This window comes from Athene noctua, chromosome 1, assembly GCF_965140245.1.
Source record: "Athene noctua chromosome 1, bAthNoc1.hap1.1, whole genome shotgun sequence".
Taxonomy (NCBI): Eukaryota; Metazoa; Chordata; class Aves; order Strigiformes; family Strigidae; genus Athene; species Athene noctua.
Window position 1 is genome coordinate 82,663,795 of NC_134037.1, and position 288,358 is coordinate 82,952,152.

The 288,358-nt window shown below is 41.3% G+C and overlaps 2 protein-coding genes and 3 long non-coding RNA genes across 12 annotated transcripts in view; 1 reads left to right on the forward strand and 4 right to left on the reverse strand.

Moving 5' to 3' along the window:
• Positions 1–49,303: 49,303 nt before the first annotated feature.
• On the forward strand, positions 49,304–114,147 carry PGBD5 (piggyBac transposable element derived 5). 2 transcript variants are annotated; one of them, XM_074896721.1, is made up of 8 exons: positions 49,304–49,822; positions 49,907–49,988; positions 78,892–79,319; positions 87,382–87,516; positions 98,924–99,106; positions 105,814–106,009; positions 112,350–112,455; positions 113,942–114,147. In XM_074896721.1, the coding sequence occupies exons 1-8, from the start codon at positions 49,307–49,309 to the stop codon at positions 114,135–114,137; spliced, it is 1,842 nt and encodes a 613-aa protein (XP_074752822.1). In that variant the 5' UTR covers positions 49,304–49,306; the 3' UTR covers positions 114,138–114,147. The 2 variants fall into 2 exon arrangements, with proteins under 2 accessions (XP_074752822.1, XP_074752821.1); XM_074896720.1 differs by having other exon boundaries at positions 49,304–49,988; positions 98,924–99,104; positions 105,812–106,009.
• On the reverse strand, positions 87,574–89,044 carry LOC141956299 (uncharacterized). The gene is made up of 3 exons (XR_012632885.1): positions 88,978–89,044; positions 88,618–88,876; positions 87,574–87,766 (listed from the first exon to the last, which is right to left on the reverse strand). It is a non-coding gene; the product is annotated as an uncharacterized LOC141956299 (long non-coding RNA).
• LOC141956298 (uncharacterized) lies at positions 112,909–135,944 on the reverse strand. 7 transcript variants are annotated; one of them, XR_012632881.1, is made up of 5 exons: positions 135,683–135,944; positions 130,822–130,956; positions 126,427–126,541; positions 119,385–120,243; positions 112,909–113,016 (listed from the first exon to the last, which is right to left on the reverse strand). It is a non-coding gene; the product is annotated as an uncharacterized LOC141956298 (long non-coding RNA). The 7 variants fall into 7 exon arrangements; XR_012632883.1 differs by lacking the exon at positions 112,909–113,016 and adding an exon at positions 113,040–113,235; XR_012632882.1 differs by lacking the exon at positions 112,909–113,016 and adding an exon at positions 115,440–115,525.
• Positions 135,945–138,013: 2,069 nt separating this feature from the next.
• On the reverse strand, positions 138,014–240,693 carry GALNT2 (polypeptide N-acetylgalactosaminyltransferase 2). The gene is made up of 16 exons (XM_074896722.1): positions 240,512–240,693; positions 184,847–184,937; positions 179,146–179,299; positions 173,936–174,034; positions 173,300–173,367; positions 172,330–172,395; positions 170,011–170,132; positions 163,307–163,394; positions 159,397–159,484; positions 158,738–158,841; positions 152,046–152,172; positions 147,940–148,032; positions 147,652–147,735; positions 145,799–145,925; positions 142,196–142,315; positions 138,014–140,876 (listed from the first exon to the last, which is right to left on the reverse strand). Exons 1-16 carry the CDS (start codon positions 240,626–240,628, stop codon positions 140,721–140,723), a joined length of 1,704 nt encoding a protein of 567 aa, XP_074752823.1. The 5' UTR covers positions 240,629–240,693; the 3' UTR covers positions 138,014–140,720.
• Positions 240,694–278,871: 38,178 nt separating this feature from the next.
• Positions 278,872–288,358, reverse strand: part of LOC141969462 (uncharacterized) — a 17,460-nt gene continuing 7,973 nt past the window's right edge. The window contains exons 3-6 of the long non-coding RNA XR_012635062.1: positions 282,836–282,920; positions 282,588–282,625; positions 281,529–281,578; positions 278,872–279,077 (exon numbers count right to left, since the gene is read on the reverse strand). This is a non-coding gene — a long non-coding RNA (uncharacterized LOC141969462). The remainder of the gene's footprint in view (positions 279,078–281,528; positions 281,579–282,587; positions 282,626–282,835; positions 282,921–288,358) is intronic.

The following is a 288,358-nucleotide window of genomic DNA, read 5'->3' on the forward strand; positions in this document are numbered from 1 at the left end:
CTTCAGATGGATTATACTGATAGAACAAAAATTTAGTTTATTAATATGTACAAAAAGACATGCTGAGCCATGAGGCAACATCGGTCAATGGGAGTCATCTCATCATAAGAGAGACATCTGTGGTTTTAAGGGACTGATCATTCATAGACAGCAAACCTATCCTCTTTTATCAGTGCTTGGGCCAAGGACAGATGCTTACAAGATGTGCTATCAGTTCCTACATGGGACCACATCCATCTCAACCTTGGAGAGCTGAAACTTTAATCTCAGCTTTGACATTAAGTTCCTTTTTGATCGGCAGCAATGTGCTTAGCCTTTACTTGACTCCATACCCGTACATTTTTAAAAATGACTCTGCACAGCTAGAAACTTAGAGTGATATTTTTTAAAAAATCCTAAACTCTGTTTAAGTTAAGCTTACCCAAAGGTTAGAAAAAACCTGTCTTTTATGAGAAAAGCTGTATTTGATTGGGATTCATTTTGCCCCTTCCTACCAGGATGCTGTCAGGCTGCATCATTTTCTTCTGAGAAGAATTCTTAATCCTCATGCAGATGGGAAGTAACAATAAACACCATCTGCTGCAAATTAGGTTACTCTCTTAGCAACGAGTGAGATCAGGCTCCATCTCAGCCTCCCATTTTCCGTGCTGAAGTACACACTGACACTTCAATCTGTAGCAGAGCAAGTGATCAGAAACAAAGTAGAAATGAGAAATGAAAAATCTTTCTTAGTCCCTTCCTGGTGGGATCCTTCCTATCTCTGCCAAACCCACAATTTTATTCCTGTACTCCGAAGAGGCCAAGCTCTGCTCCTCACCCCCTCTTCCTCCGGCTCCCAGCACCTCCTGGGGGAGTGGGAGCAGCATCATGAAATGCTGGCAACCTCTCATGGCTGATAGGTGCTGGGAGCCAGCCCAATAAGTAAACAGGATCAGCAGGGGAGTACTATGTACCAGTTGAGAGGTGATTTAAAGCTGTCTGCTGCTGGCAGAGCTCACAAGGAAGAGAGCCAGCAAGGCACTCCTTTGCTATCTGGCCTCCCCTGTCAGGCCCTGACCCACATCTGCCCTGTGGGTGCCGTTTGCCTCCCCAGCCAGCTGTCAGCCTTCTCCTCCCTGGCTTTACCCCAGGACTGCTCAACGATTAGGATCATAGAATCAGAGACTGGTTTGGGTTGGAAGTGACCTTAAATATCATCTAGTTCCAACCCCTCTGCCATGGGCCGGGACACCTTCCACTAGACCAGGTTGCTCAAAGCCCCGTCCAGCCTGGCCTGAACACTGCCAGGGAGGGGGCAGCCACAGCTTCTCTGGGCAACATGTTCCAGTGCCTCACTTTACCCTCACAGAAAAAAGAGTTTCTTCCTTATATGTAATCTGAATTTACCCTCTTTCCATTTAAAACTGTTACCCCTCATCCTATCGCTACACTCCCTGATGAAGAGTCCCTCCCCACCTTTTCTATAGCCCCCTTTAAGTACTGGAAGGCTGCTATAAGGTCTCCCTGGAGCCTTCTCCAGGCTAAACAACCCCAACTCTCTCAGCCTGTCTTTACAAGGGATGTGCTCGATTCCCCTGGTTATCTTCATGGCCTCTTCTGGACCCCCTCAAGCAGCTCCATGTCGTTCATAGGCTCTGGAGGCTCCAGAGCTGGACACAGCACTGCAGGTGGGGCTCAAGAGAGCAGAGTAGAGGGGCAGACTCATCTCCCTTGACCTGCTGGCCACCCTTCTCTTGATGTAGCCCAGGATACAGTTGGCTTTCTGGGCTGCGAGTGCACATTGCTGGCTTATAGTCAGTTTTCCATGCACTACTGCTCCCAAAACATTCTCTGCAGGACTGCTCTCAATCCACTCTTTTCCCAGCCTGTATTTGTGCATAGGATCACCTCAACCCATGTGCAGGACCTTGCACTTGGCCTTGTTGAACTTCATGAGGTTTGCACAGGCCCACCTCTCAAGCCTGTCCAGGTCCCTCTGGATGGATCCCTTTGCTCCAGCCTGTCAACCTGGCCACACAGCTTGGCGTCATTGGCAAACTTGCTGAGGGTGCATTCCATCCCACTATCCGTGTCACCAGCAAAGATGTTAAATAGCACTGGTCCCAATAATGACCCCTGATGAATGCCACTTGTCACCGCTCTCCACTTGGACATCAAGCCATTGACTGTAACTTTTTGAGCATGACCATCCAGCCAGTTCCTTATCCATGGAGTGGTCCATTTGTCAAATCCATGTCTCTCCAATTTAGAGACAAGGATGTTGCATGGAACAGTGTCAAATGCTTTGCACAAGTCCAGGTAGATGAGTCAACTGCTCTTCCTGTATCCACCAATGCTGTAATCCCTTCATAGAAAGCCTAAATTTGTCAGGCACAATTTTATAGAATCACAGAATCATCAAGGTTGGAAAAGACCTTGTGGATCATCCGGTCCAACCATTAACCTAACACTGACAGTTCCCAACTACACCAGATCCCTCAACTATATGTTGACCCAACCCTTAAACACCTCCAGGGACGGGGACTCCACCACCTCCCTGGGCAGCACGTTCCAACACCTAATAACCTCTTCTGGAAAGAAATGCTTCCTAATATCCAGTCTAAACCTTCCCTGGTGCAATTTGAGGCCATTACCTCTTGTCCTGTCACTTGTCACCTGGTTCAAGAGACTCATCCCCAGCTCTCTGCACCCTCCTTTCAGGGAGCTGTAGAGGGCGATGAGGTCTCCCCTCAGCCTCCTCTTCTCCAGACTAAACACCCCCAGTTCCCTCAGCCGCTCCTCGTACGACCTGTGCTCCAGACCCTGCACCAGCTCCGTTGCCCTTCTCTGGACACGCTCGAGTCATTCAATGTCCTTTTTGTAGTGAGGGGCCCAAAACTGAACACAGGAATTGAGGTGTGGCCTCACCAGTGCCGAGTCCAGGGGTCAGATCCCTTCCCTGTCCCTGCTGGCCACGCTATTGCTGACACAAGCCAGGATGCCATTGGCCTTCTTGGCCCCCTGGGCACACTGCTGGCTCCTGTTCAGCCGGCTGTCAATCAGCACCCCCAGGTCCCTCTCTGACTGGCAGCTCTCCAGCCACTCCTCCCCAAGCCTGTAGCGCTGCTGGGGGTTGTTGTGGCCCAAGGGCAGCCCCCGGCATTTGGCCTTATTGAAACTCCTCCAGTTGGCCTCAGCCCATGGCTCCAGCCTGTCCAGGTCTCTCTGCAGAGCCTCCCTACCCTCGAGCAGATCAACACTCCCACCCAACTTGGTGTCGTCTGCAAACTGACTGAGGGTGCACTCGATCCCCTCGTCTAGATCATCAATAAAGATGTTAAACAGGAGTGGCCCCAAAACTGAGTCCTGGGGGACACCACTCGTGACCGGCCGCCAACCAGATTTAACTCTGTTCACCACAACTCTTTGGGCCCAGCCATCCAGCCAGTTTTTTACCCATCAAAGCATGCAATCATCCAAGACATGAGCAGCCAGTTTTGCCAGGAGAATTCTGTGGGAAACAGTGTCAAAGGCCTTACTGAAGTAAAGGTAGACAACATCCACAGCCTTTCCCTCATCCAATAAGCAGGTCGCCCTGTCGTAGAAGGAGATCAGGTTTGTCAAGCAGAACCTGCCTTTTATAAACCCATGCTGACTGGGCCTGATCATCTGGTTGTCCTGCACATGTTGTATTCATGGTACTCAGGACGTTCTGCTCCATCAGTTTTCCTGGGCGCTGAAGGGCTTTGCCCTTAGTGAAGTTATGTTGGCTGTCACCAATCACCTCCTTATTTTACACGTGCCCTAGCATAGTTTCCAGGAGGATCCACTCCATGACCTTGCCGGGCACAGAGGTGAGACTGACTGGCCTATAGTTCCCCAGGTCTTCTTTTTTCCACTTTTGAAAAATGGGGGTTATGTTTCCCCTTTTCCAGTCAGTGGGAACTTCACTGGACTGCCACAAATTCTCAAATATGATGCATAGTGGCTTGGCCACTTCATCTGCTGGTTCCCTCAGGACCCGTGGATGCATCTTATCAGGTCCGATGGACTTGAACACCTTCAGGTTCTTTACATGGTCTTGATCCTGATCCTCTCCTACAGTGGATGGTTCTTCATTCTCCCAGTCCCTGCCTTTGTCTTCTGTGCCTTGAGCAGTGTGGCTGGAGCCCTTGCCAGTGAAGACTGAGGCAAAAAAATTGTTGAGTACCTCAGACTTCTCCATATCCTGGGTAAACAAGTCTCCCATTTCCTTATAGAGAGGACTCACATTTTCCCTAGTTTTCCTTTTATCACCGGCATACCTGTAGAAGCTTTTCTTGTTGCCCTTGATGTCCCTGGCCAGATTTAATTCTGTTAGGGCTCTGGCCTTCCTAACCTGATCCTTTGGATGCTTGGACAATTTCTCTGTATTCTTCCCAGGCTACCTGTTCTTGCTTCCACCCTCTGTAGGCTTCCTTTTTGTGTTACGGCATGTCAAGTTGTTTAGAACAGCAGTGTCTGAGCAGACACTTGTCATTAACTTAACACGGCATCTTTCCATGCAAAGCTCTCCTGTGCTGTAACAAGGTGGTTTTAAAAGAGAATGGTCTGGTTTTTCCATTATTTTATATGGTGCCTGATCAGCACTTTCTGTTGCTAATGCCCACAAGGTCTTGTCCTGGTTCAGGCAGCTATTAATTCAAGTGCTGTGCAGATCACAGATTCATATGCACAGATGTTAGAAATTCACAGTCTTCAGAAGTCATTTAAACATATTTCTGATGCAGCTATATAAGGAGATGTTATCTTTGCCCTGAAATCACCAAAAATACACTTTCAGATAAAGGACTTTAATTTGACTCACTGCCAGGAGAAAGATCTCTCTACTCTTTATTCAAATATTTGTGAAAAAATGTGCACGTTGACAGTTTCAAGAACTCCTCATAGAAATACTTCATGTGTCATTCCTTTTTTGTACTTGTCACGCTACAGTTTCCAGTTAACATGCCAGTAGGTGAGCGTTGGCATGATTAGTCACTGAGAACCAACCTTTTTAATCTGCTCAGGGTATTTTACTGGCTTTGTATTGGATTTGTTAAATTAACACATGTGATGCTCTGTAAGATGTGAGAGTCAGCTAATTGCAGTGAGCCATATAGAGTATTCAATACTTCTAGGATATGCTGCATGCTACTGAGTGTGTACACATGTGCTAATCAGCTGATGCTTCCAAGAAGTGTAGGATTTATAGACACATGCGCTAAACCATCCACACGTTCATGTGTTGGTCCTGCAGGTCAAGCACTGTACATCTGATCTATTGATGCTCTGAGGAAATATCGCAGCTTTCCAGACATACAATAGCTTGGTTGGAGTTAGTGAGAAATTATGCCAGCTGCCCAGAAATCTTACATAGGTGAAAGTACAAGATCCTCTCATTCTGCTCAGGCAGAATTTTTAAATGGAAATAGACCGTAGCTGAGACATATGGTAACCCAAACTACACATAAAATGCAGGCTGTGAGTCACTATCGTTGTCTAATGCTGTACAGTTAGAGCTAGGAAAAAAACAAGGCTATAATTTGCAATATTCATTCTGTCCTTAGGCCAGATTTTTCAGATTATCACTTACGCTACCAATTAATTTACACATGGCAATAAATGATCAGACATGAGCTCATATTTTCTGTTGATTCCACCATTTTCTGCTTGTCCTTTACTGTCTAAACTTAATGAATGGCTCTTGTCAGGACACTTGTGCAGCCAAGTGCCTTTGTTAAAAAGAGTTCCCCCTGACCTCAGCTACAGTATAGAAAGATACTGTAATTGTGGATGAAATTTTCAATCAACTAGTTTTATGGTGCTTTTGGTTTAGATAGTTTATAACACTTTGAAGGGACCTCATATTTGAAAGTCATGCTTGAAGCTTCTTAAGAATGAATCACATTAAACATCTGAAAAGCAAGGCAGGCAAAATCATGAGTCTCTTATTTAAAAAGTAAAACATATCTGTGCTTTACCAGTGATATAATTATGTGCATTATCTTAAGAAAGCTCTTTTTATTAAAAAGAATTTTTAGCATGCACCCTCCTGAGATATAAGCAAAGAAATTAGCAATAGATATTACCTGTTTGGTCATTAAGTCCATCCCTTCACAGCAGGATAATTGCTGTGCAATAAAGAACACAAATAGCTCAAATAAGCTTAAATTTCTCATGGAGAAGGCTGAAGGCAAGATACAACTTCTTTATATAGATTAAAAGGACTTGCCTTGATGAAGTGGTCAGTGTTCATTATAAAAAGAAAGAATCGTTGTGCCAAGAAGACAATGACACAATTTCTGAAAAGCAAAAACTGTGGTTTCATCTTTTCTGCTGTCTTTGAGTATATGGATCCTGTGAGATATGACGTGCTATTGGAGACTGATTAGAAACAGGCGTGCTAAATACCATTTGCTGTGAAGAACTTCTCCCATTTCTCCCTTACTGACCAGAGTTATTTGCCATTCTTCACTTTCTGAGCAAATGTGTTGTCCTATTCTGTAAATCTTGCATGAGTGCCATTGGGTATGTGGTGTACTCTGCCAGCATTCCCCACAGCCATGTTAAATATAAAGGTGAAGGGCAGGGTGCAGGGTTTCACACACATTACCCATGGCGCTCTCTGCTAAACCAATGGAGCCAGCTACCGCTGAGTCACCCCACTGTGGGAGAACCACCAGTGTGGGGGAGCCATTTGTGTCAGCTGCTCATAGTGCTCCCACACAGGCTGCTTGCTGGTAATTTTTATTGTAAGTCTCACAATACATCACTTGTTTCCTTGAGTTCCTATTTCACTTTTCTTCACCATAGCCAAATGGACAACAACTGTTTTTCAGTCTTGGACGAAACCTTGGGAGCATGTAGCGGGGAACCAGGTATACACATTTGATGGACAACTGGAGAAGTTAGGAGCACTTCTCAGCCTGAGATCAGAGCTTCACACCTCCCAGATATGGGGGACAGCCCAGAGCTGGGCTGACAGGTGTTTTTGAGAGTGGTCTCTGGTTTGATCTCTTTAAAAGGTTGTGGCACTGAGGAAGCCCTGGAGCATACTGAGCACTACTTTACATTTTAGCATATTTGCCTCTCAGCTAAGGAGATCAAGAGAGCAAAAACAGAGGAGGAAAGATAATGAAGGAGCCAGAGTGGCCTGAACTTACCCAGTAAACCTATATACACGTGCTGCTAAGGTGCCCAGGAATGTTGTATGAAGCATTTAAAGTAAAGAAACCACAGGAAATGAACCTGGAAGAGTTACAGGACATCTGGGAATGCTGAAAAAGTTGATTGAACTCAAGGGAAGGGATAGCTCCTGTCTGAATCACAGGAGAGGCTCATGAGGAAAACAATAAGGTTGTAATAATCTTAAGCCTTTCTGAAGCCCACCTCCTAAATTGCTTTCAAAATTCTTGGCAGTGCTGAGTCACCTTGTGCTCTGCGATGACTATTTCACTTGCTGTTCACAGCTTGGTTACACTTGACCAGGTACCTCTAGATCTGTCTCCATTGCCTGATTGGTTTTGTTTCCATTTGAAGTTTCATAAGCTACATTTTGCATCACTATAGTAAGTAATTCCCAACTGGGTATGCTGCCATCCACAACAACAACATTGTTTGAAAAAGAGAGAAAAGATCCTGGGAGAATTTTCAAGGTTGAGGTGCATTTTGAGTAGATATAAATAGACTAAAGCAATCATCACACCTTCTCTTTTCTAACAGTCCCACAGATCACAGGCTCTAAGTGTCACACTCAGCAAGGACAGGAGAATACAGAAGAAAGAAAGGAGTACTGCTGGCAATGTAAAAAATACAAAGTTCAAATTTATTTCTGGCTCACAGGCCCTAAACCATGACTATTTTGTGCAAGTTGTGAGTTCAACCGTGAAAGCACTTTGGGTCACCTTGCTACCAATATAACTCACTGCTGTTTTCTCTCATTGTCTTGTAAAGTATGGCAGGTGAGATTTCAGTTTTGCTGTACTGTTCCAGCTCTCTGCCATCCTGCAACATCCCTTTCCTAAAATGTTTTCTTCAGTCCCCTCTGTAAAAGAAAAATGTTTCAGATTCATCTTTTGGGCGTTTTTTTAAGATTATAGTTGCCACAGAAAATCAGACTGACAGCTCAGCTGGACCCACATTCTGTATTTGATGGTGTCTAAAAAAACCAAGGGTATTTACTGAATCCCTGAAAGATACTCTACTGAAATCTCTCCCTAGCTAATACTTAAAAGGACTCAGATGCCTCAAAGCAAATTAACAACCTGAGATGTCAAAAATATCTCTTCTTATCCCAAACAGTGATTGCAGTGTCCCCATTAATGAAACAAAAGACCCAAGATTTAGGTTTACAGTTAGATTCGGCTTCAGGCATAAATACTCCAATGACTGCCTTGTAACCATGTGCTTATAATGACCTTGCCATGTACCACCCTGCCCAATCCTGCATCGCATCAAACCACACCTCTGCAGCAACAGCTGATGTGGAGGCTTTAATTCAAGATATTTAATTGAAGGCCTCTTTAAAGACAGTTTGATGTGCACTGTGGCACAAGAAAGTAGTGATGCTGGAGCAACAGATGTGTTCTTGTGGGAGGTGGTGGGTTTGCAGCTCCCAGATCTCTTCTACAGCACCCTGTGCAAAGGCTGAGTTAGTGTTAGGTCCAGCACTGCCCTGTAAAAGCACTGGTGAGGCTTGGGAAGCAGGGTACTGTATGGGGTGAGGCACTGGACATGGGAACATGGGAGAGGTGGAAAGGAAGAAGACGGCCATGGGATGGGCTCACACTACATCGGGGAAGGTAGAAGTGCTTAATTTAGAATTTAGATCCCTGAAGCCGAGTTTGGCATGTGGCCCAGTCTTTTTTTCAAGCCAGTCATTACAGCACACATTCACTCCTCACCAGAGAAGGAGGAGAATTTTCTTCACAACATCTGAGCTGACAGGACCAGCTGGAAGCAGACAGAGTGGAAAAGGGAAGGGGGATTTTGAACTAGTCTTTAACTGGCCTGGTTGATGGCAATAATTTAATTTGTTCCTTCAGCTCAGAGGCTCTGCAGAGAGCAGTGTCTCATCAGCATCCCAATTTGTGTTTATGACCCTAGGGCAGAAATCTGTGCTGTATTTTTTGCATTGACCTCTCAGATTTGATTTTTTGTAAAACTATTTTTTAAAAAAATATTTCTTTTTAAGAGAGGGCACAGGAAATTCCATGTTCTCTAACAACATTTGCTGTTTGTTATCCTCCATCTCATTCAGATTAGGGCTTGCAGCTTCTGTGCACTGGGGAAGTCTGCATAATAGTTTCAGTTCACTTGTTAACAGTAATTATTTTTTCCAGCCTCTCTTTTGATGTAAGTTGAATAGCTTGGCCTCTAAGAGATGTAATTAGTGATTCCTGAAGTTTGCTATGGAGTGGGGCAATTGCATCATTAAATTCAAGATAAGTCTTAACTTGGTGTTTCAGGCACTCATATAATATGTTACGCAACAAGGGAATAAAAGCTGCACGATCCTGCTCATAAGAACTTTGCCCCAGTTATTTCTGCCTCTCCATAGCTCTAATACAGAGAGAGAAAACACCTATTTAACACTGCAGATGAAGGGATATCAGCTGCCTGGATAGCATCAGCTGGCATATCCTTGGCTTGTGTGTCATCGGATAAAGGACTGCAGCTTCCCCTGCTTCCCTCACCCTTTTGGCTGTGTAGCTAACAGAGTCTGGATATAATATAGGGAGCAGCAAAGACGAGAAGTGATACTAACTCAAGAGAAACAAAAAAAAACAGTCCCAACTTGTTTGGAAGGAATTCTGGGGAAGTCAGGTCAATCACTCAAGAGTATTATAATTTACTGTTTTCTTTCAGCTTGTTTGTTCTCTTCTGTGGAAATCCAGTTACTGTACTTGAATTTTTTTTTAGCATTTACTGCCAGTGGATCTGAAAACTCCTAATATTATTTAAGCCTCATCTCACTCCTGTAAAGTAATCATGATGTTATTAATAGGAATACTTATTCTTTACCTCATAGGGAAACCAAGGCACCGAAATTATAATGTTATCTGAGAATGGCTGTGCATAGAATAAGTGGTAGAGTGAAGAACTGATTCCTAGTATCATACAGCTTTGTCAGTTCCCTACCTTCCCATTTTACCCCAGTAACAAAATAATTCAGAAAAAAATAATCACAGGGGAAAAAATAGAATTTTATTTAGTAATATTGAAATCTACTGTTTAAAATATTATTTAGTATTTTCATTTTATTCAGCTCCCTGCTTTGCAGATAACTTGGGTTGATTTTAAGGTAACGATTCCTGAAGTTTACATATAATCTCCTTAAAAACATCCCTGCTTTGAGACTGTCCTTTCCTCAAAGTCATTTGGCAACCCTGTGATGAGGCAGTATTGTACCTTCATACAGAAATCCTAACACTGCTGCAATGATTGATAGGACACTGCCACATAGGAGACAGGAGCACGGTTTTAACAAATTGCAGTCCTGTCTTAGGATCAGAACTGCATGACACTCAAAAGAGGTGGCAACTACACCAAAACTCAGCACTTTTATTTCTGTCTCCCCTGGCCTGAAAGCTAATACATAGCTGGATGGGTATCTCCAGTATTTCTTACCAAACCATCAGTTGTTCAAACCACACAAAACACATGGAGTCATCCTTTGACTATTCACTGCAGTGCAACAACACATCTCAATTCTACAGCTGTAAGATGGTTTTGCTAGGGTTAATGCCTTGTTCCTCTGGCATTATCAGAAAGCAGAGAGAGAGGTGAATAGGAATGTTCTCTTCTTTCCTAATGTTGCCTTTACTCACTTATTTTTTTGTAGTGTATCTCTTGCCTAAATGCATATTCTGAAATTCCCTAACTGTTTCTTCTTTCTCCCCTCTCTTAATCTGTTTTCCAAGTTTTTGTTCCCTTTTCTCTCCACTCTTCCATTCCAATTCTTCACTTTAAGATTCCTAGAAGAATATCCCAGATATCCCAATGGATCCTGTGAATACTGGGCCAGATTTAAAAACCATTTTAACTAAGGGTAATCTCTCCATTTTAGCTATAGACAAAAATAGCATAACAAGAACTGGAGTTTGGCATATCTGGTGTCTTCTTCCAAAGCACAGATCACACATTGGAATTTGGCAGCTCTGTCCCATATGTTGTTTTTTAACTTTTCAGAGATACAGTCCATTAGTAGGCCTTGTGCATGTTTCCCCATTTCTGAATTAGCCAGAGCTCTTCTAATTTTAACACCCAGATTCTCTCATAAACATGTCTTATTACAGCAGTATCAGTATGTCCTTGAAGAGAATATCCATTGCATTTTTGGCTTTCTTGGACAAGCTATGTCTTGCCTAAAACCTGGAATCAATTTCTGAAGATATGCTTTTACACTCAATTAATTTGTCTATCATATCCCATGTATCAGGCATTTAATTCCTCCTTCTTGCTGTGGCAAATCAGCCAGAGAAACATATCATTCCTCTAAAACTTGCTGCCACAGGGATCAAGCACAACTTCTTAGGATGATTTATGGGATATTCATGGCTGTACTCAGGTGGCTGATCCTATTTCTTTTCCCCACCACTGCCTTTCCCGTTGATGGATGCACATTCTTGGGATCTGTGATGTGAGAAGGACTGATCATTATATCTCTTCCCAACTTTGGTTCACATGATCCTTCTATTCCATCAAGGTCTGCCAAAGAAAAAAACAACAGGTGGAAATCTCTGATTAAACTGAGAGCTGAGGCTGTCCTAATGATATATGTGAAGAGCAGCTCCCCTTGCATTCCCAGGAAGCTCGGCTACCAATAAATGTTAATTAGTTCATTAGCATCCTCATTAGTGTCTGACAACATGTGATTAAGTTGCAAAGCTCACAATGGGGGAGCCAGTCAACAAGCTAGGAGGAACTAAAGTCACTCTGAAGAAGGCTGCCAGCAACACAGTATTGGAGGACACTGCTCTACAGTGTCCACACAAGTCACGATGACTTCTGCGGGAGTGAAAGGGAACGTAGGTCCCACCATATGTGAGGGAACATGAGTGCAGCATTGCTTGCTTTGGAAAGGTTGACTGGGTTGCTCTCTTCTTTCTCGATCTCTTCTTTCACAACATCCTTTAAAAACACAGACCTCTCACTGATTCCCAACATGAGGCAGTTCCATGGAGAGCACTGTCCATCTGTGGATGATAAAGGCCATAGCTCACCTCTGACCTTTCCCTCTCTCCTCTCCTTAAGCTAAGGCTTAAGGACTTGCAACTCTGAGCAGAGTAGTGAGGCATAGATGCAGATAGGTGTTCAGCAGAGTTGGCACAAGAAGAGTGTCATAGATAATGGAAGTGTGACTGCCCTGCTGTTTTCGTGTTTTCGGCCCTGTGGCTGTTGTAAGCTGTCATACTACCCTAGGATCACCCAGCACAGGTTTCTTTCTGTAAAATAACTGGATATGGAGTTTCTGAAAGCACAGCTGTGAGGATTATTCATCCATTCATTGCTAATGCAGCACTTTCTTACACCTGTATCTTTCATTGCATTAGCACAATTTTGTTTACTACAAGAAGTCACTACCTAGTACTATTTCTTCTATTTTTTGTTCTTTTTTATGTGATGAACTGTATTGCTGATGGAAAAACCATGTCTCCTTATCTATGGTACAGATTCTCTGCATTAGCTGTCAGCCATTACAGGCAGTATCCTTGACCATCAGACCAGAAAATAGTCTGAAATTCTTTTTCACAGAGAGGGAAAGGTGTATGATTGTTTGTCTTATAACTCCTCTGTTTCCTAGTACCTGCAAGGCTCCTCTCCTTGGATGAGAGGTGGGCAGGAGCATCACTTTTGCATGAGCAGGCAGTTCTGCCTTAAACAGATGCTCCATACCCAGGACTCAGCAGTGAAGATAGGCAGAGGTTGCAGGTAACATTAGCACTGGCTGGACAGAGCTTGCTTGCACAGGCCCTTACACCAGCCATGCTCTGCCCTGCCTAGTTGATCAATCCCTCACAAAGCCACCAGGAAAAAGAGCTCAAGAAATACCTGGTTCTGGCTGTCACCATCTCCCATTTCTTCTCAAAGCCAGAGGGCATCACATTGCCAGAGGTCAATGCACATGTAGGCCCAAATCCAAAGGGTGGCATGCCCAAATCCAGAGCTGCAGTTCTTTGGTGTCCCTTTAGGACAATACAGCTGTTAAAAACAGTTCCTCCACAATAACTACAGATTGTTTTGTAGAAGTTATTTTACAATCACCTAGGGAAATAATTTCTCCATTCATTTACTATTGCAATGACTTTGCAGTTTGTGAGAAGCCTGGGCCTTACTGATTTGAATGATTCGTTAAAGTATCCTCAGCTCTTAATTTTTAATCAAGTGGCTTAAGAAAGTTCTAGTAACTATGTTATAGACATTTTTTTTTTCCCAGTATGGCTTAGGCACTATTTTTCCTTCAGTTTCCTTACTCTGATGAGGATCATAGATCATCAGTTGTATAGTACTGTACTAGGGATACATCCTTTAAAAACGTGAGAAATAAGCCAATTACTGTAGCAATTATTTTGGATAGCCAAAGAAAGCTGCCTTCACATGCCAAGCTTAGCTATCTTGACAAGTCATTAATATTATGTTGGCAAAACCCTTCTTTTTCTTTTTAATCTATATTTTTTAATTCAGCGTCTCCACTGATTTTATAGAAGACTAATACTGGACTAATACGACCAGTTACACAGAGGAAACAATAAAAAGGAGAAGAAACATGAAAGAGCATACTGTGGCAGGGACTGAGTTCCTATCACTGCCTGTAAGTAAGGCTGCCTGACACTTTCCAGATAAGACTGCTTTCTGCTGACTATAATTATATAACTGTTTAGCTGTTCAGGATGAAACTTGCCTAGCTGGGTGCCTGCTGAAGATAGATTTTTTTTTTTTTTTTTTTTTTTTTAATGCCAACTAAATACTCGGTGAGAGAAGAGAAACCCTGGGGAAGCTTTCCCTGATGTTCACCATCTGGGACAGTAAATTCCTCAATGGCATCCTATGAACCAGGACTGTCCGGAAAAGCCTCTTTAAAGGTTTATGAAATATGTGGCTATTGGCACAAGCAAATAGAAAAGCTTCCTGCTTCTCTAACCTAAGTAGCAATGCCCTGCCTTGGAAACCTCAGCTTCATTCAGTGACCTACCCATATTTAAGAGACCACTCTTTCTGTGATGGGATGCAGCAACTCTGTTTTGCAAGGTAGTGCAGTACAACAGACCTATTCTTCTGAAACTAAGAAAAGCAAAGGTAAGCAGCTTTGCCACTAATGAGGAGAGACTAAACCTCAATATGTATTTTCACCCTTGCAAGAGACAGGTGTAGTCAATGTTGGGAGCTGCAAGAGCAGTAGTATGTCTTTGGTTGAGGCAGCAGTCACTCTTTTCATGTTAGCTTTGCAAGGTGACTGTTACTTTGTGCTTCAAGACCAGTGCCCCAAAAGTGCTTTCTGACTTCACCTGTTGATGGCTCAGATCCCATCTCTCCTATGTAGAAGGGTCAATTGCGTAAAAACTGTCAGTCTACCCTGAGCCTCTCCATCCCTATCTTCAGCCATCACCCCCATGTATACTCCCATTCACTGAGGTTCATGTTCATCCTTAAGTTCATCCATATCCACTTTTGGTTCATTGTGAAGGATGAATCCCTCCTGTTGCTGTAAACACTGCCCACACTCCTTAGCTTCAGATACCTCTGTGGAAAGCAAACAACAAAAATACTTGCCCCAGGGATCTGTGATTAATTAGTGGCCTGCTTTGGCAGGGTTACTTCAGCTCTGCAACATATGACAGACCCAGGCCTTATTTCTAGTGAATGGAGAGTGGCCAATGGACCAGACTGAGGCATGAAACACAGAGGGCAGCCGCAGTGCCCCTAGGGGCTGGTCATTACTTCTCTGAAGTGTTTATGGGTTATATAAGTGTATAAAGAACACACTGCCTTTGGAAGAGACACTCACATCTCAGTTTTATTAAAAACTAAGGAAATTAGTCATGACACAAATGAACTCACTAAAGCACTGCTTTTTCTAAGCATGACTTCTGAAGCTAAGGAGATGCTGAGCTTTTTTTCATTCTCAAGGAATTCTTCTGCAAAAATTGGAATTAAAAAACATTAGGTTTGTCCTTGTATGATGTAGAAAACATTTCCCTTTTTTGGGTTCTGATATCCTGGTCAAAATCATATTTTTAATATGACATACAGTGGTGAAATTTGGCTTGTATGCATACTGTTGCCAGTTCTACCAAATCAGCTAAGTAAAGCTAAAAATCAGTGAGTCATTGCTGGATTCAGAATGCTGGTCTATAAATACACCCTGAGCTGAAATTTCTGTTACTGATAGGAGTGGTAAAAGTTGCCAGATTTTAAATAATTTTGTAGCTTTTGCCTTCAAATCTTGATTTAATACTGAACTTTGGGACATAAAACCTTTGAAATAGATTGCTTAAAAATACTCCTTTGATTATCTGAATTTACATGTCACCTACTTTTTTCATTTTCTTAGAATATTTTTATTATTGAGTGCTTAGAAACCTCATCAATTTCCAAGCTTCTGGTAGCATTCGTTCCAGAAAAAAAAAGTTGTGGCTTCTTAACTCTTTGGGTAAATAGAAGTGAACTGAATGTTGTTTTATAAGAGGGTAGTTGACAAAATGTCCAGATTTTGCAGTACTTTAGAGAGATTGTTTATAGTGTTTCAATAGCAAAGGGGAAGATTAACTTTTCCATCTGACTTGACATACCCCACCATTCAAAGTCTCATTTCATGATCTTTCACTGTACCTTTTCAAAACATGCTGTACCAGATAGATAGCTTTGGAAAGTAGAGTCAATACCTTCATACAGATAGTTCCTCTCATCGGATTAAAGACTTGAATGCCTGATGCTGTGACTAACACTTCCCACTTTATGTCCTGAAATGCAGCATCCTGTCTGGATCATTTCTTGCTTCCTTTTTCTTACCCCTGTAGTTATGTAAACAGCTTTTGGCCTGCCTCTTATGGTGGTTTTGGCTTGTTACATTCAGAGCATGTCCATGGCAATAAATACATGTAGTTCGTATTTCCTTCTGTTACCATCTGCTTTCTACACCTGACACAAAGCCTGACCTATGAGCAAAATCATAATTGTGTGCGCTCTATTTTTCCTCCACAAGAAGTTGTTATTGTTCCTCATAATAACTAATCTCAATCACATCCATCATGTGAGTTGTTTATTTAATGTCCTTCAGTTTATTTATAGCTCATTTGAAATCATCGTCAGCTTCTCCCTCATGCAGCAGAATATTCGTTCGTGGAAGCTGGTTCACAAAATTGCCCTGAGCAGGATGGCTTGCACAGGTGCTTATGTTAACCCTGCATCCAGTTATCTGGGCAACACAAGATTTTCCTTGGCTAGAGTTTTCCTTGGATGGTTCTGCACTGGAAATGCAGTTTCTACACTTTCAAACATTATTGCTGTCTATGTAATCTCTTTGGTGGCTGTCTTGGTTGCACACTGGAAGTACCTGAGCTGGACATTGTGTTTACTTCATTCAATGTATAAAGGCACTTTTGGTCAACACTTTCTGTGCAGCCTTTTCTCCTTAATTGCAAGAGGATGACCATACTGAGCCAGAACAAAGACTCCTCTAACTCAGCATTGTGTCTCCGATACTGGCCAATACAGATACATAGAAAAAAATAAAAGAAAGGGCAAATATAAAAAAAAATCTTTCTTCTATTTCTTGATGTCTCAGCTGTTGAGGCATCAACAGCTGGAGGTTTTTGGACCAGGAGGTTTTCTTCACCTCAAAGACTTAACTGGAGCATATTTGAAATGATCCTTGGTTGACTTCTGTGTTAATGTCTAGCAGGTTTTTTAACCCATTCATGCTTTAGTTTCCTCAACACCTGTGGCAAAGAGTTCCATGGTTTAACTACCTGCTGTGTGAAAAAGCACTTTTAAAAATTTATATTTGCTGACGGCTATTTTATTTTGGTGTTCTTTCATTCTTTCTTTATGAGAAGCAGTGAAGATCTGTTGTCCTTTTCCAAACCATTATCATTTCATAAACCTTAATCATATTTTCCCCCAGTAATCTCTTTTCCAAGTTAAAAGGCTCTAAGATATTTCCATAGCTTTGAACAGACTTATTTCCTTTGTCCATATATTTTCTGAAAAAAAAAGAAATTTTTTTCTCTGAAAAACTGTGGACACACATGGTATTTATCTAATCAATGATGGTTTCTATTTGTAATTCACTTTTTTTTTTTTTTTTTCCAATTTCAGTAGCTAAATTAGAGCCCATTTACTTTTATGTATACTTAGAAATGTTTTTCCTGTATGTGATACAATGATTTTAACCTTATGTTTTATCAGCCATTTTATCTTGAAGCTATTCAGCATTGTGAAGTGACTTGATCACTTTTTGCAGTCAGCTTTAGAACTGATTTTACTAAATCACTTTTTATCATCACAAAAACTTTCTCACCTATGCATGCACCTCCTTTTCCGTGCATCTGTAACTGTTTCACAAGTTCCAGCACGTAACCTTTGGGACCCTTGGTGGTAACTTCCCTTCATTATGAAAAGTGACGGTTTGTTCCTATCCTCTTTCCCCTATGTCATAAGTGCATTTTGATGACAAGAGCTCCTTCTTTTCCATGTCATGATAGCTATATTCCTTTAAGAGCTTCCTGTGAGAGCTTACTGAAAGCTTAGAAAGGAGCCCTGGAGCAGGGGTGACCTCTGAGAGCTGGGGATTCAGATTACAGCAGCAAAGCATCTGGGTCAGCCAGAGGGAGCTAAAGCTGCTGAAGGTCATGACCAAACAGCTGGAGAAAATATTAAGGAGACTTAAAATTAGGTCTGACTGGGAGAAAACAGGTTGGAGAGGCTAAATGATGAGCACGTATCAGGTCTTGCTCAGAAAGCTAATTCAGATTAAGCCATGCTATGTGAATGCAAACAATTATATTAAAACCATGTCACAGAAAAAGGATTAGATGACTTCAGGGAGAGACTGTATGTCTTATTCCTATTTGACTGTCAATTTAAATCCAGATCAGGGCTGTGTTGCTCCACACTTATTAGCATCTTGTGGCCCATCCGAGTACAGTATGAATCTCTATTTGCAAGTGCTAGTCATTCAAATGAGGACAGCACAGAATCTCCTCTGGATGTCTGCTCCATCCCTAGGCCAGTTCTCATGACCAAGCCTGTTAGTGTGTACAGATGGCACTTTGTCCTCAAATACTGTATTAGAAACTGTTCCTCTTTGGGTGGCAATTATTTCAGAGGGGGAATAGCTCTTAAGAGAGATAGTAAAGGTGGGTATCTTTGTTTGTCCCACAATAAGTATTGAGGAGCCAGAGCCCAAAGCTGGTTTTCTCATCAGTCTGTTAGTGATGAAGGGTGCCAGCAAAGAAGCCAAAGACTGACTGGATAGGAGGAAAAACCTCATTCCCAGCTCATCAGCAAATCAATTTCCAATGGGCTTGTACTGGTGACTGAAGACAGACAATTTCTGGTTTGTGAGATCTTTCACTCAGGCTACTCTGTTTTCTCTTTATGCCACTGCTTACCTCTGACCCATCTGATTTATACATGTTACATCACTTTGAGAGAGAGGTTCAAAACTGGTTTTGGAAAATATTTGGAGTTGCCTTTTCATTCCCCAGCCCTGGCTTTTTGGATGTGCTGCATACTCAATCCATCTTTGTAAGGGTACATGGAGCCTGCTGCCATCAAATTGTCCTTCTCAGTAACAAAATTGTGGTATTTAATCAAATGTAGTTATTCCCCAGACTTCCATTAACTCAAACTGCTCCTTCTGCAGTGTTAATATATATTTTTAAAAAGACAAGGAAACAAAAATACCACATGATCTATTTGAAGCAAAGTAATGTCTGATAGGGAACTTGAGTTATAAAAAAAATGCATGTTTTAGCTGACTGAGACAGGGCTTTAACCACATAGCAGAAGATTCCTTTAATGTGTGTTGTTATGTGACCAATGGAATTACAGGGAAAAGACCTAGCATTTCTTTTTATACTCTACTCTTGTTTCATCACAGAAATGCATCTGGTTCATCACTGAAGGGATGTTTTTTCTGGATGAAAAGACAGAGTTCATTACGATATGTTGCTGTGCTGTGCTATGCTAGTGGTGACTTTTGTTATGCCATGAACACAGCCAAAAACTCTTTCAGTTTAGATGACTTTAATTTAAATTTCAGATAACAAAGAATTAAGAAAATTTCCATGTCAGAGATAGCACAGTGTGTGTATGTGTCTTTTCTTCTCAGACTATTGCGAACTCCCAGAGGATTATTAGCTTGAAAAGTCAAGACACATAGAGCCATGAATCTCAGAAGTTGTCTTCACTGCCTGTGTCTAAATTAACATTTCAATTTGAACAAGTGTGATGTTTTTAAGAGAATTCTGTGATTGTTTCCACTTATGACCTTTTGCTTTGATTCACCAAGTGGCATCCATGCACGGGAACTGGATTTGCTGGAGAGAAAATGAAACGGGAAGCTCTGCTACAGCTGTGCACCAAATGCCTTCCCATTCTTACTGGGAAACATAAAAGTCTGGAACAGTTATTGGTCCTTGGGACAGCTTTGAACCACAGGCATGATAGGACCATTGAGTCTAAGAGTCCATTGAGTAACGGTAGTTCAAAGTAAACCTTCTAACTTGGGTGTATTGTAGACAGAGGAGCCTCATCTGATCTGCTCCAATCACCCCAACTTAGTTGCTCATGCAGACAGCTGCTGGGTACCCCAGTCCACAGTCAGCAGTACTGCAGAATGGGCAAAACCAGACCTCTTCCAAAGATAAATTACCTCTGTCTAACTAAGACTTCATGGCGTGGATGGGAGGAGCAGCCCATGGATGCCTCACTATGTGGCAGGGCACTGCCTTGCTTACTGACTGGAGATCAAATTGATCATCCTCAAAGTTCAGGGAACAAGTTGTGGTCTATATACCTGCTTCCCATGTGGAGTCAGGCTGGTTAAAAACTGAGTTTCTGGTGAAAAAAGATTTTCGGTAATAAGACATACTTTCAGCTGAAGGTGCTCTATTTCCAAGCAAAACATTTGTCTAGAAAATTTTTGTCCCCAACTTTCCAGTCTCTTAAAAAAACTTTCAAAAACCTCTTTGCCATCTTCTCTGCCTTTAACCAAATGCATTTGCTGATCAGTTTTCATTGGGAACTTGATGGCTGAAGCTGAAGACACCCATTCTGGGAATAACCTTCCACTCCCACCCATTGCCCCCTTCACTCACACTTTCCAGGTAAAAAAGAAAAAAATAATAGCTTTGAGTTTGGATGGGTGTGGGTGGGTGTGAGTTAGTGGAGTAGGTGGAAGGTGAGAGAGGCAAATGGACAAGAGTTTGGATGTTTGAAACAGTGGGTAACCAAGAGACTATTTAAAGGGGAAAAAATAAACATGAGTTGAAATGTTTGGAAAAAAAAGGGCAGAGAAAAGCAAAAAATGCTAGAACTGAGAGAGGAAAGGGACAAAGGAAAATCAGTGTTCAGACAGAAGGAAAGAATAAAACTGTAGGGGAAAAATAACAAAAGGGGTGAAAGCCTAGAAGAACAGTATTAAAAAACTTTCGATATTTTCATGACAAGAAAGCAATTTGGTTTTATGCATTAGTGAATGAAGTGGTGCCAATTAGTTTCTGAGGGCTTACAACTTGTCCTCATTTTTCACTGCACTTTTCCTCTTGTCTCACCTGCAGTTTCATTTCATGAGCACAGCTGTAATTCTCTTTTCTCTTACTGGAGTTCTGGGAGCCATGACCTGCCATGTCACCAGATCTCACTGAACATGCATGGAAAGCTGCAGGGGCTGTCGAAAGCAGGACAGATGGCAGCTGTCTTTAGACAGGGCTTCTTCAGCAACCATGCACATTCCTCAGCATAAAAACCAAACTGGTCAGGGTCCAGCTTCATCTTTGCAACTGCTGACAGGTTCTCAAATGGCATTATTGCAATTCGAGGCTTCAGAAATTATTATTTGGGGGATTGTTTGTTCTTGCTGTCTAGCCCTTTATAGTGGAGATGTACTATTTTTCAGAGGAGTTGATGTCTTTCGGTAGCATTTTTAAATTCTGGGAAAGGCATAATTTTTCACTGAAAGATACGGACTTTTAAAGATTAATTTCAATTGAACTCGATTCAGACACTTGAGCACTGTCTATTTCCTAGAGGTCACTCAGAGGAGAGGTCTTCTTAAAGCCACAGGATGCTGTGCAGGACAACAGGAGCAGCAGTTCTGAAATAATTCTTTGGCATGAGGAATAAAAATAAAGTTTCAACCAAGGAAAGGAGAAACCGCTCACATTTCAAGCTGCATGGGGCATAACAGCCCATTTCCAGAGCTTCCTGAAAGAAAGTGGTGAGATTTATTTTTATTCTGCATGCGCCACAGTGCTGTCTCTCAGCCCTCCTTTTAATCTAAAAGCAAGGTACCCTATGACTAATTTGTTTAACATCAAAAACCTCCTTAATTCCTATTACATTCATCAAAATTTGTGGTGAAAAACCAGCACAATATGTTTCATTAAAATAAAATAATAATTGAATAAAAATAAGTCTCCTTGTATATGAATGCTCCAGTAAGAAACTTTATGGAGAGCATTTTCATTAACAGCAACAATATTAATAGTAATAGTAATAATAATAATAATGATGCCAAAAGAACAACATACATTTTGCATTTATACAAAGGAATAATTTCTCTAGAGATTTGCTTCCAAAAGTGATATTCTTCCACTCCAGAGATGTGCATTTACCATGTTACATATATATCTAATTAAATCTAGGTAGCAATGCTCTAATTTCAGATATCTTCTATTTTTAATAAACTGTACAAGAATAATATCCATTTGACAATAGCATGAAGATCTTTCAGGGGCAGGCTTTATTAATCTTTTTTCCTGCCAGTGAGCACTTAGTTACATGAGGAATCCTACCTAAATGAATGTGAGAATATTGTGGAACTTCTGCATCTCCATAGATACAACTTTTAGATATAGCGTATAACTTTGGGAAGAAATCTTATCAATGCTGTCTTTGTACCTTCTCTAACTGAAGGGGATGGCTGAACAAGACGTTTATAAGTCACATATCCAGATTTGTAAACAGTGTCTGAAACGAAGATTTAAAAGTCATCTTCTATTGGTTTTTATCCAATTTTGGGGTGTGCATGGTAAACATGTCTCTTAATCTAGCCCTTGTATTGACTCCAGCAACCAACATAGAAAGCATTCTGCTTATCAATAATGAAATGCTTTCCCTTGCATTACTGGAAAACTGCCATGTAGTATCAGATTTGGATGGTATAATCATGAGTCTATATTTTCCCTCTGACTTTGAGCCCCTCAGAGTTCCTTTAATGACTCAAGTGGTCGATATATGTTACAGGTTCTGTGTTTCTTAATTTAAAATATTATTATTATTATTATTATTATTATTATTATTATTATTATTATTATTATTATTATTATTACCTACTGTTCTTCCGTCTTCAATGTGTTTCCTTATTGGCAAGAGGAATGGATGTGGCAGCTTTAACAGAAAATTTCTGAAGCCCATACTTAAAGAATTGTTTACATTTCTGTTCACTCCCTGTTACCCTTGGATTTCTTAGATTCAGGGAAGGTAAAAGATTAATTATTATGTTGATTGCTAAAAATAACAATAACATCAAAATCCTTTGATTATTTTTATCATGTAGTAAATTTTTATATTTTGATCGTTTTTCAGTGTAAGTCAAATTCTGCTCAAAACTAACTGCCAATTTCTTTTTAGATTGTAACTGTGCAGGTATTACACTTTATTTTTTTTATTCTGGAGAAGTTTAGATACCTGCCTTTTCCTTCGTTGATTTGCCTCTGGCATTTCTGGTACTTATCTCAGCAGAATTATTGACTTAAACTAAGTCAACCACAACAAACATATGCAAAGCTACACACCCACACAGAAATTTCTGCCTGGCCTCATGCATGAATGACGAATGCTCTTTTGCCTATATATGCCAATCACCTATATTCTTCTTCAATTTGAAGGCTGTCATCATTTTTCCTTTAATCAGGTAACTCTAACACCTCTCTATTGCTGCGGCAACAATTTAAACAAGCACACTTGTCCATCAGTCCTCATACTCACTTTGAGCGGGCACTTGTGCTCAGGTGGAGATGTGGGTGGGAAAAAGTCTCAGAGGATTTTTCTGGTAGCAGTTCTTCTATGTGAGTCACATTCTACATGGGCCTTGAGAACATAGATTGAAAGCCCCTCTTCTAACTTGATTCTATACATTTTCTCTACATTTCCAGCCTACGGTTGTAGGCAGGCATCAGCAGTGTCTGCAGAGGATGTCATGACTCCAAATGATGCAAAGGAAAGTAATTAGGAAGGGCATTTGAAAGTCAGCAAACTATCTCAAAAGAGAGGATTCAAATTTTGTGTCATCCACTCATCAGGACCTACAAAGAACCTGCAAATGAATATTAGATATTCATTTTAAAAACTAGCTCAAAATTTGCCCTAAATATCTGTTCCTTAACCATGCTTGCATGCTTTCTTTTGAAACATGCCTGGCGAGCAAAAGGAAATCTAATAACAAAATGATTTTGCCTTTTCATTTGACTAGCCCATTACCTGTGTTCAAGCCTGGGGACTGTTCACCATCTGAATTTCGTTGCTTGAAGCCTTCTTGATTTTGTGTTCAAAAAGCATTTTCAGATGTAGTAAAGAAGCACTTTTCCTGCAGTGAACACTCTTCTCTCTGTGCTACTTTCTTGTTTGCTTCACAGTGATTTTTCCTTTTTTTCAGGGACAAACAGCATTTAGTGCTGAGCATTACCATAATGTTTTCTAAAAGCACTTTCCATGATTGAAGACACTGCTGCTGGATTCCTCACAAACCCGCTTGGTAGCCTTGCAACAAGCTAAAAAAAAAAAAAAAAAAAAAAGTAGGGTAATGAGAGAAATCTGCAAACTGACATAATTCCCCACGTTAATAAATATTTCAAGTCATCCCACTAATGCTACGATTTTCTAAGAATACCCAGAACCTTTCATTAATGACCTCTGCTAATGCCTTTTCCTGGCTAGAGTCGTTCCTCTCAGTCACACTAATAGCAACATGACAGACAGGCCAGTAATAGCATCCTGGGGGCCGCAGCCACCACAGCCCAGATGAGGCCTTACACCAGCGAAAGCGAGGTGGGGGAAGCCATGCCATTCGCCTTATGATGGCCAGGGAGTTGCTGTCAGCTGGGGATGGCTCTCTTGGGGTCAGCTGGCAAAGAAGGGGTGCCCATGGGAGAACTGGGGTGACCCAAGGAAAGGGAGAGGTAGGGCAGCCCATGAGCTGCTTTGAATTACATGGGGGGCTGAGGTTGCCCATGGCTGCTTCAGCAACAGGAAAACTTTGTCCCCACATTAGTTGCGGCACCCAGGAATGTTATAGAACATTTTTACCATAGTATTTAGCTTTGATATTAATATTTCTGAAACAACATCTCCTACAAGTACAAGGAAGTAGAAGCAAATGTTATCTGTGTAACAAAGGTAAAAACGAATCTGGATTTTGGTAATTACCACTCATTCATTATTTCAGTCTCTATATACAAAGAAGTGAATTCTGAACTCTTCGCATAGAGCATTTCTAATGCATTTTTCTAGTGTCTGTTGAAAATGTAGGTATGCTTCTACCCCCATGGAGGCCACTGAGGAGTAGAAACTGTCATCATGTGACACTTATCTGGAGGAAAATGCTGCTGCTCTGTTGGACACTCTGGTACACGTTCATGTGGACCAGAGGGGAAGGAAAAGGCTGAGGGTTGAAACAGCACCCTGAAAGGTCTGTGCCGATCACTGAGGCTGGCAGAGGACCCTCTGAGAGGGCCTTTAATGCTTTAGGAGCTCACTCTGCCACCGGCACAGAACTCACTGCTGGACCCAGCCTCTTCTGTGCACCCCGGAACACAACTCACCAGCATTTCTTTTGGATGTTCCTTGCCCAATTTTCAATAGCAAATTTGCCAGGGAAGACTTTGGGGTCACCCCTGACATTGGGACTAACAGCTCCGCCAACAAACACGCATTATGTCAGCCATTCCCCAAACTACCGTTCCCCCAAGAGGGGATCTTGGTTAGGTTGTGCACTGTATTGCCTACACGTGGCCATTACAGGAGGGTTCTGGCTCTTTACTGAGCTTGAGCTGATCCCAAGCATAAGTCATACTAGGTCAGGAGACTGGTGGGAAGCAACAGTGATCTCTGAATCCTCGCTTACAGCAGAAATGTCTAAACTGCCTGTGTATGCAGAAGACAAACATGACACTGCTCCTAACATTTTCCAGCACTATCTCTGTCATGCAGGAAAATATTGATTATGCAAAACAAATGCACCTGGTGTGCACCTTGTGCTGTAATGCCTTTCATCCATTCACCATATCAGTATCTTTTCAGACAGATGCCAAACAGTTGTTGCAGGGGTGTTTTTTCAAAGAGGCTCCTGGTGTGAACATCTTTTTTTGGTTCTCCAAATGAAAAAAACATAGATCTATAACTCAGCATTTCTTTCCCCAACTTACAGTCCTCAAAATAGCTCAGAAGCAAAGTATTTATAAAATCTAGTAGACATGCACTTGATCTACTTAATCTAGTAGACATGCTCCTTAAACATGCAGAGTTAAGGGAGAAACTGAAGGAGCAAAGTTTAATCAAAAGTAATGCAATACAACAGGTGCTTTTGACAGAGAGGTCAGATATGCCTAACATAAAGGTAAAACTAGCTTTGCCTCTGTGTTGCATCTTGAAGGGAGGAAGATATTTCTAATCTTAAACTGATTGAAGGACATCTTTTTTTTCTCACTCTATGCTGAATGACTTTGGTGCTTTAACATGTATTTTGGGTATAGACAGAACAACAGCCAACTACAGCAGACAAGAAGGAACATCAAGGGTGAGCAATCAGAAACACAGAGCTCACAAAATAGTGGGCCACATCTGCAGCTGATAAAATTAGTTTAATTGTAACCCAAGGACAACACTGGTCTATTTGCTGACAGGATATGTCTAACACTCTTTCCCACACATTCTTGAACAAGGCACTAGAGAGTATCACAGACTACCACTTCCATTGTGGCTTTGACTTAATAGTATGCAACATGTGTGCCTTTCAGGGAGATCAACAAACAAGTCAATACAGGAAAAGTTCTGAGTTTCATATGTTCCACTTTCATATATATAATCTGACAAAAATGCTCCTGTAAAACCCACTGAAGTGCATGAAAGTAATTTTCTTCTTGATTTTGAGATAAAAAAAATTAATTAATTGTTTTTCTTTAAATACCAGCCTTGATGAAGATTAAGTTAACCTGAAGCAGCCTTAATCTTCAGATTTTATAAAAGATTGAGCTATTACAGTCCCTCCACTGGGTGAATTCTAAATGTTTCATAAATGTTCATAAACTAGCCTCAGCACTTACCCAAGGAATAGAAAAATCATGCTGCTTTCCTGGTTTTACAAACAAGGATGTGCCAGAGTCAGTGGGAGGGACCAGCTCTGGTTGTGATTTCTGACTGCTGCCATCCCCTCCCGAGGCTGGGTTCCTTACTGGAACTTACATGTCTTCCTTCATGCTGCTGTGAGCCCAGGGGCATTTTGCATCAAAAGAGGGAATCACCTTCAAGTCTAGCATTTCACAGAGCAGTGTGCATGATCAGTCCAAATTTGGATCGACCTAAAACCATAAACAAACAGCTCTTCACAAATAGGAATGTTTCCACTGAAAAATACATGTCTTTTCAAAAAGCTGATCTAATTCTCCTCCAAGTAGATGTAGTGCTTTATCTCTTATAAGACATATTTGGACTCACCAAGTCAGAAAAAGCAAGTTATTTTCTATCTGCTGCTGAGTAATTAATACATCTAATTTCTAAATTGATATCTCTTAAATTACATATAGCTGAAATACTCAGATGGCCAAAGAAATTCTGTTTAAGCTTAAAAAAAAAAAAAAAAGTCAAACTGGGCTGAGACTGAGAAATCAGATTTCAAACCCCCTCAAAATTAGCTGATCAAAGTTGTGTTTGCTTGAATTAAATAAGAAAAATACTTTTCTAACATATAACAGAGTTCCTTAGAGAGTTTTTTTATCACTCAGAATTTATGCATTTAGGAAACGGACTACATGGAAGTAAACCCTCCTAAAGAGTTCTCAGGCCAAATTCACTCTTGGTCAAAGATGATACAACTCTTTTGAATCAAAGAGTTACAGTGGATGAAACCTGTGATGCATTTGGCCCTTTGAAAGAAGCTTTGGACCATCAAGGTAGTTTTCAGCAAGCTGTTTTCCTATGGAATAATGCTGATTCATTCAAACTGAAATGGCCTTCAGGAAAGTGTCAGTTCTGATAATTTTTTTACCATCAAAAATTTTCAAAAATGATTTTAAAAAGTTTAAACATAACTAATTTTCTGATTTCAGCATATTTCCGTTGTGTTTAGAGGGTTTCCCTATGTTAAAACACAAGCCATGGTTTAAATAAGATAATTGTGAAAATTGGGTGGAAATGTTTCAAAGTTTTTGAAACAAAAAAATGACACAAATTATGTTTCTTTCTTAATTTACTCAGAATAAAACCCCAAATCCCAGGATTTCACCTCTTGGTCTATAGAAAAATGGAAATTTTTATTTGCTTTGTTTTTCCTAAGAAGTTTGGGTGAATACATCCAGTACATGAGTTAACCAGAAACAACAGTTTCAAAACACTGACTAATATATTCATTTGTACTTTTTTTTTTTCCCCCAAAGAACCTGATTAAGTTGTGAAAGAAACCAATGTCTTGCAGTTCAGCACCATAAGGAAACTACAGATGATGAATCAAGCCCATGAGAGACTCTTTAACAGAAAGGAATGGTCCTGTACCTTATAGAGAGTGTGAATTCTATAGGCTGTTCTCAATCCTCCAGCAAAAATTAGCACCTTGGAAATTTCTGCAGTTGAAAGCTTCAAGACCAGTCTCACATTCTACTAGCAAATATTAGCATCTGTGGTTGTGCTGTATAGTACCTCCAACAGACCTCAAACTGACTAAACATGACCCATTAATAACAAGTTATTTTTTATGTTGACATGCATACTCATAGTGGCAATTAGAAGATCAGTTTGTGTCATTGAACTGTCTTCTGTTCCAAGGCAGCATCAGGTCACTTCCACCCCCTCACACGCCTTGGCATGTTAAACCCCCCAAGAACTGGTTATCATAGTTTGCGTCTGTCTTCTAGAAGCAAAAGGTGGCCTGGAGTGTGTTTTTCCATCATTGTTTGTTGGTTTATCATCTCTTGGTCCTGAGAACACCGGCTTTAAAATACAGACAATATATGCCAGGCATATATGACAGTCACATATATGTTTCTGCTATGGCCCACAAGGCTGTATTCTCTTGGTTTAAAAATTAATTTTAGTCACAACTGAGCAACCCCACTAGCACTGCAGAGGTAAGAAAGGCATAACCAGACTAAGTTTGTCTCTATTTGTAACTGCCCTTCTCACCCTGGTACCTAATGGTACTGTATTTTATATATTTGTTTATTTGTATTCTCAGCATCTTTAACAATGCCTGCATTCAACTGTTTGTCTTGTTAGAAACAGCAAGATGGCGCACAGACACAATATGAGGCCAAGCCTGCAAGTAAAAAGGGCCTGCCTCTCCCTGAAGGACCTTGATCCAGCCCCAGTGTCCTGTTAAGCATATTGATCAGTGATCTCCTCCATGGGTTACAATATGAACCTTCCATGGTGGCCTTATGCCAAGGCTTGATTTTGTTTCCTGAGAGTAGAGGTATTTCCCCACCTTCCTGGACTGTCCTCAGCTAGATGATAATCATTGCTTGTGCACTGACAATGCAGTGATAAAATGGCCTCTTGACTCCCTCCCTTTCCTTTCTATAATTTGTTACTGTCCTTGTCTGTTTAGCGATGCATTTTATCATGGAAGCTGATTCATTTGAGCTTAATAATACAGCCAAGCGGCTTTCTGGCATTATCCCAGAATAATCACTATAATTCCTTCTGTTTCCAATATAGGTCAGGTTATGCCTGATTCAATAAAATATCATTTTACTTAAGCATCATTCATCTTAGGGTGTATTAGTCTGTTTCATTTTGGTAATTGGTCTCTATCATTTTTGTTTGCTTTTTTAGATTTTCCTTGCCCTTTAATTCTCTAATCACACGATGGATTATTAAAAAGCTGAATCCCTGTTAAATAAGGTGTCCATATACATAAATTTCTTCACCGTTCAATTTCCATTCTTTCAGGCTTCAGTATTCATGCTGTCTTTGAGTTGAGCAAAGAAGTGAGGAGTTCTAATTTTCAATTATAGGCACAGAAAAGAATAGGAAAGAAAGGGTCTAGTTGCAGTCAAATCTGAAGCTGAATAGGAGTGGAAGTAATTTTAAAAATAACTGGACTAACTGAGAAGGTTTAGGGACTCCAGGGACTGGAAATCTGATATTTGCTTGTACAGCATATAACTTTTAGAATGTGAAAAACATCACTGATGTTGAAGAGGGAGAGAGATAACTGTAGGTGTATGGGATTATACTTCTCTTTATTATTAGATATGTCTGAGCCCAGACTCTAAAATGACAGACGTGCAAGTCAAAGAGATCAGTAATCAACAAATTAAGAAGAAATGCTAATAGCTTTTGTGATTATAAGTGGTTTCAGTCTAAAAGGGTCCTCTCTGCCACATGCAGAGACCCCTCAGCAGATGAGGGTTCTAAATGTAAAGACTTATATTCAGAGGAAGCAGTTTTTCAGAAAATTCCCAACATCCATGGAAAGGATACATGATAAGAGTTAGCCAGAGCTTCATTTTCTTTTGGTATGTAGTACAAAATTGTAAAAAGAGGTTGTATTTTGTATCAAGATGAAATTTAATTAAAATACTAAAAACTTAAATTCAGAATTTAGATTCATTTAAATGTTAAATACTTTATTCTGATTCTACTGAAACACATTAACAGTGTTAAACATTGTAAAATATAAATATATTTAGTACATGTACTGATAAATATAACATTCTATGTAGCATAATATTAATATTTTAACAAGTCAAAATTAAGTAAATGAAAACAATGCAATCTGAATGAAATTATCAATACAAGACAAAACCAAGCTATTTATGACTGTTGCCTATTGAACATGTGAAAGAAATTGGCATATTTCTGTGAAATTTTTAGAGGGAAATCACATTTTTAGGGAAAATGAGTATAGAGATGTCTTTTCATCTAGCTGTTTCCAGCAAGCATTTTTAAGTAACACTCTGCTCACTGTCTGATGACAATTGAGAGTTTAGCTTATACCATGAAAACAAATTAATACTGAAAGTAATTGCAAACAATTATTATATGTTATTTACTCTTACTTGTATGCCTGGTGCTCTTGCAGCTCCATAGACCCAGTAGAATGGGTGGTGCCTTCCCAGGAGAGCAGCTGGAAGATTTTGATCTGTGACAACTTTTCTACTCCTTCCAATAAAGTAAATGTAGAGCAGAGGTCTCCCTCCTTCTTGTGTTATGCAGAGAAATAGCGGTGCATCCTGCCTGTTTTAAAAGTCTCAAACCAAATTACCATTAAGAAGTGTGTGAAAAAAGAAGAAAAATGAACACATCATGTGCACTTTGCAGCTAAACCTTTGGGCGGTTGAGAGGGCTGGATGTGCTGCAGCTGCGGGACCAAGGCCATCTGAGTGGCACCAAACCCACCACAACACAGAGGGAGAACTTAGATCAGGCAGTTTTTATGTATGTATATACATATGCACATATAGGACACTGATGCTTGTGCTTGGGGAAGCAAGCCGTTAGTAGTTGGGAGAATAGTCTCAGCAGGCCAGTCAATCCATAATTATATCTTTTACCTGCCTCTCACCCTGGGCACCATCTCTGGTTAGGTGGATTCCAAGTGAGGAGGGAATGTGTGCACATGAGGAGCTCAGCCCAGCAAGCAGGGGGAAAGCCAAAAGTGGGATGGTGAAAGGAACACCCAATCTTGTGGCTGTATGCTGCACTGCTGGCATAATGCTGCCCACTGGGAGCAGGGTGGCTGCTCAGTACAGAGGCATTTTAGCCAAGTTCTGGTTGGCTCTCAGCATCTCTTCTTCAGATCAACAGAAGGGACAGGACTCATCTGGGTGAGCTGAGGCTCTCCAAGGCGCTGCTGTGCCCCAGAACCATGTGCTAGGCTGAGGGAGCGCAGTTCGGTGGGACTGATTTCTGAGGAGCAGTGAAACTCTACAGATGTATAGAACGAAGTGTACAAGAGGAGTGTATGCTACCCTGGCTGGGGGTGAGCAAGCAGGAGCTGGCATCTCATGTCCCCTTCCCTCTGTCCCCTTCCTCCTCTCTTTACAAGCCAAGGCTGTTTACCAGCATCTTACATGAAAGGAGCAGAGTCCTTCTCACGAGCCCTAGGAATATCTAGGGCATTAGAAAGGGCTGTCAAGCACAATCACTCTCCTGAGCCACCACTTCTTGCCTGTGTGTCTCTGTATCTGAAAAATACCTCAGCTTGTCAGCACAGCTAGCAAGCCTGAGGATCGGAGTTCTGCCTCCCTTCCCATGCTCCCCATGCAGCTCCTGCCTGCCTGCTCTGCCCTTCTAACAACAGCTAAAGAGGAAGGGGATGGGGTGGCAGTGAGGGGTACAAGAAGGAGTGGGGACAGAGCAAAGAAGCCATACAAAGAAACAGGGGTGGATATTTCTGACCATTAATGATCTGCCCAGCTCTTGCGCAGGAGTCTCCCCATGGTTTTCTGTCCTTATTTACAGGTATTTCTGACAGGAAAGGAAACAAAGGGTAGATGATAATATAAGACAAGTGAAGGGCTTTAAACTCTTACAGTTCTTCACAAAGAGCAGAGAGAATGCACTTTTTCCTTAGGACAGGATGTGTGAAATCACGGGGAGTGGTTGTTTTGGACTGAAGACAATGTAGCAAATGCAGGCTGTCTCAGCTCAGCCACCTGTTTGAGTCGCTCCTGCTCTAAAACGGATCTTGCCTTTTTTTCAGGTAAGATTTATCAGGCTAAGAAGGGGCCATCTGTTTCTAGAGTGGATCACCTCTTCCTTTTTGGGTAGGGCAAGGAATTGTCCTAAGGTAGGACAAGTCCCACGTTATGCAGTCTCTGTGCTTGATCTTGTCCCTCTGAGCACATGGAAACCTGGACAAAGTATCTGTAGCTTTTCCTTCAAGTTGCAGATCTTGCCCTTTTGGCTTTGCTGTTGGGCAGCAGGCTGCCAGCATCACCAGGCTGGTGCAGAATATGGAGGCTGCCTGGGAGCCTTTAGCATCTGTTCTCCAGGCCTTGCACCAGATGAGAAGCCTTAGGTAGCATTTGTAATCCCAGGGACCTATCAGTTAGCAATTGTAATCCCAGGGCAGACTGCTTCTCTGACTCTGCCCTCAAATACCCAGATTATCATTCTCACATGCTATGTAGCCAAATAAACCTAATAAGACTCTGAGTTCAGAGGTCAGAAGCCTTTGTGTTAATTTCTATACTACCAATCTGGAATCACTGCTTGAAGTTTCTCCAGACTTCATCCCGTCCCCTAACATCCAAAAAGGCTGTCCTCAGTATATTGATCGTTGCAACAAAATGGAGGAGAAAAATATTTTAAATTAATGAATTGTTAGACTGTCACAGAGTATTCACCCTGGTTTGTTCCATTTACTTCAGTGACTAACATCAGTAATCATTTGGCCCATACCTTTTGGATCTGTGACTTAAACAGCTATTAAATTCCATACATGAAGTCAGAGCTGTCAGTGTGCCTAATAAAATCAATACAACTCTTGTCTGATTTGACATTTTTTCCTGGGTTGATCTAGAAGAGACTTTTGCCACACTGAAGAGCAATTGAAGATGATGTGATCTCTTATTTTTATACACTTAGTAATTATATACACTGATTAAGTCTTTGATATGACTTCTTGAGAGATCTACTCTTGTGAAGATAATAACTTTTATTTAAGTGTGCTGTGATTTCCAAGTGCATCTGTGTGAGGAAAAAAAACAAAAAAGGCAAATTCATCTCTGTCATGTACAGCAACTAGGGTTGTGAGTTCCTGAACCAGCAGTCACTAGCTTTTAGTTACCTTAGAGGATGACTGAAATCAGAATATGAGAAGAGGTTGCTGTGAAAGAGGTGACTTTAAAAGTAGTGAAAGCATGATTCAAATAACAAGTGAAGTGGAAACAGCTGACTTAAGGAAAATAAAACCTTGAACTTCAGACTTTCCCTAGCATTTTATTTTATGCACTCCAATTCATGGAGGCCCAAGAGATTTCATAATTTTTCCAGTGTTTTTGCTCGTGTAGTGGAGCTTCGGTAAGTGGCAACAGTTTCTTGTTCTGGACACAGTCTGACCCCAGGCACTGGAGGAGATGGAGGCAGATTTTCTTCTGCTGTTTCACTGCCATTCATAATAGTGCATGTGACTAGTGCTCCAAGGAATCAAAAAGTTTGTCTGCGACATCAGTTAAACGTGGCTAGCCTGGATTCCAGATCAGACTTATCCAGCATTGACTGGCCTGAAGATGTCCCCTCTGGCAGGGTGACAGGGCATTCCGAACAAGAAGCAGAAATACCCAGGCTTGCTGGATGCTTTAGCCTATACCCAGCACCTCTTTTGGGTGGACTGGCTGGTCTCAGCACTGCCAGAGCTGACCACATGCCAGCCCACACCACCCACCCTGAGTGGAGCGCTGCTGAAGGAGAAGCTCCCAACCATGGCCAGCCACATGGACTGCTACACTGGTGCAGTGCTAGTGTTTCTCAGTGCTTAGGGACAAAAAGACCCACCAAGTTGTCTTTGTTGTTCTCACCAGAGGAAGAAGGAAAATTGCAGCAAGGCACAATGGGTTTTTATCTTCTAAGATTTTCTGTCTCTGGTGCCTGGGGGACACCACCAGAGGACTATAAGGGCCATTCATTATCTCTGTGCAAGACCTCTAGTGAAGTAATGGGACAAGTCAGATACTCTCCAAGCCCTGGGGAAACCTGCTATAATTCTGCATCATTTCTGGATGACAGTGTGGTGTTTGCTTGTGTTTGGAAGTCCACTCTGACCTTTTTATATAAAGGGACAGAATAAACCAGTTTTTGAAGATGCTGTTGCTATCTGGATTTCTTCAGTGCTGGCTTCTTTCCCCCATTTAAAGTCTACTTTTAATATGCTTTTTAAATCTGCTAATGAGTACATTCATCACAATTCCCAAATATTTTTTTTTGTAATTCACTGACTTGTCTATTCTGGAAATCACCATGTTACACTAAACGAGTCTTTTAAAGCAAAGATTTTAAAGCAAAGTCTATTTTTCTTCAGGCTTTCCAGATTTATTTTTTTTCCTTAGACTTCAAAGTAACCAGGAGTTATTAACTGAAGCCAAATCAATTAGATAAAAATAATAAATAAGGAAAAATCAGATTTATAACTAAACAGGGAGAAACTGTCTGGTCTCTATCCTGTTCCTAGTCTAGTAACATTTTTTACTAGAGTAATCGGGAGAAAAACAGGTTAATTTAGCCGTTTAGACATTCACAGGGTCAACACAGAAGTATAAAAATCACTTTGATTGATTGTCATCTCCTTGCAAGGGACTGAAACGATTAAACTATTCAGATGGTATAAAGCCAACATATGTGCACCATAACCCCCTAGGTGCAATAAAAAGTAATACTGCTTGGAGCACATGAATTTTCACATGAAATAGTCTAAGACAGAACTGCTGGAAGCTGCCTAAGGCAATAACGGCTGTAAATTCATGTGTAATTCATTAACAGAGGCAATATATTACATGTGAAGAACCTTACTGTCACTAAATGTGTGGAAAATTTTAATCAAAATAATTATTTTCCTTTATTTATTTCATCTTTTCACAACTTAAAAAAATATCTGGAAGGGAACTTGGGACTAGTCTTCTATTTTTTATTGTTAGCAGTACTGTGTGCTTAGTACAGGCAACAGTGCAATAATTGAAATGAAGCTGTTTACCCTACCAGCTGCTGACATTCAACCCTTGCTTCCCCTGTCGACTTAGACTGCACCTGGGCTCCTCTGACAAGTGCTCCCTGGTGCAGTTGTGTGCTGAATAGCTACATCATTTCTCCTCTCATCTTTCCATCTCCTCCTTCAGACTCCACTGAAATGCCTAATTTTCACAATTGCGGTATCTTTGATTATTTTCTGTCCTCACCAGGAATTACACTAAATGCTGTTATTCCTCATTGATAATGTCTACTTCATTCAAATATGAAAAGAGAGGTTGTATGGTCCAGATCTTGGTCATCTCTTACCTCTCACACTGCAACTTGCTTCTCTGTAGCTTCCTCTCATCAAGCTACCTGTTCTTTCTGAAGATGGGCTGAGGAAAATAAGTCTGTATCGTTTATCTTCATATGAATTTTTGTATCCTTGTTTCCTTTGCCACACTTTTGTCTCTATTTTTGTGTTAAAGCACCTCAGTTCTGAAGGTCTGCATCTCATTATGTTCTAATTAGCAACTATTATTCATGACAGAAAAATTGCATTTTTTTCTGGATAATTCTTGAAAGCTCAATATTCAGCGTTCATGAAAAAGAAAAATAGAAAGCTAAAAATTAGTAAGAAATGAGTGGAAAATAGAATAAAAAACATCAATAGGTCATTGCCAAAGTTTGCAATGCATTCACACCTTGAAAACTTCATGCAGTTTTGATTATCAATCTTTAAAAGGATACAGTAAAACTTAAAAATGTACAAAGAAATATAAAGTCATATAAAAATAAAATATAAAAAAAAATATATAAAATCTTGAACACCACAGAGAAAATTAATGAAGAATAATTATTGACAGTTTCTCACACTGCAAGAACTGAGGGACATCAAATGAAATTATCAGGTGGAAGGTTAAAAACAAAGGAAATACTTCACAAGCTGTTCTTAAATTGTGAGATTCATTGCCACAGCATGCTGCAAAGGGTGTTGAGAAAGTTGCTAGTACAAGTCTGCTCAAAAAGCAGTTAGAAAAATGATTGGAAATAGAGCCTACCAAGGCCATTAGACAGATATAGTTACATCCATCTCTGAAAATTCCTAAGCAGATGAGAGCTCAAGGATGGAGGTTAACCATGGCAGCATGACAGCTTTGTCTCGTTAGGCTTGTTCTCTAACCTTCTGCTACTAGCTCTTGACAGAGAGAGCATGTAGGCAAAAGAGACCATTGATTTGCCCCAGCATTATCATTCTTATTTTCTTTCCTTCACTCTTGCTGGGACCCTTGGTCTTTTGGTCTTCACCTCCAGCAGGTCACCTTTCCTACTGTCAACCTCCCATATCCTCCACCTCTTTTACAGGATTGTGAAATTCCTGGTTATTGAGTCATCCTGAAAACACATCATGATTTGTCTTATACCTTTAGTGTATATGTCATAACCTGAACTGAAACATCAACTGATTTTGGAAGGTGTCATCCTTTTTTAACATTTGCAGATTGCTGAGAGTGTCCTCAGGGATGAAGAAATGTCACTGTATCTTCCAGATATCTAATATCATGCCCACATGTCACAGACTTTCTTGTGGTAGCAGAAATCAATAGGAAAACAAAAATAGGAGAAAGAAAGAAGAGATGGATGGGTGCACTCTGCATTCAGCATTGATCAAGGGAATGAGTTTTGCTTCTGAGTTAATGCAGAAAAAGATAAGGAGGTGCTGGAGACATCTGAAATTCTGCCCAGCAGAGTCTTCAGGGAATGGAGGCTCCATGACAGAGGGTTGTTTCTGATGGAGGACCCAATGTTGCCAATCTCCTGTCTTGTGACAGGATGTTCATGTGGCATCTGGGCATGGCATCTGGCACTCTCCATCAAGCAACCTGACACATACCCATCACCCAGTGACAGCAGTGATCTCTTAATTAACATGATGGGCGTACATCCAGTCACTCAGAGCTGGCTGCCACTGCTGGAACAACTCAACCAGCAGCCAGCTATCCATTGTGTCTGAAGAGCCTTTTTGAAAGAACATGGCAGAGCCTTTGTGAAGTAAAAAGTGGCACGGGTAAGGTAGACCTTGTCAGTGTCTCACAGGATCCAGGCTGTGAGCCCCGTGAGCCTACATTTCTGTGCTGCTCCCCATGCCGTGCACAAGGTGGAGGGCAAAAACTGCAAATGCAAGCACTGACAAATAGGAGCTTCCTCAACATGATCAGCATATATCTTATGGCCAGATAAGGCTAAGAGGGCCAAATATTATTGAATCAGACAGTTACAGCCCAAAATTATCTGGCCTGACTTACTGATTGATCTCACTTAGTACCCGCCACAAACACATATCCTCATGAACAAGCAATCATTCATTGACATGGCGAATGATAAATACAGGATGTTTACGTGATGAAGGAGTAGCCAGACTTTCTGTAAAACATGAGTACATTTTTGGCTATTATATAAATTCAGGTATACATCCTTGTTCCTGAAGAAGTACACATATATAGTCAGCTATTTTGTCAGTAGCCTTTAGTTATTGTTTTCTCTCAGTGGACTCAATGTCTCTTTACTTAAACCACCAGCCAAAAGGTGCCCAGTACTGAACAGATCTATTTAACAAGCTTTGCAAGATAATCTTGCAGAATATATATTTGGAAATACATTCCAAGACAGCTAAATGCTCGGGTTTTTCTTTTAGCTTTCCATGTGCCTTTGTGTATTTCAATATCAAGGAGATTTATGGGATTTGAGCTCACTGAACTAGGAGAAAGGGACAGCATTACAACCAACAGCTGATGATTTGACCTCTGCTCATCTTTGTAGAGTCTCTGCTTGGAAAAATGAGTTGAAATTAAACAAAACTGACTTAAAACTATAAATCCAGCTGCATTCATCGTACAGTACATCGAGCCTGTGAAATGACTGAACATTCAAAAATAACCCTAATAAGTGTCCTTGGAAAATAATTGTATCAAATTATTAATCTACACTAAATAAATTGGTTTGGCTTGTACTGCTGCTGCCTGCAGCAAATGTCTATTTTACTAAGAAGTTCAAGACTCCAGAGAAATGCAATTTACATACCAATCCTTAACTACTGCTAAGACTAATTGTCTTTGGGAGGGGGTATAATTCTGGCAGTATGTTCCTGAGGTACCACCTTGCTAGTAGGTGTTGAAGATGTCCAGGATGCAAAAGCTGTTGAGTAGTTTTCCTGGAGAAGACAGAGGTCAGGGAAGACACCTTGTAGCAGTAACTGAGGATGGGAAGAAATCATGAGCTAGATTTTGCCTTCTCTCTGGAAGGCAATGACATAGATTATGCAGGAAAACATGGGAAAACAGAATCCCAGGAAGCGCATGTACAAATTTACCCAGGGATGAAGAAAAGAGAGAAGCTAAAGGGACTTCAGCCACATCACTAGGTTAACAGCATTCTCATAACATTTTTGATGGCCCAGTGGCTATTCAGTCTATACCTGTGAGAAACCTGTAGAAGCTACTACATAGTACAGCTTGTGAAGGAAGGCTGTATCTACAGAGCAGCATGATTTCCCCTCTTTAATGGGTAAGGAATTGTAGTCAGAAGAGAATGTTTACTCTGTAATTGTAGCAGTCACTAATAAGGATGACCAGGGTGAAAGTCAAGCCACACAACCTGTTTTTAAGAGTAATGACTATAAATCAAAAAACACACAAGCTGTCTTTATGTCAGTTAAGTCAGTTAAACATAATGTACTGATTCCTCATTGCTCCCCAAATACATACCAGGCAGTGATATTAATTTGTAATTTCTTTTCTGTATTTTGAGCATGGAGGGGAAGAGAATTGGCAAAAAAAAAAAAACAAACCAGTGAGCTACTGTGAGAAAAGACTCCTAAAGGCAAAAATTAAACCAGGGGAACCTTACAAGGAAGATGAAGTCCATGAACCTATGCTCTTAAATCAGTGACAAAAACCCTTGCTGGTCCTGATGAGACGGTTGCATCAAATGAGATCAGGGAGACCGATTCAGGGCTGTGTGTAGGGGAAATGCAGGAACCAGTGTGTCCTCAGCTTGCAGACAGCAAAGGAGGCTCTCATCTGTGGCAGCAGGCTTTCCAGAGGAACACGCAACAGTTGCATAAAGTGGGGAAGATGAAGAAAGATGCAGATGTTGTGTGAATCAGGAGAGTAAAGTCGTATTTCTGTGTGTAATTTGTGTAATCTCCAGGGATTAATTTTACCCAGAAAGAGCTTTGAAAAGGCAGGTGACCCAAGTGAGGAAAAGTAAGTGGGCACTGCAGTGAACAAATGAACGGTTTGACAGCAAAGAGCTAGACTATTTTGCATAGTATCTGTTTTAAGCTTCAATAACTAAACTGGCATTCAGAAGGGTTTCTCTTCTTTCTCTTTCTTTTATACTAGACTCTCTGTGTTACAGAGCAACTTTGAAGGACTAACAGTTAAGTATCAAATATCAGCATCACTCCAGAATGTAGTGAAGACCCATTGCCTTTACCCACTGTGTTTTCTCATTTGCTTCATGAAATTAAGCAGACTAGGACATGACACATGAAGCACTGTCACGTTTACAGAGGTAGCTGAATTTCCATGAACATTCTGCTGCTTTCAGCATAAAAAAACATCTCAGCAAAGCAGTGCTCACCTAGCAGGAATTTTTTAAAAAAAACCCAAAGATGAAAAATTTGTGTTTTCTTTGTCCCTTTTTTGAGAAAGCGGACAATAGAGAAGGCTGATGCCCTGATGTCAGAGAAGGTACTTGCTCAAATCCAGGCCTGATCTTTGTACATTCCTGGTAGGTAGTTGATGTTCTGACCGAAATACAGTGCTGATATTCCAGACAAACTACAACTCGAGTGGCTGGCCAGTGACAGAATGAGTATAAAGACTGAAGTTGATCCCTACAAGCAGTCTCTGCCAGTTTATGAAGAGTAATGCCCAAGCAAAGACCCTATGAAATATTCCAATGTCTGAGGACAGGACTAGTCTGCCACAAAATCCCGGTGAGCAGCAAGTAGCTTCATATCATGAGACAATGCACTGCAATAAACTGAGATACAACAAGAAATGGTGGCTTTATATTTCATATTTTGGATTTGATCTGTAGGTTGGTACTGTCAGAAAGAAGACACTGTGTCACGAACTATTCATAAACAAGAAACTGTTTGTAAAGAGGATGTCTCAAACAAAATGAGTGGGATGCCCTGTGGGGGAGAAGCAGAGGAGTTCTGCAGAGGTGGGGTGGTGGGCCATTTTTCTTCCCCTCCCTCCTGTTGTTGCCCAGAGACAGAACTTGCCTAACTGTACTCATACAAGCCAGAGAAAATGAGAAGCTTCTGGAACAACCTACTACACATGCATAAGAAAGACAATAAAGGCAGTAACACCACATGTGTCTTTGTCAATGCACCACCTAGCTAGCTACTCTGTGACAATGGGGAATCCAAGGGTAGTGATTTCCCCTTTCCCTATCCCTTCCTCCTCTCTTTTCTCTTTCCTCTTTCCTCTTTCTGCTCTCTCTCTTTCTTACATATATTCATGTGTATAAGTTTTGTAGGAGTTGAATTGCGATGCGTTGACATCGATAGGTCTTATCACCAAAGTGCCTTTATTTGTTCTCCGGACGGTTTGATTGTTGCCAAATGCCTCCATTCATTCACTAAAGTGGTCAGTTAATAAAGTCACCAGCACAATTGTTCCTCTGAGTCATTATTGTGACTTGGCCCACCCTGACACTCTGCCGAGCAGAGACCGGCTCTTCCTGAGGCACACAGACTCTCAGGGAATTCAAAAGATTCACCCCCCTTATAACCCACTGCATGGGACCAGATACACTGCAATAGCTGGGGCATTGCCAGCAGCTCTTTGCAATGGTGATTCATTCCGTGATCCACTGTGTAGCAATGATACAGCATACATGGAAAAACAGTGTTCTGGCTTCAGTTAGTTGCAGCTGATCACCAGCATTGCTTTAATGCCTATCAGACTATATAATCTCTCTGCAAAAAAGGATCAGAGTAGTATTCCATCACATAAGAATGTTTTCACGTTTTCTTAAGATAGCGGGAACAGACTTTTAAAAGAAAATGTTAAGCTTCTCTTGAAATGTAGTCAACCCAACTCACAACAAGGTCACCCAACTGTGAAAAAACAAGAGAGTTTGTTAGGGCATACCCATCTGAATGAAAGTAACAGGAATTAACCAAATTATCTAAGCTATACAAAAGAAAAAAAAAACAAAGGGAAAACATAAATCTGACAAAAACTGATTTGTATTATTTTTCATTTTTGTAAAATTATTTTCAGCATCATATAGAGAGAACTTCAAAAAATGCATTTCAGTTAATAGTTTTCTCCATCTCGCAGTACCAAGAAGTCTGATTTTTATCTTGACAATGCTCTTTGGAAATGTTCCTCTTCTGACTACTGACTGCATGCAAAAACTGGCATGCAAATAAACCATTTCTGACAGAGGATCACAAACATTTTTTCCAGATGTCTTTTAAATATCCTATTTCTAACAACATTACCAGCTATTTAGAGGCTATAGCTTCTGGAATTGGTAGCTTCCAGTGGTGCATCTCAGAATAGAAATTCAGAGTGTGCCGAGCCAGCAGTAACTAATGTGCCCTGAAAGGACTGTTTGATGGGCCAAATCCTGAGAGCTGGGAAGTGTTTCTTTGTTTCATTCACTGCTGCAGATGTCCAATTACCCTTCAAGAGCAAAGCCCACTTATTTTGTGATGGTTGAACTTTCAGCCTTTGCTTGGAAAAATAAATTATCTCCTATAGGGTAAGAGATGTCAGAATGTATTTTTGAGATTAACAATTTTTTTGAAAATGAAAATAGTCTCTCTCACTTTCTTCTTCCCTGTCCCCTCATGCACTTCCAATATTGCTCCCTTTTATGATCAGATTTTGACTTCTGAAAGATTTCTTTTGCAGGAGCTAATTGGGAACTGGATTCTCTAGTGGCTGTACTGATAGAACAGAGTGGGTAAACTCTCTGAATTTAATGGTGACTAACAGCCATCTGCCATATTTTGTGACTAACATTATTCCATTTTTGTGGGAAGATGTGATTCCATTTCAGATCCTTAAGCAATTCAAATCACCCCATACAGAAGATATTTTTCCTTTTCAGCCTCCTTTTTTTTCTCTGGAGAGAAGTTACACCCCCTAAAAATGTGATCAAGGAGGCTGCTTTTGACCAAAACGTAAATGAATTTGTTTGGTGTCTGATGAAATGCAATCGAGTGTTACTCTGAACTTACTGCTAACCTGTACTGCTTTGCAAGAACTACCCATTTCAATATGATTATGATTGTCTGGCAAGTTACTAGCACAAAAAAAAAGAGGTAATCTCTTATGAGAAGGTTTAGGATAGGTTGTCGATGGCTTAGGGCCTACATCGATAACACTAATCAATGCATTTGGCAACTGCCAGATGGAATACTGAATTTCCTGGTGGCTTCAAAAGGCGTTTTAGAAAAAGATACTAAAAACCAGAATGCATTTCAGCATAGAAAAGGAAAGTGGTATTAGATGGCAAGGATAAACAACTTGAGGAACTGGTCTGGGGCATTGTGGCTCTTCTACTCACTTATGGGCTATGTTTTCGGTTTCCAAGAAAAGGTTAGTGTATTTTTAGGGTCACTTTTCATATTATATTTATTCTATTACTACTCTAAAGTTTAATGTTTTATTACTGATATTGATAAAGTAATTATTAACTAATCATTAATTATTAAATATTTATTATAAATTATTAATATTTGTACTTCTGTGTTAGAAAGGTAAATTTTCAAGCCCATACACAAAAAGAATAAGCAAGTTCTGCAGCCGAAGAACCCTCCAGTTTGAGCTGCAATGGGAAGAATAGATGTTGGTGTAGTCTGTAGAGCAAATAGCCAGAATATGGCTGCACCCATGCACTCAGGCAGGCAGGCAGGCACCTGACTTGGCAGCTGAAGCATCCCTCTAGGAAGGTCTCAAGAATGTGAACTTGGAAATATGCAGACTAGTGGTGATAAAGCAAGGGCAGCCATGACAAAACAAATCCTATGCAAGACAGAAAACAAGGAGCCAACCTGGATGGGATCCTGTTCTTTAGTCACCTCCTTCATGTGTAGCCACAACATAGCTTTCTCTGAAAAAGGTTTTATATTTTACTGAGATAACAAACAAATAGGATAAGACCTGAAATTATAATTTACAGCAAATGGGGTTATAGATGGTAGAAATACGGATATGTCTGAATGTGTTATTTACATAGTAAGGAGTGAACATGTTATCACAGACCTGACTGTGAGTTGTAGGTCCTGAGGAGCAAAGTTCCTATCACTAACTTCAGGCATCATGCCCTGCAAACATAATGATCCTGTAGTGTGTTTTAATAGAACTAACTAGCTAAACAAAGACCCTCCAGATGCTACCGCACTTCCAGTCCCAGGGACTTTCTAGGCTTCAGTCCCTTGTTGATCAAAAGCTGAACATGATTTATACTGTGGGGGACACAGGCTGTTGTAGAGCATTGGCTTAATGACTGCAGCCTTTAACAGCACTCCCATGAGGCTCTGCCTTACTGGATCAGGTCTTACTGTGAAGTGTGTGCATGGGATCAGCCCTTCAAATAGTGCATTACAAAACTACATGATTTTCAATGGAAAAATAAGTGCAGCATTAGAGCACTCTGATTTTTAAGAGACGGTATAGTTCTCTGCTTCTGACCTACTGATATAGCTTCTGCTCCCTGCATGCACCAGAGAGCAAGACAGGGCTTTTGCAGACTGTTGCAGTGTACTCTACACACCCTCCACAAATTATTGATGAAACAGCTAATCTTCTATGCATGCATGAGCAACACACCTTATCTTTCTCTTTGGAGCTTAGGTGACACTTGTTTATAATATAGCTTTTGCTAAAAATGTACTGTGCGTGCACAAAACATGGTTTTCAAAAGCTCTTAAGCCAAGTAAATCAAGTGTTCATCACTGAAACACTCAAATTTCTCTGCTAAATTTTAAATTTCAGCCCACACCTGTTTCAGCATTATAAGTGTCAAAAATCACCTCTCCCTTTTATATTATGAGCAAAACATATTTATTCCCTTTCTCTCACTTGAGAACAGCAACTTGCTTTTTTCCTTGAGCTTTGAGTTAACTTCATACCTGGGCAATCTGAAATATCAATCCAAGAAATAGAGGGTTCAAACACTACGAAGAAGTTGAAAACCAGAAAGCAAAAGGAAATATCTACACAAGTGTTGGTATTGTTGCTATCATTCCGTATATTGTATGTACCTGATGAATTTAAAAGAAAAAAGCCCCACCTAACATCAATATTACTTCCAACAGGAGAATTGTAGGGAGGAGGAGAAAGAGCTTCACAACTCCCTGCATGGAGCAAGTACATTACATTGGGGCACTACAGTGGCAAATCAAGACCTGCGGAGCTGCTTTTCCTGGTGCCATGCAGCCAGGCACGTAACAGAAGCCTTATGCAGAGCATGGAGAGCAATGTAACACGACTGGCTGTCGTTGTATTTCTTCCCCGTGAAGTAGGGACATCACATAGTGATGTGCTGAGAAATAGCCTGATCTATGATCTCTCCCGCAGTGGGGGCAGATCCTCTCTGCCTCTTCTCAGGGGCTTGGGAGGAAACCATACACTGGCTCCAAGTTAGTGCTGTTTTCAGTCCTGATGAAGCCTTTTTGCGAAGCGTTTCTGTTCACCTGAGGCAGGGCAATAATGGAAGAGGGAACTGGAGCCTATTGACCACACGCTGGATGAACAAATTGACTCTGACTCTACAGACTCCTTTTAGGAGGGCATTGAGATTTAAGACAGTTTGAAATTCAGATTCTGGGCTGTACTTGCGGAACAGGGGATTAGAAAAGAATAATTTTGTAACCTGAATAAATATTATTCCATCTCGATGTATTTGTGCTGTGAAAGGATCAGGCACACACCAGGGCTTAGGTCTACAAACTCTGTGAAATCAATAGGAAGTGAGGAACCTTAGGTAGGAGATAGAAATGTCAATGTTTCGTTGGATCTGGGCTGAAGTTTGACAGTGTAACGTACTGTGCAAAGATGGCACAAGACCCTTCCTCAAAGAGCTTGATGTCTAACTATGAAGAGTAAGTTACTGAGAAGCGAGAAATACAGGACTTCCCACTACAGGCACAAGGCCTCACTTTTCTTATCCTACTACGTTTAAACCCCACTATATTACCTGTAGCTTTAGCAGACCTGCTCGAACTAGCCCATAATCCGTTTCCTGTAGCATGTGTCTCCAGCGAGAGATTGCCACCTTCTGAAATACATGGGAGAGCAGTACACAAAAAACCTTGATACATTTCTAGCTATCTTTAAACACTGTAAAGGGAAGTGGTTAGAGGAGGAGAGTTATAAACCTGTGATTTACCATCTTTCAGTGGTTCAGTTTCTCAGCCTGTCCTTCAGACAGCCTGCAGTCAAGTTATGGGAGCTACAGAACCACCAAAGCAGGCAAATGTGAAACTGAAGTGGCCTTCCTCAGCAACCTAACTGAGAAATGAAACATGGGCCCAGTCCCACTCCCAGAGGAGACCACACTGATCCAAACAACGGAATTATGATACCTTTGGCTGCAATGGAAGCAGGATGTGGTTTGAAACTGTGCTAAGTGAATACAGATAACTATCTGACCACTAGTGCTGACACTGCCCAGTGTGCTTGGCTATGCATGATGTGATCTAACACGCATCTTCCTCGAAATATTTTATCACTTGGTTGAAAGATAATTTAAGGAATCAGCCACTGGCAGTTGGCCATTGGGTCTGCAAGGGAAATGTTATAGATTGTAATGACCTCTTGCACAGGATAAGAGGCTCAGGCCTAACATAGTCAACCTTGAAGGTTGTCAGGGTCAGAAGTAGCATACAGAAGGCACTACTGCTGTTGCAATAAAACCAGAAAACTTCAAAAAAAAAAATCCCAAACATTTTCTTTGTAGGTAAATTAAAAGTGAATCCACAGGTTGCCATAGATACAAAAGTCTGTTTACTCTAGTAGTGTTTTCTAGCAGCTAAACACAAGTGATTAAGGAGAAAACATAGCTATGTTCATAATGTTCCATTACGTTTATATAATTAGCTCTTTCAACTGCAAACCACCACAGGTAACCTTATTCTCGACGGCTGATAAAAACCCAGTGGGCTGATGAGACCATTTTTAGAACCACCTGTCCTATCTCTGCCTCTCCACAATCATTTGGGTTCAAATGACTACTCATCATACACAGCAATTTTCACAATCGAGAACCTTCATTTTGGGTCATGGTAATCCAGCTGTCAGTTTGTATGGCTGGTCTGAGAGGAACACATGAACAGCTACATCTTAGACCATAAGGCAAGCCAAAACCCTAAGCACACAGCCCGGTGTGGAAGTCTGTATAGCCCTGTCTCAGAAAAGTGACCTTCTCTTCCTGGGCATGCATGAGAGACTAAAGCAGTCTTTCTGTTTGTGGGACAGGCAGAAGAGCGACTTGTCTTTGTATAAACTGGGCTGAAAGAGGGGAAATTTCCACCAACAAAAGGTATGTATGGCAGGAGACTCCATCATTAAAACGTCATGTTGAATTGGTAAGTGCAAGTGTCAGTCCTGCCTCTCTCTGTTGGTGCAGTGGTCTCCTCTCAGCTCTTGTGTTCAGCATTCTCCTCAGAAGAGGACAGCTGAAGTCTTGACATCTGGCATGCTATTAGCAGGGAAGGTCCTGGCAGTGTGCCTCAGTCAGCTCTGTGATGGCAGCCTGTTTTTGGAGTGAAGCGTGCAAGAGTTGGAAGAAATTGTCTTTCTTCCCACTTTCTGCCCAGCTAGAGAAGGCTGGGTTTCTTCAGTCTCTGGACTGTTCCCATGAATACTTTTACTGGGAGCCCACTCTAATAAACCTTCTTTTTCTGTCCTGGTCTTCAGAGCAGTCCTTCCTGCTGTTGTGTTTTACTGAAAAATAACAAATTTAAAGACATCTGAGTGTCCATGGACACTTTCACAGAACTGAGGTGAATTCTACATCACGTGGATCGAGCCACAAAAGTTTATTTTGATGTCTCTAGTACAAAAAACCTGTCAACATCTTTAAAGTGGTTTTGTTCAGTCTTAAAAATCATTATGTGTGAAGGTCATTACAGGGCATCGCTGTTTTTTGTTTCATGGGAACTGCATATAAACCAGACAACATCTGTAAAGAAAAATCTCTGGTTTTCTACGTGCCAGCACAGCAAACTGGATTCATGAGGTTCAAGCTGGTCGCTCATTATTACCAACAAGAAAAATTCTGCAAGTCCAGTTATGCCTTCCTGTCAGAGTATTCTGGGTGTTCAGAGCAGCATGGATGTAATTAAAAGGACAAATTAAAATTGGCATATAGAGGTACGATTTCTGGTGATCAGTGAGATGAAATGAACCCAGTGCGATGCTCAAGTTACAGGCTAAGTTGGCAATAAAAAAAAAAAAAATCCATTTGTATATAAACGTACTAATTTTTTAATATAATCAATAAGACATTTATGAGATTTTTCAAGGTAGAAATACAGCTTAAATCTCACCCCTCAAATAACACTGCACTTTTCTGTTAGCTTAAGGACGCATAGGAGACGGATTCTTTTCTCTGGATTTGGCTGTATGCACTGCACAGAACTTTAAAGTTTTAATGAAGTCATTGCAATTTAAAAATACCTGAATAGAACATAAGATTGCTCTTTTAAATACCTACACAGTCCAGCTTTTATCATATTCCAGGTTGTGCCAGAGTCCTTTAGAATTATCAGAAGGACATTAATCTTTGTTTTTTAAAGACAGAAACATTCGGTATTACAAAATTTGTAAAATTTGTAGCGCTAACAGATCTTCAGTTCAACCTACACTGAGAGTTTGCATCAAAAAATGCAAATAATATGCCCCACCAGTTGCATACAATCAATCCACAGAATCTGATTACTGTTTATTTTGAAAGCAGTGCCGTGAAAGGGTAGGCTCAATAGCTGCTATTGCTGTCGGCAAGAAGAGAGGCAGTGACTGTCTTCTTAATGAGTGTTTGTACAGTAAGCAGCACAGTAGGATGCCGATAGTAATAAAGATAAACCTTGATCAGAGATTTCAAACATTCCTGTAACATCAGAGAGACTGTTCTGACTGCTGCACAACCAGGGGCTTCAGCTGCTGTATGAAACCCTTAGGTTACTCCAGGGATATTTTTGAATCATGCTTAACTAACCCAGTCAGGGCATGGGTATTTTCACTTTTCTTGTTTTTCTTGTGCCATCACATAGCTTTTAAATCAGCGGCAATGTTGGAAGAGTGGTTACTTCACGCCACGCTCACCCAAGAAGCCCAACCACACACCACAGGTGCTCAGCCCGCCAACCTGCAGCATGCTCAGTGCTGGATCCAGCGATGGGCAGGAGCGTGCGTGTCACCCCACGCTCGTGCAAAGACCCCCAGAGCCTGAGCCGGTGGGTCCCAGGTGCCTGGTGCCCCGCAGCCCTGTGCGCCAACACCTTGCCTGCTTTGCTTCAAGGGCCGCCCCAGCGCTGGAGCTCCGTGCCCTATCTGGGGGGCCCCGACTGCCACCTATGTCCCTGCTCACGCTCCCCGGCCTGCGCGAAGCCACAAAGTGCTGGTGCGGCCCCGGCCACACTGTCGAGGCCCCGACGCACCGGGGCCCTGCCCGGCGCCCTTCTCCTCCCTGGGGAGGCCGCGGCTGCGGGAGGCCCTGCAGCCAGACCCCGCCGCTGGCTTCTTGCCCGCGGGAGCCCATCACGCCCCTCCCCGCACACCGGGCGGTACTGACGGGCCTGCGGGCAGCGAGGCGGCCGCTCCAGCCTCTGCCCTGCCTGGCTCCAGCACCGCGGGCGGGCGGACAGCTCCGCCGGGGCCGGGGCCGGGGCCGGGGCCGGGGCCGGGGCCGGGGCCGGGGCCGGGGCCGGGGCCGGGGCCGGGGCCGGGGCCGGGGCCGGGGCCGGGGCCGGGGCCGGGGCCGGGGCCGGGCGCAGGGACCCCCCTTCCGGCGGCGGCGCGCAGCGGCGGCCCCGGCACAGCCGGCGCTGTGGTTTTAAATGGGCGGAGCGGCGGGCGGCGGCGGGGCGGGCGGCGGCGGCCCGCGGCGCCCATATAACCCCACCTCCCGGGCGCGGACTGCCGCGGTAATTGGCTGGATGTGGTACTTGGAGATGTTGAGCTGGCTCCTTCCCCCCATGTCCCTGCACACACACAGGGGCGGGTGGTGCGGGCGGGAGCGGGAGGCAGGGCTCAGCCCCGGCGGTGGCGGCGGGGCTCTCCCCACTCCCTGCCTGCCCGCCGCCGTGCCCGAGCCGCTCCTGCTGCTGGGCTGCTGCCTGCGGCCGCAGGACCCGGCCGAGCCGGGCCGAGGGGAGCGCGGGCGGCTGCTGGCGGCGGCCGAGATGATGGCGGAGGGCGGCGGCGGGCCGGCGCGGAGGAAGGCGCTGTCGCTGCTGGAGGCGGCCCGCTCCCGCTACGAGAGCCTGCAGATCTCCGACGACGTCTTCGGGGAGTCGGGCCAGGACAGCAGCGGGAACCCCTTCTACAGCACCTCGGCCGACTCCCGCTCCGCCGCCTCTTCCCAGGACGAGGAGGACGACGAGGACGATGAGGGGCGCCCGGAGGGGCCGGGCCCGCGGGGCAGGGCGGCCCGGCGCCGCGCCCCCAGGGCGGCGGCGGCCCCGGCGGAGCGGCGGCGGCAGCGGCAGGGCGGCGGCGGCGGCAGCGCGGTCCCGGACGGCCCCGGCCCCATGGAGCAGGAGGAGGAGGAAGCGGAGAAGGGGGGCTGGACCCGGTCGCTGCGAGACGTCCCACCCCCTCACTTCAAGGATGGCAGCGGTACGCGGGGGGCGGGCTGCCGGGCAGGGGGCGGCGGGGCTGGGCGGCCCCCGGGAGCGGGGGTGCCCGCGGGGGGTGCCCGGGCAGGTGCCCGGCCCCTGGCCTCGGGGAGGGGCTCAGGTGGCTCCTTCCCGGGAGCGGTCCTGCGGTCAGGCCGCGGGTGCCCAGCGCCGGGCGCGCTGGTGCGGGGAGCGCCTGGCCGAGGGGAGGCCGCGGGTGCTTAGTCACAGGCAGCCCCTGCCCGGCGCTGCGGCCGTGCCCCGGGCGCCAGCAGCCCCGGGCATCCCCGCGGGAAACAGGGGGGCGCTCCCCGGCGCGGGGTGCTCTGCGCGGGCCGCCTGCTGGGCTGCGCCCTGGCGTGGCGGGTGCCTCCCCTCCCCGGTGGGGGAAGCCCTGGTCCGGCCCTGCGGGTGCCCTGCCCAGCGCTCCCCTGCGCCCTGCACAAGGGCTCTGGGGCCGGGATTCCCTCTGGCTGCCAGGCTTCTGTGCCGCCGCCCCTGGCCTTAACCCTTCTTGCACGGCTCCCGGCCGCAGTGAATGCCAGGAGGGCGGTGAAATGACAGGACGTGACCTACAGCAGCAGCCACAGCACTGAGGTAGATCTCAGTGGACTAGCCTGTGTAGCAAGTTGCACCACTGGTTTGCCTAGGGAACCATTATAACATATCTGCAGGCCTCAGCAACCGAGCTGACTGTGTAGCAGCAAGGCTTTGCAAAAAAAAAAAAATTAATGGTTATGAAGAGCTGGGATGTGAAATAAAACATTTGCATCTCAGGACAGGATGTGATGACTGCTGTCAGCCTCAACCGAGCTGACAGTTTGTCTCTCTTAAGGTTGCTTGTCTTTGCTCTTTATTTTTGTAGTGTTTAATTCCTTCATTTTCCAATTGAAAGATAAACGCAGAAGAGTGCTGCTACACTTGGTGTAGTGTGCTGAAATTTGTGCAATGGGACGGACAGGAACCTCAGAGGAGGCAACTTGAGATGGGGGAGTAAGGTGGAGCAAGCACTGGAGCCCAGAGAAAGTTCTGTCATGCTTCTGACAGGTGTGCAAAGAGAAGTTGCATCTACCTCTAGAAATAGCTAGACCCTGTAAAATGTTTAAAGATCAAGCTGATGTGCCTCTTTAAAGAAATCTGTAAGTTTTACTAATGATTCTTACTCAGACTACTGTGAATACTCCCTCTACTCTGCTCTTGTGACACCCCATCTGCAGTCCTGGGTCCAGCTCTGGAGCCCCCTACATAAGGACATGGACCTGCTCAAGGGGTCCAGGGGAGGCCACAAAGATGATCAGGGGGCTGGAGCACCTCCCTTGTGAGGACAGGGTGAGAGTTGGGGTTGTTCAGCCTGGAAAAGAGAAGGTTCCAGGGAGACCTTATAGAAGTGGGCTACAGGAAAGGTGGGGAGGGACTCTTCATCACGGAGTGTAGCGATAGGATGAGGGGTAACAGTTTTAAGCGGAAAGAGGGTAAATTCAGGTTAGATATAAGAAAGAAATTCTTTACTGTGAGGGTAAAGTGAGGCACTGGAACTGGTTGCCCAGAGAAGTTGTGGCTGCCCCCTCCCTGTCAGTGTTCAGGCCAGGCTGGACGGGGCTTTGAGCAACCTGGTCTAGTGGGAGGTGTCCCTGCCCATGGCAGGGGGGTTGGAGCTAGATGATCTTTAAGGTCCCTTCCAACCCAAACCATGTAAGATCAGGTTCTGGACCATAGGCTTCCTGGTGTGATGCTATTTCAGCATCAATTATCACTTAATTTCTCTGCCTTTGCTGGCTTATTTCTTCATATCATTACTTTATTGTAATATCATTTTTAACATAGACAGACCTGGGATTAGTGTTTTAATGCTGGTTTGGGAAAGAATTAAGTCGATGACCTATTAATTCACAGATTCAGATTCCCTTTGAAATAAAGGAGTCTGATTTAAGGTTGTCAGAAATAGATGCAGATGTCTCTTGAGGAAGCTGTATGGGTATTGCTGTGAATATTTCCTCCTAGTAATAGATGGAGGAGAGGTTGCTGCTGCCCTTTAATTCTGTTGATCATGATGATGATGATAGATGCTGCATAGCATGGTGATTTGGTTTGGCGGAAGCTCAGTTAGCATCTTGATTTGATATGTGTGAAAGAGGTACCCTCTGTGATATTTTTATTTTGACTACTTAAATTCCAAGCTACGGAAACTACTGCATTGTATATAACTAAGCTCTTGTAGTTCTAGTTTGTAGATTGACTGGTTTTAGACCATGCATATATCATAATTGCAGTCATGCTAAACATACTTGTATTAGCACCCATTGTCACTTCACTGAACACTGTTCTGACCCAAGAGTTCAGATCCATTCCTACTGAGGGAAAAGGTCTCTGCTGAGGTCAAGACAGCTGTCCCTTGCAGTGACAGCACATCTTTCAGTCACTACTGGAGTACAAACATGAAATGCAGGATCAGACACAGAGAACTAACGAAATCGTATTCTCAGTTCCGATGTGTTGGATGTAAGAATCCTTCTAACAGGTTTTGAGCTTAAAAGGAAAAGGTTTTAATGAGACTGAGATAAGTTTTATCTTTAGTTAGCACCAAAACTTCCAAGTGTGGCCTTTTGGTCAGAATCTCAAGAGAAGAATTCTAGTGGCAAGTGTTTGACATCATCTGATGCCAGAAGACAAATGTCCTTGTGGCCTGAAGTGTCATGAGCCTTCAGCTACGTCAGTGCTGGAAATAAATCCTTGAAGCAGAGTAGGATCAAACCTAGTGTCAAGCTGTTCAGTTTGGGAGACTGCCTCTTCATGAAAGGGAAGTGCAGAGGAGAAAAAGGTTTAAGTTACTTAATGAGAATGAACTAAACTCCCAAGAAAAAACGAGCCACTTCTAAAACTGTCGTGGTCTTTTTAACTACAAGTAGGAGATAATACCACTTCCTTTTTTTCTTTTTTTTTCTTGTTGTTTTTTTGAGTAAATTACTTAATATTGCCTTTCCCTCCCCAGCCTCAACATTAAACTCGAGTCTTAAAGTATTGTATCCAGCCCTAGAATTCGTCCTGAGCACAAACAGGCTAACTGATACTTCATCTCAAAAATACACTAGAGGCCCAAATGTGCTGGGGGCAGTGTTAGGTGGTTCAGAGTGTCCTCAATCTGGAGTCAATTGCTGCATGTGTTTGTGGTGATGCTTGCCTTGCCCACATGGCAGGGTCTGACAAACTGGGAGAGGTCTGTATTGACTTCTGTATCAGGAGAGAAGTGATTGGACGGCATTGCTACACAACACTCTGCTGTTTGTGTCCCTGACTTTTGTTTTCTGCCCCTTCTTCAGGGATCTCCAGTTACTGTTGTTCCTGTTCCATTTAATAAATATAGTGGGTGCTTCAACTCCGGGGAGGGGGGGTGGGGGGGGTGGGGACGGGGACGGACAACAACGATGACACCCAAAAACCAAACATTAACAGCTTTAGCTGACTTCCTTTGTGGAAATCCAAAATAGCCGTTAACTTTAACACAGAGGTTAGAACAGATGGCTTGCTGGCACTTTGTGTTATTTCCAGTTAAGCTACTCTGCAAAATCATTCTCTTTAATTGCCGAGAAAAATCCCAACTGTACTGTGATGGCATCCATCATCAAATGTTGGTTTCAGCCATGTTTTGTCATCTCCCTTCTCATTCTCCCCAAACCTTGCTGTGAAGGGGAAGCAGAATTGATTTGTTGGGAGGTAAACCTACAAACAGATATGCTTCTAGGAAAGGAGGTCTGACCTCTGCCCAAACTGTACTTAAATTCTGAATGGACGGATAGCTGGGGCTCCTCTGGCTTCCCTTCCTCTGAAGGCAGGACAGAGCTAGTTGTGGAAGTGCAGAAAGAGTAAGAGAACAAATTGCTGTGAGTATAGGTTAAGCATAATTGAAATGGAGAGAGTGAGCAAGCCACTATTACTACTTTAGTGGCAAACTAGTAAGCACCAGTAACTGAACGCAAGCCCTTCATTTCTGGTCGCTCAGGAGTGGGGTGGCTCTGGGTGGTGCTTTCTTTGTTAGGTCAGTAATCTGGCCAGCAAATATTCTGCAAAGGTAGAGGGACTGTTGGTTCTGGTCTTTCTTCGTGGAGGGCCCTAGAAGGTGCAAATATCGTGATATTGCTGCAGCTTGCTGCTCCTGAATTCGGGTAGCTGGCGTTCTCTTCCTAGGGTCCAATGCTACCTGTATCCATATAGTTCAGCAGCCAGAAAATTGAATCTCAGCTGTAAGAGCACTTTCTGTTGTTTGGGATAATATTTTAGAGTGACAGTAATAGCAGGAAAGTCTGAGCAAAAGTTAATGCTGAAGTCCTTGAAGTTATAGCCAATTGCTACTGTTTTCTTCATTTTCTATTCCCTTCAAACCCTATTCTTAAGCCAAGACTCAAGGACAAAATGTTTAGAATGTTCATTGCTAAAAGCGTATAGCAGCTCAAGCTCTTCAAGCTGCATTTAAAGAGTGTAACTAGCTTTTTTTTTGGATTTCCAGAGTATTTATCTGAAACACTAAATGTGCTGTAAGTTACCATCTTTGAAGAACACACTCCAGAAGAACAGCATGCTCTTAGGGAGAAGTTGCATAGACCACATCTGGCAATCAGGCTCTCCTTGTCACCTTGAAGAGGTTTAAAAGTGTATTTAAAGTAGTTTTAAATATTATTTTTAATGAGACTGTTCTTTTCCAGAAACAGCAGGTTAAGGGAAACAGTCTTTTATTCCATCATGGCTGCCATGTGAGAGATGGTCTTCTGCACAAGGGAGGGTATGTTACCTGAGAGAAGAAATGAGCCTGCATGTTCCAGCTAAAGTCAGGGAAGCAAGGCACAGCTTTAAATTCCAGGTTGTGTCCACCCTCACACTAAAAAAGGTTTTTCTTGTGTTTAATTACAAGTGTCTGTTTGTATGTCAGCTGATAAAACTTCACTCTTGGATTTTTTTGGAAGTGTTGTTATTTTATGAATGTTAAATAAGGAAAATTAATTCTTTCAAGTTAGTCTCCAGTGAATCGTATGATACAATATATATTGATATAGCATGGAGTGGTTCATTTGACCTGTGTTCTAAATAGTTTTAGCAGAGCTAAACAATTCAGTTAAATAATCAAAGGAGAGGAAAGAGAATCAAGGAAAGGGAGAAAGGCTTTTAGCTGTTATTTGAATGGATATAATGGTAATTGAACAGAGCTGTGGAAAGTCTTTGCAGGATGTAGGGGAAGATTCAATGCACATACTCTTCCCAAGAGTGTGGACAGGCAAATGGGAAGGCAGCACCCCAGCAGCAGGCAACCTGGAGGAAGAGCTCTTGGATCAGGCTGGGCCATAAAAGGTGGCTGTATATACGCCATTGTCTAACAGTGGTAGTGATCTTGGTTCAAGTCCTGAATAGAATCTGAAAGCTTTAGTCTTATTAGATTGAGGTCAATACTTAAAGATTCCAGAGGTGGAAGAAAAGCTATGAAAGCTACTTAGTCACTTATGGCAGATTCTGCTTCAGAAATACCTGGGCCAAATTCTTTGACTGTAAGTGGATAAAGTGCCGCTGATGTGACTTGTTCCTGCTTATTTATGTCATCAGATAATTTAGCTGCTTTTGACTTACATAACCATGGAAAATACTGGGGAAAAAAAATGCGTATCTGTATAAACTGTTCTTGCATTCTAAGTAGAAATTACTTAAAATGATAGCATCACAACACTTCTAGGAAGATATGATAAATACGTCACAAAGGTATACGCTACTACTTTGCAGAGTCTTTATAGAATGACTTAAAGGTTTTAAGTTTTGCTAAATAAGTGAATTATGCAAAGGCTTAATATCTCATATGTCTCACAAAATCTAAACGTGCTTTTCAGATGGTTTTACTGGGTTTAGAGCGCATTTTCTCCCTTGCATCGTCACTGAAGTGAATCAAGTGCACAACATGACAGCCTTATTGATTCTGAAATTTAGTGCAACTTAGCTATCTGTGTTCCCTTCCTTCTTTTGCCCATACCTCTGCTATTAAACATGCACTTCGGGAATATCATAGTGTTGATAAACTACATGGAAAATACTGTTCTCTGCTTTTATACAGAGTACCAGTTTTGGTTAGTACTTGAGACATGAAAGCACTGCAGATCAAGGTCTTCTCCATAGACACTGACTAGCCTTTTACAGAGAAAAAGCATATTTACTCCTAGATCTGTTACTGCATGAGCCTTTTCCCCTTGCAGCTACTGATGGGGTCATTTAAAAGAAGTAGATTAGTTCCTACAGCTACTCATGTCCTTTTGTCAACATCACAGGAACAGTACAGCAAACAACTTCCTTGTCTGAATACCTTTAAGTCAACCTGGAGAGGAAATCAGCCTCTCTGCTGAGTTTGATGAGGATGCTAATAGTGGAGTTAGCCTGCTAATTCTGTATAGACTGCTAGGTCACAGGAAGCTGTCTTGGATGCCATAGACTTAAAAGAAGCTGGAAATTTGTCTTAGGTGTGCTTGTTCATGTGTTTCTGCTCAAGCTTCCAAAATTTTGAAGTAGATGGATTTAGCAGTTTGGAAATAAAAGGTGCTTCCCAAAGGGAAAGTAATTGTAGATCTAGCTACACATCTTATCTAGAGGTCAGTGGAATATAATCTCTCAAATACTTCAACCTTCCAAATACTGCCAAAAATTCCACATGTTTTAGAAAACAGAACAGATAGACTCAAAAGGAATGTATGGCTAAGACAAATGCTTGAGAATACTAGCATTTGACATCTTGCTTCCTTGTGGCAAGACATCCTTTCTAGGAGCTTATCTAAGCTCCCACTTTATATTCCTTAAAGAACAGGATGTTAATCAGTCACTGGCTCTATCTGAAAATGAACGGATGCATAACTGAGTGGGTCTTTTGAAAACTAAGCAAGAGCTCCCTGATTGAGGGACTGCAGGGAAATAGGCTTGGAAGGCTCCTTAGCTTATTTTGGCTCTGTATAAATTACTCCTGGATTATCCCTTGATTTTCTGTGAAGACAACTGGTATTAATGGCACATGATAGAAAGCATGCTTTCATTTCTGCTTTCTTGGACAGCACGTGGGATTCACATGACCTGTATTGACAAACTATATTTGCCATTAAGAAGAACAAAGAACAAAACCAAGGAACTTCTATTCAGCAAGCAAAACAAAGCTGTAGCTGTGCAATTGAAAACTAGGCAAACTAAAGTGTAGTCAATGAGGCACACTGTAAGGATGCAAAAATCATATCAGGCAGGAATGCACAGGAGACAGAAGCAAAAAATATTGTGTATGTCTGTATGGATGGGGGAATTATCTGTGCATTGGACAGGAAGACTATTGGACTGAGATAAAAGATACAGCGAGCCCATCAGTGAGCACAAGTGGAAGTGTTATTTCTAGTGAAGAAAAAGCAGAAAAAAGACTTAAAGCAGCTGCTGTTATAACTGTGATTCATTTCTGATTACATATGGCAGAGAGGTGGGTGTGTATGAAAGATTAAATTGGAGCAAAAAATGAGAATATCTTTCTTTTTTTAAGTTACTTACGAAATTCACTGTTGTGGAAAGTCTGACTATCCAGTGCGTATAGTCATCTCTGCTTTTTCTGAAAGGTAGATGCTGGCTAACTTCCCGATGGGTAGCACTTGTAGGTTTGCAGCATGTAGCTGTGGGTGTGTGGCTATTCCCATTGATGTCACTGTGCTGTCTGCTGCTGGAGGGATACACCCTGCTGATCCAGGGCTTGGGCAATGGTAATCTTGTCAGTTCATGCCCAGGAAAACTACTTTGCAGAGGTTATATGTATTGAAACTCATACATGTATGCTCTTACACATACGGTTTATGGCATTTGGGATGGGAATCTAGTTTTACTTGTTCTTCTCTGGTAAAGGGAAAACAATTCAACTGGACTGCAAGGCAGGAGGTGGCCAGCCTTCCCCAGAGGGCAGGGAGGTGGTTCATAAACCTTCACTTGCTGCAGTGGCCTAGCGAAAGTGAACCAGCTTTGGTTTGGGGTGAGGGATTCCCAAAATGATCTTGAAAAATATGAAGATGCTCTTACATCTGTCATGCTGAATGTTGCATTATGGATATAAATACATATGTGGATATAAATTCTTATTTAGCCTTTCAAAGGGCTTCTAGTTTGTTGGACTATATTTCTGAACAGGATCACTAAATGAGAAGACCTCCTTAAACTGAAGACTTTTCCTCATTTCTTGTGTCATAGTTATTCCTTACTTACAAACTGGTTCTGTTATGTAGTTATTGGTTGGTCTGAGATAAAATAAAATACAACATCTGAAGATTTACACTTGTAAGATCTGTGTTAATTCCCTCTTGTGATTGGCTTTGAGATTAAAAGAAATTAAGTGCTAAGATTTGGAATGCCTTTGAGTGATCTGTAGCTCTATGTGTAGTGCTAACTAACATTGCAAGTAGTCTCAGTCCTTTCTTTTAATGTTAAGGAGAGGAGGTGGCTTTAAGCATATCACGAATCTCCCCCCAGTGGGAAAAGTGTGATGGGTTTTGGAATAAAAGGCATCCTGCTCTTTCCACCTGACGGGGTTGTGCTTGATAAATAAGGAAATGACCCTCTCAAAAAGGGCCTACATCTGCTTCTGTAGTACTGGGTAATGACTCACACTTAAACTGACATCAGAGATGGTCTACAGCAGCTTGTCAAACCTTTACAGCAGCCCCGTGTCACTGTGCCCCGTGGGGTCTGGGCACTCCCTGTGGGCTGGGTGCTATGGGGGCCTCCCCATGTGGGTCTGTCAGAGCAGGGCCTGGCAGCCAGAGCCTGTCCCACTGCCCCAGCCAGGGCAACTGCAGCCAAGGCAGCCCTGGGGATGGGCTGAGGCTGGGTCAGGACGTGGGCCTGTGGCTGGGCAGGGCTGTGGCGAGCCAGAGCCCGGCCCTGCTGGGGATGGGCTGACAGCCCTGGGGGATGATGTACAGCCCTGGGCCAGGGGGCAGGGCAGGGACAGTCAGGCATGGTGGTGCCCCTGGGGCACTGGCAGCAGCTCCTTGAAACAAACTCTTTGGCAAAAGCCATGACTTTCTGTAATGTCTTTTCCACAAAAAAAGGTGTTGAGCAGGAATTTGGCAGTGCTCCACTGGGTCATTCTTCCAGCCCACTTTGCAATGGCTCTGGGCTCTCCTGCCACTGTTGCTGTGATCCCCATCAGATTTGCCTCCTTGTTTTCTATACTGAATTGGAAGCAAATTCTTGAGGCAGGAACCACCTCTGCATTACTAGCTCAGAGTTTCACATTGTGCTTTGTGTTATGCTGTATCTGTTGCAACAAACCTTGCAGAGATTAAAATGTATGGGGGGAGAAGCAGGCAGATGCAGAGACATTTTACTGAATAAATACCATCTAGGCCCTGTCAGGTATTCTCACTAAAATCGTCCTTACTGCAAATGTCTGTTTCTGTCTCCATTTGAATTCAATAAGGTCTGGCCCAGAATCTCCAAAAATGTGTTGCATCTGGCAAAAGCTTAAATGTTCTGATGGAAGGACTTGAATTTTTTTTCATTTAATGAGAATTTTAAACCACCTTCCTGACTGAAGGTGGACTTACTGAATTTGTTTATTAAGCTTTTGGATAACATGAAGTTGGGAGTGACTCCCTCCATGTACGCTGGAGGACAGGCTGAGAATCTGCAAGGATCTTGACAGCCTGAAATAGTCTGGGGGGAGAAAATGGCATGGTGCAAGAGAGAAATTCTTAGTGTGAAGGCAGCAGTGACTAACAGCAGAAGTGGAAAATGGAGGGGAAGGGGAAGAAGTGTTTAGGTGGAAAAGGAACTGAAGGTTGAAGCTGAACACCAGACAAATGTGACTCAGTGTCATGTTATTAAAAGGCGAACATCCTCCCCAGATATTTAAACAGAGTGTACAAGACTTGCAATGAGACTGGTTTGCCATTTAGGAGAGAGAGAGTGAGTCTCGGTCACCAACCCAGGTGAGAAGCAAATAGTGAAGAGAAAGGACCGAGAAGCAGAAAAATCTATTAACTGGACCCCCTTTCTGTATTCTGATTTTAAGCTAAGTGGCCATATGGATAAGTAAGGGCTATTGAAGGAAAGGGAAATATCTGCTTTATTTGCTCTGAAAACTGAATGTCAGGACTAAGAGGTTTAAGTTGAATTGATGGGTAGTTAAATCAGACATGCTAGAAACTCTCAGACAGTTTAGTGCTGCAGAAGACATGAGGTGTGTCACTGGAAACCTAAGAACAAGCGGTGCTAACCCAGTATGTGTGCTGAACAAGGATAGAGGCCTGGACTTAAAGGACTTCCTGAGGTCCCTTTTAGCACTCTTCTCCATTTGGTTAAGATTGATTTAGATTGGTTAAGATAAATGCAAACACTCAGAAAGCTGCTTAGTGGCAAGTTCTATGTTGGAGTGCTATGCAAAAGGCTTGCTACTTGCATCTCCTGCATTAGCTTTGGGAGCAGGGAAGAAGCTGTACAGCTTGTGGGAAGGAGCTGTGTGCTCACAGAAGGTCTCCTGATCTGTTAAGGTGAAACTTCCCTTTGCCCCAGTAAAGTGGTCCAGGCACACTTGATAGGGTATTGTTCTCACTCTCAATTTAATGGTAATGTGTGTCCATGAATCTTTTATCTCTGCTCAAATGACATTCTGAGCCACCTCCTGTGTGTTAAAAACACTAATCTGATGCCAGGGATGCCTGATAAAACACTGCCCACATACTTGTGAGATTAGCAATGCTACACTTTGGAGGCACTTAGTTACTGCATCATCCAGCAGCACCTAGGTTTGTACTTGCCTTCTTTCATGACCCTTTGAGGTATGAAGAGCCTCCTTTGCAGCTGAATCCCAACACAAATTTCTGTAGACCCTGAGGATATATATGTGGAGGAAAATAAGCACAGGTCTGGAATAGGCCCAACTAAGTCACAGTCCAGATGCCTGCAATAACTGATGGCCATGTAACAGATGTCCTGGCAAGAAAGGACAACAGAATGTCTGCTTCATGCTTCTGCAGTTCATGGACTGGGTATCAGAAGGTTGTTCCTTCACTTCTTTGTGAGCATTGCAAGATTGTTTCATCTTGCAAAGAGGCACTTAGGTCTTCTCTTCCTGATATTTACATCAAGTATATTTTAAGAGGTTTGCTGCTTGCATTTGTCTTGATGTCCTTGATTAATCTTTCCTCCAAAATTTATTCAGTCTTCGAGGAGTATTGAGATCAGAGTAACAAGTTTAAAGTCATCAAGTCTCTTATTTCTCTTTGATTTTTCTCGGTTTAACTGTTACCTTGAACTTGGATTCACATAGGTTCTTGTTATGGGGCTCCTAGTGTTTGACGATTAGAAACAAAAATATATACTAAACTGCAAGATTTGGATTTTTTTATGTCTTGACTCTGCCACAGGTATTGCAGCTTCTGGTGTCCTGTCCTCAGACTCATAAAACCTACTCTCCTATGAACTTCATGAGTTGCCTTGAAAATGAAGGCAGAATCTTTGCCCTGACAGCTGAAGTGCACTTAGTTTATCATGACTCCCTGTGTCCTGAGAATTACATTGGCCTCAATTCCTCCTTCTTCTCTTCCCCTTTTATCTGGTTAAAGAGCATTTTTGGATCTTTCTGTACAAGGCATGGCTGTTTCTGGGTAAGAGGGGTGGGAGTATAGCCAGAAGTACCTAATCCTACAGTCCCACTAGACTGGGGTAAATACAAACCACGTTAAGCTCTGTTAAGTGCTATTATAGCGCAAGCACCTACTTGCTTTCGGGTACGGGTGGTGGGTGTAAAATACTCAGTTATGGATATTTTTGAATTGGTACTGTCAAAGTGGGTACTGAATATGAAATGAACTTGACACTCTTAATGCTGCTGTTGAGATTGTACCAGTTTTTTAACTCTTCTTTTTGGCTGTTGACTATCACTCCCTGAATTCCATGAAAAGAAAGTGAGCATTAGTTTCTTTCTAAAAGCAGCCACTTGTATTGTATGCTGAAGCAGAAACATTTGATAGCATGTTAGGGGCAGATACTGCAATTGAGTGAGTGAAGTGTTAAAATACAAACCATGCCTTTTCTTCAGGTCTTTTGCCGGAAGGTTGACTCAAAAGGGGTCTGAGGGATTGACCTGGAGCAGCTTGACATCGAGCAGTGCACTACCAATTGTTCTAATGTCAGCTTTCTTCGTAAGATAAAAGGGAGATGGGATTCTTTCTTTTTAAGCTGAAATGGGCACCTAAAGGGAGAATGCTTCAGCACAGTACTTTAATCAGAAAAGGAGCAAGAAACAAGTATAACAAAAGCTGTTCAAAACTTTACTTTGAAGCTTTCCATTTCTATTGAATCCTTTTAATCTGTACTGTAACCTTTTCCTAACCCGCTCTTCTCTGCTACAGCATTTAGTTTCTCTAATTGTATTTTGTTTCCTAGAATACTTTGCTGTTATAAAACTGAAAGTTTCTCTTGCATCTTAATATAGATCCTACCGATATTTCACATTTTAACATCATGTTCTTAGTCATTATGCGACATCTTTTTTTTTATTCTACTGGGCTCTGCTGGACACCATGTCCCCACTGTTTCTGTTAAAATTGCTGGTAGTCTGGGGCAAGGGTTCACTGTTCAAATTTTGCTGCTTAGTAAGCCAGGCTTTTTGCAGTTTTGCTCTGCCCCATGTGCCCAGGTCCATTGCAGTGGGAGGAGAAGGTAAAGGTCTTCCAGGTATTGAGTTCTCACCTAACTTATGCAAAAATAGCTGATGGGGGTGACAGCCTTTTGAATTGCCCTTGCTGAAAGATGGCTTGCTTGAGTTCAATCCTCATTAGATGGCATGTTTGTAGTGAGAAGAGCCTGTAGGCTCTAACAGCATCTCCTGTGATGAAAAAGCTAGTTGATGTTGAGAAGCGAAGCCGTGTGAAACCAGACTCTGCCTGTTCTTGGGTTCATAGTGTCATATAAGATGACAGCTGGTACTTCTAACATACCAAAGCAACGGCCAGGTGCCCCTGACCACGCTGCTCACCCACATCCGCTACAGCGGATGTTCCAGATCTGCTTGTGTGGGAGATGCAATACGTGAACAACTGTCACACCCACTACAACATCAAACTTAGCATTAAAAAGCTGGAAGGACTGCAGTGTGCAGCTCGACAAAATATGAGTTTCAGATGTAATAGGAGTGATGCTTATCTATGGGTTTGGTTATCCCATGATTAATCAACCTTCTGTTTGGATGAAGTTTGCACCTTGGGGGTGTCAGCTGCCCCTGCACATAGTTTTCTGTGAGCATTTTATTGGAACTGAGGTGTGAATGCATCTGTGCTCCTGCTGCCTACTAGAAGAGACTTGTGGCAGTTTAGATACTAATGCACTGAGTAATAAGCCCAGTTCTTTGCGGCAAGCGTTTAAAGAATATTCTCCCTTCTCCCTCGACTCAGTTGGTGGGGGTGGGGATTGCGTCTCCTATGTCTGGTTCTCCCCTCCTTTGCACAGTGTACTCCGGAGCCCCCTATCCTTCAGACACTGGTTCTAGAGGCAGGAGGGTGTGGCCAACCAAGAGACAATTTCTATAAAGAAAACAAAATGTTATGTTTAAATTGTTTTGGTGTGGCCGTTGCTTTTCTCTTCCTCTTTAAGACTAGCTGAACTCACTGTTCTGCATACTGGTGGAGCTTGAATGCTTCCTAAAGAAAGGAGACACAGATACATTTTATGTTTTGCTTTCTGTGACCGCTGCTGTAGACAGCCATTGTTAATTGCCTTGGCTGTAATTTAGTTGAGGGAGGAGAAAGTAAGCAAGCTTTTAAACTCAAGTAAAAATATGTTTTTCTAAGCAGAGTCTTTAAGCACCTCTTTTGCTGTATCTTCAAGGGCTCTGTACTTTACTTCTCACTAATCTTCATTTGTAGCTATTCCTGGTTTTTTTAGATAGCATCACTTTATATTATAATACTTAAACCAGTAAGTCATTTGTTTGGAGCAGTCCTGGGCTATAAGAAGCATGTGTAATCTCACTTCAAAAACATGCACTTCACTGTAGTGTTGCGCTGGTGCCTAAGAGTAATTTGATCACTGTGGTTTAAGGTTAGGTATCTGCCTCAAGTGCTCGCTGCTGGACTGGAGCCTAAGAGACCCTGAAAGAAAGATTACTGTTGTCAGTTCACTTCTGAACTGTAGCCTCAAAAATTTCTTAAAAGAGGTCGCTTTTGATGTTTACTGAAAGCACAACCTGTTTGCTTTGACTATACGATGAACTTAAATACCCAACATAGTTACATACGTAAAATTCAATGGCAAGTTGTGTGAATGGATTGCTCCCTAAACATAGCATTTAGGTTTTAATAAGCATTTTCTATATTTAAAACAGTGTAGTACGTTTGGTATCAGATCTAAGTGGTAGAAAGTAACGTTAAGACCCACAATGAAAAGGAAAAAGCCATGTTCACTGAAGAACACATCAGTTGCAATGTGATTGCCAATGTTTGAGAAGAGTGACCAGAATCTTCTGAGTGGTAGTCCTGAGGCCATGAAGGAAGGACAATGGGGGCTGCAAGAGAGACTACAGAGCATTTTTATAGTAAAAAGACATTTCTCTCCTTTCCTACCACTATGCATATTGCAACTTCAGTCTTACAGGATTAATAAAGTGCATGGCTGACTGCACAATGAGCGTGTGCTTTGGAAGCTTATTTCCACTAGAGAAAAACGCAAGGCTGTTAAACATCCTTTTGATTTGTGAGTGATGCAAATTAAAACTCAAAGGTGAGTGTTGAGGGATGTTAATATAGTACATTATTCTTTGACTTGAGAGAAGCATATAAGCACATGCTTAAATAAATGCATATGTGGTACTACTTTAATGATACAGTATAGAAACATGCTAAAAGCAGAGTGACATGAAAACTGTTATACCAATGCAAAAATACCTCTGACTGATACCACCACTCCCCTGTTCTTATAAAAAGAACAGTTTTCTAGGGGAACAAAGGGAAATTACTCCTTTTCAAAGAAAACTGGTTATTCTGGTATAAAACCTCCAGGTAGATCAGCTGAAGCTGAGAGGATTTGAGCACGCACTCAGTTCTCTGCTAAAGTGAGGGTGAACTGTGGCTGCTAGGCTGCTTTAGTCCTGAATGCAATTACTGAAGAACTCTAGGGTAGTATTCTCCAAACATTTTTGATCATGCACCCCTATCAGTAGAAGTTTTTTGAGCAGGTACTCCCAAGCTGTGTATATTTATTTATAAATTATATACATGCACTACTGTACTAATATACTATGTACATTGTAAATTATATGCAAAAATAGAAATTAAAAAGTATGAGATAAAGATGAAATAAACACTATTAAAATTTTTTATCTTATATTTGTTAACAGTACAAAAAATATTTTCTTCCAGCACTCTCATGGGTTGTCTTGTGCACTCCCTGGCAGTCCATGTTGGAAACCACTGTGCTAGGGCCTGTGAAAGGATCATGATATGAAGTTCATATATGGCAAGCAGACAGTGCCTGGCAAGCAGGACTGTGGTCATCTGTGTCCAGCTCTGCCAGACTGCTTCAGTCCAGGCCCAGAAAGAATTTCTGTAAAGTGGCTCGGTGCTCTCTGCCAGGAGTACTACCAGAGCCAGATCAAATATTTAGCTATGATGAAAAGCAGTATGTTTACCTGCTTTCTCTGTCTTCTCTCTCCTCCCCAGATAAATAAAATTCTATCTTGCCTAGCAGGCTTGAGGTTTTGATCACACAAGGTTATAAAAACTTCAGGCACAGCCTTGCTAATAATCTGAAAGTTTGTTTTTTTCCCACTAAAATGTCAATGGGGGTTATAGCACTTAGGATCTAGTAGAATCTGGCCCTAAGGGAGGAATGTAATAAATTCTTGGTGTGGAAGGCAAAATGTTACCTATTGAGGGCCGTATACAGTTAGTGAGGAGGAAAGGAGCCGCATCACAGATGATGGGAGAAGCTGATAGGGTTGAATGCAACACAGCAGGTCTCTCTTCTTAATTTTATTTTATGAGGCAGTCAACATAAATAAAGAATGAACGGAGAGAAATGTTGCTTAAATGAGAGACCTTTGTGAACACAGCGAAAAGCAGCTGAGGGAGTGGAAGGACAATGCAAAGGAGCAAATCTGTCTGTAATATAAAACCAGCTTTAGCAGTTAGTCTGGAAGGTTTAGGAAGCAGGAGGCTCCCTGTGGAGATACATATTCTTCTTCTGTATTTACCTTGCTATTCCTTCACACAGAGCCAAGAGAGCGGGGAGAGACTTAGCAATCAAAACTGGATTGGACACTCCTTTTCCTGGGTGATTCCATATTTAAAGAGCGCTTAAAAACCAAATCAGAAAATGAAAGGTTTGGAAACATGAGCATTCTTGATGCCAGAGCTTCAGTGCTGTGATCCTGACTGGAGCAGCAGCATAGGCTCCCTGATCTCCCAGGGAGCAAGTTGACACTGCTGTTTCTGATAAATGAACACTGACTGAGGCAGTGTCAGTGAAGGCAGGAAGGGAGGTCTCAGCTTTCTAGATAAGACAGTGGTAGAGAGGCAGAGATGCTTGGATGTCAGCAGCGATAAAATGAAGAAGAGTTTTGCCATGTGAAAGCAGTGACTTGCTTAAATAACCCTCAATTGTTTGTTGTGTAAGTGGAGTCTGTGAGGCATCTAGAGAATTGAGTTTTCCTTGTAGAAAATGTTGTGGTGCTAGATAAACACTGATGTGCTCTGTACAGATGCTGGGCACTTCCTTGCCAGCAGGGACAGGCCAAGGCAAGAAAGCGGCTTGCAACAGCAGCTCTGTGTGAGTTGTTTCACATCTGCTATGAAATTAAATTGATTTTGATTGGCTGGCTAGCTGGGTTATACAGAAGAGTATATTTCTGCCTTTGCTCTTTTGCAGAAATACATCCGTCACCTTTTTGGTGTTTTGTTTTTAAGCCCACAGGATTTGAATCCCCACTTTTAAGATTCTGAAATGCTTCTTTCATTCTGTTGAGAATGATTGCAGAGGGTGTAGATGCAGCATGCTCATACCTGTGCATTGTAGGAAAAGAGGCAGGGAACAGAACTTTCAACACTTTCACATAACATTACACTGTCTTCAGAATGAAAGAAAAGTCTTCAGCAGCCGACCTTCTTCACCAGTAGTTACACCATTTCATCTGTGTTTACCTAATTGGGTATTCCTTGCCAAAAAAGATTTAATGGAAAAGTGATGTATGACTGTAGACATCAGTACTGTGTGAATTCACATGGGCTGGTACTTGGGAGCAAGGTATAGAAGTGGAACAGGAACCAGAGGGGGTTGGAACATCTCATTTTTCTTTTCGAGCAGCCACAGGCTGGCCAGGCACAGATGCAGGTCTTTATTCTGTAACTTACAACTGAATAACACACAGTTGGATGCACTCCTAACCAGTGCTGATTCAGCTGACCACCTGTTGTATCTGACAGCTAATCCTTGTCTCCAGACATGTATCCTCAGAAACTGCAGTTGTAGACTTGAAGAACTCATACTAACATAAGCCTCATCACTTAAGTGAAATGCCAAGAGGACAGGAAACTCTGAGGTATGGCCGTATCTCAGAAACGTAGACAGAAGGGTAGGGAAAGCAACAGAGAAGTGGAGCCTGGGGAAGGTCGGGGTCAGATAACAGAAAGCAGCTGGGGAAGGCTGGGAATGTGCAGAACAGAACAAAGGAAAACAGGGCACAGGTCCCAGTGCCAACTGGAGACATGGATAATCCAGGAGCACAGATGATATGATTATCCTAAGATAGCAGAGCATGTCAAGCACAGAGCAAAACATTCAGGGAGGCTGACTCTCAGTTCCTGAACTCAGGAAGTATTTGCTCTGGCTTGGTGGGCAGGCAGTTTGGAAGGGAAGCACCACTTCTCTCTTTGAGCAGCAGTCAAAATTCACAGCCCTTATTTAAATGGGAACTTTTCCAGTTACTTCTCGTCGAGTAAAATACACTTGTTCATTGTATCATGAAATCATAAGCCAGCCTGATATGAAAACAGCAGCTGACATCTTTCCATTTTAAGAAAATCAATCTGTAAGTAGATAAGAGCATGCAGGACAGAACACAGGGCCAGGGTTTACAGAGCAAAAACATACTCAGGAACTTCCTTATTACTATCTTAGTAAAATATCATCTTAAGCATGTCACTGACGCTACCTATGGGTCTAATCAGGCACAGGCTTTTGTTCCAGACAGATTTTTTTCCAAATTGTGGAGGATTTAGCTCTGGCATAGTAATCCAAAGGTCTGTTCTGAACCCTACTGTGAAGTCTGTGAGCTTCTTCTGTAAGAGGAAGAATATATCTAGGAAATGTGAAGCTCCGATCACTGAGTTCTCAAGCTATAAATGTCCTAATCTGTGGTTACAGAATGGGAAGCTATTATTTCTGTTGTGATAATGCCCAGAAGCCTCTAGGAATCCTTAATGTGAAGTGCTTGGCACTTTGCAAACAGAAGGACATGCTTTGCAGTGGTTGTTTCCATGTTACTGATTTAAATTTACATTCCAGGTGCATCCTGTATAATTATACCTGCAGATTCAATAAATTGATGTTTGGCCCAGGTTTTAGTAGAGCAGAAAGATTTATTGGCTTTATCTTCCACTCCACTACTTAATATGACCCAAATTTCATCACCAACAACCTTTTTTTTTGTGAGCACACCATGAAGTTCTTTGAAAACCTGCTGTGTGAAATCTCTGTTGGTGCTAGGTCCAAAATGAGAAATACAAGCTGCTTCCTCCTTTTATAAGCTATGTTCTTACAGTGGTTAAATCCTATGAGGTTTTTCAGCTTTTATTGGTTTATATGTTGGCAGCCCCCAAGAAGTGTGGAGAAGATGACTTCCAAGCATACCTGTGATTTGGTGTGATGGATGGCTACCAGTAAGCAGTGCCTGTCTGGTGAACTCAAATTTTTTCCCTGCCTGATCTCAGAGTACATCATACTAAGACTGTGTTTGGGGACGTGGACTTTGGCTCCAGAGTAACAAAGCATCTCTTCTGAAAGGATGTGGGGGAAGACGCATGATGCTCTTCTTTGCAAACCTAGTTCTGTGGCCTAGTTGCTGTTCTGCTTGCACCCTGACAGCAGCGCAGCATGGCACAGGCTGTGGGGGGAGCTGGCTGCTGGGTGCTGAGCAGTTACCCTGGCTGCACACAGTAGCTGGGCAGAGGTTGTGGGAGAGGTGCTGTGTTGCTGAGGGACTGCTGTTGGTGAGGATGAGCGGTGCTGCATTGCCAAAGATCATGCTCAGACTTCGCGCACTGTTTAGCTCCGAGCTGTGCTTCTGGCTCACTCTCTGCAGATACAGCTCCCTGGAAGCCATCCCTGGGGGTATAAGTGGTTTGTAAACATGTCTGTATCACCCTGGACTTAACACAGGCAGTACAAGTAATAAATCCCCTTTTTTGCACAGATGACTGCTTTTTATTTTTTTTTTTTTTTTAACATTGCATTGCTGAAACACTTTGGTTTCTTAAAACTGAGAAGTTGTGGGTTTATAAGAGTTATTAGGAAGCCTAAGCAGTTGGAGTGCTGTGGTGTGCGTCATGTATCCTGCAAGTGGTAAGAGGATTAGAGATGGTGATGTGCATGGTGTATAAAAGTCATTTATTGAACTTCCCAGCTGCTTGGCTCTTTTGAGTTCAGATATTCAGACAGCCTATGGCACCCGTCACTTCTAAGGGCAGGCAGAACAAGGATGGGAAAATGCAATCTAACAAGAGGGGCAGGAGTAAACGAGCAAAAAGAAAACAGCAAGCACACAAACTGGTACTGTGCCCGTGTAAAGAAGCCCAGGCCTTAGCAAGGACTGCAAATACATGACCTCCACTTACATCTTCGGTGTCCTAATTAGACTTTCATCTGCCCCTAAGCCTAATGCACCAGCAAGGAACATGTGGCTTGTAACTGCTTGTCCCAAGGTTTTTGAGGGTGCTAGGAAGGAACATGGAGAATATAAAGTGGGGAAGTAAGTTCAAAAGCAGCTGTGTAAATGCAGATGCATTATTATCTCGGACAGAGGTGGTGCAGCCTTCAAATGAGGGTGCCTGTGATTGAAGTGTTGATTTATTTTATTATTATGATCTCTGAAGTGGCGAGAGCTCATTTGCCTCCTAGTCTGGGGTATCACTGCAGAGAATTCTTGTCTTACTGGGCAGTTTGTGAAGCTCACCTAGAAATGCATGTACATGCTTACCTACAGAGAGCAGTAAAATCCGAGGGAGACTGGTACAAGCTAAAGGAAGCAGGTTTAGAAAGAGAGCCTGAATATCATCCCTATGCAGCATCTGGCACCAGCCTCCTTGGGCAGTTTTTGATTTTTGAGCTCTTCAAGCTGGGCTGCAGCAAGAGCACCCTGCTTATCACCCTCTCCCAAGCAGGTGCAGCAGTAAGTGCTTAGTTCTGTTCATGGGAAGAAGCATAGAACACTTTGTGGACTCATGAGCCTAACAACTATTCTCTGTCTTTTGCAGGAAGAAGCTGTAGTTGCCAGGAAGCAATTGCAGAGACCAGTACTGTAGCTACCTTAGCTCATTTGGGATGGGGACAGATCATTAGGAGGTTCTGTACTGAAATGAATGTTCTTGCATGAAAAGGTTGTCTCTAATGCTCTACTATATTCTTTCCCTTTTTTTTAATAATTTTTGAACAAGGCTGAAAACCATTTTCTCATGAGACTTGCTCAAAACAAGAGGTTCATTTGTCAGTGGCATATGTGTGTGTTGCGTGTAAGTGCAGGAGTTGACGTGAAGGGTTTCAGCATCTCATTAGGTGGGTCACTTGCTTATTGACTTGTATTTACAAAAGATAAATTAACTGTCCCAGTGATTTGCCTGCAAAATTTCCTAGGCTATTTTTTCTTCTTTAAACACAAAATCCCTCCCTTTGGAGACAGGGTCCTGACATCAAATATTACTAATGCTTATACAGGTAGATTTTTATTTTAAATTGCTGGAAAGGAGCAAGTTGCATGTAGGTAGTGGTATTTGTGAACAACGTGCACTAGAACAGACCAGGAGCATGTGAAAGATGTGATAGTGGATAGCATCTGCAAGAGTTCCCAGCACAGGTGTCCCCCCATGGGACCATCCCAAAGCAGCCTTCTGGAATTTAGTTATGAGGGTCACCTTGCTGGAACAGTTGTGCTGACATAAAACTATCTATGCTGCTTTGTGGAGTTATTTCCTAAATGTCCACAGCTGTGCTTACAGCCAGATGTGTAACTGCTCTGTAATCTACCAAAAGCTGTATTACAGATGATGTATGAAGTCGGCATGTTGATGGTTGTCTCTAACCTGCTAGATACGCTCAGTGTCGGCTGGACTGCCAGGAGCAGCCAATCTGCTCTGATGGTTGAGTGCAGTAAAATGGTAATAGAAAATTGCAGTGGCAAAAGAAAGTGCAATGGACTATTGCCATAGAAGCTGCTGCAGCAGAAATTCCCCTGACGAGGGACAAGCATGTTCAGTCCCACAGCCAAATGATTAATGTGCAAAGGATTATGTAAACTGATGTGATGTGATACTGTTTCAGCACTGACTGCTGCTTTAAGGTGTTATTATTGTAACTATAAGACCTTTTTAATGGCTTTTAAAACTTATTGTAACCGTGTTGATAATGGTATTTGATAGGTTTTAAGATCTCATCACAGAAATGAAGTATATAATTAAAGGTGTCAACATTACATGCAGCAGGCTTTTTATTCTTTCTGCTTCACTTGTTGCATCTTGAAGGCTTTGTAGACTCAAAGCATGATCGTAAATACAAAGAAATACTCTCTTAATTAAATGTTTTTTGACTGTGGCTTAAATCTACAACAAGCCATGCTTTCATGAAAGACTGCCACAGCATCTCTCACATGTTCTTATTCTCAGACCAGTGCTGTTGGTGGTACAGCATACATTTGGTCGATGGGAAAGGTGTTAAGACTTGCCTTCTTGGTCCCCTGAAAATGCCCAGAATTTTAACTGTTTTCATAGTGTTTTATTGCACACGGTAATCTGCTGAGTGGCAGCCAAAATTCTTTACCCTTGGCATTACAGTGTTGTTCTTGGTGCCCCACTGAAGTTCTTCATCATTGCTGAGCTGAACTGCCAACTAGCACACAGCAGCATGGGGCAGAAGGAATGGGCAGGGCACCCTGGTCATCACCCCAGGCCTTGGGAGGCCACTGTAGCATCGAGGGGGAAGGCTGTCTTGTGTTGGCTGGGAACAGGTACATTACTTGTTCCTGACCTATGCCAGGTTGACATACTAGACCTGACTCTCAAGATTTTTGCTGTAACGCTGAAGAAAGTTATATGGGAATCTGGATCCAGTACACAGCACGGAAACAAGATGAATTGCAGGAAGTTCTTTAGTTTACTAAATACTTGGCTAAATTTTACTATTTAGTTGAACTTTTATTCTTTGATTTACTAAATAAGTTCTTTATTTAACTTGTCATAACTCAGCCCTGTCTGGTGTGGAGGTCAGGGACTGTTTTGACCAGAGTCAGCATGAAACACCTGTGCACTGGTTTTCAGTCCTTTTTCATTTGTCCTTGGATTGCTTTTAGTCTCAGCTCTTAATTTTCTCTGTGGATAGGAGTCAGACTGCAGTGTGAGGATCACTTTATTGCTGATGCCATGAGGAAAAAATCCTTTTTAATGCTGGGGAGGGAAGAGAAAGTGCCCTTTCATGGAAGCTGTTTGGAACAATTTTTTGTGACTTGTGGTTATTACATGCAGGCATGGAGGCATTGTCAAAGGTTTACTTATAGAGGTTGGAAAAGTGCAGTCAGATTTGGCACACTTTGCCAAATAGTGTGAAGCAAACTTAACTGAAACCAAATGTAGAGCAAAAGTGTGTGCTACTGATTCCCCAGGCAAGGGTGCAAAGTGAGTTTTTTCAGGAAAGATGACCTAGTAAAAACTTACCCAGAAGCATGAGCGGCTGAGAGAGCCCTTATGATCTAAGAACAGAACCATCTTTGGAAGGACTATGTCCAGTTCCTTCTTTCTCGTGTAAAAAAGCCAATATAGTGTCTGTTTGGTAGTTGTTGGGTTTCTTTTAATTTCATCCTCGTAGGCTGGCTCTGTGCTCCAAGCAACTCCACAGTACAGATCATGTTTTGATCATTTATATAGCATTCTTGTGCTAGGCAGTCCTAAAGAAAATGTAAGATTCATCTACCTGTATAACAAATACAAACATCTGCTTGCCCTCAAATATTGGTCAGAATCACAGCTGGTATAAATTAGGATGACTCCTTTGACTTAATAAAGTGGACTTGTCACTGAAGCTTTGGTTGTTGTTTTTTTTTTTAAATGAAGATAAATGAAATACATGCAGCATAATAACCATCATTAAAGACCTGGATACTTGCTGCTCAGTTCCTACGGGAGAGCAGTATCTGAAATAAACTGGAATAAAATGCAGAAGAGAACTGTTACATGCACTTACTTCAAGCTGTCTTGACAGGCTTGTCATAAGGCCATCAAACTGGCTATGGCTTGAAAATCGTCTGATGTGCATTTCTTCCAGGCCATTAAGAATAGAGCTGATATGAAAACTGATTTTCTGGCAAGCTGGATAAGCTCCAGTGCTTCCAAAGCTTACGTGAGGGAACTTAGTGTGAAACCAAAATTCTGAAAAATCACACTTGGGAAATATTAAAACATTGGTTTTGATTTTGTTGCTATTTTTTCATCTCTTTGTATTGGTCTTTACTCATTGAGAAAGATGAAAAATGGTTTAAACTGCCTGTCATGTTTCATCAATTGACATTTTCCATGAAAACATCATGATTTTTTTGATGAATGTGTATATTGTCTGACAGAAATCTTCCATCAGCGTTTTTTGATGATTTCTAAATAAGACTCAAAAATCATGGTGTGTACTTTTGGAGAGGTAACTTCTCAGGAATATGAAACAATCTCTAATTGCTTGGACTTTGGAAGACAGAATTAATTGGCTTTTCAGTCTGGTTTTTGAAAGCTGTGCCATTATGTCAGAGAAGCAACTACTTCCCGATTGCCAAAAAGTATCAGGTTCTGGATAGATTATTTTTAGGTATGTATCTGTATATAATGCACCTAAATGTGCTATCCTCATGCATGTCTAGAAATTGTTAGATTTTTGTGCAAAACGGACAATAAAATGACTTCTGAATTCTTAAACTGATGTTTTTACCACTCCTATGCCTGATTCAGAAGTATTGCAGTCTGCTCAGTTGCTAATGAAGTTAAATTAATTTCAAAGTCAACCCTGGATTAGCTCTGTACAAGGTTTGTTTCCAAACCATGCAACTTGGATTAGCATACATACGGTAATACATGGGTCTGTCAACGTGACCGGGATATTTTTTCATGAACCTTGGTTACACTTTGAATGAGAGCACTTAAGTCTTTTGCACAGCAGAGTAAAAGGAGAATTTTCTTCCACTGTGTTTTGTTCTCACACATCTGATTTATCCTGTCCAAAATGACAATGCTTTTGACCTCCTTAAGATTTGTATGTTACGTTGTAAGCACTGATAGATTACAGTAGGGTCTGAAACTTCCAATCTTTTATTCTGTGAACTCTGAGCTACTGAATAACAGGTTGATAATCAGAACAGAAAAAATGGAAAAGGATATATTAGCCTATTAAAAATGTGCTCAAATTACTTAGTCCTGCAAACCAGTTAAGTAAGGAAAAAGCAGTTAATTCACTTGGAGTTCTTTTTTTTTTTCTAACGTGCTGCTCAGTAAGGAAGGCTAAAACCCGGGTGGGATTGGAGGCGGGGGAAGAATGTGACTGGTGGGAAGAATGTGAACGTGACCCATCCATGAGAGAAAAGCAGAGATTGTAGGAGGACGTGCAGGGGCTGCCTGAAGGATGGTCACACAGAAGTTTCGTGTGATATTTTTCTTAAATCTTTTTGGTTTTTTTCTGCAATGTGTATGTTTGCTGAGAAGTTGAGCATGCAGCCTGCTCTCTCGCTAGGCATTGGACCCAGCAAGGCTGCTGCAGTTTGCCCTGAGCGGAGGTGAGCCAGAATGGACTCTGCAATGTGTGCAGTCTGAGGGCGAGGTGCCAGCCTCTGCTCCACAATCGTATCTCCACTATGGAAACACAAATGGTGTTCCATGCTTAGCTTCTTTGTTTATTTTGAGCCTATTCTTACAACTTAAATAGCTAGGGCTCTGGGGAAGACATTCCTTTGGAGTGCAAAACAGAAAATGGAACCAACCTGGTCAAAATAGGATCTAGTAGTAGTAATGACTTGCAAGGTGACAGCTGCTGATTGCACGTGCAAGTTTTTTCTGGCAGACAGGGTGAGAAACGAGAAGGAGAGTTTGCCTGTGCGCGTTGTATTATAACAGGGGAAGATTGTTATTTTCCATGTTCTGTAAAGTCATTTAAAGCAAGCCCAAACTGCTAGTGCTGGCGTGTGTGCTGCCCAGACAGAGGTTACCCAGTAGAGCTCTGTCACCGCCCTGGGTGTGCACAGACCACTGGGTCTAGCTGCAGGTTTGGAAACTCCAGAGAGTTTTGTGCTCTGACTCTCTGCTTATACAGGAAATCCTGACGGTTTTTAAAGCAAAAAAACCTGTGTAAATAAATATTTTCTCCATGCACACGCTTTAGGGCAGAGGAAAGAGAAAAATCTGGATTTTACATATATTTGTGATTGTATGTTCATTCTGAGAATGGAAGACTAGACAATGCCACTATTTTATTTGACCGAGTAAACCTTGAAAGGTAAACAGTCTATGTATGGAACATTGAACTCTCTTCATATCAGTATTTTCTGGGTAAGTGCCATTTAAGTCAATGTAAAAATCCTTAAAAAGTACAAATTCACTATTTAAGATTCTTATGCAATTGGCTTTATAGATGGGATATATTTGTGTACTTAGATAGAAAGTCATATTTAAATAATTTATTTTAGGCTAGTCATTAACTATGCAAAACCCAATTCATGTTAAAAATTCAGTTCTCTTCCTACAGAAATTCAATGTCACTCTTGTTTTATTGCATATCAGTAAATTATGAATCGTGCTCACTTTGCCAATAAAGGCTGTTTTTTAAGACAATGAGATTATACAGGGGCTTTCAGAATTATATTTAGTCAACAATTAGGTTGATGTTTGAGTCAGAGAGTGATTCAGCTCACTTTTTTAGAGCTGTGTGGGTTCTGCATGCCCAATGGGATACAAGTCTTGCATATTTATTTCAAGAAGGAGGGCAGATAGGAGACTCTGTGGCTGGAGCAGGACTGCTGGGTAAGAAGGGTAATCCAGTATACCTGGCAGTTTTCTATAATCACTTTTCAAGGTAAAGTTGTGCAGCTACTGAAAATTTAATTACATCAAAGTACCTTTTTATGCTTCTGACTGCTCTTCTTAAAAATGGAGTCCATCGCATACCTATTGCCCAAGTCCACCTGTCTCGAGACCAACATATTTTACTTCATAAGACTTAATGCTTTATAAATGCATCTTGTTTGCTGTAGGCAAGATTTAAAATGTTACCCCCACTCCCAGCTTCTGCTTCTAAAGGCAAGAATTTTAAAACTAACTGTGCTCTACCTGGAAGGTTTCCTGGGCACTGGTGTTGAATTCAATAGCTACTCAAGACTTCATGTATAACTAGGAATACACTCTGAGCAGTGTGTTATCAGAAAGCTGTATGTACCGTAGAATGTCGAAACTCGATTAAGTTGTGGGGAAGGAGGAAGTGATGTACTGTAAGTCATTCATACAGGATCATTTGTAGAGCATTTTTATGTCAGCTATAACAGTCTATCAGGTGCTAGCAGAATATAAATCTCCTGATCAAAGAAGAGAACTCTTTATCAAGAGGTTTTATTTTTGCAATAGCAGTTAAGGCTAAGTATATTTATTCTAGTCCCACAGTTTTCACTTGATGGTGAGAACCTTTTATAATTTAAGCTGAAATTTTTTGCTTCGTCCTTACCAGAACGTGGTTTGTGTGGGGCTCTTTACTCTGGTCTTGCTATATAGAGGAATGTGCTTTCAATGGAACTGTTTCACTTCCAGTTTCTCAATCTCACAAATTAAAATTGGAAAGTAATCTTTAAATATATGTTTTGTTCCTCACTGCACTCGAGAGGGGGCTGGGGGGAATCCACTTGAATTGTTTTCTTTTTTGCCATTCTTTGCAATCTGAAGGTTCACTGTTTCAGTGTCTTGGTGCTATTTTTGCTGTCCTTCTAATAGCTTGAGTTCACCAGAGTGCACCCAAATATTAAGGTTTAAGAGACAGTCCAACCACAGTATTTATGTAGTTCCTTATAGTACTGTTTCATGCAAAATTTCTGCAAGCTATAGTTGTTGCTGTAACTAAGGATGTGAGCTAAAATACAGGGGTACTGCAGAATGGGGCCTGACCAACACGGAAATGGATCTTTGAGGAGCCAGATTGTAGAATGGTGAATGTTGTGCTCTGATTCAGCTGGGAGAGCCAATACTGAAATCCAGGCAACCACATAGTGTAAGGAAGACTCACACTTATTAGGCAGAACTACAAATGAGAAGCTGTGTGCCTTCAGCTTTTGATCAGGAAGAGTGTTTTTCAGACAGTCCCAAGACTGAAGGCTGTTAAACTAAGGTACAGTAGTTATTGGATCCAGCTCTTAGTTTGGGGTTATAATCATGATACTACCTTTTGCACAGGGATGTTGAACTGCTCTTAAGCACTGTTCATTGGGTTTGTTGGTGGTGCCACTCTCATGTGTATTGATTTTCACTGCTTCTGTAAGAGAGTAGAGAATGACTCTGTCTCCACAGTCCTTACCTGATGACTAAAAGCACTGGCATGGATGGGAGCATGAAAAACACTACTTTTAAAATTGAGCTTAATTAGCTTATGGAAGGGATTAGAGGAGAGAGGACTAGTATCTACGTCCCTGGTATTGCAGGCTTGATGTCCCTAATTCGGCTTAATGTAATCTGGTGTCTGACTGGATAACCTTGTTACATTGATACAGTGCTGCCAACCCTTAGAGCCTCCTTTTTTTTTTTTTCCCCTCTTCATATGGAAACTGGCAGAGAAGTTGCAAGATAGGTGAAAAGCTAGAGTAATGACAGCATGGGACTGCAAGGCTTATTATGTTATGGGAGGAAGAAGACCAATGTATGCATTGTAATGCTAAAATTATTCCCTGTGACATGGGACAGCAACACTAACCACATGGTGTCTTTGGCTTGTTCCAGTAACACGTTCTTTTGGGGATGTCAGAATGCAGGATAAGGCTCCAATGTGGCGGCAGAGACACAGAATTGAAAAGTGCATAGACATGATCTGCACGGCTCAGTGTGTGGAGCAGCTGCAGATTTGAAAGTCACACTATTAATGATAACGAACTGAGCAGGAATTGGAGGTGCAAAAGAAAAGGTGGGGTCAGGTTCTAGTGCCCAGGAATCATATCAGCTGGGATGGGGGCAGCACACTCTCTTTGGAGGGCTCGGACACCATCCTTCTGGGCTGTTTTGAGGGAGGCACTGCTTTAACATGCATATGGACAATTAAAAGACTATCCAGAAAAAAAGCCAAAACAGTTGCTGAGGGTAAAAGGTACAGATGCTGTATAAGTGGAGAAATTAAATGCATGCTGCCTCACAGACCTGCATGCTACAAATAGTGTGCAGAACAGAGGAAGAAACTATTTGGAGTGTGTTGTATTTGTATCATGTAGGAGGAAGACACAGAATACGGGGGGGGAAGTTTCCTGACAAGATCTGTCAGACAGTGAGTATGTTCTCAGAGGAATTAGCTGACATGCCATCACTTTGGCCTTGTTTTCCTGCTTTAGATTGCTAGTGTTGGACATGCCTGGTGCTGATCAGGAGTGAGTTTATCTTCCCTTCTTGCTTTTGTTCTAGGTCCAACACGAAAAATGCCCCTGACTGCCAGTGCCATGGACTTTTTTCAACTCTTTGTCCCTGACAACGTACTAAAGAATATGGTTGTCCAGACCAACATGTACGCCAAGAAGTACCAGGAGAGGTTTGGTAGTGATGAAGCCTGGATTGACGTCACCCTGACGGAAATGAAAGCCTTCTTAGGTTACATGATATCAACCAGCATCCACCACTGTGAGTCTGTTCTCAGCATCTGGAGCAGCGGCTTCTACAGCAACAAGAGCATTGCACTTATCATGACACAGTCACGGTTTGAGAAGATCCTGAAGTATTTCCACATTGTGGCCTTCCGCTCGAGCCAGACGACGCATGGCCTCTACAAAATCCAGCCTTTTCTGGACTCTCTGCAGAACGGCTTTGACTCTGCTTTTAGACCTTCACAAGCCCAGGTGAGAGTTAACCCATTGGCAGGGAACATCTAACCTACATGCTGGAGGCCAAGTCATCTCTCTATGACTGAAAGTGCCTGAAGAAAGAGGTGGGGCTTCACAGTGTGAAGCCATGGTGCACTGCCTCCACAACACATGAAAGAAAGTAGCACTTGCCTATGCAAGTGCTCAGCAGTGTCTGACATCTCTGCAGTGCAGGTACCTAGCATATTTCAATGGGAATGATGCTGTCTGAGCTGGGACTCAATGCTCTAAACAAGCCTGGAGGCTTCTCAGTGAGGTTGGTGCCACTAGGTTTTGCCATCCTGAGGACAGGAGGTTACAGGCTGCTCCTGTGAGGGAGAGTGGAAAGGGCAGAGCTGGTGCAGCTGGGCTGGAGTGAAAACCTCTAGCTGCTCCTGCTACAGGCTGAGGGTTGGATGCAGGAGCTGAATTTGCTAGGAATGACCAGCAATATGGAATTTGCTAGGAATGACTAGCAATAGGCATTTGCCATATGGTCCAGCAGCACAGCTACCTCCCCCTGACTGGGTGAGGGGAAATAAGCAGGGGGACAGGTGCTTTTGTTCACTGTGGTTGTCAGCTGCCATCAGCATCACTGCCTGTGCCTTGTGCCAGTCCTGGGTTTTTATGATGGGTGATGCTTCTATGGAAAAATTTATTGATGTGTGGATTGGCAACCAAAGTGCCATTGAACTGGAAATACTTCTAGACTACCAGGAATAAAAGTAAACAGGACTCTAATGAATTTTCATTTCCAGATACAACTAGGGGTAGAGCAGAATGCAATTCTGTAGGGAGACCGCTCCACAGACTGAGTAGATGGTGTAAGGAACTAAACAAACTTATGTAGTTGGTGGTTGTCTGACTACAGCTGTACAGTTGAACAATTTTAATTTTTTTTTTAAAGTGCAAAGAAATATTTTCTTAATATTTATCATACACTTTTTAAGCTTTGTTCTGCTATAAATGATCTCATTTTGGAGCTGTTGCTACTGGTCACATTCAGAAGGCTGGAAAGAAAAAGGAATAAGCTTGAAATATATTACTGCTTGAAATAACTTTTCAATCAACCCTGTGTCTTCAAAATACAAGATTTCACCTAGACATTTGGAAAGGGTGTTGTGTCCATTTTCCTCTTTTTCTTCTTCTTTCCCCTCTGAAACATCACATTTTTGCCTACTACACAAAGTTAATGAAGACATAGATGAATCCCATCCATTGAAGTGTGCCTAAAATAAATTGGGAGTGATTACTGTTTTTCCTATTTTGTAGACAATAAAAATCATACCTGTATAATTTAGGACAACACAGCTGTTTAAAAAGCTGTTACAGTGGAGATGGGAGAAGGGAGGAGAGAGGAGTGTCCCACTGAGCCATGCTAGCAAGGTGCGTTTCCATCAAGACAAAACAGGCAGTGAGAGACATGGTATTGTTGGGACCGAGCTCTCATTAAGATATGAAATCTAATCCTTATGGCCACTGACTTCAATGGGCAGAAGATAAAGGCTTCAGAAATGTGATCACTGTGCCTAATGTAAATGCTTATAATGGTGTGCTGTGGGACATGCTGTGAGTACAAATCCATTAAAGGATAAAATTTGATTTGCATGTATAGCCCTTCTCCCTTCCCCCTCCCGAGCAAGGTTTGAGAGCTGAACTGACAAAATCATAGCATCCTATTTGCAGTGGCAAAACATCTAAATCTCCACAAGCAGAATGTATACTTGTGCTGGGCTTGGTAAGGAGATGCTGCTTTAAAAAAAAAAATGAGGTAAGAAGTGACAGCCCAGTTCTGTTGCTCCCCCCTCCACTTTTCTGTTCCCTTGTCAGTGTTTACGTCACTGATGTCTATACAGCATATTTCAGTGGTATTGAGCGAAACAAAAAGCACTAAAATACAGCTTCAAAAATAACTGTGAGAAAGAAAAAGGATTTGATCTGTTGTTAAAAATAGTGTAGTGCCAGTAGCCTACTGGGGGATGTTCCAGACCTCTTCCCAAAAGAACCCTTGTGCCTAACGTCTTCCTGGGTGCCATCAGGCAGGGCTGCACACTACCTATCTCGAGAGACATGGACCCATCTGCTCAAAGCAACAGGAAAGACCTCTCTCTGGAAATAGCCTTGAGTGCAGATTAGCAGACTGCAGTAAACATCAGACTCAGAATGTCAGGTCCAGTGAGAAATAATAGAAATAATTAAAAATAATAGCCCAGTTGCACAGAAACAGAAGGAAAAGACAGGGGTAAAGACCCATTCAGATGTGCTTTTGGATATACTGCCTTTGAAATTGTTTTGGGGAGAGGGGCCCAAGTTTCTGTAATCAGTGATACTTAGAATCCCAAACTCAAAATGGATTTGTTGTTTAAGGTACACCTGTATCTTAAACATAAGACTTACAGTATCAGGATGGTTTGTGCCTGAGCCACAATCTATGCTCAGGCCTTAGGCTAACGTCTTGTATGTGGCATGAAGCAGAGGAACGATTTGGGCTCCTTGCTGCTGAATGCAGCAAGGCTGTTTGGGCTTGTAGGTAGACATTGCTGACTTTCTTCCTCTGGCAGTGTGGACTCACAGAACACAGGTTAGGGAGATGCCATGTTTAACTCACTCCTATGAACAGAGCAGGCAGTCTGTGTCAGGTAGGCAGTGCAACATCTGCCTTTACAGTTAATTCTACAGGTTTTATATTTTTATTTAGGAGAGATAGAAGAGATTATTTAAGTGGAATTTCAGTCTTAAAAATATTTTTAAGGTTTTTTTCTCATGTGTAAACACCCCCCCCACCCCCCCCACCCCGAAAATGTGCATGCAAAAATGATGCCATAGTTTCTATGAAAGGAAACAGAGGGAGAGAGAGCTATGCCAATATACCAAAACAAAGAAAACAGTCTAGTGAATTATAATTATTTTGCTAAATGTACTGAGCAAACAAAAGGAAATAATTACTCTCCAGTTTATGAAGGTACTGAAAGCCCAGAACATTATAATTGTGGATCAGCAGTGCTAGCTTCAATTTCTGAAATAAAAAAAAAAAAAGGTATTCTGACCTAGATTGGATAAGAATGACAGGAATATTCTCTGCGTCCTATCCCTCCCCAGAATATTCTGTATAAATAACTGTAGCTTCTATCTGAGCAATGAGAGGTGGAGGTTTGGGTCAGTTCTTGCCATCAGTGTCATCTCTTTGCTGCTGGGGTGTCCATATTGCTTTGTAGCTGTGCTACTGTTGATAAGTGGAAGCCTGAAGACAGAGAAGATGCCCGGTCTGAGCTCAGGAGGTATACTGCAACAAATTCAAGGGTACTCACCTTCAAAGGATATACACTGAACTCCAGAAAGCAGAGGAGCTCAGGAAAGTAACATCACCGCTCACATATCCTTCTGTGCCTGCTGAGTATTAATATGCTTGTCAGTGGGATGTGACTAGACAGGATTGCTGCCTCTGTCTGTGCCTTACTGGTGTAGGAGAGGTCAGGAGCACAACTCTGGGCACTCTCCTCTTCCCTCTAGCTGCAAAGTACCTTCTCTTTGGCATCTTGGAACCAAACATTTCTGCATCTGCCCAGTGAAATGTCAGCTGGGAACAGCCAGCCTAGGTTCTTACCTCAGGCAGCAATGATAAAAATATTGAGTAGCAAAGTAAATTTCTGATGTCCTGTAGGTCTTAGCTGATTGATCCTCTGGTGAAGCCAGATTTTAGGGAGAGTTTGACAGCAGAAAATGAACCTTTATGGCTATTTTAATGGCAATAGAGTGCTGTAAGAACAGATTAATTTTTTTTCTTTAGAGAGTCGACTGAAGACTGAACAAATGGGCGGAGGAGCATGAAATCATGTCTCCGCTGAAGGTGGGAGTTAACCTTTGAATGATAGCAGAGAGGATCAGTACAATGTGGATAGGCCAAACAAGACTTTGGAAGTGAAGAGAGAGAATTTGTCTGATTTATTGGAGAAAAAGAGCTATCAGAACAAAATAAAGAAGAGTGATGTGTCCAGTGTGATGGACTAGGAGAACAGCTTTCCAGCAGCAGTCTGTAGGGCAGGATTGCCTTATGTTGAGGCCAAAAGGAAAACCGTTGCAGGATGGCAGTGGGCTTGGATGAAAACTTGACTGGGTGGGTGGGTTGTTACTCTAAAATGAGTAACATTTTAGAGCTGTTACTCAGAAAGCATGGAAAATGCAGGCACTGCCTGGCTCAGAAGACCTTGCAAGGAGTTGTAGGTAAAGACTGACATTCAGATTCACTGCCCAGTGAGATCTGCAGCATGAGGAGAGGGATGTCTACAATAACCAAAAAAAGGAGATAGTAAGGGGTTATCTTGATGGGAGGGAGATGCTTTCAAATGCAGCGTAATAAAATCAGAACTGACAGCTAGATATGCAAGCAGAGATGTCAGATACTAGCAAAGAGTTTGGTTTAAACAGGAGAAGCTTTGGAGAAAAGAAGCAGAAACACAAGCTACTATTGCAGGAGCAGTGGCTGGATGTGTGCATACAGATCCAGTTACCCAGGGGACTCTGCAACTGGATGGTACCCACCAAAATCCAGAGACAAGGCAAGCTGAGGCAGTTTCTCCAGGAGACAGGCTGGAAAGACAGCTGGTGTTGGGGTGGCCATGGAGCTAAGAGAATATGAGCTGTCTCAAGGATATGTTTGTTCGTTATCTAAGGCAATGGAGTCCAGGAAGCCCAAGTACTAAAGAGTTAGTAGCTCTGGGCTTTGTCTACAAGCCTATTTTGGGTGTTGTGAGAGCAGGAGGGATGGAACTGTGAAGTGGAAAGAGCTTTGGAGATGATCTAAAATTGAGAAGATAGGCAGGCACATCTGACAGTGGCTAGTTGTTCTGTTCAGTGGATGAAAGATGTGTGGCATGGAGCAATTGCTGTAGAGGCAAGACTGCAAGGTGGAACTCCAACACTTGAAATGCATGTACATACTGCAGGGGAAACAAAGAGTGAAAGCTTGGCAAGAAGATTGAACAGGGATAAGGATGGCTATGAAGAAGAGGGGGGGAAAAAAAAGCAGTGGATAGCTGTGGGGGAGCAAAGCAATTAGATGAGGAGCTTCTTAGACCTGAATAAAACTGAGGATTTGAGAGAAGAAAATGGAGACAATGAAGAAGTCCATATGATACCTTGCATCAAAGGAAGTCAGAACAGAAAGAGGAGACGTCTTGGGGAGTGAGTCAAAGATGGTGAAGAGGCAGCCAGGAATATGTGTAGGAGTCAATTAAGCCTGAAAGTAGATTTTTATCTAGGAAGATAAGAAGCAGGAAAGAATATGCCATGGGGACAGTAAGCTTACTCCTGGAAAACTGGGTATTGCAGTGACAGCAAGAATGGGGAATGAGGAAGGAGCAAATACCACTTCTCTTGGGGATCTGGCAAAGAGATGAAGTTGAGGTTACAGGAGGAGCAAGGAGACTGAGAATGGGGGAAGGTGAACAAACAAATAGGACTGGCCAGTGGCAATAGGGCTAACTCTTGTCATAAGAAAATCACGTCATTGCAGAAGCAACAAATTGCTGCATTTGAAAACAATATGGGGATCAGCTACTCCAGAAGCAGGCACAGCCCATACAGTCCCTTGCTTGCAAAGGCCTTTACAGCTCTTGAAGCAGTGGTTGCATATGGCGAGGTGACAACACTTGGTCTCCCCACCCTCTCTGGAGGAAGCAAGAAGAGCAAAGCTCCAGGGTTTTCATTTCAGTTTACCTGTCCACATTCCCTGGTTGCAGCAACAGCAAATCTTACCCTACTCTTTTCCATTTTTGTTCCCTCTTCCCAGCAGTTCAGTGGGGCTTTGGTGGAGCATTAATCATCTTGTGGAGAAGTGGGAATGTCTTAAACATTTGGGATGGGGGAAACGAGGGGAAGCTCTGGGCCCTAGAGGAAGGCAGGGCTGGGCGTGGACAAGGGCGAAGGGGAAGATGGGGAGAGGTTTTAATTCAGATTTGCTTTCTAAATGTAAGGCTGACAGGCCTTACTGTGTCATAGAAGGCAAAAAGCGTGTGAAGGGTAAACAGGATGCAGTAGAATTGCTTTGAGGAGAGGTGATGCTGTGGTGCAGAGGAGAGAGCTGAGCTAATGACAGAGGGTAAAAAATATCCTCAAGTGATGCTTATACAGCCTTTCTGCTTCTCTCCATCCTATGGTAAGGGAGATTATAACAGTTGAACCACACCACTCAGTGGAATCTGGCAGGTAAGAGGGACTTCCCAGTAGCTCAGGAGTTCTTAATGGTGTATCCAACCCCATCCCAAGGGATATGGTCTTCCCTCTGCACAGAAGAGGCAGAAAGGCAAAAGCAAATGAGGGCGTGTTTAATATCTGCAAAATGCTGTCAGAATTCCCTGAGGTGGAAGTGTGAAGTGCCCCAGGTGGCCTTCAGAAAGGAAGAGCAGTGTTTTGTGTGGACCTTGAGAGAGAAAGAGGCTTTGGTTTCAGTGGGGAAATGGGGCAGCTGCAGCTTTAAGAACATAGCTTGTGTGCAGCTCTCCTTGCTCGCATCTGCATTTTGGTGTATAATTTGAACATTTCACAAGAGTGCTTTCAGATGGTCCTGTGAATGTTTTATGAGCCGTTAAGAAGTGGAGTGTGTATAAATGAAAGTGTGCAGCCACCACTGCCTGGGGAGGGCACGGGTGCCTATTTTGGGCTGGCAGAGTGATGTTCAACAACCGTCTTGTATTCAGGAGACCAGCAGCTGCTCATCACTGATGCTTAACTGCTTACCCACCACATCTCCCCTATGAACGTTGCTCCCTGGTTTAATGCAGCTTTGTTCTCATTTCTGCCACTGGCTGCATGCAGATGTGCATAAAAGTAGCACCCATACAGGCATCGAAAGGCTTGATATTAGGGTGAGAACCTCTGCATTGTCGATACCTGTATCTGAGCCTATGTCCTGGAGTGATGGTCACTGGAAAAGAATGGGCTCCTTTAGATCATAACCCATCTGACTTATTTTACACGTCTTTAGAAGGGTATGAATTATGGCCTGCTGGGACTGCTTTCCCCTCGTGAACTAGGAGGGGAGCTGTCAGTGGCTTGCTCTGATTTAGATGTAGATGTCTGATTTTGGTTAGCATTCATCAGCTGAGACCTTTCAACAGAGACTTGCTAGACAACTCACACACCATGCAGTCAGGGATGTGTATGTTCTGCACAGCTACCTGTGAGCTGCAAGGAGGTAGTAGTACTTTTCCGTAGGTGGTTCTGTAGTGTAAAACTTAATGACTTTGCCACAGAATTAATGGAAAGAAGTATAACAAAACAGCTATAAGGAACAGGGAACCACTTACATCATCTGGATGCAGAATGAAGAAATTGCTTTGCTTTCACAGATTTTCATTACTTGTTCCAGTCTGCCTTGTCTTTTTTTCTATGTCTGCCTCTGGTCCTTTATCTTTCTGTCTCCTTTTGTCAAATTTTCCAACTCCTGAGACAGGAGAGGCTTCCCTGAAGCTGCTGCCACTAGGAAAAATGTTTTCTGTCTCTTCAGCACCTCCTTAAATGGAAGCAGAAAATAACTTTTTATCCCTTAACTTCTCTCCCCCTTTGCTGTGTGTTTTCCTTTGCTGTAACCAAGGAATGTACATTACAATGTATTGTAGGGAATGTTTGGGTGGAAGACATTCTGTCAAACAAGATGAAGCTGATGATGAAGCTTGGAGAAGGATACTTGTTCACAATCCCTCCTGCCCCCATTCCCAACCTCATTTTGGAGGGATGTTAAACTCTAGCTGACAGTGAGAGTTACAGGCCACATTTTGGAGGAATGTTAAACTGTAGCTGATAGAAGTGAGAGCCATGCTTTGCAGTCTTTGAAAAACACTTGTAGAGCAGCCATCCACAATGGAGCATGCTTGGCCAGGCTTTGGTTTTTGTTGGATGGTAGCATTGAACAAAAGTGGGTTTGCTCCTTTGTATGAGGTGATGTGCACAAGCACAATGCAAGGATTGTATTTCCTTGGAAGCACCTAAAGCACCATTTTCTTTCAGCAATCCTGTACTTAGCTGTTTCTTTCCCCTCTGCCTCTTTTCTTGCCAATTACAGGTACTACATGAACCCCTGATTGATGAGGATCCTGTTTTCATTGCCACATGCACAGAGAGGGAGCTGCGCAAGAGGAAAAAGAGGAAATTCAGTCTCTGGGTTCGGCAGTGCTCATCCACTGGTTTCATCTGCCAGGTAGGTTTTACCTTTTTAGATGTCTTGATTCAATTCCAGCAGGCCCTTGAATGTATTGCAGGATTAAAGGTAACAGTCACTTCTTTTCGTTGCCTTGCCGGGGGCTAGAATCTGAATACAGCAGGCCTCTGACTCCTGCAGATACTAGGTCCGATGGACAGTGGTGACAACTTGCTGATGCTCCGGTTGCTGTATGGTTTAACTGAGGGTGCCGGTCTCTAATACTGTCCATCTGGCTTCTGGCTCTAAGCTAGTTGAATTGAAATGGAGTTAAAAGGTTTGTCTGCTTGCGTATCCTAAGTTTATCTAAATTCACAGTACCTAGACATTTAGATAAACTTAGGATATACAAGCAGACAAACCTTTTATCTAAATGTCTGGGTACTGTGAATTCTGACATTTTTAGTGAGTCAGCTTCTCTCTCTAACACTGCATCTGTGAGAGCCAGCGGTGTCCAATAGACTAAATCAATATATGGTATCAAGATGTCCATTTTTCTGTGAGAAACATGTTAGCACAGTTTCCTATTACATCTCTTCACACCTCTACTTCTCTAACAAAGAAATAAAATCTGATGTGGCTTCAAGGTGAGAAATGCACTTGAGTGGGAGACGTGTTTAAAGGGTTTTGTTTTAGTGTTGTAAAGCATTGGGGACAACTTTAAATTCTCAGATTCCCCCATTGCTGATAAATTTTGAGAGCTCTTGAAAAATCCAGCTGTTCATTTTGATATCTAGACATGAGGGGACAGATATTTTCTGGTATTTCTTTTCCCCAAGAACTTACGTGAAAATGGTGCCCTGCGTGTTCCAGAGCAGCAGTTCGGGGGTGCAAGTTAGATGTGCACGCTGCCTGCTCAGGCTGAACGCATGTCAGAACTCCAGGGCCTGTGAATTTGCTGCAGTTGAACATTTGTTCACAGTAAAATTTGATCTGTGAATCACCACGACTGTTTGAGTAGCTGTGCAAGAGAAGAGGCTTGCTGGGAAAAAGGGGTTTGCATTTTCAGCAGCACTATTCACTCTAAGAAGAAAATTAGGATCATACATCTTCCACCCAGGTTTTAAAGCTGTCGTTTTGTCCAATACAAAACATATTCACCTTGTGAAGCATCCTTGGAAGTTTCTGCTCTCAAGGCATTTAGAAAGTCATATGCTACACAGAGGCAGTGTCCTTCATCTCCAAGGTCAACTCCACCAGTCCCACATGCAGCTTATTACTGAAACATAATGGGTACAGTGACCACGAAGTTTGCTGATCTCTCTTGCGGTGCTCCCCCAGCCAACTGCCGCCAAACTAATGTCTTCAGACATGCCAGAGGTTTCAGATTCTGACCTTTAATTATGTTGCACCTCCCGTCCTGTCCATTGAGAGAGTGAATTAATGGAATGTCAAATTAAACAGAATAGGTGCTCAGCACCACCCTAATCCTCCTGCTCTCTTAATGAATTAGATACTCACGCTTCACTTGCGTATGACATCCAGGATCATCTTATCAGCCACCTTCTATTTTCATTCCATGACTTGGCTGAAATTATCATCATGCTGAAATGACTGGGTAAGAGGGACTTTAGGAAAGGGTGAAAAAGAATATACAGGAACATGAACATTCATGCTAAAATGGAAAAACCTAGTCTGAGAGGATGGGGGATCTTCAACTATGGCATGCTTGAAATGGTGCATTCAGTTATGTGTTACACTTACAAGGGATCTTGCAGAATCCAAAGCACTTATTTGGTGGTTGTTTGGTTTGTTTCCTGTATTAAAACAGAGATGTTTTATTTCCTGTGTTTAATGTATGGAGAGAATTGATCTAAACAAGAAGAAAATCCAATGTTTTCCCCCTTCATGTGCACACCTTCCCCTCCATCTCTTGTGATACTGCCATCATGAAGGAAAGACTTGTTGCCTGATAATTAAGGACTACCACCTGTCTGCTGCCAGAAAAACCTTACAGCACCCACTTGGAAATATGTAGAAATTCTGTAATAGTGTCTGGATGAATTCCCTCCCTCCCTCCCTCCCTCATTGTTTCCACATTATGACATCGAGATCATTTTATTTGGGATAAAATGTGACTGTAACCACTTCACAAATCAGGCTAATTCAGTTTCAAAAGTCTGGATAATATGTATTTATAAAAAGAGGAAGCAGCCCAGGCAGAAGAGGGAAGTGATCTACATATGACTGGCTCTCAGGAATGGAAGGAACCTCAAGAGGTCTGTGATGCTCCTGGACAAAAGCAAGCACTTCTAAACCTGAATCATGAGCTTGATGTTAAAAGATCTCCATTTGAGGACATGCCAGTTTTCCTAGTGATCTGCTTTTGCTACAGTGAAAAGGGTTGGTTGGTTTGTTTTCCTAATGTAAAACTGATACCAGTGTTTTCAAGCCACGTGCCGAGCTACTCTGTGGACAGCTCCTGGTTGGCAGCTCACAGGGCAGTTGTTAATGTCAGGAGTTTTAGCTGTTTGACTCCCTGGATTCTTCTGCTTGTTCTCAAGAACAAAAACTGAATAATTTTTTGAGGCGTGAGTAAAAACTTCTGTTTGATGGCTTATCATTAGCTTTTTAAGCAAATGGTGTTTGGTTAAAAAACCAGCCCAATAAGCCATTTGTGGAACCGAAGTGGCATAAAAACTAAATATTGTTTGTGGATATAAGGAGGTGCATAGGCTTATATATGCATAATATAAACAATGTACATATAGTAGACTACTTCTCTGTCTTCTGTAATACAGATAACCTGACTCTGCCCTGACAGTTAAGTCTCTCTCTTAAGATGGATGCACAATTTTAGATCATATCTCTGCTTCGGAATTTCTCAAGCAAAGCATCTTGTTGCAGTGAATAGCTTGCTTGCTGAGTATCTTTTCACGGTCAGCTGGCCAAGTGGGAACATGCAGGAAGGACACATCATTCAAACAAAATAAATATATGTCTACAGCAGCTGGGAATGAACAAAACCTTTCAGAGGGTTAGAAGGGCCCCAGGAGAGCTGACTCTGGCAAAGTAAGCAGCAAAACTGCCCTGATACTGTTGCCTTTTTCACCCATCCTTGATTCTGGACATCAAGGTGGCAGCAGCTGCTGCCGCAGGAGAGGGCTTGGGCCTTGTTGTTTCTTTCTTTCTAATTCAATGAGAACTGCAAACTTGGTTTGCAGGACCTCAGGTGTCCCTCTCTGCTCCATCTTCTCTTTGCTTTTCTCATTTCTCTCCAATATATTTCCCTACACACATGTTACCACTAAGACACTTTTCAAACCAATATTTTAATATCTTGATTGCAGTTTAAATTATCACAGTAGCTTAAAAGTGTTTGTTTTTTTCTTAAGAGTATTTCCTGACTAAGTCATCCTATTTAAATCAAAACTCTAGTTGTGTCAGGTTTTATTCCTTTTTCTCTCAAAAAGTCTGGAACACTTACTTGTAAAAGATGTTAATAGGACTCTTTCATTTTAGATATAGTAATAGAGCTCATCAAAAACTGCTGAGTTCCCAAATATCTGATCAGGGCTAGTTATTTTGTCCTGGTAGGACATATAATGCTCTCTTTCCTTTTCTTGTGTGGCTCATAAGAGACTAATGTGGTCCTGAGTAACTGTTACTAAGTGATGCCTAGCCCTTCCATAGCTCCTCCTCTACAAGAAGGTTTTCTGGTCATTTTGCAGAAGAAGAAAGCACAAGAAGCTGGACCCATGCACTGAACCTCACAGGGAGTCAGACAGAACAAGTTACTCCCATTGTGCTTTGTCCTGAAGCACAGGCCCATGGCCCAAACACAACCCTAAAGACAGTCCCTGACCCAAAAAGCCATCAATCAGCAAAATGGAAGGCAGTATGTAGATGGTCAAGAGTACTGCAAAGGGACAGTCAGGCAATATTAATTGCTATGATAGGCAGTAGTGGAATTAGCTCATCAACCTAATTATTTGCTTAAAAAAACCCTGTGATATCATGGTAGAGAACAGATGACTTTATGGATGTGTGTATCCTTTCCTATTCCTTGGGATGAAATTTGTTCTCTGAGGCTATTCTGGACACTTCACTTCCCACACACCCTCCCCTCCCCCAACTCCCCCAAGGGCTCTGCTTTGGCTTTTATTTACTGGCAGAAAGTTCTTGCAAGAATGCATTTAATTTTCACTAATATCCCTGTGAAACATGTCACTTGCTTAGATTTATGAAATGCTTTAAATTCTTGTACTGGGACTGAATTTGAGTTTCCACTTTCCACTGCTTACCCTGAAGAAGTGATGAGTCAGACCAGATTAAGGAAAAGGTCTGTGCCTGCAGCTTGAGTCTTCCCATGTTACTGGGCGATCAGCAACTTGTACTTATAGTGGTATTTAAAGAATGCAGCCTGGATCAGGGGGGCCCTGCTTGAGAGGGTAAGAAATGGCTCTCTCCCTGAAGATCAGCAGTCTCAGTGAAGGGAGATGTCTGAGGTCCCTCCACAGATCAGTGGCAGAGCTGTCAGTTGCAGCAAAAACCCCCAAACAATGTAAACATCATGCTTTTATAGTAAACGCTCTAGTTCATTCTTGATTTCAAATGGGTAAGTACAGTCAGCTCAAATACTTTCCATAACCATGTTGATTTTACAGAGTAAGAACTTAAAACTGAGATGGTGCCCCAAAGAATTTATAATTTCACAACACACCACATAAGTGCATTCATTCACTGGAAAAGGGAAGGGTAAATAAGCCTGGAGTGAGTTTTGTTTTCAAGGTCAGTGTTGCAGGAGAGTTAGCCATCTGTGCATTTGTTTAATAAAGCTGTTCATAAACGTTGGTGTTTCAGCCTGTTCAAATTCTGTTTGGAGATTAGTCTGAGCCCTTGGGTTTCTTTAAACAGGGCTCTGATAATTTCTCTGATGCTGGAACAGTTGCATCTGGAACACGCAGATGTAGCAGCTGCTTTGAGGAGGTTCTCAAGGTCAGGCTTCGGCTAGGAGGGGATCCCAGAAAATCTGATCACCTTCATTTGTCAGTCACAGGTGGCTGGAAACTCCTATCTGCTTTCTTCCTCTGGCTCCTACCAGGCTCTGGCTTTCTAATGCATGTGGTTCTGTATTGTCAGCATCTGAGAATCTCAGATCTCAATTAAAAGTCAAGTCTCTTGCTCACCAGTATTAAGTGGGAAGATAGTTTTGCAGATGTGTGATGGGCCAGCCCCATTCATTTCTGTGGAGTTTACAATCTTACCGTGTTTCTAGATGAGTGGGAAAAACAAACATCTGAATGTGAACTAATGCAGGCGTCTCTCTCAGAGTTTACATGTAGCTGTAGTGTCTATTTTCAGATGGGAATGAAGGTTATTTTTTAGTTCCTGTCTGTGGTGCTTGGAGTTTCTGATGATAAAACCACTTGTGCTGTTGTCTCCTGTAGCTCTTCTCACTTAGCATAACTCTGCCTGGTGTAGGAGGCTAAAAGCACCAGAGCCTCCTGTCTTCCTCACTTTATAGTCTTGCCATAGGAATGCCCCTTGCGGATCCATGATTTTATGATTCTATTCTGTGAAAGGTATTGAAGAGCAAAAAAGAAAGAGCTTTGCAGAAGTTAGCAGTGATTTCCAACCAGGCAGGAGAAGGACAGCATGGAAAGAAGCAAACATGGCCTTGTTTGGCATCAGTGCTTGGATGCCTGGTTTCTCAGGGCAAACGCAGACAGGAATCAGTGTACTGAAAAGGTATAGGAAGAACTCAATAGGAAGGTCCAAACAGCAAAGGCCTGACTCCATTTTCCAGCCCCACTTCCATTTCATGCTGCAAAGAAGAGGGAACTGGCAGAAAGCTGACATGGCTGAAGCAGAGTTAAGCAAGGGGTCTCTGTGGCAAAGCACTGTCTGGATGTCAAGATACATTTAAGCAAGGTGAGAGGAAAGAAGGATGACTGCAGAAATGGAGAGGAGAGACAGGCAGTTCTTGGGTATTTGAAAAAATAGGAAATGCTTTATCACTGAGATGTTACAGATAATGAATCTTCCTGATGTAGATGTGGCTGGCCTGGGAGAAGCTGCAGAGAGAAATCTCTGGTGATTCACAGGTTGCTGGTTCACCCTACAGGTAAGATGCTGTAATGTCCTCAGTGATAAAGAAATCACATGGAAGAGGGATATCACGTAAAGGCAAATAAAGAGCTTTATTTTAAGCCATATTGGGCTTGCGTTGTCAACTCTACCAGCATCTTTCTATCAGTCTTACAAAGATCTTGCTAGAAGATTTGAAAGATTTGAAGAATGTGCAAACAAAACAGATTTTCAGCCCTCAACACAAAGATGTTATCTGGATCTGTGTGTTAATGCAGGTTGAAATGATTCAAAATAAGAAGCAGAGGAGAATAGAGGGAGACCAAGGAAAGAGCTTTGTAGGGAACCCCAAGAGCTAGCTAGGAACAGAATGGGAAAGCCGCATGTCCCTTGCATGCATTTTCAAAGTAGCGTTTAGATGAGTAGGAAGAGAATGAAGAGGGGCTCAAATAAAAAGATCCGGTCTCGCTAGGAGCACCATCAGTGGTGCCAACAGCTGCTGAGGAAGAGCTAGACCTAAGAGCTGGCTGGGAAGAGGGCATTAAAAAAGAGGGAAGTATGGGCTGCGGAAGGTTTGGGGTGGGACTGAAGGGGAGGATCTCCCAACAACTATGGTAATGATAACAGTTAGAGATGAGGTTTAGGATAAGAGAAGACAGAGTGAGGCAAGATCTAGAGTGGTGCTAGGAATGAATGAGTATTTGGCTGTGAAGTCTATAGAAAAAATGAAGTTATGGTTTTGATAGCTATTTAGCATCCAAAAACTATGACATGTTCTTTGTTCTCTTGCTTTTATAACAGTGTCATCTAAAAACTTTGCTTCTATTTTGTTGTTGTTTAGGGTCTGTCCTTTGTGAAGTATTTTGCACAAAGTAGTCCTCAAAATTTTCTTCCTGTTTATTAATATCCTGCCCTTGTTTTTCTTCCAAATGTCATCTATTTTATTTAAGAATTGTACCCTGAGATGCTTCAATTATATATGAATATGGAGTATTTGGGATGTGCTATTCGCAAGTGCTTTCAATTTTCTATCTGGGCTTTGAATATGAGCCCAGTCACCAATATTTTAGTTTCTAGGACACTCTTAAATGTGAAGTCAAGATGCAGCTTTTGTTCCTAAGTGCTTGGGTTTTTACCTAGTTTCTAGCAAGACCTTACAAATCTTCCATATGAATTTTCCATAGAGTAAATTGCTAGTACAGAGCAAAGAAATTCCTGTTGACTTGTAGCACAGATGCCTACTCTGAGATCTTCCTTCCTCTGATAACACTCTCTCTAGCAGTCTGTGTAGCTGAACATACTTGGTTTGAGTTTCTGAATGGCAGGTGATTGACTTGCCTCTCTTCTGTCAGCACATGAAATCTCCTGCTCAGAAATGTGATGTCTTTTCTGACTGCCTCTGTGCAGGCAAACAGTCTTTCCCGAACAGTTTACACTGTTTTTCTTCTTTTGGAAGAGCTCAGCACAGTCTTCTCCTGTACTGTCACTTGGGCATTCAGGTATATTGACTGATACCTACTTTTGAGTTTGTGATGGGAGGAGGCAGAAGCAGTTGTAGGTGGAAGGACGGATGAGCCAGAGACTGTGAAGGTCTTTTCTTACTGTCAGGTTTTCAAAGGGAAGAGACTGTAGGCTGAGGAAAGGAGGGTTTGAGGAATGAGTTATACAGTGTGAGGAGAGCTGGTATTGTGCATACAGGATTAAAACATGTTGAATTGAAAGCATCTGCTGCAGTAGGGCTGCAGTAGATAGAGAGATGGCAGAACTGAACGTGTAGCTGTCTGGTAAGAAATAAATAATTGAGGGATGACTAGAGAAAGCTCTGTTTCGGTTCCAGCACTGCCAGATAAAGAGCTTCAGCCTGTAGTTGTCTCCCAAGACAGATGATGTCACACATTATCCCATTTGGTGTTGTAGATCGAATGGATCAGTAGCCACTGGGAAAAAGATACACAGTAAAAGTGATCTCTGCAAATATTCAGGGAGCATTGCTTTGACTGTCACCCCCAGAAGCAGAGGATGTTGCTGCTGACATCTCCATCTATTGTCCAGCAGCAGTTGTTGAGCCTGTACTTGTGACAATCCTTTGCTGTTGAAACATATGGAAAGGGCACAAAGTTCTAATGCTGTCACAGGACAAACCAGAAGCTCTGGTGAATGGTTTAACAAACATTTTGGGGGAGCAGCTTCTGACTGTGACTGTGAAGGTCTTGCGGCCAATTTCTGGCAATTCTGTGCTTTTTCTGCAGACTTTTGACTGTTAAATACCACTTCTAATGCATTACAGAATGGGGGGGGGGAATGCTTCAGGCTTCAGTAGGCAGGATCTTAATGATATGAGGTAGAATGCAATAAGCTGGATGAGAGGACAGGGAGAGAGAAAATAAAGGCCATATGGGATTGTAGGCACTTGCAAGGATATTTGAAGCTACGCCTTTGCCAGTTGTCTGTACCCAGCCACTGTTTCACAGCAGCCTTAATGCCTTCCAACATTATGCTGCCATCACCCATCTTTCCAACAGAGCTGAGCATGATAAAGCTTTGAATGATGCTTCTCCAAAACAAGAAAAAATGTGCCAAGAACAAAAGCTGTGCTTGGATGGGCAAGGAAATGCCCAAGGAGAAAAAAGAGTGATATATTTAACATTGGAGGAGGAGAGAAGGAAGGTTCAGCAGTGGGTATAGATTTTGAGTAAGGGGTACTGGTGAGGTGAACAGAGCAAGGGAGAATGGAAATCACAAGGTGGCCATTGCAAGGACCCTCGAGATAGAGGAAGAGATAGTGGGAGGGTGCCAGGTGCACGGTGAACACTGCTAACAAAACCTATGGAGTATGTAGCATCCTAGTAGGAAAATAGTTATATCTCAGTAGACGGTTGCATGGTGGGCATGCACTTTAAAGTAGCTGCTTGCAGACCCAAACCAGCCCATGGTGAGGGACCAACTGGCTCATGCCGACCAGCAGACTGTCATATCCTCTGAGGGATACTCTATGGGGAACACAAAGTGAACATGGAGCAGGAGAGACTCTTGGTTGGCTGAGTCTTACTGCAGTAGAGGAGGGGAAAGTGTAGGACACTCTCCTAGACATAGGGATTCGTGCTTTGTTTTCAGCTCAACTGCTAATCCAAGGTCAAAACTAATCTGTCTGTGTCATTTGTCTCCTTGTGCCTTGTCTATAGATTCTAAGGGCTTGATGTGTGGTCTCTATGCTGGCATGCTAGTAACTTAATCTTAATTTTGATGTTAATAATCATGAAATACCTTTGCTGTAAATTTGGAACAATCTGCCCTTTGTATGCATTCCACTATGAAGCTGCTCTCTTGAGCCCTGATTAATAACCTAAATGACTTACTGTAATTAGCTAGTCCTCAGTCTTAGCATTGGGGAAAGCACAAATTTGACAGCTTCCAGAAATGAGTAGAGCTTGGTCAGCAACTCTACAAACATTCCTGCCTTTGTTCTCATCTGGAAACGGTTTCAATCAAAAAATGGATTATTATTTTTTTTAATATAAATAATGTATATTTAAGACTTCCTTTTAGTATATGCTGTGCTTGTTTTTGGAATTAGCATGTATTTGTCCTTGCACCAGCTTTGTTCTTTAGCACATCAATTACTTCAAAATACACATTAAGTTTCATTTCTCAGAGATTTCGTACCTAGCACACTCCTCTTGGGGACTGTTCCACGATGCATGAATTACTAGGGAATATTGCATTAATATTTCTAGAATACCAGTGTTGGGAGATACACCATCTAAAATAGAGAGAAGCTGTTTAATTGAATTTCATTCCCCTCTAAGATCATTGAGATATAAATTATTGGGAGCACTACTGCAACCATGAAAGCACTTTTGTTCTATGAGCATTGTATTGAACTTTCATTTATGAAGGAGTGTGTTGGTAAGAGAAATAGATGCATATACAGGAAAGCAGTGCTGCATATTCTAGGTGGTTGAGGTCTCAAGCAAGTTTAACAAAAGCTTGTTGTGGATACATCAGGAAACAAGGCAAAATTCCTTTTCCTTGTCCCTGAATACCAAGCAAGTTTCTCTGATGGGTAAATTTTTCTGGAATTCCTAAAAGATTTGAGTATTTCAGAGCCACAGTCACAAAGGCAGGCCTGGGCAGATTTTTCAGAAAATTTGCATTTGTGTTATTTGTGGGGTTTTTTGTTTTTTTTTTTTAAATCTTTCCAATTTCCATGGTGTTACAGTACTGATTGAGTGACTAGAGCGGTGTTTGCTGCTTCTCATTTCTCTTTCCAGCAAGTTATTTCTGCTGAATTTTAGAACAAGATGAAGGTTGGATGTCGAGCTGATTTTAATAGATGTTCAAAACTGGTGAAAGTTATACTTGTGAAATACTGTCAGTGAAATAAGACGGAAGGCTTGTGTACAAAGGAAGGGTATGTGTTTTCTCCCTCTGCATGACAATGCAGAAGACTCCTCCTCTAGGGGGAATGTAGAATGAAGCAATAGCTTTACTTCAGTGCTCTTTTAGTTAGTGGGACTGTGTTCAGTTAATTTTAGTCATATTACTAAGAGATAAGTGTTCCTGCACTCTAATACAAACATGTATGTCCTCCTACTGATGATGGTGACAGCTCTCTTCAAATGGATAGTGAAGTGGACTGCACTATAGCAGGATACGCCCTAAAGCTACTGCAGCCTGCTACAAATGAGCCAGGCATTTCCCTGTTAACAGCAGCATATTGCGCTGTACCCTGCTTCCTGGTCCAATCTGTTTCGGTGGGTTGTCTCCACATCATGATCTAAGTAAAGGATCTAAGAATTAGCTCTGTGCCTGGAGAGTTTGGTGAGGGTGTTCTGACTGGCTGGGTGTGTGTGTGTATTGCTGGCTCCTCTCATTTATGGGGGTGCACACACACTTCTGTCGCAGCCTAATGGTTGCTGCCAACAGAAATAAATCTGAACATTGCTGCAGTGAAGCTAATGGGCCATTTCCTTCTGGTCATCTTGTAGTGGCCTTTGTTGAAACTGAAGTTCCCATGCTCTCCTTTTGCTGGCAGCATTAAAGCTGATGCAGATTCAATATAACACAATCTCAGTTATGACTTGAATCTTTTCCTGCCAAGCAATCTTCAAACTACACAACAGTGACAAGAACCTCAGGAAGCCCTTAAGCTGAGGCAAAGGATGCTGTATTTATTGGTAGCTGTGCCAGCTAACCTGAGGTGGTTTTAAAGCAACAGCCACTTGAAAGGGGCTTTATCTATTAGTTTTTTAAAAGTATCTGCTGCCTAGATTCTCAGCTTGTCTCCAGTTGAGTTGACTAGGTATGTTCGCAATTGCATCTGATCCCTCTGGATTCCTTATAACTTTCTGACTTTTCTCCCTATTTCTCATTTAAGATTTACGTCCATCTCAAAGAAGGGAGTGGTGTTGATGGGCTTGATGCTTTGAAGAACAAACCACAGCTCCACAGTATGGTGGCCAAAAGCCTCTGTCAGAATGCATCTGGGAAGAATTACATCATCTTCACTGGCCCAAGCATTACCAGCCTGAATCTCTTTGAAGAATTTGAGAAGCAAGGTGTGTGTTGGGTGACTCAATGGGTTTTAATGATGACATACCTGGGTGTCCTCCTGACGCTGAATTAAAAAACCTCCCCAAAAGCTTCACTGAGATTTCAATTATTTGTATAAATAAGTTGGCCATCTCTAAGAGAAGATCTCATTCATGAAAAGGTACTATGCAGAGGACTTTCTAAGTTGCTCTTTAAATCGTCCTCTTTAAATCCCCATAAAGTTCAAAATGAGGATGTAAAACCATTTTTAATAAGGGTATTTAAAGCCCTTGCTCTTGATCTTTGCTTTAGAAATGTGAGGTCTAATCTCGTATATGGCCTGGGGAACTTTTCAAGGGATTGTGATTTTTCTGTTCCCGTTGTGAAAGACTAGGCATGGGATGAATCCTTAAAGGTGTGCCTTAGAAGTCCTTCCTGATTTAATATCTGTTAAAGATATGACTTCTTTAAATGGCATTTTATGTTATTGCAAAAGCCCTAGCATGGTTCACTTTTTTGAAGGTATAAACATGCTTTGGTACGACAGTTTTTAGTTCTGAAAGCATAATAAACTCTACACTGGCAAAAGCACACTTGCCAGCAGAATGTCCATCAATATGGCAGTGTGGCTCTCCCAGCCAGTTTCTTGCTAGTGCAGAGAGTAATCCCAGGACATCATCTCTGTCCCCTCATCTTGAGTGTGGAAAAGTCAGGTGTTACTGTGCTTTCAGAAATGCTGAGGACTTGTGACTTAACTGTCAAGAGTGCAGAAACCTGTAATTTTATTTGTAAGTCATCTCAATATAACTGTTAGGCTGTTCGTCAGTCAGCACGGTCTTTCAGAGTCAGTATGGTGCATACAATAGATCCTTCATAGCAGCAAAGCTGGAGGTTGCCATTATGAGTCATGTAGGAAGAGGCTATAGGGCTATCTCCCTTTTCAACACACCCCTGATGATAAGAGTTTTGGTTTTGGCATGTTTTCCATTGCAGAAAATTAAACCCACCTGGTGCATGATAGTAATGAAACGTGGCCCAAAGCAGGGGGAAAGACTGGGAATTGAGGTAATATCTTGATTCTCATTTAAAATGAGAACATCAGTGAGCTGCACCAGCGCTGTAGTTGAGCTAGCTCCTACATTATTTTAGGTAAGCTTGGAGGTCACAGAATGCAGTGGAATACTGCCATATTCTCACAAGAGGGTCATGGTTTCCCAAATGCTGCAAACAGCCAAATCGAAAAGAAGTCAATCATATATGTAGTGCACTGGAGTTTTTCCTCTGAGTTGTTTTCCCAGCTGATTATAAGCATTATATTTTTAAAACTACCAAAGCAATGATGCAAAATGTGAGTTCAAAAAAATATAGACCATAACCCACTTATTCCTAGTACCTGAGATGTGTCAGGTTTAAATGTAAAGACTGACAGACAAAACCTTGACTGCTGAGTTGCACCCTTTATGCTTAGCTAGGGAAGGATAAAGACAATACGGCATGACCCAGATGATCCATAACCCTAGTGAAAAAAAAGGTGCATGGCTACTAAACCAACTGAGTGTTTTATTACTTATAGATAGTTCAAATTGTTCACAGGGGTGAATTATTCATGGGTTTTACACTGAACGGATCATTCAAATTAACAGTTTCTAGCAGGTAGCAAATTCAGTAATGTCTTTTTAAAGCATGTAGTTCTTACTTACTAACTGATCAAATATGCTAATGCTCTACTGAGATTTCAGTTTGGTTCATGATTTGTTACATGACTTCATGAGACTTTTAGTGATATTTGACAGCTGCTTCCAAAATTGAATTTCAGATCTGGTACACGCTATCACCTTCCTAGGGGTGAAGCTATGGGGTGGGTGTGGGGCAGACACTAAGATAGCACGTTGATTGGCTTTGCAGAATAGTGTGGCACTCCTATAGAAAGAAGTTCATGGGGAGACCTTGAAAGTCTTTCTGTTTAATAAGGCAACTGTCTGCATTTGTCATAAGTTACTAGGACCTAGCTCAGAGGTTTTGCAGGGGGGTGTTGAACTGGAAGGACTGTGAGACACCGGGAGAAGTGAGATGCTAGAAATGTCAAGCAGTGGTGAAGTCAGGAAGAACCCTGAAGGAGATGGTGTTTATTGACTCTGCTGCAAAGCAGCTAATGTATTGCCAGCATCTGCTGTGATCTTACTGCATTGACAGTATGTCTGGGGAGAGGCAGGCAGAGAAGCCTGGACTCAGCAGAGATCTCTCCTAATGTATCACACAGTCACCCTCAGCAATGACCTTAATGCTTTCTTTTTGTTTGTGGCTTAGCCAACTAAATCTGAACAGGACCACTCCATGACGAAGAAGTGTCATGAGAGCCTGTTGAAAGACATTTATGCTCAGGTGCTCATGACAATCCAAGACCCATTCTTAAACTGACAAATTTATTTTTCTTGATGAAGAAAATTTAGTTTATGGGCTAGAAGCAGGATCAGTGGTAGAAAGATCCCACTGAGAACTGAAAATGAAAATAAATTGGTATTGCTCTTAACTGCTTTATGTGGTTTGGGTTGTTTTTGGTTGGTTTTGTTGGGGGTTTTTTTTGTGACTATCAGCAGAGGAATAGGGGAAGATTTAAATAAGCTAATACTTAGAAACCTTGGGGAACCTAAACTGACATTTAAGGGAACTAAAGGGAACTAAAGAGGCACCCACTAAAAAAATGTGTTAGTATCTCTCAAAATTCTTGATGAAAAAGACCTGGGTTCTTGGTAGCCAGTGAGTTGAACATGAGTCAGCAGTGTGCCCTGGCAGAAAAGATGGTCAGCACCACCCTGGGCTGTGTTAACAGGAGCATATCCTGTAGATTGAGGGAGGAGATTATTGCCTCCTACTCAGCACAGTTTTGGACAACACACCCCCCAGTACAAGAAAAGCATTGATAAACTGAAGTTCAGCAGAGGACCACCAGCCTGACCAGGGTCTGGAACACATGCTCTGCTACAGGGAGGGAAATGTGCTTGTTCAGCCTGAGAAGAAAAGGCTTCAGGGGGACCCAGCAACAGCCTTTTGCTACCCTAAGGAGGTCATCAAGAGGATGGAGGTGGCTCTTAATGGCGGTGCATCATGGAAGGATGAAAAAGAACTGACATAAGCTGAAACAAAAGAAGTAATTCAAACTAGATATAAGGTTTTTCCTGAGGGCAGTGGAGCAGGATGCCCAGACAGGTTGTGCAGTCGCTGTCCTTTATTTTGTCCTTTCATGACCAGACAAGATAAAGCCTTGAGCAGTGCTGTCTGACCTCAGAGCTGACCCTACTCTGAGCAGGGGATAGGACTAGAGTTGTCTTCCAACCTGAATTATCCTTTAATCCATAGGGTCCTGTGATCCTATGACAACTTCTGTGGAACCTTACTATCATTTGCTTTTCCTAACCCACACGTGCATTTCTGCAAAACCCACAGTGTTCTTTATTGAAAGCCTGCTGTGTAGCACCTTCACTGTACCATAGTAGAGAATATAAAGGGATGTCGGTGAACATAATTCTAATATCTATGAAGATACCGAGACCTAAGAAAACTTCAGAAAATAAGACAGGGCACTTTGATCTTTTTCAAAATCAAAAACCTGAATAGACCTCATTTTTATTTTTCAGGAGACATACAAAGCATTTCTTTCTCTGGCCTCTGAATAGAAGTGGGAACCTGCACTGAAATGACCCAGATTTTCTGTTCTGCAAGCAGACAGCAGTTATAGTTACTTGCTGTGACCCTGATTCATAGTGCACATTCCTTCTTTCCCCCTCTAAGCATTAGTGTTGTCCATTACAAAATACAGCACCTCTTAAAGCCCTGCGTCCCATGCTTTCCTGAAACATATGATCCCCAAAAGTCTCTTTTGCACTTTCTGAACCAACAGGAGCATCTAGCTCTGCCCACGGAGTGGCTGAGGTTGGCAATGCTGCAGGAGTTGCCAGCCTGGGCGACCATGGTGCTCCCACAAGCTCTGCAGGATCCTGCAACTCCAGCACATGAACTAAAGCAAGCTGTCATCTCCTTCCCACAACAGGCCCCTCAGTTGCCCTAGCTCTGACTTGACCCAGCATTGTATGCAGGATAAATGATTGCAGAATGTGTATTTTTGCCTGAACTAGCTTGAGCCTGGCTGCCTTTGCAAATGGTGCCGATGAAGATGTGGTGAAACAGGCTTGGCTTCAGCACAAGCTCTCTGGGGTCTGGAGACCCTGGGAATGAATCTTGGACGACTACACCACATTTCCTCATCTTTGTTCAGCTAGTTTAGGTGTATACATTTATATTGCAGCTACACTTTAAGAAGACCAGAGGAGGGCAAGCTGTCTCCACTGACTCCAGTGTGTGTTGCAAACACCTGTTGTGACTCTGATTTAATTACACACGAAAACTTCATTGAGCCAGATGGGCATAAGTTTTATTGCTTCTATTGCTATAGTAACTGGATGGTTTAAAAAAACTACAGCTTACGGCTGTCATCCATGGTGAGAGATACTAGTAAATCTGCAGAAGTGCTGCACTTTTCTAGGTTATACAGCAGGAAGGTTACACAGTGTGTTCCTCAGAGAAGAATGGTTCCCATTATTCTGTATGAGAAGTGAAACATCTGCTGGAAGCTTTCTGCAGGCTTATTGCCTGAGCTAAATGAAAGGCTACAATTAATTATTATGGCTTCTCAGAGATGGCTGTTGCTATTTTGAAGCTCTAGCACAATAGTGTAGTTATTAGCTTGGTTTTATACCATTGCAGTCTCCTGGAGAGAGTATCACCCATCAGTGAGTCATAAACTTCAAGCAGCTAAGGAAAATCTCAGGCTCATTTCTTATCAGAGCAGGAAGATCTTAATATTGGCTAGAAGAAAGTTTTCTATAAGTTTTCTGTGTTAATGCCAAAGTTTACAGGTATGTGACCTACACCATTTGTGTACTTCTTAGCAAGACAAGAAATGAAAAAAAACCCCAAAACCTTCAACTGGAGATGCAGTTCCTCCTATATTGATTGTAAGCCTGTTGCCACTAGATTTTTTTGCGTTGCCTTTTGTAAAAGTAACTTAAGGATTTCCAGGGACTGATTAATTAGTTAGAAATAACCAGTGGAGTGCAGATTTCCTCCTTCAGAATGAAGTTGACCCATTGCTGTGTTGGTTGACCTTCTTCTGACATGGATGTCTTAAATTTCTGATGGAAGAGCTTCAGCTCCTTGTAGACCTGCCCACGGCAACTAGACCTATTAATGAGTATTAGCAATTATTATATTAGTATTCCTGTAGTATCTGTGAGCTGTTGAGGGATGCTCAGAATGCCAGGCTCTATATGAACCAAGGACAAAGGCTGCACCTGCACTCAAGAGTTTAGGTCATTCCAGAAAGACAGTCAGAAGTGGAAACCCAAGAACAGAGGTACTCAGGGGAAGCCAGACACTGTAGTCTGACTGAACATTTCTCCTGAGAGGCTATCCAGTTATCCAATATGCAAAATTCAGCATGATGAAAAATTCGATCAAGCAGACTTAGCTGACAGATGAGCTTTAAACTACCACAAGCCTCTGCTGCCATATGAAAGATGTGCACAGATGTCACCTGCTTCCATGCCCATGGCTTTATTTCCATTCAGGTGGGTTAACACAAAACCTAGGGAAACTGAGGAAATTTCCATCCAAGATTTCCTTGAGTTCAGTTAATTTGATCAAGACTATCTGCTTCTCTTGGACTAACAGAAACAGGCCATTATTATTTCACAGCCTAATGCCAGATTCAAGCATTGTCATTATTATGTTGTTTCCGAATCTTGTTTGTGCCCACCTGGCTGCATTGAGATGTGTTTTATGGTGTTAGATTTAATTCGTTGCCTCTTTCACATATGAAAAGGCCAAGAAGCTGTGAGAAGCAGAATGTGTTGCTTGTGGAGCCTCTGATGTCTGTGCAGGGCAAGATGAGTGCTCACTCAACTAGGACACTGGTTTATCTCCTTTCCCTAAAATCTATTTTCATTGAATCTATATTTCTATATTCTCTGTCCTTCTGGCACATGTGTGTTTAATTCAGCTGGTGGTTTCAGTGGTTCTTAATTGCTGAAGCAGCGCTTCCTTAACAAATCTGATGCAGGTGCAAGGACTAGTGAGCTGAAAATGAAGAGCTGGGCAGCAAGGTGAAACAGTAGATTAAACCAGAGTTTCAGCTATGTGTATTGTGATTGAAAGCATGAGCGTCATGTAGGAGAATTTATTTCAGTTAACATCTAAGATGCTATAGCTTTCCCTACTTCCCTGCTCCCTCCACAATTTATTCTCTTATTTAAACATCAAATACTCTCATGGATTATAAATTCTGATTCGTTCCGTAGTGCATATCACCATTAGGGTCTTTTTAGTCCAATTTTAAACATGTTATGAAGACTGTTAGACAGATAATAGATGTAATCGTTGGGAAGATACCCTGAATTCTTCTCCTTGTCACTTCATCATGACTGTGCAGGAGGTATCAATACATTTCATCAAGAGAGCAGGCTTTCTGTGCTTGTCTCGGTTTCTAAAGTCATTCATGTACGACACAAATCTTTGGTATTGCAGGAGAAGGCCAGTTGGCTAACATATCTGTTGGACTAGAAAGTTGTAGGACAAGCTCTTCCTCTAGTCTGGTTGATCAGACTTGCTCCACTGCTCTTGCTTTCTGGGTCCATGCAATGACTTGCTGATAAGGAGCGGGTTTTTTTTTCACATGCAGAGATTTACTGCTGCGGTTTGCTGAGCACCAGGAAGAGTGACTGCACAGGCCTACCTCCATCCATGCTGAACAATCCTGAAACTCCCCAGTCCAGAGGACAGTACAGAATAAGAATGAAGGGAAACATGTCCTTGATCTGCTGGTACAATAAAGGGCACTTTCGTTTTCTGACCAATGCCTATTCACCGGTTCAACAAGGTAAGCAACATTCCTACTGCTCGTGTTGAAAGTGCACATGCTTAATGTGACAGGGCAAAATGTGTCACTGAGTTTGATAATAAGCCTGAACAAAAATGCTTGGTCATAATATTCTAGATAAACAGGAGCAGTAGTGATTACTTCCCTTTTGTGTCTTCTTACAGCTATTCTTGTTTCCTATACAGAGGTTAAAATCCTACTGCTAATGCAGCCTCCTTTGCCTGAGCTTGTGGCATCATGATGCACTCAGAACTCCCAGCAGATCCTACAGTTAATTTATCCAGTAAAAACTTAGTCACAAACAAATGTCTTTTTGCCAGAAGTATATGATTAAGGCTTCCTGTTCTATGTTAAATTGATTTTAGCAGTTGATGAAAAGAAACCAAAACAGATAACTTGTATAGTTGAAATAATTGCAAAGAACTTCTTGACACTGAAATCTTTTCCTTTTCAAAAGTATACAGGTAGTTTTAAGAAGATTTGAAAACTTCTGTAACGTGCAGTGTGATTAGGTAACTCTTTGAAACTCATCTTTCAGTGAAAATATTGTTTCAGTTTATTTCCATTTTTATTGTTCAAATTTATATATAACTGCCTGAGACAAATAAGAATAACCTAAACCTTTAAAAGTAAAGCCACCAATTCAGAGTCGTCTTGTAAACTTATGTTCTGAATCCTGAGTGACTCTCACATCCTGAGTGACACTCTCAGGCTAGAGAAGCAAAGTTAAGGCTTTGAATTACTGTATGGTGAGCTGAGAATTTGACTTAGTGTGTCATTCAGTGCCTTGCAAGGAGGCTCATTACCTTATCAAGGCATGGCTGATCCTGAGAAATTCTGCTGGTGACTCAGGGACTGGTGTCTGAGCACAAATGCTGAAAATATGTGTGTGAGGAAAATAGGACACTTTGGGAACCCTTCTGAAACCAGTCCCTGGAGAAGCATTGCACCCCATGAGGGGCATTTGCCATCAGGATTTGTGCTGTTTCCCTTGTGCACTTTGCTGGATTTAGATTATTCAGCTGCATTAACTGAACAAGGGTTATCACAACATGTCACCTGTGTTCTATAGGCTAGCCCAGCCCATTTGGTTATAATTAATAAATTTTACTATAAAAATACTCTGTAAACATCAGTGTTAACTGCCCCATTAAAAGAGGGAGCAAAAGCAGACTCTGCTCTGGCAACATCCTTTACAAGCAGTGCACAGCAGTGTGATCTGTTGTGCTTGTGATTGACCTTGGGTCTGTTTTGGCAAAGATGGGATTGTAGGTTGCATGTGTGAGGTAGTTTAACGTCCACTGATTAGGACCCATGTGTGTGATGGGCAAGACCTGCCCAACACATCGTTCCCCAACTGCTGTCTGGGACAGTTGACATAGTTCACAGTGAATCAGAGCAGAAAACGGAGACTGGCTTTTTAAAGAGTGGTGCTGGGGTGAAGAGAGTCTCTAGTGGAGAACTGGGAACAGATGGAGACTCAGTAGGAAGGCAGGAGACCAGATTGCCTTGCCTCTCATTTGGCATCTCCAAAGTCAGTGCAGCGAAGCTAGTTTAAACCAACTTGAAGGTGGACTGCCAAAGTGTCCTCTAAGGCATGTAAACATAGAGGAAGAAGAGGAGGAATCTATGCTCCTTGTAGCACAGACCTGCTGAACATCTGTGTTAGGTGGGAGAGGAGGTGGTAATAAAGGGGAATTAAACCCAGGCAGGGTAGGTGGACAGAGACTGGTGCCAGTGGGATCGCCTGACAATGCATGGTGCGTGTTTGTACTTGGTTGAGTATAAATGTTGACAGGGGCGGAGGAGGCCGTGAAGAGAAAAACTTAAAAACAGAAGTCAAGAGATGATCAAAACAAAACTTAGGATGAGACTAAGAGATAGATGTAGCTAATAATGAGCTATTTATTGCAATTTAAAGAAAAGTTGAGAAGATAAATCTCGCCTGTACTCAGAGTGCAAATCCCACCCAAGCCAGAGGCACCAGGAGGGCAGTACACTTGTCAGAGCTGATCTATGAATACTATTCTTAGATGCAGCAGGTTATTTATTATGCATGTTTTGAACCAGTGTGTCATGATACATCATCTCAGATACTAAAGGATGAGTCTTATTCCTTTAGTCTTGCAAAAATGACCTGCTTACTCTGCTATTAATTATAAAGTTTCTGCCTATAACAAAATTCAGTGGGGTTTTTAATTTCCCTTAAGCTTTAACTTGAGTTTACTGTATTCCTTGTGCCCGTATTGCAGAAGAACTGAGAAACCAAAAGAGATTGGAACCCCCAGAGAGTAAAAAGTTACCCTTATTCTAAAGCAGGTGATGTATGTGCTGGCCCAAACCTCCCCATCTGTGAGATAAGGCTGCATTTTTGTTTTTCCACTCTAGTTCTGGTTCCCAGTTTTGCAGTATCTCCACTACTATGTTTGAGAAATAACTACATTCTTCTCTATTTTTCATATGAAGCAGAATGGAGCAGGAAGCAACCTCACTTGATGCATAGCAGAATGACCAGAATGACATCTTTAGCAAAAACTCATTGAACCCAAGATCTTTTTAAGAAGTAGCTTCTTTGTGAGGAGAGTTGTAACAGCTGCTCTTCACCAACCAGCTCTACTAAACAGACAATAGCTAAGGATAGAAAAAAGGCAAGGACTAAAGAGCTGCAAATGGCTTGTTGACATCTCACAAGTGACTTGAGAGAAGATGGGAGATGTTGTGGAGGCATCACAATTGTGTGAAGCAGTTGTGTAAGTCCTTCTGTGGTTCTTAGCCCAAGAGAACCTGGAGTGAGGAATGTTTGGTGACAGTCTAGTTTTCTGAAAATGTCATTTTGGGAGATTGGGCCAGGATTGGAAAGTCTGGGGAAAGAAGCATAGTGTTAAAAAGTATGTTTCGGGACAGGGATGCTTAGGGTTTTAACTTTAAATTTCCATGTATCCTTTGTGAGACTGCATTCAGGGAGTTGTGTCCAAGTATGGTAACAGTGGGGATGGGGCCGGAGGACTCTTACGGGAAGACCTTGTACAATGCTGACTGTCTGCAATTCTGATTAAGAACTGTAACAAATCTAAGTCCTGATAAAAAGCCATATAGCACTTGGATCATGCAGTGCCCCCTCTCTTATATCATGTTACGCAATCTCAGTGTTTGCCAAGGTGGATGCAACTGCCAGTATTGCTGAGCCTCCATTTTTAAAAACATGATTCTAGCTCCTAAAATTACATGTTGGCTTAGAATAAGTGTTTTGAGGAAACAAACATATGTGCACCTTCGTTTTTCTGCTTCTTTCATTTGGGATGGTATTTCCCAAGCTTTGCTTGACAAGCATAAAGCTTAAAAACTTTTTTAAAAAATAAAACCCCCAAAACTAAAAGCTGATGCCTGTCCACAGTGGTGGCATGGAGGCTGGCAGCCGGACCCACCGACACTGTGTTCCCTGTAGTGCTGCCAGGGATGGGAGCACAGTGATGCTGGAGGAGGACCAGGAGGGGAAATAGCTCATTGGAAGTGCGGGTGAGTCAGCTGGCTGGAGACTGCTTGTCAGAGACCTGCAGCTAGGAATGACCCAGCTCTGGCAGTTGTCTTCCCTGGAGAGGTGGTCTATGGCTACAAAACAAACCTAGGAAAGGCTATAAGAATAATGTGCCTGTAAAGCTATTTATATTCTTAAAACAAAGGAATGTTACGTGGAATATAATAGAAAGTGAGAGGGAGTATATGGTGCCCACATTGCTGCTACCGAAATGCTTTTTTTTTTTAAGGATTGTGAATACAAAGCAGATTGTAAAGGAAATATAAATCCTCCAAAGAGAAGGAGAAAGAAGGGGACTTTTTTGTAAAACACTGGCACCAGGAACATATTTACCCTTTCCTAACCTGCCCAGGTGGGATGGCAAGTGATTTTGCAGCACTGATGCATCAGGCTGGTGATATATCAGCCTGTTTTAGCTCATGCTGGCCAGAATTTTGTTGAACTCATTAAAAGGATCAAAAAAGCACTATAATATTTTTTTTTAATGTAATGAAGGATTTATTTATTTGACTGGTTTTTTTCCTCTCCCCTTGGGCTACATTTATACCCAGCTTGGGGAAGCAGAGGTGAAAGGAGAGTGTATTGAACAATTTAGAGGTGATATCATTTTGGACTCTTGAAAAATCAGACTTTAAAGGCCCCAAATAAATTGCTGCATGGCTCAGCTGTAACATGACATTTAGTATGTGTCATAAGTCTTGCTTCAAAATAGAGCCTGTCAGCTAGGACAGCACAGGGGCTTGACAGAGATAATGGATGGTATGAGACTTCCAGCTGAAGGAATGAAATGGTGAAATCTGTAATGAAAACGTGAGGAGCATTTTAGGGATGGTTGTAAAAGAGTTGGCAGGAGGAAGGCAATAAGAGTTTGAAGGCTTCAGAAATGAGAAAGCCCAGAATTGTACCTATACTGAAACAATGCTGAGAAAGGATGCAACCAAGTCTGTGCTTCTCTAGACATGGAGAAAAATAATGTTGTGCCTGGGAGAGAGTAGGGATCCTCACTAGATGGTGTGCCATAGACATGGAGCAAGGGGTGATCCATACCTTTGAGAGCTGACCATCAAACCCTAAGTGGACATAAAGTCAAAAGTTAAGGAACAGACTCCTGTACTATAAGTTTGTTTAATTCATTCTTCCCTCTTACAAGGAGCTTCCCCTGGATGGGGAAAACATGGAGGTCAGGAGCAGTAAATCAGAGAAGAGCTATGGGAGTTTCTTGGGAGAGCGTTGGACTCGTAAATATTGCTGTAGTATTGGAGGAGGCCAGGTCAAATATGCACCATGTGAAGGAATGGGGCCCATTCTTGGAGTAACCTGCTCTGGGTACCACATGTCTGTCTATGCAGGCACTGGTTGGTAGATAGTGGCAGGTGACAGATTTCTGCAGTAGGCAGGATAATCATCCCCTGTGATGAGCTGAATTATCTAGCCAGCTGACCAGGAAGGGCAGGAATCACAGAATCATGTAGGTTGGAAAATACCTTGTAGATCATCCAGTCCAACCATTAACCTAACACTGACAGTTCCCAACTACACCAGATCCCTCAGCGCTAAGACAACCCAACTCTTAAACACCTCCAGGGATGGGGACTCCACCACCTCCCTGGGCAGCCCATTCCAACGCCTAACAACCCCTTCTGGAAAGAAATGCTTCCTAAAACCCAGTCTAAACTTTCCCTGGCGCAACTTGAGGCCATTACCTCTTGTCCTATCACTTGTCATCTGGTTCAAGAGACTCATCCCCAGCTCTCTGCAACCTCCTTTCAGGGAGCTGTAGAGGGCGATGAGGTCTCCCCTCAGCCTCCTCTTCTCCAGACTAAACACCCCCAGTTCCCTCAGCCGCTCCCCGTACGACCTGTGCTCCAGACCCTGCACCAGCTCCGTTGCCCTTCTCTGGACATGCTCGAGTCATTCAATGTCTTTTTTGTAGTGAGGGGCCCAAAACTGAACACAGGAATCGAGGGGCGGCCTCACCAGTACCGAGTCCAGGGGTCAGATTCCTTCCCTGTCCCTGCTGGCCACGCTATTGCTGACACAAGCCAGGATGCCATTGGCCTTCTTGGCCCCCTGGGCACACTGCTGGCTCCTGTTCAGCCGGCTGTCAATCAGCACCCCCAGGTCCCTCTCTGACTGGCAGCTCTCCAGCCACTCCTCCCCCAGCCTGTAGCGCTGCTGGGGGTTGTTGTGGCCCAAGGGCAGCCCCCGGCATTTGGCCTTATTGAAACTCCTCCAGTTGGCCTCAGGCCATGGCTCCAGCCTGTCCAGGTCTCTCTGCAGAGCCTCCCTACCCTCGAGCAGATCAACACTCCCACCCAACTTGGTGTCATCTGCAACTTCCTGAGGGTGCAGAAACATCCCTTGCAGTCAGAGAAATGTGTACTTAGCTCCACTGAGCAACATAAGTATACATCTGAGCTCTGGCTCCCCACAGCAGTGAATCAGGCTGCTTCTCATTTCAAAGATACTGTGGTTGTGGCTCCTTCAACTCACCCGCCAGCATCACCTCTGTCTTGACTGTGTTTAGCCAGTTGGCTGCTTCTTGTATTTTCTTTTCTTTGTCAATTAGCACCCAGTGGAGTGGAGGTACTGTTGCTTTTGGCCCCCAAGGGTGGAGATAAGCTGTTCAGTGCATGACTAATGGAAAAAAACCTAAGACATTAGCATCTCTGACAGATAACTTCCCAGCTTTAGGTCAGAAACTGCCAACAAGTTTTATTTTATAATAAACCATATATAGAAACTGTATCTTTTTGCTAGATATATGATATGGATTTAAAACTGTTGTGTTTCTAATTGATGCAGGAGTTATAATTAAGAGAAAAAGTGGAGAAATTCCATGCCCATTGGCAGTTGAAGCCTTTGCTGCTCACCTTAGCTATATCTGCAAATATGACGACAAATACAGCAAGTAAGTAAGAATATGCGTGTGTGTGTGTGTGCGCGTGTATTTCTTTCTTTCATTCTTTGTTGCAGCAATATTTGAATTCTCCGTGGTGAGCTGCAACTGAGGGGCCAATCCTGCTTTCACAGAATTTATCTCTGAGAAAAATCCTGTTTCAGTCAAAGATTTGAAGCTGGCTCTGCACAAGGGCAAGAGCTGCATTGCTATCTACTCATCCACCAGTCAAAAACCCCTTGAGACTTAACATTCTTAGAATCTTGCAGATGACTTCTAAGAAGCTGGGAAGATGAGTCAGCAGGCTGATGTTCTTGTCCACATCAAGTTGAAGGCTAAATAGAGAATTCAACAGAGATCTACCAGTCCCACAAGTCTTTCAGGCTAGCTCAGCTCTCCACTGCTATCAGCAGATGGTGTTTAGGTGGTTATCTGTCCCAGTGATACTCTGTCACCTGGAGCCTGAAGAAAAGGACATTCAGTTGTGGATGTAAAGCAGGTCTAGGTGATCTGGGAGAGCAGAATGTAGATCTTTTGGCTCCTGAATTCCATTTGGGGTCCTCAGCATTAGCTCTTAATGTAGCAGGGAGAAACAGAAATAAGTGAGAATAGCAGTGGTGAAGATTGGCTGTGGGAATAGTGGTGGAAGTGCAGACTTCAAGAACTAAAAATTGAGGAGAGAGAAAAAGCAGTGGGGATTTTCCAAGCCAGTTCTGGGCAAGGCAGCAAGAATTCAGTAGAAGAGGTGAAAGAGGAGGAGGTGGCTACTGGAGACTGATGTTGGGATCTGGTCTGAGGAAATCAATATGAAAAAGAGGTGAGGTTTAAATGGTTACAAAAAAAATGAAAGAAAAGTAGGAAAGTGGGAAATCTTATGACCGAAGAGCGAATATTCTGGTGGTCCTAGAATTAGTCAGAACCTAAATATAAGGATGTCAGTCCTTTCTAATCCTGCCTCATGGAGAGGTGTTCCACATAACAGCACTGCACACACTGGCTGTACTCCCACATCCTCCCACCTACTGTTGACAGCAGCAGAAGTCATTCTTTGCATGGAATAGGGATAAACAAGAAGAGAAGCATCAGCAGTCTTCCCTAAACTGTAATGTAATGTGCATGAGGGCTTTTTAGTTACAAATTGAAGGGATTCAGACCCATAGCTGCCATCACAAGGATGTTTGTCACAGGTGAGCTCAAGGAGTTTGTATTGGTACTCTTATGTGGTGTTGTACAGCTGTTGCTGAGGTTTTGCATCTGAGAGCAAGGAAGTCTGTTATTTTAGACGCTACTAGAAATTTCCAAAATTGTGCAACTTAACTGTAAATGACTGTGAAATACATTGTACAACATTTCTTAAGATGATGCTTGCACTAGGTTTTAAGTCCTTGGTCTGCTTGCCCTTTGGGACTGCAGGATCTTTGGGATTATTTCTTGCATCCCAGCTGCAAGAGTTTGGCTGAACAGTGTTTTTCCCTCCCCTTCTCTCTTGGCTTTTTAGGTATTTCATTTCTCACAAACCAAACAAGACCTGGCAACAAGTATTCTGGTTTGCCATCAGCATCGCTATAAACAATGCCTACATCCTCTACAAAATGTCAGAGGCCTACCATGTGACAAGGTATAGCCGCGCACAGTTTGGTGAAAGACTTGTAAAGGAGCTTCTGGGCTTGGAAGACACCTCACCCTCCCATTGATGCATTGCTCTTGGTGGCATAGGCAGGAGGTGGAGGGTAAGCAGAAGATAATACCACACCTGGAACAGCAAAGCAAGGAACTTGTGACACCACCAGTGCTGTCCTTACCCAAAAATGCCAAGTGATGCCACTAGAGAGGTGGAAACTTTGTTCCTAGTAGCAGCTGGATGTAAACATGTCCTGCAGAAGGTGCCACTGGAAAAGCTGACACGAAATTGCATATGTGAATGCCCTGTGTGAATCTGTATATCAGAAACAGACTTAAATTAGTTGTCATCTCAATACTATTTGTTGAACAGGGTCATACTGTAAAGTTCCGCTTGGGCTAAGAGCTTGTCATAAGCTGACATAGCTCAGCAGTCCTAGGCGGGCATTAGAGAAAACTCTAAACCTTGCTTGGAGTTACTCAATTCTGAGACACACAACACAAGTCTGCACCATGGGCTGTGGTGGAGAGTGCCAGCATCCTGTAAGGCATCACTGCTGTCCTCCCAGTGTGCTAAACAAAGCAGTTCAGGTGCACGAACACTGAAGCGAGCCTATTGACAAACAAAACCTTCACAGGCAGTCAGCCAGGAACTGAGGACCCATTAAGACTTTTCCTCTTTTGTTTTTTTTTTTTTTTTTGTTTTTTGTTTTGTTTTTATTAATGTAATGTAAGGCAATTTGATCCTGGTTAGAACACAGCAGAATTAGGAGAAACCAAATACATTAATGAATTTTAAATGGAAATACTTTACATTGATTTTCTTTTTTAGCCAGGATGAAACATTTTGTACACAAACAGTGAGTAATATTGTAAGTATTAACAGTGAGTAAACCAGTAAGTAATACTGCCTCACATCTTAACTGCCACGGTTGGTGTACAGGTGAGAAATCAGAGTATAACAATTATATTTTTTCTTGATTTCAACTGTATCTTAAATGTTGCTTAAAAATCTAATGTAATGGACTGTTAAGTTTTTAGGAAGAACAATTTCTTTCTTTTCCTTTTTTAACGGTCAAGACTTTTTTTGTCCATTTTAGAACTTCATTTGGCACACAGTTGGCAAGAAAAAAATAAGTCGCTAATAGCAGTGTGTTTCCCATTATCACTGCAGGAGTGTTCCCTAGGAATTTGTCCTGTTAGAATTCAGGGCTTGTCACCGTAGTTGTAATTAAGCAGGTTACATGTTTAGCAAAATAACATAGCATTGTGTTTTACAAAAAGAAAGAAGTCCAGTTGCAACCAGACCGTAAACCTCACTCAAACAGCAAACCCAAAGAGTTCTCCTGTTCTGAGTAACACTATAGAGGACAAGTGTTGTCACGAGCTGGTGCCCAAGGCTGAAACGTCACTTTTTGGTGCTGGTGGAATCTGAATGCTGATGAAGTTTTGGAAAACAATGCTGAGAGAGAGAGGTATGATTGAAACAGGGGAGAATTGATACTGAGGTGAAATACTACTCTGCCCTCTACACATTATTGATTTCAGTCCACAACTCAATCAGCAAAAAACTCTGTATTCTAAAGGTTAGCATAGATGGACACAAACAGCACTGCATTAACTTACAGGGCAGAAACCATGTTGCTTAGAGGGCCAGCTGGTTTTAGGTCCCCAAGCCCAAAAAGTTTTACTGAAGAATGACTTGGGTTGATTCAAGAGGAATGAAGGGATTGATTGATTGATTGATTGATTGATTTATTACTGACAACTTTACAAGGTTATATGTGTCTATCTGGCAAGAGACAATAGAGGGTAACCAACAGAAATTTGAGAACTCCCCAGATTTCATCATTATGTGATGTGCAAATGCGTAGCATATAAATCATAACAGAGGAAGAATCCAGCAGGGGTTAGTAAATTACTGACTAGCCCAAAGAGCATCCTTGCACTGACATCCTTCTATTTCCACCAAAGTCTTTTTTTTTTTTTTTGAGTAGACTTAGAGGCAGATCTCAGCTGGTTGCAGGGAGAGTGAGGGGACAGCCAACTCCACAGGGCCTGGAGACTGTCCCACACATCCTGCTCTGCCTGCTGCATGATGTACAGCAGTGGGTTTGCAGGTGGTTTGTACCACTCTAGTCCTTGGCAATACCAAGCTGCATAGGAGCCCAAGGATGAGTTCAAAACTTCTTGGCCCTCCCGAGAACTGAGACCACCCCTCTTCAGACTGAGTGTGTGAGCTGGTTCTTGTCAGGCTTGTAAGTATTCAAAGACAGAAAGGAGCTTGTGTGAGGCATGAGAAACAAATGCTCAGCAATATAAGCCCACAGTTTCAATTTTTTTTTTAGGGAATTCCATAGAGATACCTAAAGGCAAATGGTGTTCTTATTGCTCCCTCTTCAGGCAATGGCAGCCTATATTGCCACAGTAAGAGTGGCTACAAGTTCATTATGTCCTGTAAATTTATACAATTGTCAAAATTGGGGCAGTAAGAAAAGTGGCTGAACTTTGCTGATGGGACAGCTTGAATGAACAGTAGCTGCTGGGAGCCCAGCTTCCTTGCATTCTCCTGAAATGCTGGAGCCTTTTCAGGGTGTACATGCCCCCCAGCAGAGAGGGGGAGGTTTGCAGGACCTCCTTGGAGCCACTTGGCATTTCTGAGGAATAAGCACAGCACTCTCCAGCTATGTCGTAGCCTCCTGTGATAGATATGGAGCCCTTGGCCAATTGTAACATTACTGTGTATGCTTAAAGGCTTGGATCTAGGCCATCCTGTACAGAAAATGCCTTTTCTTTTTCAGGTGACAGTAGGTCCAAAACCTTGGAGTGTTTGATTTTCCACTAATGTATGCTGTTAATTATGTGGATTACTTAAGCTAAAATCATGAGGTCCTAGCTTTTTGCCTCAGGGACTGGGTCCTGAGTAGTTTTCCCTAGAATTGGTGTTGATGGGGGATTACACAGTGGCTGACTATTACAGGGAAGATGCTTTAGTCTCCTTTGTAAAGGAGAAAAATTAAGACAAAATTATAGCTTTGCAATGAATTTCATTTTCTTAGCCTTAACCATCCCTCATCATTTTGAACTGGTGCCCTAAACATGCACAAACATTCCATAAGTAAATGAAAATATTTATATATATTTATATGTACAAAATGCCTGAAAGTTGTCTGTCAAAGCCAACAATCAAAAGCCACCAAAGCATAGTCTATATCCACAGATGACAATCCCACCTCATCTTTTCCATCTATTGACTGGGAGTGGATAGGGGTTGGGGAAAATTAAGATTTCTCCTTGTTGAAAAAGCATCTTGCACTTTCTCTGTGTTAATACAAACAAGGCAAATTAATTAAGGAAGAAATTGAATCATTTTTAAAAGGCAAAATTTTGTTAACTGCAGCTCAGATTCTGTAGCATTTCCTTTACTGCAAACTGGCTTACTCAGATTTGGTTCCCCACCTGCTTGTAACATTAAAGCTTCTTCCTAGCTAAAGGGGAAAAAAAAAAAAAAAGGGGGGGGGGGATTAGTCTCAAAGTAGTACAAGGATGCTAGTTATAGTGTGTGCGTGTGTGTTAATTGTGCAATGGCTTGTGAAATGATAGCAAGTTTGGGTTGTTTAAGGGCTTTTTTGTAGCCTTGAGACAATCTCGGTAAGAGATCTTAAAGCTCAGCAGTAGCTAAAATGCAGTGGAAATGCCAACCAGGTCACAGAGGAATGTCTCAAATTTTTTCTGGGAGGGGAAAAAAAAGTTTGAAGCTGAAGTAAACAAGGGAGCAGCAAGCCTTGCTTCTCTCCTGCTGAACTGAAATTTCATTCACACATACTTCTGAAAACTGAAAATTACTTACTTATCGTATGCAAACTTTGTTTCAGAGAACTGAGACCATCAGTAAGACATACTGACCACCTTCTATGCACAGTACTTCTTTCAAGAAATGTCTGTTGTGCCACAATCCATTCTTGGAAACCATTTATTTTCCCAGTGTGCAATACAACACTCATTAGAGCTTAGAAGACACTGTGAAATGGTTTCCACTGCTGTTGCCTCAGCTGAAAAATGCTTCAAGGGCTTGCAGAAACTCTGCCACTTTTTACTTCAGCCCATTTGTGCACTTGACACTAGGGCACAAGTTAAAGAAACGTCATCTCCGTTTTCCATTTCAATTCTCTAGCCCCAACCCTTCTACATTTACAAGGTAGTCCAAGAATCCAAATTTATAGAAGTCTCAGTGTTCCTAATGGGTACAACTTTGTTTTCTTCAGACAATTTCTAGAGAAAAATGAGTTTAGCTGTTTCCAGACTGACATTAAGGACAGCAACTCAAAACAGCATTCTCATTCTTTACCTCCAGCTACACTTCTGTGGCTTGCTTTTTTTTTTTTTTTTTTTTCCTTTTAACATTTGTTTAGTAGACTGTCTTGAGCTGGTGGGTAGAGAAAGAAGCCTCCAGCCTACATGTCTTAGTCCCCTAGTCCTAGGGCTGATTTTTAGTGGTGGGGGGGAATTTTGCTGCACTGGTAATTCTGAGCATCTGTGCTACTTTCCATGCAAGGATTGCAAAGTGCTTTAACAACCTCAGCACTCATGAGACACCGTTAGCTCCTCAAATAGGAGCTTCCGCTCCCCTAATCAGAGACCGAGGCACAGCACAGGTAAAGGGGTGATGAAACTGTAAAGTACAGTTTGCACTCCTCTTGATTAAGTCTGCATTTTCAGTGACTTGGTTCTTGTTCAAATGCACTTTTCCAAACTAGAAATGAAAGTACGCTGAACATCAATTCCACCCTGAAGTAAGGGCTGTGGGACTTGTTCAGCACATGTTCCTTACTCCATATAGGCTGCTATGACTCAAAACCAAGTTGCACTGAAGGTAAGAGAAAACTGGATAAAACATAGCAGCCCAACCTGTCTAAAGGAGCTTAGAGGAGATAAATGGAGAATTTGAAGTTCTGCTATAGTCCAGTAACCAATGTGAAATTCAAATTACTGACTTGGGGAAAGTCACTGAGACTTAGATGGAGTATGAAGTCTTCCATCCATCTCTGTTGTGGAGTTTGCCATGACACTTTCTTGTTGCTAGGACTGATGTGAGATGAGTTGTTTGTAAAACAAGAGCTCATCTCAGTCTGGTTGAGAACACTGAGGTGTCAAAGGACTGTTAGCAAAGTTTCACAAAGGCAAGGAACTTCTAAGCTCAAAACATGTATATATTTGGCCTGTCATTAACTAGGATATTTTGCACAGACAGATCACACCTGCTTAAATGCAAGCCTATCACCAGTGCTACTTGATAGATAATCCTTCTTGTAAAAACCTACCTTTGTTTCCAGAAGCAGCATGAACTGGAACTGGAAAAGCCCCCGTATCATCATTTCACTGTTGGGGAACAGCTGAGAATATCTGTGCTTTGTACAAAAGGGCCTCTTCCTCTTCTTTTGAGAGATGGCTCTGTGTCTTCAGTAATCTAGTTCCGGAGAAGTTCCCTGCCTTATGTTTTCCTTTATTTCCCTCATTCCGTGGACTTAGAGCACATCCAAATCATCTCACAGGTTCTTGGTCGGTCTGGAAGAGGTGACCACACAGAGAGTTGGCCTTTCAGTTTACTTTTAAAGTATTACTTTGCTGATCCTGTCTGCTATTTCGCAAATCTCAGATGAAACAGGGTATTGTTTCTGAAGCCTATACTAATTGCAATCACTGTGAAGGTGTTGCCTGCTTTGCCCCATTAGTGCTGCCTGTCAGGTTCATATGGACCCAAAACAGGTATCATGCCACCACACCCACTGCTCCCATTGGAATGGCTGTAACATTCCTCAGCTTTGGATCACTGTCAAAGAGGGGCCTTTGACATGATCTGGGGAGTCTTTTGGTGTTTTGGGTTTTTTTAAGCCCTTCCACTCTGATGGGTCTGGTGAACAGCTGTTAGGTATCACGAAAAGGCCTTAAGTGGTAAATCCCTTTTGTATCGCTCTTCTGAAGTAATAATTGCTTGTATTAGATGTCAAGGTGGTCCACACGATGTGTAGTGCAAAAATCTTATCCATGAGAACGTCACTCTGCATCACCAGTGCTCATTTGATGTAACTGCAACAACCCTTGAATGCATGGGAGACCTGGATGAAGAACCTAGTGGGAAAGGACCGTAATGCCAACCGGTAGGGCCACGATGTGCAGGACCTGATTGGATAAACAAAGAGGGGAGAGATGAGTCCAATTTGGCATCCATGCTTCTTGAACAAACAGACTTCATACTCAAGCTGGTCTTATAAGTTTTACTAGGGAAGGGAAGATGCCAGGCCCATACAGTTTGCTTCCAGCCCTGGCAACTCTGTTTCTAAAACAAAAGCTGTCAAATGCTTTCACTCTTCAAGTATTTACAGCATGCTCTGGACTTCAGAGCATTTGGTCCTGTTTTCACTAATTACCAAAAAAAGCCTAGAAACCAAAAAGTAAAGCCCAGTACACTAGGTTCATCTGTCCAGAACCCCAACTCACTTGGTGTCAAAGTAACTTTGTGGTCTTGTTCTCCAATTAATCTGTGTCAAGGTGTATGCAAAATGTGACTGCTGAACAATTCACACCTCTCTATGAGATGGACTTGCTCATTTGATGAAAAACAAATTGCAGGTCTCTTGGACTTACATTTGCAACCTGGATTTTTCTTCTAGTTGTAAGCCAATTCTTTGCCTGGTATTTCAGTACTGAAATTAAAAATAACTTGACCCCATGATCTGGGGTGAGATGAGAGACAGCAAGACTCAGATTTATGCCGGAGATTAATCTGATCCCGTGTAGGTGAGGCTGGTCAGCACAGTTTGATACAAGAAGGAGTTTAAGGGAAGCAGCAGCCTTGAGGAGGCAGAGGAAAGCTCAGAGGTTGGGCATGCAGAGGGAGAGGAGCCAGGTGATCCCTTCTAACTCTCATCCTTCCAGCATGCCTACTCCCCTCCCCTGGTGCCTTTAAATTGAAAAAGGCTGCTGTTTAACACCACTAGTCTGCACAGCTGCTTTAGCAACATAAACCCTGCTTCAGCTGCATCGCTGGCCTCACTCCATGCCTTTCCTTATACTATACGTGTTCAGTAGTCATCAACCTTGGAGTCAAAGCACTGCTGCATGTCAGCGCAGCATGGAAGCAGCAGTCTGAGTAAGTGCCACAGTAGAAACAGGAAAAGTGGGGATTCTGGAAAAGGAAGCTCCCCTTCTACGTTTTGTTTTCATTTTTTTCAGTATGTGCAAATTACCTTCCATCAAATGCAGTGAGAGTACCAAATGCAAAGATGGGCCTTAGCTGGCTGAGTACTTTCAGGGTGACTCCAGCGGGCTGTGCTCACAACATCAGTGACTGTAATTCTGTTGCAAAGTTCCATATTCTTTATAAATCTAAAGATTTCCTTTGAAAGTGTGTAGATTCCAGAGGTAAAGCATACACTGTAGTTGCTTTTGTTTTTATTTTTTATTTTTAAAAAAAAACCCAACCACTTCTCAGAGCAATTTTGTAACAGCCAAGTCTTTCAGGAAATGCAGGTGTGTGACCTCTTCAGAGTAAGAGATACACAACTGTGTTCCTGCATGGGACAGGGAACTACTCTTGTGACACCAGTTTTGTTCTACACAAAGGCACGCTTGCAATAAATTTTTACAAGTTTTGTACACCATGAGCTAAATTCTGAGTTCCAAAAATGTGAAGTGTGGCAACAATAACAAAATGGATTTATAGTATCACTCTGATATCTTGTCATGTGATTTTATTTCTTCAACAAAGTTTGTTTACAATCAACAACTTTGAAATACAGTCAGATATATTACTGGTTGCTTTTCTGTCTCATTCTTTCCTGGAATAGGTGGGGAAGGTGTTTGGTAGTCCTTTGGGTGTGTAGATGAAAGAATATGGAGAAAATACCACTAAATAAATTACAGGTTCTCACTCTAAGATCATTATAGACAAAAAGCCTGACATCTTTATCCAGCCATTTAGCACAATGGCATTCTCTTTAGAAAGAACTGAGTTTAAAAAGCCTTTCAACATCATCTGCACACAGGCATAGCAAGGAGGACTGCTGCCCTGCCATGCCCTCCCAACAGCCACAAGTGGTGCTTTACAGCCACCTCAGGGTGGGGAGGTGGTAGACACAAGGACTAGGGTGGCTGTCCCAGCTCTTGGAGATATCTCTGCTGAGCTGTACCAGCCCTTTGTCCTCACTGGTCTGACTCTTCACAGAATCACAAGATCAATTATGTTGGAAAGAACCTTGAATCATCCAGTCCAACTGTTAACCTAACACTGACAGTTCCCAACTACACCAGATCCCTCAGCGCTAAGTCAACCCAACTCTTAAACACCTCCAGGGATGGGGACTCCACCACCTCCCTGGGCAGCCCATTCCAACACCTAACAACCCCTTCTGGAAAGAAATGCTTCCTAATATCCAGTCTAAACCTTCCCTGGCACAACTTGAGGCCGTTCCCTCTTGTCATATCGCTTGTTACTTGGTTCAAGAGACTCATCCCCAGCTCTCTGCAACCTCCTTTCAGGGAGCTGTAGAGGGCGATGAGGTCTCCCCTCAGCCTCCTCTTCTCCAGACTAAACACCCCCAGTTCCCTCAGCCGCTCCCCGTACTACCTGTGCTCCAGACCCTGCACCAGCTCGTTGCCCTTCTTTGGATGTAAGTTTTGCCTGTACCACCCTTGGTACCCACCAAAACCATGATCTGCATGCCAAGTAAGTGGCATTTGCAGACAAAACCAGACATGCATCATCTGTTTCACAGCCCCACGTCGACAAGTTACTACAACCTGGTTAAAACCTCAATCCACAAAGGGAGCAGAAACCTTGCAGGAGAACACATAAGTGGGGTTACAGTGGGTCTTTGCCAACAATCAGAATACAGATATCCCCTACGCCTTGGGCCTGCGGCCCTTATTCCCCGGTGGCTGCAGAGCCATCGGCCGGGGACCAGGCTGCAGAGCATCCTCCAGGTATGTGCTAGTGTGGCTCAACACTGACCTCTTGCTGTGATCTGTCAGGTGTCTGTCGTGCTTAATTTGACACGGTGCTTCTTCATAGTAAGGCGTTTTCCGCAGGAAGAAACTTAGTTTGCATCTAAGTTGTCCAAAGAAAAATTCAGATTTTAAGGGAAAATAAAACATTAACAGAACCAACAAGCAGCAAGCCCCTTGATCTATTTAGTATCTCTATGGACTCAGTCTCTAGGAGGTGACTATTTTTCTTAAGTTTCTTCGCTAGTATCAAAAAAGGGGAGGGCAGGAGAGCCTGGCATGTTCAACACAGCAAAGCTCTCAGAAATCTTTCCAACATATAGGTATCTGAATTGACAACCCTTAATGTGCTGGTCTGTAGGGCAGTCTGGATCCTTCACACAATCAGCTCCTCCAAGAAACAGGTTCCTTTTCTCCTTTGCCTTGTATTTAGAGATTATTTATTTTACTATTTTTTTAGAGACCTGGACAGGCTGGAGCCATGGGCTGAGGCCAACTGTAGAAGTTTCAATAAGGCCAAATGCCGGGGGCTGCCCTTGGGCCACAACAACCCCCAGCAGCGCTACAGGCTTGGGGAGGAGTGGCTGGAGAGCTGCCAGTCAGAGAGGGACCTGGGGGTGCTGATTGACAGCCGGCTGAACAGGAGCCAGCAGTGTGCCCAGGGGGCCAAGAAGGCCAATGGCATCCTGGCTTGTGTCAGCAATAGCGTGGCCAGCAGGGACAGGGAAGGAATCTGACCCCTGGACTCGGCACTGGTGAGGCCGCCCCTCGATTCCTGTGTTCAGTTTTGGGCCCCTCACTACAAAAAGGACATTGAATGACTCGAGCGTGTCCAGAGAAGGGCAATGGAGCTGGTGCAGGGTCTGGAGCACAGGTCGTACGAGGAGCGGCTGAGGGAACTGGGGGTGTTTAGTCTGGAGAAGAGGAGGCTGAGGGGAGACCTCATCGCCCTCTACAGCTCCCTGAAAGGAGGTTGCAGAGAGCTGGGGATGAGTCTCTTGAACCAGGTGACAAGTGACAGGACAAGAGGTAATGGCCTCAAGTTGCACCAGGGAAGGTTTAGACTGGATATTAGGAAGCATTTCTTTCCAGAAGGGGTTGTTAGGCGTTGGAATGGGCTGTCCAGGGAGGTGGTGGAGTCCCCATCCCTGGAGGTGTTTGGGTTGTCTTAGCGCTGAGGGATCTGGTGTAGTTGGGAACTGTCAGTGTTAGGTTAATGGTTGGACTGGATGATCTTCAAGGTATTTTCCAACCTAGATGATTCTGTGATTTTTTTGCACCACAATCGTCACCGCTAAGTAGCTCGGGAGGAACCCACAGGCTTCTGCTCCGAGACATGACATCCAAGATCAAGAAGTGATGAAACCACAGTGCTTGCCTGCAGCACACAGCGGAAAGCGTTGAGGCTGGAAAGGTGCAGGTGCATCATCAGGGCAATGGACTGGCATGAACATGCACTGTCTAGTGTCCACGCTCCCCAAGATGCAACCAGCCATGCCCAGCACAGTACTGGCACCTGCATGGTGGCTCCATATATTGCTGCGTAGGCACCCAGAGGCAGGAGGGACCTAAGGAGGTGATTACAAGCCACTGCAGCAAGACCAGCTGCACACCAGTTGAGATGTTCACCTGTGTCACAAACCAAATGAGAATTTCTCTGAGCTCGCTGTCGTGGTTGGAGAGCCACCCGCAGCAGCACATCGCTTTGCTCCCTGGTCCCTGGATGTGCCGTGACCAGAGCTAATGCTGTGTGTAATCAGGCTACATGATCAGAGTTGCGAGAAGAACTGCAAATCATCTTTAACACACTAATGGAATAAAGCAAGGAATTTAATTTCTGAAATTATGCAATCCAGAATCTGATTAACACTGAGACATGCACGCAGACACACACACACATATAACGTCAGCACTGTCATTTAAAACAACACCATCCATCCAGGTCAGGCCAGGGCCTGCAGTAACTCAATCTCCCGTGACATTATTCTCAAGAGAATTTGGAATTAATAATTCCAGTAATGTAGCCTTTCTTAATTAAGACAAACTTAATGTTCCATTTTGCAGTGTTTTCTAATATCCTGCCCCTCTTGCCCCTTCATCCCCAGAGGAGCAGAAAGAAAGAAGTGCCAAGTCACAAACACTGCAGAGAAGGATACCCCCAGCCATCACTAGGTCAAAGCACAGGCACTCTTAAAGCACCTTCATCCCAGACTTGATAGAGCACTTTACAGGGGGTAATGAATGGCATCTCATCAGCCCCCTGGGAAGCAAAGCCATCTTGACTCTTCAGAGACATCTCCATGCTCCAGTTCCCTTAGATTATAGCACAGATTGGATGATCAGCCAGCCACAGTTTTTTCTTTGGGAAGCGAAAAGTGATGAGAATTGAGGAGCCAGAGACCTCTCTCTCCCTCTTCTACTGTTCCCAGTTGCCCAGGTGAGGACTTGGACAGAATTCCCAAGGAATGCTGTCACTGACGTCACTGGAGATACTGCCATGAGATTCAGGTGTTTTACCAGCCTTTATTCTGCCTTTCTTTGCCTTTTTTTTGGTGTGTGTTACAGGTTTTGCCTAGGAACCCATCATCTAAGAAGCAAGAGCAGCAGCAAAGCAGGTTCTCAAGCTCACGGGGGTTTCACAATCTACAAACCTAAATGCAAATAACCTCCCCTGAGCAGAGAAGCTCACCCACCCCAGCACAGCCCTCACCCTGACGCAGAGACAGCTGTAACCAATGGTGATATGAACATGCCCAAGTGCAATAAGCCAAAATATGCTCTTTTTCATACTTCCATGACTGGGGCTGAATTTTAACCTTAAAAGAAGGGTTAGATATTCCTTCTGCCAGATTTGGAGTCCCCAAGAACAGGAAGGCAGGATTTAAAATCACAGCATTGTCTCATACCCTTTGGAGAAACAGCAAACCAAACCACTTCAGTCTCTTCGAGACAGACCCAAAATTTTTTAAAAAGGAGAACCTTGTCAAGCTTCCAGCAGCCAGGTACAATGATACCAAATAATAAACTACAAAAAAGGAAAGTTGTAAGGGAAAGGGGAGGAGGGGAGAAACATTTCTTTAATTTGCTGTAAGATCAGCATCTGCAGCCAGCCACACTGGAATAAATTGCAAATCACTCTCAGGAATCAGAAAGGTTCATTTCCTACTAGTCTATCTCCATTCCAAAGCCTTTTAACACCAAAACTGTTGGAGATAAGATTAATACATGAATTAATGTATATATGTATCTCTTGAATATTTGGACTGAAAAACTGGTCTCCAAACACAAGAACTGTCTCTCCACCCAGCCACAGAACAAAGGCCCCATCCAACACTCTCAAAGAAAAATGTAATTCTGTACCTGCCAGCTTTCCTCCAGCTTGTGCATGCTGTTCCTCTTCTCACTGATTCATCTTTTTTCAGTCTTCTCCATTACTGGGCTCAAGAACCCGCTACCACCTTGTACGGAGCTACTTCTGAGATTGAAGAGAAGCATCCCAACAGCTAGGTTGGCATAACATTTTTGTGTTCAAATAATCACCTTTTTTTGTTCCTATCCCATGATTAACATAGAGCAGGTAGAACACTTCTCTGTTCAGAAAAGCAATTTTAGAAGTGCCACTGCAGAGTTTCACAGTTTCTGTCTTTTCAGACACCAGATAATGTCAAGTATTTACTAAACTGAACATTGATGATGACCCATCTGCAGTCAGAGCAATCAGTGCTATTAAATACTGCAAATCAGGTTTAATAAACTTAGTAAAATATTAGCCCTTTTAATGAAGAGAATTTGTTATTGCAGCCAGGAGCTTGGTGCTTGTGATCCTGGGACTAGAGCAGCACTGATGTACCCAAAAGGTATCTCAGCAGGACTCAGACCAGCTGCTAAACATCTGTATTCCTTACAGGGGTCCTGGCCCATGCAATAAACAGATATTAGATAGTTTAACATATCATCCATATTCAGCAGCAATCTCTTACCTGGGATGACAGTGGCCAATTTCAAGGCATTGTGCACTACAGTGATTTTAGAAGCTGCTTTTATGTTGCATAAAATACACCTGCCTTGCCCCTGTCCTGGGGCAAGTACTCACACACCAAGCATAAATACTCAAGTAGGTTCACTGGATGCCAGCAACAGCTTTCTTCTGCTCATGCAACAAGCAAAGGAGATTCCCCAACTTTTGTTCCCACAGGCCACAGTGAAGAATCTGTTTCTTGGGATTTGTCCAATAACATCATTAAGTTGGAATGGAAACTTCTATAGAGGCAGGATGGTTCAGCAGACCAGTTGTAAACCATGTATTATGAACATCTTGCAAGGCACTGGGCTGTACATTTCTGCAATTGCTTTCCAGCAGAGCAGCCTGCAGGAGTGATGACCAAGCACCCTCCGGGCAAAGAAGACCCAGTGCCAGATGAAACTGGGCTGTAAAGGAGCTTCCCTGCTATAGCCCAAACCTCAGTCGTGCTGGAAATCCTGTCCTGCAGCTGTGTAGGTGGGAACCCAACCTCGTGCTTGTGCATCTGGATTAATCACCAGATATGCCAGACCAGCCCCCTCCTCTTCTCTCCATGTGCTCACCCTACCTGTTGTCTCCTTAGTTTTACTGCTGATGGTCCTGACTGGCTCTGCTTTCATGCTGCAAATAACCAAATTGTCTTGACACTACCAAAAAGGGAGAAAACTAGAACAGAAAGAGTGAAAGAAATAATTTTTCTCTTACTGTTTCTTTTCGAACAACGAAGAGTTATTTATAACATGGTCAGGTTCATTGTTGCGAGACAGCAGTGCCCTTTCCCAGCTGACAGAGCCTGTCTAGCAATGACAGCCTCCAAGTAGCCTGCAGGATTTTATTGCCTGAGGTAGCTTAACCCAGTTTCTCATGTGGTTAATGAAAATCAGCAATGGATGAGATTTGCTGTTGCTGCTGTTCTTTGAGATGCTACGCAAAGGCTGAAGCACCCAGGAACACATGAGCAGCTCTATCTTCTTAAGACAGATTTACTTAAAATTGGGTGGTTGCGAAGTCATCATCCCTCACTGAAAACAAAGCATTACATCTTATCTGGAGTTTAGGAGATTTACAATATGGTTCAAAAGTTGTCCTTCTCTCTTTTTGGCATCTCAGGGCTGTGTGATCGAGGCACTCAGAGGACAGCACACCGCTCCCTAGGTGGGTGGCCTAAATCCTGCTTTGCCCATCGATGCTGCAGAGCACTGAAGGGGTTTATTGCCCCTTTCTCTCCCCTCCCCATCAGTTAGGTGCTCCAGCATGCTTTCACCCCTGGCAGGCACCACAGGACAAGACAGGGGCATCCTCTCAATCTGGAGCAATGCAACCATTCCACAGCTCCCAGGGCTGAGGAGAAGTCTCCCCCACAGAGGGACAGCCTTCAGAGGCACTAGTAATGGGGCCAGCATTACATGTGCCAGGCCTTAATCCAACAATTTACATGTCAGCACGGTATGGCTGAAGGACCCAACTCTGTCCTTCCCAGCTTCCCCTGCAGTGCTCTGCAAGAGCTTGCTTTGGTACATGTCCAGCAAGAGCATCTCTGGCCAAACATCACATGAATGTCCCAAAGAAGTGTCAAGAACAGCAGATTTGTAGGTCTCTAAGCTGCTCAAAGCGGTGTGGAGAAGATGGAGCAGGAGTGTTTTAGGAAAGGATGATAAAGGGTCACTATTGTGGGATGTTTTGGACCTCTGGCACCTTCACACAGGCTTTGAGTTTCACAGGATGCTCCCTGGATTGGCCAGATCCTCCCAAGTCAAGCTATGACTAAAGAGTTTCACTGTAACTTTGCAGCAGCGGTTGGAAAAAGACGCAGAGCTTGGGTTTGGCATGGCTGCCAAAAGTTAATTAAAACAACAAAAACAAACTAAGGAGAGGGCTGTGCATATGACAGGGTTCATCCGTCAAATCAGGTAGAGCTTGTGCTTATTACATGCATCAGACCAAACTCCCCGCAGTGAGCTTTCTCTACCTTTCCACCTCCTCAGGGCTAATTTAAGAGCTGTTCTTCTCAGCCCATAATAATCGCGAGGAAAAAAAAAAAAAAAAAATCAAATTCTGTTCTGCCTAAAGGAGGAAACTGGAACAAGGGAACCGTCAGGAAACTTGTCTTGCTGCCATCTCTGGCTCTCCTAAGAAAACCTGTGCTCCAGGGCACCCAGTCAAAGAAAAACAGAGCTGCCAGCAGGATGCATGGCTTGAGCCCTCCCCATGAGAGAAGTCAGGCAAGCAGGAGATCATCTGCTGGGAAAGGAGAGGCCACTTCTCACAGATAGAAAAGCAGTGGGCTGGTATGTATAGGTGAACACAGAAGTAACAGTACTGTACAGAAAAGCAGAAAGTGAAGCCTTTTCTGTGTGGACATCTTATGCTCAGACAGCCTCTTTTGTACCTACAACACCCCCAAATCTTTCCTGTGAGGAGCAAGACCTCCCCTGCCCCAAAAGGCAGCCCCTGACAAAACAGAAAGCATCAGCTCACTAACAGAGCTCTTCACACATTATAACCCCAGCTCAGCAAAATGCTTTAAACACATTTGTGGCTATTCTTGCTCCAGCCTTTGCAGACACAGGGAGCAAGGCTGACATGAATGCCACCTCCAGTGCAAATATTAAGGCAAAGCCAGAACAGAGTGAGCAGGCTAAAAGGTCACATTCAACTCATGTAGATTTGGGCAAACCCTTTGTGTCCCCATGAAATGACCTTTTATTTGGCCAGGTCTAAACGAGATATTCCTTTTCCTCTTAATGTTAAAGTGAATGCTTTTTTTAAAAAAAAATCTTTCCGGAAAGTCATTCATGGTCCCTCAAGGGCATTTCTCACTCCTGCCAGGCTCAGTTCTGCCCTATACAGGGTGGGCACGTCTTCAGCTTCACTGCCAGAAATTGCTTTCATCCATATGAAATGGATCACAAAAGTATAGTACTTGGACTAACAAAAATGGTGGGGCCAGTTCCCACCAATCGCACAGTACAGAAGTTCCCAGGTTGCAAAAGCCACCTCCCCTTTTTGTCATCATTTCTCTAGCAATGGAACCCAGGGTGACCTGTCTTGAACCAGGACCCGCTTTGTGCCAGGTGAGGGTATTCAGAAGCTCATACAAGCCTTTCCGCAAGCACTGCTAATAAAGGTCTACATTCAGCTCGTTGAATCCAGGCTAATGGAAAATCCCATGGCATGTTTTCAGAAGTCTGTAAAAACTTGTTTTCTTCAGAAGGTCCCAAAGACTGTCCTTAGGGACTGTACAGTGAAGAGACACCAGAATGTCAAAGATGCCATCTTCTACCTAAAAGACTTATTGAGAATGATGATTCTTACAGGTTTATATCTGTAGCAGTTTTGGATAGGAAATTCTTAAAATGGCATGTGGAATTTGATCCCTGAAGGCACTAGACTTCCTCCATTCACAGTAAAATGTAAAATTCATTTCCTGATCTTTTTGAGGCTCTTTTTTTCATATTTCCTCTTTCTAGGTGAAAGTCTGAAATTTAAAAACTTTCTGCAGCCATTTGCCATTATAATATCAAAATCGACCAAAAACCTTTTCACATTTTATGCAAGAGGTTAAGGAGTCCACTTTGTAAGTAAGCTGTAGCAAAGAAAGGCAATTTGAAATAAGAGCTGGAGATGGGATTCTCTACCTAGCACATTAAGTATCAGCTGCTTGGTAATGACTTCTGGGTATGCTCAGTTGGCAGCGCTGCCTCGCACGTTCCTGGCAATGCAGTATTGCTTACCTAGCCTGCTGTTCTCCAAGACACTCTGTGCAGCCGCGCGTTTGTCCAGCCTCTGGTATGAGCTGCCCGTGACATTTCAGATGGAAACTGTTAGCAACATGGAGCAGAGGACAAGATAAGCCAGTAACCAAATGCCTAAGGAAAGATCAAAGGAATGAGGTTAACACTGAGTAATATTTTCTCCACCTGTCCTTCAAGCTCCCATCAGTCTCTGACTTAAAGATGTCTTCCTGGTGCATGTTTTACACGTTTGCATGTTTTACAGCCTTTTTTTTTCACTGAAAGGGCTTTCACATCCATGGGGTAGTTTTCAACAGTGTGAAGTACTTCTGTCTTAAACTTGGTACCTGAAAACATCCTTTTTTTGACTTCTCATTCACTGTTTGTAAAGAACAGCTGAGAGTTAACTCCTTATCTATATTCTCCTTACTTTTCAGGATCTAACCTCTTCTTGTACAGTCACCATGCCTTTCCAGCTCAAATAAGATGGAGCAAGACAATTCCTGCTCCTTGCTGATAAAGAACTTTAAATTAACAGGGAAAGAAAGTGGGCCATGGCATCTGCTCTGTGCCACTCAGCCCGTAGTTGAGATATGTCTGTCTCCCTTATTCCATTTTCCCTATGTCTCTCAAGATTTACCAGCATGCCGTGTGAATACTTTGATCTATTCCAGCACATAATCCTGTTCTGAAAAATGGGAACCACAACAGGTCAGAGATCCCAGGACAACCAATTTTTGGTAAGTTCCTTGAGCAAACTGAGAGACCCTCAAGAGTATCAGTTAAGATCAGCAGCCTGCAAGTACTGCTTGTGGACATCTAACAATGTTTTGTTTATTGTTTTCATCAAAACCCCCCACACCCTGTCTTATCACCTACAGACCCAACACTGATTTACCTTGCTATGCTGGCTTTGCTAGAGGCCAAGGAAGATGTCCACCCCTCAGGATCATTGACTCAGAGCCTCTCAGAGCACTGTCTAAAAGCTGGCTGTCCTTATTACAAACCCCAAAGTACAACATGAGTGGTAAGCATCAGTGGGAATCTTACACAAGTAACAGCCATAAGGGCCTCATCCTATTTTTACTGGAGTTGAGAGGACCTTCATTCCCCACCATCCCTCCATCTGCCTTGAGGACAGCTCAGGGACCAGCTGTAGCAACGGATGGTCTGAAAATTCTGCTTCTCAGCTAGTTTAAAAGGCTCAGTCTGTAAGGGGAAAAGTTAAGAGGCAACAGAATCAGACTCCAGAAGCTCTGATACAAAGAATATTTTGAGGAATAAAACTTAATTAGCAGACAAAATGGCTGGGAGTCAAAGCTAGATATTCAGCCTGGAACGAACTACTTATTGAAACAAACTTGAAATAGCTGACAAGAAGAGAATTAGATCAGCTGAAGAACAAGATTTCCTAATTCTCAAATTCATCAGCTTCCCAAGATGTTCAACTGCCTAAATTTTATTTTTAAAAACTGACTGTCCTAAACACTTCTGAAAATTGTATCCAGTCTTTTACATCCGAGCTGAATGCTCTTGTTGGAGGTCACATCCAAGCAGAAGCTGAGGACTTGGCACAGATATCACTGTCAAAGATGTTACAGCTTATGCTATAGAGCACAGGACAGCTAGATCTTATTTTACCTTAAACTATGAATGTACTGACTTAGAAATACATTTTAAGCTGCAACTACTCTGCAGCTGCTTCTCCACACCCTCTCACTTTGCACTTCTCTTTCTTTTCATCTTTTCTACCTAGACATCAAAATACCAGTGAGCGTGTCATCTTCTTTTGTAGATCCTACTATGACAGAAGCTCTGACCCTCATCAGTGACCTAAAGATGCCACCCTCTCTCAAATGACTTGTTCAATAGGAAAAGTAAAAGCAACATCTTCATACAATTCTGAAACCAGCTGGCAGAGCACTTAACACTAGCATGGTTTGCACCATATCATACAAAGGACAAACTGCATGCAAGATGGAGCATTTTCTTTCTCAGGAGTGTCAAAACCAAAGTGTTATGTTCCTTCCAAGTAGGAAAGTCCCTATCAAACCTTAGCTTGACGTTGAAACCAAGACCTTGGTGGAACTTAAAACCTTCTTCTCTCTCTCGCTCCCTCTTTCTCCTCTCTTGTCACTACAGGTGCTGCTGGCTTATGACTCAGGTATCAGCATGTATTGGGTTTTCATGGCAAGGTTTTGGTAGCAGGGGGCCACAGGGGGAGCTTCTGTGAGAAACTGCTAGAAGCTTCCTCTGTGTCTGATGGAGCCAATGCTCCAAGACAGAGCCACCACTGGCCAATACCAAGCCCATCAGTGACAGTGACAGTGGTAGTGTCTCTGTGATAATATTTAAGAAGGGGAAAAGAAAAAAAGCTGCACAACAGCAACTGCAGCCAGAGAGAGGAGTGAGAATATATGAAAAATACAACTCTGCAGACACCAAGGCCAGTGAAGAAGGAGGGGGAGGAGATGCTCCAGGCCCCAGAGCAGAGATTCCCCTGCAGCCCGTGGTGCAGACCCTGGTGGGGCAGGCTGTGCCCCTGCAGCCCATGGAGGTCCACGGTGGAGCAGAGATCCACCTGCAGCCCCTGGGTGACCCCACGCTGGAGCAGGTGAATGCCTGAAGGGGGTTATGACCCTGTGAGAAGTCCATACTGGAGCAGGTTTGCTGGCAGGACCTGTGACCCCGTGGGGGACCCCAGTGGGAGCGGTCTGTTCTTGAAGGGATGCACCCCACGGGAAGGACTGATGCTGGGCAGTTTGTGAAGAACTGCAGCCTGGGGGAAGGACTCATGTTGGAAAAGTTCATGGAGGACTGTCTTCTGTGGGAGGGACCCCACACTGGAGCAGGAGAGGAGTGTGAGGAGTCCTCCCCCTGGGGAGGAAGGAGCGGCAGAGACAACAGGTGACGAACTGACCGCGACCCCCATCCCCTGCCCCCTGTGCCACTGAAGGGAGGAGGTAGAGAAAATCATGAGCAAACTTAGCCCAGGAAGAAGGGAGGGGTAGGAAAAGGTGTTTTAAAGATTTTATTTCTCATTATCCCACTCTGATTTGATTGGCAATAAATTAAATTAATTTTTCACCAAGTCTGTTTTGCCTGTGATGGTAACTGGTGAATGATCTCTGTCTGTCCGTAACTCATGACCTTTTTTTTGATATTTTCTCTCCCCTGTCCAGCTGAGGAGGGGGAGCTATAGAGTGGTTTTGGTGGGCGCCTGGCATGTAGCCAGGGTCAACCCACCATACAGCAATAAGGCTGTTTTGGTATAAGTAATAATAACAATAATTATCATTAAAGGCATCTCAACTGGAAAGCAAAGCAGAACATCCCTCAGCTCAGGCTGTCTCATGAAAACAAGAGGTTTGATTTTACAGTCTAGTTAAGCCAAGCTTGAATGCCTTTCAGCTACTGAAAATAACAACACTCTTTCCATCTTGGGTGGGGTGTTTTTTGCCAACCTTCCTTACACCCCACACTGGCTCACCAGGAAGCATTCCTAACACTCCTTTTAACTGCTGCTAGCCCACAAATCGGCACAGGACAGTGACAAAACCGTACCCAAAATCTCACAGTGATGAGCAGGGAGGAGAAATACCTTAAGCAGATGTTGAATCTCCTGGCCCCACAGGATAGGCAAGCTGCTTTTATGTTTTACTGGTGCTGGGCAGGGGGGAAGTTCAACATCTTTCACCCCTCACCTGCTTCTGGTTATGAAACCCTGCCACTTTGTGCCAGCAACCTGTTCTCAAGACCCTTCAAAAGGCCAGCTCATCTCTCCAAGGTAGAACAGAATAAAGTTAATCTTGTCCTACTGCTTTATTCACTTAATAGTCTCATGGAACAGTCACCAATGCTAGCACAAGAGAGGAGAGGCAGGACCAGCACCCCTCTCCCCCTCAGCAGCAACAAATAGGCTGGCTCAGGTGAGCACAGAGCTGCCACCTAGGAATCCACCTCACACTCACTTCTAAAACAACCTGAAGGGCAGGAAAGAAGGTGACACAAAAGTTAAGAGAAAAGCATTTTATGTAAGTGGTGCTCACCACACAACCAGAGCACAGCAGACTCTTGGTAGACATTTTCTAACACTTTTTACCACAATGGCCAGATCACCGAAGGTGAAGTTTAATTAATAGAGGTATGGCAGAAAACATAGTTATTTGCTACTTCCAAATCCTTTTTAATTAAAAAAAAAATCATTGGATTAAAAACATCTGCTGGGTAGAAATAGGGACTTGAAATCAAGCAGATCCCTCTTCCTACATACAGAGCAACAACATGCTGCTCTGCTGCAAGAAATCAAATCAAATCAAAAGGGTATTTTGCACCCATTCAGACAACCTCTTGGAGGGCTGTACAGAGAGAACATCTGTGGACTGACTTTATTCCAAGTTTTTAAGCCTGATTACTAGCAGATCTTAAAATAGCTACTGGATGTTAAGCTGTAAATAAAATGTGCAGTCTAACAAAAGATGCAACCCTCACATTTGTGCTCATTCTGTAATCATGGCTTATTATCCCAGACTATTTTTTCAGTGGTCTCCATTAATTTAAAATAATTCTATACAGGAACAAGCCTCTTGCTAGAGTGTTCTATAACAAGTTATTGCTATGAAATTATTCATTGTATTTTAGGCTGAATGAGGACACAGGTGATGCATGCATGCAACACAGGTCCACATAAATTTTATGGAGTATCTACATTTAATATATATTTAAGTAAGGCAAAGTAGACGTTTGTATCTGTATACAAAAATAAAACATTTCAAAATAACTATGGCTCAGCAGTAACAACCCAGACAGGAACTGGAAAATACTCTACAGGACCCACTTCAAACAAGACAACAGTCCTTACCTTAAGCAGGTTGCAGCCTTTTAAACTCTCCTGATGTACTGGGTTTGCATGGCAAGGTTTTGGTAGCAGGGGGCCACAGGGGTGGGTTCTGTGAGAAGCTGCTAGAAGCTTCCCCTGTGTCCAATAGAGCCATGCCAGCCAGCTCCAAGATGGACACATCGTTGCCCAAGGTTGAGCCTGTCAGTGACTGTGGTAGCACCTCTAGGATAACAGTTAAGAAAAAAAACGTGCTGGATAACCTGCAGCTGAGAGAGGAACAGGATGTGAGATTAACTCTGCAGACAGTGACGAAGGATGGGGAGGTGCTCCAGATGCCAGAGCAGATTCCCCTGCAGCCTGTGGTGCAGTCCATGGTGGGGCAGGCTGTGCCCCTGCACCCATGGAGGTCCACGGTGGAGCAGAGATCCACCTGCAGCCCAGGGGGGACCCCACACCAGAGCAGGTGGATGCCTGAAGGAGGCTGTGACCTGATGGAGAGCACTAGAGCAGGATCCTGGCAGGACCTGTGGAGAGAGGAGCCCACTTTGCAGCAGATTTGCTGGCAGGACTTGTGACCCCATGGGGGACCCATGCTGGAGCGGTCAGTTCCTGAAGGACTGTCTTCCACAGGAGGGACCCCAAGCTGGAGCAGGGGAGGAGTGTGAGGAGTCCTCCCCCTGGGGAGGAAGGAGCGGCAGAGACGAACTGACCACAACCCCCATTCCCTGCACTACTGGGGGCAGAGGAGGTAGAGAAATCAGGACTGAAGTTAAGCTCAGAAAGAAGGGAGGGGTGTGGAAGGTGTTTAAAGATTGGGGTTTATTTCTCATTATCCTACTCTGATTTGATTGGTAATAAATTAAACTAATTTCCCCAAGTTGAGACTGTTGTGCCTGTGACAGTAACTGGCAAGTGATCTCTCCCTGTCTTTCATTATGTCCATCTGAGACATGAGACAGACTTTACATTTAACATTAGATTAGATTAAAAGCTTCCACTGCCAGAAGCTTGTTGTAATTATCTTTTAGTATTACCTGTCAGCTCACAAGTGTCAAAGGACATTTAAGATAGAGGATCCTCATTTGACTTCTCCAATATGATCTGCAAATGCCAGGTTGTTTCTTTTGTTTACTGCAGTTTGACAGGGCTTTTTTATTTTTGCCAACCATTAATATTAAAGATCTATTTGCTTGATTTAATTTAGAGACACTTTGAAAGGTGCTAACTAGACTTCTGGCACACAGGAAGAGTAATTTTGCACCCAAGAACTCTTCTTTCCTACAGCCCAATAGGTAAAAATCTTCCTGTCAGTACAATTAAGAGAGTAGGAGGGTTTAAGTCTTTCCTGTAAATGCTTCTGCAGGTTACACTAGCTGATCATGTCCTTGGGGCTAACTGAAAAGCTAAGTTTCTTAGACTGGAGCAAAGATCCTATTCCTGTATGCCACAGAGTGGAGAAGGATGTGCTCCAAGAACTGACTTGAGGCATCTCTGAAGCCGGACAAAATGCCACAACCACAGGTGAGACTTTTTACTTCATTCAGTCATTCTCCTTCTTCCCATTTACCCTGTCCCAGAGAAAACCATATCATCCACCAGCTCTGCCAAGGTGATGCTGTAATTGAGCACCATGCCCTGGCTGCAGCTCCACTTACTCTTATAGCAGTAGAAGAATTTCACACTTTAACAGCTGTCCATCACCTACCATGGAAGATTTGTTCCCTCCCCAACTGTGCCAGTGCAAGTTCACTTGGAAGCTCTCTAAACTAGACCTGTGTAATATTTTTCCCCCAAAGACACACTTTTAAAAAAAAAGTTTTGGTTTTAAATATGGAGTATTTAAGATCTAGCTTCAAGTGTACCACAGACATCTGAATTACTACCCTGAACAACAGAAGGACAACGGGAGCAGGTGAGGACAGGCACCACAATCAACTATGAGAGCTGCTGCTGCAATCATCCTGGAGGAGGCCCTGTCATGCTTGGCATACTGATTTCTGGCAGCAGAGAGGGACAGTAGAAGTCTCAAGAAGATTAGGCCTAGTGGGGCAGGAGGGGGAGTGCCTTAACAATATGTTTTCAGGTGACTACAGTCAGTGCTAAGTCAGTCTTCAATGTAAAGCAGCTTCTAAAATAAGACAATTTCCTCAAAGTTATCATATGCATTTAAACACAAACAAATTATCTTTTCATAAATGCAAATATACACCCACATATATACACTTCTAGAGCAGGGGCTTTAAGAAATAACCAAGTTAACTGAAGCATTTGAAAACTACTTCAGTCTACAAGCTCCAGGCAGACTTCTTGGTTTTACTCAGTTATATTAATCATCACACATTTATCTATAAAGCATTCTTCTTTATTTAAGTTAAACAATTTTTCAAGGATGGTTTCCATCTATAAAATGAAAAAAGTACAAGCTCTGTACAGCAGACTTTTCAAACCAACTGAAAAAACAGTTTCCAAACTATGTTTTGAAAATCTGCAAAACAATATCACCATTCTTGCTCTGAAGACGGTAAGAAAAGTTCTCAGGAGACTCCATCACAATTTGCTTCAAGGGCTCTTAATTTAGCTTTCAAATGGGCAGATTTCTTCAACATTAAAAACCCCTAAAATCACAGTAAGTAACTTTGGCACACTGTCATGTAAACATAACAAAAGGATACACTTCTTGTCTGTTCTCTCAAAGAAAAGCAACATACAGCTCCTATATTAAAACCCCTAGGCACAGCATCCATGGGGAATTAGTGAAAATATTCCTACTTTGTATGATAGCAGTTGACATTAAAGACTTCAGAGGTGGAAGATGGAGATGATTTTTTTTTTTTTTTTTTTTTGCTAGCAATTGTGATTCAGAAATAAGAGGCAGGTCATTATTCAGAGTTGCAACTGCTGATTTCAGTTAGTTACTATGACCACAGTTGCAAATGGAAATACCTCCATAGTAGAAAACTGAGTGGTTGGGTTTTTTCTTTTAAATTCTGTTCTTCAAAATCTCAAACAATTGACTTGCTGCTGAGCCCATATTTCAGCACTTATTTTTCCAGAATATGAAGAAATCTACTGCTATGTTTATGAATCACGTTTTTCAAGTTCTCGGCTAGGTTAAAAGGCTACAGGTAGGGAGAGATTAAAAGCTGAAAAGTAGTTTATCCACTGTACGGCCTCTCAAACAGGCAAGTTTTGGAGAAAGTGGATTGTGAAGAAGCAAAAAAAAAAGTATTAATTACTCATTAAAAAGTCAGGTGATATTTGGGAGAACCTGGATTTAATGCCCCCATCCAAAAGGTATGCAAGTATTTGCAAGTCATAACTTCAGATACACAAGGTATTTATGGGCACCATTGACTGGCACAGTTAAAGTAATTTTGCCCAGAAGAGTACCACCTAATGTATAGATACAGCCAAAGAAAACTGAAAAAAAATCAGGAACTATTCTACTTCCAGGAACAAAGGAAGAGGAGAACTGTACCAGCATACTATAGTACAGCAGACGTTTTTCATCTCCTTATGATCAACCCTCACATTTTTCCAAGATCCATCATCTTACCAAAACATTCCTGGCACTGCACACCTGCACTAATTTCTGTCAATGCTGTCTTGCTTATCAGTACTTATTTACCTTTCATTTTCATTTTAAAAGCTCATTGAAGCATTTGCTTTTAATAAAAAAGTATATAGTCTATGCAAACATAAGAAAGGGCAGGTCAAAGTTGGGGTTAACTTCGATAGTACTATTTTAATATAAAAATGACATCAGCTGGACTGAAGCTGCAAAATGCACAGGTTCTATGGTTAAAAACACATAGGATCTGCTGGTATTCAGGCTGATTCCCAGAGCCAAGCCTGAATCCATTCAAAAGCTCCATTTAAAGAAACAAAATGGAAGAAAATTCCCCAGTAGTAGGTCCATAAATTAAGCAAGTGCAATCCAGAGATATTACATAGCTGCTCATCCTTGCAAATTCAAATCTTGTGCTGTCAGTGACATTGCTATTCTATCTTATTTCTACAACTCAAATGGGAAGTTTGAGACAAATTTTTCTCATTGGGGCCCAGAATGAAACTGTGCTGAACCCACATGGCTACATGGAAGATCTGCACCATTTATATAATTTTGTAACAAAGGAAGAAGTATTTTAAAGATAAAGTATTACAGAAATGATCAAACACAAATATCAAGTACAAGTTTAACGTTGGGTACATGTAATGAATTTCCAAGTTGGAATAAATCCGAGCAATCACCTTGTGCAGATGCATTGGCTTATTTTGCTATTTTCTTTCTCCTCCTGAGCTTCATCATCTCCAGTGAGGGTGAAATGTTAAGAAGTAGATCCAGTTTGCAAAGCAAAAGCATCCAGTGTTAGCACGGACATCATACTCAGCAGCACAAAATCCGCACCTTCATAAAGTTTCACTTTCCTAGCATTCCAATCCAATTTCTGGTTGTACATACATCATTCACTTTGTTGATAATTATAGGATGATGAAAACTGATATAAATCATTGGGATCTGACAATATATATACTTTTATATATTTATATTTAGAGTCCATCATAGAAAAGTTCATATTCAAATTACCAAGTACACACAGGAGGAAAAAAACCTTCAAAATGACATTTCTGTTTCTGGAACGACAAACCATGATTTCTATGCAAATGGAGATTTCAAATGACCTTCTCCTAGTAATTTTTCCCACCCTCCCCTCCCACTCCCTCTTCCCCACAGGTGTTTCTTCAGATCCTTTTTTTATCATACATCAGTTGTTCCTAGAGTTAATTATCTGCTGTGCAAGTACGTAACTGAAGACAGAAAGGAATCGTTGAAGTCTTCACACCAATAAGGAATTGTGCTGCAGTCATGTTCACTGACATCTTTGCAGTGCTTCAAGCCCCTGGATCCCTGGTGTCTGCTTCAGCACTCTCCTACTTTCAGATAAAGGTGGAATACTGAGGTATATAAGTTCCGTGGAAAGTTTTAAGAAATACATCAGTAATTCAATCAAAACTTTGCCCAACGTCTATGAATCAAAACAGCATTTTGCTTGTAAGTCTACTGCTGCAGATTAAGTGTGAATTTCCACTGTTGTGACAAAGAAGGACTGCAGATCTCAACAGTGAGACCACCATTTTTGGCATTTCGGCTGTCTAGACAGAGGTTGCTGCCGACGTGCCTCAGTTTGGAATTGCTTTCAATTTGTTCCCATTTCTGGAAGAGAAAATACAGTTATTGAGCTGGAAAAGCAGGAAAAGGATGAGTTCTAAATCCTGTCCTTTGAAGCCTTCATAAGCTTCCCTGCCTTGTGCCTGGGAAAGTTGTGAAAACTGCAATAACAGTACACAGTTTAGATGATCCCTGAATAAGAGCATATAAGTTACGGCAAGCCTTGACAAAACAGCTGTTCGTTCAGCTAACACACTGCAACAGATACGGAATACACCAAATAATTTTCCTCTACTTCAGCACTTCTCAAATACACTGTCACAGTGTATTACCTATGTGAAACCTTCGGTCTGAAGAAAAAATAAAAATCACAAAACCCATCCACATAACACTACAGTTCTGAACACTGAGAAGCAAGAAACACAATCACTAAAGGCAACTTTACAGAAATCCATAAATCTGAGAGACAGCTTTCAATTATACATAAGTCAAACAGTCAATCTATGCTGTCAGAAGCTCTTTGCCTAAAGTGATGCTAAGGACAGAGTAAATCCAAGATACAGGATGTTTAAAAAACCAAAGTTTTTTTCTATTGTATTTCTAACATATTGTGACTTTAAAGCTTATCAAGAAAATCTTGCTTCCTTCGTTTCCTTTTCTGAAAAATGGTGAGAATATTCCTCCTTTATCAAGGAATAGCATTTCAATTATCTGTCTGCAAAAACTGAGATACAGGAGCAAGGAAGCTGGCAGGCAATCAGAACTGATGACTTAGCAGAATGAGATGAATTGTTATATGACTACATCAAAAAGATGGTACAACTCTGCAAAGGTGATTTTCTTCAGGCATGGAAAATAGATGAAGTTACAATGCTGCATTAATAAAAATGAATTAAAGGAGTCTAGTGCTGTTATAAACAGGTCACAGCTGAAAAGAAGAAAGGAAAGCCACGCCACACTCTGGAGACACAGACTACATAATCTTCAAACTTCATTGAAGTCACTTCACCTTTCAAAAGTATGTTGTGGAATATAAATTCTATTTCAGAAAACAGACATGACAGCTGAAGACTGTTACACATCAATGCTGTTGGGCAAAACCTTTACATAAGCCCACTGTTGGGGTAAAACCTCTGTATGTTCATACAAGATTGCCACTGGCCTATGAAAAGCTCAGTACACAAACTTATTCCTGCTGCTCTGCCCAGATGTTGTGCATCCTAACTTTACACAAACAAACAATAGTGAGACAAAGTGAAGTCTAGAAAGGATAGAAGATACGATGACCAGTGCATGTTCTTGCATTCTCATTCACAACCCTGGTTTTCCCCACTGTTTGCAGGGTGCATTCACAACATACTAACCTGTCTGCTGTCATTTTCCCTACAGCCCTGAAGTTTTATTAGTGAACCAGGTGCTCTGTCCACAACAGTAAGGCACAAATCCATATGTTTCACCGACTTGTCCTTTGTTAAGGCCCATTCCTAGAAAAGGGAATAAAAGAAGTGTACAAAATTGTGTATACTACCATATGCACTAGGTGCATATGCTATCTCTGCATATATAGCACAGGTTAAAATCCTGTAATTAGCTACGTATGAGCATTAGAACAGGTCATTGTTCCTCATAGAGCAGGCTAGGAAAAAAAGGTCCTTTTCAAACACACGAATTCCAATTGCTTCAGTATCCCCAAGCCAGCTCAGGGCTGGGCTGGCCGTTTGCTCCCTCTGCTGGCTTTACACCAGTACAACGGGCAGTCATGCAACCTCAGGTTTAAAATATTTGTCCAAATAAAGTATTTGTCCAAACAACGCATATGTACCACAGTGAGGAAACAGTAGTTGTTAATGAGTGAGACCACCTCAATACACAGAGCAATACACAGGAGGACTAAACTCAAGGGGAGAGGGAGAACATTACTTCCTATCCAAGGCGTGACACAATTTCTTTTAAATGCATTTAAATATGCAACTCTTAAATAGAGAGCAAAGAAAAGCTGTTCTGTATGTACCGTTGCTCAGCTTGTTTGATCTTGGCATCCTTCTATGCAGGGCCTGATCTTTCACTGATGTTCAGACTCTCTCCATGCCTTTCTCTGCAAAGTCTGGTCTCCAGGATCCAGATTGGTCTTAATTTGCCTAATTATCCTTTGAAGAAGGAAACTGATCTATCAACTAATGCCATGCTAATTATCCAAATCATGCTCATCACCACTTAAAATGGCACGATTTGTTTTTCTGCAGCAACCAAAGAGGATTCAGAGTTGTATAATACAAAACCCTACATATACAGGGCCAAGCCTGGCTACATTTAAATGCTATTTTGCAAGCAATCAGCATTTCAGAAAGAAATTAAATTACTAATCCCCCCCCCCCTTTTTTTTTACTTATTTTCTGATACCATAACTGAATTTTTGGCTTGCATAATCACTTTTAAACTCAGATTTAACAATGATTAAATTCCTTTGAGAACAGATAAATGCTCAGGAAACAATCAGAACTTGTAACTCATGTGATTACATAGATAGGTACCATATTATGCAAGTACTAGAACAATGACAACTACACAAAACAAAGGCAGGAGAACCTTCTTTATTTGTCCCTCAAACCCTTAAACTGAAAATTTTTCCTTTCGCTCTCAATATGTTAATCTCAGATGACAGCCAAATTACTTGCCTTCTCAGTTCTGTCCAGTTCATTAAATGTCAACAAGAATCAACAATAGCCACTTTTAACAATATAAGGAATTAAGTGAATTATTTTCAGAATTTATTAGGAATCACAAATGGCCCTGAAACAGATGGCCCCCTTGCAAGTTTTATACTTAATAATGACACTTGAAAATAGTACCAGGGAAGTAGTAAAACTTGTGTTTGAGAACCCTGCAGTCAGAGAAAGTTACAGCCTTGAAAATACTGCTTTATACATCTTCAGCCTTCCACCAAAAGGCTGCAAGACTTCCAGACAACAGAAATCACGCAAGAGATTAACGTATATAAAAGCCAAAGGTAATTCTTCACAAAAGCTCCAAGCTCTGTTGCTGGAGACATGTACGTGATGGCCCTTCATGGTACGAACCAGTGTATAGATGCTTTCCTTCAGTGACCAAGAACTATGACTACCTCTAATGGAGATAAGATTAAGCAAGTTTCACTACACCAGAAGAGAAGAAAAATTGCAAGCAGTGTATGTGCTCGGGGCACAGTCTGGAAATAGGATAGCTCTACGTAACACTTTGAAAACCACATTTGAAAAAAATCTGTGCCATAAATCAGAAATACAAAGTTAATAGAACACTACTAACCTGAAACCTTCCCCTGACACCTAAGTGCATTTGGCTTTACCTTTAGCTCCTTATCATAACTCTACTTTTTTGTACATAGTTAGCAAATACACCACAATTTCTTCAGCCCTTTAGAGGTGTATATCTACCTTTTTAATCACTGAATTCTATGGGGGGGCAGGGGGAGGGGGGAAGGGCAGAAATCCCATTTTGACTTACATTTTGCATTTAAATTGCGTTGACCATAAGACAGAGTACACTCTTCAAATTATAAGAGGTGTCCACAGCCTATAATACTCTTAATACCAACCCCCCTATCCAAACCCTCTCGGTAAGAATAGGTGCAAAACACATATTAGAGATTTAAACACTCTGGTTTGTTCTCTATCCCTCTTCTCCCATGTGATTCATTCCCTCTAATCCAATACGAATTCTGCTCGGTCATAAAACCTCGTTTTGACCCATTCTGCCTCTTAATCTGTCTGAATGTCCTCTCACAGAGACTTGTTCAGAGTAAGAGTATATTGGTTTGTCAAGGTTAGCTTCACAGAAGAAACTACACAGCAAAGAGGGTCAGATTCAAGGGAGGGGAGTTTGAAAGAGGAAGATAACTTTGTTTAACTAGAGAACACACAACATCACCAGAAACTTCCAAGATTTCTGTACCAAGGCAATTCTGACATGTCCACCCTTTGTCCTAAAAAACATTGTGGTGTTCTGAAAAGATGTGTACTTTCATAAAGGTAATAGAAAAAGCCTCCCCAGATATATTCTTTTTAATGATAGGTAAAAGAGGCCTATCTCAGATGTATGATGGCAATGCATTCAAGTCAACACAATTCATCCTCCAGGAAATACCTTCTTTATTTTAGGCTTCCTCTGTTGTCAGGGTTTTCCCCTTCTAATTTAAAACAAAGAGAGTACAATTTGATACTTATTCAACACTAGGTTTGTAACTGGTCAGCCTTCTATTTTAAACAGATGTACTTAAGTATTAATCTTACATTTGATTTATAGTCAGGTTGATTCTGAAAAGAATTTAGTGACAAAGCAGCACACAAAACAGTGAGCACATATGCGTATACTTTGTGAACGATAACTAAGTCACTACTGCATAAATAGATTCTCTGAAATAATTAACGCTCACATTTACAGATTTTACACATTTGCAATTAGTTTAAGAGTAGGATTAGAAAGGATTTGTTGAAATACTCCCTTTACTCTGTGCGATTAGGACATGACATCTAGGCACCTCTGTTTTCTAGAAGAGCCAAATAGAGATTTAAGACACTTTTTTTTTTTTGTACCCTGCTACTGCAAATTGGAAATGACTAATGGGGCACCACAGTTAAGCTTCTTCCCGGGAAGCAAGTTATCAGTCTCTAGTGTAAAAGCAAATGTTAGAGACAAAGGAAGGAGGTAATCTGATGCATTCTGAATGAATCTCTGGGCTCAAATTCTAATCCAGAAAACACAAAATTATATTTGAGGGAGAAGTTATGTAGACAATCTGTTATAACAACTGATCTTCTGATTCAAGTTCACCTTCCTATCACTAGTACATAGTATGTCCTTAAGTTAAAAAGTTTCACTTTGTTGTTTGGTTTTGGGTGTTCCCCACCACCAAGCATAGGATATTAAAAAAAAAAAAAAAAAAGAAAAAAAAAAAAAAGAGGCATACAGACCTGGTTTCCCCCGGCATTATGACATTCATAAACTCCAACAACACCATCTGCAAAATGGCCCAAAGTGTCAAGGCAATTGGTACCCTGCTGCAAAGCCCCAAAAGCTATATCTTGATGATCAGGTACCCTAAAATGAAACCAGAAATACCTGCTTAATTCAGCATCTTTAAATTTTGGTGTGTTTTCAACTCTTTGTTTTTACTTAGAGAATTTTTAAGATGACAGGTTAAAAATGAGTTATGACTACTATCTGGAAATCTCAATCATCTTCTGAGAAGGGAAGGCAATTATCTGATCATGAACTGATCAAACGTGAGTAAACTTGCAAGCTTACAGCAGAAAACAGAAAGACTTGTACCAGAGAATGAGGATGAACATACAAACTCAGCACAAAAAGTAAATAAAAGATGACTTAGCATCATTATTTAAGGTCACTCAAGCTTAATGCTTTCAGTTAAGGTCATCAGCCCTCTTTTTTCAACCAAGCTACCTTGTGGCAGAAATATGACATTTCCCAGTATTTCCCAGACTGTTTTTACTGAAGTGTTAGAAAAAGGGTTAGGAATTTAAACAAGAAAAATCAGTGTTTTACTGCTATCTATTTTGTAATGGTTGCACATAAAGTGCACTCATATAGTATGGAAATACCCAGGTAAACCCATCCAACAAAATAGAGTTGTGGGGTAGAGACCATCAGTTCATGTCAAACAGTAAAGCAAGGGCATATTAGCTCCTTTTAAAACTTCAGACTATAACACGAGTATATAATTCAACCCAGCAGAATGAGCATGAGAGATGATACAGAACAAGATGACATTACACTTAAGTAATGCTTATGGTAGCACATTTTCCAGGAGAGCTTGCAAGTCGTATTTTTTTTGATAAATTAAACAAAAATAAATATCCTCTGGCACTTTTAAGAGAAAATAAAGAATAACTCACTTCCTCAGCATCATCCTGGTTTATGAGACTCTTTAGTATGTCTGGTTACGTACATGTTTTGCTAGGGCTGTAATGGCTGGTGCTTTTGTATTCCAAGCCTGTATGCCACTAGCAGTTACCTGACTACTGACGTGAAATGCCCCGAGGAAAGAAACGAGTTTTCTTATAAGCCACACATAGTATTTTACTATTACACTACCAATATTAGGTTGACAGCAGACAAATTAGTTTATAGACTTAGATGTGACAGACACACTTATTAACAGGTTATTGAACAAAAGCCTTTTTATCCTTTTAAAAAGGGTTTCTCTTTGAGGATTTTTCATTAGTTAGGATGCATTCACATTACAGAAACTGTTAGCAATGTTACCCCTCGTTTCCCTGTCCTCACCCCCCTGCCCCACCGCTTCCCCAGTTAATGATTATCCAGTGATAGAGAACAAGAGACAGAAAGAGCAGAAGACTCTGCTTGTATGGCAAAGATACAAGGCCCTCTTGTCTGTAGACTCCCCTCACTTGTGCTATACTGAGATTCAGTCTTCTCCCTCAACTAGGCATGTGCTTAGGCAAAGGCAAAAGCTTTAAAGGGACAACAACAGCATGCAGAACAACACACTTTTGAGCTCAGTTTTGTGGTTGTGTAGGAGACGAACTTTGAGCTCAGATGAGTCCTTTGGACAGTGTTTTCTAAAATACCTGCTATTGCAGCTGTAGTTGCAGTAAGTAGAAAAAGAGAAAGCAGTTTACTAGGGAAAAGTGGCTCTTTAAGAATAGAACTAATAAAAGACAAAAGCAAATAAGCCTGCATGAGGCATTGCTTTCACAAATAAATTAAACGCATCCTTTATAATCCAAGGAAGAAAAAGGAAAAACTGATCATTTCTCAGAAGGGAAATTCAGTCAAAACTCACCGTAACTCAGGATAAACATTTTCAAGATACCACTTGAAGGGTTTGCAGCTAAGTCTCTTTCTGAGTTCCATTCGGCTTTGAATACTAGACAGGAGAAAAAGGAGCAGTTTTCAAAAGTCAGGCTGCTGTCTTCACATATGGAATTAAGGAATACACAGAAAACTCAAAACCAGTAGAAATGTAGAACTATATTTTAAAGAGAACACATGAGGGCTAGCACTGCTTTCACCTCAGAAGGCGCTCTCACAAAGAATAAATGAATAGGGCAAAGAAGCACTTGTGACTTACTTGCCATAAGGTACATTCCTGGCTGAAGGCACTGCTGCATAATAGAAATTTTTATACTCATCCATCCAGACTTCTGCTGCCCTGCGTGTATTTCTAGAGACAATCATGAAACACATAGGTTATATTTTCTCTAGCTGCAAGTAAACCATGTCATCTATCTTTGGGTTTATTTTAATCCTTCCTAGATAGTCAGCTGCCTCAAGCCAGGCAGAAGATTCCCTATTAAAGACCCAAGTAATAGAAAACCATCAGAGAGTAACATAACTGAAATCAGTGCATTGAGAATGGAATTTATGTCTTTTCCACTCTCATCACTGCTTCAGGTTTTTATGCAGAATTTAATACACTTCTTGGAGCACACTGCAAACTCCACAGAAGTTGTTAGGTTGTTGTTTGTTTGTTTGGGGTTTTTTTATAAGAATAACTTGACATAAGCCAAAATCAGTGAATGTTCACCTGGACAAGCAAGCTAATTGGAAACATAAAAATCTCAACAATTGGCAGTATTTAATAATGTCTTTTACCTTTCTGAAAATAGATATGCTAACATAGGCAAGATATATTTTCAGTCTTCATTCTATTCCTACCAACAGAGCACTCAAAGTTCCAAAAAGACATAAGCTGTCATGACATTTAAGGCTATGAACCAAGCAGGTCTGCTGTAGCTGAGGTAACAGAGAAGAACCAGTAATTAGAAAATGTTTTTAATGCTTTAAAATTCAAGAGAGATTAATTATTGCAATAAGCATGAAAAACACTAACCCAAATGCTTTACTTCCAATCAAACTAAATCCAATCTAACTAAAATTCCTGTATTTATGTAACTGGTGTCTTTAAATCTCCTTTTGGACTGCAAGAGGGTAATGTGTTTTTCCATCCCCTGGCTTCCATGTAAATCTCATTTACTTCTATTGTTTGTAATTTTATGCTTAGAAAATTAAGTCTTATTTCACTTGCAACTGCCATGCTCTGAAGCTTACATTTGGCAGTAAGTTCATCTAAAACAACTGGAGTAAACTCAATCAGCAATAGCTTCTTCAATATGATTTTCCAATTCAAAAGACAAAAAAAAGTCAGGATAAAGTGAGTTATTCTTGCAGGTCACTGAGAAGGAAGGATGTTGGGAAGAAAAGTCACAAGACAGATCCCAACCATTTTTTTGTTTGAGGACTGATTTTTTGCAAAGTTTCCTTTAAATTTTTGTAAGCAAAATCGCATTCAATCCAAACTAGAGAGGTATTTCAGTTTATCTTCACTTACAGTCTCTCAGGCCTGTGCGAGTGTCAGCCAGCCACTCAGCACCTGCCCCTGTTGCTTGCTCAGCAAAATCAGTTTGGCTGCCCACAAACCAAACAGATTTTGGTGGTGGGAGAGGAGCTATTGCGGTTTGCCAGGGTTTAATGTATCCAAAGACACTTTCAAGTCCAGAATGAATGCCTGCATCACACTTCCCCCTACTCATGAACAATTCAGGCTTAAGGTGACACAAATACAGAAACTGCGTAGATACCAAGAACTGTCTAAACTAGTACGACCCCAAAGAAGGCAGGGTACTGAGGAACACAGCGTGGGGTGCACTCAGCACTTAAAGCTGAGCAACAGTTAATGAAACCTAGCACCGAGTGATTGGAGGTAGCTTTGCACGGAGCTGACTGGGGTTTGCAAGGTTTATTAGCTCCTCTGAAGGGTGTATTTTTACATACTGCTCTAACAAATCCCGCAAGGCACAAGCTGTATCTGCCCACACCAGATAGCCAGATGTGGTCTCCCTTCTCATGAAACAGGACTCCCAGTCTCTCATCCAGAATCACTAATTTGTTTTGGCTGCCAAAAGACGGTGCACACTGACTAGTCAGCTAAAAATAGGATGCTTACCCAAAGCACTCCAGAACAAATGGCATGGTTAAGGGACAAATGATGGTGTAAGCTAGCCAGTCCCAACTGCAAGACCAGCACAGATTCCACGCCCCAAGTTTCTTGGCACCATGGTCCTACACATATGTGATATCAGTATTACAAGGGTATCCTAGTACCCTAGGTTTCTTGTTCTCTCCTTGCTAAAAGTTGATTTTTAAGGCATTCTCTTATATTGGTTTGACATCCAAGAAAGCTGACTGAAGAAGAAACCTTCAAATACACAGCAACTTGTCAGCCCTGTTTTTAAGTGATATGCAACTTTTCTAGGTCAATTCAAAACTATTTCCAATGAAACAAAGAACTTTAATGGTATTTCAGAATTTGAGGCAGCTGGACAGCTAAGAACACAGGTAATAAACCACTTGCAGAGAAAGGTAGATCTGGAAAGGGATGTAAATACCCAAGACACTGGTTTACAGGCTTCAGCTGTACTCACTACTCAGGTACATGTGGGATCTCTTTTCAGAGTCATTTTGAACACAGGTGACTGGAAAACACAACTTTAAAAAATACCTGTCATAGTAATTATCCGGACATTTAAGTAATCAAATCACAATGATGATTTGACACCACACAAAATCCAAAAGCTTTAATCCCAGTATGAATGCAGAATCTTCAACCCCTGATAACATGACGCATTTCTGATGTCTGCTGTACCCTTACATGCATACAGCTGTACCTTTTTCCTACTTTTCAGTTGAGCCATGTTTAAGTACCTTTTACATCACAGGAAAAGCAGCATCTTGGCAACAGCCCAAAGATGGAAAAGCTGCAGAGGAGTGGGATAACTGCACACTTTATGTATTTATTTATTTTTATTAACCATGCTTCTTGTTATGACATTGTCATTTTAAAATCTAATGTGAAACTAAAACAGTTGCATCCTAAGCATACATAATATGGTCTAATTGATAGATCTTTCTACCTTCCTGATATACAGCATAAATACTGGAATAGAGATGTGATGTATTAAGAGAGGATATTTCATTGCTAGCTTTTGTTTTCCCATAACTACTATTATTCATTTTTACTGTAGCATAGAATAGAGATCTTAAAGAACAGGGGACCAGAAGAATCCCTACTATAACTACTGGAAGAAACAGGTCAGCGACTTTATTTAAGCAGACTATTCAACTCATTGGAGTCATCTTTGTGGCATAACCAGCATGGAAAAGAAAATTTACATCCTAAGGAGGTTCCTCAATCTAAGGTGAAACACAAGTCCAAATATATCAGCAGCTTAGAACATCCTTACAAATTTAAGTACATCTGTGATCTCTATGTTGCTTCATGTTAAACAGAGTTTGGGCTTCATAGCCCTTCAAGGATAAAGAATTTTATTTGCAGCTCTTAACATAAAGAGCCTTTAGCTGAGACTTGTACATCTACTGCATCAAGTCCAACTCTCCAGACAAAAACCTACAGCGATTCTTCACAGCTACAACTGATAAAGCCCTGGTCAAAACATCCACTATACACACTCACACAATACCTTCATCCACACTACTTAAACACTGTGAACATGAATCAGAATTGCTGTTCTCATTCTACAGAGGAGAAACTGAGGAAACAGCTCAGTATTGCTGCTACATGTTGTATCAACAGCAAAATTAACAGGCATATTAATCTAAGCACTTAATACTGCAGTTTCTTAGGTCTATAGGAAAAGCATTTTTAAACATAGCACAGGAAAGGCAAATATGATATAGAATGAAGTTGCCAAGGGAATGGCGCAAATGCCAGAATCAGTCTACATAATCACTTGCATATCACATAGTGATCATCTATTAACAAAAAGCAAGCAAAGCATATTCATAACTTAGTGTATTTTGGCTCTTAGTGAATGATTAAACCATTTCTATAAAATGACGATTTATGAGACAGTTCTGAAAAGAAAACCATCTTTAAAACCAAATAAACACAGAGTTCTCAAAACTGATAGAATGTCAAGCTGAGCATTTCCTTTTTTCCTAAATTCTCAGGCTGTGTCTACTAGAATTTTCCCTTTGTCTCACAATCTGTGTAGTTGCCTCGAAGTAATTAATTTCCTTTTAATTAATATTTTTCCATGCTAGATAATATTGCAAATATTTCTAAAGAAAAAAACCCTTAAAATGAAATTACTGCCACCTGCTGATCATCTGAAGAAATCCAAAACATTGCTATTTAGCTCAAGACTTAACAGTTACCTTGCAAACACAGTACCACTCCCACCAGGAAATGTGTATGGATGCTGTTTGCGAAATACATGACCCACTCTGCTGCAAGGGATGATTTCTAGGCTCCCACCACATTGCCAAACTCTGAATGAGATCTCTGAAATAAAAACATTAAAGGCCAACATCACAAAATACTGCAATTCCATAGTATACTATTTACAGAGAATGCTTTTAGTGATTATTGCTGAGAAGATCAATAAGGTGGTTTTCTGAGAAACTCTGGGATAAACAAAGGCATATCTGAGCATTTATATTCTCCAAGCTCAGGAGAAATAATCATATTAACTCGGAAGCAAACCTATATGTCTTCTCTTACCTGAGATTAACAACATTCCTCAAATTCATAAACCATGTTGCAATTTGCCAGAGTAAGTTAGGTCTGTATGTACTATTACTGTGTTTTATCTAAAGGGTACGCAACAGTAGATACACTCAGATAAATTAATGATCTAGCTTATAATAAAATTTTTCAGCTAAAGGTGGAATAACACAGTGGACAAAAATCAAGGCATGATAAAACAATCAATAGATTCAAGCTGCTAACTTATTACAGCAGATAACCAAACACTCCCAAGCACTGGCCATGGAAGGAGTTATATCAAGTCAATCTTGATTTGAAGACAGACTAAATAAAGATGTAATTTCTGTAAACTGAACCTAGTGAGCTAGCGAGGACAAGAATGTCTAGAAATATCTATACACCTTTCTCAACTTTGACCTTTGACAGCAGAAGTCACCTAGTGCTTACAGGGAACTTTTCCTCATTCATTCGAAGTAAGTGCTGAAAGAGGGGTCCTTCCAGTAGCACTGTTTCAATTTTGATGATTCCCCAGTCACCAAGTGGTACCCTTAATTTCAAGCCTCCTCATAGTAATTCAGTGTCTTTCCAGATTTAAAAAAAAATAAAAGTAAAAAACCCCAAGCATCTCTAATATAAAGTCAGTATGTCATAAAAGTAGACACTAAGTGCCATTCCTTCCACCAGAAGCCTTCCTCCCACATACACAAAGTAATAAAAATAGCATTACATCAAAAATTAAATTGGGGGGAAAAAAAGCCCCAAAGGTTAGAGAGCACATCTTCTTGATGGTCTGTTTCATTCAGCAAAAAAGGGAAAAAAAAGGTGCTGTGATTTCAACTGTTGACAGTGCAAGTTAACTACCTTTCTTCTGAATGGTCTTTACTTTTACAAGGATCATTTCGTATTTGTTTTACTTCAGTGATAAATTCTGTTGCACCAGGGCCAATTAGGCACATTCATGAATCCTAGACAAGAAACATAGATAGAACATCCTCCAAAAATATTAATGACAATATTGTCTTTGCCAGTGACTTATAATCTTGATTTTCCAGTTGAATTACCATGGGACAATAAACAAAAGCAATTTTTAAAGCAACTGAAGATGACATTCTCTCCATACACTTTTCAAAGCACTGACTTCAGTCTTATACCTCTTATTTTGAGCTTAGAATAAAAATTTAAAAATGAGAATCACAGTGAATGACTGGTCACTGCTTCTAATAAACAAGTTAGTAACAAAAGCACTTCTATGTCTCTACCAGAATAAGTTACACCTAGATAGAAGACTTTACTTTCCCATATCTAGCTCAAATTTGGTACCATACTGCTCAAATTGTGAAAGCAGAGGAGTAGAAGCTTTCTTCTACCACTTTGAAGCATTATTTATGAAGTTCTGTTAAAAAGTTCATACAGTTATTAGCCCAACACAAAAGGATGCTGCACTCAGTGAGAAGAGCCTAGTGAAGAAGACAGCTAGATCTGATCAAAGATAAATGCTTTTGCATTAAACAAACAAGTGCAGACTAAATGTTTGAAATTTAGTATTAGACTTATTTAAGTATTAGGGAACAGACTCTTCTGAAATGAGGTAAAGTGAGATTCTGTTAAAAATAAAGGTCAATGAAGTATGCCTACAGCTCTTTCTTTTTTAAATTACTCATTTGAAGGTTCAATCCAAAAAAGTCACTCCGTCCATGAAGGCGTTGAAAAAGTATTTTTGTTTTAAAAGTTATTTAGAAATATCTTGTGTCAACTTTTTTCATTATTCATAGCTTCCTCTACTGTGTACACTAATTGGATTAATTCTCCCTCCATAAATTCCCAGAAATGTAAACCTACATATATGCTTTCTGGCACCTTAGATTCTGAAGAATCTCAAAAAAAATTTGAAAATTATTAAAAGCAACTATAGGAAAGAAAGCAAAGGACTAGTACAGAGGGAGAAACAAACCGATTCTTATTTGCACCAACATGGCTTTCCAAGCCTGCATGGAGTTTTAAAGAAAAAGGAATGTACAGCAACTAAAACTTAACCCCACAAACTCCCTTAAGACATCTTTTTTGCCATATTCAAACTGTGGGAGAAGAAATGCTACTGTTGTAACAATTTCAGTGGACACAGCTTTTCATTAAAAAGGCATAAATGGCATGTCAAACATTCTTCAGTTGCATGAAATGTTGTTAGACCTCACAGTAACAAATTCGCTCTTTTTATTGTGGTGTGTCATCGATATAGAAGACAGAGAATGTCTCACTTGCTCCTTGATTTTAGCAAAATTATTAAGAAAAGCCTAGGTTTTCAAATCAGACCCAAACCTCCTAAAGGTCCACCCAGGTCTCCAGCATACTACAATCATCCTATGCTTATCGAAAAGCATTGTAAAGATTCTGAGAATTAGAGTTTACAAATTCAAGACAAGACTGAACAAACCTTGATCCACGTTTTATATAGGAAGCACATGTTATCAGTCACATTTAGCAACAATCTGAAAATGCACTGTATCTTCATGGTAAGAGCTGTCTCTCCATTAATTTAGGCAAAATACCGCAGGCTCATCTTGAAATTTGTAAAGATTATACCAACGTGAACAAAATCTCATATAAAAACTGCTCTGTACACGCTTAAAGGAAAAATGGTAAGTTTTATAAAGCATAAATATAATGTGTAGAATTACTTTGCAAGTCCGTCTAGCAGGTTATTTGCATGTAACATCAAACTGCTGATCCAGAGATACACTCGATGAGCATTCATGTTGAATTTTAAGCTGCACATCACAGATTTCTGATATCTGGTGCATGTGTCATTTATTGCCAATTGAATCACATGCCAAGTGATTTTTACTTGTCTTCAGTTAGTCTAGTAGCTTTCTGCTGTACTGACTGACTTTGCCATTTCCAGAAACAGAGAAAAGGCACCCCAAAGTTTTCATCTCCTCCATCCATTGGAGGAGGATGCAGCAGGAACAACATAAACAGCTTTTTGGATGCAGCCTTCTTGCACTGAGAGAGGAGCTGTTGCTTATGTCCTTTCCTGCTATCAAGGCCTCAATTACCAAAACATAAAAGCAGCTGCTAAGTTTTCAGAAAAAACTCAGTCACTCAAGTACATGCTTGCAGTTAATCAAATATTTAGGTGCTCTATGGGCAAAAGAGATTTTCAGAGAGAATGTGAGTATTGCTGTAGTAAGTTTATCCAATGACTTTCCAGGACTTTTAAAAAATGAAAAATTGTGATATTCATATTGATACAATTTAGCAATATACTGCCAAAATAATGAGAAAATAGAAATACAGAAAATAACTGTTCAAAATACATAAGAAGTTTGAGTATTGCATAGGAAGGTCAGAGACTGGACTGTAAGGATGCCTCTTCCAGCCTTTAAGTTTCTTACAGGAGTGTTAAACATTTGGTTACCATATCTCCGTACTTAGTGAGCTGCACACAGCAGACATTTCCTTGCAGGCCAAGCATATGCTCAATGCATATGCATATTTCAGTAACTCAAAATACTCATCGGTTTTTACAAGTTCAAGCTATTTTAGGATTTTGCAGCTAGCACGTTGTTCTGGGTTTGTGTGGCGGGGTTTTTCGTAGCATGGGAGAGGTCTACAGCAATGACTTCCTGTGAGAAACTTCTTGAAAGCTCCTCCCCTGGCTTCAAGTTGGACCCACCTCTGGCCAAGGCTGAGACAATTAGTGATGGTATCCATACTTCTGGGATAATGTATTTAAGAAAGTGAACCTGAGAGGCGGTTGGGACTTGTGAGGAGGAGTTATGAGAAGGACACCTACGAGGTCAGTGGAAGGAAGGAGGAGGAGGAAGTGGGGGAGGTGCATCAGAGCACAGAGCCCCCCCTGTATCCTGTGGCAAGATGCCAGGGCTGCTCCCCCCTGCCACTAATGGAGGTCACCAAGGAGCAGAGGTCACCTGCAGCCTGCTGAGGACCCCACCCTTGGAACAGCCAGCTGTGCTCAAAGACCAGGACTCTGAGGGAAGAAAGTGACCCTGCTGTCATAGGTTAGCACTGGGAAGACTGCAACACACGGGGGTGACCCACACTGGAGCAGCACGGGAATGGTTGCAGCCCGTGGGAGGACCTCACAGTGGAGAAAGTTCATGGAGGACTATTGCCCGTGAGAGAGTAGCCACGTGGAACAGGGGGAAGAATGCAGAAGAGTGCTTTTCCCCTCTGTGGAGGAAAAAGCAGCAAACTGACTGTACCCCCCACCCCCTGCGCTGCTGGGGGAAGGAGGTAGGGACACCAGAAACAAAACTGAGCCCAGGAAGAAGGGAGGGGAGGGAGGAGCTGTTTTTAAGAGGTGATAACACTTCTCACTGTCCCATTCTGTCTGTTAGGTTTTTTTGTTGTTGTGTTTTGAATTAAAGTGATGTTCCTTTTTTCTTCCTGTAATGAGTCTGTCTTTTGCCCATGACTGCAATGGATGAGTCATCCCTCTCTATCCTTATCTTGATTCGTGAGTGTTTTGATTATTTTTCTCCTTCCCAGTGTTGATGGGGAAGGAGTGAGTGAATGGCTGGGTGGTGCTCAGTTGCCCTCTGGGTTCAAACCCTGACACACAGTGCAGTAGAGAAGTTTCTATCCTTAACCCTCGTCCTAAAAACCACGCTACTTAAAATGTCCAAGATATATTTCTACCCTAAAAAACTAAACTAATGACAGAGTGGAAGCCTTGAGAAGTTGTAGAGTTCTGCTCATCCCAGATCTTTTTTGTTTTAATACAAGCACACCGATCTTAACTGGAAAAAAACTTTGTACAATACTGTAATGCAAAGAAGGAAAAAAAATACCCTACTAAAGCCAGCCCTAACCACCAGGTCAAAGAAAAAACGGCTAAAGTGCAAGTTGTCTCAGCCCTTCCTCTTCCCTAAATCCCGTTCACTTAAACATCTGAAAATAAGAAATTACAACAAATATGCCTTCTCAACCTTAATTATCTTATAGGGCTAAAGTAGGGGTATAAACTTAAACTCACTAAATTTAGATGCCAGGCAGTATAGTATTTTTAATGTTAAGAAATAGATTATTCTTCAGTCAGCTAAGTTTTAATTTATTTCTTAAGGTGTATGTAATAACATTAAACTTGTGAATTCCTGGTGTTCTACTTTTCATGATTAAATTTTAACATCATCCTAAAACATGCCTTAAATTGCCAGCATTTAAACATTATTGTATTTTAATCAATAGCTTTAGATGAGGATGTAATTTTCAAATAAGATAGCATTTTTGAAATCAACTTCCATTACAAAAAAATTTCACTGCTTAATGAACAAATACTCATGTTCTCTCATATTTAGCATGTAATTCCTACCTTGTCCTAATTCTTTCATTGAAATAAACCTTTTGGATCTTGCCAATAATGCATCTGAAGTTTTGAAGTGCTAAGGCTTGGACAATGGGCCCAAGCCAGAGTTGATCTATAGACAAATCCTGTATATTTCAAAACTGGTAACCATTATGCCAACATGTATTATACTAAGTTATAATAAGCCACCTATCCTGATGTAAAAGGTGGAAGTGTTGAAGCCTGCGCAACAGGCCCTGAACTGAAACTGTTAACCCAGAATGTAATCCTTAATGAAATATGTATGGAGAATGTAGCTACCTTGAATGTATCTTTCCCTTCCTTCGTATGTGAACAGAACAACAGAGTCATGGAGGCAGGTGTCTGTCCCCAAGACCTGATGTGAGACCTTGCACATAATCCCATCAGATAAGCAGAGAAGCTGCTTTAGCTTCTTCCTTGAGCCCTGGCCAGGCTCTGGGGGGAACCTAATGTGAGATTGAAAGCAGGTATTTTCGCTTAAAACAAAGGTACCAGCTATTCTGGTTTGCTGATTTTGAGTAGATAAGGCTGGATCTGCTCACAGCAACTTCGGAAGCCCCACCCATGGGTGGACGTACCACGTAGGATTTCCCACTTGTGGGGAAAGGTTCTCCAAATCCTTGCTGTAACGGGGGCTCCCCAGCCACTGTGGATCTGGATGATGGTAAAGTGTGCAAGTGATGATGTATCTTTTCTTAAGCACTATTATGTCTCTGGTGGTAATGATTTGATGCACTACCCTGTATCTTCCTATTTAAGTGCACTATTCTGCCTTTTCTTCCTTTATGTTATCTGTATTATTCTGTAATATTATTAAGTTGTTTCTAGTAAAATACGCCTGCTCTTTTCATTCTGGTGTCTGAGTTTAATTGGTAACCCTAATCAACAAAACAAGTTTTAACTCTGGTTTTAACCCTCTTTGCACAAAATCTAGAAGATGATGACTCTGTGACAGTAAAGGCACAGATGAAATGTGCTTGCTTTCAAGACTGTAGAGGTAAATAATATACATACCTAAGTTTTCTCCACCCCAAACATCCATCATCATGTCATACTTCCCTAGTTCTTCAAAATAGGATTTGTCCATCACAAATAACCCACCAGCTATCATGGGTGTCCTAAACAGACAAGAAAAATTAAATTAAATACTTACAGAACCATGAACTGAGAAGTAACTATTATTTGCACCTCAAGGTTAATCCCTCCTTGAAAAAATTTGCAATGCTTTCAAATACAAATAATTTTGCATCTATTGCTTCAAATGTTGTCTGCACATGTTTCTACCACATATATAGTACTATGATCACCTTCTGAGGTGGTTTCCAGATTTCCATTTGGCTCACAAGTTCCTTATGTAAAGGGCGTGGAGTTATGTCAGCAGTAAAACATTAAAACTGATGCTGTAATTTTTAGTCCTCAAAACATACCAACTTTAAACAAAGTGACATCTCCTTTTTGTTAAGGGTAAATAATCTACTAGTGTGCTTTAAAGTATTATTTTAAGTACAATTTGTTTCTAAAAGTCTCAAAATGCTACATAAATATGAATGACATTTCAATATTAATGAAAGCTATAGTGAAGATCCCCTTTCAGACTCAGAGAAGATGATTTCTAACTTTGTTTAGTTGCAAACTACATTCTATTAGAGGGAGAAGTGGTGGTATAGACATACTTTATGGGAGCAACTGGATTTCCTTGTCGTGCTCTTCTTTGCTCTGGTGTCATGTAATCCCACTTGAACACCAGGTTCCAATCAAAGCCTTCAAGAAGAAAATATTAGAGTAGGATGTTAAAAAGACTGTGGTCATCAATCAACTTGTAGTAATATAATGTTCACTGAAAACACAGGGAACTGTAATTTAAATTAAGAATTTAAACTTGTACAAACTTCTGGGTAGAAAACATACAAGTAAGAGTCCAGATGAAAGGTAAAGAAGTTGACAGGACAATAAAAAAAAAGTAATCTCAAACACAAAATAACTTTAATTTCTCTTGTGCCATCTATTACACAAAGTAAGAAACTCAGTCAATAAGTGACAAAGCAAAAGTATTATATATGAATCTGATGTCTCACATCGAATAGAACACCATATAAAGTTCTTCCAGCCATTACAAATGCTCCCAGTCATCTTTACTGTACAATCTTATCAATCAGATATTTATGTTTACTCAGGGTTCATGCAGTACTCTTGGCGCTCCTCTATCAGCACGAGCTGTCTATCGTGAAGGTCACAACAGGATAAGTAGCTCCTACTCAGCTTATTAACATTCATTTAACTTCCTGCTTTCCCACCGCACGCTTCTAAGTGCATTGGTTTTTTTAAACCCAAGGTGCTAGAGCACCAAAATCTTACTTTCCTTATGTAGGTACATGTATGTGTGTACACACAGCAACAGTTGGTCTGGTGCTTCTGTGACTTAAGTACAGAAGAACATAAAGCTCACTAGAATAGACAAGACCAATAGGTCACCAACAGCAGCTTTCTACTTGACAACCATTTGAACTACCTCCTTTAGGCAATGATACACAGGTGGTATAAGACAAACTTCCTATAGGAAACATTGTTGTAACAGTTGAGCTGGGTTATGCTCATAAATATAAACATCTACTAAAATCTACACAAGGTCCATAGCCCTCTTCCAGTACACCTAGCAAATCAACCTTACACAGACTGCCTGCTGCCAAACACATTTAGATTCTATGAGGTCATGTAACGAATGATTTCCAGATTTCTGGTGCACAGATGTCAACAGTTTTCTTTCTCCAGCATAAAGATAAAGCAATTACTTTGTAGGGAAGTGGGGAAAAAGCTAAGGTAAACAGACAACAATTACAGTCCTACAAACTGACTGTCTGTATCTGTAAACATGCATAGTAATGATTGATGTGGAGACTTGAGAACTAAACAGTTTTCATTTAAACTCGTAAGATACTTATCATGCACACACACCAAATACAGAAATTATCCTGAACAGTCTTCACAGCATGCATGCCAACTGTTTCTCTCCATATTTGAGTATTTCATGAAGTGTTGCACTGTAAAAATGAAAGACCATTTAACTACTCCAAAACTCCAAGTAGCAAACACTAAAATGGCTACAATCTATAGTACTGCAAAACCTCTAGCATGAAAAGTAAAATGAGCTGCAATATTTCCATGCAGTTAAAAAGTCACGTTTCATCATACATACCCAGCAAAATTACTTGCATCTGGGAGAACTTGAAAAAATCTACTGCTTTCCGGCAGAAGCAGTAGAGATAGAGTTACGTATACTCCAGTGAACACAAGGGGTCTCTTTTGGAACACAGCACTCTTACAAACTCCAAACAAGTGTATAAATTGTCTACCCATAAAAACTGGTTTTCTGTCTCCATTTTCACTGACTCTGGGAAAAATCTGCACTGAATGAGATAATATCAGTAACTCTGTAAAAGGAGTATTTTTAAACACAAGCGCATATCCAAGATGAAATTCTATCCAGTGTAAACTGCATCATAGGCATTCTCTAAATTATTACATCTCAGTTAACTACAGTTTATTCCAGTAATTAAAGTGTTTCTCAGGGCAGCATAAACACTTTTACAAATCCCCCCTCAAAAAAACCCCCTTGTAACATGAAGTGCATGGCTTTAGTATTGGCCAGACTTTGGAATTATTTCAGCCCTGTCCACTTTGAAAAGTCTGTAGCATTTGAAAGGTTGCTTGTCTTGGGTGATTATGTCCTTTCAAAAGAGACCAGGCACAAATGCTGTCCCAGCTGTCTCAAGTCTCCATGCTTCAGTCACAGAGATACTGTATCTAGAGTTGAAAGCATAGTTTGGTTTCCATGTTTAGAGTTGACCCCATGGTGAAAGTGTCCCATGATGCCAAATGCTGTAGTGTCTCTAACATGGTAATCTGTCCTCTGGGAACTGAAAAGAAATATATTATTCATGTTTTCATCAGACTCCCAAATAGCTTTAAACACTGGTATGTGCAAAATTTCTATTGTTAACATTAAAAAAAAAAAAAAAAAAACACCAAAGACAGCTTCTCACTCCTCAGTCCAGAAGCACTTAAAAAGTGGAAAAAAAATAAATCTATTTCTACTGTGTACAAGAGGAGAAAATTGAGCACTAGAAAGTGAATAAAAAAAAAGCAACTAAGAAACTTAGTTCCAAAGATGAAGAATGAGAAGCAGTAACAAGTGAAATGATCTCTCAATCTTCATCCACTTCACTTGGGAACAATTAAAGAGCATGAACCCCGCAGAAACCAATCTAAGGTTTCAATGAAAGAATTCCTCCTCCTATTGCAGACAACAATAAAAGCCACATAATGGTATAGAGATTTCCATACTTGAGGTATAATGAATAGATTGGGTAAAAGCCTTAAGGATTTAATAAAGCTGGTGCACAGATAATAGCACAGAAGTATACATTAGCATACTGTGAATATATGCACTGTAGGTGTTCCTTCAAAATGTTAATTAAAAGGATATAGAACCTCTCACCTCCAGATCACTGATGAACATGAGGCATATGCACCATTATGAAAATATTGCTTTTATTTTAGTATACTGGAACAATGCTTGGTGGCCAGTTAGAGACTAGTTACTGAAAGAACAGGCTTGAAATAGGTTTTTTTCCTTCCTCACTCAAGAAAGTCCATTCAAAAAAAGTTGAAACACTGTGGGAACAGCACTGCAAAATTTCTATATCATGGGTCATCCTATATCTAAACAGTTCTGTTTCCAGGGTTGTAGCAATAATTATTTAAAAAAAAAAAAAGAGCAAGGGGGCAGGCAATGAGCAGCTATTTTAAGTGCTAGATTCTTGCTAATAGTGAAAAAAGATTTAAAAACTTGTAATAAGGATTTTAGTGTGTGACTGCTTTCCCCCTCTTTGGAAAGGAGAAGAGAGTATTTAATTTATTTATTTATTTTTGAGGCGCTTCACAAGTCTTTTCACTATTTGCTGTCATCAGTTTACACTAGCTAGACATAGTGAAACTGTAATACTTCTAAACTTAATCTAACAGGAAATTTTGTAACAGTACAGATATAAACACTACAAATTTTCATGCCTACATGTTACTCTCTTCACAATTGGAGATCATGGCTAACAAAACATTTATTTTTTAAAACACATTCCAAAGTTTTCTGCTTATTCAGAAGAGTTTAATTTTTTAAGCAAAACGGCATCTTGTAAAAAAACTCATAGGCACTGCATTGCTGATGGGCTTCTAAGCTAGTGAGCAATTAAAGCCTGTCTTATCTAAAAAGAGAATGATAAGCTCTGGTCTTAAGCTGCTTCTGACACATTTACACAGGCCTACAAACATTGGAGTGAGTCTTGCACATTGGTAAAAGGCAGCACAAACTTGTAAGAATTAGTATAATTAAGATGAACTGTTTTAAAGCAGAGGACAATAAGGCCAATTAAAATCCAAGCCTAAAAGCAAGTGACCTACAGAACTTAAAGCTGGATATATGAAAGGGAAGAACAGTATGTTAACTGCCCATTCCGCAACTGCAGTGATTATGAGCTTTGATTCTTGATGCCTTATTTTTAAAATCTGTATTCCAGTACAGGTACATACCGCCTTTTAAATCAGCTGACGCCCCCACGTACTGGAAGTTGTCCATATTAATTACATCAATAATAGGAGACACAACTCTGGTCTTGTCCTAAAATAAATATTAGAAAGTAATATTGAAATAATGAAATCAATATAGAGAGACTCAGGTAGGATGAGATGTTGAACAGTTCAGCGGGATTTCATTAGCACCTCTCCCCCAGTTCTCCCCCTACTTCAACTTACAGCTCCGAATAGCAAGTGCTATAAATAGCATTGCTCAGCACTGCTTCAGAAAGCAGAAACCACACTATATAGCTGGGAATCCTCTTTCTATTCTAGGCTACTTATATTCAAGTAATCCCCCTCTTCTGACTTGCTCTTGAAGAAGGCAGCAAACGTGTAGTTCCAAAGGTAGTTGAGCAAACAGTAGTTCCTTTCTTACTTTTAAAACCAGCTCAAAGAAAAGCATCCAGGCAATTCATACTTTCCACAGCAAATGTCTAGCCACGCATTGTACTACGGTCTTATTACTTCAACCTTTAAGGAACACTTAGGCCTTTCTGCAATCGGAAGAGTCCTAGGTAACCCATTTCACACTAGAAGAATTACACTTCCCAAACAGATACTTAGATAGGAAAGAGATGCTAAAACCACTTCAAACTAACGAATGCTATTAATCTCCAGCAGCCAAGATTCCAAGATACCACATTCCTCTGTCCAACCATGGTCTCATACTACTCTGAGCAACATTAATTACCTCAGCTAATGTTTTTGTCAAAATCTTTCCAATACCTCCACATGCATCATCCAGTAGGATCACAAGACATCAGTACTCTAAAAAAAAAAAAAAACCAACCCCAAACTCATCTAATATTAGAAATGCAATATCTGCAATATCATGGTTAAGCCAGTTTGTCTCCATGACTGACTTACTGGGGAGGGGGGGGAAATTACATTTACACACTGAAGCATAACTTCTATGGTAGTCTGATGGAACATTTTGCTTGAGTTCAAAATAAAAGTTTGAGCTCCACAATTTAACATCATTCAGAGAGCACAGATAACTTCAGAACAGTGTATCACCGAATCTGTGAATATAAAAAAATGTTTTGACCAAACAGGAGATATTTTGGTAACTCTGTTACAGAGAAACGGTTCTCATGGTTAAAAAACACATACCAACGTAAGCATCTCCATTTTAAGAATTTATTTCATAAGTACGCCTTTGAACAACAATACGTATATTCTAAACACTGGTTCAGCAATGCATTCCCCTTGCTAATCAGTATTATTACACAGAACAGGTTGGAACCAAAGCAGTACAAGAACAGCTTGAGTTCATAATGAGACTTAACAGCAACTCTCTTAGACAAACGCTTTGCTTTGTCCAATAAGGACATTAAACACTCATTTTCATTTATTGAATTTTAACTATTCAATCTGTGCTGATTTTAATAAGACCTAATTACATAGTTGGCATTTACTAGGTCATTCTGCTTGATTGAGCAAAAGGTCACTAACTTCTGTATCAGCCAAAAAGAGTGAACCCAAGAGAATCCAAGCTGAAGACTAAGCTAAAAGCTGAGGACTCAATATTGATTTCGACATTCCTTTTAAGTATCACTGCAGCTATACCACCTGGGCCAAATATCTACTTTTATGAGGGATGTAATACAACATCTAATCAGATCTGCTACTAGTAATTAGCTTGATCTAAAAACTGTTTTTGTGGCCTCCTACTCTACTAAAGCACTTCAGATGCATCCATGACCTTATTTTAGACATTCTATATACAGTAACAGAATTAGGAAACTCCTTTAAATAAAGACTGATGAGAGAAGATATTGAGCCTATCAAGTTATTCACAATACACCCATCAGCATCAAATACAAAAGTAAAACTGCCTTTCCTTTCTTTCTTTCCTTAGCTGAAACTGAGACAGCTTATACATCTATGCTCATCTCTAAAAACCTTTTCTGACAAAGATTTGCTTTCTCTTGAATGGCTCTACTTTGTACAACTGAACCTGGCAGTAAAAGTTGCCCAAGCTATCAGGTGTCACATCAGGTAGAGCTTCAGTTAGGCTTCAACTTACCTCTACCATGCTGAGTAAGCAAGTAACACTCTGCCTCTATGCTTTCAGGATTTCATCAGGCTTTTACTGCTGGTCTGATTAGTCTTATCAATATCAGTGTGACACCACACTAACAGCACTTGCTGCAATTAACATATTATTTAAAACAACTTACAGTTTTTTCTTCAACAGACAAATACCCAGGTTGTGAGCATTCAGTTCAATGTACAACCCCCATGTTGCTGGCTTGGAAACATGCTGTTCCTTCCAGGATTTGAAATTACAGATTTGCTCAGCAGAAAAGCAGACAAAAGACTTGCACATTCTTAAGGTGATGCTTTGCAGGGCACTACAGAGTTATTAATGCAGAGCTTGTGGGTCTCCAAAGTACAGGGAGCTCATTCACTTTAAAACTTAAAAAGCACTTTCACTTAAAAAGCAGCTGCTCCCTTTAAATTATCCTAAAGCAAGATACTTATTTATCCATAGTGTGATTAAAGAAGAAATCTTTCTGAATGTTGACACCATAACTTATGATGGAACACACAATTGGAAAACCATGTGCTTCTTGGTGAGGACAATGAAAGAAATAGCCTGTGAATACTGCAATTTTCTATTGCCTGGAAATTTGCAGCAGCAGACTATTTCATCTTAATATTTCATAAGGAAGTTACGTGTGCTCTAGAGAGTTAGACTATTATATATTATTCTCATAAACAACCAGAAATTATCCTCGAGATTCTGAATACATTGCTTCCTCCCCACCTCCAAAATCTCAAGACACTTCAAAGATTAAGCCTAACAGCACTCTTAAGATAAAATATAAATATTTTCCTTTCAGCACTGTGCCATTTAAAAGTTGATTCATTCAAGGTGACAAAAATCTGAGACAGATACAAAAAAGAAATCCACATCTCATTTCTTAGTTCTTTCTTCCTTCTAAGATCTTTGTTTATAAATACCTTCCTAAAAGTGATATAGGATTTACAGCTATGGCATGAAAACAGATTAGTTTAGTACTGCATAAGAATCTTTCAATTTTTTTTTTTCTCATATCTATTTCTCATTTTATTAAGAGTAGAATGTCAGTGATTAGAAATCTGAAATGGAAAGAGCCAAGTACACAAATGTTCATGAAATAGCTAGTAGTTACCAATGTTTTCAAGATTGCATATACTTACTACTATGTTGACATTTTTGGGGAATCACAGGGTTAACATCCACTGTCTCCTCCTCTAATCTCCCCTAATGTACACAGAAAAATGTCTAGAGGGCATAAAATGTAGCCTTAGGAAATCAGGCAGAAAGACATTCTCCAGGAGGGAGTGAAGAGAGAAAAGATACACCAGCTCCAGGTTACACAGGCATCTGTACACATTCTGAGCTCAAAACCACTCTTTGTACATATGTTGCTTCCACTTTAACCCTTTGCTCAAATTGCTATAGAAACATCCTTAGCAGTGTCAGACCCCTCTAGGAATGCTAAAGTATGATCAATAGACAAAGATACTCTAACCAGGAACCCAACTCAACTTAGTTTTCTAACTATGGGATGGATCCTCCTTCAACTGAAGAGGAGAGCTTGATGTCTCAGGTGTTTCTAACACAAATAAGATGTCAGAGACACAGCTTTCTAAAGTGGTTACAGCACATCAGATAGAGTATTGCAGAACTGATTCAATTCAGATTGTTTCTTGGAAGCTATAAATTTTCATATGTAACACACACAACTAATCCCCCAAAACTCTGAAAGAATTAAATGCCAAGTGGGCAATTCTGGAACAAAAGGAAAAAAGAAAAACCCACACTTTCTACTACACATAGAATAGGTGCAGCAGCACATCACAAAATATTGTATTAATGCATAGTAGCCCTGACCTGAAAAAGTCACCCTTGAGGCCAGAGCAGTAATGAGTTCACGTCTGTTTGGCTTTTTGTCACTGAGATTATGAAGAAAATTATGCCAATTGACATCAAGTAACATATCATCCTCACTGTCAGCAAAATCAATCCATTTAAAATAACAAATCATATATTATACCTAAGAACTATCCATGCCTTAATTATTTGAACAAGCAGAAAGTTTAGAAGCTACTTTATCAATCCCCATACCTGTTGGTTGGGAATCTTCCCAGATGAGAGTAATCTGGAATTCCACATCAATTATTAACAGTACATCAAGCTTTTAAGAATGGAAAACTGTATTCATACAGCTGAAAAATATTCAATGGCACACATGATTAGTGTGTATCATGATGACAATTGTCAGGAGCAAGTTTTGAAGGATCTAATAATTCATGTGCCGCTAAAAAGTAGCTGCTGCACAACACAAAATATGCACCAGTTTCTCCCACCAAATATACCATACATTATGATGGATCGTCACAAAATGGTCATCAATTTAATAAGAGGTTTTACATTCTGATATGATGAAAAGGTAACACTTTTTCATATCCCATATCAGTTTCAGAAAGCTAAATGAGTATGCCCTGGAAATCATAGACAAGAAAAAGGATAAGTGACAAAACAGCTCTCTTACTAAAAAGCAGGGCTTTGTTGACCAAAACTACTATTTCTCTGCTGATTCCTTGAACAGATAGATGCTTCAAACCACGTGCACAAAAAGGCCTCAAGAGTTCCCACATCCTAGAATCCATTAGTGCTTTAGCTGCAAACATTCTCCACTACTTTTTGAGATATATTTAATGCCTTCACGTTTATTTTCCGAGTTCAGTTATAGAGAAACAACCCCAACCCTTCTAAGGCTGCAACACTTTACACTGGCACAAATATATAAGGAAATGCTATGTTACTCATGCTCAAGGGCTTTGTAGGCTCTAGGTATTTTAATAGCGTCCAGGTTTGACCTCATTATATATATCTACTCCCAAATAGGATTTTAACTGCTCATATGTCGTGGTGAACTTACAGTATTTCTGGAATATACAGTAAATATGATGGGCCAAGGCCAACTGTATGAGGTTCAGCAAGGTTCAGTGTCACGTCCTGCACTTGGATCACAACCACCCAATGCAATGCTACAGGCTTGGGGAAGAGTGGCTGGAAAGCTGCCTGACAGAAGAGGACCTGGGATGTTGATCTTCAGTCACCTGAATGTGAGCCAGCACTGTGCCCAGGTGGCCAAGGCGGCCAAGAGCATCCTGGCTTGTATCAGAAATAGTGTGACCAGCAGGACAAAGGAAGTGATGGTCCCCCTGTACTTGTCACTGGAGAGGCCACACCTCAAACACTGAGTTCAGTTTTGGGCCCCTCACTACAAGAAAGACATTGAGGTGATGGAGCACATCCAAAGAAGGGCAACAAAGCTGGCGAAGGGTCTAGAGCACAAGTCTTGTGAGGAGTGGCTGTGGGAACTGGTGCTATTTACACAAAAGAAAAGGAGGCTGAGGGGGAGACCTCATCAGCCTCTACAACCACCTGAAAGTAGGTTGTAGCGAGGTGGGTGTCAGTCTTTTCCCAAGTAAGGAAATAGGACAAGATAGGACAAGAGGAAATGGCCTCAAGTCGTGCCAGGGCAAGTTTAGATCAAATATTAAGAAAAACTTCTTCACTGAAAGGGTCGTCAAGCATTGGAACAGGCTGCCCAGGGAAGTGGTGGAGTCACCAACCCTGGAAGTATTGAGAAGATGTGTAGGTGTGATGCTTAGGGACATGGTTTAGTGGTGGACTTGACAATGCTAGGTTAACAGTTGGACACAATGATCTTAAAGGTCTTTTCCAAACTAAAATGATCCTGTAAAGCGTCACAGAATCAAACAGATTAAGTAAAAAAAAATCAGTCATCAATTGATAGCTTCTCCATTGGCATATTAAATGTATGTTTTTTTACTTCCTCCCCCCATCCCCTTTTTGGGGAGAAATGCAAAGGGAAGTGCAGGGAGGGTAAGCAAAGAACCGGGCATTAACAAGACACAGTAGTTTAGCAAAACCATTTTGACCAGGAGCATTTTAAAAGAAAGCGTTTCCATGAAGGGGACTTTACCAGAAAGGGAATGCAATTAAGAAAGCAGAAAAACCCTGTTGTCTTGAGTGTTCCCCAGTGCTTTTTGGGATCACACTTGATTCACTTTCCACTTCAACTGAGCTCCTCCAGAGCAAGTTAACATGCATAACCAACCTCTGGAGAAAATAGTATACTTTCACTCTCAATCCCCTCAGTTGCTTTTCAGGGACACACTCTAAACATCATTTTCATAGAAGCTGAGAGCCCACAGTCCCTGTTAATTTCCATGAAAACTTTGGTTTCACAGCTTAACCTCTCTCCTACTACCACACTGAATCTTAATGAGGCATAAATACTCAGGTAAACTGAATTACATTGAGATGATATTGGTTGAGGAGAACTATACTTTGCTCTAAAGATTTTCAACACTTACTGAGGAGGTCCCTAAAAAACCAAAGAAGCATATATTTGAATTGCTTGTAAAGATAATAATAAATATTCAGATTTTATGTTCCTGTGTTCACAGATTAAATGAACAATCACAGAACACTCTGATCATCTCCATCATCTCACTTCAGCGAAAAAGCTTCCTTAGAAAAATGCATAAAATTAATGTAGTATAAAACAGATGGCTTTAAAATTTAAAAGCTACTCCTTCAGGAAATGACTTCAGAACTATTTACTAACCTCAGCTACTCTTTCCAAAAGTGGTTCCAGCCAGTGTTCATTGCACTCACAGTGACTATCCAGGAAGGTCAGCACTTTTGCTTGTGCTGCATCTGCCCCTCTGACACGGGAGCGCATCAAGCCTGAGAAATAAAGATTAAAAGTTTTAAGTATTTACTGAGAAAAACAATCAACAGTAGTGAGAAACTATAGCATTTCTCCAAGTTAGTCATGAATTAAAAAGTAATTTAACTCAGACAAGACAAACACACAAGTTCTATTATCAACATGAGATGCTAGTTAACAATTCAGTGAAATTATTTTATACCAAACAGCCTGCAAGCTTCCAACCTACTGCACCCTAGTATACAGGTTCCAACCTGATCCAAGATTTGAAGTACCATTTAAAAAATGAAAAAAGCAGCAATACACAAGTACAGTTGGGTCTGCATTACAGTAAGTAGTATTTATACTGATAAACATTACCCAAGTTCAGTCCTGAAAATTAACACCTTGCCTACAGTTCTACAATAGGGCTGAGGAAAGCACCATCGTTCTCCTTCCCACCTTTTTGGCATCCTCCCATTTCAGTTCTCACCACAGCCTGTCCATTCTTTTATTGACTTCTTCCAGAAATAACCAAGCTTCATTAATTCACATCTGAAAGTCTTCCCCCCACCCCTTTCAACTGTCTTTCCCCCGTGTTTCTTGCAATTCTCTTGCTTTGTAGGATTTTGGGGTGGGGGTGTTTAAATCTTATCCTGAAAATATTTAATTTGGAAGAAACTTCTGGTAAAGCCAAAAGGTTCTCCTCTACACCTCAATTACACAGATCCTTTCACTGATTTACCCTGTTCCTTTCCTTCTTTTCTTCCTTCTGTTTTAATATTTTTCATTGGATGACCTCACTATTCCTTAAAGTCCTTTGCTATATGTACACACATACCCCAGAACATCCCACCATGTACTTCAATACAGAACAACAGCAAGCTTCCTCTCATTCCTTTGCAAATTTCTTCCCTAATTTTCTTTACTACTATTCAAAATTCATGATTTTGTTGTCAAAGATCAAAGCCAAGTAATTACTTTTTTCTACATTGTTTCCTATCAAATCTGTTCTGGTTCACAAAAATACCAAGTAAACAAGTACTGTGCCTTCAACTTGCAAATACTTGTTATTTTGTTATGTAGTAAAAAATTTGTCAAATTATATTTTGTTTTCAGGTATATTGATGCATATTTTTAAGTACAAATCTGTATATCTGGTACAAAGTTAATATTTATAATTATTAAAAAATAGAAATTAGTGTTACTTCATTCTGTTTTTTCCATTACTCTTATCTCCATCTTTAAGTGCTGTACTGATCAGAAAAAAAGACATTAACTTACTCAGAACACTGCAACCACAGCAAGTCATAAAAAAGCCCAATTTCCTAACAAGCCTTTGTTTACAAGTTTAACACTAATTAATTCACAAATTTAAACACTAGGAGGGCATCAGTTTGTAATAAATTTAATTAGGGAAACACAGATTTTGTGCATGTCATTTCCAGTTTCTGACCATCTAATGATTCTAGCTGCTCCCTGGGCCAGGCTGGCAAGATAGAAGACACAGCACCTATAAAAATAAACAAACACATACCTGCTAACTCGGTCAGCTGTTTCTACTATCAAGTCTCAGTTACCATTTCAAACAGCTGTAGAATAACAGCTGTCTATATCTAATACTTTAAGATCTGTAGCCAGGAAGCTGCTGATTGAAGGGCTCAGTGATATGAGACCATAATTTACATAGCAACAAAGAGGAAAAGAAAAGTAAGACAAGTTTATGACATGGCACACTGACTTTAGCAAAACTGGCATATGTGGTCCCAGCCCTTCTGGCTGCTCAAACTCTCTCAAGTCTGCCTAACAAACTGTTTGCTGGCTGTTCACCAACTGAATCCTTAAAGTTATCTCTAGTAAGGGAACTAGCAAAAGAGAGGGTTATTTTTAAGCCGGATCATTTTAAACATTCATATGGTTTACTGTGAGACCTTATATACAATGGGAGCAGCTTAATCGAGGATTCTGTACGGAAAGGCAATTTCTCAAGTTCATTTTCACTCTGAAAGTCAACAATGGGCAATTGCACACTTGACAATATGAAATTAATCAGAATCATTTTACTCACACAATTGTATTTCTTTTTATTACTTCCACCAGTAAATTGATTTACAAAGTGAAAATGCCCCCTCCGATACAGAATGTATAGCAGAATGGTCCTTTAAAAGACTTGAAGATTAACAGATAAGGCAGCACAGTGGAATTTGTATTTTCTTTCCCTGAGATTAAACCTACCTTCTCGGCGATCATTTCGAAGAACCCGCACTTTTTCAATTTTTCCCAAGAGAGCACCATCCTCAGCTTTAAAAAAATAATAATTAAAAAAAAAATCAAGTCATGAGAACCAATTTGATATCCAACACTATATGCCGCAAGAAAGTCTGTCTTAAAAGCAAAAGTTTTGTAGGGGAAAATGTTTATGGTCATAAATAGCTATAAATATAAGATATATGCTTAAAAAACCCCTACCTACTTGTCTCACCAGGTTAAATAAAGTTACCAGGCTAAGAAATACTACGTTCATTATGTTATTTAAAGCTAATTTAGCTTTACACTCTTAAAATACTTTTTTTTAATTATATTCTCTTTGCTTACTTTAGACATTTTCTACATTGCATAGCAAAAAATCTTTTACGGGATTAAATAAAGTTTTCTTAGCATATAAGAAAATTCACTTTTTAACCAACATTAAGGCTTAAACCTCTCCTAAACTAGCTATAAACTAACAATGTGAATGTAGACATTAACCTCTTTTAAGAAATGTTCTTAGACATCCATTTTAATGTTCAAGTTTGCACTGCGATACCTTAGTACCTATAAAGCCTTGACTTACTTTAGATTCAGCAAGAATTTTTCCAAGAGACTGATGGAGACCAGCATACATTTAAAGCATTGCTACAAAAATATTTGGCGCAATCACCTTTTTTTTTTTTTTTTTTTTTACACTAGATAACATACTATGTTAAAAGCTGTTTTCAATTATACACTCTGCTTCTTCAGCTAGCAGGAAGTAATAAAATATACCTGGAGTATTAATCAGAACACTTCACATTTCCACAATGACAGATACAAAAGAATTAAGAACTGGTTTTCTCTGCAGACACCTATTCATGTGACCTACTCCTAACCGAAACACCTACTAGAATCTACAGAAAGTCTTACCAGAATAAACAAAACAAAGTTAAGACCCTGCAAAAGTACTTACAGTCATTACTGTAGTCATCCACCAATATGATTTCCTTAATAAGATGTGATGGGCTTTTTTTAAGGACACTAAAACAGACCAAAACACCCTTATTCAATACAAAGCAGTCTTAATTTTCCATAATAATATCATAAAAACAGTTAGTTTGTTAAGCCACAGCAGAACCTAGTCAAGGATCCTATCTTCAACAACAGCTATTGGCTCATTCCTACATAAAGGATCTGTAAAGAGAGGCATACATAGAATCATTCCCCCCAAAATTCCTGTCTCTAGAAATGAGTGTATTAGATAGCTTGTAACATGGAAGTCTTGCAGATAGCTTTAGGTCAAATATACCCTGAGAATCCATGCCAAGTTTTTCTTGAAACTAATTATACAAGCCAAACTCCAAACATCATCTAGTAATCTGTTTCACACTTTCATGTATTTATAGTTAAGGGGAGCAATTCTGTTTAATGTCGCTATTTCAGAATGTAAGAACTGGAGGCATCAATGAAATTAAGGCTCAGCTTTCCTTTTGCAAATGGTTCAGAAAAGCATAATGGATTGTTACTTCCCTTCCTTATCATAAACTATCATCTGACACAGGTGAATGGCCTTTAGCAAAAAAAAAGTCAAGGTCTCTCTTAGGTATACCTGACAACAGTTCGAAGCAAAGCAGATCTTGCCTCATTATGAAAGGTGATCACTACACTAGTTGCTGGCAAATCTATCCGCCATTGTTTCCGTTGACACCTGAAAGACATAATACCCTGTCAATAAAACATAGCATTTACATCCCAGGCTTAGCAGACAGCCTTCATCACAAAACAGTTATTTATTGAACTCATGTACATACTACATCTACCAAGAAAGAATGAAATATCTTGTTTGCAGGTGAGATTATAATCAACTTCTCTTCTGCCACTTTTGGTAGTTGTCTTAGTACACAACAGACTAAGAAGTCAGTGTCAGATATAAGCAGGTTCAGGAAAGTCACCAGACCATCATCACTGCAGATGCTGTAAATACCTTTCATGCAACTGAGTATGAATGCTTATTTTACATTAAAAACATTCAATAAATCTAAGCAAATGAGCACATTTTCAATGAAAATGCACAGGATCACAGACTACCATATGTCTCCTCTTTAGAATGGCACGGGTCCACTTTTCCCTTTATTTTTAAAGCTCCTGCAGTATCCTGGTCTTGCTCATAGATAAAAACAGTTTTCTATTCTAATGAGAAGTTGTAAGGATGCAACATTCAGAATTTGAAAAACAAAGCTAACTGTGACAATGTTAAGCCAGCTAAACACAGAACCACATCCTTCCAAACAATAAAGCTAATGAAATGAAACATTCCATCTATTTTTCATCACCTCTAGTAGCCTGAAATTAATATAAGAAGGAAAAAAAAGCAAATTCCAAAATAATTCCTGCAGAACTACGTAAAGTTAAACTGTTTAAATTCACCGACAATAAACCTAAAAAAGACACTACTCTCATTGCATTAGAAATTAACAGTATTAGAAAACACTGTATATTGAATTTATGCTGAAAGCAGTACAGTCTGACAGGTCACAATACCGATCACCATTCATACAGTAACATACATAGTGATGTATTTCTTAACATACCCTTTATTTAATATTAGGGGTAGAGTTTTAACAGGCCTAGTTGTCTTCAGAGCCAATTAGCATACACCTGTAAGCAAATTCAGCAAGTAATTTTGTACTCTGTGCAGTATTAACCAAATTATCTTTTAAGAGAAGAGAGATAAGTCACATTGTTACCTAAGCTCCTAAAACTAGGCCTAAACCTATATAAAAAGGCCTCTCCATAACTTATTAAATAAAGATCTGCGACACATCATAAACCACCCAACCTTCAACTTCTTGGAATCAGAGAGTGAGCAGCAAAATGTGCTTCTTGTCCTTGCCCACCCTACAAAATGCCAGGGACCTGCAGTGCTTTCAATAAAACACATCCATAACATCACACATATTATCACTTGCCATGAAACAAAACATTAGTGTGCCATGGTGAGCTCACTTGCTCTGAAGAAACACAAAGCCCATGCCAACCCTACAATTGCTATGTCAGATTAGCAAGCCTTTACCTAGGTTTATTTCTCAGATAGTGGCATACAAAATGCCTTCATCACTAGTGCCCAGTGTTGACGCAATAAATCACAAACACGTATGCATCCCTGGAAAATAAAGAATTAAGACCTTCTCTATTGTGAGCTTCTGTCTGTTCATCTAGACTACAAGACATCCAGCTATTATACATCAAAGCCTATGGTGCCAAAAAAGATACTCTTTTTTTCTGCAAAATTCCAAATTGCCCAGAGAGGACAAGCCTACTGTGCACGCAGTTATCACATGAAGCACTTGCATTAGAATAATTTTTAAAAGTCACATTAAACTTATACTGATCTCTCTGCAGAAGAGAGCACTTGAGCTAGAGCACATCTTAGGGTGGAATTAAGGCAATGAAGCCTCTCAATTTTAAGAAAACTCAAGAGCACTACTGCATATTTCTGAGGGAAAAATAAAGATTTTTAGACTTCCAAATAAAACTGGAGGCATATTTCACTGAGTATTTCTGCTCTCAGCAGAATTAAAAAAAAATCCCTGCTTTAACTGACTCAGTAGCAGTCCTCCCTCCTCCTACTCTCAATAGTGCCACAGTTAAAACTCAAAGAAACAATGTCACCACTTTTGGCACAGAGATTAGACTTTTCCCTCAAGTTACAGCACTTAATTTTGCTCACAGAATGAGAAAATACATTTGAATAAAATAGAACTTGAACTGAAAACTTCAAGCTAGAATTTCAATGCATAGCATAGGTCATTAAAATCAGGGAAAACATGAAAAATACATTTTTTCCCTCAGAAATTTGAGCTACTGAACTAGTTCATGTCATTAACAAGTTTCCTGAAGCCTCCATGGTTTGTTGAAACCACTTTTTGACAGAAATGTCCACTTTAACCAGTGCAAGGAGAACATCCATCTCAACAGATATCTGATACCAAAGAGACAGGAAAGCTTGTTTCTTCTCTACTTAGCAATAAAACTTGAGTGTGAGGTCAGAAGCTCCTAACAGTTGCCGAATGAGAAAGAAAACATGGTTTAGTCCAGCTGAAGTACTTACCAGTAATTCTCAAGAAACATGCTAGCACATCAGGTAAGAGAAATAATAAGAAACCACTGGTCCGAAGTAAGTGTGGTAGTCACTGATCCACAAAAAACATGGAGTATAATATTTCACCTTTCCTCCCACTTGAGAGACTATTTTACACTGATAGGAAGACAGCTCTGGAAGTTTCTTATTACAACTGTGATACTCACTTTCTGGATCTCCAAAATGTACTACGACAGGGATAGCTTCAGTTACACGTCATAAACAGACTGCAACAGAAGGAAACCCAGAGGTTTCTCAAAGCTGTTGGAAGTGGCGGTTGTGAGAATCAGCTGGAGTGAGAATCTCTGCATTCTTGCTCAGACTTCCTCTCTCCGCTTCCTTTCTTATGTTGTATCTGCCTGTTTCTCACATTTCCCTTTTGCTTAAAATAAAGATAAGCAGCTTAAACAGACTAACCAAAGTGTTTTCTAGTACTGCTGTCAGGCTTTCACAAAAAGCAAGTAGAAAACTTTGGTCTTAACCTCGTGATAGTAAAATTTTGTCCAATGCAGAAAACACTGAACAATGTAATATTAAAGAGATGCATAATTACACACACATTTATATATCTGATATAGAATCCCAATCTAAACAACCTAGACAACTTCAGCAATTAAACAGTATTATTATGTGGTTATTCTGAAGCCAAACAGCCTCTTAGACACAGCAATCCAATTAATAAAAAGTTGCTTAAGGAGAAATAAGTATTTCCTCACACAGGTATCTTTTCTTAAGGAAAAAGATTATAGCAGCTCCACAAGATATCTTAATCCAGTTGCCTCCAATTTTATTGAAAATATCATGCTTCCAAGTGTAACATTCTTCTTCCTATGGCTATTGCTCTTTCCATTGGACAGGTCCCAAACAAGTATTTCATCTGACTTTTTCCACTTCTGCAGTGAATGTCCTTGCCAAAATGGAAGGAAAATTAATTGCAACACAGCAAGGAAAGCATCATTGACTATTTGCAGGAATGATTGCTTCAGTTTGAGGTTTTTTTGGTTGGTTGGTTGTTTTTTTTCTTTAAAAAGAAGACAACCATTTACAGACTGATGGACACTTAAATCTGCTCCATGGCAAAGTCTAAGTAATAATCATAGCACAGATACAGCCTTTTCCCAGAAACATACCTCTCTCTATTGCAGGGTTCTTTTCCAGCTCCATTTAGTGAAAAAACCTAGGCAGGTCAGCATATAATCACAACACTGACAGTTACAACAAATACAGACAGCCACTGTAACACAATTTGTCTCCTATCATCTCCCTTATTTAAATTCTTCTCAAAGGACAGCATTTGTCTCTTAGACACACCACCGCCCCCCACCCCAGGTTATTAAATATGTAGAAAAATTCCAAATTCAGTTTATCTAAATCATAGAATCTTCTAGAAGTTGGTGGCTGAACTTTGCTCTTGTGGAAAAAGAATAGCTGGTCTAAAAAGTCAGAATGCATTTTCTGTGGAAAAAAAAAAGTATGCGATGAAGAAAATTCAAAAGTAATTTTAAAGTCCTCAGTATACCATGAGCATTGTGCTTTTCACAGTTTTCATGGCAGCAAGATTCTTTCTACTTTCCCATTCAATTAAATTGTACAAGACAGGCTTTACTACAAATCATCTGCTTAAAAGAACCTAAAACCATGCTATTATACAAGGGATTTAAAAATGACACAGTAAGTGTCTAAGTTTCTATACAAATCTCCTTCACTGTGCCATTCCTGATTAAAGAGCTTTATAGAGAAAAAACAGACACCTTTTTCTCTCTCCCTCTGGCGTCTCCTCCAGCTTCTTCTATCTATAAAGCTGCAACTATAGCTTCATCATAACTGCAGAATTAGTCAGGCAAATTAACTATACACATTTGGCTAATTTTATGCTTTTGAGACTACTCTTGCCTAGTTTTTAAAAGCACGTTCAACCTGCTTTTGTTATTTTTAAGTTACAGAAGTCCTAATGAGCAATTGTCATTTTAATACTAATCAATTCTGCTTAAACAAGATTAGGGCAAATCATGCAAACCCTTCTAAAAATGAAAGTTTTCTCTACCCACAAGAAAACAGTATTTTTCTTCACCCCGAGGTGTACAGTTTCCTGAATCTGCACAAGCAGCCTGACATAGCAAAAGTTTTCAAGCATCTGAAGTATATTTCTGTCCTATGTTCACCAAGGTGCGCATAAATGGATTCCTGTAGGTCTGGAGTTGACTTTTGTCACATAGAAGAACAGAATCACAGAGCAACTGAGATCAGAACAGACCCCTGGAAATCTTTTGGTCCAAACTCCTTGCTCAAGGCAGAGCTGGCTACAGCAAGCAGTGCATCAGGCTTTGAATATCCCTAAGCCTGGAGACTTCACACCCTCTCTGGGCAACTTGCTCTCACAGTGAAAAAGACTTACAAACGTAGAAACAAAGAAAAGACATCAGATAAATGGGAATAAAAAGAGACTGAAATGCAGCACCAGTCTGGATATAGACTACACATTGATGGAAGTCATGGAAACAGAAAAGCTTGAATAAGATGCATTGTTCTTTAACCCACTGTTCAAGGATCACACCGCAGTTCACTGTTCCTGTCATTTCAGAAGTTGGAGAGCTGCTTTAGAAAAAACACCTCCTGCTTAAAGGCCATAAATACAAAGAAGTTAATCCAAGTCAAACACAGGTCAGTTCGGCACTTACTGATCATGCCTAGTGTCAGGAATGCTTCGGTCCATTCGCAGTTTGTCACTTTCTACCTGATTGAACTTATTGCGAGCATATGGATCCTGACCAGATCGCACCACGGTAGCGCCAACATAAGCATCTTGATCAAAGTCTTGCCACCGAACTTTTCCTACAATAAAAATAAATAAATAAATAAATTGGAGAATATCCAATTTAATCTTTGTAATTTAAAGAACAGCATTCAGCAAGATAAACATAACTGATGAAATAGCTTGGGTTTTAATTTTGCAAAGTAGTTAAACCTCAACAGTATTGTTAACGGTGTAACATACACAGTCACTTTTGCCTGTTAAGCTCCTCTAGAACACCGTGGGAATTAATATAAAATTGAACAGTTTTACAGATCTCAGTTCATACAAGTAATCAGACCTTGCTTTATCTTGTCCATTTTGTTTGTTATTTTTCTTAACCCCAAGTACCATAATTTGTGTCTAAAAAACCCCCTCCACATATTGACAGGTGTATATATATGGTAGATGATCTGGTTATAAAGTTATCCAAATAACATTTATTTTTTTTAAGAACCAGTCCAGACTTCAAAGACATAATTTAATTTACTGTCTCATTACATAAGTAAAAGCACAGTTATAATCAAACCATTTGCAGAACAGGCCTTTCAGAAGCATAAGACATTCACAAAAAACAGCATTTTATGTAGGCAGAGCACTAGATCACTCTCCAATACAATGTAACTGCAACCTCCTTTACAAACAGAACTGGTTCACAGATTAACCTCTCTAACAGAGACTGTATTATTATGTGACTGGTTGTGGCACTAACACAGGAAAGCAGATTAGCATCTAACCATCAGGAATGAAATTTCAGGACTTTCACCACCTTCAGGTATAAAACAATGGTTATAATATATACCAAATGTCTTAAAAATATCAATTCTTACCTCTGGTCAAATGTTTACTTTTTTTGCTTATTAACAGCCAACCATATACTACCTACAGCAAGTTTATACCACCTTTAATTCAAAATCAGAGCTCAAGTTCTAATGCAGTACAGACATTCTTGTTTAAACACAGATGTGTATGAGAATCTCCTGCAAGCATGTTGTGGTGAATACAGCAAGTTGTTGGCATACAAAAAAGATACAAAGCAAAAGTTGTCTTTTGGGGTCACTGTTTATTACAGATGAGAGGAGTTAATATTCATTGTTTTCATAATTAACATACAAAGTTTTTGGGATACTTTGCATTAAGTTCAGTAAGTAGCAGGTTGCAGAGATGTCACTCCATTCAAATTCAGTTTTTAGATAAATAATATAGTTCAGGTGTATCCTAAACCAAGCTGATATGCATTGAGGGAATACTACTCTAACAGTTATTAAGAAGAGCCAGAAGTTGCTCAGATGTCTCAAGGTTTGCCTTTGCTCCATCTCTCAAACTGCACAGCATGGAAACTAAAGGCCTCATTTACAGCTTTCTATCCATAAGCCATGCCCCAGCTACAGTGTGTTAACTCCTGCTAGAATATTCTGATATTGAAAGAACACCTTCCGTCATTAAACAAAATAATTGTCTATTGTTTAACCAGACAAATACCACCAACATGATTAAAAATACTCCATAATCTTAGGATCACCTGAGGAGGTCATCTATGAGAACAGCTTGGACCCAAGACATGATTTGGTTATCAGATGGTAGCAGAGGTTGTAAGGCAAAAATATTGAGACTGGTGGAAAGGTAGTTTTGGGTTGGTTGGCTTGTTTTTAAGAAACTTCCAACACTGAAGTAAAGACGCAGAGGATTAGAAAAGTACCCAAAGGATTACTGATTTAAGACCTAGCCAGTTAATACTAAGAAACTATTTTTACTTCTGAGTTACCAGCCTAAATAAGTTAAAACATGTACACACACACAGAAGCCAGAACAAGACAGTTAAAAGAGACTACATAACATTTAATGGATGCTCGGTGTAGCGGCCCAGAGGGGAAACCACAGGAGAATAACTGAAGGAAGAAATACGGATTTTCAAATTCCAGTTACTGAAAGAACTCTACAAAGGAAACTTTCCAGCTGTTGTTGGTAGTCCACAGACTGCCAAGAGTTTTTCTTGCCTTTCCAAATTCTTTCTTCAAAGTATTTCCAGGAATGAACTTTGAAAACAAGTTTACACCTCAGCAAGTTACCACACTACAAATAACCCAATACAGAGTTGTTTGCAAAAAATTATAGCAAACCTCACTTGCAACAAAACTAAACAAAATGCAGAGTGGCTTGATTTATGAAACTGGAAAAAACAGCAGAGATCACCAGATCATTTCCCTGTATAACTCTCCGCCTCAGCATTTCCCAGTGCTTTTGCAACCTCCTTGGTAACTAAACTATATTATCACCCTTGCTTCTAATTTATAATACAGCTTCAATCTGGAACATATGTTGAATATTTTCTGAAATACAGGACATGTCATGTCACTGCTTTTCCAGACTAAAAATAAAGATTTCAGTGCATGTTACAAAATACAATCTACATTTAAAATGCACTTCACAACTAGGAGCATGTTTGATTTACTTTCTTCTAGGGAAGTAACTTGCTCTGTAGTTTCCTGAGTTTCAATTACTTTGCCAGGTGGAATGAGTATCAGAAAACACAACTACATTATTTCAAACTTAAATTAAGCAAGTTTGTAACTTCATATTCAAGTAAATATGTGTTTACCTGTACTGAGACCTAACAAGACAATGAATTGATCTTTTAAACTCGACAGTAAGTGAACTGCAGTTTGCTAGAAGTCAAATAGAGGGGGGTACGGGGGGTGGGGGTGGGAATCACTGAACCAGCTAAGAATCTGGAACCAGAGTATGATGCAGTACTAAATTTGGTTTTGACAAGAAGTGCATATTTTACAGGCTATTCTGAGCCTGAGAAGATGAGTAGAAACAAGAAAAAGGTGAAATCCAATGAAACTGCTGCCTTTTTGTCCCAGGTATTTCCCAGCTCTGAAGTACTAGAGAAGACAATCAACAAAAATAGTGCAATTCACTGCTGTTCTTTTTAATAAGCTGGTTAATTTTAAATAGTAAGCATATTTTGACTTTTTTCCCCTCTAATAAATAGCTGTTTTTAAAAATTAGTGCTAGTTTAGTACATTTTTTCCATTCCAGTTTCCATCCAAGCAGAGCTTGATATAAATAATTTTAAATCTATCATTTATGATTTTCCAAGACTTTAAAACCAGCAAATGCAACACTAGTCCAGAAATCACAGAGTAAATTTGAGAAGGAGACCACTTCAGAGGGCTACATTTCCTGAAAAGCAGTGACAGCCCACAGATTATAAGAACAAGTGAATTTGGCTTCAGAAGCCAGGAAGGAGGCAAAGTCTGGCTCTAGCTACAGCAGATGACCCTGACAACCATGTGCAATATGGATCAGATGTATTAGGGAAGAGACAGATAACAGTAAAAGCAGCGTAAAATGAGATAGCAGAGAAAAAAAGCATAGCAAATGATCCTGCATGCAACCAAGCAGCAGGCAAGAAAGAGTAGGAATAGATGGATAAAAATCCTCTAAAAAACTTGCACTCCCTCATACTGTCCCTCAATACAGCTTAAAAGCAGTAGGATACTCAATATAAATATGATTATTTTGACTTACAGGCATTAAGAGATTCCAGATCTTCATTAACAAAAAGAGCTGTTAGAGTAACTCCTGAAACTACTATCGTTACAGAGAATCAGTTATACAGTTTTGCTTTAGTTATCCATTTAGACAGTTCAGAGTCAGCCTTTTTAACTACAAGAGGTAACGTAACATCACTATTTTCACAAAACAAGAAATACTTTTGAAGTGTATAATAAAGTCACCAAATGACAAAGGATAGATACACTCTGATGTACAGAAGGAAAAAAGTGTAATCTTTATATAAAGCCATTTTAAAGATAAATATAATAAACTATTCCTTAATTCTGAGAAGTTCTGAAAGACACCATGCTGTATAATGCTGAAATCTAAACTACAGGTCTCCTCAGTGGAAAAGCAAGAAACTTTTGAACCAAAGCCCTCCTAAAATTTTATCACTTTGCTTTAAAATAGTGAAAAGAATCTGCAGAAATATGAATTCCAAGCTTCATTGCCATAAGGATTCAAAAGTTTGCCTACACGAATTAAAAGTAATCAGAACAGTGATTTAAGCGTGGATAACTTTGCCTGTGTAGCCTTTGATGTTTGATTCGAAACTCTCATACCACTTTGCAGTCAAGCCGTAAGAGATTACTAATCAACAGATGAAATGAAAAAAGCCCTGACCTGCTGTACACTTAATTTTAATTCTAGCTTCAATACTTCCAATTCCTGGTATCTCTCCCTTCTTTTAATAGTCAAATGGCTACTTAGGGCCACTGGGAAGGGAAGGTCTTAGAGGAAATGTATAGGGTTTGGCCCAGAATACATAAGCATTCAAAAAAGGGAACATAAGAATTGTAGCTGGAAGGTGTAAAACTGGCTGACCTACAATCCCAGTAACAATATTTGCAGAGAGTTCTGTTAAGGGAAAAAAATACTTGGAAAGATCTGCCAGAAACCAAGTTAACTAAGCCAGGCTCTTCAACTTTTTAGGATTTATTTCCTAATTCACACACAAAAGTAAAGGTTTGCAAAAAAAAGCATACATACGTAACCAGAGTCTTGTCTCCCCTCTCTGGAAAGTAGCTAAAACAAGGTAGGCCAAAGGATACAGGAAAAAAAGCCATGAATGTCAAACAGCTTATACTGTACCACAAGTCTAAGACTGTAAAACAAAAATCATACTTCACACATTACTGGGGATGAAAGTTTCCTGCTTTTTAAAGGAATGTTTAACTTGGTTAGTTCTTTCTTCAAGACTGCACAGCATTTCAAATGTCTGGCTAAGACAAATTTGGAAGCCAAACATTAGGATTAAAAGAAGAGTAAAAGCTATCTGATCAGAAGTTGTCCACCCTGTATGGTAAACCTTTCCAATACAGTGTAAAATATTCAAATCCATTTTACTATTTCCGTATTCCTTAGTACATCATTTCTAGCTATATATTAAATCTCACTGATGTGAAACAGTTAAGCAGCAAAAGAAGTTTATGGAAGCAGTCACGTCAAATTAAGATTGCTTAACACTGAATTTTCCTAGCTCACCCTCAAGGCATAAGACCATTTCACTCAAATGAAACAAAAATCATGTTGCTCTAACTTGCCAGCATGTGACAAATACTGAGCAATTATGAAAAAAATAAGGTACACCATCAGCATACTCAGGGGAAAACCTGCTACATCAAAAGCTAGACAAAACTAAAAAGTATGAACCTTGGCTGAATCTTCAGTATGAAGCACAGTCCCAAAGCAACCTGTTCGTTTCCTGCCAACATTATTCTTCGAGATAAATGTACTACTTTTCTACCAGAGGCTTTTATGGCACCTCAGACCTACAGCAGGACAATACAAACATAGCAGCAGAGACAAAGTCTCTATGGTTTTAAACACGAAGGAGCAGTGAAGCAGGTAAGATTTAAGGAAGCTAAAGCTTTAAGAATAGAGAAGTACATATTGTTAAAATAACTCTAGCACTTTCAAACTACAAAGAATTATTAGAATCGGAACTGCTGCTGTGTTTTATGGCTTTCAAGGGTAAATGTTTTATGGCTATGGTTCTTTCATAATAAACATTACTGCAATACCTGGAGGTAGCGTCTCCACGCTTTGTGCTTTGTCCTCCCCATCACTGCCACGTACGTCTTTCCTTTTGGGGTCGATATCATTTGGGTCCTCCTGAAAAAAGTACATAATCTTTAAAATAATCTCCTTAATTGATTTAATTTTGTGTTTTCAAGGCAAACAGTCATAACTAATTTTTGTGGATTTTAAACTTGGGAAGTGGTCCAAGAGAGCTAACTTTGGATGATAAGAGAAAGGATGATTAATTTCCTCCATTACTTAAAAAACATAAAAAACAGAACAAAAATTTAAGACAGGCTTTTCCATTTAGTTTATGCAGCAATTCTTATTTGGGAAAAAAAAAAAAACCACACGGTTAAGAAGGAAATGTAATAGGAGAGATGGAATATTTTTATTTATTTATTTTAAATTAGTAATACTCAAATGAGCAACGCAGGCAAAAAGATTAAAAAACTTGAAGAAAGCCCTACTCTGGCAAGGAACAGACCAAATAGGAAAGTTATCTGAGAAACAGAAGTCAGGTTACCTATCAGTTATATCCACAGAGGCAGCCTTCCTGTTGGAAAAATCTTCCTAAAATATCTTCAAGTTGCTATTGTCATGTGTTCGTTTCAGTGGGGCTTATTCTGGGCTTCACAGGCAGCTCTGCTGGATTTGCAATTCCAGTAATATTGATAATACCAATTTAGAGTTGAAAAAAATTTTCATCTTCCCCTTACTCCAATTTCCAACATTTATTCTGAATCTATAAACCTAATTTTTCTTTAAACAACAACAACAAGAAGCCCCACAATCTTATATGCTCATTACCACAAAAATACAAAATGTCACCCTGAAATTATCCCATTATGTATTTAGAAGCAGCAGAAGGGTATTTTTTTTAAATTAAAAAAAAAGAAAATTAGCAACTGTATGACAATTTGCAAACTACACTTAGCCACTTTTTGATTTAAGCGCCATCAGCTTCTGTTTTTCTTGCACACTTGCCAAAGGAAATTCTGTTTCCTTTTCTACATTTGCACTGAAGAAGTCCCAGTATAATACCGGTTTTATTTGCACAACCCTGCTAAAGACAACACCTTTACCACATCATGTATACAATACTATATTGTATTCTATACAATTAAGTGCCCCTAAAAACATTACCAGGCACTAAAACCAAGCAGTGCAGAACAGTTTCTAACTCTCCTAGGAATCAGTCAGTCTCCAGAACAGGGTGATGCATACTGTATACTGTCTCTGCCACCCCAGCTCCTAAGCCACGGCTGAGTTCTTTGGGTAGATAGTAAGTAGTTGGAACAAGCCAAACTCATATTGGTGAACATTTCAACCACAAATGCTAACATTTCAGCATGTCCCCACAGGTCTGAATTTTCTAATGTAAATTCAGCTTAAGTGTCTACGTTAAGTAACCACTAATATTTGGAAATATGTGGAAAAAAAGGCATCAGATTTCTAAAATACTGTTTCCAGAGAAAAACAGCCATATAAACACTAAATCAGTTAAAAAATGAAATGCTACAAATGCATGTTTTTCATAGCATCATGCATTGAGGTTACCAGAGAGAAGGAATTTGTCCAGATTCTTCTCCTACATTTCATCATGTTGGTATATGCCTTAGGCTACTGAGCCTTGTGGAGATCAATAAGCTTCTTCACTTAAAGAAAGATTTAAAACAACAAAAAACCCCAAACAAAACATACTCTCCAACAAACATAACACATTTCTAAAAAGTTCTCATGGCTCATGCTGGTCTGGGAGATTATCCATCACTATGCAGAGAACCGCCAGCACATTGAAACAGAAGCTTTCTATGGTTCTACAAAGTTGTATTTCACTAGTCACTTGGCTTTGTGCACCATTTTAAAAATTGCAATGCTACAGAAACTCTTAATAAATGCAAGCATCAACTGTAGCTGGAAGTAAAGTCTTCGGTAAGAATATCAAGTTTTGCAAAATTCCAGGAAGCTTTTCACTATTCTAAGTTACAGTAACGAGTCTAAAAAAAATACCTAAGTTGAAAAATAAATGCAAAACATCTATTAAACAAAAGTTGCAAGAATTTCTCCTGTAATTAAAAACTACTGAGGGCTTCCTCATTCTCCACCTCCCCTTTAAATCTTTAGGGAAAAGCTCTGCCTTCCCATTGATCCTTCTAGCTGAGGAGCATGTGTAATGAAGCATAATTATTTATCAAGTCCCTTCACTTTGGGTTTTGTTGTTGTGTTTTGGTTTTAATAAACAACCTACCAAAGGCAAAATTAGATTTAGAAATCTTACAGCTAAATGCCATTTTAAGTTCTTATGAATTTGAGGGGTTCTAGGAAACTACTTGGGTACAGCTTTCAGACATTCTGAGGTGAGCCAAGCTGCCAGGATGAAAGTTTCCATCACAGATTGCTGGATGTTCAACTTGCCTCCTTGGACTCCCTATAAAACAGTGCAGCGATGGGAGAGTATGGGATATTAATCTCTAACCTTTGTGCCCTAGATAAGGGCTTTGTGGTATTTTTCTTTTCCAAAAAAAGTATATTATAATTATTAAAATAGACTATTCAGCTAAAACTGATGTTCTGTTGTAAGCACTGTCACCCAATAAAGCATTTGGAAAGTATGTGGGAAACCCATGCCTTTTAGGGGCAAACAATATGTTATATCCTTTAGAAAGAACTCAAGTGCACAAAAGGAGAAGAAAGCAGACATTAAAACCATAGACATAAGTATAACCGGTTTCTTTGCGTCTCTAAACTGCTTCAGTATGTTAATTTACTGCAATACACGAATGAATCATATGGTCAAATGACACTCCTATGTTGTCATCATCACAGGACAGAGTTGCTTTTTCAGCTCGCTTGGAGTGAAGCAAACCCCTAACTTCTAATGTGATCTTTAAAAGCCACTTGCATTTGATGAGTAATCTTCTTGGTAGAAGATAACAATGCTTGAAAGTCATTCATACAAAAAGCTAAGCTTAAGGCAAGATTGAAAACAGCTGTAACCATTTATGAGGAGGCACAGTTCTTTAATCATGAGAGCACAAGAGGATGATTTAATGAATACAAATTAAAAAGAAAAGGCTAATGCCTTTTCTATATTAAAATACTATTAATACTTTAAAATACTATTTTCCTGACATACTAAAAAAGCTGACAATACCAAGGTACAAGCTAAATACGTAAACGCTGTAAACACAAGGACATTTATTTATTAAAAAATAAAAGGTAGCTGGCCAACTAGCATAGGCACTAACCAAATATTAGATGCACATGGAATTCCACTAGAGTAACACATTTGTGGTTGTTATTCATGCAGTTATTTTCTTGGGCCACAACACATATAGCAACATCAAGATAAGCACATTCCAGCTATAATGCACATGTTGCAGGGATTTGGCATACATTAATTTTACACATCATGTCACTGCTTCCTGTTAATCCCTGATACAGTACCAGAGGCGAAGAAATAAAATTCGACACCATTCAGTGGGTAATCTTACAGCAGTATTGTAGTAATATTTTAGATATAACAAATAAACCTAAATCAAATATAATTTTTAAATTCAAATACCTTTGCTAGTCCAAAAGCTCAGAAGTTAAGGTGATGTACATTTACTTATCAATTTGTTAAAACATTCCTTGCAATCCATAACCAAAATTGATTATGGTTAAATTGAATAAATTTGGGAGTTTTTAGGGTTTTTTTTTAGGTTGGTTAATCACTGAAGTGCAGCAACTTTTTGTTTCAGAATACAGTAAACTCTCTATGTCTCAGCCCACATCAGTTTACAGACCTTGCTATTGCCACTTTTCCTACTCAACTCACCCACTCCATTAAGACTACCTTGTAGATTGAACTTGAAATATGACAAAGATGGAATATGAAACTCCAGTTTCAAGAACTAGACTTGAAAAAATTGTTTCATAAAATGTTTAGTTACACATTTGCAGCTGCTCTGACTGTGCAGGGAAAGGGAAGATGAGGTAGTACAAACACAAAGCAAGATCCAAACACATTTTTACAGCATTTCTACACATCTACAACAAGACACAATCATATTCAGCAAGAAATTTAAGACTACTGCCATTTGTGTTTAGAAAGCTATAATTATACACAGATGTACATTAGTGGATAATTTCATTACCATTACTTAGATCTTTCAGACCACTTATCCTTCTGGTTTTGGGGTATTTGTTCACACTGAATACTATATTCCTTACAAGCGTTGCAATGCAATTAGCATTTTGGCAATTGTTATTTCACTCGGCACCAAAAAAAAAAAAGATATTAAACTGCTCCAAGTCCCTAGGTATTGCTCCTGTATTAAAAACCACTTAAAACCACTACTGGATTTCCTATTTCTGTCTTTCAATACTTTTTTCTTTTAATTAAAGTTTCAAGTATCACGGATTTGACATTTAACTGCTATGTATTAGATCTCCTTATAGCAGAGATTTCTATCCTACACTGGCTTCCCATCAGGAAGAGAACAACTTACCAACTTGTAACATCACTAGATATATTAAGATATCACACGCCTTACTAAGTGGCAAGTCAACAGAGACTTCAGCAAAGCTCTTGCAGTTGAAAACATCTTAAGTAGGAGCTGAGTGTGCCTCCAATACCAGCCACCCCTCTCACAGGCAACCCAGTTGCTGCACAACATACAACATTTGGGCGCAGGAGAGATGAGCTATGACTGCACCACATGCTACCTGGACAGCTGCTGACTGTCTCTTCCACAGAAGTGGCAGCAAGACAGATAAAAACATCTCAGGCTAACACACAGGACTACCCAAAGGCTAAAGGCATCCAGCTATCCTAGACACATGTCAAACAAACTGCTTTGCTCATCACCATGTACCAGCACAACTTTTCAGTTCACTCGAAACACAAAGTGGGGAATTACACAGAACAAATTTCTACTTTCCTTCATGGTGTACACTCAGATAAAATAATTGAGAAATGTGTCTTTATTGGACAAAATACATGCTGAAATGTAACATTCGTTTTGGTACTTGCTTTTAAGGTATTGGCCAAGGGCCAATTGCAGACAGATTTTCTTCTACTGGTGATTTTCTAAGAGGAAACTGAATACTGGCAGCATCTTCAAAGAGCATCATTTGATCCAGCTGGCCTAATACAAGGCTTCACTGCATCATGTACAGATCAGTCAAATCAGTTGATGCTTTTGGAAGGCGTGCTCTGCTGCAGACAACACTCCTCTTAGCACTCCATACACTTTGTTCTGGTCATGTACTAGGGGACAGATACACAGAGGCACTTTGATGTTATGTAGAACAGCACTTGGCATTGCAACAGCGCACTTGGCATTGCAACAGTTTAATGCCTACTACAACTCAGACCCCCAAATCAAGCATGAAGGCTCCTTACAGAGCTTAGTCACCTAAGAAAAGGACTCAAAAGCCAGGCAGAGTCAGACAGCTGCCTAAGCCACAGACACCACAAAAGCCCAATCTTCTTTGCTACTGCTGGCTCTTAATACCTGCCTCTCTTTTTCCCCCCCAATTAAGTTTACAATCTTTTAATTAGACATCACATTAGATGCTTATAGAACAGTTAAGCATGTTCTGAAGCATCAGTTCCTCCTAACCCAAGAGAACATTCAGCAGAGGACAAAGTCCAGTGTGTTGGCTTGCTTTCTGACCCAATGCTTGCTTGCTGCTTTCCAAGAGGTCTTCAGAAACATGCCTCCAAGACTCTCTTGCTGCAGTAAATGAGTCTAGCTTTCCTACATGCCAGGCAAGCACTCTAGCAATTTAATGTAATTACACTGCAGGGCACCCATGTCTTACCTTGTCAGCAAAAATGTTTTGTACGAAACTGAGATAAAGCATGCTCTAAAAATGCCTGGAACTCTGCTTCTTGCAGGCAAGACGTGCAGAACATATTTCATAAACAAATGCTGACTTGCTTTGATTGCCAGCTTTCTTAGCATTAGTAAAACAGACATTTTCAATTACACCAAGGAACAAAGCATAAATATACAAACACTGAAAATATATGTACTTTATGATATTTGATTACCACTGATAGACATAATGTCTGACATTAATACAGCAAAAATTATTTCATTTTTATTCTTATTCCTTTACTCAGTTTAAGTAAACTGCTGCCAAAGGTATATTCCTTTCATATGTTTGAATATGCAAAACAAAATTAGAAGCTTCCAGCAGGGGGGAACACACACACTCCTCATGTACACAAGAAAGCAATTCTAAATTCTCAGAAAAAATGGGAAAAATAACAAACATTTTCTTTTGATGGCTCCATATATAGGAAATATGTTTAGATAGGCTCTCAGTGAATACACTCAAAATATTTTGAAAATGCCAATTACTATAAAGTGTACTCTCCAGACAAAATTAAATGCCTTAATGCCCTAACTTCCCTGTAAATTTTACCTTTACTTGGAGCAAAGTACGTATCTTAGAGCTTACAGGCACTATTTGAAGTACCAAAACAACTATAAAACCTGACATTTTATAAACCCAGAATGGACTAGACAAAAATCATGCTTCATCTGAAGTTTCTGGTATACATGTATACATATTCTCTGAGGAAGGTCTCATCCAGCTATGGAGTAGAAGATTTCTTTGTACAGCAAATGGGATCAACTTGAAGTTCTGGTTCAACTCCATTTAAGATTTCTGGGCATAATAAACTTATTCAACTGACAAGAGCCAACGAGCAACAGAAATCCCCAGATAGGGCAGGTAGGGCTATTCAGGCAGTAAGCTTTTAACTATAGGTAAGCTGTTAAATACGAAAATTCGCATTTCAGTGTATTTTAGGGGACTAATTAAAATTTGAAGTTAACAAAGTAACCGCATGACTTATCTCCCAAATCCCCACCTCAGTTAACATATACTGAGTTACTTGATTAGCTCACAAATGCTATGCAGCTTTAGACTGTATTTTAGTATTTTACAATAAACAATTCTTCTGTAAGCATCTGACATATAACATGATCCTAAAAGTATGAAAAAAAAACAAAAAACACAACACTCATACAGCTCCATAAGAATTCAGATATTTAGCTCCAGATGACCTCTAATAAACCATGTTAACTTTTGCCTAGAAGTTTCACCCACTCTAGTAATAAATGTCAAAACTAAGTGGTCAACCTTATCACCTACCAAGAAAGCAGAAAATTAAATTATACTTGCCTTACAAAATTGGCAAGCTACTATACCACCAGAAAGAGGAAACAAAACCTGCCACAAAACTCGCAAAAAATAAACCCAAAACACACCCTTCGTTTTCTTCAGCTGTACAATAAAAAGCTGTTGGAGCTGAAATGGTCGTCAGACTGAGAGGACAGTCAAGACTGCAATAACACACATTCCTGCTCAGATAAAGTGTTGGTGGATAACAGCACATCTCTTGCCAGAGGCTGCTTCTGACACCATAAGCTACGTCTATCACGCCTAAAGAAGCCCTAACAACCAAGCAAAAACCTCCACAGAGGCTACCACAGACAGAAGCAGGACAAGCACCTGCTATGAAGCACCCAAGGATGAGAAAGCAAAACAACTCTCACTCCAATTTGTGGGAGAGACAATCACACCTCCACAGAAACAGCAGAAGCCGGGGGAAAATATCATACACCAGAAAACATGAGTGCAAAAGAAACGCTGCAGAGGAACCATTAAAAGGCTTTTCTATTTTTTTCCAAGTCTACTCAATCCTCATGATTCATAAAGCTCTGTAAACGTATATGGGTGGATGGAGGAGCATGGGGAAGGAAAAGAAGAAACACTGAGAGTACCGGGACTGATGGAAGGGTAAACTCTCAAGTCCACCAGTAACTTTGAAAGCAAGGAATAACTATCTCTACAGATGGCAGCATGGAGTCAGAAACAGTATCTGGTATTTCCTGTTAAATTTATCTTGTCTCAAAACAACTCTCACCTGTCTGCACTACCTGCCACAGACTATGGAAATAAAACATCACAGAAGATTTGCAATGATTATTTAAATTCAAGATAGCATCTGTACTAGATTTGCTTGGCAAGGTTTTGGTAGCAGGGGGCTACACGGGTGAGGCTACTGTGAGAAGCCTCTAGAAGCTTCCTGTGTCCAATGGAGCCAGTGCCAGCGGGCTCCAAGATGGACCCACCACTGGCCAATGCCAAGCCCATCAGTGACAGTGGTAGTGCCTCTGTGATAATATTTAAGAAGGGGGAAAAAAAGCTGCACAACAGCAACTGCAGCCAGAGAGAGGAGTGAGAATATGTGAGAAAAAACAACTCTGCAGGCACCAAGGTCAGTGAAGAAGGAGGGGGAGGAGATGCTCCAGGCCCCAGAGCAGAGATTCCTCTGCAGCCCGTGGTGCAGACCCTGGTGGGGCAGGCTGTGCCCCTGCAGCCCATGGAGGTCCATGGTGGAGCAGAGATCCACCTGCAGCCCCTGGGTGACCCCACACTGGAGCAAATGGATGCCCAAAGGAGGCTGTGACCCTGTGGGAAGTCCGCACTGGAGCAGGCTTGCTTGTCAGGACCTGTGACCCCGTGGGGGACCCACATAGGAGCGGTCTGTTCCTGAAGGGCTGGAACCCACGCTGGAGCAGTTCATGAAGAACTGCAGCCCATGGGAAGGATCGCATTGAAGAAGTTTGTGGAGGACTGTCTCCCGTGGCAGGGACCCCACACTGGAGCAGGGGAAGAGTGTGAGGAGTCCTCTCCCTGGGGAGGAAGGAGTGGCAGAGAACGGGTGACGAACTGACCACAAACCCCATTCCCTGCACTACTGGGGGCAGAGGAGGTAGAGAAATCAGGACTGAAGTTAAGCTCAGAAAGAAGTGAGGGGTAGGGGCAGGTGTTTAAGATTTGGGTTTATTTCTCATTATCCTACTCTGATTTAATTGTTCTAAACTAAACTAAATTTCCCCAAGTGAAGTATGTTTTGCTTGTGACAGTAATTGGTAAGTGATCTCTCCCTGTCCTTATCCAACCCTTTTGTTATATTTTCTCTCCCCTGTCCAGTTGAGGACAGGAGTGGTAGAGGGGCTTTGGTGGGCACCTATACCAACCCACCACAACATCTATGTCTATTATCACTCAGTTTTAGTTCCCACAGGAAAGATTGATGGAGAAAAAGACATTTCTTTCAATTGATAATGGTTTTTTTAAAATAATGTTTAAAACAGCCTTCTATTCCAAAACTGTTGTCAGTCCAGACGCATAGTTCCGTAATATACAAAGGGCACACTCAGCAGCAATGGTGTTTACATTGCTCTTTTAGTTGCGCTAGATTGTAAAAAATATCCAAGAATAAATTAATCATGAATCATCATCAATCAAAAGGAGACAAGCGATCTGATCTGTTCTACATATGCCAGGAAAAAACTTCAACAGCCAAAAAGAAGAGTCAGGAAGACATCACAAAAATTTATCATTTGCAACCTGTTAAGAGAATCTTACCAGTATGTCCACCTCCAAGAAGCATTTTGTCATCATGTCTCGTGTGGGTCAAAAAGTGTTTTGAGGTACATACTCAGGGAGCAGCATTAATTTTAATATGCCTATCCCATACCTACTGCTTATCCTATACTTTATAAAGTTTACAAAGAGTATTTCCAATTTTCTTGGTTGATTGTTTTGATTGATCAGTCTCTGAAACGGGACAAGGTAAAAAATCTGGTGACAGGTCCCAAAAAGTAGGGCACGGCTTGGTGTACACACAGTATGTGCCCACTGAGCTTCTTTCAAAGTTCATAGCTGTTTGAGAATTACTGTGCGTATTCATTTTCTTGCTTGAGCGCCTTCCAAGATGTGAAATCTGAACATTCAAGTATCTTGATACAAGTACACAGACTCCAATTCAGATCCAAGAGATACAGTGGGCACACCAGTCATTCAAAAAATTAACAAGATTAGACTAAACCTCTGTTTAACATTACCAGCTGATTTCACTTACAGCAGATGAAAGATCCAACAGAACAACTAGTCCAGCAAGGGGAAGAAACCAGGACAACATAATCTTAAACTGCTGCAATGCTTTCCAGAGCGAGCACGTAGCTAGTGCTGCTTACCCTGGCAAGTCAGCTGCTGCTGAAAGGGGATGTTCACACTTCACCACATCTCCATCCAGAGCTGCTGGACTGTCCCCAATTCTCCCCTTATAGACACTGGTGATGCAGATCGGGGGATCTGATTCATTCAGATGACTTGACGGTGAACTGGCAGCAGTATGGATGTATTATTTCACTGGTCAGACTTTTTTTCAACCACAAGATCAACTGCTAAATTATCTGAGGTATTTGATGCAAGGGAAGGAGAAGCAAGGGTAGCAGGGGAAAAGGTGCTGAAAGGGGTGTTCCCATTACAAGTAAAGGATTACAAGTTTAGTTACAACCTTAAACCACCCATTGCTCAAAACCACTACATATTTTTCTGCTTGAAAGAAGGCAATTACTCCAACAAATGCTCAGGCATGATTTAATGCCATCTCTTGTTAATTCTACAATATCAGAAGTGTCTGATGAATTAGCCTGCATTTCAAAGTCCTGTCCTTAATCCTCTTTGAATTCAGCTGATCACTGCTTGCTCTTAGCTCCAGGACTGACTCTCTAAAGAAGAATAAAAAAGCTTTCCCATGGGAGAGGGGGGAAAAGAGAACAGAAATCAAAGGGTGTGGTGCTTTGTTTTAATATTTACGCACATGAGAAAGTCTCATATTTTCTGGAAGTCCAGGAAACAGAAGTTAAATAATTGAAAAGCAAAGGATTGAATAAATAAGAACTGTTTAAAATGTATGCATCCAATAACTTAAGCACACCGAAGTAATCCAAATAACACAGATACTTCCAGTTCTTCATCTATATACTTCCAAAGGAAGCAGCAGGCAATCCCTCAGCTGCAATACAAGAACGAAGCTGGGGCAGAAGGGAAGAACATAAGAGGGAGAGAAAAAAAGGAAAAAAAAGTCCCATACCTTTATACACATCTTGAAGCACAGAGAGCAGAAAGAGAAAGCTGTTAGAACTAAACCCTTTTCAGCTTTTTTTTTTTTTTTTTAAAAAATACTTAAGTCTGCAAATATAAGAGAGATCAAAAGGAAAGACATTTATCACAAATGCAAGTATATGTAAAGGCAAAACTGCTGTGGCAATCATGTCTGCAGTTTGTTAGTAAAGGGAACAAGGTGACTATTACAACAAAACGACACAGAAATACGATCCAAGAGAGCTATCTTGAAGGAGGAAAAAGGACGAAAAAAGAAGATATAGTTAACAGGTTGAGTGTTTTGCTGGATCAGATCTGCAGGGTTATGATGCAGTGAAGCAACACAACGTTACACCACATCTTCTCAGCCCTAACAGAAGTTTATCGCAGTCATATAAGGAAATGAAAGGTAGGTTGAGACGAGGGAATAAAAGTTGCTGTGTCTTGGATCTTTTCTACAGCATGCAAAAGCATTGTTTTTTCCTCTAACAGAACAAGAGGTGATATTGACTTAAAATCCTAACCTTTTTAAAAAGGTGAAAAGATTAATCTTCAGATTCAAAAACTGAGTGACTGAAAAAACAAGGGAACTATTTCCTCTACCTCTTTCAAGGAGGACATCTTTGAACACAAACAGATGGAGTAAGTCCCAGAAGTCTGAAAAATTACTTAGTAACTCCTCTAACTAAATAACCTTATGACAAGCTTGCATTTGACAGATGACTTCTGCCTTCAATAACTCTCTGCATATTTTCCCTTCTATCCCAACATTAGGATTTATGGACAAGTCTCTGCAGCTCTGGGCACATGACACAGTACACACAGTATCACTATTCAGCATCAGTTTTGAATAAGAATCTGCAGTTAAACAAAGAATCAAAATGAAAAATATTGTCCACAGTAAGTGTAAAGTTTTAGTACAGTCCAAAAATTCTGACAGTAAATGATCTCTATTAATGCATTCAAACATTAAAGGCTCCATAGTATGAAATTCACACAGATAATTCCCAATAACATCTTTCAGTTTTGCCAGACCTAGACATAATTCATCCAAATTAGTCTGGACTACTAAATCAAAGCTCAATCCCATAATGAAACAAATGCCTATCGCAAACCAGACAAGAAATGAGAAAGGCAGACCCCTGCATCAGGAAGAAACACTAATCACTACAGAGATAAGAGACATTTATACTTCCTTCAAATTCTTTCTGCCAAATTTTAGTACTAAGATTTGTATCTGAAGTAGGCAATGAAGAACTTAGTATCTCTACTCAACACACAACAAAACTATGTAACATTATACTTTTGAAAGACACCATTCTGCAATAAGGCATTGACTGGGGAAAAAAAAAAAAACAACACCCCAAACTTGCTTTTTTTGTCTACTAAGGTTAACACCCAAAGTGATGCTATTACAGGAAACCAGTGTCAGAGGACTCTTATTAGTAAAATTTTTACTACACACAGGCCTACAGCTCCAAGGCAGGAAATCAGACATTTCACCTTGCTGCTATACATTTTGCTCCTAGCACACAGCACTGCTTTTCTTTTGAACTGAGTGAGCTTCATTTTGTTTGTACTTTCTGAAAAAGTACATTCCTTCAAGTTGGGATCCCATTTGCTTAATCCTGAGCAAAGGCAGATAGTGAGGCATAGAGGGGAGCAGAAGCTTTATGCAGCTAAATTTTACACTAAGTGTATAAATGCAGCCTTTTAGACACAATTTAGGTCCAGTGCAAAAACTTCAAGATTTCCATTGTATCAGATATATCTATGAAACCTGGGAGAACATAACCTTGAGTTGTGAGACAGAGCTAAGAACACACAAACCTGTTCATAGGAAAACAAGTTTTTCAGGACAGAGATGTTTGAAAGGACTGGGATATTTACTGAAGTATCACAGAAATCTTGCAGATTTGCAAGCAGCAAGCTGGAAGGTGATTTCACACTCTACAGGCACACTGGAGTTAATCTCATTCTAAAAAGAGGAGGGAAACCTCTTCCTGGATGTTTAGGCCTAGCAAGAAGAGGGTGGGGGCTAAAGTCTGCTCAAGTTATGGCCTATTCATCTGCAATCCCTCAGAGGAGAGGTCACCAACTGTGCACCCTTCACAGAGATCACACACAACCTCCACAAAGAGCCCCTATCATAGAAACTGACCCAAGTGGGAGAAAGCCAGAACTAAAGGCTGATCCAAGCATGACGGCTAAACCAGGTGCAGTGCAGAAAGCTTTTGTCCTGCTCTCAAAACTACCAATAAGAAAAAAAGTCTTGGAATTTAACAACTCGAAAGACTCCAACAGGAAAGATGACTCCAACTCAGATTACACTTTAAGGCTGCCTAACTCATAAACTATTAGAAACTTCTCAAAGATGAAAATTTAAACCTGCAGGATCTTACGAGGTACCATCTTCTAGAATTCGTCAGCTCAAACAAGGTTTTTTTATGACCAATTTGGAAATGGAATATTAGCCTTAATGTTGGAAAATGCCAAAAGATTAGGTAAGTCATCAACTGTTTTGGAAGTCATGAATGGTATGTAAAAAAGATAAGAGCAAAATGTCACTCCTATCATCTACCATTTGTACGTACAATATGTACGACCCCACTGTTTTCAACAGTGAGCTCTCTGCCTCCTCTTGGTAGATACACCCATATACTGACACTTAAGTCAGAAGTAATCTCAAAGTAAATGAAAAGATAAGAAAAGGATTTGAGGAGGATGACTCCTTAAATCATGTGCATGCGTATATACCTATGTATGCACACACAAAAATACATACACACATGCATACACACAGAGAGAAGTACCCTTTCACATTAGCAGCCAGAAGTAAAAATCACAGCTTACTTTGTAGTAGAAAAATGGGGGCAGGCCTGCGGTGGGAGACCAAGTGCCCTTTCAAAAGCACAACAGAAATCCTAACAAGTAATTTGAGCTGCCTTTAGAAGACACAGAAAAAAAGTAATTGCTCTCTAACATGTGAGAAAACAGGTGAAATCCTGATCACAGCACAACAGCAAATAACAAAATTAATAGATACATTACACCAAAGAAGAAAAAAAGAAAAAACTAAGGACAAGCAAGATTTCACAAAAACTAAGGAAAAAAATATTAATATCAACAGTCTTGAACCCACAGCACCATTCTCAAATTTACCTGGTAGAATAAAAGGGTGCATTCAGCTTCCTGAAAAATAGTCACATGGATTAGAAAATTCCTTAAAGATGAGAAAGTAAGGACTACATAAGGAAACTCAGGAAAGTCAGTGTATATATCTATACAATAGAAGGCATCTCTAAATCACAAATTAGCTCCAGTAAGAATACGGTTATCAGTTTGATGCTTGCACTGACCAGCAGGCTTCATATTCAGAAAGATCACTGCACTGCTGTGAATATTTTAATTATTCTACATGAACATACTAACTACATGAACTTCCCGTGTTGGTGGTCAATCAAGCAAGATACAGCCAGGTATCTGGTAACACAGTATCTAACACTACGGATTTTTTTTAAAAAAAAAAAAAGAAAAAAAGCAAAAATCAAACCAGTACAACTCCCACAACCATAAAGAGTTTGTTTCACTAATAGGATATTATTTCTTATTTCTCATCCTTTTGAAAGACACCATTCTGCAGTTTCTGTAACTGTCAAAACAGTAGAACTGACAGAATGAAATGCTGATGTGGTGGGAAACAAAGAAAGACAGAAGCATCTTCTTTCATTGCATCAGTCTGAAAATCTGGGTTTTATTCGTGCCCTCGCATACACTGCAGACCTGGTCCTCAGTTTTGCAGAGCATTAACACCACTTCACACTTGAAATCCGACTCATCTACTCTTTTCCAACTGTTATCTGACTAGAACACCACTGCTACAGGTTAGCGACCTTCTTTCTGGCTAAAAAGGTGATAGCTGTTTTAAGTCCAGTCTCACACTCCATTATGAAGTGCCACTGTGTTGACAAAATTTATCAGAGACATCTCATCACACACAAAAAAAAACCCCAATGCTGGACTGTGCAGATTGCTATGGCTATATTTTCCACTTTTACTGATTGTAGAGACACTTTTACACATAATCTCATTTTACAGCTGTCCGGTCCCAACAGTTCAGACAACAGGGGGATGAAGGGAACAAGTAATAACGTGAGATACTACCTGTAGATATCAATACAGCTGCATCACTGGCTTTTTAAACTTAGTTCATCGTTGTTCTTTCAAATCATCTGTAATTCCTCATCACAATGAGGCATTATAAATGTCAAGTTTCATCAGCCAGTCCTTTCACTTCAAGGTTGAATGATAATATTTGAGAGCAACAGGTTATAAGTGTAGACATTCAGTATCTCAAGCATGAAAGCTAGATACCTAAGGCAAAACAAAAAAACCCATACCCAAACTGAAACAACTTTTCTGAATTTTTCTTAAGTCCTAGAACAGTTTGCTTCACCTAAGATTTAGGGGAGAGAATAACAACTTATTCAGACCTGGAGGAATTCAAACTACGTAAGCCAGAAGTTCTCAGATACTGTTTTATCTTCCTAATGACTTATTTTGATTAGTGTGGATAAATAAACCAGGTATAGTTGACTAGCTTCAATTTTTAGACCAGTCACCCTATCCAAAAGGTAGAGTCACCGGATTTTAAACCCCGCCCCACATTGCTGTAATTTCTTACCCCATTGTTTGTATTTTGGAAAAAAGCACAAAAATATTGAGCCACAGCATACAAGTGAAACTGAGCTTCAGATTAGTAGTACTTAGCACAGCCATACTTCTCACTTACACAGTCTAATAATTCAAAAGCTATTTCTAGACTGAGTAAATATGATCTGTCAAATTCCTTCAATTCTGACTCACTTAGCCAGATTAATAGTTGAGTTGCAGCCTAAACGCAGCTTTACCATAATTTTAAAGACTTCAGTAAGACTAAAATAGATAACAGAACTATGCAAGCCACAGCATTTATAAGCTAAAAGCATGTGAAATTAGGCTTTGTAATCTTAACCCACAAGGAGTTACAGATATTTTAATTCACAATACACCTGTTCCTTCAGGGACATCGTAATCTGATGTGTCCTTACCTACTACATTATGTGGTTTCAAAGAACTTGAAAGAGATGAACTATTGAAGCTTATTTTGAATTGAACAACAGATTCAAAAGCCGGAGGAGGAAGAATAATAAGGAAGGAAAGAAATAGAACGGTCCATCAAAAGAGTTTTCTAGGATGGGAGGAAGGCTAAAAAAAATACTGATACATACAGACACAAAAACTTCCTAGAGAAAATGAAGGTAAACCTCAGAACCACCAAGCAACAATTCAAATGTTTCAGATAACAGCAACTTTAAAATGTTATTATTAAAAACACAGAACACTTAAAAACTCAATTATTTTGTACTTGCAGAAAAACACAGATAAAAAGAGACACATAGGTCACCTGCTCTTAAAGTGTGTGCTGTTCTGTTGATGGATAATACTCACATGCTGAGATTAAAGTTGAAAAAAACTAAGTCCTAAAGAAAACTCTGAAAGACAAAATGCACTAAATTTACACAAGCACTAAAAGCAACATTCACAAACAATTTAAAGGGGGAAAGGAGGGGGACACACACTTCAACTTCTTTAGCTACTGAACGCTGCTTTTCAAAAGCCAAGTATCTGCTACTTTTTGCCAGTCCCAAGCAATATTGTTTGGTGACTCCAACCTTTTTCTTTTTCACTCATGCACTCACATTTCTTTCCTCTTAGAGGATGAATCAATCCTTACAAGCAGAGTTGAATTCTTTGATGCTCAAATTGATCAGATGCCACTGAATCAAGCTGCAACACAAACAGGAGCAAGTTATAGCAGTGGTTTCTTACATTGCTTTTGAAAGCTGCCAGCTCTACTTCCTCAACCTAACATGAAAACCTGTTCTGATCCTCTGTTTCACAAGTCTGCACCTTTTCCTTTCTCCAAACATTTTTGACTGCTGGCATTGTTAAAAGAAGTTGCTTACTGTCAGCATTACCTGCACCTGAGAAACTTATGTTTTATAAATTGGGATGGCCATACTTGGCCATGAAACAGTGCTAAGCACCGTTTACAAATTTTCTGTTACTGCTTCAAAGCCATGCACTTGGCAAGCATTATTTTTACAGTTTCTTGTGCTTGTGACTTCTTTACCATCAGCGCTTACACAAAACAATCAAAAATCCATTGTCAGCTTCATACCCAATGCTAACCATTTGTTGCAATGGCACATGCTTAGAAATAATGCCGAAGTTACGTATCAGTAGTCTCTAAACTTTCTTATACAGGGAGAAATGGAACTGGACAAGAGTTTCTCTTCATAAGCACAATAATATAATAAATTGGTTTAGAATACTTGTTGCACAAATTATTATTTTGTTTATCTAGCAGCTGCTTTCACTACTGCTAAAGGAATTCTTTCGGCTGGAGTTACTGAAAATAACAACTGACCCATTGCTAAAGATGTGGTAGGTGAGGTGTCAGACATAAGCAGGAACTTACAATTTTAAAATCATATTTAAGTAGGTGAAAACCCATAAAATGTTGAATATTTGTTAAAATTCATGTGCTACAATGAGAGCAATAGGTTTTCTGTTAGGGAACACCTTTATAAGTAAATTGGTTTTGAATCAAGCCATTAGTTTAAATGCTTTTCAGATACAGTAAGAAAAACGTTGTATTAAACACATGACCACAAACAACTTTAAAAATAATCTTGATTCATTGCTTGGTTACAGTAAACCTGAAGCAGTGCACATAGACAGGTTTATTGATTAGTTCTGGACACAGGAAGATCTTGCATTTATAAAGTCAATGTACATGAGGCAAAGAAACTTAGACAAAAACTTGTACACTACAGTTTACACTTCACTTTAATAGAAGGTATCGATTCTATCTTAAGCATCAGCTTATTCCACTGACTATAGACCACTGCTGCTAGCATCACTGAAGAGAAACAAGGTAATTCAATTTTTAGATTTTCAAATATCCTTCTGTGGTGTTTTTCAGAAGTGTTTTAATTAATGGTAAAATTGTATTTATGGAATAATGAGATACCCTTGACACCACTGCAAGTAAAAAGCAGAGTAGATTATTTTAAGCCTAGGTACAAAGTCTTATGACAATTATTCAAGACTTGAGTAGTGAACTTAGTATTCCGAAATAGTTCACTGGCAACCACACTAAGCCTTGTGAATAGCAAGCAGCACCTTGTATTTCTTAGTGGCCCTTTACACAGGGATGAACCTGTGCTTGTATCTCCTCACATTAAACACTTTCAAGTTGAAGCAGTACATTTTTCCACTTTATTTAGATTTCTTTGCTCAGTTTTTCTACACGTTAATGGATTTTACTACCGTCTTGCACTCCGATAAGGTTTCTGAATTAAAAAGGGTTTTTATTTTAATCCACTTTTCTATATGGAGTGATTTAAAATTAGAGAGACTGCCCCCATAATAGTTTTTATTTCATATGCTTATTCTTCCTTGCCCTCATCCCCAAAGAAAAATATACAGTACCTCTCAAACAGTTCACACACCTGATGGCAATTCTTAGGGATAATTTTGGGGAACACCTACCACCACTGAAAACAACCACATCATACTGAAGATCTTGACCATATCAAGGAGGGTGAGCATATAGGGTAGGGAAATCAATACAAAAGGTGATCTGGAGAACATAATCTATCAGCCCTTAGGTGTGGTATCAAGAGGACTCTTCTAAACAGAAGATAATGCTTCGCACTTTTTAACCAGATTAGTCCTTCGCATCTATTTGGGTATGTCCAGGTTAAATTCCAGGAAACTGTAGCATGAGGAAAAATACACAACCTGCAGAACTGACAGAAGGAGAGTCAAGAGATTTTTCAGAAGAAAGGGGGTCACATCTGGAACTCTTTAGAGGCAGGGGAGAGGAGAAAAAAAAAAAAGGAGAATATAATATACTGTGTACTCATAAACCTGAACACATGGATCTAAGGAAAAAAAAAAGCTGCATACTCACATTTAATTACGAAAAAGAAAAGTATCTTGGGATTACTTCTACCATAAACTTGGAAGGCAGCAGAGATCATAAGAAATGGTTCTCCAAAATGAAAAGAAACTTAGAGCTCTGCACCAGCAGAAGCAAGGAAAAACAAGCCTGCTCTGAAATCCAAACCAAATCTTAGTCACGAATATCTACAAGCTATATAATGGTATGAATAATACATATTCCAGATGAGAGAAAGTAAATATTTGTTCTCTTAATGAGATCACTCCTTTGGAGATGAAAAAGATACTGGTTATTTTTACTTAACTTCTGAGTTCTCACATTTCATCCCCATAAGTCAGAACTGCATCCCCGATGATGGATTTTCTTGGAGAAGATCAGTATGAGCTGCGTGGCTCTGAACTTTCTAGAAGCTACACTGAAATCTTGTAACCTTTTGAAGAAAATAGTGTCTTTATTGCCAATCGTACACTGAAAGCACAAATTTCTGTAGCTAAGGTAAAAAAAATACAGTGTAGGATTAAGGAAATACACCAAGCATCAGGGGACCCAAATGAGAGCACTCCTGGACGAACAATACCACCTTCCTCCTCCGCACTATTGATAAACTGGACATGTCTGTCTTTCAATGAAGGACTAGAATAAAATTAGTTTTCCCTGCTCTTGCACCAGACATTCTGCAGTTTGCATTCTTAATCTGCTTTCTATGTTGGTTCAGCACACAGAAGGATGTGTTACACATGCACACTGGCAATATGTTTAGTTATAGCTGAAAAGCAGTTCAAAAAAACCCTTTAAAACTTATTCCTAATGAGCTTTGGATATCTCAATCACAGAATCATGTAGGTAGGAAGGGACCCTGAAGATCATCCAGTCCAACCATTAACCTAACACTGACAGTTCCCAACTACACCAGATCCCTCAGCACTAAGTTGACCCGACTCTTAAACACCTCCAGGGATGGTGACTCCACCACCTCCCTGGACAGCCCATTCCAACATCTAACAACCCCTTCTGGAAAGAAATGCTTCCTGACATCTAGTCTAAACCTTCCCTGGCGCAACTTGAGGCCATTCCCTCTTGTCCTATCACTTGTTACCTGGTTCAAGAGACTCATCCCCAGCTCTCTGCAACCTCCTTTCAGGGAGCTGTAGAGGGCGATGAGGTCTCCCCTCAGCCTCCTCTTCTCCAGACTAAACACCCCCAGTTCCCTCAGCCGCTCCCAGTACGACCTGTGCTCCAGACCCTGCACCAGCTCCGTTGCCCTTCTCTGGACACGCTTGAGTCACTCAATGTCCTTTTTGTAGTGAGGGGCCCAAAACTGAACACAGGAATCGAGGGGCGGCCTCACCAGTGCCGAGTCCAGGGGTCAGATTCCTTCCCTGTCCCTGCTGGCCACGCTATTGCTGACACAAGCCAGGATGCCATTGGCCTTCTTGGCCCCCTGGGCACACTGCTGGCTCCTGTTCAGCCGGCTGTCAATCAGCACCCCCAGGTCCCTCTCTGACTGGCAGCTCTCCAGCCACTCCTCCCCCAGCCTGTAGCGCTGCTGGGGGTTGTTGTGGCCCAAGGGCAGCCCCCGGCATTTGGCCTTATTGAAACTCCTCCAGTTGGCCTCAGCCCATGGCTCCAGCCTGTCCAGGTCTCTCTGCAGTTCTGAATATGTAGAAAAGCAAACGTGGTTTTACCATACACACGTCACCAAAAAGATTATTCTGTTCAGTGATTGACTCAGCTAGCAAGAACTAAGGACATGCATGAGATAAAGGCAAAGCAGCAGAGCTGGCAGACACAGAAAAGCATATCTGTCCAGGAGCTCTTCATCAGGGCTCTGCAGAACACAGAACTAAGGAGAGCTCTACTTTGATGAATAGAGCTCTTCTAATAGTGACTCAAAACTATTAGAGAATACTTTCAAGCAGAGTTTCTCATGCCTTCCATCTAGATATGTATTAATGTCTTCCTGAGTGCCAACAGAATACCACTTTTCAGCTTTCAGTTTTGTTTTCCACTAAAGACATGCTCAGGCATCTCCAAGCAACCATTACATTACCCATTGGAGTCTACCTTACATTACACTTGCGGAGCCACACAGCTCTGTCAGCTGGGACCCAGGTAAAAATCGTGAAGCTCAAGAGTGTGCAAGTGCTGACATGTGAACCCAGACACTCAGCAGAAGTCTGTTCTGCTAGACCAATTACACCGGTCCTTTTCATGAGGCAGAGCTAGCACACAACACAGCAAAACCATTGCAGAGTGTATGGATAAGGTATTGGGAAGACATGGTCCAGCCAAGGTAGCAGGCTTGAATCATCAAAAGGATAATGTGGTCATGAGGGCAGCCCTCTTGACTGCTCAGAGAGCATAGAAGTAAAGGACTTTGTGCCCTCTGAAGTTCTGATGTCTTTCTCTTCAGCCATTAGAACTACTAAAACTCATCTATTAGGCTGACCCAGAAGATGGATGTACAAGACATTTTTAAAAGTACATAAATAAATTCAATTTTCTGGTAGTAAATTCACTTGCATTTTAGTGAACCCTACTGAATTTAAGGAAGGAATGTATTTTCTCAACAGAATGTTATCCTCTACACAAAAATTGCCCTGATTTTTTTTAAAAAGCTTTCATGCACACAAGAACAATGGAAACTGAAGGGGTGGGCAAAATCAAGCCACAGTACATATTTAACACTTATAAAAGGTACAAAAATGTCATTTGTCCTATTCATTTTCCAGGTGTCTACCACTTACAAGTAAAGTTTTTAACAAGTCTTCCTTGTAAGAATGATAAGTACTGACCTTTTGTAACAAAAGAAGAATCAGTTGGAGACAAACTACGTTTCCATCGTAAGATTTCTGCTTAAAGCTAAAAACAGGTTCCATCTCAGAAGCCTACCTTTCCAGAAGCTAACACAAGCTATGAGAAATCATTCTAAATTGTTCTACAGCACCTTACACAGCAACATTGACTAACATGACAAAAAGTATTTTTCCTTTTCCATTGGTCTCTCATGGTACTTTTTCAAAGCCAAATACCGCAGCAGATGCATAAGAAGTCCTTGGCTAACAAAAAATTCATTAGATGAACAGCTCTTTTGTTGCACAGCTAGCCAACTGTATGGAAGCATATTCCTTTCATAGGAAATAAAGTTATAAGGGAGAGAACAGAAAATTAAATAGCTGTTCTGGCAGTCAATACTTCTCTTATCCTAGAAAAACACACTGCATGTCATCCATCATGAGAAATGTATTAATAAAGAAATGAAAAGTCTAGAATCCTCAGGCTGCCAAGTTTCATTGCCCTGCAAGGAAACCAAGTTTGGCTTCCTCTTAACTCCTACTCATGATCTTATCAAATTCTTGTGTTAATCTTTCAATGACTCACATCCAAACAAACAATCTTCATCTCTTAAATGATTTTAAATTAAATTACTACTGATAAGATTTATATAGATATAAACAAGAAGAAAAAGTGCTTTATCAAAACATGATAGGGAAAATGTGAAAAACATGCTAACCCTAAAGTTTCTGTGTGAACACTTATCTGTGGGTTGACAACATTCCTGTTCTGAATAATACTCTGCTTAAATTAAGATTTATTAGAAGTACACTATACTTCTTGGTCTACCAATTAAGGCATTGCTTGTAAGACAGTTCTGCTTTACAGATGATTGGAATAGCTTGGCAAATCTGTCAGAGTTGCCTAATTTACTACATAAAAATATTAGCTAGTAACATTCCTTTCTATCTTGAGAAGGTGACTGTAAAGAAAAGTATTTTCAACTTTTGTTTTTAAACCCTTGAAGGAATTCATAGTGTAGACATTACTCCAACTACCTAAAAGATAAAGCTAATAGGCTATTACAGAATTGTCAAATGTACAGCAACAGCTAGCTTTTCCATGCAGTTAATGCATTCTAGCTCGTTCACTTTCTCAGCATTGCGTCAAGGATTTGAGCATTTCTTTATAAAATGTTCCCAACACTGAAGTCTCTACAAGCACATACTTTAATCTTACATTTAGATTTTTCCCTGATTTTTTTTTAAACGAAGAACAGATACTCCTGACATCAATTTTTTGCAAGAGAATTTTAAGACTTCAGAATGAAGGCACGACAGCAACGTACTGCAGCATGATTCATATCTTTCCTAGGCATTAACTGAAGAGTGAGAGCTGAATTAAATTGTTAAGCCAATCTGTCAGCACAAACAAGAACTTGAGTAAATGGTAGTTTTCCTCTTAATTCAAAAGGCTGTGTTTTGGGCAGAATTCACTTCAGTGCCTCCACAATGACCCACAGAAGAACCATCCCCAGAGTTCACAGCTCACTGCTTGGCCACAGGCCATCCCCTGCACCATACAGAAGTTGGCAATACACGCTTGCTCAGAGCTGCCAGCTCAACCATGGGCTCTGCCAAGAAGCCATTACTCCATGGACTCATACAAGCCTATGTGAGAGAGACACACTGATAACCAATTATTCCTTTAAAATATCTTGAAATGGAACAAAGCACTGTGGACTACATTGCTCTTCTCCAGCTATATTTTCTACCACTAATTTACTGCAGTCAGGAGGAGCATCAGCTTTTGCTCCACTGCTCAAATCAATTGTGTGCAGTTTTGATGACATTCAACTATGTCAAATAAAGAAGTGCCTGGGCATGTCTGCCTCACATCTGCTAGGGGGATACCTACTCCCCCTCTTGTGAGGCTAATGCAGCTTTATACAACTAATACAACTTTAGCCTGATCTCTGATCAGCTCATCAGCCACATCAGCAATAAATCATCGAATCATGGAAAAGGGTTTGTTAAAAAAATATACTCCTTAGTGGCAATCAATGCAGCTAAACAAACAGGCAACCCTTCACTTCCCTAATGATGGCCTACATTGCATGGCCTACAGACTCACCTCTTGACGTACAGAAGTTAAAAATATCTTTAAAAATAGCATAAAAAGCAGAAGACAAACAGCCTGTTTTGCAATCCATCTTTCACTATACAGTGTCATGTTCCTGCACAGGGCTGTGGTCTTACCTCAACTAAACAGTGAAGTACCATGTCAAAAGACAAAATACTAGATTTTGCTTAACTTGTATTGCTAGAGAGGCTAAATTACATCTAAGGACATAATTGGGCCCTACACTCTACTGAATACTTAAATACAAAGCTACTTTGCTACTTTTCCAGTTAGATTCACAGGTAACCTTATTCTAATTTTTAGTGGAGAAACTATCCTAGAATGAGTGTGTGATTACAAAGGCAGGTCCATTTGTCAAACATCCAAAGTGATTATTTTGGAAACAGACACGTGCAATTTAATTGGATTTCACTTAGCAAGTGCTAAAAGCCAAACAAAGTGATGCTAATTAGTTCATGACAATGTTTAACATCTTCATGACAATGACGGGAAATTCTCAGTTACTCTAAGGACTATTTCCAACCTTTTCTAATAAAGGCAAAACTTCTGTAGTTACACAGAAATACTTGATCAGAAGATTAAAAATCTGCAGAACTACCTTTCTGAAAATTTAGAGAAAGATACTACAAAGCTAAAAACTTTGCATTACAGTACTTCATTTACTACTTTAATAGCTATACAGCACTTTTAGACAAAGGTCACCGTTTCATGTGATCATTATTTTTCCGAAATAATTAATGATCGGGGTGGGGGAGGCATGGACATGGGACAGGGACAGTTTAGACTCGTTTTCAAACATCTTGATTACAAGAAATGGTGTAACATTAAAAGACAGAGCACTGTGCTACAAATATATATGCAATACTTTAAAGGAAAGGAAGAACTCGGGTAACAATCAAGATATCAGGCAGGTGTCCACTTGAGAGATTAAATTAAGGAATCAGTTAAGAATCCCTTCAACATTACACAGATGAAGACAAAAAAGGTTAACCAGAAGTCAATTAAGATGGCTCCTTCTCACCTTAAGCAGTCTTCCCTAAACCCCTACCCTCTGTTCCTCCCCACCAACAGTTTATCTGTATGAAACTAAGAGTCCTTATCAAACTTTTATTGACTGAGATTCAATAAGAAGATTGAAGCTTGAAAAGATTAACTATTTGGCTTATCGTATCATACAACACACATATGAATTTAAATAAAATTTAATAAGAAAGCCTAAGGAATAAAGCTTTAGGGATTTGCTACAGCTGGATTCTTGGTGAAGTCATTCGTGAAGAAAGCGAAAGTAAAGGAAGAGCTATAACAATTATTCCACTTTAAAACTATGAGGTAATACTGAGAATAATCTGGGGGAAGGTAAAGTAATCAAAGCAACTCTGGTATATAGTTACACAAACATCAGCAAATGATCTTCATCAGTGCCATAAAAAGGTAAGATACCCAAACTTGATAGTTAGAGGAAGGAAAAAAAAAAATAATTAAAAAAAAAATCAATCTACCTCAAGTACCCCGTACATTAGGCCTATTTGGTATAAGTTTAAAATAAACCTTTTATATAAGAGGCATTCCAAACCTTACTCTGCCAGAAGACTGGAAGTAATTTATCACGTAAAAGCAGGTCCTTCAAATAAAACTCCTTTCAGAGATGCATGTTGTTAGAAGTCTGTCATCATTAATTGGTAAAGGAATTTTGAGCACTTAAGATCCACCTAATTGCTGAAGCAATATTGAAGATCAGTACTATGACATTTCTAATAACTTTCAGTTCTGCAGAGTTGCTTTGGGGAAAACCTGATCTCTCCATGGTGCCTCCAAAGTAATTCAAGATCGTCATGACTATGAGGAACAGAAGAAAATCAGACAATGCCATGGATCCTTAGAAGGCAGGGTCTCAGTATAAGTACTTTGCAAATTAACCATGGAGATTTATAAGCTTGCATATAGAAGTTAGACATAAGTTTTCAGTCCAGAAACGCTGAGCAGCAGTTTCACAAATTGTTTTTACTCCAGGAAGATGTTAATCTAGCACCTATAAAAGGTACAAAATACCTTCAATGGACAATTATTATGCTTCTACAAAGTAGCTCTGGAGAGTCACTGGAATATTACAATCCTTGCCATAGGTTTCAATACAGATCAAAAATAAACTCCTGACATGCAGCTTTCTTCACTTGTGGCTACAGGAGAGAAGAAGTTTTAAGTGAAAGGGTATTTCCTTTTCTACCTGCATTTCAAGAAACATCTTTGCACAAAACTAACTAGAATTCCCAGAGGAACATTTTATACCACCTAACCTAGCCTCCTTGAGTCTGCAAAAGTAACCACACTCCTGTTTAAACTAAGGAAGGAAGTTTTGTCTTAATTTATCACTCATGCTCTGAACACACGTTTTCGTAACCAGGAATCCAAACCACTGCAGATTTCACAGCTTCAGAAAGAAACAAACTTCAAAGATAACTTTAACACTATTCCCAACAACTTTCAATAAAATAACAGCAAGAAGTGAGATACAATAGTTTTTCCAAGTGAAGTCTTGCTCAGTAGAACACCTTAAACATTGACCTGAAAAGGTTTGTTTGCAAAATGGCTCTCTGCCCTAAAAGTTTTCCTTAAGTTTTAAAGTGATAAAATAAAGGATAAAATATCAAGTTCTGGTGGTCTTAGGTTTGTCAAAGAACATAGACTACGAATTGCCACACCTCAGTAGAAGGCATAGGTGAAGAAGAAAACTCTCAAAAATAGTGCATCTTCACATTAAGGAGCAGAAAACATTTTTTGTCACCGAACTGTAAAGGAAGCAGTCATTCCTCCCCTCACTGAACTGTTAAGACTGTGTGCATCTTTTATCCTAGTTATCTGATAATCTGAACTGTTAAACTTTGTGTTAAATGGAGGGTCTGCTTAGTCTGGAACACTATTTACAGAGACGCAGTAAGAATACGCTCATGTTTCTCACACATCTAACTTGTGAAAGTGTCTTCCCATCCAAAAAATTTGACAATCATTAGAAGTCACACCCTTCATTATTCAGCTTGCCTAAATTCACTTTCAAAACCATCACTTTGCAGCTGACAGCCTTTAAAAATGTAACTTCTCTAAAGCATCATGGAAGTAGCATCCATGTTAATTTAAAAACCAGCATATTCATACAAAGTTGTGATCAGGAAGACCTGCATATGATTTGTGAGTAATTAAATATGAAAGGATAACAACATAAAGAAATACCACAAGGTATATTAAGCATTATGGGCATTTGCATTTCAGTGTTTAATCTTCAGCAGGTATATAATTTCTGTGGCAGTTTTCAAATACTCACACAAATTAAGGACAGACAAAAGATGATGTAATAATTGAATTTTAGCCAAAATAAGAATCACATCTAAAGAGATTTCAATTTCTGCTGATTTTTCATATTAATTTTCACTGTTGACTGTTTTCCTCCTATCATCAAAGAACTTCAAATAGCTCTAGAAATGTTTCCTACAGAACTTATTCTTCAAAGAAGTTTAGAAAGTACAGAATAAGCCTTTAGCAACAAGCATTTAAAAAGGTAAGCACATCGCTGTCTATGTTAGAGTCATTTTCAGCTAGGGCTACTGTCTAGATCATACAGTATTTCCTCTAACTGACTTTCTAAAATAGCAGCAGACCACTAGGAAAAGGAGTATCATTTCAAATGAAGGCAGAGTCTCAGGGCATCGCTCAACTTCCTTTAAGAAGGTCAGACATTAAATTTATCTTTCCCTAAAGATAATCCTTCAGGAAATAAGAGAAAGCAAGTTTACAGTGAAGTATCCTTGTTGAAATCCTGGTATTCTTGCTCAAAACTTTCCCAAACCACTAAAGAAATATGAATTTACTCATTCAAAAGATGTTATTAGTCCTCTGGGAAACTATGAAACCTTCAAAGATCTGGCCACTAGCTATAACTGCAACAGTTATAAAAACCAATGACAGAGTTTTAGCTTTAAGACTTTTTTCCAGTACCCTTGGAAAAAAAAAAAAAAAACACCAAAAAAAATCAAGCAACACTCATTTCCACTGTGCAGACGGAGTAGCAACTCAGACAGATACTACACCTGCTATCAGAGCCTAGAGAAACTGAGGCATCTGGGCAGCCCTCTGGAGACCCAGCAGGCAGGAGCCGAGAGTAAAACCCATTTCTTCCCAGAATGACAGTCCAGGATCAGAACCATTAAAGCTTCATTTAGTACTCTGATTACTAACAGTCTTCAGAAACATTAAGGTCAGTGAAAGGAAACGGACTGATCACAGATGCTTTTACAGCCAATATGCTAAGCAACAACATAACCTAGCAATCAAGGGAAATGCATATAGTCAGCTCCTTTCCTGCAGTGAAAGGACAGAGAGGAAGGGACGAAGTGACTAAGGAGCAAATTTCAGATACTATGGAAGACAAAAAAGTAAAATATGAGTGGCTGGAATATTAACAGAAAGACAAATTGCAGTACACTGAACTAACTGTAACCTTCCAGTTTTTAAATAAATAAATATTTTTTTTTTAAAAAATCACCGAGTTCAGAGGTCCCAACCAAAACAGCTAGGCTCCATTCCCGGCCAGACTATCAGGCTCTAACTCTTGTTTTAACTGAGGTCAAGTTTTCAAAGCTTATCACTCAAGGGAGTAATCTCTAATGTACAGAGGGGAAAACACCGCATTTGACTTCAGGGACAGAAATCAAATTTTAGTTGTCAAAAACGTTTTGAGGAAATGGCAGATCTGTGCATGACCGGCTCTAGCTTTTGTTAGCTGAAGACAAAGAAGCACAGTTCTGAAACTGCAGAAACAAGATACACAACTTCTCATGCAAACCTGATCTGCCTAGTACAAGATTAGACAAAGAAAATGTTTTTTGATACAATTTTACAAGCAAGCCATAAGGAATATGGAAGCAATCATACTCGCTGCAAAATGCTTTCTATGTTTAACATCGGGCCATTAGAAGTTGCTTTGAAAGTTACCACTCACAAGGTGCAGGGTGGAAGGTTGTAGCAAAGCTTCAGAGCGCACAGTGCTGCCATTTCCTGGGCAACACACACAGAGCAATGCCCAGGGCACACTCAGGAGGCTGTTTATAATACAAACATTAAAAAAAACCCCACCACAACATTTAGAACAGACCCATAGATTTTATATAGTCATCAGAGAGGCATGCAGCAAGCTGCATCTCTAAATCAATTTCAAGAACAATCAATATTCCTCTAACACATCAGGCGGGCTAGATAAGTAAAGCTTTATTTTCACAATTGCTTGTGAGTGCACTTTATAGCAAATCAACATAGCAGCCAAAACAAAGATCTCCTTCAGTACTAAGAATAATTTTTCTGTGGTCACTCTGCCATGAAATCACTGCAATCTCTCTATTTTCTGAGTCAGCTACAGAAGTATTAGCTTAAGTATTGCCAAAAATATTTTGCCTTATCTAAAATTATAACCCTCCATATTCACAGTAAGTGAAGAAGTGTTTTAAATCTGTAAGACTATACATGATGTTTTTTAAAAAAATTTGTTACAGAAATTCTATGTGATAATATGTTTGTACTTCTTTAAAAAAATAGACATTCTAGTATGGTAACTTACTATATTGCACATAGGATACTGATGATTGAATTTCCATAAAACCTTCTTTTAGTTTAGGAGAACTAAGAATGCATCTTAAGCAGTTTATATCTTAACTGTTAAAAATGTGTGCCATGTTAACAAACAGAACATCATAGAAGTATACTGACAAAAGTGGTATTAACTTTTATCCTCTACTCCTCTGGAGACTCCCTTCAGGTACACAAGTTCATTATGTCAGCTGGCATTCCAAGAAGCAAGTCTTACACTCTAAAATGCTGAAAAGCATCCACCAATCTTCCTCCTCTTCTTGATTTCTGAAAGATGTCCTCAAACACTAATCAGTTTCCTGCAGTTTCCATAGGAAGCTGCTTTCCACAATGAAGTGCAATGTTACCTTGCTAACTCACAACTAGATCTCTCATTTGTGGCTGCTCCATATTCCAGCTTTGTGCAGCACGAATTCATATACTAATTTGTGAAACATAACTGAACTTTCCACCACTTGAATTCAGTTAGTCAGGAAGTACCCTGCAGAAAATACTGATCTGAAGCAGAAAAAAATGTGTACATAGAATTTCAAGAACAGTGAGTGGTAGGAGAAGTAGGAAAGGTTTGCCCAGTATTTTGGGATGGCTGGGGACAGAGAATAACATTGTTGCACTTCAGGAAGTAAACACTATTACATACCCACCCAATTCCCTACTAAGACTATGTTCCAGATCCTACTGACGGAAATTAAAATCCGCTTGCTCTGGCCCAGCCGTTTGCTATCCTGGACTTCTACACTTCTTTTGCTGAAGTGACTGGCAGGTATAAAAAGCACTGCTGTACAGAAAGATGTGTCCAAAGAGTACCACCATTTCAAAGTAACTAATGCTACAGCTTAATGTAGTTCAGGGCAGCCAACTACACTGCAGTTCAGATTGCTTTCATTTTTGCTTAGACAGTCTCCAAGTGATATTTTTATGTGTCAAAATACAGGCTGGAAAACTATAACTAGAACAGGAATTTGCACTTTCTAAAGCAGGTTTTTGTCAGCAAAAATCTAAAGCACTGTAATTACTCAACATTTAATTACCCCTGACATGCAAGAAACGAAGATGTAATCAAGAATGATTAGAAAAATTGCAACTTCAAGTTGCATAGCTTAATGCTAGCAGTACCTCACAGAAATCTCAAACTTCTAATTTCATAGAAATTCACACAAGAATTTAGTGCTAGGGGTTTCTGAAGGCGCAAACACACACCAAATAGAAAAGGCAATACTTGTTTCTTCATGTAAATTTGTAAGGCTTATACTCATTTATACCCTGATGGCTGATGAAAAAACACATACATGCAAAAAAACCACCACAAACATGCAAGGCCTACATTCAGGGAATTTGTTAGTCACCAAATTTGTGTTTTAATTACTTTCCAATTTAACCCCAGAAGTAATTTTCTTTTCAATAAACGGAACAGTTACTGAACATACATGAGTTCAGACCAGACTCACATTCTCAGGTACACCCTTTAATCCTGGTCAGGAATCAAATAAAACACGTTTCCTGGGACTTGAATAAATTTATGTCATGCAATTTCCTTTCTAAGACGATATCAAGTAACATGATTCCAGGAGATGCAATGACATAATAAATGCAGACAGATTTTTACCATGGCCAGTATTAAGCACTGGACTTGAATGCCTATATTGTCATAGCACAGAAGCAACTATTAGGCATAACTGGCAACACTTATGGCACCAATTTTTTGCTGATAAAGAACTCCAGCAGATCCCAACTACCTGGATCCCATTTAAACTTCCAAAGAAGACATTCCACATCTGACTGTCAAGTATGAATTAGCATCACAACAGTTTCTGAAGTGCTCCCTGTCCTCCTGCTTTACTTACCTGGGACACCTGTGGATGTTGTCTACCTAGACTTTTGTAAAGCCTTTGACACCATTCCCCACAGCATTCTGCTGGAAAAACTGGCTGCTCATGGCTTGAATGGGCATAGTCTTCACCAGGTAAAACACTGGCTGGATGGCTGGGCCCAAAGAGTGGTGGTGAATGGAGTTAAATCCAGCCGACAGCCTGTGACAAGTTGTGTTTGCCAAGGCTCAGTATTGGAGACAGTTCTGTTTAATATCTTTACCAATAATCTAGAAGAGAGTGCAACCCCAGTAAGTTTGCAGATGACACCAAGCTGGGCAGAAGTGTGGATCTGCTTGAAGGTAGAAAGGATCTACAGAGGGATCTGGACAAGCTGGATCCATGGACGGAAGCCAGTTGTATGAGGTTCAACAAGGCTCAGTGTCAGGCAGTGTCAGGTCCTGCACTTGGGCTACAACCACCCCATGCAATGCTACAGGCTTAGGGAAGAGTGGCTAGAAAGCTGCCTGGTGGAAAAGGACCTGAGGGTGCTGATCATGAGTTGCCTGAATGTGAGCCAGCAATGTGCCCAGGTGGCCAAGAAGACCAAGAGCATCCTGGCTTGTATCAAAAATAGTGTTGTCAGCAGGACAAGGAAAGTGATGGTCCCCCTGTACTGGGCACTGGTGAGGCCACACCTCAAACACTGAGTTCAGTTTTGGGCCCCACACTACAAGAAAAACATTGAGGTGATGGAGCACATCCAAAGAAGGGCAACAAAGCTGTTGAAGGGTCTAGAGCACAAGTCTTGTGAGGAGTGGCTGTGGGAACTGGTGCTATTTACACAAAAGAAAAGGAGGCTGAGGGGAGACCTCATCAGCCTCTACAACCACCTGAAAGTAGGTTGTAGCGAGGTGGGTGTCAGTCTCTTTTCCCAGGTAACAAACGATAGGATAAGAGGAAATGTCCTCAAGCTGTGCCAGGGCAAGTTTAGATCAAATATTAGGAAAATTTCTTCACCGTAAGGTTTGTCAAGCATTGGAACAGGCTGCCCAGGGAAGTGGTGGAGTCACCAACCCTGGAAGTATTTAAAAGATGAGTAGGTGTGGTACTTAGGGACACGGTTTAGTGGTAGACTTGACAGTGCTAGGTTAACAGTTGGGCTTGATGATCTTAACAGGTCTTTTCCAACCTAAACAATTCTATGATTCTACAAATTAAGCATTCAGTAAGCAGATTATGACAGGTTGAAAACATTAACAGTGAAGAAATAGATGTGGCTCACATCAGCTGCATCTACAAGAATGATTTAGCACATCAAAGGGGTATGCCCTGGTGCAAGTTTGTATTGTGTCTATATCTGGAGTTCTGCAACATTTATTAAGCCACAGCCCAAGCATGCTCAAAGCATCCCCTCTCCTGGTGAAACCAAAGCTGAAGTCCTACCCCCTGTAGCTCCCTGCTTTTAACAAAGATGCAAGGTCCTCTAACAGTTTGTTCTCTATGCAAGTGCAGTGCACTCCAAAGACTGAGTGCTAATGCAAACTTTCCTTACACAAGAACTGCAAAGTGGATATGAAGTCCTAGAAACACAGTGAAACATAGCAAACGGCCTCCCCACCACACAGATGAACCCAACCAACTTCTTATATCAGTACTACATACATACCAATACCAAAATTAGTTAATTTGTTCCTAAGTTAACTAACTCCTAAACTTGTCCCATATTATGGTAGGTTGTGAGGACTGGGAGAGGGGTTTTTGCAAAAACCTTGTTTTTCCTCAAAATACCCCATCTGTGTATGGAGCAAACACCAGGAAATATTTTATAAGTAAGCTGAGGTAAAGTTTTATACGTGAATTAACATTTAGGCTTATTTACATTTCCTAAAAAGTGATGATAAAGAACAGGTGTTTTGTCTACCCACTGTCACTTTAAAGGCACAAGATCAAAAATAATATGCTTAAATTCATTCTATGATCTACCCTCTTTTCACTAAAACCCATCTGCTCCTTCAGCTCTACAGTGCCCACTCCCTGTGCTCTGCCAACTCTTTTCTCCTAAAGCAAAGAAACTATTCCTCCTGTGCTGTGTTAATGATACCCCTTTGGTATACATCTTTTCATATTTCCTTCTTCTGCCCTTCTTCAACCCCTAGCTGGTTTTTTTGGGCTTCTTTCCTGCTCCCTTCTCCAACTCTTCTTCCCTCCCTCTTTGTTTTATGGGTTGCATAAAAAAAAAAAATAATAGGGCTTTGCTAGACACTGCTGGGTAGTATTGCCCAGTAAAGCCCAGTAGTACTGCCCACTAAATCATCTGTTCTTCCTAAGTATTGATACAAAATAACCGAGATCCCATAAGCCTATTAACATTAATAAGCTGATTAAAAGCGAGTTCCTGCAAAAGCCCAGAGCAGTCAGCTCACACTTGAGCTAGACTGCTTTTAGTTAGACTGACAGTCAAAAGGTAAAACAGAAAGTTTCCTGTTCTCTATTACTTTACTTCCAAATGATGCGTTGCCTTACCAGAATTTTTTTTGTCTATAAAGAGCACTGGCTCAAAACTCTTGAAAAACCATGCAAGCATTAGTGACATGCTGTAAGGCAACCAAACTTTAACAGCATGGCAAGGTAGAGACATGGCCAGTTACCATATTGTCTTGCAGTTGTCTAACAACCCAGTTATTACATGACAGGCCTCACACGTTTACTTGATCTCTAGCAAGACTAGTAACTATTTTATATCAATGGTGCTATCCTGTGCACTTTTATTTCCTCCAAATGTAAGAGCGAACATATCTGTTTAGTTTTAACACACACAGTGTTCTAATTACCGCTGCTGTTTCATTCAGCAATCTACATATTTTGACATATGTCAATACCATCTGCAATAAAAACGTACCAAGTTGTCAGAGATCCGTGGCCATGCTATTAATGACACATAAGCCCCTTGTCCCCAGTCATAGTTCCTGTGTTCAGGACAAGCTTGCACATTTTACTACACTATAAATGTGAATATGAACTGTGCACTGGAATTGCTGACTACTCTTGCCTTACTACCTTTTCACATTTTTAAGCTATGTCATGAGTTTCCACTCACTTAAGAGCTGGACAAGCAGAAAATTAAAAAAAACTACTGAGTTTTACAGTACTCCTACATGACAAAAGGAAGGGAGGCAGCAGAAGAATCAAGAGTGAAGCTGAGCCTAAGAAGGGAGGCATGGGGGAAAGTCGCTTCAGTTTTTGTTCCCATTTCTCACTATCCTACTCTGTTATTAACCAGCAATAAATTTCCTTAAATTGACTCTATTTTGCCAATGACAGTAATTGTTAAGAGATCTCCCTGTCCTTACCTCAACCCACAAGCTTTTCATCGTATTTTCTCCCCTTGTCCTGTTGAGGAGAGCGATAGAGCAGCTCAATAGGTACCACGTGGCCAGCCAAGGTTAACCCACCACTCTGAGCACAGCTGAATGAAGAGCTATAGTCATTTGCTTGACTCGAAAATGCCTAGTTCTCAGACATCCTTGTTGCTTCCAGAATCCCTTTCCATTCTGTGCTGCTAAGTATTTTTTCTACATTACTCTTATGCAAATGCAGTCTTTTATCATGGACTAGAGAGTCAAGTCTTCCTAACCATGTAAGCCACACCCCAAAACCCTTATTTAATCCACCCTAATGTGGTGGAGAACAGTAAAACATATCTTGCTCACCTCAGAAAGCCAAGGCTGACAGTACTCAGTCATTTGTGACCAGGAAGAGCAGGTCTAATCTCCACTGCAACATGAACACACTGTTGTGTTTCCAAGGTGCTGCAGCAGTTCTGCACTCTACTGTAGTCTTGGGTTCATCCTACAGTCCTTTTGACACTAAGATCTCACCAAAACCACAAACTTGCAAGCAACAGCAATCATTTTGACTTACTTCCATCTACAACAGCCTCTCTCAATGGCACTCACTAGGACATTGGCAGCTACAAGGAAGGAGTTGTTCACAGTCTATCCATATCCCAGCATAGACACAAGAATGGGAAATTGTCACATTAATAGAAGGATGTTCACAGGAATTAGGAGCTCAGAAAATAACAGAATGCTTTTTATAGGCTATACTTATTACTGTACAATACAGCAAAACCAAAGAAGAAAGGGTATTTGTATGCCTGGCTGTGAGTCTTTCTTCTTTACTACCTACCTTTTTAGAGTCAAAGCAAGAGAGATTTCAACATAATACAAAATCACAGGGTTTGTGAAGTTGCTTATAGGCTTGCTCTTTGGAGTCTAACCAGAGAGACTAAAACACACAGCACAAGATGCTACCAATCACACTGAATGCCCCCAAAGGAAGGAGAAAAATGGAAAACTAGATTGCCCAGGAGGAAAGTCATTGTACTTTTAGATGTACTGAAATACTTTCAGTACTAGTTGACAGATTCAGCCCTTGAATTTTGAAATTGACTACTTGTATTTAAAAAAATACAATTGTGCTAATAAGAATATCTGCAACAATGCAACCTCTCTAACCCACTAAAGAGAACTTCATAGTTGCTGTTAAAAATATATTCTGTCATGCAGTTATCTGAGCAAGGTACACTGGGAAAATTATCTAGAGTCCAACACCAGACTTCCCTTTCAATTCAGTAACCCCTCTTCAGACTCTTTCTTCTCCTCATGTTCTCCCTCTTCCACAGGAAAAGCCACAAAAATGTATAGAAAAAAATCTGTTAAGAAGAAATCAATTCAATCTACCTCAAATAAGAGAGGACGGAGGTGTGGTGAAAAAACAATATTGAGGGCTGTATATGGGCACTCAAAAGAAAAACTTAATTCAGATACATCCTGTACTGAAAAACAGCTGCTCTTACCCACTTAAAGGACAATATTGAGTAAATTTAAATATAGCAAAAACTCTATCTCACAACAGTCATGAACAATTAATCAGTCCTTCCAAGCACATTCTTCAGAACATAACAAGTTGAAACTATGAAAAACATCAACTTAATAAGCACAGGAGCACCAATGCCATGTTCAACATGCATTTTTTGAGAAATTAAATTCTGAAATAAGGCAAGGAAAACCTGCTTTTTTCCTTTATAAAAAGCTTCCATTAAAGTTTGTGCAGAATGAGAAAGCTTTGGTTTTACAGACATTTTTTCCAGAATGATTGTCTTTGGAGTCTGTAGCAGCTTGACAATTAGTGTCCCATTTCCCAAAACTTCAGGACCATTCCACCAGTGGTCTGAGGCTACCAGATGCACCTTCTGCAGAAGTGGCCCATTACTGAAGTAGTCAATCAGTAATTACAATGAACTGGACACATATAAAATCTGGCTCTTAACAAAATAATTATGTCAGTTTATTTGCTTTCTGCACAGACTGAGACCAATTATTCATCCATTTGACAGATAAGTGCCCATACAGAACTTCAAAAGACTTGCTTTGTGATCAGAGAACAAGCTACTCAAGAGTATGGTAATACTACTATTATGGCAGTTGGAAAGAAAGACTGCTTGAAAAAATTGATCTTTTCACTGGAAAACCACACCAGACTGACAAAAACCCTTAAGAGCAGCCACATGGAATAGAGGGAGCCATGGCAGGCAAGAATTCCTGTGTGTTGCTGTTAAAAAAAAAAGCCACTCAATGGATTGCTTTTTTCTTACATCAGACAAATGCTTATAGTGGCTTCACTGAGAAGAAGTATAACAAAGGTACAGCTTAAAGTCAAAGATGTTAAAATAAAATTTAAAAATTGTAAAATCCAGAAGCTGCTCTCATCTACTTATAATAACCAAGTAATGTTTCAACATCTGAATCTAGCTGTTGACATATAGCTTCACTATCAGTGGCGAAATTTGAGGGGGTTTCTGCATTGTGTTAATTTCTACCCACACATCTTTGTTGATAATCTGTACCAACAGAGCATATTTCTCTGCATTTCACATACTGTACTCTTGTCATCAATACCTGCTGTGGACAAACCTTAGACATGAAAAGCAGAAATGTTAAGTTCTATATCCCTCTCAGTAAATACAAACTCCCGTATTTGAAAACCAGTTCAAGTCAAGCAACTGAAAATGTCACAAATGCAAGGGAAGCTACAAGAAAAAATGCTGAGGGTTATATCTGTTTTATGGAGTGAATATATTAGAATGAACAGAACAAACATGGTTGATTTTGTATGCAACTAGAATAAAGAAATAGCTACATCACCACTCTTCAAAAACAAATTCTCAAGCCTTTGGAGATATGCCATGCCACAAAAACACAGACTCCAAGACTGCTACTAGAGCAGATTTCTTTGGAAAAAGAAAGCCCACAATGACAACAAAGTCAGATGTGGCAGAAACTGTTTTTAAAGATGGCTTCACAAAGACATTTTGAAGTTAACCTTCATTCAAAATCTTTGATATAAATTCATACCTAAGTTCAGTTTGAAACATCAAATTGCTTGACATAGTAAACTGAAGCTTTATCATCTACCCTCCCACCACTCAACACACTCTGAATCTGAAGAATTGCGCTTTTTTTTTTATAAGACCATTATATTCCTCTGGCTCTGGTTACCATCAGCACAGCATTGTGTCACACTTTTCCTCCAGCAGGAAAATAACTGTTATTTTTCTTTGTTTCCAAACTTCCCCCTTTCACACTAATTTGAGGATCCTCTAAGCAAGAGGGAGAAAAAAGTATTCTTGGTTTATGACAATGTTTGACATAATTTCCTCCCCAAAGGGCACTGGTCTGCATTGGTGACAAAAAAAAAAAAACAAACTCCACGGGCAAAAACGCTATTTTCTTTTAAGTCAGTGCCTACATGTATGGCTTGCATCAGAAGAAGCACTACTGTAAAGCAGATAACCCAGAATAATCCCATTGGCAGCCAAATTCTTTCAAACCTGGAACAAAATATCATAACTTTGTAAGAAGATACTCAGAAAAAACAGTTTGTGAGGTCACAAACTATATGGCTACTTATTTGCAGCTGGGAGAAAACAAAACAAAATAAAAAAAAAATTCAGAGGGACAACACACAGTTACCAGATGCAAAGAAATCCAGTCAGTACAGAGAACTTACTTGCTGATCTTTACAAACCAAATCAAAGCTCCCTTCCTGGGGCAGAGCTGACTATGCTCCTTGGTAGAGCAATGAACTAAGCCTCTGACAGGGAACTGATTTTTTTCAGTATCATCTTGAAAATGAGCATTAATTTTCACTTGTAAGTTTCATAGTCTCTGTACTACTTCTATATAGTGATTAAAAGAAAGACTACTAAACCTTACTTGAATTTCAAGCATTGGCTATGCATCAAGATTTTTTTTTTTTTTTTGATGATGATGACTATATGGGGAAGATGCTGTTCAGGCTCTGCAGAAGAAAGACTTTGTTATGAAGAACAGCATGCTTCTTCAAGGACTCCCAGGAGCTACTTGGTCTCCCAAAGGTTATCAGTTTCTGTAACTCTCAAGGAGGAAAATAATTGTGTATATTAAGATTTCATTCCTATTAGTTAACACTACACAATGAGGACAGCAAGAGGGGGAAAAAAAGAAAGGACTGTCAAACTTTCAATTAAGCATAGATACGCGTTAATCGTGACCATATGGTCACAGTATCATGTCATCAGATAGTTCAGTAACAGTGCATTTCCTCTTATAGACAAAAATAAAGTACAAATGCCCTGTCCACATGGATTTTACACTACTTCATCATTTCTTTAAAGAGGAAATGATTACAATGTCCTTATCTCTGTGACAGTTCAGGTCAACATTTCTCTGGTTTGGAAAACATGTTTAACTACAACTGCCTAGTAACCTGAGATCTAGAAAACAAGGTACTGGTCTGCAGCCTTATATAGAAAACTGAACGCTCCAACACCCCTGTTGCGTCAAACTGAGGCACAAATGGTGATGTGAAAGAGGAAATCGGACACATTTTGCCATCCTCCAAAAGAAACAAGCTCCAACATATTTAAGAAGTCTTAAAGATAATAAATAAATATAAAAAATATCACAAGCAAATTAAATTAGCTTTTATTTATAAGACATAATACTTTCCACTTGCACTCAATGCGGACAATTTCTAAAGTAAAATAGCATGCTTACCTCAAGTGGAAAAAATATTTTGGGAAAATGCTGCTTGTTATTTCTTGTTGCAATAGTAGAAGTCACCATTTCAATTTCTTTTACAGCAACATGACAAGACAGGTTTTGTTTTAAATAACAAAGGTGGACCGAGAGGAATGCTGAACATGCAACACATTCAGAATGAGTGCATCTCCAAGACGACAGCTGCAAAACAGAGCCTTAGCAAATGAACATAGTTGTGAAATAATACAGCTTCTCTCAATGAACAGCCCAAGCCTGCCATTGAAGCAGAGTTTGAAAACCACATTGTAAAATAGCAAACAAGTTAAAATTTGTAGATACCCACCCCGAGGGAAAAAAAATTAAGTTGGCAATTTCACCTCCCTTTCATAATTGAAGATCTCCTCTCAAAACACCTTCTGATAATTTTGAAATAAGCTGAGATCACACAACATTGACAGTCATTGACATTTCTAGCACCAGTGCCACTTACTAGCAGGAGCAATGGCCTTGAAGAAGAAAGGAAGACTGAAAAACAAGTTCAATGCCAACTGTTCTGTACTACCAAGAGGCACTGAACACGTTAGGAGTCACAGGCGTCCCATGCTTGCCAGAACTTAATTTACTACCTGATAAACATTACTGCGATTTCCCAAACAGCCATCAATGGGGAAAAAAAAAAAAAAAAAAAAAAAGCAGCTTAATTTTAGCTTTCAGACATGTATGCTAGCTTTAAAAATAACCTAAACTCACCATTGCAACAATTGGAGTCGCAGTGATAGTTGCAGAGTAAACTGACCCTTCCCTTAGAAAATGTTCAGTACCTTAGTTTTGCCACAGGTCAAGCTTTAACTTCACTGGTGCGTTCTCCCACCTAGCTGAAACTTTTCAGCGATTTTTGAAGTGTGGTTTGTGGCTACACAATACTCAGATTTTTATTGATTACTGTGACTTGAAAGTATTTTTGAAACGTACCCACCAACAGTGGCTACAACCCAAATCACCTGTCATCTTAGGATGAAGCACCATGACTATGTCGTCTCTTTTTGCTTAGTTTTGTACAGCCCTACACCACATATTTCTCTATATATGCAGCATGTTTTATAGCTGCCAAAAAAAGACACTGTAGTATCATGACAGATCTGGTTTCTGTTTCTAGAAGCCTCCTTCTCTGCTAATGCAAATCTGAAGGCAGCTGACACAGTCTATGAAAAAAACCCCGATTGTCATAATTGAAATCCAAACATGACTGAAAAATAAATAAATCAGTCAAGCTGTCAAGAAGTCACCAAATGGTCAAGCAGAGGGACACAACAGCCCAAATAACAAAATATAAACATGAAAAGAGCTTTCCACTCATATTTGCTTTTAATGGGAAATAATTGGGTTTTTCTACAAGTAAACTTGGCAAACAGATATACTGACAAGCTCAACTTCATTGTTATTCTTAGCACAGAGACTATTATTTCGTAAACCTCAAAGCTAAGTTAAATTAATAGATAACTAAAATTATATATTGTTGCCATTAGTACAAATAAATGTTAACCAAAAAACATCCACAGCATGGTATTCTCTCCGCACTTCCTTCAGTTTATCTGATTTGAATTTCATGCAGAGAGCAGGTAATACAAGGCTGCATTTTATACTGATGGTAAGATTAGTAAAAACCACATTTATTCTTAGGGTTCACAATGATTTTCTGAGATAAAGAAAAGGGAAATAAGAGGCTACGCTTCTTTAGCATACTTTTTGTTTTGCTTTTTGACCTACCCTTAATCTTCCTAACCTAACCTTTTTTCCTTTTCTAACACAGGATGCTTTGTTGGTGACTGAATAAAATTACATACAACAGATATTATGCCTTTTAAACCAAAGTGGCAGCCTATATCATTACCTTTCCCTTTTCTGTTGCTGAACTCAAGTGAAGTGTGTGTTGGTGTGTGCCAGATACTATTAACATATATTCATGCAGGCCTTCTTCCTCCATGGAAGCACTGGTTTTGGGCATCAGAAATGGATGCAGCCAGTTCCTGGTTTAAGTTACCTGCTGAAACAGAAACACTGACCTCTTTTTTTCATATTCTACCACTATGCAATAGTTTAATGCTTAAATCTAGGATCATAAAACTTGTAGTAAATGGAAAATAATCAAGTGACCATCTAACTTGCTCTTTACAAGCTCCTGGTTAGATAGCAGATTTCCCAAGAAGTATTGACCATACATTCTTTATTCCATGGCAGGAATATTGTCATGTCAATACCTGTATCTTTTTGTACTTGCAGGAAAAAGAGAACATACAATTTATTTACACAGTACTTTTTTTCACCTCAGATATAAAGGATACAGCCGCTAGATATTCAAATGCAAACCCAAGAGCACAGCACAGAAACTGGACAAATAGAACTAATACAGCTTGTGCTGTACATCTTCAATCCTCAAAGGCGTAAAAGGGCGGGCAGTGTATGTTACAAGTCACTTCTATTATCAGAATGGGCATAAGAACTAGAACTGCTTCCAGAAAAAACAGGCGGAATCAAGTAAACACGGTGCTACATGTGACACAGATTATACTAGGATAAGTGAACATAAAACCTGTGATTACTAATATCATGGTAGGGACTAATTACTCCCACTATAAAATGCTAAAAGGCATCTGCATTTTACTAGACATGAGCCAGTAATTACCATTTTCTTCAACAGCAAACAAGAACGGTCTTGGCTAAAGCATTCAGGGGATTAATCTTAGAAGTTAACATGGACAAATTAAGACCACATACTTAGGCATGCCAGCACCCAAAGGAACAGTAGAAATACAGCCCATACCATGTTATCCACCTGTTCAAACAGTACAATTGGGACAATTCCAATCTCAACAGTAGTTCTATTCAGGCTAACGTCATTGCATTAACTGGCAAGCACTGCTGTTTACTGGGAGAGCTGGGAAAAGCTTTGTTTTCCTGGCAAAATCCAGAATTCAGAAAGAGAGCTAAGATGAGAATTGACTGCTTGATCATTGAACTATTGGAAAAAAAAAACCCAAAAAACACAGCATTCAGGCATGCAAGAACTGCTGGAACTTCCAAACCCAGAAGGGAAGCCTGTACTAACACTTCCTATCATCTCACTGCCACTTTCTTCACTATTTCTATCATGGCAAAAGGCCACTCAAATACAGGAAAAAAAAATACGACAAAATTATTGTCTTAAACTGATAAATCTGAAAAAGAAGACTAAACCATGTCACAAGAAAGCAAACATGCTGACATCCCAGCTGCTACAGCCTACTGCCGATAAGAACATGAGAACAGTCTAAATGAAAACATCGCACAGTTGCCAGAAGAACAGTTATACTGACATACTTTCAAAAAAACTCTCCCATTGGAGACTCTTCCTTCAAGCTGACAAAAGAGCCAGCTAAACAAATTCAGAGTTAGAGAACTGATATCCACAAGCACTAGCTGATCACAAAAAGCTAGGGAAAAAAAGTATTTTTAATTATTCTGATAAGATGCTTATGTCAAAGTACATTTTCCGGACTGATCGTTTAACGCTCCCTCTCTATCACCTCCCTCCCGGAAAAGGAGCACATTAACCTACAGAAGACGAAAGCAGACAAACGCCTTCAACTCACTAACTGCGTCACTGCCAGGTTCACACTTCTAGGCAAAAAGGAGGAAGTCAGACTCATTCAAATATTGTATGAGAAACAGCAGCAAACAAAGTATCAGTATCTACAAAGGCCACTGTCTTTAGTTTATAAAAAAACTGAAAAACAACAAAAAGAACAAAAAACCACACATACAACCAGTTTTATCTGTCCTCATTTGTATAATAAAATAGAATCTCTACTGAGAAACCTGCCTTACGTAAGAAAGTGTTTTAAAAAAATCCACCAGATACCATGATGTTCTGACAAAGTATGTGACAGCACAAGAGGAAAGTGACACAGTCATATAGCTAAGGGGAATTAGGGATAAACTCAAAATAAGATGGTATATAACACTCAAAGAGAAAAGTATTAACAATTGAAACAAACCACAGACATTTATTAGCTGCTTTGCATACACAAACAAGTCAAACTTTTTTCAGTGCTTCTATGGATTATTTTAATAGAAATTGTCATCTTAAGTACAGAATTCCTCCTTAAGTTCTACTAGTCACAACTTTTAAAAAAAGAAGATAACATCTTGGAAGACTATCAAGTACATACACCCACTATCATCCAACACCTTGCTCATTCATCATTATGAACTGGCTTTCATCACAAACTGGGTGCATTGAAATGGATGTTTCTTAACATAGTTCTAGAAGTCTTCACAACACATCAAAGTTCACTAAAAAAAAAATCTTCAAAGCAATTTACAACGAAAAATCAATCAGTTCCAGCATTGTAAATTATTCACAGGTTATAACATCCAAAGTATTCCTATACTACAAGACTGGTGGAACAACATCCCTAAACCACCTTTTTTTTTTTTTAAATACACCTTTTGGACACCAAGGACATTTCTGTATATTAAAAAAAAATCATTACAGGATAGATAACATTCAGCGAGTAGAAGAAAGTTTTTACATCAGTTTTCTTACATACTTATCCAGTTCTGTCACTAGAAACTTCTCAGTAACCGGAATAACATTATGAAATAACAGCCACAACCACAGTTAATCTGAACAAATGCCATGACAAATCCAAACTATTGCCTGCACCTGAGCTGTAGCTGCTCTTGGAAATAAACATTAGAGATCCACAATTCTAAACAAAACTGAACATGCATGAACAGGAGGTTTCATAAGTCGTCAACATCAGCCACACTAAGATTAGACACTAGATGTGGTTCACTGCATAGCTTGACTACCGTATCAGATCCAGACCCACATTCTAGTAAGCTTAGCAGCATGTGGTCCCATCACACTTCAGTGCTGAAGAGTTTGAAAAGCTTGAGATTTTTTCCACAGGATGTATAACTTGGAACATTATCATTTCTTTAAGTCCATTCAATTACTGAGGTTTAATCCATAAAAGCCAATTATCTAATATAGTTTGTTGAGATACATGTAGACAAAAAGGTTTGGTTTTGAGTGAAAGGCCATGCTAGGAGATGATCACATGAAAATTTCTACCATAAGACCATAGCTAACATTCACACAGAGATACCTAAATCCTACTAGGAAGGAGACCCTTTTTAAGTTGATGGTGTAGAAATAACTTGTTAAGACCATTCAATCTTTTGCACAATAGTACCGGGACTCTAGACAATGCTATAATGCAAACAACTGTCAAAAGTGTCCTGAACAAGTGGTGGTATCTTTTCACCAGACTTTCCGATACTATCGTATAATGTTTACAACAACCAAATGGATCAAGGAAAGGGTAACTTATACACAGACAACCTAGTGAATGTATTACGTGAAACTGCCAAAAATATTTTCTACATGCTTAATTTAAAAAAAAAAATAAAAACAACACACACAACTACTTTGGCAGATCACTAAATAAAGACACAATCATGGCCAAATTTGAAACATTTGCAACCATTAAAAAAATTTTTAATTTTTCATTATTCCTTAAGTCACACTCCAAGACCATGTATAAAATCAATTTTTGCCTAAGTTTCTGGCTCTTGGGACTGCAAGCACACATGAGAGAGAACATTAAATGATTGCAGACTGATGTTATCATCTTGATTTTCTAGCTATTGTTCCCAGGATGCAAGAAGTATTTTTCCTAGAGTATCACTATGATCCGCATTATTTATCTCAGTAGGTAACTGAAATGGATTTTTAAGCAAATAGATTTTGCTGTGTATAAAGCCAGGTACTTTATGTCTAGGCTGAAGTGAACATCAAGATCAATCCATTGCTTATTTTTGCTACAGAATATTCAGAAAGTACTGGGAATAACTGAACAATTGTGTACTGCATCCTTATTAAGTCTCTCACAAACTTGAGAGTCACTGCAGACAAGTCCTTCAATTTTTTTTTTTCTCCTCTGATCAGTGTAAGCTTTGTCTTAACACATTTCTAACTCTTGTACTACCTCAGTGGTGGTATCAATATTCCACTCAATTCAGTCTTGTCACTAAAAATCTACCAGGCTAAACAACACCTGCACTTATGTTTCTATAAAGGAAAAAAAAAGGTTCTCAAAAAATGTTCATGTGCTCTTTTTGCTGTACAAAGCAGCCAAGTCTCTCCCCCTTCACTTTCTGAACATGAACTTGAAATATAAAACCTAAAGGTGCAAAGAAATGCTGCTGTTTGTGAGGCCACTGCCCACTACTTTTAGTTGAAATACTTCTTTCAGACTCCAAATGCCCTTTTATTTAACTATCAAGACCTGCAAGTGCTTATTAACAGAAAGCACACAGCTTAGCAAATGGGGTGGGGGCATTGTCTTTGATAGACAGAGGCGTTAAGAATGGTTCTTAAACATGCACCAAGTAAGATTCAAGCTCCAGCTCTCAATAGGATCCTTACAGCACTTACTACAACTCCTGTTCACTATCAGCACCTACAGAGAACACTGAAAGAAAGCTAGATGTTGTGTCAGTGGAACAAAACAGAACATTTGCTTAATTAAAACTTTAAAAAGTATTCACTAACATAATGTGTATGGGTGATAACTATTCCACATGGTAGAACAGTCGGTTCACCATTTGTTGAGGCTAAATGACGTAGCACATCTTCACGTCAGTGGCTGTTGGCAAAGCAACCCATTGTGTTGTGAGAGCACAAGTCAGAGGACTAAAGAACACCCCCCTATTTGCTCCAAATAGATAACACAGGAGAAAATGAGCAAGGTTGCTGTTGATGGATGGTCTGCTATGATAACCAGGGGGACTGGTGCATTCCACTGGAGCAGGAGACATGCCACCACCTGTAACAAGAACTTATTACACTGTCTGGACAACACACACAAAGCTAATTTTGTGAAGCACTCCAGCAGATATATACTGTAATTCGATCACCCCCACATGTTTGGTAGGTCCACCTACCACAGTAGTGGTTTTGTGATAGGGACATTTCCCAGTGGCTGAATAATGGCCTGTTAAGTATATAGGCTGGCCCACTGGTAGTCAGTAGCAGTTTGCTACCAAATGAAGTAATTAATGAGAAGGAAATTTTCCTTTTTCTTACAAAAGTCTTAAAGAGAACTTAAGTGTACCAAGTCAACAGACTTTTCCATTTCACTTGAGATGCAAGAAAAAGATAAGCCAAGCTACAAAAAACTTTAACATTTCATCTCACTAAAGCATATACCAATATATACAATCTCATATATTTATTGACCCTCCCGAAACGAACAGGCCAGTTAGAGCAAATTTATTTTAATAACCAAAACTAACTTCAGCTGTGCTGATTACTTCCAGAGTGGCTAAACATTTGGAACTTCATACAAGGAAAAAACATCTTCTCCTCATCAAGTCATAGCTCTTCGCAAATCTGTAGACAATAGCATCAGCCCAGTGCCAATTCTTTGTATAAGCTTTCCTTGGCTCAAGATTTTTTGTTTCAGGCAGATCTGTTACTCAGTACAGACAGTCTACTGCACTTTGCTAACACCTGAACCCAGCATAATCTGAATTTTACAACTGCAGAAAAGCTATTTAACAACTGAACCTGCAACCTTTTCAATAGGCTCTTTTCTTCCATAAGAGACCACAGTTATAAAGAAGACATCCAAATTATTGCCTTTGATGTGCACTACATAGCAGCTTTTGGGGATATATGGAATGCTCTAAAATTCAAACTTTCTGTTCTTTTACTATCTTACTCCATTTCCATTTGAATTTCATAAGCAGAGCTCAAAACTAACATCTGCCTGGATAGTCCCTGTACACAGATGTGCTCTGTCAGGTGGTGGAGCTATCTGAACTAGCATATTTTAACTTGTTTAAATGACAATAAGGGTACCCTGGGCAATTAACAAAAGCAGTGTATAAAAATGGGATAGTGGGGAAAAAATGAACAATTTAGAAGTCAAGTGAGAAAGAAAAGTGTTGGTAGTAATTTGCACAGGCTACACTGGAAGGCTATCATAAGAACAAGTTACTTTGTTTTCTCAGAAGAAAAACAACTTTGACAGTCAAGCTGATACAAACCAGGAGAAAAATAAAAAAAAGGCCAACCTTAAAGGCACCATGGAAGTTTAAAACACACTATATTCCAACAGGAGATGTATCAGTCACAGTTTACAGAAAGAAGGCAGATACTGATTTTTTTTCTACTTTCTTAGCAATTAATGACTGCCACAGGACACAACAGATAGTCCAGGACTGCTTCATTCATGATAAGATTACTTGGCAAACAAACACTTAAGAGAATGACAGGTTAACATGTATTCAGTATGCATCAGTAACATACAGGTTTCATAAACTAATTCATTCTCCAAATAATGAAGAAAAAACCCACCACACTTAAATATCTTCACTTCCACTTAGCAGGAGAGATCTACCATATGAAGTTTTCTGTGAAAGAACCTTACAGAACCACAGGGAACATGAAATGGTCCAGTTTCTATGTTATCTAGACCATCTTATGCTATGCCTTTAACTTCCCTTCAAAGTTATAAAACATATAAAACAAATATTGTGATGTGGACATGTAACTTTTTTTCTTCTTCAATCTTTCCTCCTGAATCCATCCCTTATTCCTTTGAAAGCTTACATGAAAGGGAAAAGCAGAAGATGAGCACCTACCAATTTCAAAACAAAAACAGCATGAAAGAATGCACCAGGTTTTAAAATTTATATTGCTTAAGATACCACCACTTTGCATTCCATGATGGCAATAAATGCAACCTGCTTAGCGTTTCCTTCTGTAACGCCCACTATGATATTCCATTTCCACACTACTCTGATATATTCGGGCAATGACATTCAGCACCATATTCCTGAAAAAAAAAAAAAAGCAAATGTCTCACTGCTTCCTGCAGATTCATTATTAGAATTCAAATGTATTGCCAACACATTAGCAATACACAGCTTCTCCACTAAGTCCTAATAAAAATCACATTTAGTAACAAGTTACCAATGGCCAGGGAGTTGAAAAACTATTTGTACAACACCTGGCTATATATTGATTTGTACCACTATAGCTAAACTACTGCCATGAGTAGGTTATTTAAGAAAATATTTAAGTGGCCCAACTGAACTTAAATAAAAATATAAGCTTATATTTATGATTTGCATTGACTTCATTTGAGCAGCTTACAGTCATCACCTGAGTTTCACAGGATCAACTGTGTCCTAGTGTTTTCTTTTCAAGCAAACTGAAGTTAACCAAAAGTACTGTATGTTAAATTACTTATAAATTATACGCAGTTACCAAGAAGCCAGCCAAAAACCCTGTCTAATCTGTCTGCTGGAATTATTCTTTTTAAACAGTTTCCAGGCGTGCAACAAGGGTTACTCTCTTGTGACACTCAGTACTAATATAAACGTGTCTCTTCTATTCTGTAGTACAATTGATGAGGGGCTTTCTAGCAGATTATACCACATCTCTCATTTGACCTACCATCATCTTAACAAAACAGTATCAGTTATACACAAGCACTTGGATACCACATAACATCGTAAATGGAGAGAAAAGGACCAAAAGAGCAGACAAGACAAAAGAGGGGAAAATAATTAGGATTTCTAAGGGGAAAAAAATGTGGAATTATCATGGAATTTTGAAGATTGAGATTGAAGTTCCCTAACATATGTTTAAATGGTCTTTAGATCAACCTAGAAAAACAAAATATAAACCAAGCGATGACAATTTAATTTTGATAATCATCACTGAGATGGAACTTTAATATTCTTCTACTTCACATGAAGTAATATTGTGCCTTTTCTAAACAAGAAAAAAAAGTGCCATTATATCTCTTGTCATGTCATATTTTTGGAAGGATCTAGAACACAGAGAAAGAACAACTAGGATTTATTAGCATTACACCTCAAAACACAAGGCCGACGAGACAGAACAGGTAAAGTATATGGCATGCTTCATTAGTGCGCTACTTAATTTTTAAATTATATCAAAAGACATCACTACAACTTATAAGCTTCGTACATGGAGATCACAGTAAGCAGCAAACCACAGGAGCAATGGAATAACACAGATAAGCACAGCAAACTACTACAACACCCACATGAAAGGGAAGAACTAGAGGAAAAGCTGGTTAACTGCCTTGTTCCATATGAAACTACTGAAGAAGTCATTCTTGTTACCCCAACCCCTTCTGTCATCACTACAGCCCTGCTCCTCTTCTCCGTTTATGAAACAAAATAGCTATCAGTAATCCAAGAGCAATAGCATCTGTACCAAAGCCAGAGTTATCAGTTTCTAACCTGACAGGTTGCAGGGGACAATACAACAGTCTTCTAGCTAAGAATTAATTTCTCACTACCCCTTCATATCAACAGGAAAAATAAAAAACCCCAAACCATTGAAGCATCTCAAATAGCAGGGGAGAAAAAGGGAAGAGTCCAATACCACCACAGACCTAAATGGACTGCACAAAATTTGCATTTGACTGTCTTTTCATCCCATTCAAAGTTGAAGTAATCCACAGAAATAAGTGACTGAGTTGCCATGATAGTAATTTCGTCAAGTGACATGACATATGTTAGATTAAGAAATCATACATGTACAACAAACTTCAGAAACACAGGTTTACGTTCTAGTGAGAGGACAGCTTTATTATTTAAGTACCTGGGCATTTAATTTCTTTCCCATTTATTATAGATTTGTATAGAAGAAAAACCTCTATTAGCAAAAACTGTTACCTGCTATACAGAGAAACATCCTTTTCTATCTCCTTGCACCTTCTAGGAAGTGAATGTCACAGAAAGGACACATGGTAATTTGGACTTTTTAAAACTTTGATATCTTCCCTTGTCTGAAGTTGACGATATCAAAAGACACATCATATATAATGGACTGAAGTTACATTTTAAAATGATGCAGCAAACTAAACTTAGTACTTAGCAATTAAAACAGGCAGTGTCTTCCTCAGATGAAAGAAAACAACAGAATTGTAGAGGCTCCTTTTAACCCCCTTCCAAAAAGATGCCCAATTGCCTTCCCACACCTTGAGAAAAACAGTCAAAAGAAGTTACACTCACAGTTTCCTCCTCTGACAAAAACAGGTTACTGCACCTAAACTTAAAACACATTTCCTTTTTCCTCCTACTTAAACCTTCAAAAAGAAACTTAGGTACACTAAATCTGTAGTAAATGTAACACTCTTGTTCTCCTATGTACGTCATTATGTGTAATGGCAATAAGAGCCTCATTTAACAGTAACTGAAATAGTTCAGGGATTCCAAAAATGGAGAAAAGCAAGAGAAAAAGAAAGTTTTGCACATGCTGAAAGGAGTTATTCTAAAGTTTTCTCCTTGCAGGAAAAGAAGTTACAAAGCTTGCTTCTTTTTCCCCCCATTTTCCCCAAAGTGATCAAGTCACTTTTAATCAGTCACGTACTTAAGACAAAGCATCACCTTTTACCTTCGGATTTATTTCATCGCAACAAGTTCCATCTCATCGCAGCCATCTACCAAAAGCCTGCTCCAAAATAAATTAAAAAAAAAAACCAAACAAAACAAACAAAACCAGAATATGGAGAGGAAAAATAGCACTATGTACAGGGTGATCACCAGTTCTACAGGAGAAGCCTGCCTCCTTGTGGCTCAGCTAACCATAAATTAGATTTCTCCAATTCATTCCATTAAACCCAGTAAATCTGGTGAGCCAAGAGAGTAACAAGCTTCTAGTTCAAGGTCGTTTTGGGGTTTGGTTTTGTTGGGGTTTGTTTCTTTGTTTGGTGTTTGGGATTTGGGGGGGGGGGGGGGGGGGAAGGGGGGCTGGCAGGGAGGGGAGAGTTGATGAAGCAAGATGTTTCTAATTTTAAGAAGCACTGGCAAAAGTTTTGCATCTCTCATTACTGAAAGATTGCTTTTAGCCACTTTCTCCAGCTAGCAAAGACAGGGTGAGTAGGGACAGAAGTCCAACTTAAAACAACTGACCTTCTTCACATGGCAACAAAAGCAAAAGCTTGTAAGTATTCTGGTACCTAGATTCAGCAGGCTCCAAACCTTGGCTCAGCTGCGGCTTAACCTAGCAGGTCTCTCTTGATGCCTTCACTTTCAATGGTAAATCCCCTTTCTGCTGCCAGGTGTCCTTCAAAGTACACCTGGGAGGAATTCACTCTTAACAGTAGTGAAATATCTGGCCCTTTCAACAAGATGCAGACATTCCTCTGTCCTGCCTGAAGGGCTCAGTTACACAGGGCTACTTCTTAACGCCTAGAAGAGCAAGTTCTTTAGAAAACAGCTGGAGGTTTTAGCTGAGGTTTTTGTGGTGTTTTTTTGTTCCAATCCAGTCACTCTATTGTGCAAGAGCTTAGCGGTTAAAGAACTCAGAACCTGTGTGACAAATACATAAATTCAAATTCACACCAGTCTTATGAGGGGATCACATCATCAGGATGACTTGGGCTTAGGAGGGTATGAGAAGCTTCTTAACCATCTTGCAGAAGCTGCTCCATTTTATGCAAGTCTGAGACACAGAGCATGAACTACTGTTGCTACAGGTTAGGAAATTCATCCACAAAAAGAAGGGAAGTTCCAGTCTCCACTCCAAAGGCTTTTTAATATAAAGCACACTAAGTGAACACAGAAGTAGCCCACATTTTTCTGTCTCACAACTATTCGACTTGCAACTTGCTTTCTTCTGTGTCACAGCCTCTGTTTTGGGAACTGTTTCTCTAACCTTTAAACAAGTGAATCAGACTCACTCTTTCCAGTTTATAACCCAGTGATCTGGCTGGAAAAGTAGTGAACTGAACCCATGGCTGTCTCAAGCTTACAATCATTTTAATTGGAGACTTACTGGAAGAAAGAAGGAAAAAAGAAAAAAAGAAAAAAAATACATTTCTGCCCCCTCCAAGCACATTTTGAATGAAAGGATTCAACTCTACCCTTTTCTTCTCAAGAGGAAAAAAAAAAAGATTGTCACACCCTAAATTCCAGATGTGGAAGACGTCATTTCTTTCTACTACAGTTTTTATGCCTAGGTCCAGAATGAGAAGCATTGCACCTTCCTATTTTGTTGTTGTTATTATTATTTACACATTTATCAATAAGACAGCTTCTACTTTGTATGCTTTAGACTCTTTCATGCCTGCTCATCTCCTACCACGCCAGAGCACTGCCCACAGGGCTGTGCATTCCACCACTGTTGCCAGGGGCCAAAAACTTAGGCAAGGCTGTACCACACACTACAACATCCAAATAGCTTCATAGATCTCATTAGAAAGGTTGTAAATGGGGAACCAAAATAAGCAAAAGCTTACATTCACTCTGTCACTACTCTAATAAGAAAGGAGGAAAAAAAAAAAAAATCAAATCACTCTTTTCTCTCACTGGTAAAGGGCAAACACCTTCAACTCCACTGAAGATAAAGGGAATTGGTGGTGTTGGCCACATCACGAGACTGGCTGCTGTACCAAACAAGTCCAGTATGTCTGGATAACACACTAGGTCTACGTACGGGAAAAAAAAAAAAAAAAATCATCCTTATGGAAAAAAAACCCCACTCTGTTTGTATAACCAGATCTGTAATTAACATGCAAATTACTTACACAAATGAAGAACTATCCCCTCCCGGCTTTTGTAATTTTATAGGCTGAACACGGCAGAGACTTCAATTTATTAAAAGTGATGTTCTTCTGTAAGCAACTTTGTTTCCATTATATTGAAATAGTGGGCAAGTAATAAGGACTACATGAAGCCATACACACCACAAATTTACTACAGCAGGGTTTCTGTTCCTAAGTTTAAGACAGTTTGTGTTTTTGCTTTACACCGGTGTCTGACACTAAGTTAATAAGCCTTTTATTGAGATTCAAAAGCTATTATATTACACACATCTTCCTCTACTTACATTTGCTAACCTACTCTGAGGCCCAGGATTAAATTTTACGCTTCACTGACAGAAAATAGAATCCTAAATCACCAATCCACACATAATTGTTAATTTCCCCACTTGTTTCTTGTGGTCACAGTACCTACTTTCTTCTTTACCATGGCCTTACTTTAAACTTTCACATTTTTAAACCTAGCACTGAGCTTCAGCTCCAGCCTATAAAGTGTCTCATTTTCTTTAAATTATCGTTTCTAAACTCTCCCAATTACCCAGACCAGTAAGGTTTACTGAATTTTGCACAGAGTGGTAACAAATTAGATTACCAAAGCAAGTATCAGGATCATAGATCTCTTAAACCATAATAAAAACTACTACTATCAATAACATAACATAGCAGCAGGTTCTAGTAGATTAAGTACCAGATTCGTACTCAGAAACCTGGTTTCTTTCCTGGTTTATTCTCACCTAGTCTTCTAGGTGACCTTGGGCAAATCACTGTCCCCACACTGCAGTTTCCCCAGCAGTAAAAATGAACTGAACAGAGTTGCAAATCTGTCTGGAAACTCCAAATGAAACAGACCATAAGAGTTAAAAATATATTTCCCTATTTGCAGAAATATTTGCCTTGATGGCTTTTCTTTATCCCATTATACATCAGCAGAAGCATAAGATTGCTTTTACTTTCTAAATGCACTCTGGTGGTTCTTCAAGAAAGGTTTTAGGCTATTGCCTTCCTTTTTATCACGTTTGATCTACTTCTGCTACTGTAACTACTTTGAAGGACCAAGAGCTTTGTATTTAGCAATACACACTTAACACTTACTTCCATATGTCAAAAGTTGCTGTTGCACACATTGCTAAACTACAGTGAGAAGATAAAACATTCTAAGGACACCTTAGAACAGAGAGCCAATTACCAACGAGCAGCGACTCATTCTCTAGACCCTTGCTCATGTAAGTAATCTTGTAAGTAGTCATGCAAGTATTTGCTCCCACGACCTGCCATAGGAATCAGAGATCAGCAGATTTTTACCAGGAATGCACTGACGAACCAAACTGCATCATAAAAATATTCCTCTTATACACTGCTAGACTTAAGAAATGCTACTTTTCATTTAACAAGAGACTGACATTTATTACCAAATAACACTGCTTAACTGCAGTACACTTTGCTCACTTGCCCTCATCCCATTTCTGAGTATGGTGGTTATTTTGAAAAATGATGCAATTATGAGATGCTTTTTCACCTTTCCCATTCCAAAATATAAGGCTTAAACAACAGCTTCTAAAAGCTCTTGGCTTTGCTAGTCTGTAGTTGGGGGAGGGGGGGGGGGGAACTGACAAGGAAAAAAAAAAGGCACATATTCATAATTAATTTTTATAAACAAAGTTAGTGGATAAAGTTGCCACTTCCCACATCATGCCACAAAAACCTGTTTTGATTGACATAAGCATGAACTATGACGCACTTCCAGCTATTTTCCTGATCAATAAATTACTACAACACATTTAAAAATGTACTTAATAAGTTGATGGACAGAGTTACGAAAAATTACGCCTATACCGTCATAGGACAACTTCTTGAACATTAGTAACTGAGCCGTTAAAGAAAAGGAAGAGACAGACCTTCCACACCACAGGCGTGAAATGAGACAAATCCAGTTATTTCCTGAAATACTGCAAAACCCATCAGAAAACGGTATCTTTTAGGCGCAGCGCTAAGGAGAAAAGAAATCGCTGTGCATCCGAGAGGGAAAAGAGAGGGGCAAACGCATTCGCAGCTCGGACCCTCGCTCGGATTCTCTTGGTGGAAACACGAGCCCAAACGACTCCGGCGCCGGCGGGGGAAGGGAGGATGGAAGGACGGGCTGACGGGACAGACGTTATGTGCCGGGAGGGGAGCGCAGAGGAGCGGAGCCGAGGCGGGCCCCCCCCCCTCGCTCCGGAGCGCAGCCCCGCCGCCCCGCCGGCCGCCTGCCCCGCTCTCCCCTCCCACACCAACTTCCCCCGGCCCGGGACGTGGCCGGCGGCAGTTGGGTAGGGAGCGACGTGACGAGGCTGAAACCGGTCTGAAGTCCACAAAGAAGCCGTCTGCCTCCGGGAAACGGGCGGGCGGGAGGAAGGAGAAGCCCGTGGGAGCTTCACCCCGCCCGAAAGCGATCGCCCCCCTCCCCGCCCCGCGGGGGTGAGGAGATCCCCCCGCCGCCCCTGCCCCCGCCCCGAGGGCCGGGCAGCGCCGCCCCCAGCCCGGCCCGAGCCGCCCCGCCGCCGGGGCACGGAGCGGGCGCACCTTCCCCGCCCGCCCCGCGCAGGGCTCCGGGCTGGGCTCTCACCTTCCTCCCGCCGCCGCCGCCGGCCAGCGCGGCGCTGCCGCCCGAGTACATGTAGTAGGCGATGCCCAGCACCCAGAGGAAGGCGAAGCAGAGCAGCAGCCGAGACCTGCGCCGCATCCTCCCTCCCGCGCCGCCGCCAGGCCACCAGGAAACGGCCAGCAACAGCCGCCGCCTCCGCTCCTGCCGCCGCCGCTGCCGCCGCGCAGGGTCAGGGGGCAGAGGGCGAACGCCCGCCCCCCGACCAATCCCGCGCCGCTCGGCCCCGCGGGGGGCGGGGCGGGGCGGGGCGGGACTACCGGCGTCGCCATGGTTGCAGCACGCCGGGCCGCCGGCCGGGCCGCCGCCCCCTGCCTCCCTGCCTCCCTCCCTCCCTGCCTCCCTCCCTCCCTGCCTCCCTCCCCGGCCGGGGGCTGCGCGCCCCCCGCGGCGGCCCGGCCCGGCCCGCCCGGCCCCGCTGGCGGCCGCCGCACTCCCCAGCAGCTGCCGGAGGGGCGCGCGCCGCCGCCGCCGCCCCGTGAGACGGGAGCCGCGCCTCGCGGCCAACGGCCGGGCGGCGGGGGGGGCAACCGCGCCCCCTCCCTGAGGCGGCGGGGCCGCCCCGTGTGTCGTCCCGTCCCCCCGCACCCCACCACCCGACTGCGCCTTCCCCGGGAGGGCGGGGAGGGCAGCCGGAGCGGCGGCCGGCGGGTGCCGCGGCGCGACGCGGCTTCGGGAGCCGCTCTGGGGGCCGCCGGGCGGGCGCGGTGCGCTCCGGGCCCCGGCCCGCCGCCCCCCGCCCCCCGCCTGCCTCAGGCCGAGAGCGGCGAAGCGTCTGTGGCCGCGCTCCGCGGAGCGGTCTGCGGGCTCCCTGAGGGACCCCGGACCTGCGGGGTGATCCCGGCTCGCAGAGGGTGCGAGGGGCTACACCCGCCGTGGAGCGCGGGCTCCGGGCTCGGTAGGACGCCGCTGACGTGTTGATCACTCGCCTTTTGGGTTGTCTCACTCGCACCCATGTTGGTTCATTCTAGAGACTCCCAGGTCCAGGGCAGCTGCAGGCTGGCCACCACAAGTCGTGTCCCGGTCTCTCTCTCCCTGCTGTTCCCACTGAGCAGCAGGGAAAGGAGAACGTGCTCTGTGAAGGTGTTGAAGTCGCTTGAGGTGGGCGGTGAGGCAGGTCTTCATTAAACCTCGAAGGTGAGAAAGCAAAGTCGTGTTGGACAGTGTCCAGCGTCCTCTGCGTGACAGGTATCTGCATCTCATAAGTCTCTGCCTTATGTTAAGAGATTCTTCTGCGGCCTTACAGGAGACGTCAAGGTCCTGAGAACCCCACCATCCCCCTGAGGTCACGCACATGCTCCCCTTGCACTTCTGGGGTCACTGCATGACAGCAGTGCCCACTCGGGAAGCGTGGTCACCCCCTACGCAGGCCAAAAAGGGACCCTGGGGGGACTCTGCCGGGATCTTCTCAGGAGGTTCACCCAGTGGGGCTCCACTCTTAGAGGCTGGTCTGTTGATACAGGGCCATTGCCTGGTAAAATTACTTCTCTGGCTGCTTACACAGTTCCACCCTTAAACGCCTCAGGACAGACACTCCACTTGCTAGCTCTCACTGTGGTTCCCTGACTTGTGTGTGCACAGCTCAGGCTGCTGTTTTTCCGCGCTGCTGAGTTTCGTTGTTTGGCATTTGCTGCTATCTCATCCCACTGTGAGACATCAAGAAACAAGAATGCAAAACTAAGAAAGGAAGAGACACTTTCCCTAATAATTAAAAAATGCCTCTATTTTAGAGTTACAGAATCCACTCAAAGCAGAACATTTAAACGTTTTCTCTGTCATCTCACCAAGTTTTACCAATAGGCTGTTTTATTGCCATCCATTCTGACTGTACCCCACATTTCTGTCCTACTTCTGTCTATACTAATGTCAGACCTCCTCTGCCAACCCATTATGCGGGGTTTGTGTGAGTGGTGGGGTTTTTGGTAGCGGGGGAAGGGGCTACAACAGTGGCACCTGTGAGAAGCTTCTCAAAGTTCCCACGGCTCCAAGTCAGACCCACCTCTGCAACCAAAGCTGAGCCAATTAGTGATGATGGCCATGCCTCTATGGTAATATATTTAAGAAGGGGAACCTGGGAGGAAGAGTTGGGAGTTGTGAGGAGGAGCTGTGAGGAGAACATCTGTGTGAATACCGAGGTCAGTGGAAGAAAGGAGGAGGAAGGGGAGGAGGTGCGTCAGTGCAGACCCTCCCTGTATCCCATGGTTGGATGACAGGGCCGCCCCCCACGACCACCCATGGAGGTCACTGGTAGAACAGATGCCCACCTGCAGCTTGTGGGGGGCCCCACACCAGAACAGGTGACTGCACCCAAAGAAGGCTGGGACTCTGGGAAGAAGCCCCCACTGTCATAGTTTCGCACTGGGAGGACTGCAGCTTGCAGGAGGGATCAACACCAGAGCAATTCGGGAAGGGCTGCAGCACGTGGGAAAGTCTCACATCAGAGAAAGTTCATGGAAGACTGTCACCTGTGAAAGGGGCACCTCACTGGAGCAGGAGAAGAATGCAAGGAGTACTCCCCCTGAGGAGGAAGAAGTGGTGGGATGAACGTCACTCCTAGTTTCCCGCCTGCTGAGCCAGGAGGCAGAGAAATCCAGAGTAAAGCTGCACCCAAGAAGAAGGGAAGGCTGGGGGGAAGGTGTTTTTAAGATGTGGTAATGCTTCTCACTATCCAGCTCCGGTTAAGTGTGGTTGTTGTCAGTGTTTGAATTAAATTGATGTTCTTTTTCTTCCCCTAATGAGTCTGTCTTTTGCCCATGACCTTAATGGATGAATCATCCCTCTATGGCCTCATTTCCATTCCCGAGCCTTTTGTTGTATTTTTTATTCCTCCTCATTCCTGAGAAGGACTGGGCGAGTGGCTGGGTGGCGCTCAGTTTCTCTCTGGCCTCAAACCAAAACATCCAGCCACACCAGTGGCTACAGAGTCTCGTAGAAGACTTCTCACTAAGCCGTGCCAGGATGTGGCAGGGGTCTGGCAGAAATTCTATTGCATGAGTAGGAAAAGATCCAGCAGCCGGAAGAAATGTCATCAAAAACTCACCTGCTCACAGTCACTCCACTGACAATCTCATCGGGGGGTGGTTTGTGTCACTGTTGGCACTGCTGGGGCAGAAGTTTTCTGGCATGCAAAGATCTCCGTGCATAACTGCATACCTTCCCACCTGCCAGAGCCCTGATGGAAAGATAGGATGGGTGGAAAGACAAAGGAAGAAATCCCAAATAAGTATTCATTCGGGGAGTATAAAATAAAGAGATCTTTTTCTTCAGAGCAGATGATTCTTTCAATAAAGTCAGCACTGCAATTCTTGGTTTTGGACGGAGATGGAGAGAGACACACCATTTATGCAAAATACAAGTTTTGGAATCAAATAACTGGCATCTATTGAAGTGAGGTACACTGGAGAGTATGGGCTGCCTGGAGACACGCAGATGTTCTGGATGAGAGTTTTTGATTTATCCAAAGTGTGTTTGATGCAAAGGAGCGCAATTCCTGCAAAAGCACTGATTGTGCCTGTGTCTAAAAAGACACACACATGCACACGCACAGAGGCTAAATTCTAATTAGCAAGATTTTCTATATAATTCATAGCATTCTCAGTAGCCCAGGACTGTGAACATCCTGATAAACTCCTGCCATTTAACCTCTACAGTCAGCTAAACATGAGATGAAGTAGTTCCCCTGCTGCTGGGGTATTTCTTCACCGGGCAGATTTGCTGATGAAGAGGGTGCTGTGCTTGACATGCTTCCCCACAGAAAACTTCATATACTTACATGTGTAAAGTGCTCAATTCTGGAGCCATAATCCCATTTAACTTCAGAAAATCTGCAGGCCACTTACTCTTTAAACACCTTGCAAAGCCTACAGCAAAGCCCTTTTCATAGTCTGAAAGATCCTGGGACAGTCTTCAAAGGTCTCCCTGCAGCCCCAGGTATTTTTACTGATTTTAGCAATGTGCTTAGATAGATTTTTCCCTTTCCAGCAGAATTAGCCAGCCATGCATGTACAGAAAATCCCTCTGTAGCTACACGCTTCACAAGCTTACCGAAATAATCCACTGCACATGCTCAATCGCAGTTTTCAAAGGTTTATAACTCAGTCAAATCAAAACTAATTTCTTCTTGAACAAGCAAATACATGTCTACTTCAAGGAAGGCTACTTCCATGTCAGAGTTCATTTTTCAGCCTTCTGCTGATAAAATTACAGAAATGCTCAAAAAAGACTGTAAGAAACTATTTAGCTCAAGAAACTTTTTTTTTTTTTTTTTTTTTTTCCCCCCACTTTTCTGATATTCTGAACTGGCTGAACCAGTTTTGTTCAAGTCTCTCCAAAATATTCACATTTGGACAAAGTCCCAAGCCGGCAGATTTTATCCTGAATCATTTCTATTTCAGAGACCACAGAAAACACAGAGTTTCAGAATGGAAAATGTTACATCGCTTTAACTCCAGGAAAAGCTGCCTGTTCTATTACAACGCATTCACATGCACATACCTCTTTGCCTCAGAAGTCCTAACATGTTTAGTCAGCAAAACAAAACTGAAAAAAAAAAAAAAAAAGCACTTCAATTATTCAATTAAAGTGAAGAATTCAAGAAATATGTAAGATATTTTAAAATTATTTTTCCAGTGCATTTCAAAAGAAAATATTAGCATATTTTAAGAGCAGCATTGCTAGAATGATTCACAGAATATAAATGTTTCTGTATCAACCACAGCCCTTTAAACCAAAGAGAGCTCACACATGTGAGAGTACAAATAGGAGTGAAATTTGCAGAAGGAATCGTCAAAACTTTGCCTTTGATCTGTAATGCAAACAGCTAGATTTGATGGGCCAAATTCTGATCTAGTTAGCTAGGATGTAAACCAGAGGGAATTTCACCAAATTTATTTGAGAGAAAGTATAAAATCGAACACAACTGCTGCCAGAGTCTAATTCAGACTATTAATGTTCATCCTGTTGTAACTAAAGACCACAAGAGTTGCTCATTCCTTGCTGGAGTTAAATGAGCTAGTCAGAGGTGAATGAATGCTCCAACAGTGCAAATGGAAAGCAGTCTTCACCTTTAGGAATAAGTGAGTCAATCCCTTAGTCATGCAAGCAATTTTGTCCTTGCAAATACACGAAGGAGGGTTTTCACATCAGGTCTAAACCACAGAAAGTACACTTTAAAAACTTTAAAGGGCCAAAAATCCGATCAAGATGCCCGAACCTCTTTGATACATGGAAGATACTATGTTGCTGATCCAGTTCAGATTACATTCTTTCAGACCTCTCTCATGAGAAAGGTTACTCATTAGCCTAAGGTAAGATGTTTTATAACATAGAAATCACACATTAATGTGAAATTTGAAATACATCTGTAGAGGATATAGGTCTATTAATGCCTTGAGAGCTTAAATTGAGTACTCAGCCCAAGCCAAGTTTGTGTTTGTAGTGCAAGAATTGTGTTTGTAGTGAAAGATCCTGATCCTGCAAACGTTTATGCAAATGTTTAACTTCATTCAGTGCATATTCCCATTGGAGTCAGTCGGACTACTCAGACGTTTAAAATTATATGCTCATGGCTGAGTACTTGCAGGATTAAAGGTTAAGTGCAGCTAGCAGGTCTGAAAATCTATGTGGGTGTTTTGCAATTCCTCACTGCACAGTGGTAACAATGAGAAACAGACTACCTCCTCAGCTAAAGACTTGGGAGTCAACATGTCCTTTCCCATCTGTTTAGATGCCAAGAACTATGTTTGTTTAATTTTTCAGCACAGTTTCTGATGCTACCCAGAGTAGGCAGACGTGCTGGCAATAGCATTCGAAAGTGGCTCACTTCCAGAAAATCTTGTTACCCTCCAAGAATGTTTTTTGAGCTGTTAAAACCCCAAGTAGCAAATATTGTATCATGCACATTTTACCTTGAAAACAGTGTGTCACCCTGCCTGACCACAGGGTTTGCCCTGCAAGATCCAAATACATTCAGGTCTTTTAGAACTAAAGCGCTCTCATCCCAGACTTTGATATCGAGAAGGTAGTATCTCCACTTTTAAAGCATAAAGCAGTGGCTATTTCCTCTGATAGCAGTTTTTTAATGCTGTTTCCCCATTAGAGACTGATCAACACATTACATCATGCAAGGCAGATATTGTAAATACTGAATTCTCTCACACAGTTTTACAAGTATCAGCTTAAGCCCTTGCGCTTCCAAGGCAAATGATCCAAATCTGGAAGACTTTCCTCTCTACTAAATAAAGTTTAAGGTTCAACATTCCTTGGAGTTGTTCAGTTCTACAAAGAGAGGAAACAGATTCTTTTCCTATGGGTGGTGAAGACAAAGAAAGAACAACTCAGCCTTTGGTAGGCCTCCCGCTAAAGATGGCAGAAGCCAGTACAAACTGCAGTCCCATTGCCAACTATTCTTCCTGAGCTGAGTCACTTAGCGTGTTGGACTGAACTTCAGCAGCACAAAACAAACCTCTTGTGGCATTCTGTATGTAGGCTGATGATCAGATATCAAAATATGATACAGCTTAGAAGCATCTCTCATAGGAGAGTGAGGATAGATGAAAGAGAGAATTGGCCGTGGAGAGAGACTTGCTGAAACAATGACCTCACCTTTGATTGAGGTAACTTGATCCCCCTTCATTGCATTTATCTGAATTCTGAGGGTCATGCTGGATTCTTCATAGCTGCCAGAAGTGGTAAAACTGATGATCTATGGGCTGAGACAGGGCAGGAAATTCCATCCTTTCCTCTCAAGCAAGACTACATTGCAATGGTGTGCAGCTGTAGTACTGTAAGTCATTTGAGGCTAGGGGTAAACACTACGTGCTAATGCATAATACAGAAGTCTATTTTTGAGCAACAAAGACAAATGTGAACACATCACACAATGGTGCTGTAATCTCAACTGGTACTTTGTCTATTCAAACTCATAATCCAGATCAGTAAGGCTACAGCCAAGTAATTTGACGCTATCTTTCTATGATACAGCTTTGCTACAGCAGAGCATAGAAAATACAGCTAAATTACCCTACAATAAGATTCCTGGAGATCAAGTAAAAGGTTTCCCTGAGTCAAAGTGTTCTACCAGAAGCAGGTTCTGCTTATATCTTTAAACAACATCTTTCCTAGCTGATTGCACCATCATCAGCTCACCATGGGAAATGAGAGAGAATAATGTAAAATGAAAAAAAAATCTAAAGAGGACTGAAGGAAGCATGGTAGGAGGGGAGGTGAGAGTACAAGGAAGCAACATAGGCCTTTCCCTTCTAAAGTTACTTGCACCATAATCGGACTCTCTCTCTGCAGTGTCTGAATTGAAAAGATGTTAAGTGATTCAGATCGCCAGCACCTCAGGATGTCAGATCCTGACAGATGGCAGGGAGAACCTGATGCTTAGCAAGTGCTCAACCTAGGTATTGCAAATGCTTCTCTTCAGGGACTGTATCTGATTTAGAGGGGCAGAGAGAAAAAAACCTTTCCTTTCTATACTATATTTTAGTTTCAGCTGGATAGTGGAAAGCATCTCCTTACTTCTTCCCCACTTCCCTTATAGTGGGAGGTAAAGAAAATGCTTTCAGTCTAAGACACAGAAAGCAGGTCCCAGTTTTCTGGAGAAGCATCCCGGTCACTGACAATGTCAAGTTACTATCAGAAGCATCATAGCAGACAGGCTAAATACAGTTCAGATGTCTTTGATTAATCCTTTTTTTGTGTGTGTGTGTCGTTCTCCATGTTCATACTGTTGGCACTCACTCAGATGCACACAGTGGAGCCCATGCCTCAAAAGTGGTATGCTGCCCATAGAAACTTATTCTCACAGTTCTTCCTGGACACAGTGCAGTCTGACAGCCAGCAGTGCTGTACATCCCTGGAGAATCCTCTGCACCAGGCAAAGGACACCACTTCCCACAAACCTGCCCTAGCACCGTGTCTGCTTTTTGCATTATGTCAGTGGTTAAACAAATAAACTCCAGTGATATATTTTTATCAACACTATAGATTGTACTCCTGGATATTGCTCAAGAATATTTTGCACTGTTGTCGTGGTTTGAACCCAGAGGGCAACTAAGCACCATGTAGCTGCTCGCTCAACTCTTCACTCTTGGGAATGGGAAGAAGAAAATAAAGTAAAAGGCTCAGGAATCAAAATAAGGATAGGGAGGGGTGACTCACCCGTTACGGTTGGGGAAAAGACAGGCTGCTTAAGGGAAGAAAAAGAACATCAATTTAATTCAAACACTAACAATAACATTTAATAGACAGAGTAGGACAGTGAGAAGGGTTACCACATCTTAAAAACACCTCCCCCCACTCTTCCCTTCTTCTCAGGTTCAGTTTTTTTGTTCCTGATATCTCTACGTCCTCCCCTCCGGCAGTGTAGGGAGAAGGGAATGGGGGTTATGGTCAGTCCACTGCTCCTTCCTCCTCAGGGCGAGGACTCCTCACATTTTCCTTTACTCCAGTGTGATTTCCTTCACAGGAAACAGTCCTTCATGTACATTTCTCTGTCTTGAGTTCTTCCCACAGGCTGCAGCCCTTCCTGAGCTGCTCCAGTGTAGGTCACCCCCATGTGTTGCAGTTCCCCCAGCGCTGAACTACAACAGTGGGGGCTTCTTCCCACAGAGTACAGATCTTTTTCAAGTGCAGTCACCTGCTCTGGTGTGGGTCTCCCACGGGCTGCAGGTAGGCATCTGCTCCACTGTAGACCTCCATGGTGTCAGAAGGGACAGCCCTGCCATCTCATCATGGGCTGCAGGGTAGTCTCTGCTCCAGCACACCTTCCCCCCTTTCTCCTCCTTTCTTCCACTGGCCTCAGTGTTCACATAGGTGTCCTCCTCACAAAACCTCCTTCACAACTCCCACTCCTCCTCCCAGATTCTCCTTTTTAAATACATTATTGCAGAGGTGCAGCCACCATCACTAATTGGCTCTGCCTTGGCCAGAGGTGGGTCTGACTTGGAACCAGGGGAGCTTTAAGAAGCTCCTCACAGGTACCACTGTTGTAGCCCCCTCCCCCACTACCAAAACCCCCACCACACAAACCCAGCACAACTGTGCAATTAAAAGTAGTCTTTTTGCATAGCACATATCATCAATAAATATATTACTTTATCATGTTCATTTACATATTTGCCAATTTGCAAAATTCAGTGTTTGGACCCCACAATTATTATAACAAATTACCCAGGTCGTCTGTATCACACTCAAGAGCATATTTCATGTAAGAGGAAAAAGATGCTCACAGCTATTTCAGTTCACATACCCTCTAGAAGTCATATATTGATTTCTCCCAAATTTAATCTTTCAGTACTTTGGAACAGACAGTAAATAGGCTCACATACCACAGGGGATGGAAATTGACCCCGTTTGTAGCCTTCATGACCCTTTTGGCTTCAAACCTTTATTATCATCTGTTGAAATCATGAAAAGACACTGTTTCTGAAAACAGGGCCAAAACCAGCAAACCTGGAGAAATTACACTTTTCCTCTTCCGACAGAAGTAGTCAGATCCACCCTCTGTGTAACACGACTGAACCACAATGAACTTGGCCCTGGCACCTATCACACAAACAAAATAATTTGAAAGAGAAACTGTGATCGCCTTGCAGAGACCATGTATTTTCCATTCTCTTTGTTCTTTCAAAAGTTTCAGGTAGAGGAGCAAGTGTTTTCTTCCAAGAAGTCAAATGGCAAATAAAGAACTTTCTGTCCTGTTTCTGTAATCTGAAGGTACTGTGGGTTTGTGAACTGAGTTTAGGATCCTTTTGCCTTTCTCATTCTACCAGAGTACCGCTCACTGTTTTCTCTAACTTTCAAGACTATTTCTGAACTGACAAGAGACATGCACCTCCTGGAGAGATGGCCAAATAATGATTTTACTTTCACTTGTAAATTAGATTCTTCCAGTGCATACAGGTGTAAGTGAGGTCTTCCCTACCAAAATAATGTTTTTGGGCTCAGGAATTCCCCAGCAAGGTGATTCTTTCCATAAATCCAAGAGAGAGATACTTTATCGTCATCTCACATGCATTGGTGCAAATTGGGAGTAACTCTGTAGAAGGTCATGTCACTACAACAGGGAAAAACATGTTAGTTGAGAAAAATAATAAGGTTTCCCTTACAGCTCCTCTCTCACTGAAAGGTACTAATATACAGTGGAGGAAAAAAAAGCATTTGCACAGAGTAATGCACTTCTAGATATACTTTGCACAGAACAGTCCTGAAAACTATCACCACAGGAGACCTTGTGCATGGAAATGCTCACAGGGCCACTGTCAGCCCCAAAGTCTTGTGTGCAGGTAGGTGAGTTGGCAAGGGGGGCAATGGAAAGAGGAAGAGGAAGAGCAAGGCAAGAATAAGAGCAAGGGAAGAGGAGAATCAGAAAAGAGAGGACATGCCCTCTGTTTGGTTACATACAGGCATATACTGGTTGTGTCAGGAAGCCCAGCATGAGGGATGTGCCTTCACAGTGTAGCCTCTCACACATCTTCTTAAGGAGGTAAAACCCTACAGTTTAGGAAATGCTTCCCGCTTGATGCTGGGAAAACTCTGTGCTGCTGAACAAGAAAAACACTATTTCTAGTATTACATCTTTGTAAGCAGCACTTCTAGTGTATACTTATTTTTCTTTTTGCACTGAGTCATCCCCTCTAGATGGATGTCCCAGGACAATCAAACATCCTTGGCCTGGACTGCACAGTATAAAATGTTTACCAGCTATTCTCTGTGTGTCCTTGTTACAGGAGAGCTCACGAAATACTTGCCCAGGGACACAGATATACTCACAGAAGTACAGTGTGACAGTGGCTAGACAAGTGTGCATACACAATATTGACCTTGGTGGTCATACACCACGTGGAGCACCAGCAGAAATGCTAGCAGTGCACCAGCAGAAATCCTGCCTTTAACCAGTACAGCCCTTGCCAAGCCTAGCAGCACCTCACCTAAACCATTATTTGTCTGAGTCATCTGGCTTTTCAGGATCCTGCTTGTTACATGCCCTGGAGCAGTTGAGACCCAGAGCTCTTGCTGACGAGAGTGGAAAGTGGATGGTGGCTCCACTCTCCAATCACCGTCACACCTGAAGGCAAGGATCCCATCAGGAAGAGGGCCACGACACTCCACGTTAGCCAGGCACACACCTCCGTGCTGCAGAGAAACCCTGTACTTTAGAAATATCTTCATGTGCTCTCACACTTCCCCAGGCTCTGTCAACTGCTGGTACAGAATTTCAGCCAGAGCAAAAGCAACATCCTCTGTGCTTGGGTGTCATGGCTTTCCCTGCTTTCTGATGGGACCTTGTTAGAGGCTGGATGCAATGGGAAGCCTCACCTGCTGCAGGGTCGCTGTTAGCTTTTATCTTTCTCTTTCTTGCTTCTATTTCAGTTTTACCACCGTCACAGATTTTGTCTTTCTTTCTGGCAGGCAGACCTCTTTTAAATTTGATGAAGGGTAGTGCATTTTTTTTCTGCAATTAATCATGTTTGACTAAATAACAATAATTAACCCAGCAGCTGGAGTTCCCTGGGTTAGATCATGATGGTCTGTGCTGGCTCTCCATAGCATTTGCTTGCTGTCAACACTGTTTTCTTGGCTAGATTACCTTCAGGCATACCATGTGCTTGAGTAACAATAATAAACAGGAAAACCGAGGCAGTTCATAAGATTATTATTTTAGTTAGATTTTCTCTTCTAAAAGCCAAAAAAAACCATCAGCAGTCCCAATACACCCAGGAGAGCTGGTTTTTCCCTCTACTCACTAAAACATTGAGCTGTTATATAGCTATATCAAAAAATTTATTGGGACACCAAATTAGTTCAGGATCCCACTGGTACTTCAGCTGCTGAATTTGATCAGCCATGAGCTCCTATCATAGCTCATGAAGAGAGAGAGAAAGGAAAGATGAGGAGCTTGCGTTTGAAGGACCTGAACAGATTCAGATCTTGAGTACTTGTCAGGGTCAGTCTGCATATGTCATTCTTCTAGTTCTTGAAAAAATTGTACTGTGCAGCTGCCCAGGAAAAAAGTCTTGGAATAAAGGGCCTCCAAGAACCAGAAGAAGTACTGACAGGACTCCATACCTCATCCCCCCAGACAAGGAAGCAGGGTCCTGGTGGGAACTTGAGGCAGTAGCTAATACATATCTGAGAGAAGTCAATGTTCTTCTGACATCCCAAGAAATGCAGGACCAAAGGGCTTACACCTACAAACACAACAGAGATCTGCATTTGTGATTTACAAGGTGGAGAAGTTTCTCCTTCCAAGAAGAATAAAGTCTTCGGAGAGGAACCTCTTCAGTGTAGGAAACCATGCCAGAGCTGTGCTTTTATGCTGCACGCCCCTTGGGAAGTGACATTACCTAGAGTTGAGAAGAGTTTGAAGAAATAAATCAGCTGAGCCAAGGCTCTTTTCAGTGTGTAACCAGTTAGCCCCTTCCCATGTAAATCTCCCTGCCAAGATTTTCCTCTGCTTCCTTGAGAAAAGCCCAGAAGCATTCAGACTGGTCCTGCCACAAGCAGGCTCTCTGTGCATCCACTGGGAGACCTGGCAGCCTCAGGCCACTGGCGAAGAGCACACAGAACTCACAGTCTCTGACAGAGAGAACTGGCAGGGCTGCTCATTCCCCCGAAACTGTTCAATACCAATCTGTGAAATGGCCTGGTCTCAGGCCACTCGTAGCGGATCAGAGTCCACAGCACAGGTTATGACCAGCATTTGCGCTTGTAATAGGTACCTGCATTGTGGGTTATTGCAGGGACCACAAGAAAGCCAGTACATTGCTCAGCCCTACTGGACTGAGATACACTCCAGTAAGGAAGCCTTAGTAAATCATACACAATAGAACTGATCCTTTACACGCTTTATGGAAAACAAAGGGAACATGGCTACCAGAGGCTGTTGACCCTGCACCATTCAGAACCATTACATTCGCTAAAACCAACCAAACAAAAAGAACAGATACAATTGGAATTTACTGTATTTTCAGCTCATTGTTCCAGTTAGATCTCCAGGCATAAAAACAATCCTACATAGAAAAAAACCAGCTTCAAGTGATGGCAGGATGAACACCTTCTGGAAGCAAAAATATGTATTTTATCAATTGATTACGTGGATGGGAAAATCATACAAGCAGTGGCAAGGTTGACAGCAATTTGGGAGAACTGGCAACATTCCAAAGGCTAAGGAAAGTATCCTCTTCATACAATGCTTCTTGACATTTCCTCAGAGAGCAAGTTCACAAATTGTGCATTTCTGAGTTCAGACAAAACCTCCCAGGCTTGTCAAGAGTATTGTAGATGCTGCAATTGCCAGCCCAGGGCTGTACAACTTCTATAGTGGTGACTTCTAATGGTGTTGCCATTTCTTTTTTCCTTTTTTTCCTTTTTTTTTTTTTTTTTTTTTTCTAGAGATGGCTCTTGTAACATCTTGACTCCAGAGCAAGATGAATTCTGTCACTGTGCCAATTCTTAGCAGTAGGCAATGGAGGGCAAAGATGAGTCTTCATATGTGTCCCACTTATATGTCAAAATACTGCAACATTGACAAGTATTTTAGTGCTGTACATTCCCTGAATACTAAACTTCTTCCTGGTACTATCTTGTGCTATACAATACAGCTCTTTTTATACTTCAGTTTACCAGCATCCTTCTTCATCTGCAGTTAGGCTGGTAGAGGAAGAAAGCACCTCACAAAAAGTAAGATGGTGTTTTTCCAATCTTTACTCAAGTATGTAGCGTATGCGAACTATTCACACAAATCAGGATTAGAAGTCCTAGAGCTAAGACATATTCATACCTTTTTCATCCTGAAGTGTTCTTTATCAGAGGTTAACTCACTATTTATCTTTGCAAGGTTTAAAAAGAATGTTTTATTACCTAGCTCAGTATCTTCTTACCATCCTCAGAGATGATGGAGTGGAGAGTGCACTTGCAAAATCTGCAGATGACACCAAGGTGGGAGTGGATGGAAGCACTTCAGAGAATGGGATCAGAATTCTAAATTATCTCAGTATGTTGGAGAAATAGTCTAAAACTATTGAGACAGAATATAATAACAATGTGTACAAATTGCTACATGAAGAAATGAAAGATCAAATGCACAAATACAAAATGAGGATTCATAGAAGAAGTGGAAGGACAGAAAAAAAAGGATGTGAGAGCTACAGTACCTCTCAAAGCAAATACGAGAAAAGCGGGTAAATCTCCTGAAAGGCTGATCTTACATTGAAATGTATTATTACAGGAATGTCATAAGCAACAGGGAATTATTCAGGTCTGCAAGGCACTGGTGGAGACCTAGCAGGAGTATTGGATCTCGTTCTGGGTGACTTTTAAGAAGAGCAACAGGAATAGAAGACATTTAGAGAACATGGCCTATCAGAAACAGCTCAGATAATTAGGTTGGTCACTCTAGAAGCTCCGAATGGAGATTTAATATTCCAGTATGTGAAAGACTGTCTGTCATGGTTTGAGCTCAGAGGACAACTGAGCACCACACAGCTGCTTAGTCCCCTCTTCCCCCCGCAACGCTGTGGAGAAAATAAAGCAAAAGGCTCAGGAATTGAGATAAGGATAGGAGGGATGAATCACCCATTGTGTTCCCAGGCAAAAGACAGACTCAGGGGAAGAAAAAAAGAACATAAATTTAATTCAAACACTAACAACACCACTTAACAAAATAGAGTAGGATAGTAAGAAGCATTACCACATCTTGAAAACACATTACCCCCACCCCTCCTTTCTTCCCAGGCTCAGCTTTTTCCCCCATATCTCTACCTCCTCTTCCCAGAGGTGCAGGGAAAAAGGAATGGGGAGTGCAGTGAGTCCTGACACTTCTTCCACTTCTGGAGGGAGGGAAATTCTGGCATTCTTCCCTTGCTCCAGCGCAGTTCCCCTTTCATGGGAGACAGTCCTCCACAAGCTCTCTCCAATATGAGTCACTCCCACAAGCCGCTCCTGTGCTGCTCCAGTGTGGACCACCCCAGCATGTTGCAGTCCTCCCATCATCAAACTACAACACTGGGGACTTCTTTGGGCGCAGTCACCTGCTCTAATGGGGCCCCCCACAGGCTGCAGGTGGTCATCTGCTGCACCAGTGATCTCCATGAATGGCAGGGGGGGTTGCCCTGCTGTCTCACCACGGTCTACAGGGGGTTGCTGCACTGACGCACCTCCTCCCCTTCCTCCCCCTTTCTTCCACTGACCTCGGTATTCACACAGATGTTCTCCTCGCAGCTCCTCCTCACAACTCCAACTCCTCCTCCCAAGTTCCCCTTCTTAAATATGTTATTGCAGAGGCGTAACCACCATCATTAATTGGTACAGCCTTGGTCAGAGGCTGGTCCTACTTGAAGCCGTGGGAGCTTCAAGAAGCTTCTGACAGGGGCCACTGCTGTAGTCCCCTCCCCCACTACCAAAAACGCCACCACTCACTCAAACCCAGCATACTGTCCAAGAAAGAACAACAACAATTTATTGCCTTTGCCTAGTTTTCAGGAAATAATCCACTAGATCCTGCAGAATGACAGTTAGATATTGGAGGAAAATCTAAAGCTGGTTAATAATCCTTAGGGAGACTCAAGACACTATGCTAGTGGAGGATTTTAGGAACAGATCTGGAAGATCTACAGGTTTATTTGATCCCACTTGGAGCAGAGAAATTATCTCAGTGGTTTCATATGGCTTCTCAACATCCTCAATCTTATTTTATCAACAGCTCCATCCAGTTCCTTTTTGTTTGCTACAGCACCAAGTTGAAGCTGAGCTGCAGGTGCTTTTCAGTTGTTTCAGCACTTTGGTAGTTAAAAATTCAGGATCAAGCACATTTTCTTTCTCACGCTTTTGTTGGACCAGCAGGGACCATTCTCATCATCTAACTCTGCTCCCTGCTTGTACACATGGGTTTTCCATTAGGGGAATAGGTTCCTTAGGGGATTGCATTCCCCCTCTCGCCCCAGCATACTGCATATATTCCCAGCTACATGGCATGAGTACACTCGACTGATCACACATACCCCCTTTTCAGTTGCTCCTAGATCTTGATCTGATATGGGAATTCTACTCATAATATTTTCTAGGTCACCCTGAATTTTTGTCCTTACTGTGAGGGAAAGCAGAGAAGGTTAATCAGGGTTCACCTGTCCATAGAGACACTCAGCCTCCAATCTCTACCCCAGGATCAATCCAGCTTAAGGCAAAGCCTGGGCTGTGGGATGCTGCAGCCTCCCCAACCTGACCTATGGGCTGCTTTGCAGATGCTGTGAGTCCTGCATCCCTGCCTGCCAGGGCCAAGAAAATGAGGAATCCACAGCATTGTTCCAGTTTACCCCCTGCACTCTGCTTCACAGGGATTCACATAAAATAAAGGTCTCTGCCAGAGCCTGAAAGTCCAGCACCCCTTGCAAAACCCCCTCTCCCACTGCACTGCAGACCTGCAGCAACTTTACGATCCAGGGACCTGGAGGAAAGGACCAGATTCTTTCCTCCATGCAGGTTTGTAATAGAGCACAAAGGAGTGCCTGTGCAGCAAGAACATGAAGATACCATCATCACTCTACCTGCTCCCTGTCTTAGTGGGGAGGAGTCCAGTTGCTGCTCTGTTGTGTGTTGCAGACTGTGGTGCAGTATCAACATGCGTGAAGTAACTTCAGATTATAAGAAGTGGTTCAGCTGCAGGAGGATGGAACACCATCCAGGCTGTTTTGCCCTGCTTCACAGTGCCTCTTACAAATTATTTTGTTCACAATCCAAAAACCCCAGCAATGCAATTAGCACAAAGAATAATGCTGAATGGGAACCTCAGGACTGAGAACCATGCAGGCAAACAGACTGGAGATCTCCCTTGCACCACCCTGCAACGCTTTCATTACAGTTGGAGAATATCCCCCCCCTGCTCCAACAGACCGTCAAACCCATGAGAAAAGGTAGTAAAGCAAAATGAAAAAGCTTTCATACAAGTAATTCTTTTTCTTGGAAAATATAAAAAAGGTGCAATTGTCTGTATTTTCAGAAGACTTTTTTTGTTCAAATAAGACTTTAAGTCAGAACAAAAGAAGGCTCCTGGTGGAACTCTAACCTGCACATAACAAGCCGTTGGGCTTCTGATATACCAGTGTGCACCACGAAAAGTCACTGCATGGATGAACTCAGGTGAGTCCTAGACACCACAGAACAGCTCAAGACAACTTCTGAAGGGGGAGATTCACACTTGTACCCAAAATGCAGCAACACATGTGCACACTATCTAGCCATCATCACACCTGGCCAGGTCTTCTCCTGCTTCTCAGCAGTCATGTATTGCAAAAAGTAAAAAATCAAAATATTTTTCCACAACATTCTGGCATCAGCCTTTACACAGTAACATTGATTTTTCTTTTTTCTCTTGCACTTTCTCAGCCATCCATCTACCTCACCCTTCTGCCAGATTCTGATCCCTTCTCTCATGCAGACAGACCTTTTGCTCCGCAGAACAACCCCCCTGGGTTCATTGGCTTACTTGTTGTGTGTAAGACAGTTAAGACTGGTTTTACTTACTTTTTTACTTCCATTCACAGCCTACGTTTTCCTATCCAATAATTTCAACATGTTATTTTTAACATTTTTTTACATTCTTCAGCATCTTTCTTTTTCACCTTCCTTTCACAGCTTTTAATTTTTCTATATACTTTCTTCCCATTCACTGGTTCCCTCTTCCATGTCCCCCTAAGAAAAAATGAACACCCAGAAAAATTATCTTTTTCTTCCCTATATCCTGTCCTTTCCTTCTCTCCCAGCCCTTTTCTCTAATTCTATCCTTTCTTCCACTTACTTTTCTTACTACACCCAGGGATATGTTTCCTCGGCCATTTACTGATTTATTTACTTATATGTTTATTGGTTTTGGCTATTGTCCTCACAGAAGTCCTCACATTTTTCACATTTCCCATCAGTTCCTAGTTTTGGTTCCAGTCCCCTGCAGCTGGGGTAAGTTTCTGTACTCCACCCCTCCAGCTATGGGTACACTACAAGCCAGAGCACCAACTGCAGCTGACAGAGCACCTAGATTTCTGTTAGCTCAGTATTAAAAACAGTAGGACTATAGCTGTGCAGGGTTTAGTATGGACTACAAAGTCTGTCCAGGATCTGAATAAATACGTGGGGGCTTAGATGTAGCTCAGCTCTATGCTGTGACAGCTACATGAGGCCCAAGAGATCTGTAAGCACATCCTTGCATGGTAAAGTAGCTTTACTGTGTAAGAGGCATGGCGGGGAGCTCACAACCTCCATGATCAGGGCATGGCAGCCTTTACCACCTGTATGTTACCCCATCCTGTCTTGTTCTAGAATGCCCTGAGTAATGCAGAAACTCTGCTGGAGTCCAGAGGGGAATGTTGCCAGAGATTTCCCAGGAGAAATGGTCCTGTCTAGAAATGGCAGTGGAGAGAGCTGCCCAGCCTTTCCTTAGGTACCCCCTCCCAAGAACTCATGATACCCCAGCTCGTCTCTGCCCAGAGTTTGCCAAATGCCCAGGAATATAGCCTTTTGACTCCTCACTGCAGACCTCACAAGGAAATAATTTTCCCCAGATTAGTGGGACCTTTTGTAGCCCCTTGGTGAACAACATTTAGGGGTACAAGCAGGGAAGAAGGCAAAGCAGGTTAACTTTTTGGTTGTGGAACACTTCACATCACCAAGTGCCCCAGCTGTGTGCTATTCACATCCAGGACAATTTTGCTTTTGTGTTCAAAGGAATAAAAGAAGCCTTGTGGCATTTGCTCCCGATAAGATATGGCACTTTTTCAGCATGCAAGAGGAGGGATAAAAGAAATAAAAGAGAGAAAACTAAAGGAGAAGCAGACCAGTGTGAGTTAGGAATGGGATTCCCACTGCAGATGATTTAAATCCCAGTTTCTCAGCAAGGCCGGGTCCCCAAAGGTGTTTGAATGTACAGCTAGCGAACGAAGCAAAGAAGAGCTTGGTACCTAATGCACTCATGTGAAACCCTTCGATGGCAAGCCCTGAAGATAAGGGAGTGAAAGCCAGACTCACCAGAGCACAACACGCCAGTTTAACTTGGCTGAGAGTCAGGTTCTGCGTGCTTTTCCTACACAGTGTACAAAACTAAGCTCATTGGCAATGCTCAGTAAATAAATAATGATAACAAAATTTGAAGCATAACCAAAAGGATACACAGAAATTACTCTGTGTGTGGAATTCCCTTAGATATGGCATGCTGCCTTCAGCAGAGGGAAATACACTTCTACTGAAAGTAGAGTAACTTACTTTTCACCAGTGTTGTGGCTTAAACCAGCAGACAGCTAAATCATTCTCTCACTCCCCTCCAGTGGAATGGGGAAGGGAATCAGAAAAAAGGTAAAACTCGTGGGTTGAGATAAAATATAATGTCATATGGTATGGAACATCCCTTTGGCCACTTTGGATCAGCTGTCCTGGCTGTGTCCCTCCCAGCACCTCCAGCCTCCTCACTGGCAGGGCAGTGTGAGAAGCTGAAAAGTCCTTGACTTAGTGTAAGCACTGCTCAGCAACAACTAAAACATCAGTGTGTTACCAACATTATTCTTATCCTAAATCCAAAACACAGCACGATATCAGCTACTAGGAAAAAAATTAACTCTATTCCAGCCAAAACCAAGGCACACCAATCATTCCAGGGTGATAAAAACAATCATCTGAGACTGGTAGGTCAAATAGTATATAAATTATCAGGCAGATTATATTACAGGTTCATAAACTGTAAGGATGGTGTTCTGGGAGTAATGACTGAAGTGTTGAAGATATCTGAATTCTTCTTTTAACGTACAGTCCAACCTTTGCATCTTGATGATCTCCCAGACTTGTCTATGGTGCATCACTTGTTATTTGTGAGAGAGGACTGGGGGGAAATAAAAAGGCTGGATGAGTGCAGAAGGCACAAAAGCATATGTTGATGGAACAGCATCTGTCTCAGAAATAGTCCTTTCTTATGTTGTTCAAAACAGCTGCAGTGAAACAAGGGATTTCTAGTTGCAGGATACTGACATGGGAGATTTTTCTGTGCATCTGTACTATCCTTTTGAGAATGAATGCAAGGCTCAAAAAAAGTAAGCTGCAGCAATAAAATGCTGTGCAATGGCTAATAGATAAATAATTCAGGGCTATGGACAAGCAGATGAACACCAGCTGGTTCAAGCTGGTATTAACTGCACTTCATATTGCAAATCGGTGTATTGGATTGGAATCTACTTGCTGTCATTAGGCTATTCACACTCAGGCACTTCAGGCAAACATTTAAGAGCCGCTGCCTGACCTAGTGCAACCAGAAGCATTTCTGCATTGGAGCAAGTAACCAGCCGTCTCTCTAGCTCAGCTTCTGGTCTCCAGCTGTGATTGGAGCAGCACAAATCATGAGACAAATTCATCCAGGCAGCTGAGGTCAGCCCTGAGCTAGCAGAACCTCTGAGCCCCTTGGTATACACCTTGAAGGGTGATGCTGAGGACTTGTAATTGTAATGGACTTGCTCCCACCATAGAAAAGGATGATTTCCCACAGAATTTAGTTGGGACCAGGATAAAACCACAGGATCATATCATCCCTGCTGTGATGATACAAAAATATTATGTAGTTGTTATTAATACTACAGCTAGACAAGAATCATTCCGTCATACAAGCAGATAGGGAGAAAGTCTGTAGATCAAATATATTTAAATCGGATTTAAGACATATCATCAAGTGCCAGAAGAAAACCTGTTAGGAAGGAATGGAGAAATGAAGAGAAGGACTAGAAATTATAAGACACTTGTGTTCTGGGCACAAGTAGCACATTTTTATTCTTTAGAAGATACAATTAGGAAATACTGAACCATGTTATTAGCATCTAATACATATTTACTCAGAACAGTTGACTCTGCACTTTGCAACTGAAGTGAGATTTACAGAGGACAAAGTGGTATTTTTATGAATGATTTAGAGAAGTTTATTCTGCATATAGCAGAGCGCAAAAAGAAAGTGCAAAAGCCAACTGCTGAGATGGAAAATCACTCGTTATCGAGGCTTGCCTTCCATCACTCTACAGAGAGGAATGTTCACCCCCTACTGCTTACAATGCAGATCTCCTTTAAGCGATTTCTGACCTGTTCACCCTGCTCACATAAAAGCCACTGGCTGCAATATACTGATGGGTCTGGACCAGATGATGTGAATCTCAAAAAGTGATCTTCTACATCAACAGGTGTCAACAGCCTCCCAACCAACATCTGGCAGAGGGACCAAACCCAGGATCTTCTGTATGAAAACCACCAGCTCTTTCCAAAAAACCCAGGCACCAGCAGGAAGGGTGTCTTATGAAATGCACTCATCAGAGGTGAGTTCTGCTTGTGGCATTTGCCATGATTGGAAAGCAGGTCATACCCAACTTGTGTCATGGACACGTCCTTCCAGCCCAGGAGGACTGTCTGGGAGAAACACAGAACTGAAAGACAGTTGGATCTAGGGCTTGTGATACTTCGATTTTCAGTGTGGTGTGCCATTTGGGGAGGAGGAAACTGAAAAACAGATCCAGGTTCAGGTAAAAGTGAACGAGAACAAACTAGAGGTTTTGTGAAAAAAGTGACATCCCACCCAAAATGAATTCTCCTGAAATATTTTTTTTTATTTGAAATAAAATAGTTTGTTTCCTTCCCAAATGATGTTGCTGCATCATCTTCATCATATTTCCCAGGATTTCCCCAAACAAAATATTCAGCTTCATCAAAATCATGAACACAAAGTATTCTAAAATCTTTGATTTGACAAATTTGACTGAAATTCATGAATACCTTGATTCTCTTCCACAAATATAATGATTTTCTAAGTGAAAATTTACTGTGTTTCAAAGAACTGCACCTCTTCATATTTGCAACCACTCTTACACTCTGTGATTCTCACAGAGGCTTGCAACACATACTGGGAGCTACAAAGGTGGTTGCCAAACACTTCTCTGTTCTGTCGTGTGATGAGCAGTTACTGACTTTTCGGGGGGTGGCATTCAAATGGCACTGTCAAACATTTAATTTAAAAGAACTTAAAATATGACACAGGTCCCATGCTGTGATGTTGTGGAAGTACAGTTTCCAACAGCAAAACTGTCATTTTTACCACCCTTCTAACAATCTGCAGCGCTTTCTTCTGTCTGAATTGGCAGGGTTTGACCCTTATAAATAGCAGCATGGCAGTAATAAACACTGTATTCTCATTGTTATTCTATCTCAAAAAAACAAATACAAGATTGTCAGTTTTACTTTAGTACCAGCATACATCTATATTTTAGTCAAATCTTCACAGGTCTTTCAGAACTGAATTTGAGGTATTTTTTATGCTTCCAGTTCACTATGTCTCTACTGGGATTCATCAGACTGCTACTTGCTGTGCTGATGGTCTGCCACGTCATACTTGCAAAATATTCTAATCCAGAGGTTTAAGTACTGTTTACAAAGTGAAACCTGCAAGAAGATGAAAAAAAAAAAAATTCCTCATTAAACAGTATCTGATTTTGCTTAAAATTTACTGCAGCTGGAAACAATGTGGGCAGAAGAATGTGGTTTTGTTCATGGTGTTGCCTTCAGCAGGAGGAACGTGCTCCAGGCGTGCAAAGCAACGGAGCTGAGGACAAGTCAGCACCAGCATCCGCGTGCTTCTGGCTCTCGCTCCCCTGCTGAAGACACCAAACGCCTCCACTGACATGGACACAGGGGTTTTCGCAGGGTTTTCAGGAAGAAGGTTACTGCCATGCCTCACATCTGTCTTGGGTCATCGGGTGCCCGAGACTTCCTGAAACTTGCTATCAACCCAGGCACCTCATGCATGGAAGATAGGTTTCATCTCAGTCACGTTCAGGGCTTGTTGATATGGAGACATTCAGGAGAATTAAATTGATTTAACTTTGGAAGTGGATTAGGTGTTGATACATAATCAGTGGGGGATTAAACATTCTTATTCAGAAATAGAGATCCCCTAACTCGGTTTATGCAGGGGCACAGCAGCTGCCATGCTCCCCTAGCTCTCCCCTGGGCACTCAGCAGTGGCTGCCAGCCCAGACAAAGGGTCTAAGGAGAAAGGGTGGGAGAATGCAAGCCTCCACTCCCTCCTTGCCATTGCAGCACACAGCCCACATCTCAGGGTGCTGGGTCCCAAGTAGAGTAGTTTGGGGTCTCAGCGGTTCCCCCACCACTGCATACCATGCCTGGGCCTGGTTGATGAATCCTCAGACTTATCTTCGGAAATGATCCTGTCCCTATCCTCTTTAGATATTTCAAGATCTGAGGTTCTGGCTAGGTCAAAGAAAAGTCCAACTGCCAGATAAATCTGATGTTGAGAACAAAGCACAAGGATTTGGCATAAAGGTGCTGAGGCTTTTAAAAGTTTGCCAGCAAAAAACTGGTACCAAAATAAGGCAACAAACCCTGCAACCTGTTTATTCACCAGCTAACACTGTTGCACAACTACAAGAGTCTCCTGTTTGCCTTTAACTGTGCCCGTCTCCCAGGAATGATAAGCATTTGTTACTACCCTAAAACCCAGGCTGCTGTGCTTTATTTACTTCCTGCTACATACAGAAAAACAAGGCAGGCGTGAGGGAGTCAGCCCTCCTAGTCAGGTCTGACACTAGCACACACATGACTTTCTCCTGGGTGGAGGCAGCCAGGGATGCAGGAGGGGAAAACCTCTCTTGGGACCTATCCTGCCAGCCCTGGGAGCATGCCCTCAGCCTGAAACACCTCAGCACCCTTTGCAAAATAATTTTCTCTTCTTCATTTGAAATCCCATGACTTGCCATAAATAGCCTCTTTAGCCAAGCCAACCCCAATGAAGTGTCATGCAGAAAGCAGCTCACAGTCTGGCACACGCTCTCTCTCACAAACAGCAGTTTGCTTTCATTTAAGGTCCTTGGTTTGGGTCTGCCTTGCTCCAACCAAAAAGCAGCTGCACTGCTTTCAGATGCCTGCCTGTGCTCCCAGCACAAGAGCAGCTCACCCCCTTGCCTGGCCTTTTCCAGATGCTCACAGCAGTGCTCTACACTGAATAATGGCAACTTTAAAAAAAAAAAATTGGAACCTCTTCAGACTTCAATTGACCTTAAATACAGGTTCTGTTTCTAAAAATCCCTTCCTCAGCAAAAGTGGATGTTTGGGAGAATGGATAATGGAATATAGAGGATTGCTGCCTCTTGCTGTGCTTGGCAATTACCAAAAATTGTTACTGTTTGACGGCAACTTCTGTGTGATTGTACACCCATAGCAGCGACAGTGTTGAGCCTATTCCACTGCCATTAGTTAACTGGTAATGCTCCATACTCCTTCACTGCAGCTTACCCAAGCAAAAGAGCAGTTGACTGCAGATCCAATTATAAGTATTTTACAGTCCAGGGACTTGTAGTTTATTATTAAGCAAGTTTTTATTTGTACATATCACAGCTACAGTCACACATGGAAATACCACCCATAACCATTAGCAGATTATTCCTGTGACATGAATTTTCGTGTTTGCTAACAGCAAAATTACTCACAGAAAGATGGAGAATGAACAGGTGACTTGGCACCATCTGCTAGCATACAGACGCTTGGGTTGTGGCAGTCATGGTGGCAATAGGTGCTTATTTGGGGTGGTCCTATTGCTTTTATATTATGTAGCTGTCTCTCACTGTAGTGCAACCTTCGTATGGCTGTACATCACCTATTATATACACACACTCACACTCTCACACACACATATGCTCTTTTCCATGGCTGAATTCAGGAGTCCTAACATGCAACCTCTTTGTTTAATTTGGTAAATCTGAAAAGGATAAGTATATGTCTGAAGTGCAGTAAGACAAATAATCATATACCAGGCTATTTGAAAACTTTATATCCTCTGTCTAAATATATATAAAACGCTTAGACAGAGAAATGCACACATATATATATGCCTAGAGAGAGACAAGAAGATGTCATTTATATGTATGTGTATATACGCATATGTACATATAGAGAGAGAATATTTCAAAACTAAAAAGGAAATTTAGGCACACAGCTTCTTGATGCTAACTGATACTGTATGTCTATCTGCATACACACATGTGCACACACTGCTGGTACTGTAAAAACCATCTGCGCTTGCACTGTATAGCAATTTTAGTCACATTTCCCATGGAAATAATGATTTATGAAATCATTCTCCTTCTGCCTTCTTGCTCTCCTTGCAATCCCAAACCTTTTTAGCAGCTCCAAGCTTACCTGAAGACAGTTAAATTCTTGAAATGAAAATATACATCCAGACAAGAGAAAACCTCGATCTGTATTGTGACTGAGGTAAAGCCTTTAATATGAACTTACCCCACAGAATCTGCAATAGACAGCAAATTTGAAAGTCTAGCAAACCTAGGAAAGTTTAATTGGGAACTTCCATTCAACCGCCAGACCCAAGCTGATGGGAAGGCTGGCTTCATTAGTTCCAGTGCTCATGCCACTACTTTGTTTCTGTTGATCTGAAGAAGGGTGTTCCTCTGTCCATTTCTAGATTTGACCTTTGGCAAATACACTTATTCTGTACAATTTTGCTTCTACCCAATGTTTTCCAATTTGTTAAGGGGCTGAATGACTCACTTCCAGAGATACGATTACAGATTTTGGGTGAGTGACATATACTTATGTCAGAAGGAATTAGACCAGGACTTAACTGATAGGGGAAAAGGGTCCAAGTATAATGATGATTTCTGGGTCTGGCAGCTGAAGAGAAATTAAACACTAAAAGAATTTCCAAGTCTATTTTTCTTGTTCCAAATCCTCAGTCTTATTCCCTTCCCAAAGACAATGATGCACACCTTAGCAAAATTTGCCCACCACAAATGCAAAGGGACGTTTAGAGCCCACACAAAGTAGTGGGACACTCTCAGCTGAACCACAGATTTATGCATCTTGGAGGTTTTTCCAGATGACAATGGGAAGAAGGTGGCTTCATGTTTCCCAGCCCTTCTCAGACTCCTGACTAAAACCCATGCCAAGCTGGGAGACCATAATATGAACCAGCTCCTGGACAGCAGTTTCCACACCTCGTGCTCCTGGAGATGCAGGGGCAGAAGCCCAGGGACTTAATACAGCACGTGGCTCTAATTGTGGAGCTCTAAACTTGCTAAGAGTTAGACACCTGGACCTCCTAAGACCCCTCCTGGTGAAAGAGATCATGGACTTCCACACTACATAAACATTCCCATATTGTGGGTTTTGTGTGTGATGGCAAGATAGAGCTCATTGGGATTCAAGACACCTCATTCCCATTAATCATGTTAATAATTGAAAACATATGTTCAGCTTGAAAGCACAGCAAGAGAGTTAGGCCACCCTACATGGAAGTATGTTGTTAACCAATTCTAATGATACTCATTAACATACCCTTGCCAACCTCACACAGAAAAGCCTCCCACCAAAATTAGGTGCAGTGTTTGCTGTTAACTTCTTGTATTCCAGCCTGCCAAAGGTCATCCCCAGCCACTAGTTTCACCTCCAGAACTTCTTTTCAGTTAACTCTGGCCCTTCTCCCACAGTGTGGATGTGGTGCTAGAGTTGAGCTCTTCTGTATTGGTTTGTAAACTTCTTGCACAAAGAAGCATTTGGGCAAGGCTACTGACTTTGCAGAGCTTCTTCAGCCACGGCCTGTGCCTTCCTCTTCAGCAGCTGTATCACAGGGACAAGCACTATGCACGGCCCTGCCACTGCACTTCAGCCTGGGGCTGAGTTGTAGCCCCCAAGGAAGACTTCCACATTTCCAATACCAAAATAGCCCAAACAAGCTTAAATAATCACAGGCATTGACATTGCCCTCTCATTGCTCCCACTAAAGTGAAGCCAGTGTTTCCATTACAAACTCTGTTTTGCCAGAGCTTGCATGATGTAATCATAAAAATGAATTCCAGGTGAAAACCTGCAACACAAGTTCTTACTGGAGCAGCAAATTTCAGGCCAAACTCCACTGCCCATAGGCAGGCAATGTTCTTAACTCAGCATCTCAGCCTTTCCCAGCTCCTGAAACAAAAAGGGGGACTTTTTGCTTTGAACAATGCAAAGCTGGGCTCTTCCTGGGTCTGGACACGCTATCAAGTTACCATGGCAGCTCCAGAAATCGCAGTAATGCCATCATGCATCTGAGCCTTGGAGGAAGAATGAAGAAAAGAGAGTAAGTTTGGATACAGGTGGAAGAGAGGATGGTTGTTTTTTCTTTTCAGATACACTTCTTCCCCCAGTGTGCATATAAATCACTTCTGCTGCTATTAGTAACAGGAAAGAAATAAGCCCGTTTGGAAATGAGTTTTGCAATCCTGTAACAGGAAGACAGGAAGAAAAAGAAAAAAAGCAAGCCTTGTTTAGGTATTAATAATATGGTTTACACAGACTTCAAAATCCTGACAAACAATCTGCTTTAGATTGCATACTGTGTTCTCATCAGTCCTCTCCTCCTACACCATTTCTCCATTGATCCATAAATGCAAGACTAAATTCCTCTTACCTGGATAGCAGTCCTCAGTAGCTACCTACATTTGTGCTGGTCCTTACCTCAAGGGAATACAGCACCCTGTGGGGAAGCTCTGGATGAAGAGATGGAGGGTGATGAGGGTCATATGCATGACATCAACCCAGGGCCACTCCTGGAAACAGAAGCCTGGGCAAGATGGAGCCTGTGGCTGACCTGCTGGGGCTGTTCATATATAGGGATGGGTCTGAGGCTCCAGCAGTGACAAAGGCATCTCCTGACCTCTCCAGTCATGCCTGCTCTTCTTCTTCCTATCCCCTGCCAAATGGCTCCCCCAGTAGGTACTGACAAGGGCAATGCTCTGTTTCTGAGCTGTACAGCAGCAGGAACATGCAGAATAAGTCAAGACCCAACTGTTATTTTGTCTTACTTGGGGAATGGGATTTTACAGGCTCTAATGCACTGTCAGTTCATTTCTGCTGCTCCCAGAGCTGAATTTAGGCAAAGGGAGGAGACTATCTCTGGGGTGCTGTTTGGGGCTGAAGGAGTTAATCAGTGTCGAGACTTAAATCTTATGCTCAGCGAGTGCTGCCCTGCAGATGTTGAAAGTGGGAGCTGAGTGCATTACAGACAGTCTTACAGAGGGGGAAAGAGCCAGCAGATAACTCCCAGTGTCCGGATGCCTACAGACCTCATCCTGCACCCCTCAGCAGGCTGGGAGAGATTGTACCCAGGGCTTCCCTGGGGGAGGCTGGGGAGAGGGGCTCCTTGCACTCCTCAGCCTGCAGACTGTGGTAATCTAACCCTCTGCTGATTAGACCACTCTGGTATTTTTCATTAAAAAATTTTGGAAAATCCTTTGGAAAATATAGGCCAAGGCCTCGAGCAGTGTAAATCAGTGTAACTCCCCTGAAAAATATCACTGGGGATCTATCACGTGAAGTGCTCAGGATTACTTTTGTATAAACAAAGTGTAAAGCCTTGGGCCAGGCCCAAGGAGCTGGAATCCCAGACAACTCCATCATCCTTTCCCCAACATTCCTGTGTCCCAATGTGCTCAGATATTTCTCCTGTCATTTGCTCAAGCTGCCAGTGCTGCTCAGCTCCCACCAAAGTTTTAGTGGCATGCCCTGCACAGAGGCTTCATTCTGATTTGAAAGTAGAGCTGAGGTTGTGATTTGACGGCAAGTCAGAAGATATTCTAGCTGTCAAAATGAATCGACAAACCATATGCCATGTATGTGTATGTATCTTCCTTATCCCCTTACTTGTAATACTTATTTGCCAATACACCACCGGCTATTTCTCATAAGGGGTGTCCCCCCTCATGATGCACAGGCTAACTGGGTTTTAGAGACATGGGAAGGGACCACCTTGGGACTCTGAGCCCAGGTCCTGGCATCACAGGTAAGGTGGGGTGGAACCTAGGGCAGAAGGATGGTCCATCACCCCCCCCCCCACCAATATACTTCCTATTGTCCCATTATAAGCTCAAGTCTTGTAGTAAAAGACCAAAATCTATTCCCACTGAAAGCCCCAGGAGGAGGGCTGGCAGACCATCCTGAGCCGTCTAGGGGAGCAGATCATGCCTCTCCCTGCAGAGGAAGGTGAAACTGAGTTGGCGCAGTTGACCTGAGGGAGAAAACCCTTTTAGTCACAAAACTGGCAATGGATTTATCCAAGCACATGAGCAAGGTGTACAAGCCAGGCACTTCTGTTATCAGCTTGGAGAAAAGCCACACTAATGATCTCATACAGGGCAGGTGGCATTTTGCCAGAAGGAGCAGAATTAGACCCAAATCGTTGTTTCCTCTCTGCTTCCCAAAACTCGTCTCCCTGATTAAAACCAAATTTTATAGTATCGTTTTCTTCAAGACTCTAAACTTTTTGGCTACATCTTTTCTTTTGCATGTCTGGCGAAGGCCAGAACTCTAAGTGCCAAATTGTTGAGTGAAAGTTTGTTTTTTTCCCTGAGAAACTCTTCCACCACTGTGGCTTATCCCAAAGATACAAGCAGTTGAAAGGAGTTAAGAAGTTGAGAGAGAGGTGGTGACCAAGACAGAGACACAGATCTGAGGCATTTTTTTCTCTAACCCTGGCTGTGCCGCAATGCTGTCTACTTACTGAAGACTCGCCCTCAGCCCCAAGCCAGCCAAGCACGTGAGTTTCCTCAGGAAAGTCACAGGACTACACTTGCCAAAGGCAAAGCACGTGTGTAACTGCGTTGCTGAGACAGAGGCCAAAGACCCCTCTTCAGCAGAATTCTTAAATATAAATCAATGGGACTACTCACATGCTTAAAATAAGGGCATATGTTTAAACACCTTGCTGGATCAAGGACTTAACCTCTCTTTCTCACGGCTGAGCAAGCTTTTAAAGAGCTTTGAATATGTTTATCTTTTTTTTTTTTTTTTTCCCCGGCATTATTTGAAGTATCAGGACTAACTTAGACCAGTGTATATAAAGGACAACTCTAATGTGAATGCCACAAACCTAAGGGCATAAGTGGGACAAATGGATAATGACTGCATTTACCAGCCCCATGACTTTCTCCATTCCATTTCTCTTGTCAAGGGGAGCTTAAAACCTTCTCTTTTAATCTGATTTCTCCAACATCCTTGCACAGACATCTCAGGAAAACAAACAAGATTCAAATGACAGAACAATCACATATATATACAAGCATTTTGTCCCTGGTTTTGATCTGGTCTTCCCAAAAGTGAGCCTGATCCTGTTTCCCCTGAAGGTCATAGTAAAATTCCCCATTGACGTCAATGGGAGCAGGAGCAGAAAGACTTGTACATATTAATTCAAATATTCCAGGCCTCAGGATCCTTTCTTGCCTGACTGGCTTTCTACCTGTCTCCTCTTGTAACCCTGTCCAAACTGTCTGCTCCTAACCTTGAAGCTGGTGGCACTTCACAGGGTATGGAGGAGAACCAATTCCGGGTGACTATTGCCAGAACTTGATGTGCTTAGAGCTGAAGACAGATTACAGGTTGCAAGCCACAAAACTCTCTTTCTGGACTCCTTCTAGATGAAAACATTTTGAAAAAATCCCATATTAATGTGACATTCAAGTTGGTGTGCGTAGCACTGCAAGACATCCCACGTGTTGTGGAGGCTTGATGAGTTTTGCTCCGGGTGCAGGTCTCAGAGGCCTGAAGACACTACCACCACCCCCATGGGATCCTATTCCACTTTGCTGTCCCCACTCTCCCAGCATTTCCATGGCTGCTATAATATTTCATGGGGATCGGGGCAGAGTCACCAGGCTGTCAGTGCCAGCTCTTGGTGTCAGCTGGAGAAAATAAATCACAGTCTGGTGGGAGTCTGCTATGGGATGCAGAAAGTCTTGACACAGCCAGGCCTGGCTTCTCACTGCAGTCCTGCTTGTGAAGGTATAGGTGGTGGAGAAAGTTATTTTCTAGTGTCTTTCTCTGTCCTGCCTCTGTTTTATTCCACCCAGTAAGTCATTCTACAACACGTCTTGGGATAAGACCAGTCCTGTGTTCCCCTAATACATGGTGACACACATGGCACAAGTCAGATTTCCTACGTAGGACATGAGGAGCCTTTTGGATTAAATTACTTCTCTGCAGATACCCTTGGGGTTTGCTGCTTTTCCTTTTGTCCCTTTTTCATTTACTTGATTTCTTTTCTTTATGCTGTGTCTGTGACATTTTGTTCAGGGTTGCAGTGAGTGAACAACAATTTAGGATGATGAATTATGGATTAAAAGAAAAGGCTGGGCTATTCTGGAATCACTATTCAGTGCCTTCTGCAGGGACAAAGGAATTCCAGAATGACAGTTTTTCAATTATCTGTGTTGAAGAAGAGAGAGAAAGAGAAGGAAGAGAAAGCAAGCCTGGGAGGATGGGAAGGCAGGAAATGGAGGAATGGAAGAACAAAGGAAAGACAATTTCTTTTGTTTGGAGCACTGAGAAAGCACTCCTCTCTGATAAGTTTTCCCTATCAGACTTTCCAGGTCAATTTTTGAAACCCACCTGAATTTTTAGTGACGCTTACTAAAGTAGTCTCTTGAACTACTGGGTGTTACTCACAGGAGCACAAGCTGCCCAGCACTTGCGAGGGCTGCAGAAGGCTGTTCTCTACAGCAACTGGGTACCCTAAGCATAGGACTGTGAAATAACTCCTGGGAGGCTCTTCTGGAAATGTGCAGTCCTTTACTTAAAGCCACAAACAAACATTTTCTCAAGTACTCTGAGCAATATCTGCGTAAATACTCCCTCCCTTGGCTGGAAGATTAGGGGTAAAACTATTGCGATTTTGTTGACTTAACTTCAACATTTGAAAACTATTAATAACAAGGCATGGGGGAGCTTCTGTCATGGAATAGAAATTGCCATCTAATTCTACTGCAATTGATTGAGCTACAGGCATTTTTGGGGAATGTTGTACAGAAATGCTAAGCTCTGTCCAAAATTAAACCATTGAATAGGGGGTCCTTTAAAATACATGATTTGTTGTCCATTTGACAAGTGAGGCAGTGTGGCTGCTGAGTTACAGCACTGAACTAACATTCAAAAATCCTGCTGAACGCCCAGCTTTGCTCTCAGGTTGTGGAAACTGGCAGTGAACCTTCCCATCCTTGACCTCCTGCAAACTGAAAATGCTCAGACCAGGACAAGCTTTGAGATCTTGGGGCAAAAAGTGCTTTATAGGAATATGAGGGTGGCATTGCAATAACTAGCTTTTGGAGGAGAATTGTACTCTCTCTGTTAGATGGCTTAATATCAATATGTTTTGTTTAATAAATTATCATCAATGTACTCATTTCATGCTCTACTCCGCCTGTTTCTGTGACCCTGGAAATACAACTGTCAAGAAGACACAGTTGTGACTCTAACCAGTTCCCCACTGCCTGCTGCTACAGTTTTCCTCTAATCTCATCTGAATAGTTTCATTACATGACATGTTAACGCACCAACAGAGCTGGAAAGGCTGAGTGCTCCTCTAGGTGTACACAATGTAAAATCATTAGGCTGCTTAAGAAGCTTCCCAAATGCTTTCTGTCAGCAGTTAGACGGCAATTACAGAATTAACTGGAACAGACCACGTCTCCCCCTCACTGACCCGCAGACTGCCAAAGAGGGGATACCATTTCAATGGAAAAAAGGTATCACCTGTCAGAAGAACAATATGAACACGCATAGCATATGGAAACCATTTAGCAGCTAGCACATTATGCACTCACCAAACATCCTGCAAACTCGAGTACTGCTTGGACCAAGCTGGGATCAACAGACCTGATGATGATATTTGTGTTGCCTTTCCTCTTCAAACCATGTGCGTGAATAAAACTGTGAGGGGACCAAGGTTTTCAGCCTCTTGTGCTGATGGGGGAAGGGTATCAATGACTGAGGCAGGTGGAATGGGGTAGCGTGGTGTGGGGCACCCTGCCTTGTCTGCCCTCCCTGCTGCCTGGGACTGCGTTGCTGGCAGAGGATGCTGTGATGCTGGAGGCAGGAGACAAGTCTACCTGGCCTGCCCTTGCAGTGCCTGCAGAGCAGGGAGGTCCTCCAAAGTGCTCCTTGGAGGTCTTGAGGGAGGACCCCACTTCAAGTTACCCATTTCAGTAACTCCCTGCCTCTCCCTGTGTGCCAGCCGCTGCCAGCCCACTGGCTTGCCCACCCTGAAGGGAAGGCTAATGGAGTTGCTCTGGCCACAGACATGCTAATCCTAGCCAGATGTTTCTCAGAATGATTAAAAGCCAGGGACACAGCTTGCAATTTCATACTGGGCCACACACTTGCTGGACTGTTACTGCCACCTCACCCTCAATCCCCACAGAGTAACCACAATGATTCCCTGAGATATCACACACATAAGCCAGTATAATGCATAACCTCCTTTCCTGGAATTTTAACCTTTCCTTGTCTTTTCCAGGCCTGGACCACCTTATGCACCACTGCCTCCCTTCCTTCCTTCCTTCCTTCCTTCCTTCCTTCCTTCCTTCCTTCCTTCCTTCCTTCCTTCCTTCCTTCCTTCCTTCCTTCCTTCCTCTCTCTTTTTCTGTCTGTCCTTCTGTCTTTCTTCCTTCTTTACTGTATCACAACCCAAAGCTCCTTCTGGTTCCCAGTGGCTCTGCCTTTTCCTCCACCTCTGCCCCATTCCTCCTCAACACTTTCCCTTGCTCCTTTTCTAGAAGCACATCGGGATGCTGCTGCCCACTTCACATTGGTGCCATTTGCCCAGCTTTCCTCCTGCCTCTGGAGCAGCTTCCTCACTACCTAGTTATTCAGCTAACTCCTTAGGGTAATGGTGAGAAAACCACAACATTCACCACTGAAGTCTGTCTTCCTCCAAATGTCTCACTGTTGTGGGTCTTTTCCACTCTTACTATTCTGCATTGCTTTTACTTGTACCATAGCGTGCTGCCTGGAGAGGTTCCGAGGCATCCATTTCTGGAGTACCAAACTCACAGCTCACATATAGGCCAAATAGAGGCCACCGGGACTATTTACCTGGTCCACAGCCTGCTCCTGGTACCTTTTCTCTTGGGAATGACCAAGGAGGAGTTGTCCCAGAAGCTGTCAGGGCAGCTACAGCAGACAGTGCACTGCTGTCTGCCTGCTCTGAAAGCACTTCTTAGAAAGAGGGTGTGTTAATTGTCCTGGTGATGGCTACCTCCTGCAGGGTCCCCAGGAATGGCAAGAACATCATGTATAGCATGCGCAACCATATGGTTGAAGAGACCTGTAAGCCATCAAGCCCATCTAGCTTCATCATATTCTAAACCTACAACCCTCCTGGCAGATGTTCACCTAATCTTCTCTTACAGACTGCTGGGGTTGGGGACTGCATTGTCCCCAAGCAGCACGCACTGCAAGTGACCTGTACTTGTGCAATGCATTGATGAGGGATTTACAGCAATAGACTGTACGGTGCATGGGCAGAAGATCTGGTCAGATAGAAGAGAAATGGTTCTGGCATCCAGCCCCTGACACCAGAATAACTGCAAGACCCACCCAGCTGGAAACTTCGGGCTCACTGCTTTGTATTTGTCTAGGCAAGAGCCTGTTAAGTGTTTTTACACTCTTTGCTTATCGTCAAGAGCCATGTGAGTTAAGGGAATTAGTTTAAAATGTTCAGTTCTGGTTTGTTCCATGAGGGAAAAATATATCTTTTTACATTTTTACATCTTTTCTTACACATTTTTTTTCCTCCAAAGGGGGAAATAAAATTTAAAAAAACCCCAACAAACTATTGATTGAAGGGCATTCGAATAAAGCAGAATTATTTTTTTAAAAAACAAAACTTAAAAACCCCACCTTTTTGTGTTTTCTTTGCCAAAGCACACTTATTTGTCTCAGTGTGACATTCATAGCAACAATAGATGCTGCGTTGTGGTAGCCATGGGTTCATTCATCACCTAGATCTTCTGGATAGATGCACCAAACCTCACAAGAGGCACCTTTTCACCTGCGTAGAGAAAGACATGATACAGAGGCTGGGCCTGGGAAGAGGGACAGAAAGTGCTCAAGGAGGATTATATAAGGTGCATAGCTACTCGTTCTGCCAGCATGCATCTGTCTTGTAGATATGAAAATGAACTGTTCAATACTCCGATTTTTATTCTCGCAGAGGGAAAAAAGTAAACGAAAACCAATTGCAAATCCATAGAGCTGCTAAAAGGACAGCTGTGAAGGAGAACACGGTTTAAACAACTCAAGGCACCTAAAATAAAGAGCAACTCAGGAAAATATAATCCACAAGAACACAGACAAAACAGCTGCCCGAGCTGCAGCTGGATTCTGTCCAAGGGAAAGCAATGGGTGTCAAGTTCACTTTTCAGCCTTCTCCATACTTGTTCCCTGTGTTAACAAAGCGGCCTGGAAGGGAAAGGAGTGCCAGAGGAAAGCCTGACTCTCTTGGCCAGCTCAGTCCCCCTCTGGCTGCTCCAGGTGTTGTCTGGCTCAAGCACTTTGAGCACAGGTGGGCATCTAAAATCTCGGCCCTCACCAGGAGCTCAACGCCATCCAGCGAGACTCCAAAAGTCACCCAGGGACAGGGTCCTTTCTGCCTGAGGTCCCCTCAGTCCATTGCTGCCTGAGGTGCCCTCCAGTTCCTAAGACATGGGCAGCTGGAGGCAGGTGAGTCAGTGCCTGGGGACCCCAGACCCTCCAGGCCACCAGCTTCAGCCTCAGCATGTTATCCAAAGGCATCTCAATTGGCTCTGAACATCCATGTGGAACTTACTTGATCAATCCCAGTGGTTTCCCAGTCCGCTCTAGCAGCACGGGTCAGTTGAGTGCATATGTAATAGATGCAGAGCTGGGGCTTGAGATATTTAGCTCGAACTGTGAGCTAAATTTTCTTATTTCACATGTAAAGTGCCCTAGACATTTTTGCTGATATACAGACAATCATTTTAAAAGCCAATGAACCTCCTCACCCTACCTCATGTACCACCTTCTAATCACCACACAAAATTTTATCCTCTGTATATAAAAAATGTATGGCAACAGACTTGCCTGCCACATGCCTGCAGAGATAATTAAATGTCGATGCCAGAAAATATGAAGCTGGAGGTTGGCAAAATTTCTCTATGCCTTTTCATCCTCGGCTTTTGAGTTCATGGAGAAGGAAAATGGAAGTTTGGCAATGACAAGAGATTTAAGGGAGTCTGTGAGAACCATTTTTTCTGTGAGCAGAGAGGGAAGATTTCATTAATCTTTTTATCTGTCAAGGTACTGCACTAACTTATTTCACTCAGTGTGTGATATTATACTACAAGACTGCCGATGTTTTTTTGTAAAATATGTTTTGGCTTATTGAGTTACTGTACCAAATCATTCACTTCTCTGTTTTCTCCCTCTTTTTTTAATAAACATTGCCTGCCATATATTACATAAAGGCTCTCCCTATCTCACACACCGCAAAGCAGTGGTGTAAATCCAAACATGAAGAAACAGAGAAAAGAAACAAAACTGGATATAAATGCCACCAGACCTGTGTCACTAGCCATCAGTGGCAAATGTAGGATGAGGTTAAAAAAGCACAATGGCTAGAAAATGGCCTGTTTCAGGTGTGTGCCTTGGGACAGAGGTGGGTGATCAGCAGAGGGACAAGGTCGCAGCAGAACCAAGCCTTTGACTGGACACCAGGGCCATGGCTCCTGGCCCCAGCCAACATCTTTGTCCAGAGTCAGCTCTGCCCAGCCTCCTTGGAGAAGACAGAGAAGCAATGTTGCTGGACAAAGCATAGGAACCAGGGGCCGCTGTCCACATGCGTGCAGGGATGTGTTGGCATGATCCTACTCTTTATCTTTTATTTTGACATTTCCTCTCCCTCCTTGTCCTGATGTTCTTGATATCTTGATGGATTTCAGCAGCTCCATTGCCAATGATATTATTGGCATCCCAGTTGTTTTCCTCATGTTTCTTCTTCCATGTGCTTTTGGTGACCTCAGCATCACGCCTGGACTCCCAGTACTTCCTCTTTCAATTATTGCTGCGGCTCTTGGCTGCTGGGAGAGCTCCCCCTTCCTGCACTGGGCAGCTGGGAATAACCTGCCTCTCATCCTTACTTTTTCTCTCTCCTGCCCAGTCATAGCTCCCGGTCAGCAATACTGCTTTCCCTGAAGATGTCTGCTTATTCTACCTGGCTGTGAATAGCCTTTTCTGTTTCACACGTGGGAACTGAGGACATGGAAATTATACATTTTCAGTGTTCAGTTAGAAGTCAGCAAGGGATTTACAGGCAAGTCCTTAATGATCTGTTCTAAATCTGACTGCAAGACTTCACCCTCCTCCTCCTCCTTTATCTTGGCCTGTCCATCACTCTCAACCACACTCTTTTTTCTCCCCTGTTTCTTTCCCATCCCTTCAACTGGGGGGTCTTCTGTGTCCTCCCTTCAGGTTTTGGGGTTTCAAGGCTCTAGCCTTGGTCCCACCCTCTTTTCTTTCTGCATAGTTTATTTTACAGAACATGATGCAATCACCCAGCAAGAATCTTACCCTGTTTCTCATCATTTCACATCTCTGTTGGTGCAACATCCATTTCTCTGGCTTTGACTTAACTAAAACAATCCCACCCTCATCCTTTTGTAAGGCTACTGCTGCAGAGACACGCACCCCTAGCCTGTAACCCTGAAGCTTCACTATTGCTCTGATGACTACTGTTCTTTTATCTCATTCTGCTCTCTGGATGGGTTTTTATCTTGAAAAAGTAAAATATTCAGGGCAAAGACTATCTTTTTGTTTTGTCCTTGCACAGCATGTAGCACGCCGGGGCTCCAGTCCACAGTGAGAGTCTCAAAGTGCTGTTGCTAATCAAAGTGATAAAATGATAAATACACCAAAACTGGCAGTAGATGTAACTAGCCTGATCTAGTTTGTCTCTCCTGCTCTCCCACAGACAGGCAAACTGACTGGCAATACTGTTGCCAGTGAGGAGATTTCAGACTTACAAGCCATATTAACCAGCAGTGGGGACAACAAGGTACTGGATACTTGTGTACCCTCCTGCCAGGTCTGTTATCTCTACACTTACCTGTATAATAAATTTACACATATTAAAAACCCCACCAAGTATGTCTCCAATAGTTATATTCAACAGGCTGAAGGCAGCTGGTTTCATATAACCTCAAATGTCTTTCTAAGGTTGTTGTCAGTGAGAAAGCCTACCCTTAATTTGGCCATAGACTATACTTTTCCATGATAAATCTCTTCTCCTGTCAGTACTCTTCCTGCATACTTGCTAGAAGTGATGGAAAAACAGAGACATTGTTTTACAAAATAGAGCAAAGTCATGTTTATTTGAAATGGATCTCTTCTCCCTTTTCCTCAAACACTGCTTTTCATTTTACTGGATATTACCACAACCACTTTTCTTAACCAATCCCCTTTTCCCATTAAATTATACATTTGTAAGATTTTCATTGAGATGCCAGATGATGCAGAACAAAAAGCTGTAGCATAAACATCTTACAGAGGCAGAAAATGTGTTGCTTGCCTTCTGCAGAGTCAAACAGTTCTGTGCCCAGTCCTCTCTCTTTTTCCTCCTTCTGTCTGGTGGCTCGAAGGCTGCAGACCCCCATACTCATCCAGCAACCTTCAACACAAGTGTTGGAGGTGTATTCAGTGTTAGGAGCAAGAGGGTGGCTGGAATCAGATATCAGTCATGCTGCCCTGTGACACTGTCTGGGGAGCAGCATGCAGCAATGCATTGTAAAAAAAATGTATGAGGGAAAGGAAGGGGAAAAGGGAGGAGGAAGAAGAAAGGTGTCTTTTGACGTCAGTAAATATTTGAAGTAAATATAAGATTAATTTTGCAATCTACCCACATATGAAACCAATGCCGGATGTGGCTTGTTTGGTTTTCATATGCCAAATCCAACAAACACTATCAGAGTGGAATTAGGCCAAACATACAGTATTCCAGTAAAAAAAGATGGTCTAACTGTGAGTACGGAAAAAAAAAAAAAACAGTACAGCAATCTTAGGAGTTTATGGGAAGAAACATAAGCAACATTAGGAAATGAAGAGCAAAAGGGGGAAAAAAAGCAACCAAGAAGTAAGCATATAAATATTTAAAGAAATGAAATGTCATCAATATAGTAGAGGAATGAAAACTACAGAAAAATAATGGGTCAATAAATAGACCTCTTGGGAAAAAGAAATGACAAAGGAACTAAATGTTTTCCTTGCCTCTGAATTAGTTAAGAAAATACATTAACAATAAACCCGCAGAAGACATGTGTGGGTACTAATGAGCACGAATTGGAGGTTACTGAGATTAATGAAAGAATTCAGAAGAGCTTCTTGTGTAGGATACAGATACAAAATGCCAGGCAAGTATGAGTTAATCCACAGTTAATATTGGAGATTAGGGATCAAACAGTTGGACCATAAACTGTACATTCTGAGAGAATTATTTATTAATCATGAGTCAGAAGAGTTTTTTTGAAAGGCAAATCGTGTCAGACAGATGTGGGGTTTTTTTCACAAAATAACTTGCTTTTGGAAAGATGAGGTAAAAATTGAACTGGATTCTCAATGAACTTCAGATCATGTGGATTTGACAGCCAGGGGTGACCTCGAAAAGCCTGTCTTAACAGACAGAGCCTTGGTTCACATGAAGGTCAGAGTCAATATCATTGGTCCTGATTTTCTCAGGGGTAATACAGAATGAATGAGGGAGCACAGGAAGTTTACTATAGATTAATTTAAAAATAAAAGCGTGATAAAATTTTTGGTAGCCACAGAATTAAATTTCAAAGTAAATGCCAGATCGTTTCTAAGAAACGAGAAGAATTTGTAGGTAAGTGGATGCTGGGGTGAAACACAATTTTTTTTGCAAGAACTGGTAAAGCTGAAGTCCTCTGTCTGTCAGAAAACAACTACATTTGGAGCCACACAATTACTGATTTTAACGTAAGAATAATGTGCAAAATGTATTTGGAAATGATACTAAACCAGAGTGGTTAAGAGACATACAGTGCTGTACATCTTAATCAGTACAGTAATCTGAGCAACAATAAAAGGCTCTGAGTTATAAATGAATAGCCATAACACCAATCTCACTTTTGCTGCCATAAATTGGAAGTATTTATAATGAAACCAAAAAACTTACGTTGATACAAAACATGCACTTATGTGTATATGGGGTCTGGTTTTGTATGATTATGTAATCAGAGAACATATAATCCCCTCAAGGATATAAAAATGAAAACTGTAACCTTAATTATGGCAATTTTTAATTTCTTTTTGCAAACTGAATAATTATCTTCTAGTAAGTTTTGTTTTAAGGGAAGGTAATGACAGGAGCTAATGAGTTGCAGACAAGCAAAAATGTAAAAACTGGGGCTTGAAGAAAAGCAAGAAAGGACAAGACAACTGCCACCCTCTCAGTGATGTAGCATGTTTAAACAAGAATTTCTAATTGAGGTCATTTCACTCACCAGAATTAGAACACCAGCCGAGGGGAAGGCGGAATATGTATCTAAATAATTTAAGGAGGATTATTTTACAGAGAGAGCAATCAGGAGGTGACACAGATATTCAGCAGAAATGGAGAGGTCAGACAATGCCGATGCAAGCAAAATCCTGCCATCCACATGGATCTTTAACTGATGCACCTTTGAGGTTAGCGAAGAACCCAGAGTACTGCAGGGAGCAAAAAATTTGTCAGCCATCACATCTTTCTTGCAGGCTGGCTGTGTGGGGTCATTCATATTATATTGATTTCTGGGAGTGGTTTTGCCCTTCTTTGGCACACATTTTCCACATTTACAGGCCATAAAAAACAAATAGAGCCATAGCCTTTGTAAATGTTATTATATAAATTGTATTGTTTCTAAAAAAGGAAAAGAGAATGCAAATTTACATTTTCCAACGAGCTTTGTGACAGAGAAATGCTAGATCTCTCATCATCTGTCATCAAGGAAGATAACATGGCAGAAACATTTTGAATGGCAGAAAACTGTGTAATTACAGAGATTTCACCTTTCACACCTAGCCCAAGAACTCTGCCTAGAAGGGCTGGAAATGTATTACTTCTTACCTGTGTGAAGTCACCGACAGGCAATTATTGTGGAATCTTGTAGGGCTTACCTGAAAAAATATAAATCAAATCAATTTGGATTAAGTCATCCCATGGTTGGAGAAAGAAGGTCTCAGTTCCCAGTTTACACAGTCATGAAGCTATATGAAAAGCTAATATCCATCAAAATTCAGGAAACGGATTTATGAAATTTCATAATGAAACTTAGGATATGTTTACTTTTCAGCTTTCATCTAGAGCCATCCAACCACCTTCAACATGTCACACATCATGCCAGTCCCACTTCACAGCGCTTAAATTTAGGCAAGGGAAGAGTTCACATGGACTGCCTGCCATCCCAGCAAGAGAGCTTGAAACCATGGACGACTAGCATAGTGTCCTTCTTTTGGTTTCTCTGCTGTGATCTCTGGACAATGCTGCCTCCTGTTAGCGCCGTACGCTCACGCACACAGCACGCACAGGTGCAAACACTGAAAAGAAGGGACCTCTCTCTCAAAGAATGGCCTATTGAGGCTGACCGACTTTGCATTTAGACTTCAGTCTTCTTGGCCTCCACCCAGTGCCTGCTTCCAAAGAGCTGGGAGCCCAAATCAATATTGTCTATAACTTCTCAGCTTGGCAAATGCACACACAACAAACAGGCACTTTGTGTGCTTCTGCAGAAAGAAACAATCCTGCACCACTGAAGATCATTTCTTCTGCCTTTCATTTTTTGACTTAATTGAATCCTGGCTTTGTCCCTTATTGGTGTTATAGAAATAACTGAGACAGAAGTGTATCAGTCCAAACAGGAAAAGCAAACTCATTACAAATTTTTCATCCTGATTCTAACATAACTTGCTTGGTCAAATCTTAATTCAGCTCCTATCAAAGTCCAAGATCCTTCCCAGATGGTCAGGAATTAGGCTGGACAGTAAAAAGTAGTCTGCAAGCTAGTAACATTTAATACTTTTGTCTGAAATAAATTATAAAAATCATCCATGATAATGTTTTCATCTGAGCCTAAAAATAAGGGAGTATGCAGTAGTGAGGCAGACAACTCATTTATATAATACATACCAGTCTGGGCAGTTCGTAATATAGGAGCCAGATCATGTCTGTAAGAACAAAGAACATGGTGACCATTAAAAGCTGGACCACAGGATACTGAAAAGGATGGGGGTGATCAGCCTGGAGACACAGGTGAGCCCCCCATGCAATAGTACAGTTGGGGAGACACACCAGGAAGTATCAAGGAAATGGAAGAATCATCTGTAGAAAGCCAGTGAAACTATCACAGTAATACTGTGCCTGTTTCAGAGACTTACTTGTAAATGTGATCATTAGGCATGCAGAAGGGATGAGTGGGCCAATTTGGTCTCCTGAGGTGTCCAAGGGCTACTTCTAGAAGGTCTGTAAAAGAGCACAAAAAGAGCAGTAGGCATACGGAAATTTTTATAAGTCCATTTACTGACAAAGGTGAAAATTGCTGTTCTGGTTTGACCTCCTGTATAAAAGACCTTTATATGTTCTCTCGAACAAAAGATTTTCAGTGACAAAGAGTCTGTTAGAAACGTCGGGAAACAGTTAGATGACTAGGAACTCCTGGTGTTAAAAAGAGCAAATCTTATCTCAGAATGGAGCTTTGTAGCTTCAGCTCCAAACTGTCAGATCTTGTTAAGCCCATAGGATGAGGACCCCTCTAGGATCAGATTTCTGCCCCTGGTGTACCTACTTATGTAGGCTTCAGTCAAGTCCTTTCTGGGGTTACTGATACCCGAGGCAGCATCCCCCTTTCTGTAAGTGCGGCCTACTTGTCTTCTCTCTACAAGTGTCATGTCACTTTTGGCTGTACTGAAGGACACAGTATTTGCAGGCTCCCATTTCAAGAAGTAATTCAGCTCTTCTTCATTGTGCTCACTCCCCAGCCTTCAGCAATATTTGTAGATTTGCTTTTAGGTCATTCATACAGCCAAGGGTTAAACAGCTCATGTCAAGAAAACCAGCGGTTGCCTACTGAAGATGGTCCTATACTTAACAGCAGATTTTGGGCCCAGTCTGCTAACATATTTTTAATCCCATTTAATATGGCATGTGATTTTTTAATAATTCTCAATAAAAAAAAATTCATTACCATAATTTCATTACCAAATACATTAGAGAAATATGAATACATTACCCCTAACACCTCTGCCACCAAACAAATACACATGGTACCATGCTGGTTTTGAAGAATTTGTTTCCCTTAAGCCTGAACTGATTACTGTTAAGTAGAGTTCTTTTTTTTTTTCCTTGTTGTTAATGAAATGCATTATTTAGCTCAGGCTCACTGTCTATGTCAGGCTGATATGCCTATAATTACCAATATCTGTATCTTCTGTTTCTCCAGGCAAGCAAGTCTTTCTAGCGTTCCCATGATTTACCAACTTTAATAGCCCACACATCTCCTCATCCAGCTCTTTAAAGCTCTTGCTGCAGCCAGACCTACTGGTTAAAAACAGCCAGCTTATTAGCTCTTGCTTCACATATTGCCAAGTTACTGTTGGAAGGGAACAGATTTCATCTTCGCCCTCGGTGAATTCTTCATGCAGACTTTTCAAAAAACCGCTTGGAACAACAAGATATATTGAAACTATTTGCCATTTCTACATTAAAAACATGTTTTTACAGACTAGTATAATTGTTAGGATTTTTTGTATTAAGAGACATACTGAAAACTTTGGTTTACTGCCATTTACTCTCTTGCCTTAGGTTTTTTCTTTGTGTCCTGTCACTTCACTAAGACATTTTTTGGTTTTCCACCCTTCTAATTTATATTCATTACTATATCTTTTTCCTCTCTGTGTGTGTGTGTGCATTTGTATTCAGCTACATTTGCCTATTTCAAGCCAGCCTGGTTCTTTTTACCAGCAAAAGTTTTTTTCTCTTACTTGGGCAGCTGTGTGGCTTTGGGGCATGCAATAAGCGATTGTACAAAATTCCCAATTACATTTCCCATTTTAAGACCATGAGAACAGCTGGACAGGGTACGATCAAAGGCCCATCCAGTGACCCTCCAGCAGTGGCCAGCTTGCCTGGAGTACAAACAACCGAGCAGCACAAACACAGCCAGAGCCAACTCATACCTCCCCTTCATCCCCCGCCAGCCCTTGGGTGTCCCCCAGAGTGGTCCAAGCCAGCAGCAGGGGCCTTTGCATCCCACGGGGCTTGCTTCCTCTCCTTTGCCCTGTTGCTTTTGGAATCCATGTGGACTTTTAGCAGCCACACAACCCACAGGAAACATCCGAGTTTGATTAGAGGATAGATAAAGAGGAATCTCTTTTTGTTCACTCTGTCTTTTCATTCAATGTCTCCTCATCACAGCACTCAGTCACTGCCATTCACCTTTTCTGCATCATTTTCAGTTGTATTCTGTTGCCTTCCCTCCTCAATCAACTCCTTTCCAAGCTAACAAAGTCTAGTCTATTTAATCGCTCCTTGAATGAAATTATTTTCACTGTATATGTGATCACTCTTCTTGTCTTGCTCTGAACCTTTCTACTTCTTCTTTACCCTTTTTGAGATGCAGGGAAACAAAACTGCGCATGCTACTGTGATGTCTTGCATTTCAAATTTCTCCAGGATGATTTGGCTTTTAAAGATTTTTCAGGTTCTTGAAACTGGGCTTTTAAACTACAAGGTTTTTCTGTGTTACTGTGTTACTGATTTGGACTTCAGCTTATTTGAATATAATAGAAAAACTCAAGCTACCATCACTGCCAGCAAGAAGCAAGTTTCAGCTCTGTGCCCAATACACCCTTCTGGCTAAGTTAATGTCCAATTTGGAGCTATGTGAGGCTGGATGCAGTTCCCAGATAGGGAATTGCCAGCTATGGGTTCTAGCATTTCTTAGGAAATTTTGTGTCTACCTCATAAAAGCAAAAACCAGAAAAGGTTCAGATGGGAGCTGCAAGAATAATCCAAGATGGGACAGCCTGGCTATATAGTAAAGGACTTACAAAGCTTAATGTTCTGGCTTATTCAAGAGAAGATAAAAGGTGACTTGATCCTGGCTTACAAACACCATTATGAAAGGGACTTTTGATGGCAGATGGATTTGTAATCTGGTGGTGTAAAGGCGTAATAAGATCCCATGGCTGAAAACTGAAGCAGGACAAATTCAGATTAGAAACAAGGCAAAAATGTTAGCAACAAGGGTAATTACCCAAGCAGCTTAAAGGGATGTACCGGATTCTGTAACACATGATATTTTCAAATCATAATTAGCTGTCTTTTTAAAAGATGTGCCCTTGCTCAAGCAGAAATTATGGTCTCCATGCAGAAATAATCAGAAGAGAGTTTTTAGCCTGTATTAAGCTAGAGGTCAACCTAGATGATCTTAATTACCCCCTTGGCCTTAAGATCCATGAATCTAGAAAAGTGGGGATAATGGCACATATTTAACTGTGATTTGAACAGAAAAATTGGGAGAATTGTTCACAGTGAATAACTGATTCTATACATTTAGGCCAGTTTTTTTCTCATAGCATATCTGGGAAACGACCATTAACTCCTCAAATCTATTTTTCAAATGTGATGGACACCTATCTTGCCCAATATTTAACTTTGAATTTCTTAGCTGTGCTGCCTAATTGGCTAGCTAACAGGTAATGTGCCAGTTCACCTCTGTGACTGATTAGCATAAAGGCAAAGCAGACAGGCATATTTAAACATTTCAAATTCTGTTTGAGTGAACATGTGTATGAACATGATTTTTAAATCCATGTTCCTTTAATCAAGCTCCACCATGTCATGGTTACTGAAAAACAGGCAGAAAAACTATGTGAGAGTGACTAAAGCAGATTAATTTATTTTAAATGCTAAGGTCTAATCAAGCCATTGTCACGTTATTTTCCTCATCAGTCATCCAGGTCCTGGTCTAAGGATGTATTTTGTTTTGAAAATGAACAAATTCCCTAGCTGTTTGCTTATACAGTAGGTAGTACAGTGAGGTCCTTCTAGGGGCTAATGTAATTGAAACAGCAAATACTCAAGATACAGGGTATTAAAAAAAAGTCTGCTTTCACTTAATACAGGTCAATATCCATGGGAGGAAGTACAGCATATTAGGAGACAAAACAAGAGCAGGGACAACTCATCTGTGTTGCAGTTAAATATTACAAAAACAAGACTGGACTATTAAGAGAGTATTAAGATAGGATAACCACAAAGAGGAACACCTGTTAAAGAAAAAAATCTCTTTCAAAGCAGATCCTCTTTTGCCAGTGAAACCCATTTAAATTGTTTTAGGACCATGGAAAGATATCCCTGGTGATGATGAGGCACATTTGAGTGTGGTCCACTGTAGAAAGAAAAGGTTTCCTCCAGGACCACGGAGCCAGCAAGTCATGCCTGTGACACTGGACCACACAAGGAAGGCACAGCAAAAGCAAAGTGGCTGTTCTTTAGTAACATGTAACACACAGGGCACGTATTGAACAAGGATTTTACTACCAAGCTTTGGCAACCTGTGCTTTTCACCCATCTACCTTCCCATCCAGTGTGTACAGTTGCCCACACCTCCATCTGCTGGGCTCATCCTGCAGCTGGGACCTGCTGCATCAGCTCCCAGTCAGCGAGGCCAGGCCATGCCAGGGGTGGAAGTGCTCCCTCCCTCCTGGTCAGACTCCAAGGGGCCTGCTAGCAACCTGGACCGTCACCGGGAATCAAAAAGATCGTCTCCCTCCAAGCACTTGCTGTCTCAGGGACATCCACCCCACTGCCAGGAGGTTTGACCGTGATGCATACAGACACGCCGAGCTGGTCATGGGCAGTTGTAAAAGCACAGGGAGGAACCCCAACCATCAGCAAGCTTTGACAGCCCACAGTGAAGCCTATTCTTCCGCAGCATCAGATTTTGAAGCCCACCCTGGATTAAAAGCAGTCTGGGTATTGCGACACGTTCTTCAATGCTGTATTCCAGCTGCAGCATGGAGATACCCTGTGTAGGAGCTGAACGCCTGCAGATGATTACAGAAGCACAGTTGAGTGCGATTAACAGCCATTTGGCCTGCAGTGAGCTTGTGAAATGAGCACAGTTTATATTACACAGAGGCATCAGGGAGCAGTGGGGAAGGCTGTGACAGGCAGGAGGGAGTAGCTGCCTGTGTCAGAGGCCACTTCATTTATCACCTGTTAGATAGCTTTCCTATTACATCTCCAGCCTGGCGTGGAAATTATGCTTGTTCTGTGCCTCCGGTTCAACGCCAAATTGGAGGAAATATATGGTTGCCCTATTTCCATGCACTTTCTGATGGGAGATGTGAACATCAGTTACAAAACCGCTTGGTACTGCCAGCACCTGGGGGAAGTGGTACCCCCTGATGCTCAGTAAAAATGTGATGCTTTGGACCAGACTAACCTCTGCTCAGTCAGTATCAAGAGCTGTAAGAGCATCTGTGCTCCTGGAGACACACGGTGTTATGCAAACAAGAAAGAAAGAGTGTAATAATTTCCCTTTTCCCTACCCATGAAAACGAACTTCTGAGTCATCAGAACTTTGAGATAACTGAGAAATATACACGGAGGGCAGTGCCCAGCTCAGCCAGTCTAGCAGACCTCTTGCTGCCCTGCCTTGCAGGCAGGCAAGCTGCCTTCTCCGCTCCCCAGGGATGGTCCACACATCTCATCTGCTTCCTGGCGGTCAGGAGATGTGACATTCAGGTGCCTGAGCCTGTTTCTGCCCTTGCAGGGTGCTGCTTTTACTTACACCTGCAGAAAGCCACTGATCCCACCAAAGTCCTTCTTGTCATCTCTGGTGAGAGCATGAGGGCAGACGTGGACCCTGATGAAAGGTCTGGCCTTCAATTCTT

Excerpts from the sequence above, each read along its gene's own strand:
- PGBD5 (XM_074896720.1), top strand. The coding sequence starts at position 49,307 with ATGTGGTACTTGGAGATGTTGAGCTGGCTCCTTCCCCCCATGTCCCTG. Across the intron at positions 79,320-87,381 it reads TTAGACCTTCACAAGCCCAG|GTACTACATGAACCCCTGAT; the intron begins GTGAGAGTTAAC and ends TGCCAATTACAG. Across the intron at positions 87,517-98,923 it reads CCACTGGTTTCATCTGCCAG|ATTTACGTCCATCTCAAAGA; the intron begins GTAGGTTTTACC and ends TTCTCATTTAAG.
- GALNT2 (XM_074896722.1), bottom strand. The coding sequence starts at position 240,628 with ATGCGGCGCAGGTCTCGGCTGCTGCTCTGCTTCGCCTTCCTCTGGGTG. Across the intron at positions 159,485-163,306 it reads GTCAGCTGATTTAAAAGGCG|GCTTTGATTGGAACCTGGTG; the intron begins GTATGTACCTGT and ends TTCTTCTTGAAG. Across the intron at positions 145,926-147,651 it reads AATGTTTATCCTGAGTTACG|GGTACCTGATCATCAAGATA; the intron begins GTGAGTTTTGAC and ends GTTTCATTTTAG.